This window comes from Crotalus tigris, unplaced genomic scaffold (assembly GCF_016545835.1).
Source record: "Crotalus tigris isolate CLP2741 ecotype Arizona unplaced genomic scaffold, ASM1654583v1 scf7180000017741.1442986301:2390832, whole genome shotgun sequence".
Lineage (NCBI taxonomy): Eukaryota > Metazoa > Chordata > Lepidosauria > Squamata > Viperidae > Crotalus > Crotalus tigris.
Window position 1 is genome coordinate 451,263 of NW_024096608.1, and position 256,238 is coordinate 707,500.

The 256,238-nt window shown below is 48.9% G+C and overlaps 11 protein-coding genes across 45 annotated transcripts in view; 7 read left to right on the plus strand and 4 right to left on the minus strand.

Moving 5' to 3' along the window:
* TCF12 (transcription factor 12) overlaps positions 1-15,355 on the plus strand; it is a 111,142-nt gene extending 95,787 nt beyond the window's left edge. The window contains exons 13-21 of one of the 5 annotated variants that reach the window (XM_039339969.1): positions 1,984-2,113; positions 2,503-2,576; positions 3,569-3,640; positions 4,203-4,409; positions 6,010-6,109; positions 9,821-9,992; positions 11,101-11,333; positions 13,094-13,238; positions 13,623-15,355. In XM_039339969.1, coding sequence (XP_039195903.1) covers positions 1,984-2,113; positions 2,503-2,576; positions 3,569-3,640; positions 4,203-4,409; positions 6,010-6,109; positions 9,821-9,992; positions 11,101-11,333; positions 13,094-13,206 — 1,101 coding nt within the window. In that variant the 3' untranslated portion in view covers positions 13,207-13,238; positions 13,623-15,355. Of the gene's footprint in view, positions 1-1,983; positions 2,114-2,502; positions 2,577-3,568; positions 3,641-4,202; positions 4,410-6,009; positions 6,110-9,820; positions 9,993-11,100; positions 11,334-13,093 lie in introns of all 5 variants that reach the window. The other 4 variants (XM_039339970.1, XM_039339968.1, XM_039339971.1 and 1 more) reach the window with 4 other exon arrangements.
* A 3,041-nt stretch (positions 15,356-18,396) lies between these two features.
* Positions 18,397-45,910, plus strand: CGNL1 (cingulin like 1). Of its 10 annotated transcripts, none has more exons than XM_039339980.1 (20): positions 19,379-19,628; positions 20,253-20,486; positions 28,938-30,500; positions 31,023-31,153; positions 31,354-31,447; positions 31,813-31,914; positions 32,294-32,442; positions 33,229-33,364; positions 33,501-33,713; positions 36,799-37,005; positions 37,628-37,720; positions 38,723-38,875; positions 39,351-39,521; positions 40,676-40,837; positions 41,561-41,650; positions 42,384-42,467; positions 43,025-43,149; positions 43,737-43,845; positions 43,946-44,109; positions 44,569-45,910. In XM_039339980.1, the coding sequence occupies exons 2-20, from the start codon at positions 20,460-20,462 to the stop codon at positions 44,720-44,722; spliced, it is 3,927 nt and encodes a 1,308-aa protein (XP_039195914.1). In that variant the 5' UTR covers positions 19,379-19,628; positions 20,253-20,459; the 3' UTR covers positions 44,723-45,910. The 10 variants fall into 10 exon arrangements, with proteins under 10 accessions (XP_039195923.1, XP_039195921.1, XP_039195914.1 ...); XM_039339983.1 differs by having other exon boundaries at positions 20,257-20,486; XM_039339981.1 differs by lacking the exon at positions 19,379-19,628 and adding an exon at positions 19,638-20,169.
* Positions 45,911-50,968: 5,058 nt separating this feature from the next.
* Positions 50,969-70,375, plus strand: LOC120306551 (myocardial zonula adherens protein). Of its 3 annotated transcripts, XM_039339990.1 has the most exons (13): positions 50,972-51,143; positions 52,299-52,388; positions 55,668-55,826; positions 56,787-56,879; positions 57,830-57,943; positions 58,726-58,878; positions 60,885-61,010; positions 61,764-61,892; positions 63,072-63,157; positions 63,622-63,727; positions 67,850-67,933; positions 68,586-68,686; positions 69,160-70,375. In XM_039339990.1, exons 1-13 carry the CDS (start codon positions 51,075-51,077, stop codon positions 69,284-69,286), a joined length of 1,437 nt encoding a protein of 478 aa, XP_039195924.1. In that variant the 5' UTR covers positions 50,972-51,074; the 3' UTR covers positions 69,287-70,375. The 3 variants fall into 3 exon arrangements, with proteins under 3 accessions (XP_039195925.1, XP_039195927.1, XP_039195924.1); XM_039339991.1 differs by lacking the exon at positions 68,586-68,686 and having other exon boundaries at positions 50,969-51,143; positions 69,160-69,272; XM_039339993.1 differs by lacking the exons at positions 67,850-67,933; positions 68,586-68,686; positions 69,160-70,375 and adding an exon at positions 64,316-65,148 and having other exon boundaries at positions 50,969-51,143.
* A 28,281-nt stretch (positions 70,376-98,656) lies between these two features.
* On the minus strand, positions 98,657-126,618 carry ALDH1A2 (aldehyde dehydrogenase 1 family member A2). Of its 2 annotated transcripts, none has more exons than XM_039339994.1 (13): positions 126,067-126,618; positions 112,254-112,358; positions 111,833-111,973; positions 110,246-110,375; positions 107,137-107,198; positions 106,011-106,139; positions 105,801-105,914; positions 101,222-101,324; positions 100,404-100,588; positions 100,073-100,237; positions 99,357-99,514; positions 99,202-99,276; positions 98,657-98,826 (listed from the first exon to the last, which is right to left on the minus strand). In XM_039339994.1, exons 1-13 carry the CDS (start codon positions 126,181-126,183, stop codon positions 98,754-98,756), a joined length of 1,557 nt encoding a protein of 518 aa, XP_039195928.1. In that variant the 5' UTR covers positions 126,184-126,618; the 3' UTR covers positions 98,657-98,753. The 2 variants fall into 2 exon arrangements, with proteins under 2 accessions (XP_039195928.1, XP_039195929.1); XM_039339995.1 differs by lacking the exon at positions 126,067-126,618 and adding an exon at positions 113,104-113,180.
* Positions 126,619-131,435: 4,817 nt separating this feature from the next.
* AQP9 (aquaporin 9) lies at positions 131,436-145,816 on the plus strand. Of its 2 annotated transcripts, XM_039339997.1 has the most exons (7): positions 131,436-131,671; positions 131,778-131,902; positions 136,864-136,990; positions 138,449-138,586; positions 143,377-143,495; positions 143,763-143,980; positions 144,781-145,816. In XM_039339997.1, the coding sequence occupies exons 2-7, from the start codon at positions 131,804-131,806 to the stop codon at positions 144,956-144,958; spliced, it is 879 nt and encodes a 292-aa protein (XP_039195931.1). In that variant the 5' UTR covers positions 131,436-131,671; positions 131,778-131,803; the 3' UTR covers positions 144,959-145,816. The 2 variants fall into 2 exon arrangements, with proteins under 2 accessions (XP_039195931.1, XP_039195930.1); XM_039339996.1 differs by having other exon boundaries at positions 131,436-131,902.
* Positions 145,817-150,134: 4,318 nt separating this feature from the next.
* LIPC (lipase C, hepatic type) lies at positions 150,135-160,377 on the plus strand. The gene is made up of 9 exons (XM_039339998.1): positions 150,135-150,435; positions 155,251-155,426; positions 155,938-156,117; positions 156,378-156,495; positions 156,915-157,148; positions 157,775-158,017; positions 159,218-159,338; positions 159,605-159,823; positions 160,058-160,377. The coding sequence occupies exons 1-9, from the start codon at positions 150,348-150,350 to the stop codon at positions 160,155-160,157; spliced, it is 1,479 nt and encodes a 492-aa protein (XP_039195932.1). The 5' UTR covers positions 150,135-150,347; the 3' UTR covers positions 160,158-160,377.
* A 1,243-nt stretch (positions 160,378-161,620) lies between these two features.
* ADAM10 (ADAM metallopeptidase domain 10) lies at positions 161,621-192,114 on the minus strand. Of its 2 annotated transcripts, none has more exons than XM_039340015.1 (16): positions 191,693-192,114; positions 186,826-186,976; positions 185,606-185,724; positions 184,322-184,480; positions 178,955-179,064; positions 177,390-177,536; positions 176,344-176,436; positions 175,685-175,868; positions 170,422-170,585; positions 169,463-169,646; positions 168,783-168,933; positions 167,968-168,151; positions 167,338-167,446; positions 166,022-166,242; positions 164,557-164,683; positions 161,621-163,839 (listed from the first exon to the last, which is right to left on the minus strand). In XM_039340015.1, exons 1-16 carry the CDS (start codon positions 191,745-191,747, stop codon positions 163,745-163,747), a joined length of 2,253 nt encoding a protein of 750 aa, XP_039195949.1. In that variant the 5' UTR covers positions 191,748-192,114; the 3' UTR covers positions 161,621-163,744. The 2 variants fall into 2 exon arrangements, with proteins under 2 accessions (XP_039195949.1, XP_039195948.1); XM_039340014.1 differs by having other exon boundaries at positions 177,390-177,539; positions 191,693-192,113.
* Positions 192,115-193,846: 1,732 nt separating this feature from the next.
* On the plus strand, positions 193,847-203,252 carry MINDY2 (MINDY lysine 48 deubiquitinase 2). The gene is made up of 8 exons (XM_039340016.1): positions 193,847-194,142; positions 194,851-194,915; positions 195,401-195,559; positions 196,292-196,394; positions 197,117-197,259; positions 197,863-198,036; positions 198,432-198,611; positions 199,249-203,252. The coding sequence occupies exons 1-8, from the start codon at positions 193,893-193,895 to the stop codon at positions 199,366-199,368; spliced, it is 1,194 nt and encodes a 397-aa protein (XP_039195950.1). The 5' UTR covers positions 193,847-193,892; the 3' UTR covers positions 199,369-203,252.
* Positions 202,844-222,103, minus strand: SLTM (SAFB like transcription modulator). 2 transcript variants are annotated; one of them, XM_039340011.1, is made up of 21 exons: positions 221,859-222,103; positions 221,064-221,151; positions 220,582-220,646; positions 220,088-220,255; positions 218,322-218,369; positions 217,399-217,420; positions 215,659-216,127; positions 215,019-215,068; positions 213,285-213,391; positions 211,770-211,919; positions 211,096-211,205; positions 210,645-210,802; positions 209,699-209,790; positions 208,963-209,126; positions 206,754-206,934; positions 206,120-206,244; positions 205,766-205,936; positions 205,045-205,356; positions 204,655-204,793; positions 203,899-204,059; positions 202,844-203,461 (listed from the first exon to the last, which is right to left on the minus strand). In XM_039340011.1, the coding sequence occupies exons 1-21, from the start codon at positions 222,015-222,017 to the stop codon at positions 203,353-203,355; spliced, it is 3,048 nt and encodes a 1,015-aa protein (XP_039195945.1). In that variant the 5' UTR covers positions 222,018-222,103; the 3' UTR covers positions 202,844-203,352. The 2 variants fall into 2 exon arrangements, with proteins under 2 accessions (XP_039195945.1, XP_039195947.1); XM_039340013.1 differs by lacking the exon at positions 220,088-220,255.
* Positions 222,104-222,209: 106 nt separating this feature from the next.
* Positions 222,210-242,156, plus strand: RNF111 (ring finger protein 111). 11 transcript variants are annotated; one of them, XM_039340009.1, is made up of 15 exons: positions 222,624-222,891; positions 226,160-226,294; positions 226,440-227,345; positions 228,185-228,311; positions 229,396-229,559; positions 229,760-229,960; positions 230,793-231,109; positions 231,515-231,764; positions 231,862-232,204; positions 235,335-235,460; positions 235,838-235,964; positions 237,876-237,968; positions 238,835-238,930; positions 240,108-240,235; positions 240,875-242,156. In XM_039340009.1, exons 3-15 carry the CDS (start codon positions 226,463-226,465, stop codon positions 240,990-240,992), a joined length of 2,973 nt encoding a protein of 990 aa, XP_039195943.1. In that variant the 5' UTR covers positions 222,624-222,891; positions 226,160-226,294; positions 226,440-226,462; the 3' UTR covers positions 240,993-242,156. The 11 variants fall into 11 exon arrangements, with proteins under 11 accessions (XP_039195934.1, XP_039195937.1, XP_039195938.1 ...); XM_039340007.1 differs by lacking the exon at positions 222,624-222,891 and adding an exon at positions 222,900-223,070 and having other exon boundaries at positions 226,128-226,294; XM_039340008.1 differs by lacking the exon at positions 222,624-222,891 and adding an exon at positions 222,900-223,070.
* Positions 242,157-245,620: 3,464 nt separating this feature from the next.
* The window catches only part of MYO1E (myosin IE), a 36,379-nt gene continuing 25,761 nt past the window's right edge, over positions 245,621-256,238 (minus strand). For 4 of the 6 annotated variants that reach the window (XM_039340017.1, XM_039340022.1, XM_039340020.1 and 1 more), the window contains 10 exons: positions 255,473-255,617; positions 253,502-253,616; positions 252,585-252,754; positions 251,825-251,970; positions 251,085-251,231; positions 249,873-250,030; positions 249,675-249,782; positions 248,841-249,042; positions 247,357-247,526; positions 245,621-246,624 (listed from right to left, as the gene is read on the minus strand). In XM_039340017.1, coding sequence (XP_039195951.1) covers positions 246,548-246,624; positions 247,357-247,526; positions 248,841-249,042; positions 249,675-249,782; positions 249,873-250,030; positions 251,085-251,231; positions 251,825-251,970; positions 252,585-252,754; positions 253,502-253,616; positions 255,473-255,617 — 1,438 coding nt within the window. In that variant the 3' untranslated portion in view covers positions 245,621-246,547. The remainder of the gene's footprint in view (positions 246,625-247,356; positions 247,527-248,840; positions 249,043-249,674; positions 249,783-249,872; positions 250,031-251,084; positions 251,232-251,824; positions 251,971-252,584; positions 252,755-253,501; positions 253,617-255,472; positions 255,618-256,238) is intronic. The other 2 variants (XM_039340019.1, XM_039340018.1) reach the window with 2 other exon arrangements.

A 256,238-nucleotide genomic window follows, 5' to 3' on the forward strand; every position in this document is an offset into this window, starting at 1 on the left:
CCTATTCAGGGTTGTTTCTTTAATGCCATTTATATTTTAAGCCATGACCCTTGAAATATTCCACTTTAGATCTACAACTGGGGGCAGCTAATAAAATGTAGTAGTGTAGCACCCAGGAAATCTGTTTATTGTCCAGAGGTTAAGAAATAAATTCATCTTGAGAAATAAATTCTGTAATTAACTGCATGGCAAAGACGAGTGATGCATTACCTTGCCTGAAACAGCTTTGCCCTAAAGTTTCCTCACCAGAGCTTCCTCCTGGGGTGGGCTTCCTCCACAAAGGAGGAGTTGGTTTCATTAGAAGGTCTGTATGACAAAGAAATGGGAGGGAGATTGGTAACTTTGGATGCAGCCACAGTTTGCTAAGAGTCTAGTACAAATGTGTACAGTTGGGGGCTGAAGAGAGGAGTTTAGTGTGTGCTGGAAACCAAGCAGTTTGCATAACCAGAAGATAAGGAAGCCCTTCACCTTTTTGGTGCTGCTTGACATGAGTCAGCAAATCAGTTCACAAATATTCCATCGTGGCTGATTGCCAGCCTCTCAGCCCTTGCTACAGCCCAGCAATCCTGGGCTTTCCCTCACCTGGAGATGTGTATTCATTGCCCTCTGCTCCTCTTGAGGAAGGAAGCATGCGAATGAAGGAATCCCCATACTTAGTTCTTTAGCCTTTAACCTGTCTGATGAAGCAATAAAACCATCCTGAAATTGCAAAGTTGCTGCCTTTCTTTCCCTTTTAAATGTTGTCATTAATAGCAGAAACAAGATTGTGTCTGATGTAGTGCTTTTAAAAAAAATAACAGGATGCAACATTTGTTTCTGAATCTAAATATCAAATTCCTTACAAAATACTGCATGGTTAAAAAAGAAAGGTCAGATAATACGTTTGCAAAGATCCTTTTGTTTTAGATTTAAGCCTGGATAATTGCAATCTTAATCTTAGAGCTGGAAAGAAAGAATTGTACATGAAAATATTTACCCAAAGCTCTCAAAGCCCAATGGATTATACATGGGCTTGAATAATGAACTAGTGTAGATAGATAGCAAAGAAAATCTGGGCATATCTACCATATCTAATGTGCCTCTCTGAACATTTGCCAAACAATAACCCCTAAGATGGTGCCCATAGGGGGTTACGTGGTTACATCTGGTTTATGTCAGTGTTTAATGCCAAATGAAAACATTTGGTTTTTAATTTTAAAAAAATCAAATCAGAAGGTTTTCTTTAATGTTGTTGATTATATCAAATCTCTTTGTCCAGACCTACATTCCTATTTCCAGTTCAGAGAAAGCAGCTTGTACAGTTTGAATAGCTCAGGGCTCATAGTCTCTAAACAGAAGAGAGGGAAACATTGGAGAAGTTGACTTTTCCAAGTGATCCTTGAATGGCTTTGTTGCTTGAGGCTGGGGATCCCAACAGGATGACATGGGCATTTTCAGTCCCTACGTTAACAGCTCAGAGCCTGCAGCTGCAGTCTTGGTAACTTTCCCTTTGTTAGGTGATTGGATGCACAGACGTATCCTGGTGGTGTTCAAAATTCTCATATTTTGTTCCTAGTCAGGTGTGCATTTAAGGTAAACAGTAGCATTGAGAACGATTATATAAGAACAATAGGAACTGTATTGGGGAAAGAATCACAGAGAATTACAGTTATTGATAGAATGGAATATTTGTCCCTCAGGGTTGAACTATGGAGTCCTTGGTGCTCTCTGAGCTTGGTTGTTTTCTTGCAGGAGTTTCATTATCTAACTAGGTAACATCAGTCTCAGAAGGAAGTGGGGTCTACTCTCATTTTATATTCTACTGGCAGGTCAATTACAGATACATTAATAAAATTTTCAGAGTTACCAAGCTGAATATTTCTAAGCATTTCCTTTTCTTCAATTGTTGTTCAGCTGATTTTTTTTTTAACGTGTAGATGTCAGCATATCAAATGGTTCAAATGGCTACATTTATATTGTGACATTTCTTTTTTTTTTTTTCAGATTTATTCTCCTGACCACAGTAGCAGTAGCTTTCCTTCAAATCCTTCAACACCTGTTGGATCACCATCATCTCTCACAAGTACTATCCATCTCCTCTTCCCCCTACCTCCACTTCCTTTTTCAAAATCTTGTAAGAACTGGTTTTCTAGCATAGAGATATGCTCTGGCATTTGTGCTGTTTTGTTGGATCTCTGTTCTCTAGTATACCTCAAAGAGCTGCTGAGGATGTGCAGAAAACCTATGAATGCCCCTTTGTCCAAAATTTGTTATGTAATGTAAGATGCTCCCATTCAGCATATTGGGAACCAGTCATTACTTTTCTGGGATGGTTATCTCTACCCCCCACTTCCAGTTGTCAGTCAGTATTCTGTGCTTGGTCCTTAGTGGGTTCCACAAAGAAACACAATCCAAACTGCATATAAAAATAATAGAAAGCTCTTTATAAATCAGAAGATGTTGGCAGCAGTAAGATGTGTTTATCCTGCATGTGCCATGCTTCAGCAATGTTGATTTTGACAGATGCTGATCAGTGGTCAAGAACTGGAGGACAAGCCCCTTCATCTCCAAGCTATGAAAATTCTTTACATTCATTGGTAAGAATTGCTGAGCAACTCTGGCCAAGAAATGGCTTGCTGGCTTTATTGAAACAAATCTTTAATTTAAACATTCATTTCCTCTAACAGAACCAAGATACTTGTTTTTGTGTAGGTTGCCTTTCAAAACCATTTTCTCAGGAAAACTTGCAGTTCATTAAAGTCATTAATTTAGCAATAATAAAAACTGCAACATCAAAATGAGTTTTATCTTTGGGAGCTTCCTGCATTGAGTTGAAAATAGTATAATTCTGCTTGCCATTTACATTACTACATCAGCATCTCTTTTGTTCAAGGACCGTCGGCCTCAAAGGATATTGCAGGATTTAAAAATATGCCAAAAGGCAATTGGTGTAACTCAAGAAAGGAGGCACCATGTGGGGCTCTTCAGCACAGAAAAATTAAGGATAAAGAGAACCCACTGTGTGTATAGAGTGAAGGGGATGCATGGTATCCAGTCATGTGACCATCAGCATGAAAGGAGTTTAGGGGGATGAATCTGAACCCGTTGCTCCCGATTGCTGCCTCGGGGTTCTTTGGACTTAGCTGTGGAAGGGGCATGGGGGGGGGAGGAAAGAGTGGTCTGCTTCCCGGATTCCCACTAAATATTTGGTGTGCATCTGTGGAGGAGAGATGATGATAGGAATTACTGTAGAAAGCTGTCAATCCCGTCTAGAAGCAGAAGAGAAAAATAATGTGTACATATTGATGAAGCATTTTGCATCTTTAAGATCTCCCAAGGTAACATTTTTCTCATGCAGCTAACAAATACAGTAATTTGCCTATTGCCTTCCATCACGAATGTACAAAAGCAATCTATAGAGATTGCTTTAGTGCACAGTATTTTATCCCCTTATTTTTGAGTTTAATTAAACCTTTGTGAAATTAACTTAACTAACAACTGAGGCCGACCTGCATACCAGCTATTTACCTCACCTCTTTATCGTTACTTAACTTGTGCTTTGCTTCTTGTTCTGTCTTGACTTTGCCAGAAAAATCGAGTTGAGCAACAACTTCATGAGCATTTGCAAGATGCTATGTCCTTCTTAAAGGATGTCTGTGAGGTACTATTTCTGTTTAGAGGGTGCCTTTTGGAGGGTTTTGGGGTTTTTTTTGTTAACTCTACTTAACAGATTTTTACAAGTAACAGCCCACCCCATTTACTATGGCACAGCTGATGCATCTCTTCCTTCCATCAGTTTGTCTTTTCAACTTGTAGAAAGGCTATAAATGTGAATGCTCTTTTGCATACTTTATTTGAACAATCAATAAATATATACCAAGATAAATGCTGGCATGAAATCAGGAAAATGTGATTCAAGAGCTCAAACCTGAAAGCAAACTGCTCTATCTCAACCCCCCCTCCCCTCACTTCTTTCTTTTAAGTTTATTCCAGAATACCAAACAAGATTAGTTTTGTAGTTCAACTCTCTTTTGTTTTGAAGCCAGAAGTGTTACCCTCTCACATAGTTGCTGGTTCACTTCTGGCTGTTTTCAAAGTCCTTTTGATACCACCAGATTTCCCTGGCTGCCTTTCCCACTTCCCATTGTAGAATGCTTGAAAATAGAATGGAATAAACCGCTCTGTGACATAAATGACCTTCCTGCACCCCTCAATCCCAACAGCAGTCCCGGATGGAAGATCGCCTGGACAGACTCGATGACGCCATCCACGTGCTGAGAAACCATGCCGTGGGGCCTTCGATGAGCCTGACAGGGGCCCACGGAGAGATGGAGGGCTTATTGCGGCTATCCCACAATGGGCCCATTAGCACTTTGAGTGCCACTTACGGCACATCCAGCCTCGTCATAGCCAGTAGACAAGCCTCGATGGTGAGCTTCTGATCTTTCCTTATTAGGCAGACCCACTCTTTTCCAAATTGGTGCATGGATGTCTGAGGCCGATCAGTTACAGTTATTATTCAGGTGCCAAATTGATCAAGACATGGAGGGGGGGGGGAGTTGACAAGAATAAGTGTAGAGAAGGGCAGATCTGAAATGGTTGGCCGAGTGAACAGACCACAGACCAGGGGTATCCTTATTTATTTATTTATTTATTTATTTATTTATAGCTCACCTTTCCAAGCACGCAAGCCAAGGGATCTCTGGGCACCGGTACCCCCTATGGGAAACTGCATGCCTGCAACCCCATAGCAGCTGGGCATTTTATAATGAAGGCAGGATTCCAACTCCTCAATCCATTAGCAGCTGTTTGATTACTGAAGGGGATAGAATACAGCAGTCATTTTGTACAACAAAATTCCATTCATATTAATTGTGTTAAGCAATGGTTTATTCATTTATTTTACTATAGAAAAAAACTGTGATGAAGCAGACAACTTAATGCATCACATGCACAGATGTTGAAAGCTTTCCTTGAGGGGAAGGGCAGAATTCACAGATCAGATTCGCATACAGAACAAGGTCTATTCTAATCAGCTGGATGATTTTTGGTATATTTTCTTTCTGAAGTCCATTTCCCTGCAGATATTCTGAGTCTTTGTGCTCAACCCTGAATACATTTTCTTTCTTTTGAAGGAATCTTGGGGCATGCTGAAACTAGCTGGTTGCAGATTTGTATAGGTGAAACTGCCTAGTCATCAAGTTAAGGATGGGGGCAGGGGTCAGCAGAGGGCATAAGCTGCAAGCCTAATACTGTTTCAGACATGTAGTTTATTGCTCTTTAAAACTATTTAAAGCATAATGTATCTTTAGCCTGGTCTCTATGGTCTAATGCCAGTGTTAAATTATGCTTCATTTTAGCTTTTATCTAAGTTTGGAAAGTGTGACTTTATAAAATAAATACTCATCTGGGGAGGTAGTGCTTATATAAAAACTACTGGTAAAACCTGATATCTTGATCATCAGAGGAGCCAGTGAAAAAGAGCCACTAGAATGGCAACACCACCACCCCCATCCCTCCTCTCAGCGTTTTCATCCTGGCAAGCAGGCGGCCTGCTAGGCCTCAGACCTAAGCAAGCCAGGCGGGGGATTGGCAAGTACCAGCCAAAGCCAAAGAAGCACCCTTCCTTCCCTGGTTTTGGTCCAGTCGACAACTCTGGGCCCTGTGAGACGCCTGGAAGAGGGCAGGTCCCTCTGCTTGGTTCTTACACACTCTCATGCCCTGTTCCAGTCTTCATACTGTGCTTTGCACAATCCCAGTTTTCTCTTCCTTCCCAAATATCAGCAACAAGAGTGCCCATCTTGCTTCTGCTGGGAGGCCAGCTCCTGCAGAAAGTGTGGGTGGTGACTCCCGCGGAGTAGAGTCCCTCAGCAAGCCCCTCCACTTGCTCACTGAGTTCCAACATGGCATATGTGATTTCTGCTGTAGGATTGCAAACAGCACAATGGCAAAAATTTCCCAGGTTAATTGGAGTTTGCTGACCTCATTCCAGGCTGAAGGGTAATCTGTGTCTGTGCTTTCTTTGTCTAGGAAGATGGTGTCAGCCTCAGTAACAACCATTCAGGGTTGTGCAACACGGTTCCTGCCCAGAGTACAGAACTACACTATAAAACCCAAGAAAGCTATAGAGGTGAGTCACATTTCAATTTCTTCACTCAGGAAATTTAGTGGGAAATGAGTAATGACCGTAAGCCCTTTTTACAGATCTGCAGGGTTCCTCTCCTCTGTCTGTCTGTCTGTCTGTCTCTCTCTCTCTCTCTCTCTCTCTCTCTCTGCCTCTACCTCTGCCTCTCTCTTGGCACTGAGTGTGCATAGAGCCTTCCCTTCAGATATAGAACTCTCTGGGGTTCTATATCCAGAAGTTTCTCATCAAACCATACTCATCTGGACATTCTATAGAAAGCTTGTACCCACTTCTGCAACAAGTTTCAAATTGTAACTCTTCAAATATGCCCTTGAACTATTTCATAGGAACTGCCACTTTCTCTTTGCTCTTGATTTTGCCTGCCATCCATTAAGAGGACAGTCACAGCTTCTCTCTTCTAAAGGGGTGGGTGAGGGTTATGGTTTTTTATCCTTTTATTTTGTTTTTTTTATTGTTTGTAAAACACGGCCGACAGAAGGGAGACTTCAGAGAGGAGTACATGAAAGGTGATGGGCCCTATTGTTATGGTTAATCCTTTTGGTGATATCCACATTCAGTCCCTTTGAAGTTGTAAGGAAGGAAGTGAGAGCCATAAAACCCCTTTGCTCATCTCCCTTCCCCTTCATAGTATGACAGAATCCAGAGAGGGCAGAAATGGGGTTTTCCATAGTCGATAAGTAGAGATGAAATATAATTGGATTCTGACATCCTGCCCCCTTAAAAATAAGATAGATCCACCTGAAAACAAAACAGGTATAAAAGTTGGTCTGGCTTATTAGGATACTCTGTGTGAAACTTCTTTAATAGCTTCGGGCTCTGACATGACATTTATGGACCCACTCATTTTGTGAGGCAGGGAGGTGTTTCCATGCTACTAGATACTGAGTTGCTCCATGATATCTCCTAGAATCTAGGATTTCCTTTATCTCAAAGTGTTATTCGCCCTCCACCATGATTGGAGGTGGGGGGGGGGATTTTTGGCCATAACGATGACTGATGCTCTCTTTTCAGCAAGCTGCAATGAAAAATTGGGGGTATTTGCCTGAGATTTTTGAGTAATTCTAATTCTACTGTTACTGGGTTTATGATTCTTTTAATTGGAAAAGGCCCTATATATTTTGGTCCAAGTTTTTTACAGGGTTGTAGGGACTTTAGGTATTTTGTAGATAAGTACACCATTTCTCCTATAATGAATAGTGTAGGCTCCACCCTTTTTTTATCGATATGCCTGCCTAGCTTCATCTAGTGCTTTTCTAACTATTGGCCAGGTGTTTTATAATTGTTCCATCCATTCTTTCAGTGATAGGATCGCCGGTTCGTTTGGGGTTAATTCTGGCATGGGGTTGAAACTTTGACCGGTGGCTATTTGAAAAGGAGTGTAACCTGTGCTGGAGTGGACTGCATTATTGTAAGCCACTTCTGCAAAAGGGAGTAGGTCCGTCCAATTGGACTGTTGGAAATCAATAAAGCATCTTAAATATTGCTCAAGTACTGAGTGAACCCATTCTGTTTGTCCATCTCCTTGTGGATGATGGCTAGATGTCAGTCCCTGAATGATCCCTAAGAGGGATAAAAATTCCTTCCAAAATGCAGACGTAAATTGCACTCCCCTATCAGAGATGATGCGTTGGGGTGCCCCATGCAATCTGTAAATATCCTGGACGAAAAGTTTTGCTAAGGCTTTTGCAGTGAGAATCTTTTGGCAAGGGATAAAGTGTGCCTGTTTGAAAAACAAGTCTGTGACCGTACAGACCACAGTATTCCCATTGCTTTCTGGTAATTCCACTATAAAATCCATGGCTATTTCCCTCTAGGGGGCTGAGGGATTTGCCACTGTTTGTAACAGTCCGGGCGATTTCCCTTGCAAGCTCTTTGCAGTTGCACACTTTGGGCAGCTGGCCACGTAACTTTCTATGTCCTTTTTTATGGATGGCCACCAAAATTGCCGTTTAATTTAGTGTAATGTTTTTACAAATCCAAAATGCCCTGCTGATTTTGTGTTGTGGCAAAGCTGCATGAATGGGTTGTTGGTATATATAACTTTTCCCCTACCCAAGGTAGCCTGTCTATCATGGTGCACACGTGTTTATTTTTCTGGAACCATCTGTTTTCAAACTTTTCTGGAATTCAATTCCGGTTTGGCTGCCCAGCTATGGTTTTAATTTAGCTTGGGCTCTGGTGGTTACTGGCGCTGCCAGTTGTGATTCTACCATCATCGGTTTAGAGTCGCTGGCTCGCGTGCTGTTATATTGGGGCATGCGAGACAGTGCATCTGCCAGGAAGTTCTTTTCCCCCGGCAAATGCTTGAGCGTAAATTGGAACTGGTGAAAATGCTGGGACCAGCAGGCTTGCTTGGGTTTGAGCTTCCTGGGTGTTTTCAGGGCTTCCAAATTTTTGTGGTCTGTCCACACCTAGAAAGGGATTTTGTTGCCTTCAAGGAACTGGCGCCATGTGAGTAATGACCAACGTATCCCGTATGCCTCTTTCTCCCACACGGGCCAACGCTGTTCTGTTTCTGTGAGTTTCTTGGATGTATACGCACAGGGTTGCAATATCCCTTCATTGTTTTCTTGTAATAGTACAGCCCCCACTGCCACATCACTTGCATCCACCTGTATTACGAAGGGCTTATCCATGTCTAGATGCCTCAGTACTGGTTTGACAGAAAAAAGTCTCTTTAATCTCTCAAATGTTGCGTGGCACTCCATTGTCCATGTTAGTGGCTGGCTAGGTTTTACTGAGGATGCTCCCTTCGTTTTTAGTAAGTTTGTGAGGGGCAGGGCTATCTGGGCAAATGAGGGGATGAATTGGCGGTAAAAGTTTGCGAAGCCCAGGAAACTTTGCAGTTGCTTTCTTGTGCGGGGTGGTGCCCATTCTAATACTGCTCTGACCTTCTCTGGGTCCATTTCAATGCCCTGTGGGGATATGCGATAACCCAGGTAGTCTATTCTTTTCTGGTGGAATTTGCATTTCGGTAATTTGTTATACAGGTGGGCAGCTCACAGTTTCTTTAAAACCGCTCTGACTAGGTTGACATGTTTCTCTTTGGACAATAATAATAATAATAAAGTTGGAAGGGACCTTGGAGGTCATCGAGTCCAACCCCCTGCTCAGACAGGAAACTCTACATCATTTTGGACAGATGGCTGTCCAGTCTCTTCTTAAAAACTTCCAGTGTTGGAGCATTGGTTAATTGTTCTAACTGTCAGGAAGTTTCTCCTTATTTCTAGGTTGCTTCTCTCCTTGATTAGTTTCCATCCATTGCTTCTTGTCCTGCCCTCAGGCGCTTTGGAGAATAGCTTGACTCCGTCTTCTTTGTGGCAGCCCCTGAGATATTGGAACACTGCTATCATGTCCCCCCGTCCTTCTCTTCGTTAAACTAGACATACCCAATTCCAGCAACAGTTCCTCATATGTTTTAGCCTCCAGTCCCCTAATTATCTTTGTTGCTCTTCTCTGTACTCTTTCTAGAGACTCAGCATCTTTTTTACATCGTGGTGACCAAAACTGGATGCAGTATTCCAAGTGTGGCCTTACCAAGGCACTGTAAAGTGGTATTAATACTTCACGTGATCTCACGTGATGAAATATAATTGGATTCTGACACCCAGAGTCACTGAGAGTGACTGGGCACCCATATAAATCTTACCAATAAATAAAATAGGCTATGTTGCTCTTTATTGGGTTTCCTTGCAGGGCTGCCTGCTGGGTTGCCAACCCCATCGGTAGCCCTAGGTCCGCTGCAGATCAAGTTAGAGCACAAGGAGAAGGAGGACAATGCACAGGAACCCGCGTCCTCCGATGACATGAAATCTGATGACGAGTCCTCCCAGAAGGATATCAAAACCTCCTCCAGAGGCAGGATGAGGTATGTTGGCTTCTTTCCTCCTATCCCAGAAATCAAGGGGTCTGTCTGAATCAGAATGAGCAGAAGAGGTAGAGGGGGTTACCCTTGGGGTTGAGGTTTGGGCATCAGGCTGGAAAGTGGCCATTTTCTGGATCTAGGCAGATTGTCGGGATGGAATGATGGTCAGGTTTCCTTCTTAAGTTTAGTGGAAGTAGTCCTTGGATTACAATGACATTAGGGACTGGAATTGCTGTTGTTAAATTATGAGGTGGTCATAAAAGATGACATCACGTGACCGCATCACTTAGTGACAGCAATCCCGGTGGCTATTGTAACCCCAAGACATGCAAGTTGTTAAATGGGTAGAGGCAGGAGTCTCAAGTAACGAGCAATGGGGGTGGAGGGGATGCTGGTAGGGAGAGGTCAGGGGAGAGCTGGTATGCATGCAGTGGGTTGCTACGGTGGGAGAAAAAACAGAAGAGACTAGAGCTATTTGCGATCTTACCTGCTTTGCTTGAGAGAAGCGATCTTATGACCGCAGCTCCCTTCAGGGCCCAGATCACAATCATGGGACGTCTGTATTGGCCAGACCTACGCTGGTTGTACATCCATCTTTTTAATGCCACCATAACTTTGAACAATTGCTGATTGAATGGATGTAAGATGAGGATTGCCCAGTCTACTGTCACTTCTGAAAGCTCCTGGACCATCTGATCCAGATCAGAAGGGCTTGTGTGTGATTACCTGGCTGTACTTGCTGTCCAAACAAAGCAGCACATTGCTAAATCTTAAAAAGTTTGGCTTACACGGTTGACTACTAGTAAAGGGCAAGAGTTTATCATATTATCAGTGAACGATAGTGGCCAGATATCTCCCCCGTATAACCAGGCAGGCTGTGAATTTGTGCCCATTCTTGTGAGAAGCAGAGCAGGCACAGCAACCCCTTGGAGACTAAAAGCATAGTGTTTGTTGCAGAAAATGCACCCCCAGTGGCTTTTCTGCAGATCTAAGCATGAAATTGTTTACTGCTTCAAAAAAAATCCAGCCGGTCATAGGCAAGGCGATAATCTGTGCGAATGTGGAAGAACAAAATTTTCTCTCAATGCCTTTCCTGTCTTTGTTTCAAAAGCAGCATGAACGAAGATGAAGAACTAAACCCAGAGCAGAAGCTGGAGCGGGAGCGGGAGCGGCGGATGGCCAACAATGCCCGGGAGCGCTTGCGTGTCCGGGACATCAACGAAGCTTTCAAGGAGCTGGGCCGGATGTGCCAGCTGCACCTAAAGAGTGAAAAGCCCCAGACCAAACTGCTGATCCTTCACCAGGCCGTGGCTGTCATCCTCAGCCTGGAGCAGCAGGTCCGAGGTGAGCTGGGGCTGGAGGTTTCTATTGCCCCTGAAGGCAAGTACTGTCTGCGCTCCATCGCAGGCTAAAAGCTGGGGGGGGGGGGCAGGCTGGGAGTTATTTCTGTGGAAAAGAGGAAAAGAGAACTTTGCCCAACCAGAGCCGTCTCGCCTTCCTCTCATTCTCTTTTCCTCTATTAACTTGTTTTCTTCACATCATAATTTGCCATCTTTTAGGGCTAGTTTACTTCAGGGTTGTCAGTGCATAGATCTTTGCCTACCTTTAGCATCTGGATGTGCGAAGCCCAGCCCTCCTGCACACAACAATTAGGGTTGTCTTCAGACTGGCCAAGCCTGACCTCCATGGGCCTGCATGGTTCCATCATGGAATTGTGTGATGGTCCTCCTGATGGTGGAAAACAGCACTAGGATTTTCTGGAATTTAAGCAAGTTGCTTCCTTTCTACAGCCTTGAGTTTGGCAGCCTCAGATTCAGCAATTATGCTTTCATAGATTTTTTCTCCAAGATTTTTAACACTACAACTGTTTTTCCAAATGTTCCATCACACTGTCCAATATTGCCTATATTTGAAAATAGAAACATAAAGGGGAGAAGGGATGAAGTTGAACATTCATTTATTTTTGGGGTTATTTTATAGTCACAGGAAAAAACAATCTAGAATTTAGCTTTGCATTTACTGTCTTTTGGGATGCCATGCCAGCCTTTGTCAGGCATCTTCACACGTCTCTGCGTTACCTCCAGAGCCTTGTGTTGTAAACAGGCACTTTTTTAAAAATCATATTTTGTCTAGTCCATTATTTTGATTCTTACATGATTTTCCTGATTTCAATAGCTTCAACTGAAAATAAAGTTAATCTGTAGTAACAAATCCATATTTTGTCCATTTCAGATTTGAACAATCCTTTCTAGAGGTCAAGTTATAAAATTATTTATACTCTCCTCCTTTGGTGGAACTGAAATGACAGTTGACTTCCAATAGGCAAGCTTTTTTATTCCAGAAATGACACAGCTGACATCAAAATCACCTACTTCCTACTCAAAGGGGTGTTTCTTCTTTCTTCCGGGGAACCAGCTGGATCAGCTGTGGTGCTTTCTCAGCTGAGCATTTCCAGGATGTATATATAAATGAGATGCTGATGGTATCAGCAGTAGTATCCACTCAGGGATCTGAAGCACTGGCATCTCACTCATTTCATCACTTCTGCTAACAGTAGGGACCTAATTTTATTCTGTTTCCCTGCCTCAGGGATCTTGTAAAGACATAAGAATTGTGAACTGTCTATGGAAAAAGACGGCCAGTTTTTCAGAGCCTTTCTCTTGGAGGATTGGGTGTGACAGCTTGTATCCCGAACCCTCAAATCCTTGCTTAATCTGAGACTGTCTGGGTTTGCATCAGTCACCTTCCCTTGCTTGACTTCCTCGTGGGACGGTTGAGAAGCATTTAAACAAGCCTTGAGCTCTTTGAAGGAAGAGTGGGCTATAAACTCGTCCCATTGAAAATGCACTTTTAAATAGAAAGGCTCCTTGTTTACTACAAGAATGGGTCATACCCCACTAGAGATTCCAAAGAGCAGAAGCCAGGAGTTCCCACAGACAACTGCATGTGGGGAGGGGGCAGTTTGGAAGAGTGTAGCTGAAGAGGCATAACATGTAAGAGGTTTTCTGCACATCCTGCCCCCAGCCATAGGCTTGACTTCAATGTTGCTCCAGTGCTAGCATCTTAAAGAGGTATTTCCTGTTTCTTTCTGTCATTACTTCTAGAGAGGAACCTGAACCCCAAAGCAGCTTGCCTTAAGCGAAGGGAAGAGGAAAAGAGGTCTGTTGTATCAGCAGAACCCCCACCCCCCCCATCCAGGAAGCCATCCAGCGCTTAGTGAAACTGCCAATCCAATGGGACGTATGTGAGGTGACGTTTTTATGTCTGCGGGGGCTGACATGGATGTTGATGGGCACACAGGGTATACCAAAACCCTGTCAGTTACACTTTGTGTTAAGTTGAATTACAGCATCACAAAACCTAGACTGTGTGTTGGAATCCTTTACTACTTTAGTCCAAGATTACCAGCACAATTTATTAAAACCAACAGTCACACTCGGCAAAGTGTATGGCTTTTGTTGGGGGTCGGTGAGGCAGCGCAGCTCTGGCACCTCAGATTATGGTGCTCAGAATAAGAACCGGCTCCACCGGAAGCAGATCCTCCGGTCCAGAAGCCAGAGTCCAGGCCACTTGGCTCTTTCCCACTGTGCCCTGTACCTGTCAGTGCTTCAACATTGCCCTTTTAATGTCCAGATCAGAATCCAGAACCCTGTGGAAGAGACCAAGAAGAGGGGATCTTTTGTTCACAAGGACACTCAACACAGCATTAAACAGGACCATCTTGCCGGAGAAACAACCTGTCCAGAAGTGGCCCTTTGAGAAAAATGGCCGGTTGCCCCAGAAGAGAGAGCGAGAGCACCAGGCTTTTCTTCCAGCAGGATTTCCGCCCCACAGACAGCAGCACCTCTCCTCCTCTTCCTTGTAGTTCTCCTGTCGCTCCAGCACAATCAGAGACTCTGATCTCCTCTCCACTTGGTGGGGAAACTGCCTTGTGCCTAAACCGAATTGACAAATGAATTGTAACTATAAAACATTATTTGTAATGGAACTATAAAGATCCACCGTATGAAGGGAAACATTGATCTGTTTAAAGCTTGGTTGAGATACTGATATTGAGAAGTGCATTTTGAGAATGAAGCCACCATGCCACTGACCCTTCACATTCCACCATACCTACAAGTGTCTTGAAGAAGGGACAAGGGCATGCACCAGCTCCCCTCCCTCTGGACATGTATTTCCCAGGTAGGTATCTTGATCTTGAGGAGCACAGGCCAGCAGGCAGCCTTCTTCTTGATGCACAGCCCCTGGCCTTTTGCATTCTCAAATGGCTCCCTCCTAAGGCTTCCAATGGGACTGTTGTTGGGTGAAGAAGAATCCCATCTAGAATTGTCTTGGAGCTGTAAGGACAAGCCCAGCAGACCTAAGCACAACCTGGGTTGAAGTCTTGGCCTGGGATGAGAGAAGTGCAGTCCAGGGTGCCCTGATTCTAGCTTCCCTGTGGAGAAGGGGGCTGCCTCCTTCCTGGTCAGTTGCCTTTGCCGAGTGCATAGCAGGGAGGCCCTCTCTCTGGGCAATTCCTCCTTCTTTGAACTTCCGTGAACACTGTCTTCCATTGTAGCAGCCCAGAGAGAGACCCGCCGCCGTGGCACTGCCCCGATATCCTAAGCAAGCTTCTCTCACAAGACTTGAATTGCTTTGAGGGTGTTGTGGCTCTAACTGGCTCCCTTCTACAAAGAGGGCATGTCTTTCAGATGCTTCCTACATATGCTGGTTTGTTAAGCAGCTGTCCTAAAGTGATCCTGGGCAAGTGTCTGTGGCCCTTTTCTGCCACCTCCTCAGTGTTCCCCAGCCAGTGGACTTTGCCTCCTGGCTGGTGAATTCCTGGCTCTGTTCGGCTGTGCAGGATGTGTGCAGTGCACCCTAAAGCTTCCCTTGTAAAACCAAGAGAGCATTTGGCTTATTTTTCACTGTAGCTAGTGTTTTATACAATAATCTTGTAAGAAGTTTCTTGAATTCTAAATATTACTCTTTCTAGATTTTTGAAATAAAAAAAATGTTTTCAGTAAAAAATTTCTTACTTTATTTTACTATATTAGGTAGTAAGAAATGTAAGGTTGTTTAACCATAACCTATTCATTAATGTCAGAAATTTACAATAGCATTGTAAGAGCATAGTAGAGTTCTAGCATCCTGTGTAGTACCTTATGGAGTATTGTAAGAGCTATTTATCCAAGATGAATTGCTTCTCATCTTGTTATTCAATTTCCATATGTTGGTTTATTGCAAATTTGTACCCTGTGTCAAATTTTAAGATATTACAGATAAACCTTTTTGACAGCAACAGGTTCAACATTTTTTTTATCAATGTAACAGAAAACACTATGTATATAACATTTATGTAGCAATAAATGTCCCATCCTTTTGTATTTATTGTTTTCAGACAATCTTTAACAATTTTTATGCCGTTGTCTATTTGGGGCAAATCCTTATCTGCCCATGAATAGAAAGAATGAAGTTTAAATGGACATGCCAAGTGATTTAAAGCCATATTAATTTTAGTGTTTAAAAAGTGACATGAAGCCATTCCCCATTTAAATTACAATTAACAAGGATGCTGAATTTTTTTCTCTAGATTTACACTGCTTCTCTGTTTGCTGCTTTAAACGATCTGGAACATGCCCAGCGCACAGGCCTAGTTCAGACAAATCCACACGCGGAGGAAAAGCTCACGGAGGGACGTAGCTTTCCAGGCAAAGGCAAGGCAAGAGGAGGGCCAGGAATGGGAGAGAGCAGGGAGCAGAGCAGGAGGGCCAGGGGAGGTTGGCCACAAGTACTTTACACCCAATTCAAGTGAAGCGCAAGGGCAGGGTAGAGGAGAAGAAACTATGGACCTCAAGACAAAATGGCCCAAGATTCTTCCAGAGATTGCGTTTGGGACCAGGTAGAGAACAAAATGTGGAGGTTGCCTCCCCTTTGGTTTCATTTGCATGCAAATTGCTATTCCCACTCCATTGCCACATTTATTTATTCTTTCAATTTATATGGTCACTTATATCAATCAGGTGTTCCTAGGCGCAAACAATTATAAAACCAATTTAAAAATAATACCAAAAAAATGTATACAGAAGCCAAAAAAATTATAATCCATAGATTATATTTGATATCTGTATAAGATGCAAATTTTTCAAAAATAACTGAACTATATTTTTCAAAGATCCTGGAACACAGGGGAACTACCAGAGGACTGGAAAAGAGCTGATGTAGTTCCCATCCTCAAAAAAGGAAAAAAAAAATGGATCCAGGAAATTACAGACCTATCAGCCTGACCTCAATACCTGGGAAGATCCTGGAAAAGATAATCAAACAACGAATCAACGAGCACCTAGAGGCAAACAAAGTCATTACTAAAAGCCAACATGGGTTTGTCAAAAATAGATCATGCCAGACAAACCTTATTGCATTCTTTGACCAAGTGACAAAATTAGTGGATCAGAGGAATGCTGTGGACGTATTTTACTTGGACTTCAGTAAGGCATTTGATAAAGTAGATCACAACCTACTACTTGATAAGATAGAAAAATGTGGGGTAGACAGAATCACCACCAGATGGATCCGTAGCTGGCTGACTGGCCGTACTCAGCGAGTAGTCCTCAATGGAACTGCATCTATATGGAGGGAAGTGTGTAGTGGGGTGCCCCAGGGCTCTGTTCTGGGCCCAGTACTCTTCAACATCTTCATCAACGATTTGGATGAAGGGATAGATGGGGAACTCATCAAATTTGCAGATGACACCAAGCTGGCAGGAATAGCCACACTCCAGAAGACAGGCTTAAGATACAGAAAGATCTGGACAGACTTGAATACTGGGCACTAACTAAAAAAATGAAATTCAATGGTGAAAAAAGCAAGGTTCTACATTTAGGCAAGAAAAACTAAATGCACAAGTACAGCATAGGTGGCACCATGCTCAATAGTAGTAACTATGAGAGGGACCTCGGAGTCCTAGTAGACAATCACCTAAATATGAGCCAGCAGTGTGCTGCAGCTGCCAAAAAGGTCAACACAGTGCTAGGCTGCATTAACAGAGGGATAGAATCAAGATCACGTGAAGTATTAATACCACTCTACAATGCCTTGGTAAGGCCACACTTGGAATACTGCATCCAGTTTTGGTCACCACGATGTAAAAAAGATGTTGAGACTCTAGAAAGAGTACAGAGAAGAGCAAAAAAGATGATTAGGGGACTGGAGGCTAAAACATATAAGGAACGGTTGCGAGAATTGGGTATGTCTAGTTTAACGAAGAGAAGGACAAGGGGGGACATGATAGCAGTATTCCAATATCTCGGGCTGCCATAAAGAAGAGGGAATCAAGCTATTTTCCAAAGCACCTGAAGACAGGACAAGAAGCAACGGGTGGAAACTAATCAAGGAGAGAAGCAACCTAGAACTAAGGAGAAACTTCCTGACAGTGAGAACAATTAATCAGTGGAACAACCTTCCTCCAGAAGCAGTAAATGCTCCGACACTGGAAGTTTTTAAGAAGAGACTGGACAGCCATTTGTCCGAAATGGTGTAGGGTTTCCTGACTGAGCAGGGGGTTGGACTAGATGACCTCCAAGGTCCCTTCCAACTTTACTATTATTAATAATAATAATAATTATTATTAATGGAATAAACCTTGTAAGAGCAGGCAGAGGACATTTGCAAATGAGGTGATCCACAATGGCTGTGGGATCCAGTCTGCCTCAGGAAATAGTACTTGCCCTCAAGTGCTGCTTAGGGGCTCCATTCACTAATTATTACTATATTTATATATCACCAATTCCATACAGGTTGCTTGTAGTATGAAACATAAAGCTCAAAAGGCCCCAAATCCATAAGAAATGGCCACCAGTCAAACTTCCCTGCCTCAGTAGTATTTATAAATCCAAGGCTCTGGAAGCAACTAATGAACACCATCACAGATCCATTCCCTGATTCCTTGCTGGCTTGGAAGAGATGAAGACAGAAAGTGTCTGGACCAGCCTTCAACCTCCCAACTCTGCGCGTTACAGATGTTGGGGGTGTTACCAGCTGCCTAAGGATGCTTGAGATTTGCAGTAAGCAGACTCCCTGGGGTCCTTTGGATGCTTCGTCTTTCAGGGCTGCTGTGGAATCTCCCTGGAGCATCCAGAGTTGCACCCTGACAGGCAAGATTGGCTGTCAGTTGGGGTTGTTGATCATATAAACAAGCTGTCCTGAGAATCCCAATCGAGTACAACTGAAAGGGTTTTCTAGAGAAAAGATCTGATTCAGAGCTAGCTTGAAATAGAATTCTAGGGTTCTCATCCTAGCAACACCAGAATCCAAACGATAGCTTAGAATACAAGGGAGCTAAGTTGCCATGATGTCTGTCTTTACTGTCAATCAGTGAGCAATGACACAAGGAGGTTGTCCCTGAGCCAAGTTGTGTGAAGGCTGTCAATCGGTGAAACCAAGCATCCTTCTCTGTCTTACTGCGGTGCCTTCATTGTGCTGCCCAACCCTTCAACACCATGGGGGCCATGCAGCTAAAACTGCCTTCTTTACTTTCCCCCCTCAGCGATCTTTATGCTCTAGCGAGGTAAGTTTTAAAAAGACAAAACTAGTTTTGCAAAGTGAGATAATCCAGAACCTTGCTTGGCAAGGTTCTGCCTCCTCCTTCTGCTCCTCCCCCAAGAGCCCCAACTAAATTAGGCTGGGAAGGGCTGATTTGAAGGCTGGGAAGGGGCAAACGGGTCTGCTTCATTATTTGCCAGATCTTCAGAATCTGCCATTCTGGTTGTGGCAGTGAGTGGGTCTGAGCTGATCAAATAAATAAAGCCTCGCCTAGGGTGATATAGGCACCCAAGGTCACCCTGAAAGTCACAGCCAGGTTTCCTGTCATCCCAGGAGCAGGCTCAGAGTAGGGCCTCCTAGGAAGGAGGGCAACGGGGTCCCGAAAGCAGTCCCAGGTATGTCAGGTGCCTCCGGTGTGCTTCTCAGCTTGCTTGAGCAGGCAGATTCCAGAGTCCCTCTCGAAACACCTGTCCTATTTCAAGAGACACCCAGGTATTCCTCCAGCAGGTGGCGCCCTTGCCTAAGCTCCAGAGCCCCGAGGCGCCCACGGTAGGCCGAGCGGGAGGAGCCCCTCGATTGGGGCTGGGGGGAGGAGGCTTCCCGGTTTTCCTTTCCGGGAATACAAATGAACGGGAAGAATCTTTCAGGAACAACGGGCTGCAATCCGGCGTTGGACAATAGAAGGCTCCAGTTAGCGGGGGGGGGGGGCGGCAAACCTATTGAGATGACCCCTCCGCCCAGAATCGCTGCCCCCACAAGACGCTTTCCCGCGCCGCGGAGCCCGCCGGGCCCTCTTTCTCCCCCCCCCCTTGCCGGCAGCAGATCCGGGGTCTGCCTCCGTCCCCCCCCCCTGTTTGGCAGAGGCGCTGGGGCCGCGGTGGAGCGGCTCCGCCCGGAGTGTCCCGATTCCCGGCTGTGCGGGGTCCGACGCCCCCTCTCCGTCGGGTAGAAGCAGGCGGCTCCGCAGCGGTTCGGAGGGCGGGCGGCCGTCCTCGTCCCGCCCCGCCCGGCGGGCTGCCCGTCTCAGCTCCCTCCCTCGGCGGCCTGGAAGAGGTGGGCGGTCCGGGCGGCGGGCAGAGGCGCTCGCTCGACGGAGGACGCGGCGCGGGCCGGACGGAGGTGCGCAGGGCCGGGGCGCGAAGGTCGGGCGGCCGTCAGGCGGGCGCGGGGCCGAGAGGACGGACCGCCGCGGGCAATCTCCGCTGCTGCGTTCCGCCGGGCCGAGGCCGGTTCGCTCGGACGGCACCGGATCCGCCGGGCGGGGAAGCGGCGCTGCCGGCGCGTCGCCTCTCTCTCTCCGCGGACGGCCGGGCGCTGTCGCTGCCTCGGCCGGCCTCTCCCGGTGGTCCCGTTGGGGTCGGCCTGGAGGGACTAGGGAAGCCAAGCTGGGCAGGCGGACGGCAGATGCCCCGGAGCTCCCCCGCGCACCTGCCCCGGCTCTGCCCCGACGCCCAGCCCGCCCGGCTGCCCTGGTCAGGGGAGGCCCCGCTGCCTTGCGGAGAGCTCCGCCGAAGGGCCCGGTTGTCAGCCCCGAGGGGCGTCTCGGGCGGGGCTTTTCGCGCTCTGCTCTCGCCATCCGACTTTTCCCGGGCTGCGCGTTGGGCGATCCTGCCGGGCGGCGCTTCGCTGCAGCTCCGGGAGATTCGTCTCCCCACGTCGGGTTGGTGTTGCTCCCTCCAGGGGTGGGAGGGGGCTTCGTGATACGGCCTTGGTTTTAAAAGAATTGCTTTTGCTTTTATCCAGCCAGGAGGCGATAGGAGCGCTTGACGCCAAGTGCCTCCGGTGGGACCGCCCCGTGGCAAGGAGGCTGGCTCCCCCCGCGGCCGCTGCTTTGTCAGCCGGCCGGAGCCCTGGTCGGCTGGCCGTGGCTGCCCAGACAGAAGCAGAAGCAATTGTGGGTGTCGCCTTTCCTCCGCCTTCCTTTTAAAACCGCCTTGTTCATTCAGAGGAATGACTTCTAGGGTGTTAACGAGCATGGTAAGCGTTACGCTTATTTTAGTGCATGGCACCTACCGTAGTAGGAGGTTGGACGCAGCGCTGGCTTGTCTGACCCTTTTGCTCTCTGCCTTGGCCTCCCCCCGCCCCCCCCCCGCCAAAGAGGGTGGGGTCTCCTGTGCCTAATGGCGCCACAGAAAAGCCAGGAAAGGGAGGTTGGGGCCAGGCAGCTTCGCCTTCAGCAGGGAGGGCAAACGGTGTTTGCTGCTGCACTGCCCGGTTGGGTATGGGAAGCCCCCTCCCTTTCTGATCTGATCCAGCTTCTCCCTTTCTCTCACCACGCCTGCAAGGGGGGGGGCGCCTGCCCACTCGGCTGTGATTCATGGGTTTTGGAGTACAGAGTTCGCTGTGCCCTGGACTTGCACCTTGGTGTGCCACCCATTTCTCTCCTTTGCGACCCAGCTCCTCCTCCTCTGGTGGTGGGGAAGGAGACTCTGGGGCTGGGGGCTGGACACCAGGTGGCTCAGCAGCACCTGGCTGTGGATGTAGTACATCGGCCCACGGGGAGGTAGGTTGTGAGGGGACTACTGCACTAGAGGCCCAAAATCTTGTGTGGCAAAAATATGAGGGAGGCCGAAGCTGGCTCAGTTCACATGTTGCAGGAAATTTCTAAAAAAAAAAAAAAGCTTGTTCAGGTTGTTTGTTGTGCCGTGCTAGGAAGGGAGAATCAACTGGTTTAAATTTGGTTCTACGTCATCATTATAGACCCCAGAACTTCTCCGCCTTCGGTGCCAACCCAGTGCAGGTTTTGGCACATCTTCAGCCCCCCCACCCCACCCCAGAGTTTCTGGAAGAGGCTGAGCTGCTGCCGGGGGAGGCAGGCCATGGGGTTCCCTCGCTCTCACCTTTCCCTCACAGAACTTCCTTCTCACAACGTTTGTGAAAATGACTAAACGTAATTCAAGAAAATGCTGGGACGCCATGAAAGTGGAGACTTGACCCCCTCCTCCGACTGCCAGATGACCCGTGTGTAGTGAATGTGCAGAGAAGAGTTTGAGGAGGGACCTCAGGTCCAAAGGACCCAGCATGTCAAGAGTGTGTATGGGGCCACACCTGGATCCCTAGAAGCAAGGAATGTGCAAACTGGCCAGAAAGCAGAAGCAGCTGGTAAGGCCTGGCAGTCAGAAAAGGAGGCTCATGTGGCAAGGAGAGAACCTGCAGCTGCTGGCAGAAAGGTTGAAAAGAAGAGATTTTAAAGGAGGAGATGTTTGAATGAAAGGAAAAGGAATACACAACAGAATCATTTGCTTGCGACAAGCGAGGAGAATTGCAAAGAAAGCGCTGAACTTCCGAAGTCCTTCAGGCACTCCTGTTCATATAAATCCGGCATGCCCCTCACATTCCCACCAGGTGGACAGAGGGAAATGGGCAGGGTCCTCCTTTTAAAATGCTCGCAAAGGGACGCCTGCAAAATGGCACTGAGAGATGAGAATCAGTGTCGGTCGAGGAAACCAGTGGAGTCGTCACCAGGTCTGAAAAGACAATTAGATATTTTGACCCTGATAAAGCCTCTGTTGGAGAAAAGTATTTGCTCAGTCTCAGAAAATGAGGTTAGATTCCAAAAAGGTAATCATTTATGGAACAGCCACAGTGGACTTTGTGAAGTGAGGGCTGCAGCCAGTGTCCACCACTCATTTCCTAGCAGGCTAATCTCTGTTTACAGGCAAAATCTGTTTAGCCTGAAAATCCTGCTGCTGGATCCACCAGCTGTAGCTGGACTAACCAGAAGCCAAGGTTACAGTGGATATACACTTGTATGAATAAAATTCAGAAAGGACAACAAGTAGAGATCTCTGAAAGTACAAAACAGGATGAGAGCAAAAACTGGAATAAATGTGGGGAAACAGATACTTTCTAAGAGTCTATACCCCTTGACAAGCAGAATGACTGACCTCTAAAAAGCCATAAAACAACTCATGTGGCTGGTTCTTTGTAGATTTGAAACCTGGGTCTTTGACTAAGCGAAAGGAAGGAAACGGGAGGGCATTTGGATGTGGCCTAGAGCAATGGAAGGATATGACTGAATAGGAGACGGAATCCAAGAGGAATTGGGGAAAGTGTAGAAAGAGAAGGAAAAGAAGAGGACGTGTTGTGGGTCAACTTCATTTGAAGACTGGCAGGAAAAGTGACTGGATTGTGATTGCATAAAATGGGGAAACTGGGCGGGCTAGCTGGGCACTGCCAGAGCAAGGGACAGAGGAGAGAACAAGGCTCTGCCTCATTCTCCCAAAAGAATGGAAAGATAATTGAGAAAGGAGGAAAGGAAGGCATTGTGTAATGCCAAGAGCTGGGCAAAGGCAGCCAGAGGAGAGGCGAGAAAGAATGGTAGAGGAAAGAGTAACAATTGGGGATAGACTAGAGGTGTGTGCAGGAGTGCTGCAAGGGAGAAGGGTAGTCGAAGTCCCACGAAGGCCAAGTTGCATTTCCCCTGTCAGAGGAGAGCTGCTCTGCATGGGAGCCATTTCAGGCCCTGCAAAATGGTGTCTGTGCTGAAGGGAACCCCCTGTGGAGAAAGGCTTGGCTTGGCTCCAATCGCAGGCTGGGACACAAACCAGCGATTGTCTTTCAAAACTGAAGCTGCCTGTCGAGATTTCTGTGCGGCTCCCAGTTGTAGCTCAGCCTGAGCCTGGTCATGGCTTCTCGCAAAGATTGCTGGCTTGCTTTCCTTGGTTTGGGGGGGGGGGGGAGTTCGACTTGGATTGTGAACTGTTTTGTTTTGGAGGTTCTTCAGCAAAACTGCAGCAGACCTAAAGGGGAAACGAAGAGACAATGCAGCTGTTAGACGTGAATGAAGCTTGTTGGTCCTTGAGAACGAAACGGAGCTTCCATTCTGGGCCCAAAGCCCAGGAAGCTCTGCAAACCGATGGTATTTTGTGGGCTCCTGCCGCTCCACAAATGAGTCCAGGTCCCCCTTCGTGGTGAATTTCAGGGACCCTCTCTGCCACTCTAGATGAGGATTGGTTTGTGTAGGACATCTTGAGAGGATTGCAGGAGAACAGAATGCACCTCCGGCTTCTCTGCCTTATCTGGTTTGGACTCCTTTAAGGATGGGCTGGAACAGTCTGCTCCAGAAGGAGTTGGGAGGAGACCAGTCCTGCCTGGGCAGCCTCCTCCTGGCCTGCTGCTTTTGCATGAGGAGCACAAGATCAGCCTGTGTCCAACCCTTCTTTGGGAGAGGATGGAGCCAGTTCCTGGAGGGGGTTTGTGAGGGCCACACCAGACCATGCAGGTTTGTGCCCAGCAGGCCTTGGCTCTGGCTACCGAGTGTCTGGTCCCAGAAACAGACACACACACACCTGCCAACACCATGGCTGTGATAGAAAAGCTCCCCTGAGATCCAGCCTGGGAGACTCACCAGCCATTCAGCCCAGCCTTGGCACCCGCTAGCAGCTCCTCCCCCTCCCTTCCACAAGGCGCCCCTTTGCCCCTGGCATTGGGGGCTCCATTTCAGGCAAGGAAGGGGCCCCTTTCACAAAACCCACCCTCCCTTTACCATCTGAAGGGTGTCATCTGCCCTCTCAGCTTTATCTCTGCTGATGGGAGGGGGGCTGTTTCTAGAGGGCGGGAATGAGGAAGAATGCCCTGGTTTGACTTCCCTTCCAATCTGCTCCCCTCCCTGGGCGGTTGGACCTGGAGAACCCCCCTCTCCTGTCCCGTCCTGTGGGTGGGCGCCTGCCAAGGCCCACCTGTCCGGAGTGCCCCTTCCCACAAGGGAGGATAAAGAGGATGATTGCCCGAGCTTGGAGACAATCGGAGTGGGCAGTCGGGCCGCTGGCTGCACGCAGAGGGAGGCTGTTCAGCCGGGCAGGCGGCCATTGGGCGGCTATGTGGGAGAGCGAGCGAGGCAGCCCGATGACAGCGCCGAGGGCGACCGAGGATTTACTGCCCCGAGCGAGGTTACCTCTGGCCTCGGATTGGCGTGCCCGGCACAAAGGCTCCAGCTCAGAAGGCTGCCCCATGTGGCGGGCGGGGGCTCCGGAGCTCAGGTGCCCTTTTCTTTGCTCCTGGGTGCCAAAAGGTCCGGGAGTGACTCCTTAGCCGAGAGGGCCGAACTAGCTGCTGCTCCTGGGAAGGCCGTCCGAGGGAGGCAGCAGCTGGACACCGCCTCTGCGGGCCTGGCTCTGTTTCCCCAGGCAGCCGCTCTCGGGCAGGCGAAGCAGCTCCATGGAGAGAGCAGTGGAACCGACCAGAGCGGCCAGGGAAGGAGTCTGCTCTTAATTTTGGCTCCAAACAGGCATCTGAAGCAGCCTTGAGCCTGTAGAGGAAAAGGTTAAAAGCAACATGCTTGGATCAAGTATCACTGAGCTTGGAAACGCTTCAGAATTGGAGTCCCAGCTTTCTTTAGGAGGGCAGGAGCTGTGCCGGGAGAAAAGGGGTGTGTGTGTGTCTGGAATCTGCATCTTTCCTCTTTTTAGGGATGCCACAAAGTGGCCTGGCTGGGGGTACCTAATTGGGGGAGCTTCAGGTCAGTAAAAATGTGATCATAAGTAACTTCCAGCTGGCCACTGAACTCAGTGAAACTGGCCTATGAGATTCATAACCCATCCCGGACAAGCTTCCCACCGGTGGAAGCAAGATGGGCATCCATATTACTAATGTGCAGGAAGGAAGAGAAAACTGGGCTTGTGCAAAGAGCTTAAGGGGTGGTGTGGAACCACAGGCTGCACCTGGAATGAGCCAGGTGCCCTAGCATGGGCATGAGGTTAAGGATTTGGGTTTATATGCTGATAGAACTGTTATCTTTTAAGGGCATGTCTCTGCACCAATTACAGCATAGAATCAAAACACCGTTAAGCCTCCAAAATCAATGAAAAATGATAACATGTTAAGAGGTGGCAAATCATCTGATATCAGTAGAATCTTTTCAAATAGCATTTAGCTGGTTATTCCAAAATTATAGGCCAGACATGTCAAACACAAGGCCCGCGCACCAGAAACAGCCCGCAAAGTGGTTTCATGTAGCCTGCAAAGCCATCCTGGAAACAGTGAGGGAACAGTCCCCACTGCCTTGGCCCTGGCCAGCCAGGAGCCAATGTACAATTTTGTGGTGGCCATCTATGCTGAAACGCATTCAGTCTTAGCTCACAAGGCCATCTGGAAACACCGAGGAACCAGCCCGTCGTGTCGGCCCTGCCTCCTGGGTGCATGCTGGGGAGGTGTCATCCTTTGTGAGGAATGAAGAAATGCACCATCGCCTACTTCACATATCTGGCTTGATGGGCTCCAGGGGAGGGGTTTTGGCAGGCAGCGGGGCACTGTCCTCACAGCGCCGAGAGGCTGAGCTGGGCGGTGCGAATCTAAAAAAGAAGTGCGATGCCACCCAGCCCCCAGCCTGCCCGGTTTCGGCAGGCAGCGGGGCGCTCTCCTCACAGCGTTGAGAGGTGAGCCGGGTAGCGCGAATCCAAAAAGAAGCAAGAGGCCGCCCAGCCCCCAGCCTGCCCGGTTTTGGCAGGCAGCAGGGCGCTCTCCTCACAGCGTTGAGAGGTGAGCCGGGTAGCGCGAATCCAAAAAGAAGCAAGAGGCCGCCCAGCCCCCAGCCTGCCCGGTTTTGGCAGGCAGCAGGGCGCTCTCCTCACAGCGCCAAGAGCTGAGCCCGGTGGCGCAAAACTGATGAGAAGTGCAATGCTGCCTAGCCCCCAGCCTGCCCAGTTTCAGCAGGCAGCAAGGTGCAAAGCTGGCGAGCTTCACACCGCCCGGCTCAACCTCTTGGCTCTGTGAGGAGAGTGCCCCGCTGCCTGCTGAAACGGCAGGCTGGGGGCTGAGCAGCATCATGCTTTTTGGATTTGCGCCACTTGGTTCAGCCTCTTGGTGCTGTGAAGAAAGCGCCCAGCTGTCTGCCAAAACCGAGTAGGCTGGAGGCTGGGCAGCGTCGCACTTCTTTTTGGATTCACGCTGCCTGCCTCAGCCTCTTGGTGCTGTGAGGAGAGCGCCTCGCTGCCTGCTGAGACCGGGCAGGTTGGGGGCTGGGCAGGTTGGGCAGGTAATGTTGACTCTCACACTGCTCATGGCATCCCCTCCTTCAAAGCCCACCGAGCCAGATATGTGAAATAGGTGAGAGCCATGTGCTGGCCACTTCCAGGTGATGGTGCATTTCTTCCTTCCTCACGAAGGGTGACACCTCCCCAGCCTGTTTTTCTCCCTCCCTCATCTCAAATATTTTCCCACCACTCTGTCCTTAGGAAGGAAGGAAAAAAGGAGAGGGAGGGTCTGAGGGAAATCCTGCCTTAGTCCTGCCCTGCTGCCCTTTCACCATCCCCTTGCCCCCTCCTCCTGGCCGATCCTGGGAGTCTCCCATCCTATTGCTAAGGAAGCTTTGGATACAAAGCTGAGTCTCCTCCCATGGAGAGGGAATGGGCCTCCCTCTGACTTTGCCCTCCTACCCATTATGAGCAACCTGACTAAGGAGACCAAGCATAGCAGCAGCAGCCTTGAAGAGGTAAGTGTAGCTGGGTGCCCCCTTTGGGAAGTGGGGCTGAGCATGGTGCCGCGGATGCTCGAGGGCCAGGCTGGGTTTTTAACCTCTGCTGCTCAGGGCTCTGGGCAGCCCAAACCACCATCCAGTCCCTCCCCCGCATGGTCTGAGAAGAACAGTGAGGCTCCTCCAGTGGACCATGCCTTGGCACTTGCCCTGGTCCTACCCCCTTCTGCCAGAGACCCTCAGATCTGTCCCACTCCTGCCCAGGCCCTCACAGGCACCCTTGAAGCTAATGATGTAGAGCTGGCCACGTCCATCCAGTAGGCCACACCCACTCCATCCACGCCCACCCAGCAGGCTGCACCCACCCTGGCCACACCCCCCCCCCGAGGGAAACCACAATGCTGATGTGGCCCTCAATGAAATTGAGTTTGACACCTCTGTTATAGGGCCACGTTGTGTGGTGAGTCCACCAGTCTCTTTGCTAGACTCAGCTACATACCGTTTCTTATAACCCAGCTCCAAAATCTGTTCTAATAATCTGTGGATTCCATGGATTCCAGAGGATATGGGATCTGTCCAGGTGTGATTAGATGTAGGCCTTGTTTCCTGGCTGTCTTTTCTGATAATTCCTAGAAGCTGGACTGCTGAAGTGAGTTGTGAATATGTGGAATAAACAAATGGGATTCATCTGAAAGTGGCTTGAAGGTCCATGAGGAAGCGCAGAGCTGAGAAAAGCTAGTGGACATCATTTCCTGCCAATGGCCCACCTGGGTCTCCATCCCCCTTATCAAGCTGAAGCTCGGGGTCCAAGGTGGTCTAGAGCCCAGCCTCCGTACAAGCAGGAGAAGATTCCCAGTGGCAAGCCCTGATATGGGGAGTGGGGCTGAGCTGTGCCCCAAACTGAGCAGGGTCAAAGGGGCAGCCTTGTCCATTGCTAGCCTTGGAAGCACCTAGTCAAGGGTCTGTGGGGCTTGCTAGCTTGGAATCCAGGACGTGGACCAGCTTTTGGGGCTGGGAAACTGGTGGGGGAACTGCTCATTGGGAATTGAAGTGTGGCAAGCCTGGCAGAAAAGCAGAATTCCTAACCTGAGTCTAGGAAGGAGGCAGCAGCTGGTGAAGGAGCAGGGCTTGGGCAGAGAGCAGGTGGTCTAGCTCTTTGGGCTGGTTAAGTCATACGGGGGAATGGAGCCTGGATTTATTGTCCATTTTCTGCAAGGCCGGGAGGCCTGTGCACAATTAGTAAACTCTCCCCCAAGCCCAGCCTGGCACTACTAATAAGTTCTCCAGAAAAGGCATGTTTAGGGATGTAAAATTTCAGCATTAGGACATCAGCTGCATTTGGGAAATCAAGCATCAGGTGCCAAAGGGAAGTTTCCTGGCTCTGAGCCGGAAGCTGAGGTAGCAGCAAGAAGGGAGGGTCAGATTAACACTGGTCTGCACTTAGGAACCAACAATATACATCAAAATGGGGGCTTTCAGAGTGTTGCAAGGATGGGATGGTAGTCTCTTCAGACAGGAGTCAATCAAAAGCAAAGTATTTGTTGCCAACAGATGAACTGAAATATTAATGAAAGGCAGTGGAGCAACTGATGCAAAACACCATGAAAAACAGGCCCGGAGTTGAAGAGATAGGAAGCGCAGCACCTCCTGGGCTTTGCCTGGCACCCGGCTGACACAAACAGCACTTAGGCGGCGGCTGCCCTACCAGCCAGGCAGCCTGTAGGAGAGCATTCCAGAGTGGGGCGGCTGCTTGCCTCTCCTCCCGCTGCTGCTTCCTGTAGCTGGAGGATCAAAGCGGGAGTTGGGAAGCAGGGAGCCCCCCCCCCCGCTATGCTGAAGGCAGGAGGAAGGGAGGGCACTGCTGCCAGGGCCCATAGAAAGAGGGGGCTGTCCTTGAGCTCCACCTGTATCGCCCAGCCACTTGTCTGGACACCTTCGGACAGCTAGGAAGTTCAGAAAGGCTTTTCCCTGGGCAAGGTCATCGCCTCACTTCTTCCTCTCTGCTTTTTTCACAGCTGTGGTCTGTGGGAATTATGAAGTCCTCTCCCAATGGTTTCTGGCAGCGGCAGCAGGACCGGGTGACCCCCCCCAAGCTGGCAACACAGGAGAGCCCAAAGAACCTTCCGAATGCCAAGGCCGGGTCTTATGGAGTCACCATCCGGGTCCAAGGGATCGATGGCCATCCCTACCTCGTGCTCAACAACACTGAGGGATGTTTGTCAGCAAATCTCTTGGGGTCTGAAAATGGCCAGCAGGTTGCAGCTGATCAGCCAGCACCAGATTCTACTTTTCCTGCCATTGGACGAGTCAAGAACAGCCAGGAAGGAAGGCCCATCGGCGGGCTTTGGGATAATGCACCACCCTGCTGGATTAAAAGCCTGAAGCAGGCCAGCAGGGAGGAGGGGAAGAAAACAGCCTCACCTTTAAAAGGTGAGATTTCCCAGGCCTCCAATTTGCTGAACTTCCAGAAATATCCAGAGCTGCTTCAACCCTATAATCCTGCAAACAGCATCTTGAATCCGAAGGACCTTCAGCCTCGCCTGCTTGGCAAATCCCAGTCTCTTGAGGATGAAGGGAAATTGGGTTCCAGGCCGTGGAACTCATCTTTGAAGGTAGCACTGGATGACTCAGCCCCCCAGTTTGCAGAACTGGCTAAATCAAAAGTGAAAGTAGACTTGGCCAAGCCCAACCAGAACCAGCAGCAGCTGGAAAGCCCCCAGGTTGCCGACCGTCCTGGTGGAAGGCAGGAACCACTCTCTCCTGGGGCTGGATCTTCACCTACTGCGAGTTCCTCTGCCTGCTCAGGTCCTAGGAGGTGCAGACCAGACCTCCTGCCTTTCCGCCAGCCGGACTCAGCAGGAGCAGCCCTGAATGGCTCCCAGAAATCTACATCTTCATCCACTACTCCAACTTCTGCTGTCTCCACAACCAGATTTTTTCTAGATGACCAAGAATACGCCATCTATGCCGACCATGTAAACCGGCATGAAAACCGGCGTTATATCCCATTTTTGCCTGGAACTGGCCGTGATATTGATACTGGCTCCATTCCTACAGTTGAAGAGCTGATTGAAAAGTTTGACAGGAAAGTTTGTCCCCAAAGAAGGGGAAGATTAGGGTTCAGGACTCGAACTCTTCCAGAGAATCATAGGCGATCCAAGAGTGTAGACAGCGCCCTGTTTCATGCACCGCATTCTGATTGCATCGGTGACTTCACCAATACCTTGGGAAGGTCGTCCGAGCATTTGGTCCAATCCTCCCAAGTTTGTTTGCAGAAGCCGCTGTCTCCAGAGAAGAAGGCAGCCTCTCTTGGGGATCAGATGGCCCCTTGGGCGGCAGGCAAGCTCCAAACAACCCCAGGAATGAGAGATTCTCCCAGCAGCCACTTTAGTTCCTTGCAGCATCTTAGACGTGATCAAATGGACCCAGAGAGTTTGCCTTCTAAGTCTTCCACTCTTCCAAGGCAGTGTAAAAAAAGAGACCATAAAACTCCGGCCTCCACTCTCTTGTTACCAAACAGCACTGTGAGTCAGAATCAGTCGATGGAAACTTTTGCTTCTGGTTCGAAAAATGCTCAGGTAACTTGGGGTGATGGATGGCTGCTTCAGTGTGTTCAGAGGCCATTCAGCTCCCATGGTGCAGTGTTGACCAGAGGGACAGAAGGGGCAGCGATCCCTGGGGAAGGGGGGCTGCTGGGTGGACAAATGGGCAGAGTTGAGTGGAATGACTTCTGGTTTCAAGGCAGAGGGATTGGCAGCTAGCGGGTATTGGAATGAACAGCTCTGGGTAGTTTGCATCACAAAGCCACTTTGCAATTAAAAAAAATAGATCGTTTTTATTCCCTGTCTTCACACACAGCATTCTCTCCACCGCCTGGCCTGTTTTCTCAGAAATAACTAGAAATGGGAGGTGGTCTCATTCGGGCTTTTGCCTCAAAGGGTGCCACGTTGCCTCCCACATCCAAGGGTTGGTATCCAGGCCTCTCTGCAACTCTTCAGAGCTGCTCGCAGCTGAAGGGTAGCACAACCTGTGTCAGCCCAATTGGAAACGAGAATCTTTCCTGCTAAGGCATCCGTTTCATCCTGAGTTTTGTGTTTCAGGTGACACCTGACCTGCTCAAGGGCCAGCAGGAACTCGCACAGCAAAGCAATGAAGAGACAGCCAAGCAGATTCTCTACCACTATCTCCAGGAAGGGTCAGTGGGCTTGCATGAGGCCCTGCTTATGGCATGGTATTTAGCACTTAGTCTTGCTTGGGCCCTGCATCACTTGGTTTCCCCAAGGTGAAGGTCCACGCTGATTAATTCGTACAAGGACTCCCTGCAGCCAATGCCTTTCTGCAAGCAGGTAGACCCTGCAGGCAGCTGGAGGATCCAGGGTTTTTGGCTTTCTGACCATTTGAGCAAACTTTGGGTCTCTTTTCACGTTTTAGTACCAGCGAAAACGAGGATGCAACCAAGAGGAAAGTCAACTTGGTATTTGAGAAAATCCAGACCCTGAAGTCCAGAGCAGCTGGGAGTCCCCAGGTGACTGACCCCAAGGAAAGAGCCTCCTGTCTCCCAGGACTGCCTGTTCTGGGAGGGGAAGGGGCAGGAGGGCAGCCCTTTCCCAGAGCTCAGTAGAGAGGCTGCTGGTGAAGCGTCTTTGTCATCATGTGGACAGGATCGGTTTTTTTGCAAGCAGTGCTGCCAGTTGGCTCTTCCCCCTCCCCTCAAGCAACAAATGTGTCTTGTGGCTTCTCACACACAACTCACTTTTGCTGCTCTTCTGCCTTTTGCTGCTTTCTTTTGAAAAGTCCCCCAAGGTCCCTCCCGAAGGCCTTATGAGGCAGCTTTCATTGCCTCGTGGGGAGTTGAGATGTTTAGAACAAATGAATCTTGTTTAACTGCAGACATCTGATGCTTCAGTGGAAGTCAACGTGTTAGTGGGAGAGAAAAAGCGGTTGATAAAGGAGGTTTCTGAGCTACAGAGGAAGCTGGACTTGGAATTCAAGGTAGCCCCCCCCACTTCCTGTCGGTCACTAATCCTGCACACAAGAACAGAGAATGTGGGTTTTTAAGAATGGCTCAGCCACACAGGTATTGGAGAACAGTTCGGCTTCCAGCCTTAGGAGACCTGCTGGCTGTTAGAGCAGGCTGAGTTGGGGCAGTCATTGGATCCAGGTCCATTCCATGCTGAAGATAGGCTGTGGTCCTTGCCCCAAACACCCCCTAGTCTTTGCTTCCCCCTGGAGCCTTCAGAAGGAACAAAGGGAGATGCCTTGCACCAGATACATGGCCCATTTGCCATTTCCCAGAAATACTGGAGTCTTTAGAAAGGTGCAAGGAGACTTAATAGATTCTTTTTATTTTTCCCAAAATTTGCTGTTTTAGAATCAGCAGAACTTCAAAGCTGAAAGGCAGACAATGGAAGCAGAGCTTCAGAAGCTTCGGCAACAGCTTAAAGAAAATATGGAGGAGAAAGACACTTTCAGGAGGCAGCTGAAGGAAAGTGAGAAAGACCTTAGAGAAAACCTGGAGGAGTGAGTTTTGCTATGAGTGTTGATTATAATAGTAAAGTCTAATACAAACTAAATAGAAAGAAAAAAGAATATTGTTCTTTCTACAACAATATTTGAATGAGCTAAAGCAGCGGCCCTCAACCTTTTGGGCACCAGGGACCAGTTTTGTGGAGAGAGGTTTTTCCATGACCTGGAAGGAGACGTGGCTTCATGGGCTGATTGCATCCCACGGAGGGGGCTTCATTTGTTTGTGCGGACCGGTTTCTGGCATGTCGCAGACGGGGGGTGGAGACCCCTGAATTAAAGATTATACAAGTAAAAGGAAGGAATATAAAGTTGGTTTATTTGATCAAGGTTAACATAAGATATGTTGCTATTTCTGGCAGCCCTTTATGAGACTTCTGCTGACACCAGAAGTGAAAAGATAATGATTTATGGATTTGTCCCTGGAGACAGGACCAGATATGGGATGAAGAGATAAATGTTTGTAATCTTAGAGGGTCTGAGAGTCACTAAATTTGTTTCTACTTATGATGAAAGTTATTTATTTATATATATTTTTCTTTATTTATTATATTTGAATTTTTTCTTTCTTCTCTCTTGTCTTTTATCCTGTACTATTTATTCTTTCTTTCTACCCATTTGCTTCATTTGTAAATTTCCTTTTGCCCCTTTGGCTGCTGCAAACTCTTTCCACCAAAGTGTGCCTTCCTGAAGCTTTTGAGGGCTTGTTATGACTGACATGGATTCCAGCTGGCAGACCAAAGAAGGCATATCAAAAATGCTTCTTTTCTTCCTCCCTTTGAGGCTTTTCCAAGTGAAAATGGAACGGGAGCAGCATCAGAGAGAGATCCGAGACTTGCAGGATCAGCTTTCCGAGATGCATGATGAACTGGACACTGCGAAGCGCATGGAGGACAGCGCAAAGGATTTACTCGTAGAGGTGAGATCCTTTTCCTGCCTGAAAGGACCCTGTGCTGGAGCAGAAAAACATGGCAGGCAGAAGGGCAGGAATTTGGAGCCTGGCCACAACCTTCTGAACAGGGGCCCCCTTTCTCCTCCTCCATTGCCGTGTTCAGGAATTGATGCAAGTGAAGCAGGAGCTGCAGGAGCTGCAGGAGCTCAGAGACCAGCAAGAAGAGGCCCTGAAGAGACGCGAGCGGGAGCTGATGGCCTTGAAGAGTGTCTTGAAGGTAGAGATGGCTAACCAAGATCGAGAGATGGGCCACCTCAAGGAGCAGCACATCCGGGAGCTCCAGAGCTTGGGAGACAGTCTGGCCAAAGCTACAGAGGTCAGTGAGGTGCCCAGCAGAGCCCACGGCTTCCCCAGTTCAGTCCTACTGCCCCCCCAGCCCTCCCCCCAGGCCACGTCCTCTGCCTGAACCTTCTCCCTCGCCCGGCAGGAGAAATGCCAGGGACAGCCCAAGATGGCGGCTTTCCTTCTCCTGCACGAACCAACTGTTTTGTGCTCAAGTTATTATTGCCACAATTTCAGAAGGCTCCGCGGGAGGGTTGGGCACTGGAAATAAAAGCAGGGATTTTAATCACTCACTTTTTTACTCTCCTATCCATTTTTTGCTTGTTTGGAAGACAGATTTTTCCCCATTTTCTAAACAGTCCTTGAGACAATCTGTTAATTGTCTTTAATTGGGTAAGTTATGCTTTTAAATCCTCACTCTGAACGGTCTAAGCTGCTCTTTTGGATTCACTCTGTTGTATGTATGCCGCACTTTATTTCAGCCAGCCAAAAATGTAGTGGTGGTCCTGCCACTGTCTGGGTTCACACTGTCCAGCAGGTTTGGTCAGCAGGATGCCCATTTGGGAATCCTTCTTAGGATGCCCTTCTTCCTTTCTCCTTGTTCTGCCCCCACAGTAAAAGCAAAAACAGTGACCTCTGCAGTCTTGGGGACCAGGCAGGGAAGGGAGTCAGGCCCTGATGGACTTGACCTGTACCCCCCCCCAAGGTCTGTTGCATTTTGCTCTGGTTCTGGGCTGCCCAGGATGGCTTTCCTGTGTTGCCGGAGGCTGGGCATGAGAGGCCTCTCCGGGTCAAGGTCAGATGCCGGGAGACTATGGGTCAGAGAATTTGCCTGGCCCTTATTGGGAATGGCAACTAATGTGTGTCCGATTGGCTACGTTGATTGTGCAAAGTTGGTTTGCCCTCCTCCTTTTTGCAACTCTGTTTTGGGGTGCTGTTGTTTTCCAGGGCCACCAGTCACTTGGTTGGGTGTCAGAGGCTTGGACAACTCGGCTCTTCTGGCCAGCGCTCAAAGTTCAATTACCTTCTCCTAGCACTAGGTCTCTTTGTGGTTCTCCCTTGAGTAGGAAGAGGGGACAGAAATTGAACTCTCTTAAAGAATTTCATTAGGAGGGAGCAGCTGGGCATGCCTGAATGGTACTTTTCAGGGAGAAAATTAAAAGATGGCTTAAAGGTGATGGCGGCTGCAAGTGATGATTAGCTGTAACTCATTAACCATGTGGGGCCGGAGGTGGGTTTGCCTTGTGAGGAAGAAGGGGCTGAAGCAGCTCAGCTCTGCTCCTGGCCAATCTGGCCACCTGACAGCCAGGACAAGAGGAGGAGGTCTTTCCCTGGGGGATTGACCACTAGCCTTGCCTGGTCTCCTAGGTGCCTCTTTTCCACCTGGACACTGAAGGAGAGCAGGAACAGCCTGACTTCTGAGCAGGGCCCCAATGCAGCTGCCCTCTGTCTCTCCTGTGTGGTGCTCTTTCTTCCATTCTTTATTTAAATGTTCACAACTAGTTTTTCCAGTGAAAAGCACAGGAGCCATGCCCTAATCTAGAATGCCAAAGAAAATAACAATTCAAAAACAGGCATCAAAGTATAAACATAGAAGCAGGTTAAAAAACATCAGGATTAAGCAATGCAGGAGATACCTCTAAGACAGCAAAATGCTTGGAAATTTTTTCTCTAGATTTTTCCAACTCCAGAGCAGCAGAAGCAGTGGCCGACGTCATGAAGGAGCACAAGGTGCCACCCCCTCCCCCCAAAATGAGCCCAGTCTAAGGCTGAGGGGGCCATTCCTCCTCATTACACAACCTTGCACGGAATTATTCTGAGGCACAACTGACATTCAAGGCCAGTCGGACTGGCTCTTGAAGCACCTTGTTTGCATTTTCTGGGTTCTTGATATTCTCTGAGCATATCTGGCTCTGTGAACAGGTGATTCTGGCCTTGGTTTCTAGGAATCTCGCCCAGCCAGTTCGGTGGCTCTGATGCAGGCTGTGTGTTGACAAGACTAATCACAGTTTAACCCTTGGAATAGTCACTGTGAATTGCATTGCCGTGAGCGAGATGAATGCAAATAAACACAGAAATCATCTGGGTTCTGCTCTGCCTTTTAATGTGCTCAGAACATCCTGGACCAGGCGCTTTGGTGCCCTTGGCTAATCTGGCCAGTGCTGCTTCCTGGGGTTTGGGAAACCGTGTCCTGCTCTACTGTAGCATTGAGAGCTGCAGTCCTTAATAACACGTGAAAAGTGCCGTATCACTTGTTAATGAAAACTAGGTCTACATTCTCTCATTTTCAGTGAGCACTTTATGGCTAGCCAGAAAAAGGGTTGCTCCTGTTTAGCTTTATTGCACTGTTCCTGTGCCTGCAGACCAGATTTAAATCTTCAACCTCAGCTCACTTCCCACACAAGATGCCCATTGCATTTATCCTCTGGTCCATTTTGGCTATAAGGCTTAGCAACCTAGAAAGCTGGACAATATCTTGACCTGCAACCCCATGTCTGCACCTCCTCCGGGAGAAGCATCCTTGCTATTTATTCTAACTACCTGTTAGTGAATGCCCCACCTGGCTGATTTCTTCCTCTTTGCTGAAGATGGCTCAAGGAAGTCATTCCAGAGGTAACAAGAACAGTGGAAGCGCTGCTTCTAATTTTGCCTGACTTAAGCCACTGTCCAGTGGCTCTTGCTGTGGCTGGTCAAGAAGACCAGCCATCTAGCGGCTAAAGACCCTTCCCAAACCTTATGGCAAGACCTTCTCCTAAAGCTGGTGGACAATTGGAAGCAGGCAGCTGAGAGAGGAGGCAGTTCCTCTGGTCTTACAGTCACTGGCCTCCTCTCTGACTCTCCTCCTTCTATTCCAGACCTTAAACGAGCATTTAAGTAGCCATCCTCTTCAAGAGGCCTCTTTCTTTGCAGTCTGAGACAGTCATAGGCTGCCTGCCACATGAGGCCCTAAGAACCAGCCAGTCTCCTTTGACTGCTCCCTCCCCAACCCTGCTGGCATTTCAGGGCAAGGAGGAAGTCAAATGGAGACACCCCCCCCCCAACCACCCTACATCTCAGGTGAGGGTCAGCCGGTTTCAGCACTGCATCTTTCTGATTCGAGTAACGGGTTGTCTTCCTAGAAAATTGGCACCCTGTCCGGTGCAAAGGCTGAAGCTGAGAAGGAGCAAAGGAGCCAAGAAGACCGCGTGGCTGGGATAGCTGAGCAAAACAGGCAGCTGAGGAAAACCCTGGGGCAGCTGGAGAAGAAGCAGCAAGGGCTGGAGCTGGAGCTGGAGGATTTGAGTGGAAGCAAGGAGGAAGCCGAGGAAAGGCTGAGGAGATGCATGGTGAGTCTCAGGGTGTGAAGCAAGCAGAGGAGAAGGAGGGCAAACTCCTTGGCTTGGGTGTCATTTTCTTTATTGCATCACTAGTAGCCCAACTACTATTGAGGTTCACTCGAAAACCGTAGGAGCAGGGAAGAAGATGAAGCTGCTATCTCCTCCCAAACTTCTAGCTGTCCGAGAGACCTCAGATAGCTGCCCAGTGTCCCAATTCCACCAGTGTCCATTCCTGAAAGGGACCGTCCAGGGCACCCTTGGGTGTCTTCTGGCATTCTCTGTGGGCCTTGGAGGAGGGCCTGGAGAGGGGCTCATCTGGGTGGCTTCAGCCTGACAGGTCTTAACCTTCTGTCCACTTGGTTGTAAATCCTGGCCTGTGACTGGGGCTCAAAGGGCCAGAGAATTTGAAGCCTTCAAATCCAGGTTCCTGAGGTGGCGTGGGGTGGGCTGTAGGCAGCAGCTGCTCTGGTTTATTCAAGCAGAGCCGAGTTTTTGTTTTATTGTGACACTGTTTTTATTGTTTTGTTATTGTTTAATATATTGGTTTTATTGTTACTGTGAACTGTCTAGATTTGCTTAATATCTGCAGACAAATGAATCTTTTGATTCAGTCAATCTTTCACTCTGGCAGAGAGAGATGCAGTCTTTGGTCCACGCCAAGGAGGAAGCCCACCAGCTGGCCTCAGCCAAGGTGTCTTTGGAAGCCCAGCTGGAGGATGCCCAGGTGAGAAGGAGGGTTTAAAGGGGAGGTGAAAAATGGCCTCCCAGAAAGGCTTCGGTAGTGCTGTACGGAGCAGCTGTGTGCAATACCATCTCGGTAGCTTTTAATGCCTGGCAGTTTTCTAAATTGTTGTTGTTGCTGGGTCTGTATGCTAATGTTCTCTCAAAGGGGCCTGTTCCTGAGTCTGTTTGTCTTGAGGACTAATCAAGAGCATTAGCCTCTTTCTCTTAATTGCTGTCAAATTGTAGGGTGCAGCAGAGGCCAAGAGGCTTGCCTGTGCTTTCCCCACTTCCTTGTGCCTCTGCCACCTGCTTCTTGTGTGGTTGGAGCCACAGTAGGCAACATAAGTGTATTCCACTTTCTGGCCACCCTTCCTGGTGCCTTTGCCTTCCTCCTGCTAGCAAATTTTAGGTGGCTGCTGCAGAATTTGGATCTCATTTTTCATTTTAAAGATTATTGATTTTTTTTAACTCTTCTGCATTGAGGCAATTCAGTTAATGATACATGTGGAACATCTGCACAAAGGGCCCCGTTTACTCATGTATTTATTTCCCACCTCTATTATTTCTACAAATAACTTGAGGCAGAGAACATATCCAACACAACTTCCTCCTCCTATTTTCCCCACAACAGCAACCCTGTGGGGTGGGTTGGCCTGAGGGGGAGGGACTGGCTCATAATCACCCAGTCGGATTTCGTACCTAAGGTGGGACTTGAATTCACGGTCTCTAGCCTGATGCCTTAACCACTAGGCTGCCCTGCCTCTGCAGTAGCCTGTCCTGGGGGTGAGCTGAAGGCACCGGTGGGAACAGAGCAGAAAAGAGGCAGCCAGGACAGAGTTGTGCCCTGGTTATGTGGGGGAAGCCTGAGGACCCAGCCTTGAACCTGCCGTTGCAGCGAGCCAGTGATGGTGCTCTGCCCCTGGCCCCTCAATTTCTCTGGGGCCTCAGCCTACACAGCCACATCTCCCTCCCTCCCTCCCTCCCTCCCTCCCTCCCTCCGCAGAAGCATCTCAGTCGGCTGAGCCAGGAGCAGCAGCAGCTAATGGGTTGTCTGGAAGATGAAGCTTCCCAAAAAGATCAGCTACAGAAGACAAAACGTGAACTGGAGAATGAGCGGCAGCAGCTGGATAGAACGGTGGAAACGCTGCAGAAGGAGGTAAGCTGCCCATCTTTCCAGAGACTTTGGGCCTTCTGGGTGACATTAAAATCTCTACATTTCAACTGTCAGCCACCAAAGTTTCAGAGGAGGCTTACTCAGCACACAAACACACTTTGCAAACAGCTCTCAAGGAGGGCAGCATCTTCTGATATTCAAATAATGGTCAGCCAGAGTCACTGCAGAAATGCCTGGAAATCCCTTACAGATATTTACAGAAAACAAATGGCGACATGCTCTTCAGGTTACGGCATTTTAACAGTAAAAAAGCTTCCCATTGGATTCACATCCTTCCCCATCGAGGTCTGTAGAGGGGAAAGAGCACAACCACGATCCAAATACTGTTGTTATTTCTAATTAAGACATCAGCAAGTCTTGCTTGCCAGTTTAGCCTAACCTAGGAGAAAGAGTGTCTTCCAGTAGGGTTTGGGGCACCTGCCTTTGCCCCTCCTTGGAAATCTTTTCTCTTGAATAGATGGTGGAAATCATTAAAGTGTCCCAGGAATCAACCCAGCAGCTCCAGAAGCAGCTTGATGAGTACAAGGAGAAGAACCAGCAGCAGCTGGTAGATTCACAGCAGCAGCTGAAGGACAAAACCCTGGAGCTAGAAAAGGCCTACCAGGCAATCCTCAAAATGCAAGAGCAGGTACTGACCACTGACCTCCTCTTATTTGTAAACCTTCCTGCCTGCCTGCAATCAAACATCAATTGTATCATGTAACCAAAAGCATCAATTAAACTCCACCTAAAGTAGAAATAACTGAAACAAAACAGCCCAGCAGAAACTAGTTGTAGATAAAATAGATGGGTTCTCTTGATAAATAGCTAACGATACCCAAAGTGAGGCTGAATCCCAGTTGTGTTGTTAACATCAGCAAGCATTCCTCACTCCACTTGTCCTGCTTTAGGGGACACCCTTGGCCTTTACAAGACTCAGGATACCAGCAAAAACCATGCCAGGACCTGTTAGCCTAGGGTCCAGCTGTCCTTGCTGAAGGTCAGCCCAGCTGGTGCTTGTGAATAGTCCAGAGTCAGGCCAAGAGGAGGCCTTTGTGTCTGCCTGAGTTGTAACACTCCCAGTACTGGGGACAAGCAAAGCAAGCTGGAAAAAGCCTGGAACAAGCAAGTAGGAGTTATAGGCTGGCTGTTAAAATAAACAGAAGGGGCTCTTAAGAAATGTCAGTTGAAGATGGAAACATCAGGAAGCAGATTATACAAAGCAAATAAAGTTGCCATTTCTTCCGAAGCTTTGTCTTCCCTTGAGCCATCAGCTGGGTGAGGGGCCAAGGAAGCTCGGGGTCCTTTGTCCTGACTCTGGCATCCCTTCTGGTGGCCTTGTGTTGCACTGCTGTCCCCTTGTGGCTGGAAAAAGACTGCACATGCTCTCTGAAAGTTCAGTGCTCACAAATGAACTTGCACTCTGGAATGGGCCGACCAGCTGGATGAGACCCCTGGGCCACATGGCCCAGTGGTCTGTCCTCAGGATGGCCACCAACTGCCTACGGAAGACCCCCAGTCTCCCAGCTGTTGCCTTGTGGAGGCAGCCATGTTGCCATTCCGGCTAAGAGCCCTTGATCCCCAGGACTGCTCTGGATCGGTCCAACTCATTTTTTAAACCAGCCAAGCTGGGAATCAGCACCACATCTCATGGACCTTCACAGACTTGAGTCTAGCTGAGATGGAAGAAATCTCTAGGATTTGGGTTTGCAAAATGCAGAATTATTTCCTTTGCCTCTAGATCTATCTATCTACAGAACATATGGGTGAGAGGTTTATGGGAGACATTTCTTTGACTTTTAGGTACGTTTTATGGAAGATGAATTACAACGTCACAAAAAAGCCCAAAAAGAAGCCCTCACAAAGACTCAACTTCTGGAAGACACTGTGAAGAACTTGGAATATGAACTGGAAACTAAAAGCCACTTGAAAGAAGACCGGGCAAGACAGGCCAAGATACTGCAGGTAGAAATGAACCGTATTTGAGGAGGCAGACTGAGATGGAGAAACATGATTGTTTTGCTGTGCAAAGATGAGTGTCCACTCAGTGTCCCACCTGCAAAATCCTGAAGGGCATCTGAGACAGCCTCCTCCCTGTCTCATGCAGCATCCCTTCATCTGTGAGCCCCCCCCCCCCCGTTTGTTCTGGGCTGCCCCTGGATCCAGCTTCAGAGGGGGCAGGACTGAATAGGACACCCAGCTGGTGTGGCTGGTGGTTGCAAGGCAGACAGGTCCTTGGCAGGTCCTTCTCTTGCCAGGTCTTTCAATGGAAACATACTAAACTGTCCCCAGTGTGCTTATGGATGAAGCTTGTGGGGCTCTGAGCCAAGCAAGCCTGCCCCTCTCCATTTGCTGCTGGTGTAAAAAGGAGCTCAAGTGTTCACAATGTGCTCACCTGTGGAAGGTGTGGTTTCCCACGGCCCTTTAGGTCAGGGGCCTCTAGAGAAGCCCTCCAGAGGAGAGTGCTTGGGCTCACAGCCCTTCAGATGGGCAGGGCATCTTCCCAGGTGCTTGGAGCTGCTTTCAGGTGTGCCAGACTGGAAGGGCTCCCTGGAAAGCCCAGGGTGGGGGTGGGCTGAGCAGCTGCTCCTCTTCTCCCCCTTCTTCCGTTTGGCCAGGTCACGTTTCAAGGCCTTCTTGTGTTGTGGGTGCCGCAGGTGTTGAGTGGGCCAATGTTTTTCCCCTCAGGACAAAATATCCCAGCTGGAGTTGGAGCTCGAAGAAGAACGAAGCAATTCCGGCATCCTGTCTGGGAGGATTAGCAGGGACCGAGAGCAGGTAGGCCTTTGCCCAGCTCAGGTGGCAGCTGCCAGCTCTGGGAAGCAGGCTGGCCCTCCCCATAATGGGGCTTTGCCAGCCCCCCTCCCCAGCAGCCAGCCCAGCTGGGTTCCTGGAGATAGTCCGGCCCCTGCAGTGACCTTTGTCACTTAAGGTGACCTCTTTCCACTGCAGCCTGTCTGAGACCAGCAGGGGGCGTCTCCTCCTGGCAAGCTCTGGCAAGAGGCTTCCTTTGGAAACACCATAAACCTCAGCTGACTAACCAGCTTAAATTGCTTAAATTAGGCAAAATACAGTTCCTCTTCAAGGAACTCCCCGTTTCCTGCACACAGGACAAAGCCTGCCTTGTCCTCGGTCCGGGCTTGGATGCAGGGATTCCTGAAGACTATTTCAGGTCTACTAAACATTCATATCAGCGGAATAGCAGCTCTGTTATTGGCCTTTATCCCTGCTGATTAAGCTGCCAGCTGGCCAGGAACAAGGCCCAGCTTTTCTCAGCGGCCTGGATGGGCTGCTGAAGGGAACAGAGCACATATGTCACATAACTGCAGGTGTTGCCACTGTTGCAGCCTAATTTAGATTGCCTCTCTTGCCTTTCCAAGTGCATTTTTACTGCCTGGGCTCTTAGCCTGGACTACTGGCAGGTATGATTCTTCCCTGCTCTGACTGACTTGTTCACTTACTGTGTTTGTTTTTCTCTCTTCTCTTTTTCTTTCTCTTTGTTTGACTGAAGATTGAGCAAATGAGGAGTGATCTCCTTCAGGAAAGGACAGCCAAGCAAGAGCTGGAGGGCAACAAGACCACCTTGGAAAGGCAGGTCAGGCATCAACATGATCTTTGCTCTGCTCTGGGACTGCAGCTCTCCCCCAGCCTCGCCCAGCACCCTCCGCGTCCACTGCCAGCTTTCTCCTGAGAGGCCAAAGGGGCCACCTCTTGCCATGCACCCCAGCCCCTCTGGCTACCCAGCGTCCAGCACATTTCCCCTGCCTGCACCTAAGTGCCCGCAGACTCCCCTTCCGCTTTCAAGCCTTCAGAGCCCCGTTGGCTTTCCAGAGGACAAATCTCTTGGCGCACCAGCCGGCCATGGAGGCATCACTTAGCGATCCCTGCGAAGTCCAGAGGCTGCTTGGGCATCTGCTGCCCAGTGGAGTCAGCCGGGGTGCTGCCTCTCCTCCCTTCTGGAGTAGCAGCTTCTGCTCTGTGCTGGACTGGAAAGGCAACTCTTCTGCCCTCCGTCCATGTCCCATGCGCTAGTTATAACTTGGGGCAGGGGGCAGGGGTCCTCCTTGAATCTCCTGTTTGGGGATGGCCAGTTTTCTGGCTCCTCGGCTGCCAGATGCCTCTGCTGATGGATTGGGGTGATTCCTCCTCCAGAACAAAGAGCTGAGAGGCCGGATCCTCCATCTGGAAGGTTCTCGCAAGCCCAACAAGGAAGGCCTCCTGGCCCAGATGGAAACCCGCCTCCTGGAGCTGGAGGAGCAGCTGGAGAGTGAGGAAAGGTACGAGGAGGCCCCTCCCAAAGTCCCCCCCCCGGGGCTCTTCTCCAGCCCCATTGCTTTGTTCCGTGGGTCATAAGTTGCCTGTGGGTCCACTTGACTCTGGGGGGCTTCTGGGATTTTTGGTGTTGCTGACCACAGACAGAAGACTGATCCTGGAGTTTCCTTGTGGCCTCCCATCCAGGAAATAGCTTAGTTAGCCACACAGAGTTCTTGGAATGGGCCAAATAAAATTGTTAAATTGAAAAAATAATCAGCAGTGCTCTCCAGTGAGGCAGATCTGAAGGGGAAAGGGCCATTTGGAGTGCCTTGATCTGCCCCTCCTTCTATCACAATATCTTTCCCCGAAGCCCAGAGGAGGAGACTGCTGTGCCAAGACAGTACCGGCAATATGTTCCCCTCCCTCCACAGCACCCCCCCTTCCAATCTGGCCCAACCCACTTGGCTGCAATCAGTCTAGCAGGCAGAAGAGAGCGGGTGACAGTTGGGGGGAGGATGAGAGCAGGGAAGCATCTGGAGAGCTGGGGGGGGGGTGTCTTCATCTGGTGCATGGCTTCTTGTCCCCCTCCCCTTCTCCCTGGCCTTCCTAGGGACCGAGGTCACCTCCAGTTGACCAATCGCCGACTGGAGAGGACAGTGAAGGAGCTCCTGATGCAAGTGGATGACGAGCACCTCTCCCTGACAGACCAGAAGGACCAGGTAAGCAGGGAAGCACCCCAGGGGCTGCCCCCACATCGCCCCTTGGAGGCCACCGAGGAGCCTCCATCCGATTCCAGGAGGTCCTCTCCTCGCTTTACAGCTCAGCTTGCGCTTGAAGGCCATGAAGCGGCAGGTGGAGGAAGCCGAGGAAGAAATAGACAGGCTGGAGAACAGCAAGAAGAAGCTTCAGAGGGATCTGGAAGACCAAGTGGACCTTAACAACCAGCTGCAAGGACAGCTGGCCACCATCCGGCAGGACCTCAGGTGGGGAAGGGGGCCCAGCCGGCCTTGGGCAGCCTCGAGAGCTGCCAGTTTCCCTTGGGCCCCACCTCCCTCCTTTGCTGTCTTCATCTAAACAGACCCATGTTGCATTGACAGCCAGCCTCTCCCCCCCCCCGAGCCCGTCAGCCACCCTTCCTGCTGCTCAGCCTGGATTCTCCCCAGACATGGATCGGTTTGCTCTTCCCAAAGGGTTTCCGGGTTGCTCTTAAATATCCAGAAATGGGGGCTGTGTTGCCAGATTCATCTTGTTTCATAGGAGAAAATACACCTGCCCCAAACCTGGTGTACTCTGCAGGTCCTTGAAAGACTCGGCATATTTTGGCTGCATCCACCATGGCTGTTTTATCGGCTTTGCCAATTAGATCAAAATCTACATGTGGCACAGCAGCAGCCCAGGAGGTTGCAGGCTGTTTCTCAGTGGGTAAACGTTTCCTTCCACAGACGCCAGAAGACTTCCAGTAAGCTGCTGAGTGACTTTGACTGTGAGGACGATGGCTTCAGCACCGATGTGGAGAGCCTTTTTGATGCCCCCCTGGGGTTGACGTCTTTCAAGCACAGCAACAGCAAAGCCAAGAGGGACGCCAGCCAGCCTTAATGGCCGAGAGTCAAGGCTGTACGGAATCAAGACACCGCCGGCTGCAGGAATCATAGCATCAGGTGACCTTGACTCCTTTTTCTGAGACAGGCCATGTTCAGATTTATTTCAGAAATAAACATTTGTGAACAAAAAGGAGCTGGCCTTTCAGTTCACAGATTCAGGACTTCAGGACTTCCAGCTCTGAGCACCTCACTGACACCAGACTGCTCCTAAGCCAAGGTCTTCTTTTGGAAGCTGTTTCTAACGAGGGGAGGGAGGAAGGGTGTCACCTTGTTACTAGAGCAGAGGAAGGAATATACAAAGCAGGAGATAAGGATGTACATATTTTTTAATCAAGAGTTTTTGGAACTCTTGCAACATTTTTGTATAATTTCATGTTTCCATCAATAGCGCAGAAATCTATATTAAGTGTCATATCATCCATTAGCTTTAAAACCCTATTGCAGTAAATGTCATTTGTTCAGCAAACATGTTTATGGGCTGGCTGAAGGAGAGCAGCATGACCTTCGGAAGTTGAAAAAAGCAGGACATTCTACAACACCCAGAGCTGTTTCTGCTCAGGAAACCTGTTCCCTGTTCCCTGTCTCTGCTCCCTCACTCCGACTTCCAGGGATTGGATCCATCGGGAGACAGTTGACATATCCTGATCTTGCACACTTTAGAAAAAAGACCTTTACTCTGATGTGAATTCCCTCGGCCTTGGCAGGACGTGCAACAATCACTCTGTTGGGTTTCTCTTCTCTTGCTCAAGAGCAGCTCCCTTGTCCCGAGGCCCAGCACCCCAAGGACCCTGAGCCTTGGCGGCAAGGAGCAGCCTCAGGTGCAGAGAAGCAGGGCTGAACTTGCCTGCTAGAGCCAAGGCTGCCGTTTGGGTTCAGAGCTGAAACAGCTGCTTTGCTATTCAAGGATGGCGAGACCTGCTCCTCTGGTAGGTTATAAAGGACTCTCTGAGAAGCATATCGGAAAAGGCACTTCTGTTTTCTTGTCTTCTAGTTTTAATTGTATTACCTGTAAACGGCATTTGGAAGAACGTACCAGTATTTCCAAAAGTTTCTACTGCAATCGCATTTTTATCCTTTCACCAAATCTTTGCTCTGTTGGGACAATCTTTAATGAAGAAATAATAGTATCAGTAGCTCTGAAATTGTTCTCTTCTATAACTTCATTAAAGTGTTCAATTCAAAACTGGTTAGCATCAAATATTTTTTTCAGAGACAGCACTGAGAATATTAAATTCCAGCATAAAAGTAAATCCTGGAAGCTGAATAACCCACAATGAGCCTCGCAACGGGAGAATGCAGTCACGTGAAAAAAATAACACTCCTGAAAAGCTTTGACATCTGGACCTTGTGGGTTCGTGAGTGGAACCTTACGGAAGACCTGGTTTGCTCCAGAAGGTTCTTTGGGCTTTAGATCCGATTAACTCCATTGGAAACACCAAGAATTACCTTCACCTCCACCCACAAATTCCAAGTGCCACATAGTGGGAGCAGAAACCATAGATGAAGGAAATGGGAGGAAAGAAACCCAGGATTTTGATTTGGGCTTTGGGAGCCCCTCTGCACGGATGTCTCAGATGCAATTTTCACGGGAGGGCAGCAGTGTTGGGACCAGCTGGTCTTGGTGGCAGTTGGCTGCTCTGGTAACTATGATTTCTTGGTCAGGTGCATCAAGAGTCTTTGTATTGCCATGAGAGTTGAAAAAGGAAAGTCCTGCTAGCTGGCTGAGGTCAGCCTGGGCCAAGAGGAGGAGGCTTTTTGCTTGGCAGTGGTGGAACCCCTGGTCCGCATGCTGGCAGTCCATGGCTCAGCCCTGCTATCTCAGAGGGGGCAGGAGAGCCCTGGTTTGAGATGAGGCGGCAGGTGGAGCCATCAAGCGGCTTCTGTTCCTACAGGGAAGGGGGGCCGTTTCGGTTTTATAGAATCCTGTTAATGATCGCCCCAAAAGAACAGAGAAGGTAACCTAAAAGACCAGGAGTTCTGGACAGACCGTTTTTGAGAGTTTGGACAGATCTTGAAACCAGATAGTGCTATTTTTTTGTTCCAACAGTTCTTCATGAATGAGATCATGAAGTAATTTGTCCCAATTTTTTGGATAACTTTAGAGCTTGCCTCCCGTCTGGAGAGATAAGGAGTTAATTAACTCCTTGATGTCATAATTTGAAAATATCTGTCAATATATATTGCAAAGCATTCGGTATCCACTGGTAGCTAATAGGAATATATTTGCTCTGATTTGTTCTTGATTTTCAGCAGATTTTTTCTTTTTTTTTATTGAAAATGTTTAAAATTTTACAAAAAAGTTCCCTTCCCCAACCTCCCAACCCACCCCAATCCTCCCCCAGCCTTCCCAGAGCTGAATACAGGCTTAATTAAAATTTAAAAGAAAAAATTTTAAACACAAATAAACCATATACAAATTTGATTACAATAATTAAACAAATTATAAAATACTTTAACACCAATATTTAAAAAGCAGAAAGAGAAAAAGAAAAGAAACAAGAAAAAGAAGGGGAAAAAAAGAAAAAAAAATAAGAAAAATGATTTTCAGCAGATTTTCAACAGATGTATTCTCAGGAGGACTGTAGCTCATCTGAATGAGAAGCGTTTTTCTCTTTCAATAGCTTTTAAAAACAAGGAAGGAAAGACTGGAAATGTGCTGTGTTGACAATCAGTGCAAACTCTTGTATTTTTCTTCTGATACTAAGATGCCAACTTTATTTTAATACTGTTCTTTATAACTCTCTTCTTGGATCATGCCTGAGCAAGCTGAAGACAAAAATCCATTGGGAAACAAATTCACTTTTAATTTTAAGGGCTTTTACTGTAAAAAATGTCCAGTATAAACTGCGATTGTAAGTAATTTGGAGAAGAACCGAGGAATTTTTGCAGCTACCTCCAGACATGCTAAACCCTAAAACTCTAGTTATTTTGAAATAAATAGTAAATATTTCTACCTTGGTGTCTTAGTGTGGAATTCTGTGTGTGCAACATTAACGCACTAGGTTCCAAAAGTGCTCTGTTATTCCCACCAGCCAGCTTGAGGAGTTGGAGAAAAAGCAAATAATCCTCTGAGGTCTCCATTTGTTAATAAGTTTCCCATCAGGTTACGGCTTGTGTAGATGTCCCAAAAATGTTGCTGTTGATCTCACGGAGGGGGGGGAGCAGAGGGGGGAATCGGGGCCACTTGCTCCATGAATCCCTTGGTAAACCCCTCCCTCTAGAGGAGGAGGAGGAGAGAAAAACTGCTTGTGCTCAGCTCAGTATCCTGTTTTCTCTGCCAAACAGCTTCCTGTCTACATCCCCCACCACACGCACACTGTTTTTCAAATTGTGGGCTCCAGCACAGAGGCAAATGAAAGCCCCTTCAGTAACTTTGCCCCCCCCCCCAAAGCCTCCCTGTCAACTCGGCAGATCTTAATTGGAGGCTTCTCTACATGTTTCCAGCTTCTCAGACACTTCTATGAGATGGGCGGATGATAAAACTAAAACCTATTAGGAACAGTGGCTCAGATCAACATTCTGCACATTTCCAAAGCATTGATGTGTATTTCCATGTATGGGTCTCATTAAAAGATGGGCTATGCATCATGCTACAGAACTTAATTACAAAATTATTCCTCCTACTAAAATAATTTGATTCCTGTTAGTGAGTTACTGAGTCACAGAACCTCAGTCTAAACATATTCTCCATGCTGGCCTACTTCCATACTTTTGAAGTACATCATTCACAAAGTTCTAATCTAAAGCGATGGTATCAATCTCGGATGCAGATGCACAAGGCTAAAGTTTGGTGCCAGTTAATCAGCTTTCACTGTGTTCCAAGCAAAGATGAACAGGACATCAGCCCTGACAGCAGAGACCTTCATGCCTACCAGCAGAGGGTCTTTAAAGGTAATGGGCTAGTGGGAAACCCTCTAGCAGGAGTAGAAGAATAGGACAGTAATCCAAATAGTGGCTCTTGAACAGAAATCTCAGCCATATGATTAAGGAACATCTATTTGTTTTCTCATGTACTTCAATATTTAATTCCATCTGTGGAGTCCTTGGAGGTCTCTGAGCTTGGTGCTTTGCTTGCAAATATTTCGTTACTCAACTAGGTAACTTCATCAGTGCAAGGGAAGGTGTGATTTGTTCCCAAGAGGTTTCCTAGTTGGATAACAAAAGGTCTGCAAGCAAACCATCACTCCAGCAGAGCACCAAGGGCACCACAGTTCAATCTGGCACAATGGAGATTCTCTTCTATTAACTCCTTTATTTACACAACCTCCGTTATCTCTATGGATGAAGCCAAGAATTAAAAGGTTAGTCTCTAACCAGGACCAGGATATGAGTCTACAAACAAAACAAATACTTGCAGTATCAGATTCATGAGGAGGCTGTTATGCAGCCCTAATTAGGGTCAGGGCTACATATATGATTGAAGGCAGAGCCTCAATTAAAGTGAGATTGGCTAAATTATGGGCTTTGACAGAGCCTAAGTACTTATTAAGTAGGTTAAATATTGTAAGTGGGAGTACACAAAGAGAACACAAAATGGCTGCCAAATCTCCTAACTTACCCCAAGTCTAATGGCCAATTGGATGATCCAATGTGAAGAATTGACCGTTCCCAAGAGAGGACCCTCAGGCTCCAGGTCCACACTGTCCCTTTGGGGCGAGAAGGGAGCTTCTTTTCTGCTACCCACAACCCAAAGCAAAGGCTGCTTTTGGGCTGCTCCCCTTCTTGACCAAGTGGCCAAAGCAGTTCCAAGATAGCCCAGTCCCATGTAGGTACCCTGGTCTGTATGTGAAGAGAAGACGCTGCCTGCTGTGCAAAGGATGCAATTTACAATTATGTTAATTTTTATAGACCTTTTTTGTTTGCCAAAGCCGCTTGCGTTTGACTCTTGGGATTGTCTGCACATTCCTGAGGGCTCAAGAGTACCCTTGTGGGATGTGCAGAGGAAGCCACATGAGACCATCAAGGTCCCAATCGAAGATACGAAAACAAACAAAAACAAGAGATTGAGGAGCTGATTCCAACTTCTGAAGCTTTGATTTTGGAGATGCGCTGATTCAGCAGCCGATGCATCTTGCAAGACCTTGCTGCTGGTGATGACTCCAAGGGCCTGAATGCAGGGCCCACCTGGCAAGCTCTGCTTGTCAGATTTTGCCATGTCTTCTTGTTCCTCAACAGGAAAGTCACTGGCTGGATAGGCATAAGAGAATAAAGTCATTCAATAGCTGGAGCCTGTGACCGGCAGCCACTTAAGGTTGCTGTACACTAGTAACTGTGCCACATTTGTGCCATTCTGGCTTAATTGCTCAACTGACATCTTGAGGGCGAATTCTAACCCTGATGCAGCAACTCTGTTATTCCTGTGTTGCCTTTTGCTAAAGGACACCGGTAGGTTTTTTTCCCCCTCAGCCACCCTTTGTTTGAGGAAATGCTGACTTTGACTCAGAAAATGGTACAGAAACCTGTTGTAATTTATCTGATCCTGGGAGAATAAAATCTATATTTAGACTGAAGGTCTCTGAGCTTGTTTCCTTGCAGACCTTCAATTACTCAATCTGGGGAACACCATCGCTGCTAATCAGGGGTGCAGTTTGCTCTCAGTTTAGATTCTAGCGAGGGCATTTTGGAAACAGAAACTCAGTATCTCCCTTTATATTATGGTAAAACTTTTCCCTCGGAGCAAAAATTTGGCTTTGGAGCCGCCCGACGGCCAGTCCAGAGTGCCCCGGGTCCCCCTCCTCTCCTCAGCCCATGGAGCTTTCCCCTCCCGGGCTCTTCCTCCGCGGGCGGGGCCGGGCTGGGGCAAAACGGCCAGCAGGCTTTCCCACCCGACCCCCGACGGCGAACAGGCGAGGCTGGGCCGGCCTGCGTGGCCAAGATGGGGCTCAGCCTGGGGCCGCCCTCGCCAGCTCTCGGTGGAGGGCGGCCTCGCCGGCGGCGTCTCTGCGGGGCCGGAGAAGCGGCGGAGGCTGCCCTGAGTCGGGCCCGGACGGTTTGCTGGCTGAGGGGAGGCGCCCTCCAAAGCCTCCCGGGGCGAGGCTGGGGCGGCCCGGGGCCCGCGCAGAGGTCTGGGGCCGCCTTCCCAGAGCCGTCCGCGAGCGACCGTACGCTCCGCCGCCGCCGCCGCCGCCTTACCCGGGGCCGAGAAGACAGCGAGTCCGTCCGGCGCCCACAGCGCAAAGGGCCAAATAGGGCGCGGCGGCCCCGGCCAGCCTGGGCGGGGCGAGGCGGGGCGGGGCGAGGGCCCTTCCTCTGGCGCGCGGGGCGGCGGAGCGGCTCACTTGGCCCGGGGAGGCGCCGCGCCCAGCGGTGGCGGAGGCTGCGGGCAAGCAGAGGCGGCGGCGGGCGAGATGCTGCGCTACAGCTCGGGGCTGACGGTGACCCGCACTACGCCAAGGCAGCCGCAGAGCAGTCGGAAGGTGAGTCGCCGCCGGCGGGGAGGCCTCCTTGTACGGAGAAGCGGCCGGGGCCCCTCGCGGAGGAGGGAGGGGAGGCTCTTCCAGACCGGCCGCCCCAGCCAGGCTTTGCGGCTCTCTCCGCTGCGCCTCCGGCCGGCCCGCCCGTTGCCTGCCTTTCCCCGAGTGGCCCTGGAAGCCAGGAGCCCCCGGACCGCTTGCCCGCCCGCCGCCTGCCTTCGCCCGCAGGGCTTGCAAACGCGTTGGCGTTTTCCCGGCCAGGAGGCCCCGGGCGGGCAGAAAAGCCCCGCTGCTCTGGAGGCAGACCTGGAGGGCCCGTCGCCCAAGGACGAGCGCCTGGGCGCCGAAAGAGGTGGCGGCTTTGGGAGGGTCTGCAATTCCGGTCTCGGCGGCGGGCTTGCTGCCCTTGCCCGAGTCCGTGCCCGGCTGTGTGAAGCTCGTCTTCCTGACACGAGAAGAGGGCTGCGTGGGGCTAGGATGCGCACTCTTTGCACGCTCCGGGGGAGCCTTGTCTCCTCCTTTGGAAGGCTGCGATGCGATGGTGACGCTTATTATCGCCTTTCCCCTAACGCAGGGGTAGGCAGCCTTGGCTCTTTTATTGCTCGTGGACTTCAACTCCCAGAATTCCTGCGCCAGTTGAAGTCCACGAGTCATAAAAGAGCCAAGGTTGCCTACCCCTGCCCTAACCTAACTGAACTCAGACGTTCAGTTTTAGTAGAACTGAAGGCAGAACGTTGATGGAGGTTTCGTGCACCAAAACCAGCACATCAAGTAAAAAAATATTAGGTTCTTTTGTGCATTACTTATGTCATCAGTAAATATTGTAACCTTGACTGGTGCCCCAAATGTATGTTTATTTTCCCTTGGAAGACACTGTATAACGGCTGCAGAAGTGGTGAGCTTCTGCCATCAGCTTCATTCTCTTTTTATTTGTAAAACTTCCCATGTTACTTATTCCATAAGACCATTTCATAATAAGTTCAAGCTGAATGAGGTGAGTTCTGGAAAGTCCCCTGCCCTTCGACAGCATGTAGTCATTTCTGAGTTGAGCTGCCCTTCACCTTGGCTGCTTACCTGCCTCAAATTAAAGGGAGCAAGTTTTCTTCCTCTTTGGAAAGAGAGAGGAGGGTTGTGAGTGGTATCTTTGCTGTCCTCCAGGCAAACATCTGTCGGCTGCGCTTAACTCTGCCCCGGGAAGAAAGCTGGCCTCCTTGGGAAGGAACAGATACTGCTGAAAAGACCCCAAAGGTGAGCTGGTGAGATGCAGCTGCCTGTCGCCCCTTTGCAGTAACTCACAGGACACCCTCTGGTTTGCAGCCCCCGGGTAGCCTGGGCAACAGATGAGCCATTTGAAAACAAGCGGAGACCCGCATTTTGCCAAGAGGGCAGATCGTGCCACAGAAACACTCTTGGTTTCTTTGGGTAGTGTACTTCATGGAAATTTCCTTCATCCTTTGGGGAAAAATGCAGCCAAAGCTGTTCATTACCTTAATTTTGTTTTAAAAAGGGGGGGGGGGAAGCGAGATGGTTTGGTTTTGAAGGAAAAGCTGTTGCTGGATTTTAATTTTGAAAATGTTCATAATCAAGATTATAACCTGATTAGGAGATGATTTCAGGGGCAAATATCCCCTTCCCAACTTGAGGGACCCTTTGGGGTTATCACCATAGGGAGATGGGCTGGTTGAGATGGGGCGGGGATGTTTGGGCCTTGTACGGAATCATACTTTTGACTGGACATTATCTTCCCCTTGCGTGGTTTTCCTGACTTAATTGATGTTTGTACTGTGGGGAGAAAATGCCCATAATAATATCTGAAACTTAAATTGGGGAAAGACCGTGAGGGAAAGGGTTTGTAGACTCCTGCAGAAGCCCGGGGGGGGGGCATAGGTGCCTCATTAGTGCAAAGAAGAGCTTTCAGTGCACACATCGCATGCGCCAGGCCAAAATGACAGAGTTCCCTTCTTCCCCACCTGGAACATCCAGCGGAGTCATGTGAATTTTCTAACAGCTTTATTATCACCACACCCTTGGCTTTGTGAGGTCACATGAACATCCCTGCGCTCAGTTGGTGCCAGCCTTTTGCAACACAGCTGTAATCTGCCCTCTGAGTGACAATGCCTGCTGGCCGGGATGGTGCTCCAGTGAGAACACTAAATTGCCCAGCAAAGAGCTTCTCTACTTCCTGGGTCCTGAGCAGACTTTACTGATCTCTTGTTGCCTTGGTCAGAGGCGGGATGCCAGAGAGATGGGGGTGGAAGGGCTGCTCTGTAGATCCACCTGGAGGAGCCACCTCGGCCATAAATGTCAGAGCTTGCTGGGCCAACAAAGAACCCCCATCCCCCTTTTTTTGCTTGAAATGACTGAGGCATTGCACAACCAAAGGGGCCAAAGGTTACTGAAAATCTGGTTAGATCACCCTGGAGGCTGATCCTGATGTGCTAATCTGCCTTCACGCAGGAAAAACGGGAGTGGCTGCACTGTAGTGGGAAGGGAAAGCCGGGTGGGAGGCTTGGAGCAAGGGTGGGGCAAGGGTGGCGAGGCCCCTGCTGGGCTCCATCTCCGAGGCCTTCAGCTGCTCGCCTGGCAGGGAGTTTGAGTCCACCAGTGGCTGCAGAAAAGTTTTGCTTCTTCCTGTTGACCTGAAGAGCAACTCTCCCCTGTTGTACTGCAGCAAACAGGATGATCCTGCCTGGGAACGCTGTTTATTTTTAATATGACTGGAAATAATAAGCATATTACTCTTAAGATGTAGCATTTGGGGGGAGGGAGTCAGGCTTAACTGAAGTAGCGACTTAGATTTTATTAAAAAACCTGTAGCACAGTTTATACTATTAACCTGACATTTTACAGCATTGCAGTGAGAGGGATTCAGAGATGGATGGCTGTATTAACTCAAATCCTACATCAAAAGAGTGTACCAGATTTGTTGTATTGTTTTATTCATCCAGGCCCAGGTTATGTAACTTCACAAATATACTGATTTGCCTCCAGAGGCAGCCACAGAGCACCCCCAAACCCCCATCACCTTACCAGCCTCAATACCTTTTAAAAAGCAGGAAGTCCAGAGTATTAATATATCACTGATGACCCAGATGATGTTCCCCACGGGATCCCTGGGAAAGCAGTTTAAATGGCTTTTGCGCTGTTTGGTTTGAGGAATCTGTTACACAACCCAACCTCCTTGCATGGAGAAGGAAGATTAGAGAGGAATCCTATGAATACTGCTCAGAAATACACACCGTCATGTTCAAGAGGGGCTCCTCCCAGGTAATTGTGTGTTGGATTGCAGATAATTAGAGTCTCTGGATTTAATTAAATTTGTTTCCAGATAAAGTAAAGTTTTGTGTAAGGATAGCTCATTGCTGAACTATGACAGGCTATCTTGAGGGGAAGAATGTGATACTTTGAGCAGTGCCAGAACTTCCCATTCTGTACATATTTTTCAGAAGAGCACATACTTCTGAACTGGCTATGCCCAGTTCCAGTCACTTCACTCCTTAGTGCTGGAGAGGAGCTGTTAGCTATGAACAATCTTATAGTCAAGTGTTGGATATGAAAACAAACAAAACTATTTTATCCAGGAAATGAAAACTAGTTTTGCATCTGGCACTCCACCCAGTTCATGTGGAAACGCCTTCCTCCCCATCCCTTGTCTAAACAAAAAGTATTTTGCATGATAAGTCTGAATGCCATTAGGCAACCAGGTGACTATGCCTACGTATTGCAACAGAGCAGCTTATGTTAAGTTGATGTTTTAGACAGTGAATTAAAATTGGATGTCAAATGCTCTCTAGGCATTAAAGGCAACTCCTGCAAGAGCTTCTGGAAGGGCAGAGGAGCAGAACCGGCCTTGGCTTCTGTCAGCATTTTAAATTGCATGGCACTTCCTCCCTTCTCTGTATGAATGCTTGCAATAATATTTTAATAAAGTAGGTATAGATTTTTCCCTTCTTAAGGAAGACAAATTAGTTTTAAAAGGTAGCAGTTGAATTAGTAGTCTAGAACTGTTTTTGGTTTTTTTCTGCCTTATCAGTGTGTTCATAGCTTGGTTCAACTAGTTTTTACTGATGATGCAGTTCCCTCTGTGGAAGCACAGAAGGTGCTGAGAGAGGAACATAGGAAGAAGACTGGGCTGAAGGCCCATCTAGGCCAGCCACTCTCTTTTCCCCAGAGGGTCACCAGTTGCTGCCCAGGGAGGCAGCCAGGGAGTAGCCCTTCCTCCTGCTGCCCTCCAGCAACGCCTGGGAGACCTTCTGCCCTGCTCTGAAGACAGGGCCAGGGTGGCCCAGGATCTGTCCAGTCTCAGGGAGAAACCTGCGCAGGGTGATGAACTGAGGTCAGTGCTGCGCCACCCATTGACCTTCGGAGCAGTTTTAAGAAAAAGCACATTTTGGTAATATTACTTGATGTTTAAAAGATTTTGTCTTGAGGATTCTTATGAAATTGAAGGAAGGTTAGAAAATTCATACAATAATGTGTTACTTTCCCTTTTCTTTACATTTATAACTTTTGAATATACTCGTACAGCAACTCTACCAAACACCTGGCGGATTGTCTGCCGGGGACTTAAAGCACGGTGTTGTGTATGGTGTAGTGCACCGGTCTGATGACAACCATAACAAAGAAATGGTGGTTTATGGATGGTCAGCTCACCAACTGAAGGAAGAAATGAGATACATACGAGATGTGAGTCACATTTTTATATATTGTTCTTCAGGAAGGAAAGGACTTTGATCGGTGGCTGCTCCCTTCCCCATCCTTTCCTTCTGTCCCCAAAGCAAACGTTTCTCTCCTTCTCGGTCCAGCACTCTGGCGGCTTTGCTTCCAGTTGCAGGATGGGGACAATTCACTTCCATTTACTCTCTGCATTCAGTTCTGGTTTCTGTCTGAACAAAATTGTTAAATGAAGTCAGCTTGTTGTCTGGAATATAATTTGCATATCTTTACATTTTGCAAAGTATCCCATGCATTTGGATGCCTGGTGCATGTATCACTGACCAGATGCCCCCGTAGACATGGCTACCTCACTCATGAATCTGCAGGGTGTTGGTCATTAAGTAGAGAGGAATGCAGGAAGGGGCCTTATCTCACGTTAGGTTTTGCCTGGGTCTGTCTATGCCAACTGCAGGCAGGTCTTGAAGGGCAGCAGGGCTACCTTGTGCCCCACCTACCCCCGAAGCTCTTCAGGGGCTGGATGCAGAGCAGGCCCCTCCCTAAGCAAACATCCTCCGTCAACAAGTGGAGGGGCCCTAGGCATCCTTCCTGTCTCCCCCCTCAGACTCGGGAGCAGAACGGAGGCCAAAAGCCCCACGTGGGACAAGGCAGGTGGGGAGCATCCCTTACTCAGCCATAGGCTGCCCTCCTCTCTGAGGCAGCGGGATGTGAGTGGAGATGTCATCTGGCTCTGCAAATGGGGAGGGGGAGCCCTGGGATGGGGCTCCTGGGCTTAGCTGCGGAACCGCATTTTGAGCTGTGAGAGACATTATATCTGCCCCAGATCCTGGATATGAGAAAGGAACAGGCAGGATTTTCTTAAATCGCTTGGTTTCCTGTTACTTTTATAAACATTTGATTATTTAGACTCTGAAAATTACCATTTACCCAGCATGGAGAACAATTTTATGTATTGTAACCTTTCTGTTCCAGGTGAGATTAACATTAGAAAGAGTAAGAAACAGAATGTATGGCGAATACGATGAAATGAAACGCAAAATCCAGCAGCTCTCAAGTGAGCTGGCGGTGAGTGCTGCTGGGCCTGAACTTCTTCCTTTCCCCTTTTGGAGCTGCCTTTAGGCCTCCGGCCCGTCCATGTTGGGGTCTGATGCTCAGGCTCCAGCTTCATTGCCTACCAAACTGGGGCTTTCTGAGCATGGTTGGGAGTCCTCCCGCCCCCAGCTGCAACCTCCTCCTCCCAGCGGAGGTGGCCTTTCTCACATCCCTTTCACAAGAGACTCCTCCAGTGCTAGGATCTAGATCCACATCTTCTTGGGTGATCAAGCGTTTTACAGAGCAATTTAGTAATACATGTTTATGAAAAACATGGATTGCCTTTGCTGCAGCATCCTTTACACTCCAATGGCTTTTGCATTGGCAGGCTATCATGGCATGTGCGGCTCAATGTGCTGATACCCTGGTTGGCAGCCTGGTGTTGCCTGGTCTGGCTTGCAGATTTCTGCTTCTCTTACCTCCGAGCCACGTTTCTTTTCTTTGTAACACCAAGGAGCCACCTGTTTCAGATCTCCGTATTGGAGTGCAGGAACTGGTGTAATCTTTTTCATAAATCTTTCCCTGAAGTCCACCTGGGTAGGATTTATACTTGAATCTTTTCTTCAATGTCTCTTTAAAGGGAATATTTTGTTTGGCTTTATGGAGTTGCTGCTCATCCCTGCCAGATGTTGGTGGACTGCCATGGAAGGTCAGCAGCAGAAAGGTCCTTGGGAGTTAGTGAGCACATGTGGATTCAGCAGCTTGCCAGGGGGAAGGTGGCACATTTTTTTTGCCAAGACAGCTTCCAGCCTTACTTCCCTGCCAGCAGTTTGTGCTCTGGCAAATGTACCAAGCTTACCTTTTCTTTTATGGGCTTCACAATAAAAGTCATTGGATAAGGGTGTTAATTCCAAAGCAGGCCCAACTGTTGCCTCTGTGCAATTCCTGCTCCCTCAGACTCAGACCTGGCATTACTTCTGCAGGTATCACATGCTGAGCAGGCATCCCTGGAAAACCACATCCAGGTCCATGCAGCAGCCCTGGAGAGTTTCCGCGAAATGAGCAGTTCGCTGACCTCAGCCTCCATTGAACTGCAGGTAAGTTGCTGATAAAGCCCACCCCTCCAGAGCTCCTCCACCACCCTGTTGGGTCAGCCTTTGGAGTGGAGGGGCTTTTCTGCAACTCTGGTGGGAGAGGGAAGGGTTTGAATCTGAAATTCAGCATGCTATAAGTTGGCTTCCTTGCTCTATATAAATGGCTTTGCTTATCAAAGAATTTTGTGCTGAAAATTCCTAGGCTTTATTTGCAGTACTAATCCAAAGACATGGTGTTGATTTATTAATTTAATTAACTCATAGATTTTATTTTCTAACACTTGGAAATTTGCAAGGTCAGTGTGCTGTATTTAAACATGTGACAGAATTGATCATAACTCTGAGAGTATATTTTTTTAGTATGGTAATATACAAACATAATAAACAAAAAATAGGCAAGGTGGATGTTTATTCGGTTTGCATACCACCCAGCTTCCAACAAATTTTGATATACTCTGTTACTCTACTTCCCTCCAGTCACACAGTCACTTTTCAAATCTTAACGATGTTTCTTGGGTCATTCACCACCCAGAGTACCCTGGAGCTAGATAGTCAATAATAGACTTAAATAAATCAATAAATCCTGGATGAATTTAAGCCAGAAGATTAATTGTTACGCTCTTCTAATATAACATGTATTTTGCAAATTTTCCTTCTTAAGAAACCTAGAAGAGTTAGTTCTTTGCAGTTCTTGCTGAAAAAAGTACATTTAAAAAAAGGGATTCATCCTAATTTTCCTCAAGCAGTTGTGAATTAATTTTGTATTTTATTGCACACTTTTCCAGAAAACCTTAGTTGATGTTACTTTGGAGAATACCGTTATACGTGACCAGATACAGAACCTGAAACAAACTCACGAACAGTCCATGGAAACACTGAAGGAAAAGCAGAAGCAACTGGAAACGGCTAAGGTGCAAAATGAATTGCTCCGCCTCAAGGTGAGCAGCGGGAATGCCTGCCACGGATTACAGCTCCCAGAATAGCCATCCAAAACCATCGACTGGCTGGAAACTTTTGCCTCGGAAGCAAAGGGGGATGATCAGGCAAGACTTAATCTCCAAACTTGCCCACATTCCTGCTTTCAGTGCCACTTAGGTGATTTGGGATTACAGGCATCTGCATTCAGCTTGCCCCAGTTGTCCTAGTGAACTGTTTTCCTATAGGACAGTGGTTCTCAACCTTCCTAATGCCGCGACCCTTTAATACAGTTCCTCATGTTGTGGTGATCCCCAACCCCCCATCCAGCTGGCCAGGGAGGGGGGGCAGGAAGGCCGCTCCGCCCAGCCTGGTTGGAGAAGCGCCATTTCTCTCTCTCTTTCCTCTCTCTCTTCTCTCTCTTTCCTCTCTCTCTCTCTTTCTCTCTCTCTCTTTCCTCTTTTCCTGTTTCTCTTTCCTCTCTTTCTCTTTCCTGTTTCTCTCTTTCCTCTCCCTTTCTCTTTCCTCTTTCTCTTTCTCTTTCCACTCTCTTCTTTCTCTCTCTATCCCTCTTTCCTCTCCCCGTTTCTCTTTTCTCTCTCTTTCTGTTTCCTCCCTTTCTCTTTCTCTCTTTTCTCTCTCTTTTCCTCTGTTTCTCTCTCTTCCCTCTCTCTCTTATGGCAGCATCGTCGGGGGTCCCCACTACCCCTGGCCTGGCCTCCGCTGCATCCTCAGCTGAACGGGTGGGGAGGGGGAGGATGGGAGGCAATGGCTCCGGCGCCGGCGGCCACTGTTGCATCGTTGGGGGTCCCCGCCGCCCCCGGCCCGGCCGCTGCCCCCGCCAGCCCCTCTGCCAGCCCGGCTGCTCCTCCCCCCAGGCACCCCTCTTGCCCCGGCACCCGCCCGAGCCGCCTTGGGGGCAGCAGGAGGAAGGAGAGGAGAAGGGCGAGAAAACCGCTGCCGCTGCCCCAACTGGGACTCCGCGCTGTCTGGCCTCGCCCTCCGCCCATCCAATGGAGCTGCGGTGGGGGCTGCCCACCCGAGCCACCTTAGGGGCAGTAGGAGGAAGAAGGGGAGGAGGAAGAGGGTGTCAAGGAAGCCGCCGCCAGCGCTAGGCCCCAGGAGGCGGCTCTCCTCTCCTACCTTTGCTGAATCTCCTTCTTCCTTCCCGGCAGCCTGGACTCCGGCGTGTCTTCCTGGCCAGCGGGTCCAATGGTTGGGCTAGCTGGGGATCGCAGGGGCTGATCGCAGGGGCTGGTCTTCCTTGGGCTGCGGCTTGCGGGAGGGCTGGCCCGCTCAGCGGAGCCTCCAGCGGGCCACTCCCAGCAGGGATCCCAGGGCTTCCCCGGGCGGCTCCAAGGCCACGAGGCCCTGGCCGTGCTTCTCCCAGGGGGTGGGGCACTCGGGCCAATCAGGAGCCCTGCAGGAGGTAAGTCCGCCTGAGAGAGAGAGAGAGAGAGAAGGGAAGCGAAAGTGCCTCTCTCTCTCTCTGTGTGCAAATGGTGGAGGAGGCCGTGCGGAGACGGATGCGGAGCAGTGTCTCGGTTCCTAAGACCATCGGAAATATGTGTTTTCCCGATGGTCTTAGGCGACCCCTGTGAAAGGGTCGTTCGACCCCCAAAAGGGTCGCGACCCACAGGTTGAGAACCGCTGCTATAGGAGGTGCTGAGCTGCCCTGTTTTCAATTGGCAACTAGCAGATTTTGCTTGAAGGCGTCTGCCAATTTCCTTCTCGCCCTGCGCCTCCCTCCTGCTCTCCAGGCAGGCAAGAGGAGCAGAAGCCACATAACAAACAAAAGATCACGTGCTAGTGTTATTACTTGAAGTTCACCCAGCGTGTAAGCGAGGGGCAGAAGTCTTGCAGAGATCACCTGGATGTCTTGCACTTCTTATTAGCCCTCTTTTTTACTCAGATCCATTTGGCTGCCATAAAGAAAGTTGATTTTCCACAGGCAGCATCTATTTCTCTCTTGCATTTGTTTCATTGAATAGAGTCCCCCACCACCTTTTTTTCTATTTTTTTAAAATAGGTAGAAAGCTCACAAGAAGCAAATGCAGAAGTCATGAGAGAGATGACCAGGAAACTATACAGTCAGTATGAAGAAAAGCTTCAAGAAGAAGAACAGAAACATAAACTCGAGAAAGAAACCCTCCTTGTACGTGGGATGCCCTGACATTCCCTTTGGAAGGGCTGCTGCTGTTAGTGCAGATCAGGGTTGAAGAGTCAGTTTCTGGGGTGGCTTTTGCAGTCTGTGGACAGGAGTTTTCAAAAATTAACAGTAGAAATTCGGTTTGCTAAATTACCAAGTTGAATGGGTCTCTTCTGGTGTAGCTTGTTGGAGTGAGTAAAGGACATCTGTGCTTTTATCCAATTTTCAGTTGTACAGAAGAGTGATATACATATAGAAAACATTTTACTTAGTTCAGAATTTCCTGTCTTAAAATATGACGGTGAGGAATAGGGATCCCTAAGCAAACTGAGGAATATGCTGATGCGGTAGCTTTGTGCATATTATCTGGAAGTCAGTCTCATTAAACTCAGCTACAAGTTAAGCTGACTTTAGCCAAGAAGGAAGCTCAGGTTTCCCAGCAATGAGAAAACTAATAGTTTCCAAATAAGCATTTGGGCAACTGGGCGGTAAGATATGGTGTCTTTTCTATAATTCTGTATGAATTCACTTCTTTTCCCTGGGAATTTTAACAGATGTAAAATCATTGGGAATAAATTATGGTTTTGCCAGGAGGGACGTGGGAACTTGTTTGTGGAAGACCAGGAATGGGTGGCTTCTTATTGCTGTAAGCCATTCTTAGGATTTGGGGAAAGGGGAGAGCAACCCCTTGTTAGAAGCCAGGTGGCTCTTGGACTCGCCAGCCAAGGGAATGTGATTCCTGTGTTTCTCTCTTGGAAGCTGGAAACGAATCGTTTACTTACGGCCATTGAGGATGCCAATAAGGAGATGAGAGTTACAGAGACAAGTTTGCAGGAAAAAGACCAGCGAATTGGAGAGCTGGACCGACTCATCCAGCGCATGGAAGATGTAAGAGCATCACTCAAGGCTCTTTCTCAATATAGCGGGATGGGTGTCTGTATTTATTCCACGCTCATCGCACTTTGCAAAATAAAATTAAAATCCCCCAAATTTTTGCAGTCCACAATATTTCACCTACATAGCATGATGGCCAGGGTCTGCCCTTTTTATCATTTTCCTGCAGTCCATATATTCAAATATTTGTTCTAGAGAGGTTATTGTGTCTGCTCCTTGATCAAATGGCTGGTGGTGGCCTGCAGAGAAAAGATCCCTTTTGCAGCTGGAAGGCAGAGAGACCAGGCTGGTCTTCCTTCCTTTCTGTGGGCTACTGCAGGAGGGGAAGGGGTTCAGCCTCCAAGTATCTGCCAAGTCCACCAACCGTGGCAGGAATGGACAATGTAGGTTTGCAAAAGATTGCGATGCCAAAGAGCATGATGAGTTTTCAGAAACCAGAATGATGTGTCAGCAGACTGGTTTCTCTTAGGAACTCACAATTTGCCTAGGAAAACAAGTCCTGCTGCCCATATAATCCAGGCCACCGGAAAGACAGGGCTGCTGAACTGGTTATAGTAGATTCTCTTTCTCTCTCTTCAGAATGTAAAAGTGCACTTTTTCCCAGGCATCTTCCTCTTTCCTGGCATGGAGGCCTTCGGACCCTTTTCAGTGCTGCTCCTTTCACTTACTTGATAGGTTGAGTCCATAGAGAGAGGTTGGCTGGAGCAGGATAGTCCTGTTGAGATTGGGTTCCAAAGGATTAATTTCTTTACTTGAGGACCAGTATACAGCTCCAGAGAGCTGGAGATGGGGAGTTCATCAAGCCTTGGTTGGAATGACTTGTAGAGGGTGGCGCTCAACGATTTCCCTGGGCAGATTCTTGCACTAGAAGATTCACAGGCGATTTTAAGGCTACGGGGGAAGTTCCCTCTTTTGTTTGGAATCTATAAATTAACAGCAGGTTTATTAAAGTCACCACCTTCACAGGCTGCAATAAAATCACTGACAGAGAGAAGTGAAATGCGAGACATGTTTCGGGAGAGGTATCCCGGCACTGTCCTTAGTCCCAGCAGTGAGTGTTGCTTTGGAAAGTCAATGCCCTCACTTACCTGACTGGCATGGTGGCTACTGAGGGACACCCAGTCATTGATTAAAGCAAAGTGTACTCATTTCTCTCTGTATTTATCTCCTCAGGAACGCCATCAGTTGCAAGAGCAATTAATAGAGTATGAAATGCAACTACAAGGAGCAGGTGTTTATGACCAGTCCAGCCAACCAAGGTAAGATCACCTGTTGGGAACTTGGTCTTCAGGTTCTCTTGGGGAGGCTGCTCAGTTGGAACAGGGATATGTCTAGATGTCCTGCTCCCATCCTGGAAGGTCTGTTCGAGCAGGCCTGGGGAGGTGATAGTGACCATGGCAAGCTGGACTCTGTTCTGGAAAACAGGAAGCAGAAAGCGCAGGATCATGGAGAAACTTTAGCAGAGAAAAAAAAAAATCTCAGACCAGAATTCTTGAAACCCCTTAAAGAACCAGCTGGGACCCGTTTTTACTTAAAGGGGGACAAGAAGGGCTGAAGCTCTTTGGCTTCAGCCCCCTTTCAGCCTTCCCCACCTGTCTGATCCACTTCTCAACACAGCTAAGGAAACTTTCTCCTGTGAGGCAAAAATACATCGAGCTTGTGGGGAAGCAATGTACCAAAGAGTATAATTGGGGTTTTTTTAATGGGTTATTTCCTTGATCAGGTCTCTCAAGTTGGAGGAAATAACTGACAGTCTCCGAGAACGAATCCGGCACCTGGACGACATGGTTCTGTGTCAGCAAAAGAAAGTCAAGCACATGGTTGAGGAGGTGAGTTGTGCACCATGCGGAAAATCTGTAATGCACCTATACAAAGAGTCAAATGATCTGGCTGATGATTAGAGCTCCTAAGGAAAAATCCCAAGAGCAGAGTAACATCCAAGGAAAACAGGTTCTCCCGCTTTGTGGTGAAGTTCTTACACTTCATGTAAGTTTCCAGAAGAAATTTTAGAAGAGCTGTCTTGAATGTGCACATCCAGATCAGGGTTTAGTACCGTGGTGGCGAATCTATGGCACACATGCCACAGGTAGAACGCAGAGCCCTCTCTGTGGGCGTGTGCGCTGTCGCCCCAGTCCTAGGCCTTCAGCTGGGTTTTATAAAACCTTTTTGCTTTTGGCCTCCGCTGCCATGTGCAAAAAAAATAAAAGGTTCAAGTTGGTGTTGACTAATTATAGGGACTAACATTCAGCTCCTTGTTCAGGTAGTGGACTTTTCCCCCTCAGGCTGATTAAGAGCTGGGAGGACAGGATGAGCCTGGAAGGAAGGTGTGAAAAGAAGTTCCTTATTTGACAAAACTGTTTGCAGAGTCCACTTTTAGAGCGACCTTCCCCTAACCAACTGCATCACACTGTCTCTAGGTTATGGCCCATGAGCTCTTCTCCACATTTAGTCTCAGATTCATTGGACGATGATAGATGGGAGTCACCCAGGACAAAAAGAGGCAGGATCCTTTACATACCATGGAGAAAAATGACTCTGGTGCCAAAAAATATTCTCCAAACTGGATTGTGATATTGTAGCTCACCTGGAAAAGTCCAATGTGGTATGATGGCAGTCCTGATGGACAATCCAGCTAGAACCTGTCCAAAAGAAGAAACCCTGAAATCTCTTGGCCATAAACATTGTGAGCCCAGCATGAGGGCTTGCCTTTACAATGAACGCTGAATGGAAAGAAGGCAACCCAGGAGAATCCTGTCTCGGCATTCCCCTTTTGGATGGAGCTGAAAGGGGGGTCTCTTCATCTGCTTATTATGGATGCCAAAAGGTAAAGCATGACTGGGAATGAACACACACACACCAGAGGTGCAATCACCAGACTTCAAGAACTTGTGATATTTTCATGTCATTCCCATTGCGAAACCTGAGCCAAGACTTAAGTCGAGACTGAGCACAGAAGGAAAAGCGGTAAAGAGGGCTTGAAGTATTTCATCACCTAAAGGCATCTTTTGCAATGACAGTCATAAACATTGTCAAAAAATGTGAGAGAGAGTCAAGCTGTGTCCCGCCCACCCCCCAGTGGCAGCACTGAGAGTCTCCTGAGATTCTCGGGTGGAATTCCACTCGGCTTGGATTAGGCAGAGATTCTGCGCAGACCGAAATGCAGTTGGCTCCAGAAGTAAAACGATTCCTTTTGTGCTGGTGACATTTGTATTAATAGGTGACTTGTGTTAATAAACATGTAGAGGTCCAAGCTGTTCCTGGTTCTCCTTATCAGATAAGTCCTTCTCCAGTCCACATTCCTCTTACATAGCATTCTGCTTTTGTTGTCCTCTGGATGGATGAACCTGGAGGACACCCTCAGTAAACTTTAAACTGGAAGTAATGAAAGCTGAAAGGGCGTTTCTTGGCCTGCGATTCTGGAGAATTGCTAGTAATAGTGTAGCCATATCGAGTCAGAAGGCCCAGCAGTCTTGACAGGACAATGACATCCTTTGCAATGAAAGCCAAAATGGCTTCTTCTGACTCCTGCTTGGCCTCTACAGTTGGTGGGGAGTCCAGGTGGAGGGGCAAAGTCCAGGGAGAACAGGACTTTCTGGCTACTGTGAAAGAGAAGGATATCCAAGGAAAACGTTTTGAGTCGATGGAATGAATCCCAAGGAAGTGAAAACTGCCATGAAAACAGATGGGAGAAGCAGATATCACCATAAGTGTCCACCAAGACAGAGAAAATTGCTGGTTGTGCTTCCATGGCAGATGTGGAGGAAGCAACTGTCAATTTGTCCTATCTCTTTCCCCACTTCCCCACTCCCCCCCCCCACTCCCTTGTTGCATTAGTGGTGGAAGATTCCCAGGGAGCAAAACTGGGACACAGAACAATCACTTGAAGGTCAGATACTCGGTCAGTTTACTTTTTATCTTATGCTACCTTGTGCAATATTATTACGTAGTACAATTTTGTTTATAAGAAAGTGTGCTTTAATAAATACTTTGTAATTATTTTTAAAGAAAAGCCTATTGATTCTGGACTTTGCTGTTTCACTCTAAATTGGTGGTGGTTGGGCGCTGAAGCCTCCCCCACCTAAAAGGCTGATGCCTTTTTCTCTGGAATAGCATCTTACAGACATCAAACTGGAAGGGCCAGAGGAGAAGACCCTCCAAGTGGGGTCTTTCAGCCTGGCTTCCGGAGATTTAGTCTGCAAAGAAGAGGTTTGGGGCCAGGCCCAGCTTCCACACTTCTCTTCTGCTGCTCTTTTGGCAACTCTGTATTTCAATGAACTCCTTTTTTTTTTACAAAAGTGTCCTGTTGCTTAAAACGTGTTATTGAAGTTTTAATAAATTGTTTCCACTTGCAATTGTTGTTTTGAAAACATTTTTTGCCGCAGGAGTATGTGTGTGTGTGTAATACGTTTATTAAAAACAACAAAGAGTGACTTTGCTGACTAAAGAACAAACAAGGAAAGAGTAGTTATTATTCCATGCTGCTATTACTCTAATTGAGATAAAATAATTGCCAGCTGATCATTATTTTTAAGGGGTTGGTGTATTTGCTGTCTTGTTGGGTGTCTGCACAAGCATTTCCTTTCAGGCTGATGGAGCCAGAATTGCTACCCCTCTCTCTTGCTCACTCATGCATACGCCCAGCTCTTCCTTTCTTTTCCACCAGAACACTCTGCTCTCAGCTCCCCGCTGGTCTGGCTCCTGTCCCCTGCTTCCCAGTGCCGATAGTGGGGAATATGTGTCATTTATGGCTGGGGAGGCCTCTGCCAAGGTGTTCTGTGGCAACAGTTCCATTGAAATGCAGGAAACAGAGCAGTTGAAGAGGAGAAGATCCTGCTCCGTGTGGCTCATTTAGTCTGCATTTCCTCAGAAGGCCAGTGTGTCAGCTCAATTACTCGTAAGGACAGTTTGAATTCCCAGCTTTTCAGTGATGGCACATTTGTCTGTATGCCCAATAAATCTGTGCTCTTGTGCATTGGTTATGAGATACAAGCCACAACGTATTGTCACTGACATTTGCACTTTCTTCTAAAGAACTTGGGAGCGCAGAGGATGGGCAGCAATTTCGTTTGCAAAAGCGAGGAGTGAAAGCTGAAACGTGTCCAAAACTCCAGGCAAACTCTATTCAGGGCAAGGAGACATATCTCCCCAGCCTTGCTGGTGGAGTTTGACAATGGGGGAGTCCTTATTTTTCAAATGGATTTCCTGTCTTTTTTCTCCATGAAAGTCAAGATGTATGTGGGGGGGGGGCGTTGGTGACCTTCTCCACAGGTCCCCTTAGTTTAGCAGGGCGGGGGGGGGGGACATGAACACTGAACTCCTGCGCTGTGGAGATCAAATCCTCCACTTTTGAAACCTGCCAGATTGCCAAGATGGGCTCAAGGGAAACACCCTCCAACAGATCAAGGCAGGGGGCAAGAGTCTGCTTCACCCCCTCCCCAGGAAGGAGGGGCTCTTGAGCATCAGCAGCCCCTCCCACCCTTTCCCTCTTTTGGGGTCCGAGGGAGACTCCTTCGCCTGACCTCCAGCAGGCGAAGGAGTCATGATGAGTGGGTCATGACGAGTCGGTCTTCTGAAATAATCAAAACTATTTCTGGCTGTAGGATTTATCCCATGATTTTAATTTAATGTTTTGATCCTATTGGCCACTTTTGTTGGAAAGATGGGAGGAAACCCCTTCTAAATTAAAAAAAGGAAATATTTGGATTCATTCTTGGAATCCTAAAGCAAATTCTGTTTCCTGGTGCTAAATACTTACTTGTGCCTCAATTGCAATTCGAACATTACCCAACTGTATTCTGCAAAAAATGTTTTTTAAGACCTGTCATGTCACCTTCTAATGATAACAGAATGAATGGTGGAGAAGCTTCGATTGCAAGGTCTCCACAGTGTGTCAACTGAATGATGCTGTGACATTTTCTGGAGTTACTGTTTTTTTTGTTCTTTTTCCATAGATAGCGCTACAAAAGAGAAAGCTGAAAGAAAAGGAAATCTTTATATTACAACTTTTAGAGAAAATCTCTTTTCTAGAGGGAGAGGTAAGGTTTTGATTAACTGTCAGAACATTATCCTTACTGGTTACAATTGATCCTCAGCTTTTCCTGCGTAAAATCTCTCGGGCTGTGTCCGTTTCAGCTGCTTTCAACTCTTTCAGTCATGGTTTTCATTCTGGTGACTTGCTTTGATTTTCCTGGGTCATATTAGATTGCTAGCCTCCTTGGACAGGGCCCACCTTCCTTCGTGCCTGTAAAATTCTGAAGGTTTTGAAGGTCCTCAGCAGATATCTGCATTCATCCATAACTCTGACCATCCTTAGATCACAATTAAAAACCACCCATTCAAAGCCTCTTTAAGACTGGCCAGGAGACGGTGTAGAGTCCTCGAGTGCCAGGCTGAGTTCAAGTTCTTGTTCATCATGAAACTCCCTTGGGTCCCTCACTGCCCCCCCCTTCCAATCTAGCTTAACTCACAGGGTTGTTGTGAGGATGAAATGGGGGAGCACTTTCATGGCATATCCTCCCTGCACCTTGGAAGAACATCTGGGAAATGACGCTTTAGAAAAATGAAAAATGTGAAGTTCTGTGTTGCCCCTTCAGCAAGACCACATTTTTCTCCTTTGGGGCGTGGAAGACTTGGCTGTCAGAGCAGGGAAGGTGGAAAGACCAGTGGGCTGCATTGTGTGTCTTTCAGAACAAGGAACTGCAGGACCGTTTGGATTACCTGAAGGAGACCCAATCCAGGCCTATGGTGGACACCAGAGACATTGGGGTTGGATGTGACCTCCCTGCCAGGTAGCAGCTTTGAGCCGTACAGGGGCTCCTTTGCCTTCTGGAGGGAGCTGGGGAGCATCCCACAGGGGACACATCGGTTGCTGGAGGGGCTTCCCCTGTGCCTTCGTGGGTGAGGCTGGGGTCCCTGGCAAGCATTTTGTCACGAGGCCTCCTACCAGCAGTGGGCCAAAGCCCTGGCCACAGGCTCAGCCCTGCCTTTCCAGCCTGCCAATTGTGCCAACTGGCGGCTTCCACCCAGAGGAGACTGCAGGTGAGGCATTTCTGCGCACAAGAAGGCTGGTTTCATGGGCTGTTTCCAGGCTGTCCTGTCTTTAATTTTCCTAGTGAGCCAAAGTTAATTTACAAAGGCTTTAAGCCTCGTGACCCTGCCTCCTTGTGAGTTCAAGGGTCCGCAACCTAATATTTGTGCAGTAAATTGTGTGGTTGAAATCTAAAAGTCTCACCTCACAGTGGGGTTGCTTCTGTCCCAACAGCCCTGAAAACAGAAACCGACTGCCTCCTGAGGAGCTGAAGCCAGCCAGAACCTACCGCCCATTCTTGCGGGTCCTGGAATATTCTTCCAAACACCGTGTTTTGGGCCCAGCAGCTCCCTGCGAGTGAGGCCGTACCCAGCCAGCGAGCTCGATGGGCGGAGGGGAGCAAGCAGTGCAGGCCACCACTGAGGCCATCCTGGGGACTGGGAGGCCAGCAGAGCTGCTACTTCGGGGGAAGGCGGCAGCTCTGCGCTTCAGACAGCTGCACAAGAGGCTTCCATCCGGGAATTCTGGGAAATGGATCCATGGTCCAAACTTCATCCAAGATGGCAGATCTTCATGCTTCTCTTGGAATAATATTCATTAAGGTGACTTTGCTTCTGGCGGCAGCTACAGCTCAAGAGAGATTGCCACGTACTGTGGATGTGCACCTGTGGCTCTGCCATGCTGACGATGCTTCTCAACCCTATGCAGGAAGAGGGCACAATGGTCCAGCAAGAGCACCATGCCTTCCTCTGGGTGTGGGTGCATAAAGGTTTGGCCTCTCCAGCTTTCTGAGTTAAGGGCACATTCATCATCAAGTTTATTTCCAGGTGAGAAATCTCTGCTCCTGAGCCGCTTTGCTCAGGGGATCCTTCCACACCTGCCTTTCAGGATCCAGGAAACTGCCCAGGTCTTACGTGCCAGTATATGCCAGTTCTTACATTTCTACTTGTAAAGTTCCAATTCAGATGTTTAAATGGCTGCATTGTTTTATAAACCCAAGTTTTCTAAGCATTTCTCCCTTAAGGTCTTTTAAAAGAATGTCCTGTGTATAGACACCTGAATAAAGTTGTCATTCTTTGTGGAACTTACTGACTCCAAAGATAATCACTCCCAGGCAAGAGGCAAATGGTACCACCTGCCTGACTCCTGGACTGAGTACAAGCAGTCCCTGGATTAAGAGCATTCAATTTACAGTTTGGACTTATGAACAGACTGTCACTAAAAATGGTGAATAGCATTCTTCCTTGAGCCAATGAACCCCTGAAGCTGTGCAGTGTTTCCTAAGGGTCACAGAGTGGTGTGTGCGTTTTTAATACACTGTTTTCATGGCTAATGAAAAGATTGTATGGCTTTACAGTTTGTCGGCTCCAGGAAGAATCTACTAGTTTTAATCAGATAACATTATTTCGTTTCATATGCATACAAAGGTGAAATAAATACTATATACTAACAGTTGTCTAACTGCCAATGATCTGTTCCGAGTTGCATACAAATCTTGAGTTGCCAGGCACCCCAAAACAAGAAAAACGAGGAATTACTTCTGAACGGTCCCCTTCACTGTTCCCCTCTGGCCGGGAATCCGTCCGAGCTGAAGCGGCTCCCTGAGGGGCGCCCGGGCGGGAGCTGACTCCACCGCGGGCAGGGCTCCTCTCCCGCCGGGCGCCGCTTCCTCCTCTTGGGCATGGCCTCCAGGTCGGCTCCCGGGGCGCCCACGGCCTCGCTCCAGTTTCTGCAGGCTGCCGATCCGCATTCGGCCGGCCCCGGACGTCGGCTGCCGCTCAGGGACGCGCGTGGGGAGCTCAACCCGCGGAGCGCGGCCGTCGCCCGAGCTGGTGCTGCCGGCGGGGACCAGGGGGCGGCGCTGGGCGCAGGGTAGAGCCGCTTCTACGGTGCCCGCCGCGGCCGCCTGGGACCCCCGAGAGGCTCCCCCATCTGAGGGGGCCACAGCGCGTCCTGCCCGGGAGAGCCCACAACGGGCCCCTGCAGAGGCGGTTCTGCCGGCCACCTGGTCCGCGAAACGCGCCGCCACTCCCGGTTCTTTTGGCCCGCCTGGCCGACGTTATCAGCTTCCGGAAAGATGGCGGTGCCCAGCCGGCGGCGGAAGAGCGTTGCCCCGCCGTGGACGGTCCTTTGTTGCCCGGATAGGGAAGCCGAGCCGAACCCGCTGAGCGGGTGGAGCCTGCCGGAGCTGCGGGAGATGCTTCTGCGGCAGGAAAGGCTTCTGGGCGACCGGTGAGGGCTGGGGGGGGGGGCCGGCCTGCTGCGCGCGGACTCAGCCTCTCCCTCGTGCCTTGCAGGGCGGGGGTCTCCTGGTTGCCCGACGGCGGCAAGCGCGTGCGCAAATGCGCGGCCAGGTTGCGGGCGGCGGTGGCGGAGCGCGAGCGGCGGCGGCTGAGTAGCGGCGGCGCCCGGGGGCGCCGGCCGGCCTCTCCTTGGCGGCAGAGCAGGGCTGGCGCGGGGCCGGCGCGTGAGTATGGCGGGGCCGGCGCAAGTCCTGCGGGGTCCTTCTCGGCCCCCCGCTAAGCAGCTCTCTCCCGCAGGCAGCCCGGCGGAGCCCCCCAGAATGAGAAGCGGCGCCCAGAGGACACGTCGGCCGCCCGGCTGCCCCCTTGCGCCACGCGCCTGTTCAGCTGCTGCCCCTGGCCGAGTCGGTGGTCCTCCAGGCCCGGCAGGAGGAGGCCCGGCAGGTGCGGACGGGGAGCGCAGCCCGGCCAGGGACGGAGGGCCTGCCGACCGCGGCTGGGAAATGAGACTCCGTCCGCCCCACCCCAGCCCTCCGCCGCCACTGCTCCTCTCCCTTGGGCGCTCTCGAGTGACCAGGGAAGCTGGGGAAAGGCGGGGGGAGGGGGAGGTATTTTTGACCAGAAGGTGGAAAATAATTGCACCATTTGGTTGGTTAAATATTGTAGAGACAAGTGATGCTCCAAGCATCACTGTCTCTTTTCCCCCAGAAATGCTTCAGAATATAATTCTTTCTCTGAACACCTTCCATTTCAAACATGACTCTATAAAGCCTTTGATGAAACATCTGGCTTTATTTACTCTGTAATGTATCTGTCCTTCTAGCTGTCTCTCTTTCTGATGTTCCTTTGATATCCAGATGCTATCTGGCAAAATTCTCATCTCTATTGTGAATCCTCCTTTCTTTTTCCTCCCTTTGCATTTTGCAATGTTTTCTTGAAAGGAGTCTAGTGACCTGCATACCTTAAGTGTACTTGCTTTGCAATAACCTAATTTAGCTTTTTGCCTGGCACTTATTCAAATGTCTGAAGCCAGGTTTTCTTGTTGTAGGAGATGCAAGCTAAGGTTGCTGCCCAAAAGCTTGCTGAAAAGCTTGGAATTAAGATGGTTCACTGTGAGCCAGAAGGGCAGATGATGATCGGCTACAGAGAAGTCAGGGATGAAGAGAGAGACAGCTCAGCTGAGGACTGATTCCATAGAGCTGGCAGATGAGAGACAGGCCTCACTGAAGAAGTTCCCAATGCTCAGAGCTGTCTGGAGTGTGCTTTGCCTGGGGGCAGCATCAGTGTTGCCTAAAGCTGCATAATATTGAGGAACCTGGCTGTGGTTTGTGCTCAGCACAGCTCTGGAGCCTGATGGTCGCTCATCACAAGCATTAGGAAAGGAGAGCAATGCCTGGCCACACAGGTTCCCAGGCACTGGGATCAAAGAGCAGCAGTGCAGGTGCAGCAGAAATCTGGCTGCCTTGAAATCTTCTCTGGTGAGGGTTGCTCCAAAGCAAACACAGTTCAAGGCTGCAATATATTTTTTTTATTAGTGTTGTTTTCTACATTCTTTCTAATTTACATTAAAATTTGGGACCTTTGTGCACTATATGGATCTTCTTGTTATCTCCTGGAGGAAGAAAAAAGATCATCCTGCATTAGGGTGGTTGCCTCTACTGCTGGGTGTGTCCCCCCCCCTCCCCAAATGGCCCTGGAGGAACAGCTGGAACCTTGAAGCACTAAGGCTGATGGGAAGGCTGGTTTGCAAGATCCTGTGGGAGAGCTTGGCCTGAAAAGGCCGCAGCTGTCTAGGCGTTCATTCCAGAGGGTTTTCTGTTGCTTTCATACTCTGCTTTCCCAAAGGAGGAGCTGAGTTTCAGATCCAACTTTTGCCCTAGTAGCATTTCAGTGAGTGACTGAGGCACTTAAAGAGGTCTTGTTTGATCACGAGGGGAGCTCTGGTGACCCTAATAAAATCTTAAGTGCAACATAGTTCAAGCCCACATGAATGTCTTCCAGACAAGAGTGCAGCCTCAATGGAGGATTCAAATGGGCTCCTCTGTCCCCTCCCTTTATTTGCTTAAACTGGGAGCTGCAGGGCCACTGGTTGGCATTTAAAATAACTGGTTTTTTATCAACCTGAAGGGTAGAAGAGTTGCAGTCCTTTTCTAGAGTTTTGCTTAACAATTCTGCCTCTCTAATTTACGCCCCTTTTCCAGTTTCTTTTTCTTCCTTCCCACTGACTGGCTTGATTGTACTGGTGATCCAGATAGGGCAGGGGACTGGGGCTTTTCCACTCAGTCTTCTTGAGTGTTTTCCAAACACATCCACTCTTCTCTTTGCAAGTGAACAGGTACAACTTACGACAACAATGGCTGTTCTCTCTTACACACATATAAACATAACACAAATATGTACTTTGTTCTACTTGTGCTGTTCCCTGTTGCTCCTGTACAATGTTTTTCAAACTTGACTTTAAGATGTGTGGACTTCAACTCTTAGAATTCCCCAGTCCACACATTTTAACAGGTTTACAAAACACTGGTCCAGAGGCCTTCCTGAGCTCTAATCAGTTTCTCGGGGGAAATTGGTCTATCCATCTCTAACAGTCCTGAGCTACCACCTATCTTTGTTTTATAGCAGATTGTTGATAAACATATCTTTAGATTATTTTGTTTTGCTTTTTTTATATAAAGGAAAATGCTAGAGTTTAAAATAAACTCAATGCTGGAGTTTATTAATTCCTCATTAAATTGTGAAAAAACTTTTTGAGCCCTTATTGGTCTTTTTTTTCCCCTATTCTAATTCCTCCGGTTTGTCACCACACCAATTTTTGCAAGGGTCAATGACGGGATGAAAAATCTTGGCTTTCTTCAGATTGAAGGCCTGATGATGTGTCACGTCTTCAGTCATTCTTTTGCAGACCTAGCAGATTTTTTTTCCCCTTCTGGCAAAGGGCTAAGAATTTTAATGAAAGAAAACATCGAAGTTACAAAAGAAATGAGAATATTAGTCAAAGAAGATTTGCAGAGCTGTTCTCTGATAACCTTCTGCTAACAGGCTTTAGAGCTATGTGGGAGCAACTTAAATAAACATCTGGATACCAAGTTTAGTCATCCCTAGTGACAAAACCCAGACAGATTTTCTGGACTTGCAATAATAAATATCTCAGGAAAGCCTCCATGAATCAACTTTAAATCCCTGTTTTCAATTATTCTCATTTTAGAAAGATATCACAGTTAATTATCCATGGATAAAATGGATCAGGACACCTCCCCTGAAGTTTATTGAATTTGGCTTTTTTCACAATGCCCAATTCCCATTTTTCATTCAGATCATATTTAATTTTGTTTGCTTCCAAAATGTTAAACTGCTTCCCTGTGAAGTGCTCAAATTTTTACCAGGAATTTGGTGACGCCATGCTCTGTCCCATTCTGTCCCCCAACACACACACACACACACTGTTTACTGGGATGAGGGAGGAGCAGCTCTGCAACTCTTAAGGACATCATACAACTCAAAAGTGGGAAAAGCCATATCTAGTCAAGCCTCCAGGTTCCCAAGATTCTCAGTGAGAGATGTGATGGCCAGGGAATTCTGGGAGTTGCCCACAAAACCAGAAAGTTGCCCCAAAAAAGCAGGCTTTCCAAGGTGGTGTGCAGGGACACAACTTTGAAGGAAAGAGACCCAAGGATGTAAGAGGAAGGTGTGGCTGCTGCAAAGCTCTTCCCTACAAAGTGGGTAACTTGGCAGTGCTGAGTGGAAGGAGTGTGAATTTGTCAAGGATGGGATTTGGGGGTGGGGGTGTCCTGCAGGGCAGCTGGCTCCTTTCCCAAGAAGGGAGCTTCTGCTCTTCAAGGCCATAGGAGGGGAAGAGCTGTGAGCCACTTTCTCAGCCTGGCCCCCTGCCGCATTACCAACATTAAAGGGCTCTCAAAAAGAGAATTGGTTGGACTTACTAAACACTGGGCATTTCCAGAGCAGCAGCTGCCATCACTCGTGATAGCAGGAAGGAAGAGCCTGAGATTAACTAGGTTAAAGAGGCCAGTTTCAACAATTGGTTAAGTAACGCAATTCCTAGGGAAGCACATGTATCTGCTTTTGTCATATTGGCTGGGAGTGAAGCTTTGCAGAACTGAGGAGGCTCCATTGGGGCCAGGGGCCCCTAGGAACCTCCAGGTGGCAGAGCAAGAACGCTGGGAGAAGAGAGGGAGGTCTACTCCCCTCCCGTCTCCTTACAGTGCCAGAAGCCAGTCTGGTGGCTGCTCTCAGGCTGGCCTGCTCACTGATGGCATAACCAGCTACTCACAATGCTTGCTAGATGAGCAGCAATCCGGCAAGCCAGCTGTTTAGAAGCAGAGGCTGATCCAGGTGTTGGACCAGTTCTTTCCCTGCCTGACCAGCAGATGGCAGCAAAGCTGCAGGTGTCCCCTCTGCAGCTGTCTGGAGGCCAGGGGAAGTCTGCCGAAGTTGGGCTGGGGAAGGCTCCCTCAAATCTCTGGTGCTGATCTTACAGTCCTTTAAGTAGGATGGTTTTTTTTGGGGGGGGGGGAGAGCAACAGCTTCCCATCAGCTCCTGTCTGATGTTTTCCCATAAATTTTCCTCCATTCAGACTTTCAGACATGTATGAAGTCATACAAATAAGAAGGCAAACTTTCTGCTTGTTGGATTTAATCTTGGTCTATTATTATCCTCCACTCACTTGAGAAGGCCCTTGAGGGCTTGCCCTCTCTTTGCAGGGTAGTCCAACCCTTCTCCAGCCCTCCTGGCTGGCTCTTCTGGAGCTGCAGCTCCCACTGATCCCAGGGACCTGGTTAAGGCATCCTGAGCTTGGCCTGCCTGGAGGCAGGGACCGGAGAAGCCCTCGGGCTCTTCGTCTTGGCCTGTGGAATGTGCCTAACAGCCATGGATTGCCAACATGGCTAAGCACTCCCTGATAAGTCCAGGTGGAAGGAAGGCCCAGGAGTGGCAGCTAAAGGGAGAGCCGTGGGCAGCAGCAGCCAGCCACGGACGCCCATTTCCTCCCAACTGAAGCCCAGAGGCTGGGCACCGGAATAGCCCTGGACATGCTGTGCCCATGGAGGGACCTCTGCCTTTGGCTGTCCCTCAGGAGCCAAGGGCGGGTGGGAGACCTGGGGAGGAGTTTGAGATCCTTTGTGCTCTGCAGTCCCTCCCCCCAGTTCCCTGGCCCCTAAAATCAGTAGGAAGCGCATGAAAATATCCGTAGCCTGATGTCCCAGGCTCTCTTGGCCTGGATCAGGTTCTCTGCAGCTGCGGTCCAGTCCAGTTTTTCCATCACCAGGCGGCACTTTGGCCGGCTTCCTCTTCTTCCATCCCTCGTTTTGGGTGGTTTCAAAGCAGAAAATAGTTCTTGCCTGTCGAAGTTCATAAGCCAGCATCTGAAGAAGCTCTTTGAGGAAAAGGAAGGCAAATAAAAGAACAAGAAGTGATGGCCTTTTGATTTAGGCATGCAGGTGGGGATGGGGGAGCTACTCCAAAGGTACCCGGGATACAGGAGGGGTGCCAAAAAGGTGACAGCCCAGAAGGATGGCAGCATATAAGAGTTTGGAAGCAAGTTCCAGGCAGAAAGCATTAAATTCTAAAATTTGCATGGAGGACATCTTCTTTGACAAGCAATCAATTTATAATTAATTCAGTTGGCAGTAAAGATTATTGTAGAAAAATGAAAAAAGCGGGGAAGATGTGGGCCTGTCGTCTATTTGACAATAATGGAGTTGGACAGTTTGTAAAATCCTATATACTGTTTGGAAGTATTTGTGTATCCATCAACAATTCTTCCTCCTGGATGCAGATTAGCAGCAGAGCAGATATTGGCTGCCAGAGGTGGGGGTGGGGGTAGGGATGGGGGGCTTTATTTAAATAAAGGACAGCTTTATTTCTTTCGATGTCCCTGGATGCAAGCTGTGCAATGCCAGAGACACTTAAACCTGCATGGCTGTTTCACCTTTTGAGTGTCAGTAAATATATGTGGCCCGTGTTAAGGTGGAGAAAAGCAAATGATTCTGAAGGGGAAAAACTGACCAAATAGCCAGAGATGTTTCCCCCATCTCTGAAACAAATTAACAGGAATTCCAGGGAGATCTCAGCCCAGGAGGGAAGCATGTGAACTGCTCAAAATCTGCTGCTCTTTATTGTTTAAAACAGTGGTTCTCAACCTTTTTAATGCCACGACCCCCAAGCGGTCGTAAGTCGAGGACTACTCAACCAGTCATAAGTCGAGGACTACTCAACTGGTGCAGCACCGTTTACAGAATGGGCGGGCTCAGCAGGGCAGAGAAGCCTGGACAATTCCTATTGGCTTTTGAAAGCCAATAGAATAAAAGGGAGTAGCACAGCTAAGGAAAAGGGGGAAAAATGGCAGACTGCGTTGTTTGGCGACCCCCGTGAAATGGTCGTTCGACCCCAAATGGGGTCCCGACCCACAGGTTGAGAACCACTGGTTTAAAAGAAAAGGGGTCTTTCAGTTTCCAGGACCACCAGTCCTTGGAAAGGAGCTAACATCCAGCCATCAATGTGCAAAAGCAAGAGAGATGCCCTTGTGTGCCAGGCCAGGGTGCCTTCCTTTCAGCCACAGAAAAGGCCAATGAAGAAGGGAACCTGCCTCCGATCCCAGAGGAGAGGGCAGAAGTGCCACAGCATTGCCAGCTGGCTGACCCACAGAACCCATTGGCCAAGACCTTCCCTGCCCCTTCCCCACATGGCAACGGAGCAACTGGCTGCCCAATCCTCCATAAGGTGGGGCTTAATCTCTCAACACCTTGAGGGTGATGGCCAAAGCCCTTCTCCTCTTGTCTGCTTTGATGGATGGGGTGTCCCAGAGGTGGGGGCCACCCATCACGGGACCTTGTGGGATTGCAAAGGGACCCAGCTCTCCTCTTGGGTGTGCGTGGAGGTTCACACCTCCGGTTTCCCCCATCCCTCTCTTGCCTTTCAGCTGGCTGATGGCAAAGAAAGAGCAACAGTGCTCCAAGTGTTTTCTGTCTAAATCAAAGCAGAGGCTGGGGCTGCCTGCCCCCCCTCCGTGGTGGTTACAGATGTGTTATTTCAGCAGATGCAAATTTTTTTAGGAGCTCCCAAGCAAGGACTAGGAGGAAGCCGAAAGGGAAACAGGAGAGAAGGAGAGCGATGGCAGCAGGAGGGCCGGGGGGGGGGGGACTTCTCAAGCCTTCTGCCCCAGGACAGGAACCCAGCAGCAGTGACCAGCAGGGAAAATGGCCACGATAGCCCTTCAGACATGTCAGGCACTTGGAAGAGGCCTGTCTGGAAGGGAGCACTGCCTGCTCTTGCTTCTGCCCAAAGAAAAGAGCCACAAACCCATGAAAAACAGCCAGGGGAGACGGGCTTCGTGAGGACATCTGGGCTTGGCAATAGGCATCTGCTGCTTCCACCGATTCACCCTGCAGCCTACCTGGGGGGACGCTGCCTTTCCTTTGGGAGTCAGCATGCCGCTTTGGGTCAGCCTTCCCTAATGTGGTTTGAGGCTCTACGGACCTGCTTCCCTCCTGCTCGGTGGGCCACCTGCTGGGGTTCAACTGGCGTTGGCTTGAATGTGTTGGGCCAGACAATGGCCCTCCCAGCATGCACCTAGGTTTGAAGAGCGGGAAGCAGCCGAGCCCAGGGCTTTGCAGGCCCCAGCCCTGCATTCTCTGTGCTGCTTCCAAGTCTCATGCATGCCTCTAATGTGATCAGCGCTCTCCTCCAGGCGTGTTCCCGCATCACTATGTTTTGGCACCAAGTGCTGTTTTCAAACACGCTGCAAAGCCAATTCAGGCTGCCCGTTGTCTCCACCAGTACAATAGTTGTGTGTGCATTTTGCAGGCAGATGGAGTGGCATGAAAGTGCTGGAAAGATTATTATTTATGTCAAAATAAAAATGATCTCACTTGTAGGTAAGCAGAAAAAAGCACCACAAGCAGGACAAAGAGATAGAATGGTTTGAAGATTAAAAATGTATGCTTTGCTAAGAAAATCAAGTGGCAGAACAGCAAAGATAGATATTTTCTTCTTTAATATTGCCTATCTTGCATCTCTTCCTTTGTTTAGAACTATGCCAACCCTGCAGCACTTCCCAATCCACTGAGTAGCAGCTAAGTTGGGGTCCTTCCCAGGGAAAGAGCAACAGCAAAGAAATGATGGTCAAACACATTGGTGGGGGGAGAATGGGGAGCCCCAAGCCAGACAGCTCAGAAGGGTTGAGTCCATCAGCTTGTGCAGGGTCTGTCACCCAGACTCAGAAAGAAAAGCTTAAAGGCTTTCAGGCACAATTCTGAGAAAGAGAACACGCCAACTCGCCTCTAACGTCCTCAGCCGTGAATGCAAACACTGTGGTCAACCAAGAAGACGGAGGAGTAAAGGCTGTTGGGTTTAATTTGCCATTGAGAAAAAGGAAGGCCTCTGGGCAGAGACAGCCAGAGTTGTAGGCAGCTCCTCCTGGCACTGACCTCTAAGTCAGGTTCTCCTCCCTTCCTCAGTCCCCCTTCCGGAGCTAGCTGCTCTCGGGTATCTATGCCCAAGCAGGCAAAAGAGGTCCACTCTTGCCCCTGAGTGCCTGCAGTGGATGAAGGGGGGCACGAAAACAGGGCAAAAGTGGATCAATTCCGCCATGCTCAAAAAACACAGATCTGCCTGAGGATCCAGCCAGGGGCCAACAAGGGTCCTAGGGAGCCCTTTTTTTGGATCCCCTGGTAAAAGTCTTGTCCCTGCAGACCCTCTTGGCAAAAGGAAACAGGCTGCTTGGCAGTTGCTGTCAGGGCAGGTCTGTTAAAGAAGAAAATGGGCAGGACAACTCCCGCTGCCCAGCTCTGCTCATCTCTGAGGTTGCTTAACTCTGTTTCCATCCAAAAAGTATTTGCCCTTCCATCATCCACGATCTCTAAACAAAGCCTGCAAATGGGGAGTCCAACTGCCCCTGCTTTGCTTCTCTAATCCATGAATATTTTTTAATCCTGACCCCTGCAAACCATTTCACCAGGTTTTACAATTGAGCAAGAGGGGTGAGAGGGCCAGAGGGCTCTGTTCCTGGTACTTGGATTGTAAATGATGAAAAAAAAACTGTTATCAGATGTTGTAGTTATTTGAAGTTTGTTGCCCTTTAACATCATTTACCAATGGTGGTGGATGCAGGATGCTCTCAGGGCAGGAGAGAGGCTGCTGTGGGCCCAGACCCAGAGATGCCTAGCCCTCCTCTGTGAACACCTGCTGGTAAAATAAAGCTCAGGTGGGGGAGCCAGAGGAACCCCCATGCCCAGAAAGCCTTTTCTTCCTGGCCAGCTTTGCATCGGGCCTGATGAGGGCCAGAAGGGAGGCCAAGACTCTATAAGATGGGGCTTTGCTTCAACTGCAGGGTTGGCAACACCACCTCGACTTCTCTCCCTCCCTCCCCCCCCCCAGGTGCTGCCACCCCTGCAGGACTGTGGAATCTCAGCAGAAGAAGAAGTGGCTAGGAGACTTGTGGCCAAGCCCGCAGGTCTTTCCTTGATGTGCGGAGAAACCCTCAGCTTCCTGATGACAAAAAGGAGCGAGTGGCAGAGCTGCTGCCTCTTGGGAATCGCTGCCCATCTTATCGAAAAATGAAGAGAAGTTTCTGTTTATCTACAGACTCATCCTGGCTTGATCAACTTCTATCAACTGAATAATTAATGGGTAAAATAATTTAGTATTCTTTCCTCAAGTGGCTGACTTGCTTTAAAGTCAAGAGGAGAAACAGAGGAGCTTGTTGGTTTTTCTTATCAAGAATTTCACAAAGGGACTTGAAGTGTTTAACTTTGGTTCCACTGTTAGCAGCTGAGACCTTCAGCTTTTCTCCTGCTTTCTGTCCTCACAAAAGGAGATTGTTCACAGTCACCTCCCCCCCCCCCGCCGCCATTCCCCCTCTGATTTGGGGAGGGTGCTGCTTGGAAGTCTTTGGAGGTGAATTTCTTTGCTCCCCATGAGCTCATCTTCCTAGCAAGCAGCCAAGGGTCAGAGATGGGGAGAAGGGCCAGAGTAAAATGGACCCTCCGAATGGACCATCACTGCTATCCACCTAGCAGCTCCTGCTGAGCCTCTTTGGACAGGAACAAGCTACCGGCAGGGAGAAGGCTTCTTCTGGAGGCTCCCTCCCTCCCTGGGGCTGGATTTGCCCTTCTGGCCTTGGTGCCTGGTCAAGGCAACAAATGGTGTTGATGGACAGGGCTGAGAGGCATGTGAAATGAGGAGCATGCAAAGAGACACTCCTTTTGACACTGGGCCATGGAGGGCTGCCAAGGAGGTGCCAAATTGGTGGGGCTCACAGGATGGATGCCCTGCCAAATTGGGAACTGCCAACTGCTACTGGCTGGCATTGAGGCCAGGGGGCAGGGAGGGTGACTGGAGGAGAACCTGGCCCAGCCTGCCTCTCACCCTTGACTGCCCCCCCAGTTAGCGCCTATCCCCTGGGCTTGGGGCACTTCCCTACTCTCTGTTTGAAGAGATCCCTCTGGCCTGTAGCCCAGGGGCACAGAGGCAGCCACTCTGCAGTCTGGCATCTTCCCTTGAGAGCAATGGCACAGCCCAGGCACTAAGCTGCCCATCCCCAAATCAGCAGCTCCTGATTTTTTCTGCAAAGGCCCGCTCTCTTTGGCCCTCTTGAGGCTCCCATACAGACTGTGAGCTGAGGATGGAAACCTCTTGAGTGTAACGAGGGGAACTGAGGAAGGGTGTTGGGGCAATAGTTGCCTTTCCAAGTAGAGTGAATGGCCCCAAATTGGCAGCTATCCACTGGCTTTGCAGGGGGCTGCTCCCTCCAGACTTTTTGCCCTCTGAGCTTGCGGACAACTCTTGTCTTCTTCCTGCTTGCCTAAAACTGCTGCAGGGCCAGACGACTAATTCTTTGTAGTGCCCAGCAGAACTTAAAGGGAGCCTGTGTCCCCCCTTACTGCAGCCCTCAGAGACCTTCTGAAAGCTGCCTGAGTGAGCCTGGGGGTGAACTGAAAGAGCTTCCCAAGCAGGAGAAAGCCATCGCTCTCATCCCCCCCATGTTTGGCAATGGCAACCATATGGGGAGCACCCCAGCAAATGAGCCGCCCATCCCTCCAGGTCTGTTCATGGCAGAAATGGCAGGTCAGCAAGAAGTCCCCTGAGCCACACGCCCCAAAGACTTTGGAAACACTCCTCCCGTCTCCAGGCTGTGATTCCCAGATTCCAGGGCATTGGCTTCATTTTCCACCAGGGAGCTGATGGGCAGGTAATGGCTGGCTGTCCTCCCCTTGCATCCTGGAATTGGACAGCCCACAGGAGAGGAGAGGCTATCCCTCCATCCGTCCTGGGGCCCTGTGGTTCTCCTGATCCTGTGGACATCCTTGTCTTCCCATCTCCCCAAGGCCTCCTTCACCCCCAAGAAGGTGCTCCCGTAAGCGTGAATGGTCTCCACTTTGAAGCAATTGGAAGCCAGCGGTGGCTGCCTTGCTGGGTGTCCACGGCAAGATTCCCGCCTCCTCCCTCCCTTGACCCACGGCCTTCCATTCCCTTCCTCTTGGCCAGGCCTGGTGAAGTGTCATGGATGTGTTCCTTTTGGGGCATTCCTCTGAATGGGGCTTGGGAGTGAGTTGGGGATTCCAGGCTGGCTTGTTGCCCATTGCCATGTGGGAGCTTCAGCGCTTCTGAAGGGATGGGGTCCGGAGGGCCGTGGGAGCCCAGAGTTTAAAGAAAGGAGAGTTGGAGAATGCCGGCTCTGTTTGTGTTGCAAAGGCAGCAGGGACAGAATTATGAACAGTTAACCATCTTTCTCCTGATTTCAGCATTGCTTGATCCAGGGACAAGAGGAGTGAAAAGCACAACACCACAGACCACACCCTCCATTGAAGAAGCCCAGTGGCTGGAGGAGAGAGCCCAACCCTACCCTGAGCTCTTAAAATGAGCTCACTGGTCCCCAGGTTGGGGGGACGTTTTCCTGCACAGGTTGACTTCAACAGGTTTGCCAGAGGAACTTTCTTAGCCTACATGGTCCTTTCCAGCCTCTCGGAGCCTGACGCCCTCTCAGGCATCAAGTGACTGGGGCCAAGCTGACCTTCGAAGGCTGCCTTATTTAGCCATGGCGTTCCCAAGACCTCAGTTCAGCGGACTTGATCCTGGCAGCCTGTGATTGTTGTTCCTGCCGGACTCCCCGCCATCTGCTTTGAACTTCTTGCTCTCCCATGCCAAGCCAGTCAAGAAGATTTATGGTGCTGTCTTCCAAGGGGCCATATTTTATGCTTAAAAAAGACATTCACTTGCAAGGAGCATGTTCATCTTCTTGTTATCATTACTGAATCCTGAAGGGAGTTATTGGAAAAAATGTGGACTTTCTGAGTTGAATACTTGGAAATCCAGCAAGCCTACAATCTCGCTGTCCTCAGGCTTAGGAATCTAAGGATCCAGCAGGAGACTTGAAGGCAGCCGAAAGCCTGCAATCCTTCCAGTCACCCAAGGTTGGGCAGATGCCTCATGCAGGGGTCAATCCCTAGAGCCCTTGAGGCCCTCTCTTTCTCTGACTGAGAACTCCCGTGAGATGGGCAGCCAACTAAGGAAGGGGATCCTGCCTCTGCCTGGCCATTCTGCTTCCTGATGGTCCACAGTCAGTGGAAGACACTGACGCCTCAGCCATATGAAGATCCCATTCTGGGCAGAGGAGGCTGCTACTTAATATGAGAGTTAATGGACTGTTTAATTGGGTGGGATCTGAATTGCTTGGTCTGGAATAGCAGGATTGGCCCCTCTCTGCTGCCTTCCTGTCCCTTCTTCTGAGCCCCCCCCCCATCTCTTCCCTTGTGAGCTCTCTGGCCTTTGGTCCAGAGGACAGAGGAGAGGCTGGATTGGGCCCTTCCGGTTTTAAAACCATTTTTGTTCCAATGAGTTGCTGTGAAAGGAAAAGACAATGCTTGCTTGATAGGTTCCTGCCTGCTCTGATTTTCCTTCAAGGCAGATCCTGAAGGAGACCTTGATCCACGGATATCCTCCAGAGGCTCTTTTAACATGTGACTAAGCAGAGGCTTCAAATTAGGGGCAAGTGGGGGAACAGAAGCCCCACTGCAGCTGCTGCTGGATTTGAAGTCAATTGCAGCAGTAGCTTCCTTCAGCCTGCTGGTCAGCAGCAAGGAATCCAGAGTCCTTCAAGCAACTGGACCACTTGGGGTCATCTTAGGTCATCAGGTAAGCCATCTTCCTACATCTCAGAAAGGGACCTACATTTGAATGTCTTCCAGGTGCAAAAATCATCAAAAAACAATGAAAGCGTCTTAGCGTGTGTGAACCCTGGACTGAAAGACTGCGCAGAAGGCAAGCCAAGCCAAGCCAAGCCAAGAAAGTTTGCAGGCCAGGCATCTCCGGACTGGAGCTTTGCACACGTTCCACCCCATTCCACCTTTAAAGATCCTCCACTGCTTTTCAGGTCAGGCACACTGTTGTATATTTCGTTCGCGTGCGAATGATGAAGACACATGGCGATGCTGAACAAACACTGTATTCTCCTTCTACAACAACCAAGCGAAAGCAAAAGGCACGCAGGCCTTTTTATATGGCCAGAAGCCTGGACAGTGACAACCAATAGGAACAGAGCGTTTTCGCACCTTGCGCATGCTCACAAGGCCGGCACCACTTTGTCTGGTCCCGGGCAGCTTTTGGAATGCCCAGGACCAATGCAACGTCCCGAGCCTGCTTTTGCAGGCTCAGTATACAACATCCCTCCCCCCTAGATGAAACATACTTCGCGTACACACATGTACGTCATGCATTGGGAAGAGTGGCATACAATTGCATTATTCAAATGCAAAGAGTGTGGAATACTTGAGTCTGCCCTCAGGCAAACCCCCTTCAATATTTATTAATACAAATAAATGCATCCAAAATCAAAAATAATACAAAATAATCTACCCACGAGTTATTTAGGGGCCTCATGAACAGGTCCCTCATGATTTGACAGCAACCTCACAAAGTCTCTCAGATGTTTGGGTGGGCACTTGGCCCGCTGCAACCTTCTAAGGCCCGGAGAGATTGCCTGGCCCACCTGCTCGCCTACCAGGCTAGGCAGGCCAAGACGTTGCTGCCCTAAATCCCCAGGTGACCCTGGTGAGGGTGCCTTGCCTACCTGCTCACCTACCAGGCTAGGCAGGCCAGGACTTTGCTGCCCTGAATACCCAGTTGACCCGCCTCGCTGCTGGCTGGCTGGACCCTCTCTAAGTCCAAGCCAGCATACCTTGGAGGGGTAGAAGTCCACGAGTCCACAATGGACCCCTCTTGGGAACACTGTCCCTCGAGCCCAAGGCCAGCAGATGGAGAGGGCTGGGTAGCAAAAGTGCCCCAGTACTCTGTGGCCCCCAAGTACGTGCCCGAGGTGCCAGAGTCAGGAGTCGCCTCCATGGCAACCCCCTTTGTTGATGACTTCCTTTTGGGAGCAATTGCGGAATTAGGCAAGCGCCCTTGATGGAATTCTTTTTCTCTTACTGCTAGTGATTTGTGTGGATACCCCCGGTCAGTCTCCCTGTCTGGAGCACTGTCTGACATATGTGAATACTGTGGATACCCCCGGTGTGACTCCCTGTCTGGAGTAATTATGGATGTGTGGGATGACCCCCTATCCAGTGATTTCCTGTTTGGAGCACTTGCGGAACCTTGGGATGAATCCCAAACAGCCTCAGTAGCAGCTAGTGAGGGCCTGTTAGGCCTGGGAAACTGTGACCCAGAATGCATATTATGGTCCTCCTCCTCCCCCCCCAGAGCAGAGCCAGGAGCGGAAGGGTGAGAGTCCAGTCTCCAACGCAGTTGGTCTATGTGTCTGCCAAGAACGTGGCCGTCCCCCAAGGCAACTTTGTATGACGATGGCCCAGAGACCTTGCAGACCACAGCTGTGACCCAGAGATGTCCAGGCCCATAGTTTCTTGCCCAAACCGGATCGCCCACCTGGAGTCTCCTAGGTGCCCGCGGTTGTGACACCTGTGAAGCCACCCGGTCAGGGTGCAGCCTGTCCAGTTTAGTGATGAGGCGGCGACCCCAGCGGAGTTCAGCAGGGCTCTTCCCTGTGGCTGTGCATGGTGTGGTGCGGTGTGCAAGAAGGAAATCAGCTAACCTGTGATGCCAGTTACCGTAAGTCAGTTTCTTGAGGGCATCTTTGGTGGTGCGCACCATTCTCTCTGCCAGTCCGTTGGAGGATGGATAGAAGGGTTGCATACCAGATCAGGTTAGCCTGAAGGAAAGCCTGGAACTCAAAAGATGTAAATTGAGGGCCATTATCAGAAACCAGGACATCTGGAAGACCGTGCGATGCAAAAATTCCTCTCAACACCTGGATGGTCCTGGCAGTAGTAGTGAAGGAAACAGGAACAACCTCTAGCCACTTGGAATGGCTATCAACAACAACCAGGAAGAATTGTCCCTGAAAGGGCCCAGCATAATCTATATGCACCCTAGACCATGGGTGTTGAGTCCTCAGCTTAATGGCGAATAAGCACAGAACATCTCGTAGTGTCAAGAAGCCTTTATTGTAGTCTCTTCTGCTCCGTTACAGCTCTGAGGCTCGCAGGCCTCTCTGCTTCTCTTAAGAATGCTTCCCCGGGCCGAATGGCAACAATTGGTGCACGAAGCCGGCATCAGCCAGTCTGGTCCCGGGCAGCTTGCAAGTGCCCGGGATCATTGCAACGTCCCGGGCCTGCCTTTGCAGACTCAGGACACAACACTCCTTCCCCCCCGGCTAAGACTAATAAACTATATGAATAGTTACACGCGACCTCAACACGAGCGTGGTGTGCCAACCCATGCTCCAAATGGTACCAGGCTATTGTTCTGGGGATTAATACCCAGTGCCCGTATTTCCATTTTTCCCAACAACAGACACCCTCCCACTGTTTCTGCTTTGCCAGCAGAGTTACAAAGTCTTCAAGGTACTTAGGAGATCTCTTGACTCTCTGTGATCTTCTTAGACCCTGAGAATCTCCAATTTCATTTTGCCCAGAGGATGACATGAAGTTGCCCCCTCTTTCAGACCCTGGTGGTCCCCATGGACCGTGCCCCATTGCCTGGTCTGCTTGCTTGCCCACCGGGCTCGTCAGACCAGGACTTTGTTCTCCCAATAACCTGGTTGACCTGCCTAGCTGCAGGCTCTCTGGCCCCTCTATAAAACTGCCACTGTTAGGCAACTCTGTAGAGCCTCCCAGGCCCACACTGGACCTATCAAGGGGCTGCATTCCTTCGCTTCCCAGTCCCGTAACGGGACTGTCTGGGGTTTCAGTATTTCCCCAAAACTCAGTTGCCCCCCCATCTGTGCCAGAGGTGTCAGAATTGGGATTTGCCTCTCCGATCACCTCCCTGTGTGAATGCCTCCTTTTGGAAACAGCAGCAGTACTGGGCCAACTAGACTGTTTATGTGCCAGCTCTCTTGCAATGTTTGAGTTATTAGGATGCTCCCGGTTATTCTCCCTGACTGGAGTACTAAATGGTATTGGTGAATTATGAGTATGCCCCCTGGGTGACTCCCTGGCTGGAGTAGGCACTGGTGCCTGTGTGCTTCCTAGTTCCCATGGATTCCTGTTTGGAACACTTGCGGAACCTTGGAATAGGCCGTCTGTGGCCTTTCTGTTTGGGCCTGGCTGCTGCCAACACCCATCCCTTTGCCCATAGTGGTCCCCCCCCCCCGGAAAAGGCCCAGGAGTTTCTGAGGTTCAGTCTTCTACGCAGCTGGTCGATATGCCGCCGCAGGACACGACTGTCATCCAACGAGACCTTGTATGACAAAGGACCAGTAACCTTGCATACTACAGCAGGAACCCACAAGTGACCTGGCCCATAATTACGGGTCCATACCGGGGCACCCACTTGCAGATACCTCGATGCCCTGGGTTGTGTAGCTTTAGGGGGCAGTCTGTCCGGGTGCAACCGGTCAAGTTTAGTAATCAGTTTGCACCCCCAGCGAAGTTCAGCTGGGCTTTTCCCAGTAGAAGTTGAAGGTATGGTGCGGTATGCAAGAAGAAAATCTGCCAACCTGTGGTGCCAGTCCCCATAGGTCAGTTTCTTTAAAGCATCCTTGGTGATGCGGACCATCCATTCAGCCATACCGTTGGTGGAAGGGTGGAATGGTGCAGAGGTGGCATGACGAATCATGTTGGCCTGTAAGAAAGCTTGGAATTCGGAAGAGGTGAATTGAGGGCCATTGTCAGACACCAAAACATCTGGCAGCCCATGTACAGCAAAAATCCCCCTCAGTACTTGAATGGTCTTGGCAGCGGTGGTTGAAGAGACAGGCACAACCTCAAGCCACTTTGAATAGCTATCAACAAGGACCAAGAAGAATTGACCCTGAAGGGGCCCAGTGTAATCAATGTGCACCCTGGACCAAGGTGACTGTGTTTCCTCCCATCTATGTACAGGAGCCTGGGGCATTTCTGGGCGTGAGCGCTGACAAAGGTGGCATGCATGCACCTTAGCCTCAATTTCCTTGTCTAACCCAGGCCACCACAAATGGCTGCGCGCAAGCACCTTCATTCTTACAATGCCAGGATGGCCCTCATGAAGGGAACCTAAGACCCTAGATCTCATTGAGGTAGGAATAACAACTCTGCTGCCCCACAGCAGACAACCCTGAAAAGTGGATAACTCATGTTTCTTAAGCCAGTAGCTCTGAAACTCAGTACCTGGACAACTCTCTGGCCATCCAGACAAGACCCAGGATAAGACACGAGAGAGTGTGAGATCTATGGCTGACTCAGCAGCCACATCCCTGGCATTTAAAGGTGACTCAGACAGTGCCTGAATGGAAAGGATGTTGATGGCAGGGGCAGGATCAGCCTCCACTACTTGTAAGGGTAATCTACTGAGGCCATCAGCATGGCCCACTTCTTTGCCAGGTTTGTGAACTAAAGAAAAATCATAGGCTGACAGAAAGATGGACCATCTCAGCATCCTGGGGGAGATGATATGGTGGGTTTGTTTGTTTGTAGTAAACAACCACAACAAAGGCTTATGGTCAGTGTAGACCGTGAAATGTCTGCCATATAAAAAATCAGGGAATTTTTTAATTCCAGCAAAAACAGCTAAGGCCTCCCTGTCTATCTGGGCGTAGTTTCGCTCAGCAGAAGACAAGGTTCTGGAGTAATAAGCAACAGGAACCTGAGTTCCATCAGGTCTTAGATGGCTAAGTACTGCTCCCACCCCATAAGGGGAGGCATCACAAGCGATGCACACAGGAAGAGTTTCATTAAAATGTGCAAGCACATTATTGGATATAAGTAAGGCCTTAACCTCATTGAAGCTTGCTTCATGTGCTTGTGACCACTGCCACACTGCCTGTTTGTCCAGAAGCCTATGAAGTGGTTCAGCTACATTAGCTTTGTTAGGAATGAAAGCATTATAGAAATTCAAGAGGCCCAGAAAAGCTTGTAGTTCAGCCTTGAACTTAGGCCTAGGAACTTGTATAATAGCCTCTAATTTAGACTCAGCAGGATGAATGCCAGTGGCATCAATTTTGAATCCCAGAAAATTTGTAGAAGGCACCCCAATTTTACATTTGTCTTTTTTAAGCTTGAGCCTGTTTTCCGGAACCGCAGCAAGACAGCCCTCAATCTCTCAGCTAAATTTTGAGTGGAATCTCCAGCAATTAAGACATCATCAAAATAGGGGCAAACCCCTGGTATACCCCTCAAGGTATTTTCCATTACGCTTTCAAAAATTCCAGGAGCCACATTTACTCCAAATTGTAGTCTTTTGACTTTGAATGCCCCCCTGTGTGTTACAATGGTTTGTGCTACAGCAGCAGCTTCATCAACAGGTAACTGTTGATAAGCCTGTGCTAAATCTAGCTTTGCAAAAACACGCCCCCCCCCCTTGAGGGAGGCCAGAATATGGCTGACTACAGGTACAGGATATGCATGTTGTTGCAATGCCTTGTTTAGAGTGCATTTGTAATCTGCACAGATGTGAATGTCCCCATTAGCCTTAAGAGGCGTGACTATGGGAGTTTCCCACGGACTGGAGTCAACAGGTTCTAAGACTCCTTGCTGAATCAATTTGTCCAATTCAGCATCAATTTTTCCTTTTAAAGCAAAAGGTACTCTCCTTGCTTTTACTCTGATAGGAGTGACAGTGGGGTCCAACTTTAAGGAAACTGGGGGCCCTTTGTATGTACCCAGCTGCGGGCTGAAGACATCTGCAAATTCTTTGCAGACTTCTTGTAGACCTACTGTTTGCAAACTGTTAAGCCCTGTAACTTGTATTCCCAAGGCCTCAAACCAATCGAGTCCTATGAGACTTGTGCGCTCACCCCCAACTACCAATACATCTAATGGATCTTCAAAATCCTTATATTGTACATTAAGGGTGGCCTCCCCCTTAACACACACTTTGGAGTTTTGAAAGTCTGTTAGAACTATATTGGATGGCCTAAGCTTGGTCTGGAACCCACTGCTAGAGCAAATCTTTCTGAATGTGTGAATGGAAATAATTGAAAGTGCAGACCCAGTATCTAGTTCCATAACCAATGGAACTCCTTGCAACTTCACTTTAAGTGACAGTTTCTTTTTGAGTGGCTTGTGTGTGCCTGTCCTATAAATGCTTCTTCGTGAAGCACAGAAACCCATCGTGAAGCACAGAAACCCACCCTGTTTTGGCTGGGGACCCTGGTACCTTTCAGGTGCAATTCTTCTCAGGGTTGTACCTTCTGACGGCAGAGACACACAGCTGCTATGTGGCCTTGCTTTCCACATGCTCTACAGATTGCAGAACGGAACCTGCAGTCGGTCCTCTTGTGGCGACCTCCACACCCGAAGCACTTGGGTAGAGCTGAAGACTTTTCTTTGCCTTCCTTCTGCTTCCTTTCTTTGGCTGGGAAGAGATGATCCACCTCGTCTTCAGGATCCTCTTCCGAGCTCTCCTGGACTCCCTCATGGTGCACGGAAACAGCTTCTGGAGTGCTCCTGATAGGCCTCATATTCTTGATTGCCCCACCTGCTGCCTCTTCTGCAGTAACCTCTCAAGGCATCTTGGAACGATATGTCTTCCTTTGCAAAAAGTCTCTGCTGCAAGTCTCTGTTTCTAAGCCCACATACAAATCTGTCTCTCAGCCTTTCTTCTAAGTCTTTAAACTCACAAGGCTTAGCTGCTCTTCTCAAACTGCAATGTATTCTTTAGCTGATTCACCAGCCCGTTGATCCCTCTGTTCAAAAGTATGTCTCCATGCAATAACAGACAACTTGGGCTGAAAGTGTTCTTTTAGTAATTTTTTTAAATCTGTGTAGGTGACAGATTCAAGAGGCACAGGGGCTGCTAAGTTTTCAGCAATTTCAAATGCATCTTGACCACAAACACGCAGCAAGGTAGCGGCCTTTAAGTCATCTTCTCTTACTTGGTTTACTCTAAAATAATTTTCTACTCTGGCCACATAAGACTCCCATCTTTCTGGATGCGTGACATCAAATTCAGAGAGTCTCCCTATCTTTGCCATTTTCTCCTTTGTAAGGAAGGGGTCTATCAGCCAGCTTACCTCCAGCGATGCTGTACTGGCAGGCAGGTGCTGAATTTAACGCCGTCTTCCTAGCTGCTCTCAAGACTCCTGGGTAAGCTTACAATTCTTCTTAATTAATTGTAAGGCATCCCACCTTCGTCGCCAGTGTTAAGTCCTCAGCTTAATGGCGCATAAGCACAGAACATCTCGTAGTGTTAAGAAGCCTTTATTGTAGTCTCTTCTGCTCCGTTACAGCTCTGAGGCTCGCAGGCCTCTCTGCTTCTCTTAAGAATGCTTCCCCGGGCCAAATGGCAACAATTGGCGCGCTCCGCACCTCGCGCATGCACACGAAGCCGGCGCCAGCCAGTCTGGTACTGGGCAGCTTGCAACTGCCCGGGACCATTGCAACGTCCCGAGCTTGCCTTTGCAGGCTCAGGACACAACAATGGAGTTTGAGTTTCCTCCCACCTATGTATTGGGGCCTGAGGCATTTCAGGCTGAGACTGTTGGCACAGCTGGCACCCATGCACCTGAGCCTTGATAGCCTTATCGAGCCCAGGCCACCAAAGATGGCTGTGCGCAAGCGCTTTCATCCTGACTATACCAGGATGTCCCTAATGCACAGAGATCAAGATTCTAGACCTCAATGAGGCTGGGATCACTACCTGCTACCCCATAACAGGCAACCCTTGAAAGTGGAAAACTCATCCTTCTTGTGCCAGAAGCTTTGGAACTCAGTATCTGGGCACTTGTCAGGCCATCCTGACAACATCCATGTCAGCACACGTGTAAGCGTGTGATCAGTGGCGGTTTCTGCAGCCACGTCCCTAGCATTGAGGGGAGATTCAGGCAACTCCTGAATAGAGAGAGTATTGATGGCAGGAGCAGGGTCTGCTTCAACCTGTGTTAGAGGTAATCTGCTTAGGCCATCTGCATGGCCCATTTCTTTTCCAGGTTTGTGAACTAAAGTGTAGTCATATGCTGACAGGAAGATGGACCATCTCAGCATACGAGGAGAAATGATATGTGGGGTCTGTTTGTTAGTGGTAAACAAACCCAGCAGAGGTTTATGGTCAGTATAGACCATGAAATGGTGGCCATATAGGAAATCATGAAATTTCTTTATGCCAGCCACTATGGCCAAGGCTTCTCTGTCAATTTGAGTGTAATTTCGCTCTGCAGAAGACAGAGTCCTTGAGTAATAGGCCACAGGGACTTGTGTCCCATAAGCCTTCAGATGGCTAAGTACAGCTCCCACTCCATAAGGAGATGCATCACATGTGATGCAAACAGGCAGTTGCTCATTGATATGCGCTAAAACAGCATTAGAAGTGAGCAAGGCCGTAACCTCATTGAAACACTTGTCATGGACTTTAGTCCACTGCCAAGGAGCCTGCTTGTCTAAGAGCCTGTGTAACAGCTCTGCCACTGCAGCTTTATGTGGGAGAAATGTATGGTAAAAATTTAATAGCCCCAAGAAGGCTTGCAGCTCACTCTTGGACTTCGGGCTTGGGGCCTGCTGGATAGCTTGCAATTTAGTTTTAGCAGGGTATCAATCCTGAATCCTAAGAAGTCAGTAGAAGTGACTCCTATTTTGCATTTATCTTTCTTTAGTTTAAGGCCTGCTTTTCGAAAACAAACCAAGACAGCGCTTAATCTTTCTGCTAAATTTTGAGATGATTCCCCAGCAATGAGGACATCATTGAAGTAGGGACAGACCCCAGGAATACCTCGAAATGTGCTCTCCATGACATTTTGGAATATGCCAGGGGCTACATTTACCCCAAATTGTAGTCTCTTGACCTTGAAGGCCCCCTGTGAGTTACAATAGTCTGGGCCTCTGCAGCTGCCTCATCAACAGGTAGCTGTTGATAGGCCTGTGCCAGGTCAAGCTTCGCAAAAATGCACCCCCCCCCCTTGAGGGAGGCCAGAATGTGACTTACCACAGGCATTGGATAAGTGTGCTGTTGCAGCGCCTTATTCAGTGTGCACTTATAGTCTGCACATATACGTATTTCCCCATTAGCCTTTAGAGGCGTTACTATGGGGGTTTCCCATGGACTAGAATCCACAGGTTCCAAAATGCCCTGCTGGAGCAATTTGTCCAGCTCAGCATCAATCTTTCCTTTGAGGGCAAAAGGTACCCTCCTAGGCTTAACCCTGATGGGCGTGATGGTTGGGTCTAACCATAGCGAAATTGGAGGCCCCTTGTAGGATCCTAGTTCTGAACTAAACACATCTGCAAACTCCTTGCAGACTTCTGCAAGGCTCAACATTTGCAAATGGTGCAGCCCAGTTACCTGGATTCCCAGAGCCTCAAACCAATCAAGTCCAATAAGACTCGTACGTTCACCCCCAACAACCACCACATCTAGGGGACCTTCAAAATCCTTATGCTGTACTCTAAGGGTGGCCTCTCCCTTAACACACACCATAGAATTCTGAAAATCAGTAAGTATTAGATTCGATGGCCTGAGTTTAACTCGAAGGCCACTGCTGCTGCATATCCTTTTGAATGTGTTAATTGAAATAATTGAGAGAGCGGACCCAGTGTCCAACTCCATTGATAGGGGAACCCCTTGCAACCTTATGTTAATGGAAAGTTTCTTCTTAAGGGGCTTGTGTGTCCCTGTCCTCAGAATACTCCTGCACGATTCACAGAAACCCACCCTATGTTGGCTGGGAAACCCTGGTACCTTTCAGACGCAATTCTTCATGAGGTGGGACCTTCTGGCGACCCAAACAGATGGATGCGATGTGGCCTTGCCTGCCACACGCTCTGCAAATGGCGGAGTGGAACCTGCAGTCAGCTCGCTTGTGGTATCCTCCACACCCAAAGCATTGAAAAGATGCTGGGGCTTTGTGCAGACGTTCCTTCTGCCTCCTTTCAGCTGGCTGGTGAAGTCTGTCCACCTCCTCTTCAGGATCCGCTTCCGATCCTTCTCGAGCGTCCTCTTGATGGACGGTAGCTGTGTCTGGAGGGTTCCTGGTGAGCCGTAAGGCCTTCACAGCCCCGCCTGCTGCTTCCTCAGCTGCCACCTCTCGTAGCGCATCTTGGAAAGAGACATCTTCTTTTGCAAAAATCTTCTGTTGTAAGTCTCTGCTCCTCAAACCGCATATGAAGTAATCTCGCAGCCTCTCTTCCAGATCCTTGAACTCACAAGGTCTGGCTGCTTGCCTTAAGGCCGCAATAAAGTCCGCAGCAGATTCACCTGGCCTCTGGTCTCTTTGCTCGAACGCGTGCCTCCAAGCAATGACAGGTAACTTTGGCTGGAAGTGTTCCTTCAACATTTTCTTCAAGTCAGCATATGTTACTGACTCCAGAGGTGCAGGGCCACCAGATTCTCTGTGATGTCAAAAGCTTCCTTTCCACAGGCACACAAAAGAGTTGCAGCCTTCAGGCCATCTTCCCTAATCTGATTTACTCTGAAGTAGTTCTCCACCCGTGCTACAAAGGAATTCCATCACTCTGGGTGGGAGACATCAAAATCAGACAAGCGGCCAGTCTTCGACATCATACAGTTTATGACCTTCACCACTTGCTTCCTCTGCAAACTGCTGTTTGGGGAAAGGGTCCTTTAGCCGAGCTCACCCTCCAGCGACGCTATACTGGCAGGCTGGGATGCTGATTCAGACACCGTCTTCCCCTCTTCAGGACTTCCTGGGTAAGTCCTTAAATATTTTGTTTCAGCTTGCAAAGGATCCCATCCTCGTCACCAGTGTTGTATACTTCATTTGCGTGTGAATGATGAAAACACATGGCGATGCTGAACAAACACTTTATTCTACAACAACCAAGCGAAAGCAAAAGGCACGCAGGCCTTTTTATATGGCCAGAAGCCCGGACAGTGACAACCAATAGGAACAGAGTGTTTTTGTGCCTTGCGCATGCGCACAAGGCCGGCGCCGCTCTGTCTGGTCCCGGGCAGCTTTCGGAATGCCTGGGACCAATGCAACATCCCGAGCCTGCTTTTGCAGGCTCAGGACACAACACACACCTTTCTGTGGAGAGGAGCCATGGCTTCCCCAAGGAAAACCGGAAGGTCCCTGTGACAACAACTTTTCTGGAGGAGGCCAGCTTGCTGGGAGGTGAACATCCCAGGAGGGCGGGGAGGGGCAGCAGGGTGCTGTTGCACAATGTTTGAGGTGCTGGAAGGCATACAAGCCATTAACACATCAAATGCAGCAGGACTGGTAGGAGAGCCTGGGAGCAAGCCACCTGGGTCAGATTGTGAGTCTTTTTACAGTTTTTGTTTGGCAAATGGACAGATTGCAATGGTGCCTTTGAAGTGGATGATGTTTGGATAGTGTTTCCTTTCCCCACTTATCTACATTGAGGAACAGATTCAAGGGACAGTGTTCTCAAAAGGCACCAGGTGTCTATCCGAGTCCAGGCCCAGATAGATCCAGCCAGGCAGGCAAAGGAAGGTCCCGAAAGCTCCACTGCAGGGCTTTTAGCCCTGTCCCAGGCCTTGGCTGGGCTCTCTGGCTGCTGCTTGACCACTGGCAGCCCTCCTTCCCCAGGGCTCCGGAGGCAAGGCCGGGATGGGGCCTTGAAAGGGAGGTGCAGGGTGCCCCAAAGGTGCCCGCACCCTTCACGAGCCCAGCTGCTGGCTCTGGGCTCCTCAGCCTCGCCTGCCTTGCTAAGCTGACCCAGCCTGAGACTTTTCTCTCCCTGGTCTTTATGGGCCCTCTGACACGGGGCCGGGGGGGGGGTGCTCACAACGTTCATACGTGTGACTCATCCACAGAGGAAATAAAATCATCCCTTCTTAAAACTTTATCCAAGAGTCCTGCAGAGAAGCCAGAGTTTACTGCAGAGGTCGGTGATTCACTTTCGCTGATAGCTTCACTTTGTGGCCACAGGGGGTGAGAAAGAGTCTCCTCTGACCTGGATCGGTGATCTAGAGCTTTTTTTTTCTTTAAAAAAAAGAAAGTGATGCAGCTGCAATAATATTCCCTCTAAAATCTGTTCTCCCCCCAGTTCAATTTTGAAGGAAATACTGCTACTGAGAAGCAGGCCTCGTCTGGCTCAGACAGGCCCTCTGGGGGTCCCACCAAGAAGAAAAAAGGGGCAACCCCTTTAGTGGGATGCTTTAAGGGAAATGAGGTTTTTCTTCTTGGGGTCATTGCTTACTCCTAAAACTGTATGCCAGATTCTAAGTGATCTCAAGAGACTTCCAAGACTTATGCAACCTTTGAAACTGAATCCAGCCATTTGTTAGTGTTTCAGGGAAAATGACAAGTTTGTTACCTAACAATAATTGTTTATTTGGAATTACACACACTGACACCACACATATATTGTAGAGTATATAGTATAAATGCTTATTGCTAGCAGAGGTCTTTCTGAAGGTACACAAGACAAAAAGAAAAAATCCTTTCACCATGAATACTGGATATAACAAGAAAACTAATTTCTTAGAGCATTTTAAAAAAAAAAACCACAATCTTCTGCTGTAACACTACAGGACATGAATTCATGTTGCACAGCTCAGGAACATTTGTATCTTGCTTGCTTCACCACTGGCAGAGAAGAGCTGCGATGATGCCCAGAAAATGCTAGGGGGTGAGGGAGTGTCCGGAGGGAGTGCTGCCCCCCCACAAGGACTGAGGCAGTCCCCCGTGTCTGGCAGGTGGGAATGGAAGGCACCTGCATGCACGCCCATTGTGTGCAATGAGGCTTGCGTAGAAAACACCTGCTACTCTGGGCCACATGGTGTGGGGGGGAGCCATCTGTTTTATGCCACGGAGACCCCTGTGCTGCCTGAAGCCAGTCTTGGGTGCTGCCTGACACAGAAGAAAAGCGGAGTGTTTCTGACACACAATCATTTTGGAGATCCATTCACCGAACGCAGCTGAGTCCACACAGCTGTCCTCCCAACAGGTCAAATGCAGCCCAAGAGCCACAGCTCAGCACAGCCACTTCAGCCTTTGGGCCCCTGATGCCCTGGGAGGCACCCTGGGCTTTGGCTCAGCTCCTGGAGAAGCCTAGCCAGATCTGGCGGAGCGTGGTGCTGCGGCCATGCTGTTTTCAGGGGCTCCCAGCTCCTCAGCCAGAACTGGGGAGACGGTGTTCCAGGGAGCCACTGAGTGAGTTGAGGGCTCCCTCTTCGGAACAAAAGTTGCTGCCTGAAACCATTTCAAGCAGAAAGCAGCCGAGGAGGATGGTTCCTGCTGATGGCAGGAATGGGACCCATTGACGGGGGGGGGGTTAACTCGACTCCATCTGCCAACCTACGGCTTTCAGTCTTAAATCCAGCCTCCTGAGGCTGAAGGTCAGCAGAGTTTTTTGGGGGGGAAGGTTCTCCTCAAAACCTTTGCCAGTGGTGGGAGGGACATCTGTTTGGTCACCACTTCAAAGCCAAAGAGGGCCAGGTTGGCAAGGAGAGGCAAAATCATCAGAGGAGCTGGAGTCTGATGCCTGGCCGAGGGAAGAACCACCTGGATGATGGGGACTTTGGGAATTCTGAGGCCCCTGCATAGGGAAGGAAAGCATCTCCCCACCCCACCCCCAAAGGGCCTTCTGCAATCAGATAAGGGGAATAAATGGAGGCGCCAGGAAGCCCATTTCCTGAAGCAGCAGTGAGGGCTGCTGAGGAGGGCTGCCTCTTAGTGACCCCCGGGGGGGGGGGGAAGGAGAGAGAGCAGGAGGAGCCAAGGCCCTCCAGGAGCCCCACCTGGCCAAACTGCCTGTTCCTTCCCCCTGAGGAGAGCTAGGAGAACCTCCCAAGGCAATGGCACAGGCAGCGGGACGGGCGCCCACAAAATGCTCCAGGCCTGCCTGGCTGGGTTGCCCAGAGAGCAGAGGGGCTGTGCCAGCCAGGGGCTGCCTCCTGCCTGCTCCTCCCCTGGAAAAGTCCTCTCAGCGCAGCCCTTCTTGTCCAGCCAAGAAGACAGTGTGCCTGTGTCTCTCAGCATGGGAATCGGCCATCCAGCTCAAACATGCTTCAAAAGATTTCTCTTTTGAGAGAAATCTTGCGCAAGATCAAAAGAGCGCGGTGTCAGCAGTGGAGAAGAATTCCTCAAGTTGAATAATGAACCTGGTTGTGATGTTACTTTTTAAAAAAAAACAAATAGTGTCACTTTTTAAAAATTCCTGAGTGCTCAGTCCCTCTAGAGAAAGATAGAGGCGCGTCTGGTGCTGTGGAGCCCCCTCCTCTTAGGAGTTCTTCTGAGGAATCTTTATGGTCACCGTCTTTATTTCGGAGTATTCTCGCAAGCCGCATTCTCCCCTGGCCACAAAAGGAAGACAAGGAGTCAAGGCCGGGCCCAGGTGCCCCCAACCAGCACTCAGCCTGGGCCACCGACGGGGCCAGTCCCCATGTGGGCAGGAGGAGGACCGGCTCAAGAAGGCACGTGTGGGACGTGGACAGTTCAGACTGAAGGGCCGACTGCAGCCTCACTCCCCAAAAGAAGGCGAGAGAAGGCAGGCCACTCTTGTCCAGCTGTGTGGTTCCAGGACAAAAGGAAATCCTGGTGGGTTCACCCCAAAGAGGGACCTGTTCTCCTACCCCCAAAATTCCTCTGAATTGGGAGCCTCTGGGACCCTCCAGACCTTCCCCCCAGAACCTGCAAGGCAAGTCCCCATCCAGAACAACCTTGCTTACATTTCTCTTCCGTTGCCGGACATCTTGAAACCTCCGAAAGGACTCTGGGCATTTAAGGCATTATAGCAGTTGACCCTGGACAAAAGAGGGAGCATGGCATGAGGACAGCGCCCACTTCACCCGGAACCATTGCCCAGCTGTGCTATGAACCTCACCAGACGGTTCCTGCCTGCATGGCAGAGGAGACAGTCAGCGCCTTGTTGATGTCGCTGGTGAAGACAGCGGCCACCAGCCCGAAGTCGGAATTGTTGGCTCTCTCGATCACTTCCTCCATGGTTTTGAACCGCAGGATTTCTTGCACAGGCCCAAATATCTTTGGGGGGGGGTAGAAGGAGGACAAAGTCATTGATGGGAACAAGTCCACAAGGATTTGTATGCTGCCCCCGGATGAGGATCCAGCAGGACAGGGAAACGGATGGCTTTGTAGACACACAATTAATTGCACAAAAGAAGTTCACCAAGCTTTAGGCCTGGGCCAATGGAAAACAAACAAACAATGGGAATGGCAGAAAAGGGTGTGCCCCAGAAACTTTTCCCCATGGGGAGCACCAAGATCTCAGGGCAGACATGCAACCCCCCCAGGAGACCCCAGCTGCACGGCTGAGAAGCCCCTGGTGAAAACTTCTCAGACCAGACCAGAGAAAGGCCTCTGGCCAATTGAAGAGGGACTCAGGTATCCCTGAGGATGGACTTATTGGTGGCTCTTCCAGAAAACTGTGGAGATGTTGGATCGAGCTCAACATCCAAGTAGAGCCGTAGAGCCCATCAGCTCAGCTGGACTTTGGGGTCTGGCTGAGCCCGACCGAAGGGACTGAAATCATAGCAGAGGAGGGGGAGAGTGGAGCCTGTTTTGGGGGGATTAGCTGGGTACCTCTTCCCTGGCGATACGCATATCATCAGTCACGTTGGAGAAAACGGTGGGTTCGATGAAGAAGCCCTTGCGCCCAAATCCTTTGCCCCCACACTCCAGCCTGGCCCCTTCAGCCACACCACTCTGGATCAGCTCCAGGACCTTGTTGTACTGCTTCTTGTCGATCTCAAGAGAATTGGGGGGGGAGGCTCCTTGGCACCGCTGGTCCTGGACCCAGCGATGCTTTCCCTTCTGCTCCACAGCCACATCCACCCTGCCACGGTGAGTCTGTCCCTGCCCTTTGCTCAGGCTTAGGCTCCAGACACAAGTGGCCCACCCTCCATCCACCAACCTGTGGTCCTTGCTCGGTGGTGGGGTCAAGGGGGCTGCCCACAACTCTCCTCTTGGCCCGTTCCACGCTCCTCCGGACAAACTCCTCGTAGATGGTCTCCTCCACATAGATGCGGGAGCCAGCCGTGCAGCACTGGCCTTGGTTGAAAAAGACCCCCTGGTGGGCCTGCTCCACCGCATGCTCCACTGCAAGAGCAGAGCGGTTCCATCAGCCAGCACAGCCGGCCTGGCCCTCCGAGGGGGCTGCTGGGATGGGGGGGGTAAAAGACCAGGGCATCCCAAGGCACCCATCCCGTGGCTGGAGGGGGGGGGTTCCCTTTAAATAGGGCAGAGTTCAAGATGATTTCCAGAATCTGAGCAGAGCTAGGAGACACCAGCTCTGCCCACAATGGACTAATTCATGGTTTTGCTTGCACAATCCGGGCTGGATAAAATCTGAAACAAGGCAGAATGGGTCCTGGGTTCAAATGCAAACACAGTAGCTGCAGCCTTTTGCCTCTTTTGTCTGTTGGGGTCCAACTTGGACCCCTGAATGAACCCCTCCTTTCTTTTGAGGGAGGATTTTGATGATTAGAAAAAATAGATTATAAAAAATGTAAGCCGTGCTGTGGTCGTAGAGTAATAGGCTAATTTACACTTACAAGTGCTATAAAAGAAAATCAAAAATCATATTTTATTTCTCTTTTTTATGCACTTTGGCCTTTGTCTTATCTCTTTTCTCTTTATTCAAAATATTACTTCTCCTTAGTCTTCTCTCTTCTAGAAAGAGGGGGAGAGTTGTTCAGAGAAGAGTGGTGACCTGCTAAGGGGCCAACTTACAATCTGCGTCCGCAAAGATAATGTTGGGGCTCTTCCCCCCGAGTTCCAGCGTCACCCGCTTCAAGTTGCTCCTGCCGGCTGCTTCTTGAACTAGCTTTCCAACCTGAATGGAAAAAGAAGGGGGAGCCTAGCAAAGTTCAGCCCCTCCACTAAGCCTGCTTTGGGTGGGCCAGAAGCCGCGGCCGAGCGGACCTGCTTCCCTTCAGAAGTGCTTGGGAGGCAGACCAGTCTGGGGAAGACGAGCCGGTTCTTCTCAGGTAAAGCTGAGCTTTTACTCAGAGAGCGGCCACAGCACTCGGCTCTCTTAACCCCCTTCGACTTGTTTTAGAGGAGGTTTTGCATTTGTTTGATTCACGCATAACGAGGTTTCTCTGACTTCAGAATTACCAAATAACAGCCCAATAAATTTATGCAATTTCAGTGGGAGGGAAAGGGTGTCAAAATCCTATTTGTTCTCTACCCTCATTCATTCATGTTGTTCTTTGATCCAGTTTGTTTTGAATTGCTTTCTTTGTGATTTGTTAAAAACTCTGTTTTAAATTTGCGGTAAGCTGCTTTGGAGATGTGGTTTATGGCTGAATGGAAAATACTTATATTAAAAGGGAGGAATGTAACCCAGGCAAAGGAGCCCCTTGCAGGTACTGGAGACCTCCCTGGAGCCTTGCGGAACACGCCATGGTTATGCAAGCCTCTAGGAGGGGGCCATTTGCTGTGCAAACACCCCCCCCTCGGGCCAACATAGAAATCTGCTCCCTGAACCGGTCAGCTGTTGGTGCACAGCTCTGGGCCCAGCCAAGCTCACCCTGCCAGACCGGCTACCACAAAGCCCAGGAAGAGGTCTCTGCCCACCATACACACAGAATTGGGCTGTAGCCAAGGAGGGCAGAAGGCTTGACCAAGACATTTCAGTGCCAAGGTGAAAAAGTCAAATGAGCTGCTCCCCAGGGGAGGTTCTGTACTTATCTGGTGAAACTTGAGAAGGAGACCCTCTGGGCAAAATGGCTTCCTTTGGCTCCAACAAACCTGCTTCCCTGACATCATCCACCAACTAGCTTTTGGGTGCCCGTGGCTGGGGACAACTGCCTAGCCTCTCAAGGAGGCCCCATTCAGGGTTGCCACTGAGATGGAGATCACTGCCACATTTGGGTAGAAGGTCTGAAAAGAAGTCCAGAAGCCCTGCAGAAAGATTTCCCCCTGGCTCTGGGTATCTCAGTCCCGAGGATAAGACGCCCTGGGAAAGGTGCAGGCCCAGGCCTGCTGCTCCTCTCGGAGGTGGCCGGCTGGCCAGGCTCTGGCAAAGGGACAGGAGACGCCGGCTGAGAAGGGCAGCGATTATCAGCGTTAAGGCAGCTGTTCGCTCCAAACATTTGCTTGGCGTGAACCAATATTGGCCTCTCCCGTAGTTTGCTTTGATGGTCCTGCCCCGTATCTTGTTGACTAATGACGAACTCAAGCTTTGTTCAGCTCTTCACTGCATAAAGAAAACACCCGCATAAGGCAGGCAGGCACACTCTTTCCCAGGCCTTTGATTGAAGTTGTCGAGGGACCTGGCTAAATATCTTGGACTTTGCACCAAAACCATTAAAAAGAAACACAAGTTTGCAAAATAGAATGAGTCCAGCTCACTGGGGTGTGTCCCTGCTGCACCACCCAAACCCCACCATTCATTTCTGCACACAAGCTGCATCTGATTGCGGAGGGAAAGTAAACTTGGATCAAACTTCAATTGTTCTGAGATGATTCTAGAGTTTCTGTCCACAGGAGACAGAATGGGGGTGAGGAAACATAAATCCTCCTTTGAGAGGGAAACAACAATGCAATGGCTTTGGGACAGAAACTCCAGCTAAGCATTGGAGATTTACAAAGCTGTGCGAAGAGAAGCCAACAGAATGTGGCAATCTATGATGAATTATTGCTTTCCAGCTCCCAACAGTGACACCCAAACCTGCCTTCCTGAGTAAATCTCAGTATGTTGCTGGCCTTCCCCCCCCCCCCCCAAGACTTGCCGAAGGGATCAGTTCAGGTCAGGCTAATCGAGTAATCCAGCCTTCAGTTTCCACGAGCTGCTATGTGAGGGGCCCCGGGAAATTCCCAGGCAAAGAATTTTAAAAAGGCCCAACTGGGAATATGGCTACCAAATGTCAGGCATAAGAGATACTCTGCAAGTCCTCCTAATTTTGGAGAGTTAATTGCATTTCAGTTTGTAACTTGGTTTAGGAAGTGCGGAGTAGAAGCATTTCTCCCCAATCTCTGCTCATCCATGTCTTCTTTCTGTTGTTCCACAGATTTAATGGAAGGTCTTCACTCCTGACGCTTCACCTCTTTGTTCAGCAACCCCGCATTTTCCCAACTTAATACAAAAGGGTGCCTCCTCGGCAGTGAACACCCCCACACACACACACTTTTTGGTTCAGCAGTGGAAAGGAAGCAGAAGGCACTCCAGTCCGGGGGGGCGCATGGAAATGACCCACAGGTGCAACATCACCTGCTTGCCTCCCCAGCCAATATAGGGCATGCAGAGCAAGGCTGACTTGGGACAGACCTGCTTGGTCCACAGCCCCAGCCTGGCCCCCAATCTTTCAGCCTGAAGGGTTCCTCTCTGGCACCACAATGGCCCGTGTGGTAACCCCCAAATGGTCAGCCAGATTCCATTGATGGCCCGGGGAAAGGAAGGCGCAACTCTGAAATGGCAACGGTGCCAAGCAACTGAACGACAAAGAGCCGCCCTCAGAGGGGCTGGCAGGGGGGCCTGCACTGGTGGAAAGGGAAGAGAGAAGCAGGACCTTCCTGACTCCCCCATGCCCAGCTTCTCCAAGTGCTGCTTTGCAGAAGAAGCCAGGCACAGAAGGTAAAGGGGAAGCTGGCAGTAACCATCCCTCTGGGGAAAGGATGGGCCTCAAGGGAGGACTGTTTTGCTCATTTCCCCACTTCTGCTGCCCGAGGGTCAAGCACAACTTTGGGAAAAACAAGGGCAGCGCTGGGCTTCCTTTGCAGCACCATCTCTAATGAGCCATAGATGAAAAGCCTGCCATGGGGACTGCATGGGGAAGTGACCCATGACCAGAGAGTTTGGGGAAGACGATCCCTGGTGGTGAGAGGCTCCTGGGCTGCCAGCCCTCCACCTGCAGGAGGTGAGCCCTGCACAGGGGTGGGGGCTCCAAGGAGGCACATCAAAGGGTCCCAGGGAGAGCATCCATTCCAGTGCCCAGGCAGGAGGAAGAGAAATAGTGCCTGGGAACCAGAAAATGCCAAAAAGGCCGAGTCAAACCTATGTCCGTCCCTGGCTGAGCATTTGCTCAGTATTACACTCAGTGGTACCTTAACTGCTGAATGCCTCTGAGTTACCAGCTTTGGCAGAGATCCTATTTTTTCCACCAGAAACCCTCATGAATTTGGTGGCATTTTTTTCTGAACAGCATTCAGAGGTCCAGAGCACAACTAAGAGTTGAAGAATAAATGCAGCCGCCATTTCCAGAAGCTGTGCTGACTGTGTAGCTATTAATATGCAGTCAAAGAATTCTGGGGAAAGAGCTTTGGTGGCAAAGGGGTTCACGGTTAAGCACTGCATTAAGAACTTCTTTTGCTATGGATGAGTTAAAGAAAGAGGGGAAGGGGCTGCAGAGGGGTGGAAAACTTGCTTCAGAACACTTCCTCTTCCCCACCAGCCTTCTCCAGGATGGATCCAAGCCCCACCGCAGGACTGTAAACCTTGCCTCTTTTGAGACATTGGCTGGCCTGAGCCAAAAGCTCTCAGTCTGCTGGCTGATCAGCTGCTGCTCTGGCCGAAACTGGCAGCTGCTGGGCACCCAGGAGCAGACCAAGAGCAAGGGGGCTTCTCGGGCCCAGCAGGCCAAAGAACCTATCTCAAGACATCTCTTGCTGCTCCAAGAATTCCACGGGACAGGAAATCAAAACCAACATGAAGCAGTTTACACTCAAGTTAGATTAAAATATTCCAGCTGCTCCTGCTTTAGATTTTTTTTCATCCTGCAATGCTTTTCACTTCCTGTTACCAGCTTTTCAAGGCAAATACCGAATTAGGGCAAAAGCCCAGGCATTTTAATTTTAAACACCTATTAAAAATGAAAGCCCTCTGAAATGACAGGGAACATTTATTTTGGCTGCAATCGGCAGTTCTGAAACCGAAGCCTTCTGTGTTTCCTTCCCATAGTAAGTCAGCAGCAGCCAGTGCGAGAGTCTCCTTAACCAAACACAGGCCAAAGCCATTCAACAAATCCACCAGGACACCTGACTTGGGCATAGTCGGCTCCCCCAAACTCAAGAGAGCCCGAAGGGAAGGGGGAAGTCCCTCCCTCACAGCCTGGGAGGTGCCCTGAGGGTGGGCTGAGGTGGGACACATAGCCCTGGAGCAGGGGGGAAGGGATTACACACGAGGTTTGAGAAACGATGGGAAGAGGAGTTGCCATTACTGGAAAGGCGGCAGAGTACTGGCCCCGACCTCATCCGGCATCCAGTTTCTTCTTGGTATAGGGGATTCCTAAATGCTTCGGTTTCTGAATGCCAATGTAAAGGATGGGGTGATGCTCTCTTCTCCCCCCCCCCCAGCACCCAATCTTACCTCTGTGGAACCTGTGAAGGCGATTTTATCAATCCCTGTGTGCGAAGCAATTGCTGCCCCCACAGTGGGTCCAAATCCAGGCAAAATGTTGACCACACCTGGAGGAAACCCCGCCTGTCAAGGGAAGGGGAGGGGAGAGAGAGAGCATGGCTGAGGAAAAGCTGGCGGCAGCAGGGGCTCATGGCCACACGTGTGTCAGGGGCTCCTTACCTCCTTGATGAGGGCGCCCAGGTGGAGGGCGGTGAGCGGGGTTTGCTCGGCCGGCTTGAGGACCACGGTGTTGCCACAGCAAAGGGCCGGTGCAATCTTCCATGCAAACATCAGGAGGGGAAAGTTCCACTGTGCAAGCAAAATGCTTTTATTGTGAGTTAGTCAGCACATCATTTTAGCCCGGAAAAAAAAGGTGTCTGAATTGGTTGACTGGACGGATTAGCTCCATCCTTATTCTTGCAGCAAAATTCTCTCTCCTTTTATATGGTCCCGGTTGACAGGGAGCATACAAATCAAGTCTGTGATCCTGCCCCACTGATTGCCCCATAGCCCTCAACTGACTCTGCGCTGTGGCTCAGCCTGAGCATGACATGAGCAGAGTGATGTGGACACATGGAATGCCTTTTCCCAGAAGAAGCCCTTTGTTGCCAGCTCCTGCATAAAATGGGGAGGGGGACAGCAGATGCCACACAAGTGAGGGAGACTGGCACAGAGGGCCCCTTAATGCCCCTTTGGAGCCCCTGCTCCTTTGTCGGACTTTTTGACACTCTTCCTGCCAAAAACACAAAGCTGTGGTGCTGTGCTTCTGCTTGGTCCCCAAAGGGGAGGAAGAGGCCGGCTGTCCTCTGCTGGCCCAGGGAAAGGGAGGCCCTTCAGCTGCACTGCTCAACAGATCCTCCTGGCCCCCTGGGAAGACTGGCCTAGTTGCCTTGGGGTGTCTCAGGAAAGAAGGCATAAGGCCTCCCTGCTGGGTGCCCCAATATTTTGGAGCTATTGAAGACAAAAGGTAAAATGCTTCCATAAGGCATCCTATTTCCTTCCTTCCTTCCTTCCACCTCCCTGCCTTTCTTGGCCAACAGCCACCAAAGGCTGCTGGATTGTTTGGCTCTGGTCCTGGGAATTCTGAGGCTGGAGGCTCCCCTAATAATGCTGCTCTAAAACTCTATTAAGATGTGCAAATAAGCAATGGAAGGGCGACTGATGGCTACAGATCCTCCCGCAGTGTGTTTTCCCTGCCTCTCCCCTGGCCTGGTCACCCCTAATGAGAAACACACCCGGGCTGAAGCTCCCTTCAAGGGAGCCGATTCCAATGAAAATAAATACAAGATGTATTGGAGAGACTCACCGGGATGATCTGTCCACACACGCCGATGGGCTCATGCCTCGTAAAGGTGAAATAATCTCCGTCTGGAAGAGAGGGACCTGTTTAGTCTCACGAGCACCCTGAGAGGAGCAGCCAGAGGGAGAAGAGCAGCACACTCTGTGTGTGTGTGTGCACGCGTGTGCACGCCTGCGCACTTGTGCGTGCAAGTGTGCGACAAAAAAGAAAGATGGTGCCAGGTTCTCTGGGGAGCATCACATGGCCAGCCACAAAGCCCATCCTCTGGCCCAAACAAGGCCTCCCCTGCTCCCCTGACCATTTCTGCCTTTCAGGGGCTCCCTCTGCTCCTGTGCCCAGAGTCCACCACCTGGTCAGGGGCCCGTCCGCCAGGGACTCTCTGCCTTCAGGAGGGGCCAGCCAAAGCCCCCAACCTGCTGCCTCATCCTGTGGACTTCCTGGCTATTCTGTTTGGAATGGGCCCAATCCTATCCCTGTCTGGGAAGGCTGTTTGGAAGGGTTGATTCGACCAAGCGCCACCAGGCCTGTCTTTGCTCAAAGGCCGGCCAAGCAGGACCTGGTCAGAGAGGCCTGGTGGTGCTGGACATTGTTTGTCTCGCAGAAGGCTGCCGTCAATCCGGGGGATTCAGGGTACACTGGGGGCCACCCCTGTTCAAAAGGTGCCCTGGAAATGAACCCCCCTTGTCTTGTTTCACTGAATGCCATCAATCAATACTGCTTTGCGGAATAGAGCTGATGGTGCCTGTTCAGCCCTGCATCTTCTCCCCCCACCCCATCACTGATCTTGAGCTGTGGGGTTTTGAGAGGAGAACGCTATTGTTTCTGTTAGCCTCCCCATAATTTAATTCCCACTTTCTAAACAGAGATGTGAATGATTTAGCCCACTGCTCCTGGCTGGGGGTCCTAGCCCACAACTACAACTGGAGGGCAGTGCATTATGGGGCTGCTCTCCTGCTCTATGGAGGGGCAGCTTTTCTGCTTCTTAATTCCTTCCAAAGGAAGAACTGGGGTCCCTCCTTGCATGAAGTAGAAAGGGGGAGCAAGGGAGGCCACATGGCTCACCCCAGAGAATGGAAGGGGAGAGAAAGGTGAGGCCAGGACAGGAACTCGTGAATGGCCGGCCTGCCAGGATTTCAGGCAAGATGGGAGGGCTTCTATGGGATGTGGGACATTTCTCCAGAGAGGAGCTGAGAAGGACCCTGCCAGCCTTTGATCATGGAAAACCTGGGACTTCCAACGGCATCTGAGGTCCAGCCTTGTTTCCAGCCTGACTCAGATCAGCCACAGGCTCTTTTTTGCCTTGCTGTACTTCCCCACTTCTTTGCGCTGAACAATTTGGGGATGGAGATGGAGGGAAGAGGGTCTGCCCAGCCAGCTGGGATCCACTTTGGTGAGCAGTGATGTTTTCAAGGCATTCCAAGGAGCCACATAAAGACCGGCCAGTTATCAGCAAAAAGGGAGTGGAGAAAGGAAGCCAGCCAGAGCAGATAAGGGAAGCTTCCACCCCATGGAGTGAGGGGGGAGGACTGGGGAGGCTAATTAGGAAAAGACCCAGAGGAGATAAAAGGAGATGGAACCCCCCCCCTTCCCGTCCTCCTGTTGGGTAGGCCAGTCAGCAGCCAGAACCATCTGGAGGGCGTCAGCTCTGGGTAGATCATACCAGGCAGCACAGCTGCAGCCAGCTGTTTCTTAGAGAGGAGCTGCCTCATCCTCAAGGGATGTTTGGAAGTTGATCATTTTCAGACCAACCCCATTTGGGAAGCCAAAGACCCTTTCTGGACCCCGAGCCAAAGACACAGCTCCGGAGGAACCATTTCCCCCTCTGTGCCATGGCTAGCCGGGTGACTCTGAAGCGATTCAGAGACATGGAGCAATTGGGCTTGGACTGAGGCAAGAGGCAGATGGCAAATTTCAGTCTCAGATTTCCAGAGACATTAAAATGTAATCCCAAGAGAGTGAATATTCCTCATGCCCTGAATGGACCGAAGCCTCTTGCGGTGCTCCTTCCAGCAAGAAACACCCCACGGAAGCTGCTAGGAATGGAGAGCCGGTTCCCTGCCAAGCTAAAGATGGAGAAGCCCCATGACCCCACCTAGAAATCTGCCATGGGAGTGGGCATTCGGGCACTCAGGCCTTCCCTTAAGGGCCCCCGGACTTTGGGGCTTGATCAGTCAGTTTGCTGCCCAATTTCACCAGGCTGGACCCCACTTTACGGCTGTTCCTGATCTGAGATGAGGGTGCAGATGATGAACTAAATTGCGGCTTGGGACCAGGCAAGGCTGGATCCTCTGACCTGGCTCAACCTGCCAGGACTTCCAAAGCTCGAGGTGGTCTTTGGAAGCACCTTTTTCTCACCCTCAGGATCTGCAGTTTGATGGACCACTTTATTAGACTTCCCTTGTGCAGAAAGGTTTATGGGGAGGAGGGAGATTAAAGTCGGCTGTCTTCTCCGTACCTTGCCTGCCCACCTGATGTGCACTATAAAATGGGTGTCAATGAGGCCGAGTAACAATGCTTGACAAAAACAGACCACTTTGCCCAAACGTTGATCTTTCTGCAGCTGGGAATTGCCCTTATGGGCGGAAACTGAGCAGGCAATGCTGAAAGTTTTACTGTTTCCATAAAACCACTGAAACTACCTGGCAATTAAAAGAATCCTGCTTTAAACTGGGGCAGGAAAGCATCAGGCCGTTTGTGGTTCTCATCTGGCTGTATATCCAGCATCTTTCTCGGCTCAGGGGAAGGTGGTCATGGCTGGGGGGGGGGGAATCAGCCAGGGTGCTAAACTGAGTCTGACAAGCACACTCTGCCCCAGAGAATGATGGGTCTGCGGGAAGACTAGGGGCATGGAAGGCCAAGCTTGGCCCCTTTCGCGGAGGACTGCCCTGCGCCCCCTCACAGGTGACCGGTCTCCAGCTGGAGATGGTGCTGGATCTTGAGATGGCAAAGGTGCTAATGACCCAGGCCTGAGTTTAAGGGAAAATGGACCTCCGGGTACAGTGGAGGAAAAGAATTGGGGGTGGGGCTCAGAACACAGCAACTCCATGCAAGTGCCCCAGCCTGGCGCTGGAGATACATATGCCACAGAACGAATGCAGGGCAGATTCTAACGTACCCACTGGGATGGTCAACCCATGAATCTTGTCTGCCCAACCGGCGAAATACCGCAAGGTCTTGATCACGCCGTGAAGGTCAACGTAGAAGGCCTGGAGGAATGGCTTCCCACTGTTCAGCGACTCCATGGTCTGGGAGACAAAGAGGAGCAAGAATCAAGGCTTAGTTTTCGACTTGGTAATAGAACTAGCTGTAAGGAATGTCCAATGGGGAGGGCTGCAACAGAGTGGTTCTGGACACATTGAGCTGCCAATGCTGTGGCCAAGCCAGTATGCACTCATGTGTCTAGTCCACATTTAGAGAGGTGGCACAGAGCAGACTGCTGAGCCACCTAAGAGCAGAAAGCCGACCGAGGGCTAAAAAGGCGCAATTCAGGTCAAGGCCAGCTGAGCTTTGGTGGGATCCCAGTGTGATTCATCTGGAGTGCCTCCCTTGCAAGGTCAAAATCCTGAGACATTGCTAAGGGGGCTGCTCAGGACACCTCCACTGTGCCTTGCACTCCACCTAGTTCTGTGCTGGAGGAGAGCACTGTCCTTTTTCACAGGATACATCAAAGCAATTCTGGCAGCAGTTTTCTGTCACGTCCCTCTGAAAGGCAGGGTGGGGGCCCACAAAAGCACCCTGGCCCAAGTCCCCCAAGGTCAGGAGATGCCATCTGGCCCTCCTCGGGGGCTGCCCTGTCCAGGTCATTCAGATCAACCTTTTGGCCCCAGCACAAGGCAAAATGTCCTCCAGCTCTCTCAATGCTGGGACCAAACAGCTGCCTAAAGAAGAGCTGGACGGTCCTCCAGGGAGAGCTGAGCGGATGCTCAAGAATGCCTGTCTTAGCTGCTGCCTGAGGCTCCTCTGGCAGTCAAGATAGCTCCCATGCCCTTCCCCACAGAGGCTCCAAACCAATTAAAAGAAGCCGCAGGCTCTTGTTGAGGGGATATTTCCATATTCCTCTTAAGGAGCCCCATAAAATGTTTGCTGCAATGGCTTAAATCACTTTTAAGAGGCCCCAAATGCATCCGTGGAAGCCGCTGGGTGAGAGCCATAAATCCAGTTGAAGCACAGGAGGGCTGCTGCACCTTCATTTCTTCTGCCAGTGGGGCTGGCAGCCATGTCTATGGTGGACAAATTCAACAAAGGTTTGGCTCAGGAACCACAAATCCAGCCACTGGCAGACGGCCAGCTGATTTGCTGAGCCCCTCCCTTCTCCCTGTGGTGATTTTACAGCGTATGCCGGTGGTAAGATGATTTAAGTGTTGACAAAGCTGGAATTAAGATGTTTGCCGGCTTAGTTCAAAGCGCCTGACATGTGGAAAATAACATTAGCCATGCCACCGTGTCGGGGCTCACCACGTGCTCCACCACAGTGGGCCTGCAGCTCAGTGCCTCTTGGGCACCCTGGGTGGGGGAAGCCCAGATCTGCCCAGGGTTGACCAGGATAGCTTTTGCACCATTATTGGTCGAATTTGCCCTGGAACTCAAAGGCTACTCTCAGCGCTCTCCCAAGAACTTACAATGGCTCAAGTAGACGTTAGAAAGGCAGTTAACCTGGGCAGTGCTTGGCCTCCTCCCGCAGCGTCCCACCCGCTTGACTTACGGCGAGGAGGGCCCGGTCTCTCTCCACCAGATCGGCCAGCTTTTCCAAGAGGTGTCCTCGCTCAGAGGCATCCATCCTCCGCCATACTGAGCCCAAGGAAAAGGCCAGCCGAGCAGCCTGCACCGCTTTGTCTGTATCAACCTGCGAAATGGGAGAAGCATGAGGGCCAGCGGCGCTCAGGGTACCCCAAGAGCCACCCCCTCGCTTGGCAACTGGAACCTCCCCCTCCATCCCAGAAAGCAGCACCCTGCAGTTCCTGCAACCTCATTGGGGGGCTGGGGGGACCTGGATGCCAGACCTTCCCTGACCATGGAGCCGGCCGGGCCATTTGCATCAGGCCTTTTTTCTCTCAAGCTGACTTTCCTTACAGGACCATTGCAGGGAGATGCAAGGGCAGGCTAGAAATGCCACTTATCTTTACCTTGTCAGCTTCTTGCACATCACAGATCTGTTCTCCTGTTGCAGGATTAAATACAGGGAATATTTTCCCACTCTCAGAGTTTTGCCACTCGTTATTGATAAAGATCTGAAATGACAAGAAAAAAATGAGCCTTTTTGGTTTTGGCTAAAATGCAGAGGTTCCCCTTCATCTTCCCTCTTCTGGCACTTTTGGGGTGTTAGAAAGCCTCCTCCTTTCCCTCCTAGAGAGGCCTTCTTCCTGCACCTGAGTCCTTTCAGGACTACCATTCCCAGCATTCCTCCAGGGGTCATGGGAACCATAGTTCCACTAGCACAGTGGTTCTCAACTTTTCTAATGCCACGACCCCATAATATAGTTCCCCATGTTGTGGTGACCCCCAACCACTTATACATCACCGGGTGCCAGGGGCGTGGCTAAAGAAAAGGGGAAAAAATGGCGGACAGCCTTGTTTGGTGACCCCCGTGAAATGGTCGTTCGACCCCAAATGGAGTCCCGACCCACAGTTGAGAACCACTGCACTAGCACGAGGGTCACCAGGTTGGGAAATTCTCCCTAGGCTGCTTTCCCTGGTTTCAGGGTTCCCTTCTGGGAGCCTGGACAGAGACTGCCTGAAGGACGCTTCCTGCCCGCCTTGTTGTTGGTTGTGTGCAACTGACAAAGACACCCCTGGCCATGTCCTGCCTTAGAGGAGGGGGAATTCCTCTGGTTTTGGCAAAATCAGGGCCCTTCCTTCAATCCCCTCCCCATCCGCTCTCCGAACCCCCCAAATGGATTCCCTTTTTCTTGGGGTGATGCCCTCAAAAGCAACTGGCAACAAGCAGGCTGAAAGCCCCCCAGGAACCTTCCCCACCCGAGGCGGCTGAACATTGCAGGGGTGCCCTCTCGGGCGTCACATGGAAACGGCTCGGTCAGGGCCTTGAGTCTCCCAATGCAGGAAGAGGCAGTGGAGGAGTTGCTACTGTTAATGGTTAACATTCACTTCTTCCTGTCCCACGTTGTTCTATAAACAAAACTCAGGCTTTGCCAGATCATTTCTGTAAACGGACTGCCTTCAATTTGGCTGTAAAGGAGGAATATTTACTCTCTCCTCCATATAAAGTACCTCCACCAACTTCCTGGAAAGGTTTCAAGTCCTGAAATTCAGCAGCTGGCGGCTTTACAAGCCTGATCTCATGCTGAAATAACTCACTTTTGGGGAGTTTAGGCATTTGGTGTCAGGTAGTGCCATGCCACAAGCCCTTTCCCGCCCAGAGGCAGAGTCTTCAACGATAAATGAGGCTTTGCCAGGACTTTTAAGAACTTCCAGTGGACGTTGATTAAATGCTGAGAGCTGCACATTTGATCTGACTTTCATTAGGGCCAGTTCGTAAAAATGCCACCGGCTCGGACAAGAATGACACATTGTGCGAACAGGGATCCCTGCGAAGCCTCAAATGGGGTTTTCATCCCACTCGCTTGTTTTGTTCTTATTTATTGCGACCATTGTAGTGGGCAACGTTAAATCAAGGCGGCTATTTGACAGCAAATGTTGCTATCAGTGAATTATATACAGCCCTTCCCCAAGCCCAGAGGGAGAAAGGGATAGCCCCAGGGAGAAAGGGCCCCTTTGTAAATCATGCCCAGATTGGCACCGCCCAGAGGGGGCATTGTTCCTTCTCAAGTGGGAAAGCTCTCCAGCCGGCACAATTGCCCTGGAATCAGGGTTAATTAAGGCTAGCTGCAGCCATAAATCAGCTGGGGGATTTTTACAGCTTAATTCAGCCTTAAGCCACAGTGCGTGTGGGTGAATATATGGATGGTAACTGATTAACCAGGTTTCCCAAGAGTTGCTAAGACGTGTTTTGATTTGAGCCCAGAGTTATTGCTCTTGGGGTGAGAAATCAGGGGGAAGGGGAGTAGTTAGCCATCGATGTGGTCATCCAATGTGGTCGGAGTTCTGACTGTGGGGGCAGGCTGGCTCAGTCAGGCGGGGGGGGGGTTCATCCTAGAAAGTGTGGGTGCAAAGAGCTCTTGGTACCCCAAGTCTGTCCCCCCTGCCCCTCTCTTAGCTGCAGATCAATGGAATTGTGGCTAGTTTTAAGGGTAGAGAAATTTTCAAGAAGCAAGTGGAATAATTTCAAATGCAAAAACATCTTCCAGACAGGGTATCTTTTTTCACAGCTGCCTTTTGACAAACCAGTAAAGAGCATCACCTTGTAATGGCTTCTCTTTGTGGCCAGAGAGACCATCTGATTCTTCTGGCGCTCACCTGACAGACCAGCCTTTTCTCTCAAAGGGAGAACTTTGCAAAGGGAGACAGAGATTGCCCCCCATTTGGCTCCCCGAATTCACACTCGCTGTCCAGCCTGGCAAACTGGAGGCTCTCATTTCCTTTGCTGGGAGATTCTCCTGTGCTGCTGCGTGTGATACGCAATCCTCTCCGTACCGCTGGGATAGGTGTTACCAGCCGCCCGTGTCCAGCCAGAGCCTGAATGTGCTTCCTCAGGCCTTGCTTTTCCCCAGTTTTAGTGAGCCACGTTCTTGTGCTTTTTGACATTCCAGGAGGATTTCCCCCCTTCTGTACAGGAAAGGGATTTCAGTATCCATTTAAAAATAGGCTTCCCCATAGGGGAGAAGCAGATTTGTGGATGAATCGGAAGGTCCTACTTGCACTGATTTAGTAGCTGGTTACAGTTTCAGTTCCATCAAAGTGATTGTTTTTCATATGATGATTGATCCTCTGAGAGGTTTTGAGGCCAAACCTGTAAAACTGGAGCAAGGGGGGGGGGTGTCAAATGCCAGAGACGTTTCTGGAGGAGTCACAGCTGTTTGGCCCCAAGCGACCATCCTGTGGCTGAAGAGCTGAGTACATAACGGTACTTTTTTTGGACAATTTTGAAAACACGCAAAAAATGTGGCAGCTTGCATTTCCCTTGGTAGGTATTTCATAATCCCGCTGATGCTGGGCCAGCACCTGTGTTTCTGGATGTGCTCAACCCTTCCTCTTCTTATTCTGGACAAATGTTTCCCTAACCCTGGTGCTGTTCCAAAGGTTGAGCCTCGATGCATCTGAATTTCTGAGAATTCATTTGTTTTTGGCCTGGTGGCTGCCCTGATCCACACGGGACCACATCCATGCAGAGGAGACTTGAAGATCCTGGGCTCAGCTAAACATGGGGAGATGTGACACCCCCCCTCCAAGTACTCCTCCACCTTCTCCTGTGAAGGTCAGTCCTTTCCTGGTTTTTGCCCTTCTATAGGTGGTGGGGTCCAGGGACCCTTGTCTGAAATTGCTTAACCCTTTAAGAGAGTGGCCTGCCTAGATAAGTCCTCTTCCATAGGAAGAGCATCATGGAGACAAGACACAAAAAAGATGCCATGTGGGTCTCTCTGTCTCTCTAGGCCCCAGACGGGGCAACCGGCCTCCACTGTTCTCTGCCAAGAGGGCCCTGAGAGCCAGAGAGGCTGAACCTAACAGTTTTGCTCTGTTTGCATGTTCCTCCCTCACCAGTGGCTGATTTCAGGTATCCAATTGGGGGGGAGGCTCACAGGAGACACTGAATAGCAAATCACATAAGCTAGTGGGGTGCCAGGCAGTCTGTGGCAGCCGGGTCTGTGGTCCTTTCTGCTGCAAGATGGCAAACACAGATGCCCCAGGAGAGGAGCCACCACTGCAAAGACGTAACTCCGGCCTGAAAACTGGGGACCACTTTGAGCAGAGCCTCAGGACTGAAGGGGAGGCAGAGAGGCTGGCTGGCGGGCAGAGGAGGGATTGGGGGAGCAGCGGCGTGAGCAGGAGAACTAGATGGAGCGCTGAGAGGAGGAGGGAACCTCCCCTTTGGGATGAGGTCCACATCACTCCCAATTCATGAACCCCACTTTAGGGAGGCAGAGAAAGAATCCGTCCTCAAAAAAGTAGGGAGAACAGGGCCTGATCCACCGGCCATTGCCGACCAAACGGATCTCAGTTCAACTCCTAGGACTCAATGGCTGCTTGCAGGGAGCAGCTTGACACCAACCAGGTCCTGCTGGGAGTGTTTCCTGGTGGATTGGGCCCCTTTTCAGTAATACAGAGTTGAATTATGCCTCTCTGTGTTGTTTTAGGTGAAGAGAGTAATTCTAGCCTTCCTGTTAATAATCAGCTTCTGAAAATGCTGTTCTTTACTACAGAACACCTCATCCTTTTAGGACGGACAAGATCTCTCTCAATATTTATCTCTTAAAAAGCAAAACAAAGAAAGGCCATGGGAAAAAGAGGGGGGGGAAAAGCCCCCAATTCCGCTCGGCTTGGGAGCTGCCTTCTCTACGCAGATGAGAAACGGCTGGAATGCCGCTGGCTTTGTCCTTCCCAGCCCCTTTGCATGATAAATCATCGGCTGAGCATCCACCTTGGCCTGTTTGATCTCAGCTCAGCAAGGTTCAGTTTTGAAGTGAAGAACTCCAGGTCTGATAGGTCAGAGATGAAGCACAGAGCCCCGTGACCACAGAATGGCCAGGCTGGCCAGGCGGCTTTTGAGGGCCCAATGCAGCCCCTCCCCTGCCAGCCCACCTCTCTCACGCTTTTCCAAGCTGAGCCTATCTGGGGGGCTTAAGGAAGAATTCACTGGCCCAAGTGACCTTCCCAGCCAAGCGCTCCCCCTCTGCAGTGCACTGACCAAGGGATTGCACAAGTGAAGCTTGCACCCATGGCGTCAGTTAGCCCCCACCCCAAGAGTTTGTCTTATAGGCAAAAGCATCTTCCGGGCATTTGCTAATTAATGGGCAGTTCCTGCAGAGAGCTTGGCCCGGCTGACAGCGTGCTAGACATGTTCAAAGGGCTCCCTCCATTGCAGTTGCAGGGAGCTCAGAGGGCGGGCAGCTTTGGATCAGCCCAGGTGGGACTTCCTAGGCTTGCGCTACCTTGAGGCCTCAGCTCTGGTCCCCTGCAATCCCTTTAGACTGAGCAATTCTGGGGGCCGTGTGAAGGGAGGGTCTCTTTCCCCTCCCCCTCCCAGCATATCCCCAAATCCCTCCTTGCCTGCTGCAATGTCTCTGGGATCATCTCGTGCCTGGATTTAGGCCATTCTGAGCCTGCAGAGGAGCCAGTTTCCCAGGGTGACTCTTTAGCAATGTGCCAAAGCCCTGAAAAGCAGGTCCTCCCCTCTTATCCTTGGGGTATCCATCCACCCTGGCTGGCATTAGGAGTCCCAAGGATGCCCAAGTCCACAAGAGCGGGCAGAGGTCCAGTGTGCTGGCTTTATCCATGGACCTCAGTGGCTGGAACCAGACATTCTGTCCCCTTGAGGAAGGTGGGGTGAGCCAGGCAGGCCTTTGGCCCATTCCGCAGCTTCTGGCCCTCCCCTTTGCAGCTGCTGCCCTACTTTCCTCGTGAACAGCACCTGGTGCTGGTGCAGAACCTCCCGGCCGCTCACTCAGCCCAGCACTGTGCAGGCAGCCTCCACCAAGTGAGGGGGGAGGAGGGGAGAAGGAGGGAGGCCTGCAGCTGCACAGCAGGAGCAAGGCAAAGGGATAGCCTTTTGGTTTCCCTCTCGGCGGGCCGCTGCTGCGGCTCTGTCCTGATGTGGAGGCTCAGCCAAGGGTGGCAGTTCAAAGAAGGGGTTGCAGGGGAGACTCCCGGATCCAGCCAAGTGCCTGGTTCCAAAAGGTGATCCACCCCCTGCTGCAGAAACCAAAGGGTCATCCCCTCCTCCAGATTTTGTCCCCCCCCCAGGCTTCCAGGAAGTCACAAGCACTCCGCACAAGTGCCCCCAGCCTCTCATGATCCTGGCCAGCAGTGTCCGGGGGCATTTGGTGTTGGACTCAGAGCACCTCCCCCAAGTCATCACTTGGTCTGTTTGACTTTGGCTTAATGCAACATGGGAACCTGGCTGTTGTGTATTTCCTAGGGCAATTCTGGCTTATTCCACAAATCATCATTACATGAGGCTGGCTGTGATTAATACTGGTGGTGGCCCTTTCTTCCATGTGGGTATTGAATGGGCATCTAACCTCCTTTTTCCCAAATGTCAGAGTCGGGGCAGCCTAAGAAACATGAATTGCCAGCAGGGTGTCCCGTGTGGCTCTTTCAGCCATGAACCTGGGGCCAGTGGTGCCCTCCGCTCTCTTCTGCCCACCACAGGCATTTTCTTGATTCTGGCAGGGACCCAGGGAGCTAGCAATGCTTCACAGACAGAGACAGACCATAACAAGCTAACATTAATCCAACATTCATCTAGTGGTTCAAAGCCTTTTCTGCTTTCCTGCAGCTGGAAAAGTTCCCCAGGCTGGTGCCATCAGAGACGTCAGATTGGGTGATGGAGGGAAGTGCACTGGGTGCTGTGCTAACCCAAGTCGGGCTCTTTTCTTGCAGGGAGAACCAGGATGTGTGTCTTAGGCATATTGGGGCGATAAATCCCACCATGTTATCCAACCATTCGCGCAGCGTCCCTTAATGGGGTCTGTTTCATTTTGACACTTTCTTCCAACTTTGCTGCTTAGTTATTTATTAAATGTACATCTTGTCACAATTTCATGGCTCTCAGCAGTGTGCAAGGAATATAAAAGAAAAATGAAAACTTACCTCATAAGATTGAATGATAAGAAAATAAAAACTAAACTACAAAAATGAATTTAACAACCATTCTCAGCAGAACACTAAAAATAAAGATGACAGGGAAGCTGCCTGGAAAATAGTTCCTTTTTAAGAACCTCCAGAAGGCCTTCGAGGGCGGAGGGGCTCGATCTCTGGGGGAGCCAATTCCATCAAAAAACCCCTGGCCTTGCAGGCTACACCCCCTTCACCCCCCGAAAGGGTGAGAGGTCTGCGTTTCTGGGCTCCCTCAAAACCCAGCAGATTTTGTGCAAAGGACCTCCAGAGGGGTCCTCAATGTAACAATCCAGCAGAAACTTGATATTAGAAATAATATGGAAAGAATTCAACAAATTGGCAACATCCATGGAAGCCCCCAAGGCTGACTGTAAAAATGGCCGTCAAAGAGTGTGCAAGATGGAAGATGGGCGGGAGGGAGATCTCTGAGGCCAACCAAGAGGTAGCCTAGGCCAAGGGCACTTGCGATGTCCATTTTCAAAATCTGCCTCCCCTCCACCCCAAATTTAGCTTCCAGCTGCAGGCAATGTTTCTGTTTCCAAGCCTTGTCCTACCTTTGCCATTCTGCAAAGATATTAAGGATCCCTTATTGTAGCCTCGTCCCTGCTCAGACCCTTTTCACGGAGATTGTCTCACCCTTTGCTTCAGGGGAACAAAAAAGAAGAGCAAAGACCTATTAAACCAACAAGAGATGCTTGAACAGTCAATTGGAGAGATCTGGATTATTTCAGACCAGGAAAAAAGGGGGAGGCGTCTCCCCCATCCCAGCGGTTGGATAGAGAAGATGTGTCCCGCTACTCCCGGCTATAAACTATGGGGGGGGGGATAGAATTCCACTCCTTCTGTCAGCACAACTGTCTAAGCGCGTAGGAGTCTCGGGAGCAGAAGAGGGGCCCTCTTGGCAGCCGGGCCAGCCAGGAGGGGGCCTCTGCTGCAAAGGGTCTGCCTCTTCCAGACATCGGCTTGTCTCTCGATGTGCCCAGGCCAGAGCAGGCTGACCCGGCCTGCTTGTCTTTGGCTTCTGCCCCTTCCCCCTCAGCTCCCACCTGCGCAATTACTGCTGGGTTATTTACTACAATTTCCACCTGGCTGCCTCCTCCCTTTCTTTGCCTGCTGAAGGGGGCTACCGGGCAGAAGGGGCCAGCCCCACTTGGAGGCTCCTAAGGAAATTGGAAAGGGAGGACCAAGAGCAAAATCTGCTTTTTAATTATCGCTGTCTTTTATTCTTTGTAGAATAAACAGACCTCCTGGACCAGGAAAGATATTGGTCAAAGACAGACAATTCCAGCAATTACAGTTTTTGCTTCACAGAATGGCAATGTGTTAAAATTTTGGCTTTCTTCTTGCAGGCTGCGGGGGAGGGGGGACAGCCGGCCTGACTTACTGCTTCTGGAGTGCCACGCCGCAATGCAGGAGCGTGGATTTAATTTAAAAAGGAAGCAAAATTTGAAACTCCCTGCATGAAGTTTGGAAATTGGAGTCCATAGAGCCAGCATGAAAGCAGAAGTCTCCCTGAGCCTCCCCCAAGAAGCCTCTCCACCTCCGAACATAAGGAACAAGCTGGAGGCGGTGGGGGGAGCGAGGTCCCCAGGATGCCCCCAGCCATCCTTAGAACAAAGGCAAAACCACGGACTGGCTTTGGTGCTCAGCCAGCACAAACAGAGCCTGACGTGGCTGTCCCACTCATGGGCCTCCCTGGCCGATGTGGCTGGGGAGCATGGGGAGGAGGGTCCAGCCAGGGCTAGAGATGTCGTCCTTTCTTGCAGGGGAAGAGAAAATGGCTGTTGAATCAGATGGGGACAGATCTCCCTTCCTGACCTCTGCTGGGCAGGGAGCCCAGCTGGGGTGAAGTCCAGCTGGTCCTGCTCTCGGCCTGCACAACGTGGACTCGCTTGTCAGGGGGGTTGTGGTTGCAACGAGTGGGGCTGGTCTGGATGCCCTCCCAGAGCCCTGTCAATTCTAGCAGCCTGCCGTGCCAGGTGGCCATTAGGGGAAAAGTCATGGATTGGAATTAATCGTCTGGGTGAGTTGCTCAGAGAAAGAAGAGCAAGGAAGCCATTGTGCCTTTTAATAATGGAGTTGGAATGATACAGCTTAGGTCCAAGGACTATTAATCACATCATTTAATTAATTAATTAATTTCATTTATTATAGCTGCCCAACCCAGCTTCAATAGACTCTGGATGTTTTACAAAACCAAAGAAATCCATAGAAAAAGATAAAACCACAAACTAAAATCATTGAAAAATGACATTAATTCAACAAACCAAAACCAATAAGAGATGGACTCCTAGCCTGGGACTAAGGATGATGAGCCTGTCATTGCAGCCCTTCATGGCATGCCAGCAAGCAGGAGACTACAATAAACCATCATCCTCAGCCCATGCAGGCCAGGTAGCATCATCAGGACAGTCTGAAGGGTAAAACAAGTCGAAATAGTTGCTGCAGCAGCACAACTGAAGCAAAGCAGTTGGGTTTTCAGTCCTACGGTGTGGCTGTCATGTTGACTTTTTTTGACATGTGTACCATCCTGACTTTGCCACTCTGCCTCTTCTGAAGTGTGAGAGCAAACAGGTCAAACGCCCCCCCCCCACTTCTGCCTGCTGCAAACCACCCACTCTGACCACCAGCTTGTGCTTACTCTTCCCAGCAGATCTCCAGAAAGTGATTAACTGGGTTTATATAGCTGAGTTGGGGGGACTGGCTGTGCTGCAGCCCCTGGTCCACTTGTCTTGGCACTTCTTCATCCTGAGCACAGAGCCAGGCGAAGATCAACAGGGCTGTCTCACCGTTCATAACACACTTTGTCTTCCATTGCGGGGCTGTTTATCCAAGCCTGTCCCAGCAGCTACACTGGGGGTGGGAGGAATAGGAGGGCTGGGTGGCTCCCCAGATTCAACATGGGAAAGGGGTGCAACCATGTGTCCTGCCTTCACATCAAAGCTGGACAAAATGGTTATATTTTTAGGCTAACTGCCCCCACCATTTCAATTTGGAGCTAAGGGAGCAGGATTTTCTCTTTTTTAGCACTTCCTGCCTGTGCTCATCCCTCTGGCCTTTCTCCCCACCCCCAAAGTCCACAAGAGGCAGCCTCTTGCCACAGCCATCCCGTGTCTGGGACCCCCGAGGGAGGCTCATCTTTGGAGCAGCATTGATGTGAAAAATGCCCTCGGGCTGGGAAATGGGAGCAGCCCAGCTGGCAATCCAGGTGAGATTCAAAGGAAGCCAAAATACCTTTTAGAGGGACAGCCCAGTACACCCCCTCCCCTCCTGAGGACCACTTGGATCAAGGGCTAGTTGGGCCCTCATGCCTGTGAGGACCCCACCCCAAGGGAGCCGCTGGCAGAGCCCGGAAGCTAGAGCTCCAGGGCAGAAAAGAGCAGCATCTCAGCCAAACTGGCTGGGGCTGCAGGCATAGCCTCCCCCACCCCGAGAAAGAGCCACGGCTCGGGTAGGAATGGCTTTTGATGCCACGGAGAGGCCTTGGCGCCACCCTCAAGGCTCACTTGCAATCTGCTGGGTGGCTCCAGGACTCCTGCCTGCCACTCCAGGAGTCCTGGGCTGTGAAGAGGGGCTTTGCTCCGAATAGTTTATGCCTCCCCACTTCCTGCAAAGAAGAGCACGCATATCCTGAAACATACTTCCCGGGAAGCATTGCCAAGCAAAATCCTTGGAATTCATTTGCAAATAGTCCAGATGCAGCCTTCTCCCCTGAGCAATACCCAAGAGCACCGAAGGAAACAGGGTCCAGGGCCACAAAGTGCATCTGAAAAGGGAGGCATGCAATCCATGCCCCTCTCCCCCATCCTGAGCCACCCCAGCCTCAAATGGCTGCCTTTCTCCATCTGACGGATTGACCCCTAATTAATCTGCCTGCCCCAGGTTTGGGCTGGCAAGAGCCCAGAAGGAGCCACAGAGCTGCAACCAAGAAGTGGCCGCATCTTTGGGCAGCCTCTCCCGGCTAAGCGGCTGCCCCACGGCTGATGTGCTGAGACTGGTGGGCCACTTTCCTTTAATGTGCATTTTGGCAGGCTGGATTTATTTCACACAGACTTCTAGGCGATGTAAATCATTTCTAGAGGTAGCAAAATATTTCCTGAATCTTCTCCCCACCTCCCGCCCCATAGATGAGCGTGTGGTGAACAAATGGAGAAACAAATGCTGCTGCCCCAAAGGGCGGGAGGGGAGCATCCGAGGGGGGGTGCCCCTGGACAAAAGATTCAGGTGCCCTGGAAGCTCCAAATGAGACCCTCGTTTTCCCTAGTAGGTGTCCTGCACAAGGTGGGAGTCCCTCTGAAGGTCTCCCGACTGATGTGCAAACTCCGGGGCTAGGAGAGTGCAGAGCCTCACGCTGATTCCCTACCTTCTTCTACAGTGGTAAATAAGCAGCAGGAGAAACAACACACACACACACACACACACACACACACACACACACACACACACACACACACAAAAGGAACATTTTTGAGATACCCAGGATAGAAGCAGCTCTTCCCAACTCTGCTTCTGAACAGGATTGTTTAGAAAAGTTGTCCTTTCAGACTGACAAGTGAGCCCACTGCATGAAGGAAGCCAGTCGGCTCTTTTCTGCCTCACTGTTTTTCTTTCCAAAAAGTGAGAAAGGTGATCTGTGCCTGGATGAAAGTCTGGCCAGAGAGCCAGGACACCCGATTAGAGGCTCTAATTAGCTATAAATCACTTGTCAGGCCAGCCCAGGGAGGCGAAGCCAAGAGAAGGTCGATGTGGGGGAGAGAAGCGGGGACCCCAAGAAAAACACCCAGGGAGGGGGAGGGGAATCAAGGAGTAAATCACTTTTTTCATCCTTTCCCACTTTTGTTTTGTAAATGCCTTCCCAGATTCTCCCTGGGATGTTTGGAAGAGGACTGTTCCGCTTATCATCACCAAAAATGGAGCTCTGCAAAGCAAAATCTGAGAATCTGTGAGAGTGAAGCCTCTGCAGCACCCAGGAAGAAAAGAGTTTGATTCCCACCTGACCATCCTCTGCCCCTTGCTTGATCTTCCTCCTGGGCCACCTTCCTCCTCTGGAGGCTCAGCACCAACTCAACCCCCATTTTTAAGTCTCCAGAATCAAGGTCCCCTTAAAACAGACCTGGGTGGCAATTTTGCCTCTTCCGGTTCTACCACGCAGGAGGCTTGCCCATCTGGCTTCACATAGCCTCACTGGCAGGAGCTCCCGGCCCCTCCAAATGTGCTAAGTTATAATGCCAGGCACCCCATCTGTCACAACCAACAACCCACGGAGGAGGACGCCCCGGCCCAGAAGAGGAATTAGCAGAAAACCTTTTCTTCCTCCTACATAAAACAAGCAGCTGGAAACCTCAGTTCTCAAGTGGAGGACCAAGGCCAGAGCTCTCCCCCCAGAAAGACTGCCTGGCACTCTGCAAGGCTGGACCAGCAGCCCTACCTCCCTTTTGCTGTCCGGATGCCAGGGCAACCACCTTGCCCCTCTGTAGACATCTATAGGAGGAAAGATACCAGAAGAAGGTGGGACCTCAAGAGATGCTTCAAGACACATGGAGAGATTCTGAGCTGCAGCTGAGGAGTCAGTGATGAAAAAAGAAGGGGAGCACTAATGTTGGTCCCCCCAGTTAAAATGAACAGTTAAATAGAAAGAATAACAAAGTAGGAAGGGACCTTGGAGGTCTTCTAGCAGGGGGTTGCCCCTGCTCAAGCAGGAAACCTATACCATTTCAGACAAAAGAATTAAGCAAACGTGGTAGACATCCAGAGGAAAGTGTATCCACAGCCCCACACCACAGTGATGTCCAGAGGACTTACAAGCTGCTTTGGCAAAGTTCACTGCGGCCACAATCTACCTAAAACACACCTCTCACTGAGGTCAATGCATCCCTTCTCTGGAATCTGGTCGGTGATTTACAACGGGTGTTAAAAAAATTACTGCAAACTAACTGAAGGATCTATTTTTAACATGAATGTGGATAATTGATCAAAACGATCTGCAGGGCTACAAAAAGACTTTTAAATCTGCTTAGCCTAGCTATTCCTTAATTTTGAAAAGAAGTGGGAAATGAATAAATAAATGTAGAAATTCAATTTGAAAGTAAAATGATATTTTCAGCAAATAGGAATAAAAACACCCCATATATAACCATCTTATTTTTAACTCTTTTAACTTCAACTGTGATTATTTTTTCCAAGTCTGAAGCATTGAATTGCCTTTTAAAGCATTTCAGGATTAGAGAACAAGGAAACTTTGATCTTAGGCTATGATCTAGTGCAGTGGTTCTCAACCTTTCTAATGCCGCAACCCCATAATACAGTTCCCCGTGTTGTGGTGACCCCCAACCACTTATACATCACCGGGTGCCAGGGGCGTGGCCAAAGAAAAGGGGGAAAAAATGGCAGACAGCCTTGTTTGGCGACCCCCATGAAATGGTCATTGGGGTCCCGACCCACAGGTTGAGAACCACTGATCTAGTGGGATCATCTCTTGCAAAATTTCACCCAATTGAAATCAGCTTGAAATCCGTGCCAGGAGTCTTTCCAGAAGATCATGCCCAACATCATCAAGTAATATAAACAGGAATTCACAGCCAGAAAATTGCAAACTTCAACCCGCCAATCGAACTTCAATTCGGGGTAAATTATCTGAACCTTTGAAAAATTCCAAGTCTGCCTCATGTATACATAAATACATAAAACAAAGACTTTGGACCTCAGGATGAACCTTGAAAGTGATGAAAAGCAAAAAAAAAAAAAAAAAAAAAGAGCATTTCCCTGATCAGTCTCTGCATTATATTTTCTTAAGAAGGAGCTCAGCGAAGGAGGACTTCTTCCAAATTTGCCAGACTTGACTGGATTGCATCTCCTACAGGAATGCTAAAGGAAAAGCCCAAGGGGTCCAATGACCGGTTTAAACAGAAAACAAGAGAAAACATTTGCAGCTTTATTTGGAAAGAACTGGGTTTGGACAAAGGAACTAGTAAGTTCCTCTAAGACTCATCTGGAACAACTGACATTTAGAAAGAAAGAAAGAAAATCTTGGAAACAGAAAAATCTGATGCAGTAAGTTAAAAGGAAGGCTGGGTGACTTCAAATTATGGTGTGGGTCTCCCTCTCTGATTCAGCATCGCATCAACTACTCGCGCACGGACTCCAAAGAAGCTCTGGTGGGAACTGCAGCGGAGAAGATCCCTCTGAAGGCTGCTCCGATTTGCCAGCAGCCAAAAGGTTTCCCGGAAAGAAGTAAAAAAGGCCACTTACTTTGGTGTACTTAATTTCCAGGTTGAGGGTGGGCGAGGGCAGCAAGTGCAGAGAAGCCATCAGAGCCGCCGGATCCGCCTTCATTCCAGCAGGCATCTCAATTTTGCTTGAAGTCATCGCGTCTCCCACCTCTGTCTCTTCCAGCTCTTTCCAGTTCTGTCCCCGTTATCTGGCTGAAGATGATGATGACGGGGGGGGGGGAGGAGAGAGAGACAGAGAGACAGCGAGAGAGCGAGGCAGAGAGACAGAGAGAGTTGATCTACGTTATTCCCCGTCCCCCAAGACGAGTGCTGAAGATGTGGCCGCTCTCCTCTAGGCAGGTGTTAAGGCAGCCGCTTCTTATATAGGCCCCGAGGGCAGGGCCAAAGAGGCCGGACCGTCCTACCTAGAACGGAGGCTCTCCGTTTACACGAGTCCCTCTGCTCCCCACCCACCCCGGCCTTGGAGGGCGCTCAAAAGGCAACAGGTCTTCCTCCCGGCTGGCAGTCGTCCAGGCAGCGTCCCTCTCTTCTCCAGGGCTTCCTCGGATGCCCGTATGGGAGGAAGGGGAGAGCGAGGAAGGTGCAACGGGGGCTCCTGATGGGCAGGGAGGAGAGCAGAGAAAAGAGAACGCTTTCTCGGGATAATGAAAGGAGAATTAGCACCCGGGTCTTCCACGCAGCGCAGCCGAAAGCCAGCCGGAGACGGGCAGAGGCTGCAGAAGGGGAAGGGGCTTCCTACAAGCCGTCTAATTAAGCACCCGTTGCGGGTGGGGGAGGAAAGTCATCAAGATGTCAGACCCAGAAAATCTATCCGAGGGTGCAACTGCGCTCTCAATGCAGCTGGTGGCTGTGCAAAATTCTGGTGCGGCTCTTGTATGGATCTCCCATGGCCGTCTCCACCAAGCGAGTGCTGGAATTCAGCCTCAGTTTCCTCTCTGAAAATGGGAAGATCCCATGGGAACAAATGTGGAGTTGAGAATAAACGAAGGGACAAAGAGAGGAAATCAGGTTTTCTTCCCCTTTGCACCCCAGAAAGGGGAAAAGACACCCTTGCCCGAGCTTGCAGGAACGACCCCTAGCTCTGGGCCTGCAGAGCAAATGGGTCTGCTTGAAGGTGCCTCGGGCAGCGGGGGCAACGGAGAAGAGCAGAAATGGCCGACACCCAGAGGAGGGGCGGCCTCTTGGCAGTGGGGGCAAAGGCCCAGGCAGCGCCAGGATCGGGGCGAAGGAGCCCTGCTGTTTGCACCCCATTCTGCAGGGAGCAAACTTGTCCCCTCAGGCTCAGGAGGGGGGCAGTTGCAGGGAAGCCCCTTGGCCTTCTGCCCCAACCGGGGGGGGGGCTTCTGAATCTCGCTGGCCTCTGCTCCTGGCTTCCCTACGAGGGCCGTTTTATCTTGAGAATCGCCAAGCGGCCTCCAGCGTTCGACGTCTCCCTGCATGAAAAGACAGAGAAACTCTCCTCCATGGTCCCCACCCTGTAGAAGGCTCTTGCCCGCCGTGGGTGCCCGCTTGCCAGCGAGCCAAAGGTCTTGGGGGCCACCGGCTCGGGCCCCTGGAAGATTTGCCTGGCCCAGGTGGACGAGGCCGCCCGGCCCGGCCCGGCCCGGCCCAGCCTAGCCTTCCCGAACCTGGACGCAGCGCCACCCGCGGCATCTCCTGCGCGTTTGCTGCCCTCTGCTGGACATGGATGGAAGTGGCCTTTCTCTCGCGTTGGTCGGCGACCTGGTCTCAGCGGGGTGCCTTCCTCTGCGAGGCTCTCCAGCTTTTCCGCCGTCTGGGGTGGGGGGCTGAGGAACAAGACAACAAGATTTGCAGAGGGGATGAAGATCATTTCATTAACTTGGAAGAGAAGTGATGAACACCGCGAAGGAAGGAAAGAAGGAAGAAACTCATTCAGGGGACATTTGAGGGAGGATCTGACAAATAGTAAAATGAAGCCCCCCCCGCTTCAAAGGCAGTCTAACTTTGAATGGCAGATGGAACGTCCATCTCCATCTTAGATCGGGCAAAATAGTTCCTACATCCCGGTGCTTCTTATATTCTCTTATGCTTCGGTATTTCAGCTTTGGGTATTATCCCTCATTAATTGCTTTCCAAGGTGACTTGTGATTTAATTGTAGGGCCAAGAAAGGACCCCTCTGGCCTCCCTTCCGCGCGTTAATTGAATCAATTCTTTAAGTGCCTCTGAACCCGGGGAGATTTCGGAGCAAGCAATTTCTGGCTGCAAATGACAGCTGCGTGGGAGAGCCAGAGGCGCGGCCGATCGGGGCTTTCCCCGGCCCAAATGTCGCTCCTCCGGAACTTTCTTGAAGGAGAAGCAGCATCTCCGGGGGAGTCTGCCCCTGCTTGAGCAAGTTGACCCTGCCCTGCCAGCCTGGGCGCGCGCCCCCCTTCCAGGCTCCGGGCCTACTCGGGCAGCAGCAGCTCCCGGGTTCCGCAGCTCCCGTTCTCCCGGCGCTTGTCGGAGCGCAAGGCTGCCGACAACACTAGACAGAGGCCAGGCAGGCGCAAGCCGGCCGACAGAAGCCACGCGCGTCGGGGGGACTTCTTAGGACGCGGTTTCAGGCTGGGGGGGGGGACGAGGCGGGGCGAGGCTGGGAGTTCTGCCTGCGGAGAGGCCCGGGACCTCTTTCCCCGCCGTCGAGAGTCTGGACGACGGGGGAGGATTTCCCCAAAGTGCCCCCACTCCGCCACCAGCCGAGGCTGCTCGGGGCGGACCCCTGATCGGTCAGGCCCAGCAAAGCTCTTCCGAGGGGGGCTATTGGCGCGTCGGCGCAGAGCCCCCTTGAGCGAAGGGCTCCGCGGCCAGCACCATGGAGAGCTCCACCGGTCTGGCCGCCCAGGCTCCCTCGGGGGATGAGGGAGGCAAAGGGAGGCGGCCCCGGGCACAGGCGGCTCCTCCGGTCCCCCCCACCCCGCCTTCAGATGGCCTGGCGAGCAGAGGACGCCCATGGGCACACCAGGGAGGAGGAGGAGGAGGAGATGACACCTGGGGATTCCTGCCTCTGCCAGAGAGAGGGGGCCAGGGGTTCCCCCATTGCCCTCCTTTGGGGAGCAGCCCCAGCAACCCACAAGCCCTCTCGGGGGGGGGGCGCTGAAAGGTCAGCACAGGCCATTTTAGCTCTCTCCCTCTCCTCCCCCAGCATCTCCAGCGCCCTCTGGAAATCATGTCCCCACATCTGATGGGAGCTTCCCCTCCATCTGCACGTCAGGATCTCAAGGAGAGTTGAGAAGGCCAAGCTGGCTTTGCAACTCCTGCTTCTTGGTTTCTTCTCCCCTCACCCCCCCCAAAGGACGTGTTACAAGTACATCTGACAAAGAACGTAGGGAGATACCTGTTTATGGAGTCCAGGATGGTCACTTGAGGTAAGCTTTGCTTTTTCTTTGCCCTTCAAACATGAAAGATTGATAGTGCTAAGAACTTCTCATGAGGCAGGGAGTTCCAGAGGCCAGAGTCTGAGCAGAAAAAGCACTGGTCCTTTTGCCCTCAGGATGGACTGGGGCCTGAAGAGCACCTTCCCAGCCCCAGAGGGAGCCCTCGCATGCCATGGCCACTACAGCCAGGGCCACACTGCTGCTTGGCAATGCCTTGCTGCTTCTTCCATTTTCAGCTCTACTTTACTTCCTCCTCATTCGTCCCCCCCAAATTTACTCTCAGAGAAATGCATCAAACCTGGAAATGGGGTGACCTTTTGGCTAATGGACACTGTCTAATTGAGCAGATGCCATTAACCATTGTACTCCCTGAAAATCCCATTCTCCCCCCCCCCATTCATCATTGCTAATGCTCCCTTTTCTTCTCCCACTTACATTTTTCATTTTTACCCTTTCAACCAAAGGAATAAGTCTTCCATCTAATTAGGCAAAGATACATATTCAATTAATACAGTCATTATGCCTTAATGAATACTGGTGAAGGCAGCCAAGGCTTCTGCTGGCAAGGCCCCATTTCTTTGCCCTGATTCCCTCTTCCAGCAATAGGGAGGAGGCAGGGCATGGACGACCCCCCATTGTGCCACTGAGGGCCAGGCACTGGCCATGCCTGACCTCCCCCACAAGGCCGGTTGGGGCAAAAGAGGCACCTCTCTGGCCAGGCCAGTGGAAGGGGCTGAGCCACCCAAGGCCAGGGGCAGGAAAGAAGACTCAGTTTCCTCTCTGGCAGCAGCAGCAGTGCCTGGCATGTAGGCCCAAGGGCGATGGGGGGGGGGAATAGCTCTTTGGCTCTTTTCCCCTGCAGTTGTTGTTCCAGGAAATGCGGCAGGGTCACAAAGGCAGGACGTTTCCTTTTGTTTCGTTTATCCCTCACGGCCGGCTTCCTTTGACACCAGCCCAGCAACCGGGGGCAAACTGCAAACTGGAGCAAACAGAACAAGCCCAGCAGTATCTGCACTTCCATCATGAAAAACATGAAAATTAAACTTTTGCACATGCCCTGCACTCCCACCCCGTGCACAAAAGGAAAGTGAAGCTCCCCAAAAGGGAATAAAATTGCTCCCCTTTCTGGCATGTTGTGTGGGGAAATTCCCACAGCAACACGGTGGGAGTGCAGGAAGGCAGGAGCGCATCTGGAGGTGCTTGGGACTTGCAGAGCCGTCGATCACTGAGGATTCAAATACAGCTGCTGCAGCCTTCGGACCCCGCGGCCCCCAGCTGCCAAAGTTTCCTTGGGTCTGCTTGGAATTACCCCTCTCCCAGCCAGATGCAGGGACCCTTGGTCTTTAGCCAACTGGACCACCGCAGCCTCCATGCTGGAGCTGGACCACTCTGTGCCTCTGGCGAACTGTGAGGAAAGGCTGAGTGAAACCTCACATAAATGGACAGCAGACTCACCACTGAACTTTATTTTTGGAGGCCTGCAGTGAGTCACGAGAAGCTGCTTTGCTTGCCTTCCAAGTGGGAAAAAGTCCCATTTCTGGAGCTGTTTATTTAGCCAAGAAAAATCAATGTTGATCAAAGAAGTTACGAAACCATCCTTGTCACAAGGACATAGAAAACATGGCTTCTCCCCTTCTCCGCATCTAGAATAAAGGGTTCATTGATGAAACCGTTGAGAGAAGTTTCAGGAACAAAAGGAGATGAGGCAGTGCAGAATTCACCTATAGAACTCCCTGCCACAAGATGTGGCAATGGCTAAGGGAAGCGTGCAGATTGCTGGCAGAGAATCAGCCTCTTGTGGCTTCCTGCTGGGAGGTTCATGCTTTGGGGCCAGAGAAATGGGTCTAAATGTTCTCACCAGGGCAAGGAGACAGCCTGTGCCCCAAGCCAGGAGTGGAACCTGCGGCTTAAGTGTGCCTGAACACATCTCTTGGCAGCCTCGAAGGGCTCTGTGGCACCAGCCAATCACCAGCCGGCCTGTGGCAGCTATATAAAGACAGGCTTCCTTTCTCCACTCTCCTTTTTCTCCTGCACCTTCACAGGGTTTAGCCACCACAATCGTGTGTGTGTGTGTGTGTGTGTGTGTGTGTGTGTGTTATTTGTGCAATTGTGCTGCAAGTGAGGGGCTGCCCTGCCTTATCTCTGGCCTGATATAAATAGCCTGGCGCATGCCGGGAAGGCAGCACTGGATGGGGTCTCTTGAAGAGTGATCCGGGAAGGCAAAGGGAGGCCCAGACACCCCCAGGCTGGTGAGAACCGCAGTTGTGGGGCTCTCTGCCTTCCTTGGATGAGGAGTGGGCTGAAGCTCAAGAGAGCAAGAGGGACACACATTTGACCGCACATTTTCCAAGTCAGAACAAACAAGAAGAGGAGACGCCAGGATGACAAAGAAAGCAGGAAAGAGCCTGAAAGAAAAAGTGGCCCTGAAGAACCACCTGCTGAAGGAAGCGCTGGCCGAACTGGGGACCTTCGTCTTGGTTGTAAGTAGGGCCCCTTCCCTCCCTCCCATGTGCGAGGTTGGGTGCTGGAAATGTTGCTCAGAAATTAATGTACACAGAAATTGCTGTTGCAGCTTGTTGGGTGGGCACTAGTTTGGCCAGCCTTGTGAAGAAGACCTGAGCCTGTTTCTATCCCAGGCCTCCGACTGTCTTGGGGCACTTCTGCTACTCAGAGTGCATTCTCTCTGCATCAGGGCTGATCCCCGGGGTGAGACGTGATCCAGCTTACAAATCAGAAAGAGAGGGAGGGAAATACGAACAAGGGGATGATGTGCCCAGGCCAGTTCCAGCTCTGGTGTAAAATTCGGTCCCTGCCCTATTGAGAGGAGCCATCCCATCAGGAACCACGACGGACCATTTACAGCCCCGGGTGCCAATGCAGCACCCCTTTTTTCTCACGTCCATCAGCAACGGATGTTAGACATTCTTGCAAACCAGGAAAGATAAACCACAACATCCCTGGGGTGTCTGAGGGGTTGGTTGAACTGCTCATTAATCAACTATCAGACAGCAGAAAGCTAGACTGGCATAGACTTGGCTGTTACCATGACCCACCTCTCCTGTCTCTGTTCTCAGCTGCTGCCAGGCCTGGCCTCTCATTCAAGGTGACAAAAGCAGCTGGGCTCTGTGCTTGAGTTGCCCTTGGCAAGGTCAGCCCAAGAGGCAGACACGGGACTTGCTCAGGGATGCAGTTACCATCCAGACTGTGCCATGGCTCCATGAAGACAGGGTCCCTTCTGGAGACCTTGCTCAAGACAGGATCCTGCTTGGCTCCTTGGGAGGACCGGAGTTGCAATGCAAGCTCCTTGGAATAAAGAGTGCCTCCTATTCTAAGCTAATCCAGACTTTTCTGAGAGGCAGAGTTTGTAGCTCTGCATATTTCTACATTTCACTTAACTACTCATAAAATGAAGCAGCCAAAGTGCCAGGGAGCAGTCCACCCTTTGAGATTTCTGTTTACATTAGGATCTCATCCCAGCAACGGACAAGGCCACAGCCAGGAAAGGGTGAAGCTGCAGGCTTGATTCTGACCTTTGTTTAAAGGCATTTATTTGCTTTACTAATGTGTGAGAGGTTTTCCCTTTCAACCTTGCAGTTGGGGGTAGAGCAAGATGGGTGGGCTCAGAGCTGCACCCATGACAGGATCAAGGAGGAGACCCATCTGGACGAGTCTCAAAATCCAGGCTGTGGAAGCCCCCTTTGGCCTGTGGCAGAGGCTGGCTTCCCCTTGGAGTAAGCCTCTGTCTTCAGAGACCACAACCTGAGAGTCAGGGAGAATCCGGTGGTTTTAACAGGACAACTGATTTGCAGCTAAGCCGGTGGCTGAAGACGCATCTCTTGGTGGGACTTGTCTTTCCAAGCAGCCATCCTCCTCTCCCCCAGCCAGCCCCCCCACCCCCACCCTATGCCACCTGAAACAAATGCAGACCATGCTTGTGCAAAGCACTTCACAAGCTTCTTTGCCCCCTTGAAGAATCCATGTTCAATTCCACAATCAGCTCCGAGCAAGAACTGCCTAGGTCAAAAGATGATTTCACGCTGGAAAATATGGATGGGGGGGAGTTCCTGCCCCTTGCAGACCTTGCTCTGCCCAACTGGTACCCGAGTTCTTGTCTTGGGTTCTCAAAGGGCCAGAACTTGATTCTGTAGCCTGGTCTCTTCGGTCTTCAGAGCTGCCTCTTTGGGGAGCCTCTTTCCAGGCCAATCCTTTCCCAGACATCTACTTAGCTCTTTCCAGCACAGGTGACCCCCAACAACCCCTACCCCAAACAGGCAGCAGGAGACACAGGGGCTGTGTAGTCAGAGTCAAAGGTTAGCCAAGCAGAGGCAAGTTTGTTTTCCTTTACCGGCTGCCCCATGTCCAGGAAGAGAAAAGGGGGAGGGGTTGGGTGACTTTCTGAGGAGGAGCCCAGGAAGATGGACCCCAGAAGGGACTGATGTCAGCAGAAGGCCTCCGGACCCACACCAGCTACGGCGCTGGGTCTTTCCATTGGGATGGCACCTGGCTGGCAGACGCTTCCCCTACACGCTGGGCTGGAGGCTTAATACTTGCTCTATCCGATGCCTCTTTGATGGCAGCTTGGTGCCGTTGTTTGCTCCTCATTTTTGGTGATTTCACCCTTGCAGGTTCTGTATTAACTTGTTGCCCAACGCAACATTCTCCTCTGCTCAGTTCCTCCTGCAGGTGGGCTTGTTGTGAGAGCAATGACAGATCATGTGTGGGTGGTGGGCGGACGCAAAGCGGATTTAATGCCTGTTTGATTTGATGCCTCTTTGCTAACAGCTTGGGGCCCTCAGGTGTTTTCTACTCGTGGAAAGCCTGAGTTTTGGTGATTCCACCATTTGGAGAGTTCTGTTTTAACTTGTTTCTCAAGACAAATCGAGGCAGGAGAAAGAGAGGGAACACACCACTGCCATGCCCGAAAGGAACCTGCTGATGCTCGGATGGTGCACCTGCCCAAGAATACGTCGCTTGCCCAATGTCCAGCTTTCTTTTCCCCTCTCTTGGTTTCTTCTCAGTCCAGAGAGAAATCCGTCCCTCCCAGCAGCTTCTTCTGTCGCGGCTCCTTTTTGCTTGGCGCCCCAGTCTCTGCTCTCTGGCCCATTCCATGGCTGGCTCCAGGTTCAATTAAAGGGAGGGATGGGATGGCCCAGGGAGTGCTGCAAGAAATCTCTTCTTGGCATCAGAAGCCTTGAGACACAACCCCAAGGCTGGCTTGGCACCAGCTTTTATACAATCAGGGTGGAATGCAGATGTACAACTTTCCTTTGGAATCCCAGAAGACACAGGAATATCTGCCTAGAAAAGATGGCTCAGGCCACTGAAAGGCATTATAGCCATCAGCAGCACCATCACCTCCCTTTTAGTGCCCCCTCCCCACCTGACCACTTGATACTTGCTCAGAAAGTCCTGAAGATCCAATGGCCACAGTGGTGGCCATGGGCTTGGAGGGGGGGGCACGTGTCCTTGGGTAGTTCCTGTCGCTTATCTCCCTCAAGGTCACCTTCCTTACTCTCTGCAACTCCAGACAGCCACATTTTCGACTAGATGAGTTGTGGCCATCAGAGGCCATCACCTCACTTGCAGGCAAACTTTTTTTTGCATCCTGGGAAGTTCCAAATTTCATGAAGGGCTGAGATAGTGTTCTGCTCTCTCACACACAAACCCTTTCCTTCGTCTGAGATCCTGCTCCCCAACACTGGCTTGAAGGGCAGTGGCACCTTCCTTTCCCGCAATGCCCCCAAGGCCTCTTGGTCTGCAGGGACCCGGTGGGGCAGGAGCTGAGGCAGTTTGGGAGGGGGCAGCCAGCCCAGCTGCCTGGCAACTGATGCTGGGTGATCCTGGGTGAGGAAAGGGAAAATGCTTGTAGGGGAAGCTCTCCCTTTCCTACCCAAGGAGCCCACTACCAATCAGGCTGCTGTTTTTATACAGTGGAGCAGGGGAAAGAAAAGTAAAAGAATTGCTGATTGGTTACAAGGTTACAAAGTTACATGACAGTCACACACCTACATAAGGCAAAGCCATCCCATAATACATACTAGTTACTCCTACCTCATTACCATACATTGGCAAGTCAGCTATCCTGGGTGTGTTGTTTATTGTGCTAACGATAAACTCTGTTCCCCCCAGGACCCTTGTCCGGGTGCCAGTCACCTTCCTTGCTCGCCAGGAGGGGCTCCCTTGCCAGGACAGAGTCAGAGGCGCCTCCGGACAGTCTGTCTTATGCAGCAGCCCTTTGCCTCCTGCAGGGTTGTGCGGGAGCCCTCTGGCTCTCACTGGCTGCGGTTAAAAGAAATGTTACTTTTTGCAGAAAAGATTGTCTGGGCAGCAAGTAAATCAGATAAATAAATTGATAAAGTCGATCTATAGCTTACAAAAGCCTCTAGTTACTTATTTATAATTAACTTGTCTAGCAGAGCCTGTTCAAAATGCCCCAGAAGTTCCTCCCCTCCCTTCTTCTTGGGGCGCCTTGAGGGGCAGGGGGGAAATGCTCTGGAGAAAGCACAGAGGCCTCCATTTCCTTCTAAATCATTTTTTTCCTTCCAGAGGTCCTGACTGAAAAGGTTCTGAGTAGCCCCCCTCTTCTCAAAAGAGCTTTCAGGCTGACAAAATAGGCATGTTTAAACTGTAGGCTCCACACCCCATTTTGCCTAATGGCTCCCAAATGATTTAATCATTGTGACTGATTAAAAGAGAAAGAATTTAACCACAATATGGATAAAAGGTCTAAATATAAGTCCATTCCATAAAACCCCAAATCTTTTCTGCAAGCAACCACTGCAGTGCCGGAGAATCTGGCCCTTTTGTTCACAGAACCATTAATCTTGAGCCTTCCTGTTAAACAAAAGGGGGTTTTCATCCAACAAATATTTGTCTGACACAAACTATGCACAAAAATTATGGCACATCAGAGCCATAAGCAAAGATATGCAAAAGGCCCTATGTAGTCTTAAAAGAATGACAAATTGCCTCTCTCTCTCTCTCTCTCTCTCTCTCTCTCTCTCTCTCTCTCTCACACACACACACACACACACACACACACACACAGAGAGAGAGAGAGAGAGAGAGAGAGAGAGAGAGAGAGAGAGAGAGAGAGAGAAATACACTTTAGTCCAGGGCAAGATGTTCAGATGATGCCACCTGGAAAGAATCCGCTTCTAGGGATCCGGGGCCTGTTTCCCACAGAAACAAGCAGGGGGGACCTCTGGTGGGTGGGAGATACAAGCTGTCTCTGGCTGACGATAATTTGGTTTTGAGTGGTGTAAAAATGCATCTCAGCCACAAAGAACTCTGCACAGTCTTTGCAACAAACAACAAACAGCTCCAGGAGGGTCTTTGTACCACCTGGGCGAAAAGGTGAAGGGCCCCCAGAAATGGGAAGGCCTAACTGCTCAGCTGGTGGGAAGCAGTTTTTCTCACCCTTTTCTTTCTGAAACCACAGGCCCTGGGCTGTGGCTGCGTGGCACAAACGGTCCTGAGCAGAGGGGTCCTGGGAGGAGCCCTGATGATCTCTGTTGGCTTCGCCATGGCCGTCACCGTTGCCATCTACGTGGCCGGGGGCATCTCTGGTAAGCCGGCATTTGCCACCCATCGGTTTGGGAAAAGGAGGGGTGGGCGGCTGCCTCATTCTTGCAGCTGGAGCTTCAGCCCCTTGCTCAGAAGGTCAGCCCTTCCTTCCTCTGAGAGTCCCGAGGGCAGCAAAGGGTGGGGAGCCTCCTCCAGCCCGCACACAGATGATCAGCCTTCAGATGTGCTAGTCTCAGGTTGGGGAAAGCAAGTCTGGCACACCAAGGACAAAGCGGCTTCAGAGGGCATCTCATAAAGGCTGCAAGTGGGCCTCGGGAAAGTCTCTGGTGCAAAGAGCGGTTGTGTCTGTGAGCTAAGAGGTGTATTGTGGCACAACGGAAGCAGATGAGGAGAGATTTCAAGCTGGGATCTTTCAAAATGTCTGCCCTCTGTTTTCTCGCCTTTTGCAAAGAGATGCGGAGACATGAGCATGCCAGACCAAACTGGGGGGGGGGAAGTTCCATTAGCACATGGTTTTCTTATCAGAGAGAAAGGAATATGGCCCTGCAAAGGAACCCTGGGAAAACAGCCCCCCCCCAGCACAAGACCTAGTTATGCCTGCAAGCCAAGAAACTTTTGGGGTCAGAGCCTCTTTCGGAGGGGGAGAAGGGGCCTCCAGGGCTCAGCTGGAGGAGCCCCTGCTTGGGTCTGCCTTCTTCGGAGCTCCAGAACTTGTGGGAAATGACATTGGATACCCACATTCGGGGGGGGGGTGTTGCCAAAACTCCCGTCCCATGATTGGAAGCCTGAGGCAGTGATCTTGAACCCGATTCCAAAAGCCCTGTTTTGTTCCTCGGCCGTGACCCCCGTCTGCCCAAACTGAGTCTCTGGTGATCCGCAGCAAGTACTGCTTCTCTCTTATTCATCCATGGATGGTCTTCTGAAATAAACCATTAACCTTCACCCAGGACTTAAAGGATATAAATAATTGGATCCCATAATCAGGCCTTAAAAGAGACAATGAAAATGTCACCTCTTGAGGGCTTCATATCTCAAGTGACAGATACATATTCCGGTCAAACAGTCATCCCCAGTGCTCCCCCAAGGCAACCTTCATCGGAGCATGTCAGAAGTGCAGTGATTTATCTGCTATTGCTTGCCAAGTGCCATTCCAAAGGGTATTGAGGAAATTGGGTGATGGGATGCTCTCCACCTCAGACCTCCCCCCTGGAAACCAGGCTGTCAGGAGAAGTCCTAGAGAGCCCCCCGGCAAGCGCCCGCCCGCCCACCCACCCATGGCCCAGGCAACTGCTGGGGGATGGTCCAGCCTGGGTTCTACGACGAGACCTCCAGGATTGCCCTGCCTGTCCTGGGATGGGGGCTCGGCGGAGCCCACATTCCCAGGAGACCCAACCCAAGGATCATCTCCGTGGCAGCTCATGCTGAGCAGCCTGGAGAAGTGATCCCAGGGACCAAGAGGGGGGCATCCACCAGCCTCTTTCTCTCTTCCTCGTCTCCAGGGGGTCACATCAATCCAGCTGTCTCCTTCGCCATGTGCCTGACTGGGAAGATGAAATGGGTCAAATTCCCCGTTTACGTCCTAGCACAATATCTGGGTGCCTTTCTTGGAGCCGCTGCAGTCTTTGGCATCAACTACGGTGAGCGGAAGAGGGCTGCCTTCTTTACCCTGGCTGGGATTTATATTGAAAATTTTTATTTTTTTTTTCCATTTAAACATTATAAAAATACAATACAATTTTAATTTTAAATAAGATAAATTCATAACCATTGGTGCAACCCGCCCACTCCCCCCAGGCTGCCGTCCACCCTTTCTTAAAACATTCCCTACTTCCCTCCTCTTTCTCTCCTCCCCTCCTACTCTTTTCCCTTCCCCCTCTCCTCTCAATATCCTACTTCCTCTCTATACCTTCTCTCCTCCCATCCCTATCAAACCCATGAACGCAGCATAAGGGGAGTGCCCGGTGCACTCCTATAAACAACCATTATCTATACTACACTTACCCCCCCCTTACCCTCCCTCCCGCCCCCAACCCCCCTCCCTCACTTCCCAGAGCAGAATACAGGGTTAATAATAACAAAATTTATAATAATAAAAAGAAAAAAGAAAAGAAAAAAGAAAATATCATAATTAACCTTTAACTCCATAACCTATAAAACAATTCTCTATAATATTTATTATAATATTCATTCATAAAATAAGTGAAACTTTTTAATTCCATACTTTTTCTGAATATAATCTATCCATCTTCTCCACACAGTGATATATCTTTCTTATGTATGATCCTTTAAATAAGCAGAAATTTTTGCCATTTCTGCAAAACTAGATACTTTAAATGTCCATTCTTCTAAAGTAGGCAAAGAATCTTTCTTCCAATATGAACCTACTGATAACCTTGCTGCAGTTACTAAATTCAACATCAAGATAGTTTCTTTTTCATTTAAATCAACAAAAATACCCAATAAAAATAGTTGAGGAGTAAACTTTATCTTCCTTCTAAAAATCTTTTGAATGTTCCACCAAATCATAATCCAAAAAGCCTTTACTTTTTTACAATTCCACCAAATATGAAAATATGTTGCATCATTATTACCACATCTCCAACATTTGGGCTGTATATTAGAATACATACAAGATAATTTTTTAGGATCTAAATGCCATCTATAAAACATTTTATAAAAATTTTCTCTCAAATTTTGAGCTTGTGTAAATTTAACATTTCTAGTCCAAATTATCTCCCATAAGTCCAATGAAATCGGTTCCTGTATATTCTGAGCCCATTTAATCATACAATCTTTAACCAATTCTGTTTCCGAGTCTAACTCTAATAATACATTGTAAATTCTTTTTATATGAGCCGGGCTCTGATTTTTAATCTGAATAACCAATTGTTTATCTTCTAATGTTATTCCCTCTTTCTTATCTACAGTCCATCTATCCGCTATTTGTAAGTATTGAAACCATGACTGTAGAATATTTTCCTGCCTTAATACATTTAGGGATTTCAAATGCCAATTCAAACCAGACCAGATTAACAATTCTTTATACGAAATTTTATCACAATTTATCCCCTTAGAATAGTGGTTCTCAACCTTTCTCATGTTGCGACCCCATAATACAGTTCCCCATGTTGTGGTGACCCCCAACCACTTATACATCACCGGGTGCCAGGGGCATGGCCAAAGAAAAGGGGGAAAAAATGGCGGACAGCCTTGTTTGGCGACCCTCGTGAAATGGTCGTTCGACCCCAAATGGGGTCCCAACCCACAGGTTGAGAACCACTGCCTGTCTGGGAATCCCCCAAATAGGTATTTTATAATTTAATCTATAATAATACTTTTTCCAGACACGAAGTAGGGCATTCCTCAAAATATGTGATCTAAAAGTCCGATCGACTTTCTTGTTAAAAATTAAGTATGCATGCCAACCATATATTAAATCCCAACCTTCCAAAAAAAGAATATCCATATTTGTTAAATTAAGCCAATCACTTAACCAAGTTAAGGCGGCTGCATCATAATATAATTTCAAATTTGGTGCCTTAAGTCCCCCTCTTTCTCGAGCATCCTGTAATATCTTAAACTTAACCCTTGGTTTCTTCCTGGCCCATATAAAATTGTTGATACCCTTTTGCCATTCATCCAGATTTGCCTTTTTTTAAAAAAATAGGTATCATCTGAAACAAAAAAAGAAACTTTGGTAGAACATTCATTTTTACAGCTGAAATTCTCCCCAACAATGACAATTGCAATTTTTTCCAGTCTTTTAAATCCTTTTGTACTTTTACCCATAATGGTTCAAAATTATTCTTATACAATTTTCCATTTGAAGCAGTTAAGTATATTCCCATATACTTAACCTTTTTTACCATCTGAAAACCTGTGGCTTTAATCCAACTTTCCCTATCCTTAACTGACATATTCTTAGATAATATCTTGGTCTTATAATTGTTAACTTTAAAACCAGAAACATTCCCATACTGTGTTATAAGTTCTAATAAACAGTCAATCGCTTGATTCGGTTGTTCCAAAAATAAAACCAAATCATCCGCGAAAGCCCCCAATTTATACTCATTCTTCCTTATCTTTACACCCTTGATTAACTTTGATTCTCAAATCTGAATCAATAAGATTTCCAGCGTTAAAACAAATAACAATGGGGATAATGGACATCCTTGTCTTGTTCCTTTTTGAATATTAAAATTCTCAGTCAATCCCCCATTTACGACAATTTGTGCAGATTGTTGCTGGTATATAGCTTTAAGTGCATATAAAAAATTATCCCCAAAGTTCATTTTCTCCACCAATAAGAATAGAAATTGCCAGTCTAATTGATCAAAAGCTTTTTCAGCATCCAAAAAGATAAAAGCCACAGGAATCTGGTTGTTCTTATCCAAGTACTCAATTAAGTTAATAATTTGTCTAACATTATGTTTCATGTATCTCCCTGTTATAAATCCTGCTTGATCACTATGAATCAAATCTTTCATAACCTGCATTAATCTATTTGCTAAAATTTTTACAAAACTCTTATAATCAACATTTAATAATGAAATTGGCCTATAATTCTTAGGCTCTGTAAGATCCTGATCCTCCTTCGGAATCAATGATATAAAAGCTCTTTTCCAAGAAGGAGGAACTTGCATACCCAACAAAATACTGTTAAAGAGTTCCTTTAATGGCCCTATCATTTCTTCAGATAAAATCTTATAATACCTCGAGGTCAGTCCATCTGTTCCAGGAGACTTTCCAACCTTTAACTGCTTGATAGCTAAACCAATTTCCTCCACAGTAATTAAACTATTCATCCCATTTTGTTGTTCCTCTGAGAGTTTAGGAAAATGTACTGATTGTAAATATTTATCTATGTCAAAACCCTTTATATTATCACTTGAATATAATTTTGTATAGAAGTCTAAAAAACTCTTTTTAATCAGATCTTGCTGAAAAACCTCAGTACCTTTATATTTTACTTTCTCTATAATTCTAGCTTTCTGTTTCTTTCGTAACTGATAAGCCAACCACCTCCCAGGCTTATTCGCATTACAAAAAGTATTATGTCTCATATACGACAGATTGGTAGCCACCTGATCTGCCATCAACATATGAAATTGTTCCTTAAGCATCTTTATGGATATCTTTAAATTATTATCAGTTGGGTTAAGAACCAATTCTTGTTCTTTTAATTTAATCTCTTCTTCTATTTCTCTACGTCTTCGTAACCCTTTTTCCCTAAAAACTTTATTCAATTGAATCAAAATTCCCCTCATATATGCCTTACTGGCATCCCAAACCATAGACATTGATGTACCCTTATTCATATTTATAGCAAAAAAATCCTTTAAATACTCTTTACGCTTTTGTACGAACTCTTCCCGATTAAACAAATTCTCATTCAGTCTCCAAGATCTTCTATTCCCATCTTCCAGATATAGTTCCATCCACACCGGACTGTGATCTGACAATGTTCTGGGAAAAATTTTCACCTTCCTCACTCTAGAGAGGAAGTCATTAGTGATCAAAAAAAAGTCAATCCTTGAAAATGACTGATGTCTATCCGAATAGAAAGTAAAGTCTCTGTCACTTATATTCCTTTCTCGCCAAATATCAGTAAGCTCCAATTCTTCTTTCAAATAAAAAAAAGTCGTAGGTAATTTGGTTTGGGTAAAAGTTTTAGAAGAGCTCCTCTTGTCCATAGTTGAATCTAAAACCCCATTCCAGTCACCCATCAAAATTACCGATTTGTAATCCAACTGAGATATCTTCCCATGCAGCAACTTATAACCCTGGCTGGGATTTCATATAGGAACCCAAAAACGTTCTTGCAAAATTAGGTGATTCTTTTTCCCCAGACGAGCCAGACTTTGTGACCATTTTTGTGCACCGTTTGTCCATTGTGGAAACCCCCAGGAGGTGCTTTGGAGCAGAGATTTTCCTTCCCCCCCCCCCCCCGAAGGCAGCTGCAGCCCAAGAAGCCAGTTTCACTTTCAAAGGTGCTTTTCCAAGGGGCAACTGAACTTCCTTTTTTTCTTTGTTTTGTTTCTCGTCCAAGAAATTTCTTTAGCTCAGAGCTTCTTCAACTTCTTGGATGAGAAGCGAAACATCTTCAAAGAAAAACAATAAAGTCCAGTTGCCCCTTGAAAAAGCACCTTTGGGACAACCAGGACGTGGACGACGGAGAATCCTCATAGACAGGTTCGCTGGCTTCAGTGCTCTGGAAGGAAACAAGAAGCATTTTGTTTGAGAACTGGAAAAGGGGTTCTTCACATCTAAGCAAGGCGTCCTTTCCTGTTTCTTGCAAAGCCCGATCCGACCGTCCCTCTCTCAGGACTTGGCTCTTCTGGGGCAAGGAGGGCTGTGAGGGCGTCCCTTCCCTCTCCCAGGCTGCCTTCTAAGGGCCCAGCATTGCTTCCTGTCGCTTCTTCCACAGACGCACTCATGTTCTACACCAATGGCATCTTCGCTGTCAAAGGACCGAATGCCACAGCGCACATTTTTGCAACATACCCTCAGGAATATTTGTCCCTGACCAATGGCTTTGCAGACCAGGTAAGGAGTGGGTGGGCTACTTGGGTGGGTGACCTGCTTTGCTTCTTTTGGGAGGGATTGTGACTTTCCCTGGCCCCAGGAAGGAGCAGGACAGAAGCCGGGGTCTTCTTAAGGCTAATAAAAGGCACCTCCATGGAAAAGGTGGGATCAGTTCCCATCATCACCTGAGGGGCCCCGCTTGCCCTGCCAGCTGCTTTCAAGGTCCGAGGGCTGGGGCCAACCTGGGGCCATCACGGGAGGGGTGAACTCCTTGCCTTTCTCTGCCAGATGATGTCCACGGCCTTTCTTATTCTGGGGGTCTTTGCCATCATCGATACGGACAACTTGGGGGTCCCGAAGGGGATGGAGCCCATCGCCATCGGCCTCCTCATCATACTGCTGACCTCTTCCATGGCCCTGAACAGCGGCTGCGCCATGAATCCTGCCCGAGATCTGGGGCCCCGCCTCTTCACCTACCTGGCGGGGTGGGGGGACGAAGTCTTCACGTGAGTCCTTGGCTTCGGGCAGAGGGGCACCTTTGACCATCAGACATTTCCATCCACATGTTCGTAGCCCCCCCCCGAAGAATCTCCACGGGGGGAGGGCGGTTCAGTTGGCCGCGCGTTTCCTCTGCCCTGAGGGGGCTGGGAGGCTGAGCAGGAGCCTCTTGCCCGAGGCCACCCCACGTCCATCCCTGGAGGATCCAGCCGGGCTGGCTGGCCGGGCTCCCCCACCTCCGTAGCTGGAACAGAGTCCAGGAGCAGCAGGACAGGCGGAGAGCCGATAGGTAGCTCTGCCCTCCCGGTGCCTGGTAGGGCCAGTCCGGCCCGGCCTCGCCTCCTCGGCTGAGCCGGCGCATCGCAGGGCTGCCATCTGGTGGCAAATCACGGCAGTTGTTTTTCACCAGAGCGAGCAACCCAGCGCCCACGCGCCTGCCTTCGCAGGCCCTTTTGTTTAGCATCGGCGACCTTTTAGCTCTGCGTGGAAATTCATTTCCAAATTAAGGGGACTTTGCAGATTGAACAGGCTTAATTCTTCTCGGAAGCAATGCAGTTGCCTCAGGAAGAGGAAGCAGAGCGGCTGTCTGCTGCCCCTTGTTTCTTTAAACAATTGCATGTAATTGGCACCTTGTTCCCTGTGGACCCTCAAAATACATACACAGCAACTCAGCAATGTCACTGTGTGGGTTTTAGGCAAGAAATACAGGCTCCAAGGGAGCTGGTGACTAGTGAGATTAAGTACCCCTAGAGCAACTTTTTAAATCCACAGTAATGAAACTGGCCTATTTTTTTTTTCTCCCACACAGAGCCGGCCATAACTGGTGGTGGGTCCCCATTGCCGGCCCCATGGTTGGGGCAGCCCTGGGAGCTGCAACCTACATGCTGTTCATCGAGGTCCACCACTTCCCCCTCTCCCCCTGCCAGAAGATGGACAGGGGCGCCCTCCATGAACATGAACTGACCCACCTGGAGGAGGGGAAGTAGGGCCCAATGAAGCCCCCTGCCCCACCCCCTTGAGAGGACCACGACCCACAGAAAATAGGTGGCAGGAGTCAGAATCAACAGCCTCTCACCCCTTGCCCTCAAGACAGTTAGGTTTAAATCTGAAAATGATTCATGACATTCCGCCTGCCTCTGCTCCATCCCATCCCCCACCCCGTTCATCAATCTCTATCCCCTCCAAACAACAAAAAGTGCCTGGCACCACCAACCCCCTGCAGTGCTGGGTCAGCTGAGCCGTTTCCACACCTGAGTTGGAAAACCATCCTTGGCTTCAATCTGGGCAGCAGGAGGAGAGCAGCATCCAGAACCAGCTCAGCCCTCCTGGGCACAGAGGTTTCCCACAAAGGAGCTGCCCAGAGAATGGCGCTTCCTGAACTGTTGCAACACCTTTGGCCTTTCTGTATGGGGGAGGGGCTCGTGGAAGAACAGGCTGCCTGGCAAAGTGACCGGCCTCTCTGTTGCTTTCTCCCCCCCCCCACGCAAGCCTTCTCCCCAGCTGCAGCACAGCTGAGTTGCCCACAAAGCTACAACCTTGACCCAGGTGTGTTGTGGAGCTGCAGCTGAACCAAAGGAGGGAGAAGGAGGCCCAGCCAGAGGCACCCAAGGCAGAGGAAAGGGCAGCTCCCCGTGTGGGCCCTGAGCAGCAGCACAAACCCCTCCCCCCAGGCGGTGCAGACAGGGCCGGCTTCAGAAAGAAGCCCTGAGGTGGAGAGCATAGTTTAGAGCAGTGGTTCTCAACCTTCCTAATGCCGCGAGCCCTTAATACAGTTCCTCCTGTTGTGGTGACCCCCAACCATAAAATTATTTTCGTTGCTACTTCATAACTGTAATTTTGCTACTGTTATGAATCGTAATGTAAATATCTGATATGCAGGGTGTATTTTCATTGTTATGAATTGAACATAATTAAAGCATAGTGATTAATCACAAAAACAATATAGCAATGCTCACTGGAGAAGCTTACTCTTCCTTGCTCAAAAATGTTGGGAGGGAGGGAAGGGGAAGGAAGGAAGGAAGATTGAAGGGGAAAGGAAGGAGATGGAGAAGGAAGGAGATTGAAGGAGAGGAAGGAAGGAAGATTGAAGGGGAAAGGAAGGAGATGGAGAAGGAAGGAGATTGAAGGGGGAAGGAAGGAAGGAAGGAGAGAGATTGAAGGGGAAGGGATGGAGATGGAAGGAAGGAAGGAAGATTGAAGGGGAAAGGAAGGAGATGGAGATGGAAGGAGGTTGAAGGGGAAAGGAAGGAAGGAGAGATTGAAGGGGAAGGGAAGGAGATGGATGGATGGATGGATGGAAGGAAGGAAGGAAGGAAGGAAGGAAGGAAGGAAGGAAGGAAGGAAGGAAGGAAGGAAGAATGGATCTTTGGAGAGTCATGTTTTCCCAGATGGTGATGAAATGCAACACCCAGCATTCCCCACTCTTCCACAGTGCTTTTTAGGGCTGCTGGGGATGGTAGTCCAGTAAGGTCTGGAGACACACACAGATGTCCTAGCATGGAAAATTGGCCGGGTAATTGCTGCGACTTTACTTGGAGGCATTCTGCAGCTCCTGAAAATCACTTTAACAAATTTTCCCTGGTTCGTCAAAGGCAACAAGTAATAAAACAAGCAACAGGTACCGGTAATAAAATAGCCCAAATTGTCCTTTCCAGCGCAGATGAAAAGAACCAGGGAAAGGGAAGTCGCGTCTGCCTCTTTGACCAATGGGAGGAGAAGCGGTAGGAAAAGCGCGGCGTTTCGGCCTGGGCACACAGCCTTGCCCGCAGGCGCTGCCAAGGACGCACAAGCAGCTCCGCACAATTATCCATGGAGTGGGGGAGGCTCTGGCGGAGAGCCTGGCGGAGAGCCAAGTGGTGGAACCTCCGGGGCCTTGGAAGCTGCGCGGAGGATCCATGCGCCTCGGAGCCACCGGCTGCCCTCTCGCGCCCGCCAACCTGGAGCCCCCCATCCTCATCCCGGCACCTCTTGCCCTCTCCCAGCCGCCCCCCCGGGACCTGCCCGCCCCTCTAGCCTCCTGTGCGCCGTCACAGTGGCGGGGTTGTGGGAGCCCCTTTCCACGCCGTGCAACCCTTCATCACCATGACCCTTCCCCGACTCGTTGCACGCGAAAGGCCAGAGCACCAGCTCCCGCTTCTCCCCTCCCGGCCCGACCAGCTGGCCTCCAACGCACATGCAGGCATCGCCGCCGTGCCCTCTTCCCCACCACCTGGTTGCTTCCGAGGCCCAGAGCCCGGAAGGAGCCGCTCCTGCTTGCCTGCCGCGCTGGGCGCTGGAGGGCCGAGGCGGCTTCCGATGGCGAGGGAGGCAGGCCAGGTGGCTCAGGGGAGGCTCCGGCGTGGCGCGGAGGGTGGCCAGGGCAGGGTGCAGCCGGGCAACCAGGAGGCGTGGGGACCGGCTTCGTGCCGCAGCTCAGTTCAGCCAGCAGTGGCGGCAGCAGTGGACCAGTCCAGCGGCAGCACCAGCAGCGGCCCAGACTTGGCTCGGCTCGTCCCGGCCGCCCACACAGCTGAGCCGGCCCTGAACGGCGTCGGGGGCGCATGCGATGGTGCGGCGGCAGCAGGAGCAGGCGCTGTCAGAGGAGAAGGGTGCCCTGGAGGCGGAGGAGCCAGCGAAGGAGGGCGGCGGCGACGGCCGGATAAAGGAGCAGTGTCTCGGTTCCTAAGAGCATCGGAAATACGTGTTTTCTGATGGTCTTAGGCGACCCCTGTGAAAGCGTCGTTCGACCCCCAAAAGGTGAGAACCGCTGGTTTAGAGGAAATAGTAGTAGAATAATAGGGAGTAGCAATAGTAGCAATTGAATAGTAATAAGTATAAGCATTGTCAGGGTATATTGCAACAGTGATTATCATAGAAACAATATAGAGAAAGCAACACAATGGAATATAGGAAGTCCTCACATATCACTTTTATACATTTGTTTTTACAAAATAAACCCCGTTCCCAACTGTTACAGACCAGAGACATAAAGAAGCCCCACTCCAGGATACAGGACGTTAGTGTCTCTTGTGGGTCAATTAACTGGGCATAATTTAAAAAAGAACCCAACAGGCCTTTCTCTGGCTCTCACCCACCCACGCACACACATAGACAACCCAGCATTTGACAGGACTCCCAAAGGAAACCACCACCCCCACCCCCAGCTCAGCAGCCTCTTTCTGGTCAAGCCAACGGAGCAGCTCAGACTTCAGCAAAGGTGCTGGACTCTGAATTCGAACTGGCTTCTTTGGCTGTCTCCAGCCCCCGTGTTGAACCGGCTGGTTCCACACATCCGGAGGGACATCCAGAGGGACGGGGAACGAAGAGCCTTTTCTCCCAATCACGAGGCCAGTGTCTATCTGGGAAGAAGTGATCCCCCCGAGATGCGCGGTGCTGGTGCTGGGCCTCCGGGAGGGCATCCAAGGGCCCCTCTCGACAAAGAACCCCAGGAGTTCCAGGAGGCAAACCCAGCCCCTCCCAGCATCTCAAGGGGGCCGCCCTCACCCAATCTTCTCTGGCACGCAAGCGATGCCCTGGGGCAACTGGGGGCCGTGGTCAAGGACCTCCGTTGTCCGAGCTCCGCGGGACTTCTGCCGGGGGGGGCGGGGGTGCAAAGTACTGCTGCCCGGCACAGAATCGTCCGAAGCCAGTCCCGAAGCCGGCCCCGCCCTCTCGGAGCCCCTCCCCGGAGGGAGATCCCCCCCGCCCGCTCCAAGATTGGCAGAAAGAGCCGAGGGGTGGGGGGGGGGCCGCCAGCTCCTCGGCGTCCCCTGCCAGAAGTGGGCGGCCCGGGGGTGCTTCGGGCAGGGCCAGGCCAGTGCGGGGGGCGCCGCTCTCTCACTCCGGCCGATCCTAGCCCATCCCTCGCTCCGCCCACTAAAGCGCCTCTCCCTAGCCTAGCGGAAGGGCTCGGTGGCCCTGCCGAGATAAGAGCCTGCTGTTCAGTCTAGCTCAGAATGGGGGGGGGGGGCGGACTGCCGTGGCCAGCGCGCCTTCCTGTGAGCCCTCCTGTCGGCAACACGCAGCCCGAGGAAGAAGCAAGAGGCGTTTTCAAGCAGAGAGAAATGCCCCCGTCCAGAAGCAAAAGGGACCCCTCTCTTCCGGTGGTCCCGGCCCCTCTCTTGAGGTCCAGAGAGCCAGGCTGGCCAGCGAAGAGGGGGGACGGTCCACGAACTCCGCTGACTTGCCTCCAAGCCACAGGGAGCCGGGCTCTCTGCCCTCCTGCCCGCGGGTGGCGTGGACGGCGTGGACTGCCCCGTTCAACCCAGGAGAGTCCCTTGGATCGGGCGGCCCGATATCAGAAGCCCGGCCTGGTTCTATTTGGGAAGTCTGGTTTGTCTCCCTTGTTTGCTTCGCCTCGCACGCGGCAGCACCCGGAGCGATTGGCCTCATTCTCTCCCCCCCCCATCAAACCGCCCTTCACTCCTGGGGGCTTCTTCATCTCCCCAGCCAGTCAAGGAAGCCGGTGCCGGCTCAGTAGCTGTCCGAATGCGCCCCCCATTTCAGTTTTAGAGCAAGCAGCATTGCCCCCCCCCCCGGAGATCAGCAATGTGGGCGCAAGAACAGGTGAAGATGGAAGGCATCCTTAAGGGGGGGGTAAGAGTCCGGGGGGGGGGTTGGACTTCTATAGTTCCAATTGCTGAAATCAAGAAATAATGCTGAAAGGAGGGGCAGAGCTGTGGTAACCCTGGCAGATTTGGGGGAGATTTCAAGGGGGTGGCAACTGCAGATACAGAAAGGGATGAGAAACAGGCGGGGGAGGGGGAGCCAGACAAGGGCAGACAGGACAGTGCCAAAGGCCATGTTGACCAACTGGCCAGGGGAGGATCCCAGAGGAGCCAGACGGGGCTGTTGGCCATGCTCCCCATGTGCCCCATGAGCTCCGAGCTGCCTCTGGAGAGCAGCTCTTCTTCAGCGCCAGGCGGGGGGGGGGGGGAGGGAGTCTTCTTTGGAAGCCAGTCTCACTCCTGCTCGGGTGGGAGAAGAGGGGGGCCACCTCAATAAGCCAAAGGCCTTGAGGCTGCCCTCCCACTGGCCCTTTCGCAATGTGTCATGAGAAAAGTCAGCAGAAGCAAAGTGGGCTTCCTCTGGCCCCACTGCTTCCAGCGTTGCTTTCTCCCTGTCATCAGGAAAGAATGCAAAACCCATCCAGGGAACCCCCAGTGCCGGGAGGGGGAGGGGAGGGGGAGGCCCCCCAGAGACAAAAACAGCTTCTGATCAGGCCAGACAGTCGATTTGTCTACGGAGCACAGAGAGAAACAGACAATTCCGTGCAAAAGGTTAATCATTAATGAGCTGCTAGTCCTCACTGCCTACCCAGGACAAGAGGACCGGCTCTGTCCTTCCATCCCTTCACCGGGAATCAGTGTGGCCCGGCGGGTGTCAGGCAAAGGGGCCATGAGAAGCCATATGGCTGTTCCGCTGCTGCTCTTCCTTCTCTGCGCACTTCTTGCCGAAGGGAACCCCAATGGCGGAAGGAAGAAAGGTAAGCCCGCAGCCCCTGAGCAGGGACAGTGGTTTTGGAAGAAGGTCCGGCCCAAACAGCCCCCCCTCGGCTTCCAAGGGACAAGGCCGTTTGCTGGAATCGGTGCTTCCTGTCCAGATGAGAGGAGAGGAGGCCTTGGGTAGGCTGACTTAGCCCCTGAGTGGGGTCGGGAGCAGCAAATGCATTTCCTTATGTAAAGGGAGTGTAGTGTGGTCAAGGAGAGCCGTCATATTCATTCATAAGGAAAGAGAGGGGGGGGGAAGGAAGGAAGGAAGGAAGGAAGGAAGGAAGGAAGGAAGGAAGGAAGGAAGGAAGGAAGGAAGGAAGACCAGAGAAGTTTCCCTCCACTTAGTTGGAGGGACCCTTTTCTCCAGCTCTTGATCGCAGCGGGGGGGGGGGAGAGATCTGCCGCATTGTCCCTGTGGGTGTCCTGGAGTTTGCTGACTTTCCCCTGTCTTGTGCCTGCAGTATTCCCAAAGCAATATTCGCCTGCTGGATTAGCAGCAGCCCAGCCCCTCCTTCCCCAGAGGCCAGACCCTCCCCTGGCCTGAGCCTGTCCTTCAGAGTCTCTTGTTTCCCCACCTCACCAAAGAGGCTTCCTGCCATCAGCTGCATCCTCCCTGCATTTATTCAGTTACAAAAAGGCCCCGCTAGACTCTTATTTCGTTCTTCTCCTTGGGGGGGAGGGGGGAATATGTTGCTCCCCTTCCAGATGCTGGAGGAGGGGAAAACTGTGCTCCAGGTATCTCCCAAAGGGGAGCAGAGACTCTGAGCCTCTTTGCTTAGTTCAGATTGCCCCACACTCTTAGGAGTCCTCCCAGGCTGGTTTGGGACAGCCGGGCACAAGATTCCCTCCTTCCTCAGAGCTAACTCTGGGCTAGGGAAGCTCCTTTGCCAGTAGCCACTGAAAGCCAGCAGGACTCCCAAGCAGGGAATGAAGGGGTCCTCACCCTTTCAGGAGAACTTTGGACACCAGCCAGAGATAATCTCTGGAGGCCAGTGAGCAGTGTTTGCTTAGCAGCCACACCGAGGATGTTGATTTGGGGCTCCCTTTCAGCCAGGGATTTGGAGGGCGGCAGCTTTGCTTGGTGCAAGAAAGATCAAGAAGCAAACTTTTTTTGGGGGGGGGGGAATGCAAAACAAAAGATTTTAATACTGCAGGAGTAGTTGGAGATTTAAATTGAGGCTGCAGGAAAATAACGTTTGCTTGGGGGGGCTGAAGGAAAATTAATTTTTCCCCTTCATCATTTCTGCAAACTAGGATATTTTAAATAAAAAAACTGGCCCCTCTTTGTCAGAACTTAGAAAACAGACATGCCAGGACCAATTGATTAAAAAAAAAACCTCCATTTCTCCATTTTGCTGGTGCCCAAATTCCTTCTTGGCTTTTACAGCTGAAAAGAAGACTGGCTCTAGGGGAGATTTGGTGATGCGGTTCCAAAGGCGCTGGCTGATATTGGGGTTGTCGCAAAGATGTGGGAAACCCTGGCAGATTTTTTTTTGAGGATCTCACTGCTTCCTCAGCTGCCTGGTTTAAGAGAAGCTGCCGCCAGGCTCATTTCTGAGCAGCTGAATTCTGCCAGCCTCACCTGCTCCCTCAAGCAGGGCATCGTCCTTCTTCAGCTCCTGCAGGGCAGAAGGACTAGGCTGCCTGCTTGCCTCAAGAGCACCCCACGTTTCCTGTATTAACTGAAGGGCACCTAGGCCTATTTTTAAGATCAGCTGCAAGTCCTGGGAGGAAGAAGTCCTGGGTTGCAAAGGCTTGACAATTCATATAATATAAGCCTCTTTGTGCACCGCAGACTAATCTGATTAAAGAAAAGATTTTTGATATGATTTTTTCACGCCACCACTTTGAGGTTCTAAGTGACATCCAGGTAGCAAACGACCTCCCTTGATACCATGTTGGTAGCAGATGCTTGCCATGAGCTTTGAAGGATGATTGGCTGCGCTGACAGAGATGGCTTCTGCTAAACCTGCCATTTCCCCCTTTCCTTTCAGTCTCCATTTATTGCAAATTCCTCAGATAAGAAATACAGGCTAGAGATGTGTGAAATATTTGCCTTGGTTAGTTATGAATGGGAGAATTTAATTTCTTCCTGAATCTTCAGACTTTGCATTCAATTATTCTGGACCTGCAAATAAGAAATGTGTGGGAAGAATTCACCCTAGTTAATTATGAATAAAGGGATTTTAAATACAGTGCAGAAGCCACATAAATTTGATGAATATACAGCCTGTGCTCTTCCTGAATTAACACATGGCAGAGAGCAGAAGATGCTCTCCCCGCATTCATCTCTGCTTCTGGCTGTAATGATCCTTTATGGCCGGGGTGGAGCAGGAGGCTCAGAATTAGAGACAGAACCCAGATTCCTCCCCTCCCTGGGTTCTGCTGGCCTGATCCCAGGGGAAGGGTTGGGGAGAAACTGGGCTTGAGTAGCACAGCAATGCCATTCTGCAGTGCCCATCGTTTTCTCTTCTCCTGGATTACCTTTACACCCAGTGGCAGATGACTGGCAGATGAAGCAGGACTCATTGGGGGACAGAGGGCTCCTCCACTCGTGAAATTGGCCAAGATTTTTTTTCCCCAGGGCCTTCCTTCCGAAAAGAGGCAGGAATGTTACTCTTTGTTTGGTCTCTTTGGTGGAAGATGACAGTGGCTCCAATGGCGCCAACAGTTCTGGACCAGCTGGGTCTGCCTGCAATGAAGCCACCACCGCAGTCAGCTCAGGGGAGACATTGCTGCTACATGAGCAGCACTGGTGTGGGTGGCATCGCTTCTGCTACTGAAACATCACCTGCTGTGGAGCTGCTTCTCAGCTTCACCACCTGGGGAGGAAAGGAAAAACACCCAAGAGCAAACTGGTGTTTTGGGAAATGGAGACAGCGGGGCTGGCACTCCCTGGATTGGGGAGTCTTTCTGATCCCTCGTGGCTTTGCCCAGAGTCCTGGGCATCCTGTGTCTTTTCCCCCAGCTGCATTTGACACGGCTCAAGCAAAGCGGACTCGACAATCGAAAGTCCTCCTTTTGCACAGGAAGAGCAAACAGAGGAAGTGGACGGCCAGATTAGGAGATCAGAGCAATCTTCTGGGCAGGTCTCTGACTCATTCAGCGGCACAGAAAGAACCGGGTGACCTCTGGCACAATCTTCCCCCCTGCAAAGGAAAGGAAGGTGGGACCCCAGGGAACTCAGGGGCCACAGAGGTCAGCAAGAAGGGGTTTCTGAGGCCCATGGGGCACCAAGAAAAGCCATTAGCGATCCTCACCCAGCTCTGTTGCTCAGCAAGCAGATCTGCAGCTCTAATACTTGCTGGGTAGCCTGGCACTGGGTGCTTCCTGGGGCCCAAGAACACCGGCTCTCCTTTGCATTTCTGCAAGCTCAGATTTCTGCTGCAGGAAGGGGGTCTCTGGTGCCTTTTTGCCGCAACAGACGGGAGGCTGTGCTTCAATATTACGCCTGCGCTTCTTGCAACGGCCTAATGAAAATCCTTCTGTTTTATCAAGTCAGGCTCTCATGCAATTCACTGAAGAGAGAAGAAATGAAGGGAAGAGGAGGTGGGGCTGTGAGGGGATTCCCCAGCAGGATATGAGAGACACTGGTGGTTTTAGGTGCCTGACAGCTGAGAATGGAGGCTAAAAATAGGGACCCAGCAGCCCCTCCAGACTGCAGAGCCTGCCTTGCTTTGATGTGAGTGGAGCTTGGGGGTTGGTTTCCAAATGTTTCATTACCCTCCCTATCACAAGCCTCTCACTGATGACTCACACCTGGTCCACCACAAAACCCTCACTTGACACTCCCACACCTGAAGCCCTTAAGTAGAACACTGACACAGACATCAACTAAACACTGTTGAAGAGGTCGCCTAGCCTGGTAACGAAATGTTTGGAAACCAATCCTCAAGCTCGGAAAAAGAACCCCCACCCTCATCCTACACCCGAGCTACAGATATTCGCCACTATTGCTTGGGGGGGGGGGCGCTGCTCAGATGCACCCTTCAACAGCAACTTGTAGTTTTGGGATATATTGGAAGGGCAAGACGGGGGCAAGCGCTCTAATGAGCCCCACACATAAAAGCAGGAACTCAAAAGACGTGATAAACTGTGTGGCTGAAACTCTTCCAGGGCCTGCATATGGGAGGAGAGGGGCACCCCAGACCTCTGGGAGGCTCACTTAACGTGGAGGTTGCGGTGGAGCCACTTGCTTCTCCGAGGCTGCCAGACGTTGAGCAGTAACACTGTGCTTTCTCTGTTGCCTGGCAAAGACACAAAACTCACAGGTTGCTATAAAAGTGCCCTAGGTGGCCTTCTGGGGACAATGGTGCAAACTCAGGGCCCCCAATCTCTTCAGGGCTGGAATGTCTCAGCATCCCTGATGCTCTCTGTGGAACCCCAGACAGCTTTTTCAGCGTGATGTTTTCAGAGTGTGTCTGATCCACCAAATCTGTGCAGATGATTCCCCCAAAGAGTCCCTTTGCAGATTTGTGAGTTGTGATGTGTATTGGCCTTAACTGCAGGGAGACTCATCATGAAAACAGGCTGGGTTGAGCTGTGGGGGACCTGGGAGGTTGACTTCCTTGACTCTGACTTAGCCTACTGGAGCAAGCCAATTGGGCTTCTTCAGAGACACGGCAGGGTTGAGTAGCTTCTGATTTAGAATCAAGCCAGTGGGTGAGACGGGAATGGCTGCCCAAATTCAGCAGGCAGCCAATGGAGGGTTGATGGGCATCCTCGGCACCCAGAAGCCAAGGGTCCCACATCCCGCCTCCTGCAGAGCCAGAGCTGGGCAAAACCCCTTTGCTGATGATCTCTTCCAGGCTCTCGTCGGCTGCCTCCCAAGAGGAGAGGCCCTCCCCACTTCCAGGCCAAGTTCCTGCTGTATTCCAACAGGGTGGAGCAAGGCTGCCTGATGGAGCCCGGCCAGGAGGAAGCTCTCCAGCAGTGTCCCTTCAACGCCTCCGTCCCACTGGTGATGATCATCCATGGGTGGTCGGTAAGGGGGTCTTGCCTCTTGGGAAGGGAGAGGGCTCTTCTTGCTGCCACCTCTGTCTGTTCCTTGCACGCAGCTGGGGAGGCGACACCTGAGCTGGGAGTGCAGAGCTTCCTTGGGGGAGGCAGCCCTCTATCCCCCCCCCCAGGGCTGGAGGGGCCGTGCATTCATATCAGCCACGCGTGGTCCTGAGACTCAACTCCATTCCCCTCGAGGGGCTCACAAAAAGGAACGTGCCTGCTGCTCCAGAAATAATTCCTCTAAAAGGAACACCCCCCTCCTGCACACCATACATTGACACACATGGAATTGCGGCACACAATGTTTCATCCCTTTCAAGTCAGCTCCTGCAAGCAGATGGGCGAATGGGATGTTTGGAGGGCCAAGGCTGCCTTTGGCTGTGGGGTGGCGCCCACGGCTGTCAGGAAATGGGAGATGTCCTGGCGTGCTGGCGCACTCTGGGCAATCTCCAAGGGGGCTGTTGACCCCCTCCCTTCTCCTCCTGTGGCTGCAGGTGGACAGGCGACTCGAAGGATGGATTTGGAAACTGTCCGAAGAGCTCAAAACCCAACTGCCTTACATCAATGTCATCATCGCCGATTGGCTCTCTCTTGCACACGCACATTACCCCATTGCAGTCCAGAACACACGCGACATCGGCCAAGAGATCGCTCGCTTCCTGGAATGGCTGGAGGTGAGCAGGGAGAGGAGGAGCTCTCAGGCAGGTTGCTCCAGAGAACCTCCCTCCGGGGGAGGACACCCCTAAAGGGGAGCATATTGCAGTGCCTTCTCAGCCGAGCCCCCGTTGGCCTTGAGGGACCGTGCAGTCACAATTAGAGTAGCTCAGATGGACCAGCTCGGGCCTCCCAGGTTCCTCCCAGGTGGTCTGGACTCATGTGGCTGCGGAGCTGCTCACTGCTTTGCCTTGGTCTTCCATTCCCGGCTCTTTTCCAGGAATCCATGCAGTTTCACCGGAGCAATGCTCACCTGGTGGGGTACAGCCTGGGGGCCCACGTAGCCGGTTTTGCCGGCAGCTCTATGAGAGGCAACGGGAAGATTGGCAGGATCACTGGTGAGTCCATCATCCTGGTTGGACTTCAGGATGAACCCGGCCATTTGGCAGCTTCATCTGGGTGGGCAGGACCAGGCAATTGCTGTTGGACCCTGGGAAAGAAAGGCAGCTGAGGGAAAGGCTGACCCCTTGGCTTCTGAGTACAGCCACATCTGGAGGAAGTTCGTGAAGCTGGATGGGAAGGAAAGTTTCTCCACTAAGGATCTACTGACCAGTTCACTGGTCAGCTGACTCAGCAATGATTCAGTATCTTCCCACAGTTAATGGGAATAATTCTCTTTAGTTTGCTCATCCCCTCCTTTACAGCTGTTGGCTCTGGCTGCCCTCCTTTTCCAAAACTGAAATGAGGTTTTCAGCCAAAAGCTGAGGCTCATTCCTGGGCCACATTTCTCACAAGCCTCGCTGTGTCTGTCTTGCAGGCCTGGACCCTGCTGGCCCCCTCTTTGAAGGCATGTCCCCCACGGACCGTCTATCGCCAGACGATGCCAACTTTGTGGATGCCATCCACACCTTTACCCGGCAACACATGGGCCTCAGCGTGGGCATCAAGCAGCCTGTGGCACACTTTGACTTCTACCCCAACGGGGGAACTTTTCAGCCTGGCTGCCACATCATGCATGTTTATAACCACATTGTGCAGTACGGAATCACAGGTATAAGAAGCCACAAAAGGAGGCACCCGGGATGGGGAGCCTTCTGGCCGAGTCCCTCAGAAGCCCCAAGGCAGACCTCACAGCTGAAAGCAGGCTACTGACTGGGTCAGAGCAAGGCAAGCCGGAGGCTTTCCCACTTCTCTCTCCCACTGACCTGGCCTTTCTCCTGTTCTGCCTTGCCAGGAGTTCTGGAAGGAAGCACCATGGGTGGAGCCTACAAGAGTGGAACGAGGGGGCTGCTGTGGGCTGGGTTCTAACCTTCCCATGTGGTGACAGCCTTTAGGTCAGAAGGAGAGATCATCTCCAGCACCAAGATGGCCAAACCGGGGTCTCCAAGCAGAGCCTTGAACGAGGCCCTTGGTTCACAGGCAGGGTATTGCCTGGCATGCCAAAGGACCCGGTTCCTGGGGCTCTGGCAATGTTGAGTTTGCCGTTTGCCCAGGATGCCGGTCCAGGCTTGGCAAAACCCGACATCCCCTGCAAGGTCTGATGGAACGATTCCAGAGGAGACCGGAGACGGTGGAGGGACTCTGGTAGCACCCTCTGGAGAGGAGTGGGCGATTCCACAGTTGGCAAGATGGAGAAGCCCCTGACTTGCTCAATTCCACCCTTCTGCTTCCCTGCAGGGCTGACCCAGACGGTGAAATGTGCCCACGAGAGGTCGGTTCATCTCTTTATTGACTCCCTGCGGTACAGCCAGAAGCAGATCACCGGCTATTGGTGCAAAAACATGCAGATGTTTGACAAGGGACGCTGCCTTGACTGCCGGGCCAACCGGTGCAACACCCTGGGCTATCACATTCGGAAGGCCAGGGTCCTGAGCAGCCAGAGGCTCTTCCTGAAGACCCAACCTCAGATGCCATTCAAAGGTTGGTGGGGGAGCGGGCAACAGGGGATCAGCTCCCCAAAGGGGTCTTGTGGATGGGGCAGACTCTGTGCGGGACGTCCTCAGACTGCAGCGGCTGCAGAGATTCCAAATGGCACCAGTTCAGAGAGGAAAACAGGCTGACCCCCAGGGTGGTCTTATCCCAAATGATATGGCCAGCCCTCTGGGTGAGATCCTGCCCTTGGGGCCAGACGGCCTCTTTTATGAAAGCAGGGGATGCCAGAAGCACCCATCTGCAGCTCTTAAAAACCCCAAGAAAGATAGGGAAAGCGTTGGCCCGATGTGCGCACCCCTTCCTAAGCAGATGTGCATACCTGGCTATTCAAATGCATTGGGAAGATTACCTGGAACAAATGACCACGAACTACCGAGAGGGATGCCCAGATTGCCAGCGGGGCAGCGGCCAGTTGCCACACAAGGGTGGCAACTTGGACAGGCCCAGAGCTCAGGCTCTGATTTGAGGAGCGCTTTACTCTCCTGAGGCTCAGCCTGCCCCACGTGCCTCCCTTGCTAGGCCTGACCGTGCTGCGGACAGAAGAAAAGATGTCTTAAGCTGTCCAGAACAAGAGTTGCCTTTCACAAAAACTAATAAGACAGGACAAGCGGCTATTGTTTTAGGCTTCATCAAGTGTCCTGTAATTCTTTTCTCAAAACATTTCAAAAACCATGTGAGGAGCTGAAGCAAGAATTTAAAAACACCATCACGATGTCCCTTCCCCGTTCCCAGGGCATACTTCTGCCCAGGTTGTGGGCCTTCAGGTCAGTCTTCGCATAAGAGTTTCTCTTATGTCCGAGAGTTTTGCCCAGCAGTTGGCAGTGAGCATACACACCTGGGCAGCCCTTAGAATCACCCACCCTCAGAACAGGGCAACGGAAGGAAAGTCAGCAGGAAGCCAGCTGGGATGAAATGTCTCCCGAGGAGCATGGAATTGTCTTCCCTTGGTGCTGATCAACCAGTCACGCCGGGGCTGGCCCAGAACAAGGCTCCATCCAACAGAGTTGGGGGGGGGGGGGCTCAGCTGAAAGTGCCCTGCCTGCAGAAAGGCTCAGGGTGTAGATATTGATCAGAAAGTCTGAACTTTCTTTAGTGCAGAGTTTAGGACAGAGGTAAATAAAGGGTGAACTGCTACATAATGTCTCTATGGAAGTGAAAACTCAGCTTGCTCTCTTCTCCTCTCCACAGTTTATCACTATCAGTTTAAAATCCATTTCATCCACGAATTCCAAGAACCACGAATTGATCCAACATTCACCATCTCGCTGACGGGCAACAAAGACGACGTGGAAAATCTCTCCATCACTTTGTGAGTTCCAAACATTGCCCAGCATGGCTGATGTCATAGGCCTTGGCACAAAAGCTGTTTCTCACCAAGGCGGATTTCCTCGAGGTGCCCCTTTCATGAGACAAAAACATACTGTTGTGTTTTCGATTGGGAAATCTGTCACTGCTGCTGCTGAAGTGGCACCTGGCAAAGACAACTTGGTGGAAGAGCAGAACACAAACAAAAGGATCCCTCTGTGCCGGGAAGCCCCGGGCAATATGTCTTACAGTGTTTCTTCTCTCCATTAGAATTGAAGGCATCACTCAGAATAAAACCTACACTTTTCTTGTTCCTCTGGATATTGATATTGGAGAGCTGATGATGATCAAACTGAAATGGGAAGGAACGGCCATCTGGGAAAACATTTGGGACACTGTCCAAACCATCATCCCTTGGAGAAAGGGGGACCGTCGGCCAGGACTCATCGTGACGTCCATTCGGGTTAAGGCAGGAGAAACTCAGCAGAAGTAAGTATGTCCAGACCGGCCAGGAGGTGGAGGAAGACAAGGGGTCCAGAAGTGACCGGTGTGCAACAGGGGCTTGCTTTCCGCAGCCGGCTCCAGCGGATGTTGCAGTGTAGAAAAGATTGCTCAAAATCATCATTATCTTTTCATTTCACAGTTCTCATACTGCACCTGGCCTTGCACAAAAGAAATTCACACTTGGTTTATTAATTATTTTTCTATTTTCCTTCTTTTCAGAATGACATTCTGTTCTCAGCGTGTGGATAATTTGCACCTCTATCCAGGTCACGAGAAAATGTTTGTGAGATGCGAAGTCAGTTCCCAAAGACTGAAATGAGAGTCTGGATGATAAGCAAATGTTTGAGAAAGCTGGTCCAGAAGGGAGGCGACTCAGCTTTATCTTTTCCTTAGAAAAAGAAAAGAAAAAAGGAACATTTTTTTTGTACAAACACACCAATGTGAAACTTAAAAAATGTGATGGATCAGGATGTACTGTAAATTGTTACGCTCGACTAGCTTGAGTAAACAAATAAAGTGAATTATAAAGTGAAACTAAATCTAAGAGAGTGACCCTTCCCAAGAATGTCATTGCGTCACACCAGGGAGAAAATCAGCTTCATTTTGAAGAGCATTCAGTGGACGGTCCATTGTCCATTTGAGCTGAAACCTGATTAAAGTTCTGAAGACTATAATCTCAGGTCAAATACCTCAAAGGATAGGAAATGAAGAAAAGGGAAGTGTGTTGTGCAGGCCTGCTGCACAAAAACCTTTTCAAAAACAGGCTTTAGAAGAGGTTGAGCTGAATGCTAGCAAGGATTCAGATAGTTTAGGCTGACCTGGCTGATAAGGATTATACCACAAGCTTGTGGGAAGGCGGCGTAGCTGCATTCCATATCTACATATACCACTTCTCTGTCATATGGCACAAAGATATTTAATTTTAAATATTTTGCAATTTGCATCTCTTCTGACTGCTGTCTAGAATCCCAGGATAATAATAGCAATCTAGTTGCTAGAGTGCAAAGAACAAGTAGTCATGCAAATTGGTATTTTCAGAAAGATGAAGCAAAAGCTCTAACTGGGTTTTTTTTAAAAACATCTTAATTTCAATAGAATCCAGCAATAGGACCTGCCCTGCCAAGCCCTGGATCGTCAACAGCTCTCTTCCACCTAACTCTGCACTGAGGTCCAGAAGAATGCCAGAGGGGGGAGGGAAGCCCATAAAAGCCCCCTCAAATGCTGATGTGATTCTGTGGAGTGTGGCAATGCTTGCAAAAAATGGCTGGGGCCTCATTTGCGTGGTTGTAGCTGCCCTTTTGCCTTCTTTGGCACACTCCAGTGACACCCGTAGCCAAATGGCACCATCAGAGCGAACACAGAACTGACTCTCCCCTTCCTTCAGTTCTAAAGGGAGAACATTCATTGAGTCACAAGGATCCCTCGCAGGGAGCAGGAAACACAGTGGGGAGGGGCTCCATCAGCACTCCTGAGCTGTGGCTGATGGGCCAGGGAAGCCACCTTCCTTCCCTTCCCAAGGCCTCCCAGAATCCAGAGTGCCACTTTTCCCTGACCTCCTCTCCAGAGTCTCGGGGTGGAAGGGAAATGCCCTTTCTGGAAAATGCCCTTTCCAAGCTGGGCATAAGCTGGACAACTGGCCGTCCTGGGTCCTCCCTGGAGAGGCGGCAGCTACCAGCCCACCATCCTGAGGCGATGGCAGCACAAGGCGGACTCTTGCCACAGCCTGTAGAGCGTCTCGCTCTGCTCACCTTCGGACTCAGAGAAAGCAGGCAACTTCTGAAGTGATTTCATCAGATCTGTTTATTAATGCATTTCAAGTTTCAAAAACCCTTACATCTGTTTGCACAATACTTTATATTTTTTTGCAACTTTTTAGTAAAAATTTCCAAAGTGAACAAAAAAGATACTGTATAAAACACAGTGGACATTAAACTGACAGTAGTATTAGATCGCAATTTGCCTTGATAGCTTTATTTTACCACATCTTGACTTGCAGTGGAGAGTTCAGTGCATTTTTTCTTTGCAGAAAACATTAAACTTCGGCGCCCAGTAAAAACAGGGCAGCCGCTCTCTGCCGTGCTCTCTTGCCACAGGATAACATCACAAGCAAAGAAGTTACATGGTCCAAGATCTATCATATTCAAGAAGTTACTAAGAACTCTTGTAGAATAAAACCCACCATTTCAGAAATGCAAACCTAAGCTTCCAGTCTTTGCAGTCTGAAGAAAAAACAATCCCAAAATGTAGTTTAAAATGATTTAAAAGCAACTATAGAGACTTCTAGCTAGTTAAGATCCTTCAGAATTATTTATAATCTATTAATCTGGGGGATTCATGTACAAAATTTGTCTCTAAACCATGTACAAAAAACCTGTATTCTGAAAAAAGCCACCACATACTGTACAAGTTTTACAAGGAAGAGATCCCATTATATTATTTTAAAGTTTTCTGCCTTGCTGGCTTGTGAGTCACAAAATGAGACTGAAATGTCTAAATCTCATACTCTTGAAAAAACAAAACAAAATCCACAGCTTGGCTAGCACCCCCCACCCCAAAACACAACTGGGTTTCTAAGCACAGCCAGAAATATTTTGCAGCCATTTGGTTCCCAATCAGCTTGGTGCTTTTGGAAAAACAGAAGCAGTGAATTCAAGCCTGAATAATGCCCTCTTCCATTTCCTGCATAGCAGTTGAGCATATTGGGACATTGCTTTTTCTTTCTTTAAAAAAATGCCAATTATATACACTTGCAGTAAAAACTTTGGGCCATTGTGCTGTTTGAGATCCTCATTAATGCCTTTCACATTCCTCAGCCTACAATAATTACACAACCACAGCAACCTCCCGCAGTAGTGGCTTCTGTTTTAGTGGTTATCTTTTTAAACAGTTTCATGCTGAAAGATTATTCAAATACTTGTTAAAATAAAAAACAAAACAAAACACAGCTTTACTTTCTCCCAAATTTTCAGAATTGGGATCCTTATTATCACTTATCAAGGTGATCGGATTACCAAATCATGGGGGGGGAGTCAACCCTCCTTTAATGTCAACTCCACATTTAACAGAATATGCAAAGGTTTCTTTTTTCTTTTTGAATACTTCTGTGGCCCTCTCCAGAAGTCAGGCATTTGACCTAACCATTCAGGGCCCCCCTGTGCGATCCAGGGCAGGCGAGCCAAACCCTGGACAAGCTCTTCCCACAGCAGCCTCCCTGGAGCAGCCTGGAATCCTCCCAGCGGAGCCGGGCAGGAAAAGGACCTGAACACAGCACCTGGACCGTGCCTCAGCAGTAATTCTGACCAAAATAGAGATGCATAAAAATTGCACGGACTTGACGTGATTCACAATTCCTGTGTAAAGCATTACAGAATCCTGGACCTTTATACACCATCAACCTTCTGTTATCCTGAGTATGTCAATTAAACAGTAATTTCTTCATTAAGAGCATAAAAGGTTTATAATATAAAGGAACATCCATATTGCAATTATATTGTTTTACAATTGCACACAGAAGTACAGGTGTACATTAGAAATACAGTGTCTGCATATAACCACTTATGTACATTGGCAAAGTAACGTCTCCCCCATTGAGGCAGTCTCGCTTCCTAGCCCGGCAGCTGAAAGAGATGCTTTAATTCCTGTGAAGAGGTTCCATCAGAGCTACCTTTACCTGCAAGTGAAGGAAAGGTGACCGTGAAGAGCTAGCTGAGGAGGAGAGGAACGCTTTGCTTAAGACTGCTAAAGATCTGCTTCACGGCCGGCCCCTTCGCTTTGGGGCAGGGAAAGGGGATCTCAGGGTCTGAGAGCCTCCTCCATTGACCAGGGACAATGACTTAATACAGGTTTTCTTTGGAGTGAAATTTTCCCACTGTAGGCACTAGGAAGAACCAAGGCAAAAAGCAGCCCTTAGCGTCTCATGTGGCCCATCTGGTAGCTCTCTCGGGGCCTCTGGCGTGGAGGGGCCTGAGTCGTCGGGGGGGGTCTCCTTCGCTTCAAAGTGCCTGCAGGGGAAGAAAAAAGGAGAGAGATGTTCAGAGCTGCTTTGCCAGCCAGCCGCCCCCTGCACTCCTGCTGACTGCAGCTCAGCAGCCCTAAGCCAAAGCTCTGGCAAGACCATTTTCTGGAAAACAGCCACAGAAACAGAAGCGATTCTCAATGCTCTAAATTCTTTCATAGGCACACATTTCCAGCCCTGGGGAAAGAGCCCCCTGTCACTTCTATTTGGTGTCGCCCTTCCAAACCCCTGCTTGCCTGGTGGCTCGCTACTCCCCACGTTGGTTCCACCCTCACAGGCAGGACAGAGCTGAGCCCTCTTACAGCAGTGGTTCTCAACCTTTCTAATGCCGCGACCCCATAACACAATTCCCCATGTTGTGGTGACCCCCAACCACTTATACATCACCGGGTGCCAGGGGCGTGGCCAAAGAAAAGGGGGAAAAAATGGCGGACAGCCTTGTTTGGTCGTTCGACCCCAAATGGGGTCCCGACCCACAGGCTGAGAACCACTGTCTTACAGGGTTATGGCAATCAGGCCTGTTCCTCCTCCAGCCCTGGAATGAACCACCACGTTCCTGATGCAATTCAAATCGGAGCCTCTCTGGCTCCTCCCGTGGGCTTTTCCTCTCTCTGCCGATGCACCTTACGGCCCAAGTTGCGCAGGGTGCACTTTCACCCCATGCCCACAGCAGACGTCCTTGCAGAGCTAGCAAAAGTCTTACCTGGAAGGGGTTTGGGTGGCGGCAGCTTCGGATTGCTGCTTGGGGTGTGAACGCTGCAGATCTTAATGAACCCTGCCATCAACATGATGAGCGCAATGCCCATGAGCAGGACGGCCCACCAGTGCGCCTGGAGTTGTGAGACAGAACAAAGAGGTCTTTTTTCCCATCTGACCGAGCTCTATGAAGGCTCCAGGCACAAAGAAAAAATGCCACCCTTCAGGGCCGGAAAGCCAGGCCACCCTTCGCCTCAGGCTCCTTTAACAGCTTCTGCAGGCTTTGCCTTGGGGCAGCCTCTCCACGCCCAGCCCCTGCAGACGGGACATTTATTGATTTATTTTTATAAAATTTATTGGCTGCCCATCTTATCATGTGGTAACTCTGGGTGGCTTATACAGTTAAAACATAACTAATTAAAATCTTGCAACTTAGCCTCTTGCTTAGATAGTGACCTCGCATAGGCACACTGTGGTTGCAATGCTAGACTTACTGGCCAGCTGTGCCTAAATTGCCCAACCTTACCTTCATCATGAGCAGGAATGCTGCACTTGGCATGACTCTTATCGAGAAAAGGGTAGTCGCAACCATAGGGGGAGTTAAATGCAGAGCGATTTTGATGAAAACAAAATATTGCTCCGGAAGCAAATGAAGAGGTGACCTCCAGAAGAATGAATGGAATCGAAAACACAAGTGATGAAATGATTTGGGATAAACTGAAGAACTGCTGAGAAGTGTATTTTAGAGACTCAATGGGAGTCAGCGACATTTGAAGAGAGAGATTGAAGCAGCTGCTGTAAAGGGACTCTTCACAAAAAATGTAGTGAAGAGAAAGTGACAAATGCGGAGAACGTTGAAAGTGCTAAGGCGCAGATGTTGATGATGTAACTGGAGAAATATTAACCCAGGGAATGCTTATGGAGGGCCTGTGTGATTTGCTTAATGTATGTAAAAATTCCGTCTGTGCCCTGACAACTGGAGGAATGCTATTGTTGTTTCCTATGCAAAAGAAAAAGTAGCAAGGGAATGCAAAACAGGAGTTATTTAATGAATGTCAAAAAGGAAAAATGGCAACCTGTCAGAGACACAGCATGGTGCTGGTGTAAACTAATTTTTACTAGGTTTCCTTGTCTGAGATTTTAGTTTCTGTGACTTACTTGCTCTGCTGAACTTTCCTTACCCTGAGAGGGAAAATTGTGCTTGGTGTGCACGTCTGTGTGCATCCAACAGTGTTCAGAGGGGACCCTTCTCTGAATTCTTAAAGCAGAATTGGGGCTCTGAGCATTTTCATTTTTCACTCCTTGCAGTGCACCCATTCTTGCCAGTTTTCTACAAATACCTTTTGAACACTGAATATAGATTTTAAATTTTGTTATCTCACCTTCAGAATATAAAAATTTTGAATGTTTTCACTTTCTTGTTTTTGCAAAGGAACTGCCAAAATTTGTTCAGAGAGTTCCTTTCAACTCACCACAATCCACTCGGCAATGTTTTCATAGAGTTCTGGGTTGAAAATGGCCTTCTTCAGCCTGGCCAGGGGGCCATCTGCATCCACCAAACGACAGCGCATGAATACATCACAGTAGCCTTTGAAATCATTGCAGGGGGACCCAGGCTGGAGGGTAATGGTTTTATAACTGAAGTGAGCCTTCCATGCTTCAGATCCTGTACTGGCACAGCTTTCCGGATGCACTGGATAAAACAGAAACAATTTACATCTCAACACTATAGTTTTCAGAAGAGGAATATCAGGCTTTTGCTGTTCAAAGCAGAAAAATGACTGGCATGGAACAAACAAGCCAAGACATTGCCATGGGCAACTCTCCAGAAAGAAATTAAAACTATGCAGACAGATGGTAGTATTTATCCATAATTCCCAGCAGACATAAGATGCTCCCAAACCTTATTATGCTGTGGAGGAATTTGCATGTGCAGCAAACTGCCATGCATTGCCCCTCACAAACCTCATAACCTTTTGATACCCTTTGTCCCAAGGAAGCAGCCAAAAGATCACCCCCTTTTGACTTAATATCTTACCCACCTAAATAAATAATATGCTTTAAGTTCCCCCTTATCTCTTCTTGTCTTTATCAGTTCTTTCTCCTTTTCTAATTTATCTGTATTTGTTTTTACCTGCTCTCAACAGGTAATGTGTTACTAGAAAATAATTGCTTATATGAAGGAATTTTTCAATTACTTTATGTCAACAGCTAAAGATTAAACTTCTAAATGTAAAATGTCAGCAGTTAATGGTAAAGCCTATGTATGTAAAAAGTATATAAGAAACAATAAACTCAGAGTTTGTCAAGCTGTGTGAAGATGTGTCATGCAGCTTCAAACTTCTGCTCAAGACATGCCTGAGTCTTTTTCTTAGCATCGTTACATTATGCCTCATGTGCCAAGTCTCTCCTCTCCCCAGCCATGCTGGGGCACCACTCTTCTGAGGCAGACATCTCTTTAAAGCTGAGCAAAAAATGATCTTTTGGGAAATTAAAAAAAAGGATGGAACTGGAATTAAATCAAATGATGAAATGGTTATCTGAAATGCTAATAATGCCTCTATACTTTCCAGGTTTGAGACTGCAACTGAAAACTATTTCAACTCCAGGAGCAGCTGCTCAGCTCCAGCTAGACATGAAAAGAAAGGGCAGGACTTTTACAAAGGAGAAGCGTCCCCCATTTACCAATGAGGGTAATGAAATACTTGCTCTACCACATCCCTGCATACATTAAAATAGACAGAATGCTATAATCCAAATTTAAGTTGCTTAGCGTAACAAAACTTACTTTTCTTCATGCAACAGACGTGGCATAGTTCTCTGTCATCCTTTGCATCAGAGCTGGCACAGGTACATTCTTCTAAGTCGAATTTCTCACAGATAGAGCCAGCACATTGCTGGGGAGGAAACATATTAGAGCTATTTCATCTTATCAAGCTCAGAATTAAACCAAACAAAATAGTAAAATGAATGCGGTGGCCAATTTTGAACTTCACCATGTTTGCCCTTTTCTTTCCTATAAATAAGAACTATGTCTGGCTACATAAAGCAGAGCCAGGAAAAGGGGAAGAGGTTGCTTCCCCAGTTTGGCTCCCCAGAACACGATTCCAACCCAGCACCACGGACGTTAGCACAAAGTTGGAGATGATTGGAGGTTTCCTTCTTCTCCAAAGAATGTTTGCGGCAAGGACCCCTTGGCCTGAGCACAGACAAATAGGGGATCTGTTTTAAAAACAGTCAGTACAAACATTTTGGTTATCAAACTCCAAAAGAAAAGAAAATGGCTGCTTTTACTGGCTGGCCCAAGAAAGACAGCTGCAACAGGTCAACAGAAAGAGGCACCCTCCGCCTGGGCCGGGAATACAAACGCTGGAGTCAAACTGTCTGGCTCTATAAAAACACTTCTAGGACGACTTACACCACTGATGCAAACTTGAGTGTTTCTGTTGCACTCGGTCAGGTTTTTCTTTGGTGTAGATGTGGGGCAGAAAGAAGAGTTACCATCACACCTCCCTTCTTCTGCACACTCAGAATCATTCCGGCACTTTTCCCGCTCTTTCTTGAATTCACAATTCTGTGTACAACAAGGGCCTTCACTGGGGCTAAAAAGGGAGAAAAATTTATTGCCATTCCAGCAGGCCTCGTCATTTCAAAGGAGATCTGCATTTATTCTTCGTGATAGACTCAATCCTATCTGCTCACTGTCATCCAGTAGGTCACTGCCTGATTTTCCCCTAAAAAGCCTCAGGAGAATCTGTGCGCAGCTTACTTTGCCCACAATGCAACAGTGCTTTGGGCGGGACTTAAAAAGAGGAGTCTGCTTGGATAGGGGAGTGCTTCTTCCTCCAAATCAGTTTAAGCCTTTGGTATTATGTCTAGCACAGTCATTATTTAAATAAGGCAAATTTCCAATTCTGAAGACGGCAATCAATAAAATAATTTCAATCAACCAGCAACAAAAGGTAATGAAGGTGGCATGTAATTAAGCCAGATTTGCTAATAGAAGGGAAATGTATTTCACAGCCCTGGAGCCGAGCGTGAGAGGCTGGGTCTCTTCTTCTTACTCTGCCTGCCAGTAAACTTTGACTCAGGGTTTGGGACGCAGGGTTGCCAATCCTGATGGGGAAATAAAATCTGCTCTTGTAAACCAAGGCTGCTCTCGCTCCTTCTCGGCCAAAGACAAGCCCAGACCAAGGGAGGGAGCGGCTCTCCAGATCAGAAAAGCGTCTGAACCTGCAACTCTTGCCGGGTCTCAGCTTGCACTTCTTGTCCTCTGGCTGGTTGGCATCGTAGCAGCACTCATCTTTGCACTGGTCACTGTAGCCACAATCACACTGCTCGCCTTGCTCTACCAGCCCGTTTCCACAGATGGGTTGGCCGGATTCTGAAAAACAAGACGTTCTTCTGAAGGCTAACTGGGGTCATGAGAAACGGGGAGAGAGGACTGAATCAGGACACAGGACCATCCCTCCTTTTCAGGACCTGCATCCCCTTCTATAAAGCAGCCGCCATGCAAGGAGGAATCGGCTCTTCCTCAGCCTGGCAAGAGATGGTTCTTGCCGGCCTTTGGCACATTCCTTTCTGCAAGATTCTTCACACGAGAGGAGGAAACGGTGGGCTCAGCCTTGGCTGCAGTTCAAGAGCTACAGCCACGTTTCATCCTGTGTGCAACGTTAAAACTCTGAGCTTGCCTAAGCGCTGATTAACAAGCTCGGCTGTCCTTTCCAAGGTTCGAGAGAGGACTGAGCGGCCTACATCTGCATCTCAGGGAAGACCAGATGCAAAACACACTTTTAGAAAATGAAAAGCTACAGAATTTCAAGCTGCTCCCAGTGATGTTCCCTGTATTTTCTCTTCTCGTTGCCATCTCATGAAAAATAAAGACAACCAAATTGTGTAGAAGAAATACATACCAACAAAACAATTATTCCTCTTTTTTTCAAGCACTTGGCTGATATTCCGAATACTACAGATAGAGAATTTATTGTTGTTCAGTTTGTCACCAGAGGTTGCCCGTGCATACATTATGTAATTGCCATTTTCTTTTTGCCCCAGGTTTTTGGACTCTCCTGGAGTGCACTCTGTTCCAGAATCATGCTGCAAGAGACAAAAATTGTCAGTGTTCTTCACCAGAAGTTCTGTGATTTTCTGCTCCTCTAAGAAGCTACCATGTCAGGGGAGGAGCCAGTTAAAGCCTCCCAGGAAGAAGGTAGAATGATAAGAAGGTGAGGTGGGCGAGAAAGAAGCCAGCACCCCCATGATTCACTCTAAACATCTTCACAATACTTGACCCAAACAGCCACTGATAAAGAACTCTGGGTTTTTTCTTTAATTCAGTGCACCAAAATTACTCCTTTTGTTGTCCTGTTTATCCATTAACAACCATGTAACAGTCTGGCTTCATTTACATGAAGAGATTGTATAATCACTGAAGTCAGACTTGTACTGAACTGCAGCAAATCACTTCAGAAAGAGAGAGAAACTCTTTTCTAAGGTCCTATCCGATGAGAAGTTCACAACTAAGATAGAGGGACCGGCTTTGCTGAATCCAGTGGAGGTGGACAATACTCAGGCAAGCAAGTGCAGGGACTGTTTTGCTGACACCCTGGCACATGTTTTTATTATTATATTTTGAGAGATTGGCAGGCTGCAAGCCACACATTTCTTTCTTTAGATCAGCTGAGATGCATTTTGCTGTAAAAGGAGACAGGAGACTCTTTAGGCAGGTTACTTGGCCCAATTCATCAAATTGTTTCATCTTGCAATAAGCAGGACCAATTAATTTTGTGGGCAGAGGGGATGGTTTAAGAGTTCCTGGATCTGCCGTAAAAGCTGGACCAGCCAGGGAGACCTAGAACTTACATATACTTACAGGAGAACCAAAGTTATGTCCCACTTCGTGCGCAAAGGTGATATGGGAGACCTTAGGAGGGACATGGGAACCATAGTTTTGCACAGTGATTATGCCAGTATTTAGGGACTTCTTTTTCCCATCAGAATAAAGCTTGCTTTTTTCACAGATTCCACCAGAGCTCCCTGTAATTAAAATCAAACAGTAATCTTTAACAAAACTAATTAGAAAATGATTATTAAGCAGCAGTTAAAGCAGCACTTTTAAATTAAAGAAATCATTTTTATCATTAAAATACTTTCCAAATGTGTCAGTTTATTCTGATTTTTGATTCTGTGAGCTAGTCAGAAATCATGAGAGCTCTTTGAACTGTTCTGGTACTGTAAAGGCAAAATCATTGGCTCTCACTCCAGACAAAACAGTTCTCAAAAGCTGATATTCTTAAAGGTTTATCTCTGTTGATGGCCGATTTGTCTGAAGGCTAGGCTTCCAGGAATTACCTCGTGTTTGTGATTTAGCTTGCTCTAGGATTCTCACAGCTCCAATGTCTTTTGAGATGAAGGAATTTTCATCCTCTCTTCTGGCTGCTAGTTGATGTTCAGGATGCATCTGCTAATCTTCTGCCAATCTATTCTTTGTAGCTGCTGTTGCAGCCTTTACCTTGTATATATTTATATACATACATACGTATGTACGTACGTACATATATTTTTCTATATAAGAAATAACTACATCTCTATACAAATAGAGCACAACAATGATGAAAACTGTCTTCAATGCATTTGGGTCAATATAAAAGGGAGAAAAAATGACATTGCCATAGGTGTATACTAGAGGCCACCCAACCAAACAGAGGAAATAGATGAACTTTTTGCTAGTCAGCTAACTAAGGTATGTAGGAAGCAAATCACAATAGTAATGGGGGACTTTAACTACCCTGACATCAATTGGGAGACAAACTCTGCACCAAGTGGAAGATCAAACAGATTCCTGACAAACCTAGCAGACAACTTTGTCTCCCAAAAAGTAGAGAAGGGAACTAGGGGATTAGCCATTTTGGATCTAAGTCTCATTAACAGAGATGAAATGATAGAAGGTGTTGAAGCCACAGGAACCTTGGGAGGTAGTGATCATGCAATATTGGAATTCAACATTATGGAAGCACAAGCAATAGAACATAGTCAAACTAGAGTCTTGGACTTCAAGAGAGCGAATTTCAATAAACTTAGAGACAGCTTGGGAAGGATTCCATGGATGAGAATCCTCCAGGGGAAAACAACTCAAGAAGCTTGGGAAATCCTGAAAAGCGAGATAATAGAAGCCTAGTCTAGCACAATACCAACAAAGAGGAAAAATAACAGCTCTCAAAAGAAACCAGCATGGCTGCATAAAGAACTCTCTGATAAATTGAAAGATAAAAAGGACAAGTATAGAAAATGGAAAGAGGGGCACATAACTAAATCAGAATATCAACAAATAGCCAGAGCCTGCAAAGATGAAGTAAGGAAAGCTAAGGCTCATAATGAACTAAGGTTTGTGACCAAAGTCAAAAATAACAAAAAAAGCTTCTTTCAACATGTAAAAAACGAGAAAAAAGTGAAGGAAATGATTGGTCCATTAGTGGGCAAAAGTGGCAAGAAGGTGACAAGCAATAGGGAGAAAGCAGAACTATTTAACTCGTTTTTTGCATCTGTCTTTACACAAAGGGAAAAAACAGACCAACCTATCAAAAATAGTGCCATAAAAAACAGTGTAGAAACACAAGTTAAGATAGGCAAGAAAATGATAAGTGAGCACCTGTCCAGCCTAGATGAGTTCAAATCACCAGGACCAGATGGATTACACCCCAAGGTTCTCAAGGAACTGCAGATGTGATCTTTTCAAAGATCTTGGAGCACTGGGGAACTACCAGAGGACTGGAAAAGAGCTGATGTAGTTCCCATCTTCAAAAAAAGGAAAAAAAATGGATCCAGGAAATTACAGACCTATCAGCTTGACCTCAATACCTGGGAAGATTCTGGAAAAGATAATCAAACAACGAATCAGCGAACACCTAGAGGCAAACAAAATCACTACTAAAAGCCAACATGGGTTTGTCAAAAACAGATCATGCCAGACAAACCTTATTGCATTCTTTGACCAAGTGACAAAATTAGTGGATCAGAGGAATGCTGTGGATATAATTTACTTGGACTTCAGTAAGGCATTTGATAAAGTAGATCACAACCTACTACTTGATAAGATAGAAAAAAGTGGGTTAGACAGCATCACCACCAGATGGATTCGTAGTTGGCTGACCGGCCCTACCCAGTGTGTGGTCCTCAATGGAACTGCACCTACATGGAGGGAAGCGTGTCGTAGGGTGCCTCAGGGCTCTGTTCTAGGCCCAGTGCTCTTCAACATCTTCATCAACGATTTGGATGAGGGGATAGATGGTGAACTCATTAAATTTGCGGATGACACCAAGCTGGCAGGAATAGCCAACACTCCAGAAGAAAGGCTTAAGATACAGGAGGACCTGGACAGACTTGAACATTGGGCACTATCTAACAAAATGAAATTCAATGGTGAAAAAAGTAAGGTTCTACATTTGGGCAAGAAAAACCAAATGTATAGGTATAGTATAGGTGGTACCTTGCTCAATAGTAGTAACTGTGAGATGGATCTTGGAGTCTTAGTAGACAATCACCTAAATATGAGCCAGCAGTGTGCTGCAGCTGCCAAAAAAGCCAACTCAGTGCTGGGCTGCATTAACAGAGGGATAGAATCAAGATCATGTGAAGTATTAATACCACTTTACAATGCCTTGGTAAGGCCACACTTGGAATACTGCATCCAGTTTTGATCGCCACAATGTAAAAAAGATGTTGAGACTCTGGAAAGAGTGCAGAGAAGATGATTAAGGGGCTGGAGGCTAAAGCATATAAAGAACGGTTGCTGGAATTGGGTATCTCTAGTTTAACAAAGAGAAGGACGAGGGGGGACATGATAGCAGTGTTCCAATATCTCAGGGGCTGCCCCAAAGAAGAGGGAGTCAAGCTATTCTCCAAAGCGCCTGAGGGCAGGACAAGAAGCAACGGATGGAAACTGATCAAGGAGAGAAGCAACCTAGAACAGGGGTGTCAAATTGCTGGCCCGCGGGCCGGTTTTATCATACTGGAGCCGCACCCACCCCATTGCCAGCAATGGCGAAAAAGCTCCGAGATGTCGCGAGTTTGACATGCCTGACCTAGAACTAAGGAGAAACTTTCTGACAGTGAGAACAATTAACCCGTGGAACAACCTGCCTCCAGAAGTGGTGAATGCTCCAACACTGGAAGTTTTTAAGAAGAGACTGGACAGCCATCTGTCCAAAATGGTGTAGGGTTTCCTGCCTGAGCAGGGGGTTGGACTCGATGATCTCCAAAGTCCCTTCCAACATTATTATTATTATTATTATTATTATTATTATTATTATTATTATTATTATTATTATTATTATCGATCATCGCACAGTCAGCCAGATGTTCAGATTGGATTTGGCATTTTGTCTACCTATCGAGTCCTTACCCAGGACCTGGGATAGGCAGATGTGGATGTTTGATGGTATTACAGATATCGTCGCAGGATGGAAGCAGTTCCTAATAAGGCCGCCTTTTGCAATTGACTAACAGCGAATTTGTCAATGCCAATGGTGTTCAAGTGGTGCTCCAGTTGTTTTGGGATTGCACCCAAGGAGCCTATTACTATTGGTACTACCCTTGCTTGCTTTTGCCACAGTCTTTCTATTTCTATTTGTAGGTCTTTGTATTTTGTTATCTTCTCCAGTTCTTTCTCGTCTATTCTGCTGTCTCCAGGCACTGCCACGTCCACTATCCAGACTTTTTTGTCTTTCTTATCGACAATTGTTAAGTCTGGGGTGTTATGTTGCAGGTGCTTGTCTGTTTGAATTCTGAAGTCCCAGAGCAGTTTAATTTTATCATTTTCTATGACTTTCTCTATTTTATGATCCCACCAGTTTTTGCTTACAGGCAAATGATATTTTTTGCAGATATTATTATTATTATTATTATTATTATTATTATTGACTGTAGATGACTCCTTTTTTTCTCCTTGAGCTGCTGGAGGTCTTTTGCTTTATTTGCAATGTTCTGGAGGACTTTAGTTGGTTTGTATGCTTCAGTGATGCCATGTAAACATCTGTTGGTTGTTTCTGAGATATTTCTGATGTATGGCAATGTTATTCTTTTCATAGGTTGTGTTGGTTGTGCTGCGTTGTGCTGGAGAGTCAGTCACTTTTTGATAAAGTTGCATGGGTATCCATTTTCTTGGAAAATGTTGTATAGGGAAGTCTGTTTTCTTTTTCTGGTGTTCATCGGTTACTACAGTGTGTTTGTGCTTATTTGAGAGCACTTAGTGCGGATTGTTTTTCAGCACACTTGCATGTCTAATTTGCCATTGTTTCCTCTGATGGTGAGGATATCCAGGAAGATAATGGGTGAGTGTTTTCTTCTTCTCTAGTGATTTTTATTTTTGTGTGAATGATTTCACATGTCTGCTCCTTGTTCATTTTATTATGAGGAAGGGTCGTATACACATTGGAGCCATACATTTACTGGTATCTGTGGAAGTGTAATACTTTCTAGAAGCTGCATTGGTCCCTGCTACGAATTCTGAGACCGGTGATCCACAAGGGGATTTGTTGCTATATTTCTCCATCAAACTGAAAGCAGATAGTGAGGCAGAGGATGATGAGATCCATAATTCTGGGTATTCTGATCTTAAGTGTATTTAGCCAGGTTGGATGTGTTGTGTAGTACTGCAGCCATGAATTCTTTATTTTTAATCTCTGTGGCTAGATATTTTAGTCTCTGTGGTTTCAACTGAAACTTCTCAAATACAGTTTGTCTGTAATTATGCCCCTAAGAATGAGTCACTCTGTCTGCTGAGATAAGCAGATATTCTTGGGCTAAATATTTTGCAACAACAAAGTGCGCTCAGAAGTTTGTAAACTGAACAACTCACAATGTTATAGCTGTAAATAATGCATCTGATGCTGAAAGAATTGAAGCAGTCTTAAAATATATTTTTCAACTTTCTGGAAGTAAAATGATTATGCAGCCAGAGATTATGGTTAGTACCAGGACATTCAAACTCCTTCAAGAAAATTTATCCAAGATGGATGTAAACTTCAAAACAGAGAATACTCACCTGCAGCAGCCCTCCAGATACCCAATAAAATGTTTTTTTCAGCTCATTAAATTTAATCTCTAATAATGCTTTATACTATTTAATAATTATTTACCTGAAGGTGCTCCAACCCAGGCCAAGCCAAGGACACCATCATCAAAATCACGATCAGTAAACACGTAGGCCAAACAATAATCATCATGATTCTGCTCAGAATTAAGTTCTAGAAATTTCTCCACACCAATGTTTGGAAATCTGAAGGGATTAGAAGGATCTTTTTCATCTTGGGTAGTGTTGATCTGTAAGAAAAATATATTGTATACTGTTAGACATCACTTTTGGATAAAGTAAAAAAAAATCCACACCTACTTGTTTTCACAAATAATTACTCAGAGAAGAACAGTGTGAACGTTACCCACCCCGAAGCACAGAGATGAGGTAAGGATTCTGCAGATGTACAGTTTATTATGCACAAGTGATGGCCTGAAGAAGCTATTGTCATGAAAGAGTGAAAGACGAGCACCTGAGCTGATCCACTCTCTAGAAATCAGGACATGGAACTAACTGAACAGCAAACTGTCAAGTCAAGAAGCTACAAATGTCTTCCCAACATTTGCAAGTAAAAGATGGCAACATAAAAGCAAATCAATCATTTAAATAAAGTTACTAGCTATTAAGGCTTGTCAGTGGAAGAAGAAACCCAATAAAAAGAGGAAAATACAACTAAATCAGCAAGTGCATAAGATTTACATTGTTACATTTCTGTATACTTACTCTAATTCGTTTTACCATAAAACTGATATTTCTGATTCCTGAGAAATCTGTAGATTGGTAAATTGTGTCAATTGCTTTGACATGGCTGGAAATCTAAAAGAAAGAGGAAGTTAAAGACATTGGCGGTAGATCCACTTCCCTCTGCAACCTGCAAGATCCGTTTTTCTAACTCTGGGTGCCCAAGGGCAAGCGCTGATCTGTGTCTCTAAGTCAAGCTCCAGCTTGCCCTCCAGCAGAGAGAAACCTGCGCACAGCCTTTGGCTCAGGCTGCCTCTATATACACTGACTTCAGGTTCACCTTAGTGACCTCCTGACTTCTTTCCGTATCAGGATTTAAAAGGAATCACAGTTAGGTGTCAAAACAAAGCAAACAGACTTGGGGTTGATTTTCCAACCAAAAGTGGTTTTTATTTTATTTTATTACTTATAAACTCAAGGAAGCTAACGTACATAATATTTCTTCCTCCTATTTTCTCCACAACAACCATCGGTTGAGGTGAGTTGGTCTGAAAGAGAGGGACTTTATTAATGATTCTTGGTTGGCCTGGAAAAAAACGAGTGAAACTGAACTCTCCCTTATTTCTCCTCCTAGGCTCTAGGCAGAAGGAGGCACCCCCCCTCCCCCCTCCCCAAGTTCTTCTAGGCCCATATACAGCTACCTACGAGATACAAATTCCGAAAGTGGCTGGCAGAAACTCTTCAGAGATTCAGACAAGAATCTTTCTCAATCCTCTTGCCAGAGCCACAGACATAACCCAGAGCTGTTCAAGGCAAAGCATGTCCTCTACAACTGAGCGACAATAATATGATCAATCTCATAAATTTCACTGGATATTCAAATTTTTTAGTCATTTTTCTTCAAAAGAGGCCGCAGTAAACATCCATGATAATTCTGCAATTATCACACTTGTGCACATAATTTGCGGAAAATAAATGCCTGTACTAGTACACTCAAAGTTGCATCGTGGCCTATAAAAGCTCTTCCGCTTTCTGCCCTTTGTTTTGACAAGGAAATCAAGCTTCTGCAGGAACCACCAGGAGCTTACCTGTGCAATCACAGCTTCTCGGGTTCCGTAATACCTGAAGAAAAGATGATCGGTTTGAATATAGAGTTGACATGTGTTCTTTTCAGCTTGCGCGGCTCGTTTTCTCCTCAAGAGCTCAGGGTCATCTCTGATCTGTTCCTCAGATGGCTGCTAAAACATAAGGAGTCAGTTACATTTAGGTACAAGGTATTTATATAGCCTTCCATTTCAAACGATTCAACTTGTGTGTGAGAATAAGAGGATTAAAGCAAAGTTATGGACCTTGTCATTTCTGGAGTGATGTGACAGAAGGTGCCAATTTCAGATCAGCTCTTCTCCATCCCATCGTACCGCCCCGTTCATCTTTCACCCGTACAATCTCAGCTGCTTGCAGCCAGCCACATTTCTCTAAGTATATGTGCCGGTAGAGCAGTGGTTCTCAACCTTTTTAATGCCGCGACCCCCAACCGGTCGTAAGTCGAGGACCACCCAACCGGTCATAAGTTGAGGACTACCCAACCGGTTGTAAGTCGAGGACTTTCCCTGCCCAGGAGCACCGCGCATGTATGGTGCCGCCCCCTGCGCTGGCCAAGGCGTAGCTGGCAAGCGGCAGAGACAGCGCAGGCCGACCACTGGCTGGGCCACCAGCTGGCCCAGCCCAAGGGAGGTAAGGCACCCACCGGGCCCCACGCGCGCCAGCAACCCTCCCTGCGCCCGCTGGTCTCCCACCTCCCACCTCTGGCCCTCTTTTACTTAAATTTTTAGTAGTTGCTCAGCAGGGAGGGGTGGAAACTTCCAGACAGCCTGGACAATTCCTATTGGCTTTTGAAAGCCAATAGAATTAGACTCTATTCAAGAGAGTCTATTCTATTGGCTTTCAAAAGCCAATAGAATAAAAGGGAGTAGCACAGCTAAGGAAAAGGGGGAAAAAATGGCGGACTGCGTTGTTTGGCGACCCCCGTGAAATGGTCGTTCGACCTCAAATGGGGTCCCGACCCTCAGGTTGAGAACCACTGCGGTAGAGTAACTTGGAGTTGAAGATCTTAATTAATTTGCCTTATACAAAATTTAGCCAAGGACTGAAAAGAAACAAAATACCTCAGGAGCCACTTGGATGGACAAATCATGGAAAGCCACATTTCTGCAGCCCGAGGAAATTCAACTTTTTGGGCCTGCTGCTATCAGGTACTTAAAATATTCTTAAACCTGTCATTAATTTTAGTAGAAATTTAAAAATCTAATAAATCAACTCAGTCTACGGATTGTAGCTATAGATAATTTAAAGACTGTTGGGGGGCCAGAAATGTAAAATTCTCTACATTATTACATGCAAAGTTCAGCCAGTTCTGCATACTAGATATTTGCAAAAAGCCCAAAACCTTCTGGTAACATCTGGCAAATTCAAACTGAAAAAACTGCAAGGAACACATAGTGATGACATGTCAATTCAAAATTAGATAAACCAGGAGCTTGTTTTGTGTCACATCGTGTCAATAGCAGAATACAATTTCCCTGGTCAGATCAACAGTAGATACACAGAAAAGATAACAGGCATTTTATCCAATCATTTATTCCATGCTTGATACCTGGTGCCTTGGCTCTTCTTCTGCCCCCCTGGCCATTTGGTATTTTCTCATCCTTTCAAAGACAGCATGATCTGCACAACCGCCCTGTGGTCCATACTTATGGGGATATTCTGAAACGAAAGATTTGCTGGTACATATTTTCCTCTAGAAATGGTTTTAAAATTAAGACACTCAGTTACTAATTTTAAAATGTATTCAAATCAGTAGGAACAAAATAATGGAAAGAGACAAGGAAGAAATATCCAATATCAATAACTATTTTAATGAGGCTTAGTTCAATCTGTTACATAATCCTCTCTCTTTTTGCAGAGTGGGGCATTAAACAGTATTACGCAGCTAATACGAGGTGTCCCATATGCTTTGTTTTTCTATTAAAGATAAACTTGGCACAAAATCCTAGCAGCTGCGGGTCCCCTTAACTGCCACATCCCATGTTTGGCTCAATTGTACATGTGGGTTGCATATTATGGAACAATCTTCCGCTGGGAACAAAGCAATCCCCCCACTGTTTACCTTTTAGAAGAGTTTAGAACATATTAACTAAGATTTTCTGATGCTATTGCTTTATCTGCTGTTTATATTGGTCACACTTTTTAATGTTGTTTTTATGGATATCTATACAGAAGTATTATTGTCAGTCACCCAAAGCCAGTGGAAGTGAGCAGCATAAAAACCTTCTAAAAAAGAAGTCAGGATCCAAGCAATCTTCAAGCAAGGGATCAGATTTGCCCTGGCAATGATTAATTGTTGTCTCCTTGCTGGCTAAAAACAGTTTCCAGACAAGAACAAAGCAATTCTAATCTGCATAGTTTAATAAAGCAGCAATCAAATGAAACTTCCCTTTTAAACCAATGCATCATAAGAATCAACCTGGGTACAATCTTGAATCACAATACTCAACAACCCCATAAATAACTATACTGGGCTCCCGCCTCACTACAGCTCAGTGCTTGTGAGAAAAGGTCTTCAAGGCTCTCCAGAAGGCGAGGAGGGCAGGAGTCTCCTGGATTTCAGGGGAGGGCAGGGGCTGCTACTGAGAAGGCCTGCTGCCTAAATCCCACTAGATAAGGGAAGGCACTGGGAGCGTGGCCCCTCTGGCCTGGGGGAAGTGGGTGGATACCCTCCGGGAGAGGTGGCCCCACAGATAACCTGGCCCTGTGCCACTTAGAATGATAAGCAGAGTAACATGAGCAGATTCTTTGCATTTGTTATTTTATATGATTGTGCTCCCCCCCCCTTCAACCTGTGGATCTTTATCTGCTGATCTGGATCAGCTTCTACATTATACTCCTTCCCCTATTGTCTTTAGGTTTATTGCAACTTCATCATTTTTATCCAAGCAAATACAATCAAAGAGACAGGTTACCTTGAGAATAACAAAACGGCCAGTAAGCATTACTCTTTTCTATCACAATTCAACAGTAGTAGCAAGAATATGCCGGGTGCCATATCCAGAAATGCTTCTAGAGCTTTTATATGGCTTCTGCTCTCAATTTCCAACTTTTTCTGCAATGATTGATACTCTTCTGGCAGGGCCCAAGTAATGCCCAAACAAGACTGTTTCAGTCACAGTAGAAAGAACTCCCTCCTGGCAAAACCATTTTTTTCAATAAATAATATCCCATGAACGTATAAAAACTAATTCAAATAATTGCCCTATCCCTTAAATCAGAATAAAAGGTTTGCCTTTTATTTGGTCATTAAGAGAGAGCAACGTGAACAAAGGTCTTTGTAGGAAACAGTACAATATAATCCTCATTTTTAGAACTGCCTTTTGTTTCAGCTCTGAATAAGACTTCCTTGTCATGCTGAACATATGCCGCATTGTTGTATCCCAAAAGCTCTAACAGAATATTCTTGCAAAAATTAAAATATGGAAGGGCTCACTCATTAACAATATAAATTTCTTTTTTTTAAACAAGTTTTATTGGTTTTTTAAATTTTTACATCAAAGTGCTTAAGAAATGACGTGGTGGTGGGGAAATCAATCATCCAAAAACAAAATCATACATATATATCTCAGGTTAATTCATTAAAAGTTCCCTCTCGATTTCCCTCATGTAATATAACATATTCAAATTAATACATTTCTAAATAGAATTCAATCAATCAAAACAGTCATCAATAACATTTCATCTATAAAAATCCAAATCCTGTTTTTGAGCTTTACTAATTTACTGTTACCATATTCCAATTTAGCGTTGAATAAACATATTATTTAAACTTCGGGTATCCCTCATTTCCCTTTTTTCCTAACATAATAATTATATCTAAAATACATATATTATTCCAACAGTAGCATTCTTATAATTTCCATATATATTCTATTTCTTAATCTAATAAATCATTTATTAATACCATTTCTTCTCTTGTCACAATTCCCTCTTATTCTTCTTCCATTACGAAATAGTTATCCTACCTAAAATAAAAATATTAATCCCAAAAATACATTTCTACTCTATTTTAGATATATATTCTATCAATCAATCTATGTCTATAAAAAATCTTTTTAACCCATTCGGTAAAATTTAAATCGCCTCCAATAATTATCATATCTAAAACAAGCATATTATTACAAAAGATATCTTCTTATTGAATTCACATACTCCGTTAATTATTAAATCAGTCAAGATCTCTAAAGCCATTTTAACCCGTTAAGTGAAATTTTAAGTCACATTTTTAAATCTAATTCTGGCTTTTTTTCTGTGCCAAACCGGTTTCCATAGTAAGGCTTCTGAACCATTGAATCTCAATATTTGAATGGGGGTATTTATTGACACTTCAGTCTGGTCAAAGTTCTCTTCCCCTTCTTCCAGTATCATCTGAATGGTGTAATCAATTTTATTCCATGTTGTAGTTACTAGTTGATTATCCACGTTATCACAGATTTCAGTAATTTGTGTCTGTCAATTCCTGTTGTTTTTAACACTGCAGATGTCTCGAGGTTCTCCATAAATTGTGTATGGGGTTGTACAATATCCTCTTCTATATTAATTGATTCCTTTTCTGTTGTTTCTTGACTTATGGTGTAATCAATTGGAGTCTAAAAGTTTGAGATTTTGGGACAAGAGTTTTTCTAGAATTGATTTGCTCAGTAGGTTCCACAGTTTTTCCCAGTACAAGTTTATAGTTGAGTTGTGGGTATGGCTCCTCCATCTCTTTAAGTTGTGTATATTGTTGCGTACAGGTCTCTTTGGAGCTAATCTGTTCCTCCTCTATTGTTCCTTGGCCTATTGATTGAGATTCAATTTGTGGTTCTGAAATATCATCTTTAATTTTTCTCCAAGATTTCATATACTCCGTAACTTCCAAAATATTTTCCAATATAAGCTCATAATTAAGCTGTGGGTAAAATTCCTCCATTTCAGTGGTGAAATAGCCTTTTAATCTTTTAGTGGAGGCTCTATTTACTAAAAGTCAACAAATATCCACCTCCACTATTTAGTAAACAAACTCACCACCCAGCTGTTTCTTTTCCCTTTTATTATCATTTGAAGGCCAAATCCATCTTCAAACACCGAGGGAATACAGTTGCAATAACAATTTTCGCCACAAGATGTCCTCAGTAGACTGTAAGATCTTTTTTTCCAAGTTAATAAAAAATTTTCTCATTAGGAAATTAGAGGGAAAAAAAGCAGATATCTCCAGTATAATAAGTAAAATAATAATGATGCTATGATAGGAATTTTTTCAGGACCTCTAGGTATCCCAAAAATTAAATAGTCAATAAAAGTTAGTTATTTTATATTCTTTTGTTTCCAGAGCTCTTTTTCCCAAGTAAACAGACGGCGCTTTCTTAAAGCAGGGAAGTAGTTCAGAAGCTTTTTACAGGAAAGTAGTTAAGACAAAGAGAGGGAAGGAAAGGTCTCACCCAGATCCTCCACAGTAGTTCTTTACGCTTACATGTTCTTCTGACTTTTAGCTGGTACAGCTAAGTGATCGGCCATTTTACTGGCCAATTTTTCTCTGTTGGCCCTAAGGAGCTGGCTCAGACCGCGGAAGGAGCTGCCGCCCTTCCGCAGTCTAACAAGGGGCCTCCTCAATGGTAGTCGCCCCTCCAGGGCGACTTTTCGACCCTATTGAGGGTCTACCGGTGGAAGGAAACTGGCCGGCAAAGAGAGAAGTCTCTTCGCATGACCACCTGTGCTGCGATCCGGAACCAGAAGTCCAATAATATACATTTCTTGATCTGAGGCATTTGCCTGAACTGATTGTAACCTTGTACGCTTTATGTACAATCTCTTTAACTATGTCTTATTCTGTGAGCAGAAACATTACAAAATGTTTGGAATTGTAAACTACATATCGAATTAAAGGCATGGGGGTCTTTTTGTGAAAAACTAGCAAGACTCTTGATGCATTTGTTAAAGATCTATCCAGTGTTTTCCAACTTGAATATCCTGAACGACTAGCATTAAGTTGCTTAAATCCCCTAAATTGTGCTGGCTTTTTGCTCTTTTTCTTTCAAAACAATAATAAAATAACATAATGTCTACCATATTCCACAGCCTATGCTTTCTAATGAAAGTTCTATTAGCTCAATACTTTGCTTGGCTCATGCATCTTTTCATTTTCAAATCTGGTGAGACATTCTTGTTTCTGTAACAGAAACAAAAACAATCAATTTATCTGAGGGAATCAGGAAATGTAACTGGTAAAATCTGTAGACTGAATACTAATCTGAAGAAGTACTATCAAAAGTAAAATGCAGTGATCCCAGTGGTAACAGACAGAAGATGGAGTCATATTAGAAAGCAGAAGACCAAACCTTCTTTACACAAAGTGATGTGCAGATCACGATTTTCTACAATATAGTCTTGGTATTACAAGTTTCCTTGAAAATAATTAACTTAAATAGACAGCTGACAACATGATGCTTTTGTTCTCTATATTCCAGTATGCCTCCAAATGAAAAAAAAGGATAAAATGGTCCTTTTTAAAAATAGAGAGAGATAAGGAAATAACAAATCCAATAGCTTGATTTAACTGCATGTAATACCACTAACAATTACAATTGAAGGGTGATATTTAATAGGATATCAAAAGCTTTGTGCATTTAGGAGCTTGTTGCTTATATTAGCTGAGTACTTCAGGGGACACTTTAAACAATAGGAAATGAAGCTCAGGAACTTGTGTGAACACTTGAAAAAAAATTCTTCCCTAGAGATGGTCCTATGAGGATTATAACATTTTCTAAGCAACGTGACTCACCCTGCTCAGGATAGGTGTCCCTCTACAGCAGTGGAAGAGTGATGCTCAGTGAGCCTTATTTTGTTTTAAGTTTTAGTGTCCTGGAAACCTCACTCACTCATAGCTTTTGTACACCTCTTCTAAATAGCATATTTTCAACATAGAATAAAAACTTACTGATATCATCTTCATGATACATGACAGAATGAAAAGGTAGGGCTTTGTCCTTAACATATCTTTCTGCTGGCTCAATATAAAAAGTTCCAGTGTGAGTCTTAACGAATCCCTCAAATCTTCCATCAACAACAGATCCATGGCTAAAGCTTCCCTGTTCACCTGTTTAAAAAAGGATGTAGGCTTTAGAATACTTATTTATCAGCATCAATTCCCAGCAAGAATAGGCAAGTTCCCGAGTCTGAATTATGTCTTCTCAGCAACTGATCAAGAAACTAATGCAACATTCATGAACATACCTGTATCAAGTTCTAGTCAGCACCGGTATCCATAAATATCTCACATTTGGTTCTGCTAGTTCTTTGGGACTGGAATTTCAGTTGTTAAGCAAGTCATCACATGACTGGACCTGATTTCGTGACCATTTTTACAGTAGCCATTAAACAAATTGTTGCTGTCCTTAGGCAAATCACAGGGTTACATGAACCCTGCTTCCCCAACTGTCTTTGCTGCTGGAGGCAGGCTGGGAAGATTGCAAATCATGATCAGCTGACTGCAAATGCTGCAAGCCCTATAAAGGTGAGCCGGCTGCCAAGCACTCAAGCCGTGATCATGGAACTGTATTATGCTGTATTTCAGTCTAGATAGACCCTATTATCTTACTTTCCACATCTTTAAATATTAGTTTACTCAGTTTACTTCCCATGTAAATTATTTCCCTTGCAAAAGTTACAAGCAACATTTTTGTTTTAATTTTTACCAAGTATGTTAAAAAATGTAATTCAAATGTAGCTTTCCTTCAAACCGGACACTGTGAGAACGAATAGTTCAGTACCATATTCCAAAATACTGTGGAGCACAGGTATTCTGAGGCCGCAGAATGTACCCCAAGCCAGAATCTATTATGGGAAAGAACACCCTGTACTAGTATGCCACATTTTCACATGAACTGTAATGCAAAGCTTTTTGTGTGAAACTGAACAGTCCAAGGAATGCAGCATCTCATAAATGTAGGATCTTTTCATTTATTGTGCTGTTACATGGAAAAGACTCAAATCAAACTTTTTTCTTCAGAAAAATAACAGAATTATGATAAAATGAAGGGGGAAAAGGAATGTGAAATGTAAATGTACTTTCTGGCAACTTTTTAAAGACAAAAATGAACTTTCTAAAATTGTTTCAATTTTACACAAATATGGCCTATTGCTCTACATTGCATAAATGCATAAATGACTAAACAAGGAGCTATTGCTAGTTCAAAACAGAAACCACAGTTCCTGCACTTACCATAAATGTGCCCAGTGTAAATATGGGAGGTATCATAATCAAATACTTTATCTGACATCTCTAGCTTAAAGTCATCACTAAAGAGAGACATCTCTCTCTTCAGTCTCAGATTAAAATGTCTGCAAAGGGAAGAAAGACAATTACATTTACAAAAACACCTCTTACCACGAGCTGATATATAAAAATGAATGTCCTCAACTTTGTTAAGTATCTTCCTTTTTTGTATTTAGCATTTTTAGTTGATATGCATTTATATTTAAGCATAGTAAAAGAGCTATGCTTTTACCCCACACCTTCATTTCCTTAATATTTGTAGGGGATCAACATAACCTGAAGCCCCATGCAAACTCTCACACCATAATTACAACCAAGGAGATTAAATTACCTTAAGTATAATCATATTTCAACTATTTACAGGAAAACATATGCTATCTGAACATGGAGGCTAGTTTTTATAAATTAGAAATACTATCATTTTATACTATATCCTAGTTCAATCCCAGCTAGAAACATTGCAAGACATAAAATGCTACAGAAAAATTATGGATTCAAGTAAGACAACAGTAATAATGATGCTAGTTCATCTGGCACTTGCAGAGAGGTTGCCACAAACTGCTTTGCACAGATAACATTAAGCAAGCCAGCTGGCCGCCACTATGTGCACCAAATTTATACACCTCTGCTTATACTTATTTTGATGTACATTTTAAAAATAGATTGCTCTTAATTTTGCAGAATTTATAAATATTTGACATAAGCTCTTATATAGGTTCAGTAAGGAGAAAGGGGAAGCCTAGCAGATTTACTACATATATTTGCCCTTGGCTTCCTTAAGCAGATATAAAAACTCAAGAACATATCATATTTGAATACAGTGCAGCCATTTTTAAAGTCTGGAAAACCTCAGAGATGGGAAAAATGTATTTTCTTTTCTCTAAAACTATGCCAATACATAATTCTTTCATATCTATACCTTGAATACTGACAGAGCACCCCAACATAGATTTACATGTGCAGAGGCTGGAATATTCAACAACTCTCCAATTCCACATATATTACCAAATACTTACCTTGGAGCTAACAAAAACATTAAGATTGGACTTCAGTAGAAAAAACATCTAACTTTACATGTTGATAGAATGTGGATATTGTGATTACTGTTCAATTATATTCAACTGCAGTCAATGGTTATGGGGGAAATTAACTGACATGATATTTACCTTCCATGAGCATGAAAATCTAAGCGCAAAAATTGGTCTTCATGGGATACTGCTCTTTTGGCACGCTGGTGTTTTTGGTGTAATGAATCCACATCATATGACAGTCCTTCATAATGTCTTATATATTTATTTAGAGGGTTTCCATACTGACCTGCAAACAAAGGAGTGGATGGATATATTAATCACAAGCATAGTCTACAGTACATTCAAATTTTTGCTAACAAAAAAGAATGATTCATTAATAGAAAAAGCGATTATATTATTTGAAAAGGATAAAAGCTTTTCATAATATGAGTGATGTCAGAACAAGGAAATAGAGCTAATACAATTAAAGCTGTAGCAGAAAGAAGAAACACGAGAGTATGCAGAAAACAGAAATTATGAAATGAGTGGACATGAAATTTAAAAGCATATTCAAATTACCCTGCATATGTTCCATTCTAAAGTTTCTCTTCAAGTACAACTAACAAAGGTTTTCCAAACACAAGTGCAACCAACTGTCCACCTGAAGCCAAGTTTTCTTGTCCCCAAATTGAAGGATGTGTTTTTTTTCTGTCCAAAAGTACAAATGTACTGACAGGGAGTTTGTAAACAACTATCATTAGCTTCTTCTTTACACAAATGACAGTTGCACGCAACACTGCCAGGCTTTTAGTAAAACTCCTTTTTCCAACAGAGAAAGAAAGAATAATTTTGTATCTCCAGACTGACAAAGCTGCCAGACTGTTCCCCATTTCTTTGGTTAAACAAGCAATTTGTAGAATGCAAATACATTAATCTAGTAAGCAAAAAAGGCATAAAACTTACATAGAACTTACATAGAAAAAATACTAAGTTTATAGAAAGCTATTTTAGAGCAATTGGATGATAATTTAATTATCTGATATGAAAACAGCTATCATTTGCAGAACTGTGTTTCATCCATTTTTAGTTAATTATTCAATCAGCCACAACAGCAGCAAGATGCAATGACTGTAGTGCATTAGGTTGATTTACTAGAATTCAGTATCACTGCTTTGCTTTCTTTCAGGGAGGCAGAAATTCCAAAAACATCTGTGCTTCTTTGGTCGCTGGAAACAATAATTGGTGTACTTGCTTTCATTTCCTGTTCTCCACACACGATTTATAGAAACATACTGTACTTGGCAAATCTCAGTATTATGACAAAACTTACTTTGGGAATTTATTTAAGTGAAAAACAAAATCCCCAACTTACCAAATATGGCAATATTTTTCTTTTTTTCCAAGGGTACTTTTGTAATTACAAAGCGAATGCAGGATTTATTTAAGATATCAGTTTGATATCAGTTGAAAATGCAGTTATCAAATCTGCCAGGATGCATGCAGTATATTAGTCAACCAGCACTGAATCTATGATTCAGATGAAAGAGGTTTTTTGGTTTTTTTTACCAGCAATACCTATGCTTGCCTCTTTGGTCTAGTGGTGGAAAAATAATTTTTACTTGTTTGTATAAAGTCTACACTTATTCTGTGCACGGGCTGGTTCCAAGGTTTCCCATCCCTTGTTGCAGAGTAACTACAAACTGGAGACTTTCATCATGTCAAAAGAAACATTAGATTGTAAACACTTAGGAAATTGTTAACAGAAAATATATTATTCTGACACTTGTATTTATTTTTCAGTCTAAATATTCAACAAAGTTTTTTCAACTACTTCTTTATTAGCCTCAACTATTATAGACAGTGTTTTTGGCCAAGAATAGGAAACAGTGACTTAACAAAGATGATTAAAATGAGTGGAATCTGACTTATTACAAAGCTCTTAAGATCAGCCTTCAGGTTCTGACTTTCCAAAGGACAGGCTGATATGTTTAGGATTCCACAGTGTGTCTGACATCAAAGTCATGATTCAATACACTCTGACAATCTTTCCCGCATTTTGGGTTAGAGAGTAATATTTTGTTAATTAATATCTCAAATGTAATTTCATACAATTGTAAAATGGGTTCCTAAAGGAAAGTGTAGTTAATTCTAACAGCAATAGAGGTAACAAAACAATATAAATGCCACTGCTTAGTTATAGCCAGGGCTTTTTTTCTCATAGAATGCCCAGAACGGAGTTCCGGCACCTTTTTTGGAAACTTCATCTAGTAAGATTAAAAAAAAAGAATCCTACAGTGTGAGAAATTTCAAAGGGCTGAAAATGGAGCTTTCCACCTCAGCTAACCAACAGCAAAAGTGAAGGAAATCCAAGACTGCCACGCCATTACTGCTGTGGTTAAGGCTAAGAAGATACTTCTCTCATGTGCAGTTAATTCTTGGAAATGCCTATTGTTGAAAGAATATGCAAGCTCTTGAAAAGTATAATTATTTCACTGATTTCTTGGTTAAAAACTGACCAAATACTTCCAAGAATTATCTTTAAAACCTGCTGACTTTCTAGTCGCAAAGCATTACACTCTTTGTGAAGAATTAACAATATTTTAGGAATGAACACATTCCAACACAATCAACACACAGATCGTGTTTTCAAAGATTATCTGAAATGAATTCTAACAAGCTTCATGGCAGAAGGAATATGTTTACCAGGAAATGTCCTAGTCTACCATTCTTATCTACCCCACCAGGCCTTTAATTAACACTTTATTTCCGTCTACAGCAATTGGCAGTTTAGATATAATATGGTACAGAATAATGTTTACTTCAAAAGTGAAAACAAAAGCCTTTGCTATTTCTTGCACAAAAGGAAAGTGGGGGGGGGGGAGAAATACCAAAGATGCCTTCAGGTTACTTGAACTAAGTTTCTCATCATACTTAGCATAAAAAGATATCTAAACAATCATAAGTCTTCCAACTTACTCAACTGTTCCTTAGTAAACTCAAAAATAAGAAAAAATTCTATTTATAGAAATGCATAGAATTTGTCTTTTTTCCTAAGCTCTGATTCAGCTCTAATTGGTTGATTAGCTGTTTTTAAATACTACATGAATCCAGCATTTTATCCAATTTAGAAGCTTATTGAAGACTGATGCCAAAATTCATAATTGCAATCATGGATTTTCTCTTTTAGAAACAGTGGATTTTATTGCCAAAGATGAAAGTGACTCTGATATTAACTTTATCAACAACCTTAACAAAACTGGTCAGATATTTTGAATAATAATTGGCCCTTCTGGATATGTGCTGAGATATGGAACATTTATTTTCAAAGAACGAAAGACTGCAAATTCTCAAACAATTACAAGTTTTACAAGGGACAGAATAATGTTTTCAGAATAATATTACCAATCATATACAATGAAGGAAGGTGAACAAACTGAATTAAAATCCAGACAAGACAGAGGTACTGGCCTAGGATTAAGTGTAATGTTTTCTGATGTGCACTGATATAGATATATTATGATTCAGAATTTAAGACAACTGTCCAGAGGAAACTCCCCAGCCCATCCCTGATCTAGGTCTTCCATGTAGTGCTGAAAATTATATACAGTATGTCAACCTCTTTGGTTTCAGAGATAGTTGGGTCTTGGTAAAGTTTATCCACAAAGTGTCCTCTCACTAACAGCCCTGTAAGAAGTTTCTTCTCTGCTTCACTCCCAAACTGGAACATTCACTCTTCCCACTCTTTCATGAAGATCATCAGGTCACATTTTTAGTTTAGTATTTTAAAAGATTTAGTTTGATATTATTGATATTTTCCATTTGGAAATATACTACATCAACTAATTCATTAATATAGCATTTTGTATTTAATAGTATTTAGTAATTAGCACAATTTGGTGACAGAAATGTAAATATAAGCAGTTAAATATAATATTAGCACTGCTAGGCTTCATCTCAATGAAATGTTCAAGACCTTATGATACATTTTATGCAAGGTAATTCAGAGCAACCCATACATATATATTTTCTTTGTCTATTTTAGTCCTATAGCTCTAAATTGGCCTACAAAGCGCTTAAGTATCAGAGACCTTTCTATGATTTCGTTTTTGCTATCACACTAGGCAGGACACCCATTTTCTGTTCCTAAAGTTTCCTTGCCACAGTTACATTTCCGTTCTTGGATGGTGGGGCAGACAGGCGGGAGATGGTTGCAATTGCCTCTCTTCACCTTGCTACCCCTTGGGGGTCTTCAGAAAAGCATTTGGCAAGTATGTCCTGATCAAACACCTTCTTACTTACGGCTGAATTAATCAACTACTATATGAACTTTTAACGCAGCAACTTTTCCAATGGCAGAGGGTGCCCAATCCCACTTTAACCAGTTAGGTAAGGAAGCCTCTTGGGCGCCACCCAGAAGCTACGGACTCCCCCCCCCCTTTTTGCTTTTTGGCACGCGCCAAACCTCGCCCTCCCCACTTCCTGGTAGTATCGGTCACTCCCGGCTGGCCCTATGTCATCGCCGGCGAGCCGGCACGACCAAGGCCGCCCCTCTCGCCCTTCCACGAACCCTTGGCAGGAAAACCCTGGAGGGGCTGCGCCCCCCCCCGCAAGGCAGCCCGGGCCAGGGATGCGATGGTCCAGCGGGCAAGCGGGGGGCCCGGCCCACCTTCCCGGAGGACCCCCCCCAACCACACCCGGCCCCGGGGAACCCTGGCCGCCCAACTACCGGGGCCCCAGAGGCGGCTCCGGGCCCCGAAGCAGCCGCCCTGCTCCAAGAAGCGCCGACTGGGCGAAGTCCATCTAAGTCAAGACCGGCTTCGAGGCGGCGCACGACGGCCCAGCCAGGAACCCGCCCGCTCTGGCGCTGCCCGAGGCCGGAAAAACTTTCCAGGCCCAGCCGCCACGGCGGCGGCGAGTTGGGGCGGTCGAGGGGAGGTTCCGCGGCCGCGCAGGCCGGCGCTCATCACGGCCTGTCCGGCCGGCCGGCCTGGAGGCGCGGGGAGGAGGCCGCGGACGGGCTTACCTCCGGCTCCGGCCGCCCAGGAGCAGAGCAGGACGAGGACCCTCAGCAGCACCATCTTCGCCCGGCCCTGCCAGGCCCCGCCGCCAGCCACAGCCAGGTGGCCGCCTCTCGCCGCCGCCGCCTACCCACGAAGCATCCGCCCGGCCGGGGAAGGAAGGGCGGGGGGGACCGCACGGCGCCACTTCCTCTTCCTCTTCCTCTCGCCAGCGCCGCCCGCCTGCGGCCTCGCTCCGGTTCCCACCAAAAGTACCTCAGAACAAGCTCCCTCCCTTAGGCGGACGGGCGCGCGCGCGCGCGCCTCACACGCCGGTCGCCCACTGGGCCGGCCAGTCAGGGCTCGCCGCGCGCGACCCCGCGGCCAGCATCTGCCCTCCCTCCTCCGGCACGCGCCCGCCGACCAGCGCGGCGCAGCCAGTCACAGGCGGCCTCCGAGAAAGGGAAGTAGGCGCGGCTTCGCCAGATCCCGCCCACCCCCGGGAGAATTGCCTGGCCCCGCCTCTTGTCTTTCAGAAGACGCGCTTTTTCTTTCACGCGCCCTCTCCGTCGTCATCTGATCGGAGGGAAGGGAAGGACGCGCCGGGGTGCTGCGCCACCCACCTCCGCCACAGTTTCCGTGGGCGGGAGCGGCGGGGCTGGCCTTAAAGGGCAAGGCGGTGGCGTTCTGTGGGCGGCTGGGCGGGGTTCACGGGACCCAGTTCGGCTCTTCGCCACGTTTGGAGTTTTCCCCCAGTCAGATTCCCCTTTCAGTGCAAGGTGCGCAAGAGATTTTCCACCCGAGTCCATAGGTCCTGGGCTGCTGGGCGGGCTGCATGAAAATCAGTGCCAAAAAGAGGGGAATTTTTGCAGTGCACTCGACTCCCCGAGACCCCAAGCGGGAACGAGTCGGCTCCCCCGTCTGCTTTCAAGGAGCCACTCTGGTCCTATTCGCGCAGGATCACCTTCCGGTGGCTGCCAATTCCGTACGGTATTGGCCGTTTCCAACGCCCGAGCCTGGGGCTTCCGTGCTCGGTTGCTCGCCCAAGGGGGAACTTCGCGGGCCGAGTTTGATGCGGCCTCGGGGCTCTTCTTGCACTCGTCGCTCCGCAGCGCTTTGCTGAGTGGCCGGTTCTGTGTTGGAGAAAACCTCCAGGCTCCTTTCGAAACCCTCAGAATGAACCGCCTCTGATGTTTACTGCCGGATTTGCGTTGGTGAGGCTGCTTCGTCTTTTGCACTTCTAAGAGTTGAGAAGGTGGGAAAAACGCCCCGGGACCGTCTCCCGTCTTGCTGACCTCCAGGAAGAGGGTGGAAGGGACGACTCCGGATTCGCCTTGGGCTGCACCCCGAGAGCCCCGCCGAAGGCAGTTAAGCCTCCACCGAGGCCGATTTGGTCTGCGGGTTAGGGCACCAAGCTAGAAACCGGGAGATGGCGAGTCCCAGTCCCACCCTGGGCTTAAAAACCCGTCTGGGTGACTCTGGCCAGTCCTCCTCTCTCAGCCCAGCCCCCCTCAGAGGGCTCTTGCTGTGGGAAAAGAGGAGGAAGGAGGACGTTCATTGCCTTGAGTTATTTATAAAAATAATAAAGCGGAATAAAAAACTCGAAAAGATGTCTGAAGGGAGCCCATCCCAGCCATTACAAGCGCCCTTGAGAATGCGGGGCTTCCCTGGGAAGGGAGGTGGCCTACGCAGCCATGCCGGGTCCGCCGACGTGAGAGCCCTGCAATAACCGCGGCTGCTGAGGAGCTCCGGAGGGTCAGGCTCTGGCTGCCCACCGTCCGGGTCCTCGCGCCCCCCGAGTGACGCATCAGACTGTCGGGTCTCCGCCACCCTCCCCAGTCCGCTCCCCACCGCACAAGCGGGACCTTTCAGACCAGAGCCCGTTTCCGAGTTGCAGAGTTCCGGGACAGCGCGAAGCCCGAAATCCGGAGCAAACCCCGGCTAGCTCACGCGGGCGGGGAGGCAAGAGGATGCCTTCGGGTGGCTCATGGCCTTTCCTTGTGCCGGCCGGGGTTCACGGGTTGGTTTATCACTGCGATCAATTGGGTGCATAATAAAGTAGCGGAGGGCGGGCAGCCGGGGAAGAGCCGCCAACCCGGCTGGGAAGGGAGCGGCGCCCGCACGTGCACCTCCGGCTCGATTGCGCCTGCGCGCCACGCCCAGCCGTCGGCCCCCGGGGCGGAGCCTCCGCCTGCCTTGCCCAGTCCCGGCGGCGGCGGCGGCGGCATGGAGGCCCCGCCCGAGCGGGAGCAGCGCCCGTCGCCCCCCGCGCCGGCCCGGGAGCGCGCCCCGCCGCAGGCCGCCTACCACCTGAAGTGGTTGAGGTGGCGGGAGGCGAGCGCGCCGGTGGTCACGCAGAACGAGAACGGGCCCTGCCCGCTGCTGGCCGTCATGAACGCGCTGCTGCTGGCCTGGAAGGTGAAGCTGCCGCCCATGCTGGAGATCGTCACCGCCGAGCAGCTGATGGAGTACCTGGGTGGGTGCGGGCGAGGGCGCGGCGGGGAGTCCGCTCCGGGCCCGGCTCCAGCCTCGCCGCCCTGGCCGGGGGGCGTCGACGGCAGTGAGCGCCCGGTCGAAGCCCCTCGGTGGCGGCGGGGAAATCGGCCGCCCCGCGAAGGCGATGCCGAACTCCCGGCATCCGCCGGCACTCCGAGCTGAAGCCGGCGGCGGGGGCTGCGTTTCTTCTGGCTCCCCCCCCCGAGTCCCTGGGCGGGGCCCCCCTCCGCCTCCCCCTCCCGAGCGCAGAGACCTTTTCTGGGTTTTACAAATTAACCTTTGGGGGCTGAGAAAGAGGCGCGAGGCAGCCGCCGAAACCTCCCCGCCTCTTCCCCCCCCCGGGATGCCCCACCGGAGCCCCTCGGCGTGGGGGGGGGCAGCTGCTGCGCCCCCTCCACCCCCCCTCCGGTTCTGCCTCCCGCCGAAAACCTGGCTCTCGCGGGCCCGTCCCGGCTACGGGACCGGCTGACCTTTCCCAACCTGCCGAAGGAAGCCGCTTCTTTGTGTTGGCGAGCAACAGTTGCCTAATTTGGAGCCCTGGCTCAGGATTTTCTAGCTCTGAAAACCCGAAGGGTTGCGGCATCGGCAGGATCCCTCTGCTAATTGGAGGACAATCTGTAGCAAGATGGGATCTGTTTGGATTGTAGAATTAATGGTTTTCAAATGAGAACTTTTGGTTTTCTTGCAGGAGACTATATCCTTGATTCAAAACCAAAAGAAATCTCTGAAATTCAGCGTTTAAACTATGAACAGGTAAAAAGCTTAACTTGAAGTGGCATTTCCTAAAAGTGAATTCTGATGCTTTGATTTTTCCGTTGGTATAAAATGTCCAGTAAAATTCCAAGTAGCGGAAGCTTTCTCCTGTGCCTAAAATATGCAGGAACGTAGAGTCAGGCTTTTGTATACTTATCATATTCTGAAGGGAAAGATGGTTTTTGTGAAGTAGTCTCTGTTTCAGTGCATTCACCCTGTTTCACAATAGGACAGTTAGATTGGGACTGCAAAAATGTGCATGATTAATAGATGGCAGCAAAGAGATTCAGAAAATTCTTTGGTGCCAACTTCTGATCATCTAGAATTTTGCGGTGCAAATCAAAGAGTATCTCTTTAACACGAAAGCAGTTGTAATGTGAGGCAGCCCAGAGATTGCGTAGAACAGGGCAGACAAACCATGTGGTCTCTTTAAGCACTGAACTGACTTCAGCTTTTTCATTAATTTTTTGTATTGTTCTTAACAGAATGTCAGTGATGCAATGGCAATCCTGCACAAGCTTCAGACTGGTCTTGATGTGAATGTGAAGTTCACTGGGGTTCGAGTATTTGAATACACGCCTGAATGCATAGTGTTCGATCTTCTTGATATTCCATTATATCACGGGTGGTTAGTAGATCCTCAGGTAAGCAAGAGGCTGTTTATGTGATTAGTATTATGGCCGGAAAGTGCTATTTTAATGTTTAATACCAAAACCACCAACAAGAAGAGGCATTTCAATTTAGCAAAGCTTTTAAAAGCAATTAAAACATCTGAGCTGTTAAAGCCCTAAAAATCACGTGGAACAAGCTTTGCTAAAGGCCCAAGAAATAGCAAGAAAAGATTCCCTGGTGTTTGACTCCTGAGGCCTGGAGGAACATGGCCGTTGGGGTGTTTTTCCAAAATGGAGTTGTAGGAAGCCCTCAGTGAGCAGCCACTGCAGGAAAGACATTCCATGGTGCTCTCAACCGTCCCATCCCTGGGATCGCAGAGTGGTGGATGATGGGAGAAGAGCTCAGCTATAGGCAGCTCCCTGCGCTCATGGGCTACTGCAGGCTTACAAGCGGCTTCCAGCCTTCTTGATGCTGGCTATTGCTTCATCACCCAGAGGGCTTGAAAACCCCTCGAGTGACAGGCGGGGCTGGCAGGCACTTCAGACATGACTTGGGGCACCAAAATATGGATCTCAACGTTGTAGCCAAAATCTCACAAGATTCATCTGAGAGAAGAAGCCGCACTGTTGAGTGATGGGGGTCCACTGGAATACTTGTTTTGTCCTTTGCCCTCCCACCCGACCGCAGATGGGAGCCCCACGTACCGTACCTTTTTACTGGTGTCTGTTGGGTTTAGCACATTGTGCCCTTTTCTTTTGCTGCAGGTTGGAGACGTTGTGAAAGCAGTTGGTAACTGTAGCTACAACCAGTTGGTGGAAAAAATAATCTGCTGTAAGCAGTCGGTCAACAGCGAGCTGAGGGAGGAAGGTGGGTGCTCTTGAGTGTGTGAAAGCCTGTGGTTCAGAGCAAATGTTCCTGTGATCTAGCATAATTGTTGGCCACCCACCGTGGCTCAGCCAGGCAGGAAGGCCAGAAAAAGCTCAGAGTTCTGGGCTGATTTTTTTCCCAGAGCCTCTGCTTCCTTTGAAGAATTCTCATTAGCTGCTGCTGCTGCTGCTGCGACTTAGAAAAGGGGAGGATGTTTCCCTTACTGGAGATGGAACGGCGTTCTGGCTGGAACAGGTTCTCCCATGCTCTTTTAGAAGAAAGAAGGGTTCTCCTAAGAGAACACATCTCTCTCCACAAAGCCAGGCAGGAAGGCCTTTTCCTAGGGTTGATCTGGGTTTTCTCAAGTAAAGCTTGACCGATAGACTTTCTGATTCCTGAGTTTGATTTTGGGGTGTCCATCAGTTTTTCACGGAAGGGGGTGCTACCCTTTGGTCAACCTGCGTGTGTTGATGAGTTTAGTGTTGGTTCTCCACTTGTCTTACTGCTGTGTGCTTTTTCTCTTCGGTTTCTGCTCATTGTGTTTTCCCTACTACCCTACTCCAGCTCTCATTTTGCCCTAGTCTTCAGGCTTACTTTGGATCAAATTTGGAGCAGAGCAAAGTGACTGGCTGGTCTAGGAGGTTGAACTGGAAACAGCTCCTTGGGGTGGGGATCTTGGGGCAAGCCCATGTGCATTCAAATGCAGTGGTGTCTCTTTGCAGGCTCCATAGCAGAGCAGTTCCTCAGTAGCACAGCCACTCAGTTAACTTACCATGGCTTGTGTGAGTTGACATCCACCGTTCAAGAAGGAGAGCTGTGTGTGTTCTTCAGAAACAACCACTTCAGCACCATGACCAAACACAAGGTAGCTGGCCACAAATGGCATGGCTGTTTTCGTCTGGGACTCTGACTGACCTTCTGCACCTGAGTTGCTGCTCACGCTTCTGCCTCACCAGCAAGTAGCCCTCTATTGCTTCTGATCTGCAGGCCGGCTGTATCTGCCTGGCATGGCAGCCTAAGGGGCCACTGAGGCAGAGGTGCAAAAAGCCCAGCCTCTGAATGCAGGGGATGGGGGGGGGTTTGCATGCCCCATCCTCCCTATACCCCTCTCCAGGCTTCCTTTGCTCTTTGCTTTTGCTTTTCTCTCTCTCTGCTTTGTTTTTCCAGTTGCACTCTCTCCCTCCCCCCTCCTCCTCCTCCCCCCCTCTTGTCCCCATTTCCACAAGCTTGCTGCCTGCAGAATGGCCAAAAGCCGCAGTAAACGTGTTGAGGAGCATCTCCCAAGACCAGTCTCTTCTCTGAGATGTTTCCTACGTGTTCTTTCTGAGTGTGCTCACTGAGCCACTGTGCCTAGGAAGCAGGAAGGAAGCAGAATTTCATTCCTCTAGAGAATGCAGGCCAGCGTTGCTTATCTCAGTGCAAACAGTGACTGTTCTCAGTTAACAGGGAAATTTTCCCTTTCATTCAGGGCCAGCTTTACCTTCTGGTGACCGACCAAGGTTTCCTCACCGAAGATAAAGTGGTGTGGGAAAGTCTGCATAATGTGGATGGGGATGGGAACTTCTGTGATTCTGAATTCCACCTGCGGCCTCCATCTGATCCGGAAACTCTGTACCACGGGCAACAGGATCAGATTGACCAGGTAGCCGTGGGAAGCTTCTTCATTCTTTTGACTTTTTTATTCTTCAGGGGCCATTTTCTCTCTCTTCCCACCCACTTCGTTGGCCATCTTATCCCACTTGGACCACCTGAGTTCCTTCTGGTGTGTCCCCCTGAAAGGAGCCCCTTCCCCTTGCAGGAAACCTCTCGCGGAGGCCTCCTGTCCCTGGAGTGGTGGGACAGGGCGAAAGCTGCTAGGATTCCTCCTCTCCCATCCGGCATTTGGGGCCTGTACCCGGGGCCAAGCCTCGTGGTGCTCACTGCTGAGTTGTGCTTCAGTTTGAATGGAAGGCGCCTGCCAGGATGGGGGAGGGCGCGCTCTGTTTGGGTCGGGCCAAACTAACCAGCACGTTCACTGCTGGCGGCTTTGCGCCTTAGGACTACTGGATGGCCTTATCTCTGCAAGAAGAGCAACGAAGCCAAGACCTCAGTTGGGAGCAGCTCCCGGAGGACGTCGGTGACCTCCAGCTGGCCAGGAAGCTTCAGGAGGAAGAAGATCGACGGGCCTCACAGTACTGCCAGGAGCAAGACCCAGCTGCCACCACCGCTGAAGGCCAGGTAAAAGTCTACTGGCAGCTGTAGTTCCAGGGGCTGTTGGAGAATGGCCATGGCTCAGAGGCCACTGTCCATGCGGAAAATGGCAGGTTTGGTTCCTGGCACCTCTCCCAGTGGCTCTGGGCACTCAAGGGCAGAAAAGGGTGCCTGGGATTCCCTGGGATGCTCACTGGGAGCCGCTTGAGGAAGTCCTTGGTGCTCCTGCCAGCAGAAGTCTGAGAAAGAGGGTCAAGCTGGGTTTCTGCATGGTCTTCGGATTCATTTTCTGTCCTGGTTTTGGCATGTTCTGACACCACATTGGTAATCGTGTTCCTCATGGGAAAATGCGTTTTCCTTCATGATAGTTTTTGAGAAATCATGAGAGAAAGTGTAATTTTCCACTCTCAAATGTCTATGCTAAAGATGCCTCCTGTCCCCAAGCTGCCTGGGGCCTAAGTTGCACCATCTGTAGGATTTGGCACATTTGCAGGCTTCGCTGCCCCTCCAGCCCCCAGACGCCAGTTATTAGCAGGTCCAGCATAAGGCAACGTTGCCCTTGGTGGCCCTTGGTCTGCATCTTGGGATCTTTAGCTTTATGGAAACGCTCAGCTAAGGGTGCAAGCAAGCAGCCTTTTTCTCTTTGTATTTCCCTCTTGAACAGCAAGCACAGGACGCCACCCCTCCCTCAGTGGGAAGGCAGCCCGGGGCCAGTGAGCTGAAGAGGAAAGAACCGCGGGAGAAGGAAAGGGAACGGGAGAAGAGCAGCTGTGCTATTTTATAGCGGAAGGGCACCTTGAGAGCCCAACGCATCTGCCTGAAACACCAGGGATCCTGTGAGTGGGCGCCCACCCACCTTCTGTGCCTGTGAAGCCCACAACTGAGGGCCTCCTCAAGATCCCTGCCAGTGCAGCCTTGCTGAGGGATCTGGACAGGGAGTGGCATGCTGTGGGATGGAGCATGGTGGGAAGGTGGGGAGCGTGCCCCTGTGGTGGCGAAGCAGCAGCTCACCATCTGCCTCTGGGGCACCTCTGGATCATCACGGGAAGAGGCGATGTGCACTGCAGACAAAGCTCTGGCACGGGGTGTCCCTGGACTGGTGGGCTGAGCCTCTCAGCAATGTTCAGCTGAGCTTCCTTGACTGACCTGGCCAAGAATCAGGCTTCAGAACGCCTTGAAGCAAGAGAAGGCGAGATCCCCTGCAGACGAGGCTCGCCAGTCTGATCTCTCCAGTTTTTAATCAACTCTCTATAGGGAGGGGGAGGAGAATGGAAGAAGCGGATGCTTAAATTTGCTTGAGACTGGCATTGAGTGTGAGCAACGTGAACCTGTGGCCGGTCATCTGCCACATCACGTGAACTTTGGGTCCGTTGTTTGGATTGGGTGAAATAGATCGTTTCAGGTCACAGATCCTAACAAATGAATCCTCTGGACACCAGTGGCCCTTTTTTGTTCCTTAAGATGTGGTTGTTCTCTCTTTGGAGAAAACATGTCTCTGCGCAGTTACCGCTGGGAGTGGGGATGGAATCCAGTTTCGTAAGACCTAATATAAATCCACAGGTTACGTGTCACAGGAGAGAGAGCCTCCCAGCTGGAATTACCTGTTGACTTTTGCAAGGAAGGAAGGGTAGCAACCTTCATCTTCTCAATAACTTTATAGCACTTTGCAAATGCTTTAGACAATTTTTGCTGCACTTCTAAAGACTGGATTTAAGGACAGACTTAGCTGTCGATATGCAGATTTCAGTCCCAAGTCAACATTCATGCAGAATGTGGTAATCTAACTACAGGGAAGGAGATGATTGAAAGGTCATTGAAGACCTGTAGCTTAATATTTTTTCCTGAAATGAACAGTCTTTTGGATGGAGTCTAGACTCGCAGGGCAGTGACCTGTCTCTAACTCTTGCCGTATAGCTCTTAAGCAATACGGACAGAGGACAAAGAACGGGGAAAAGAATAAATATTTAATTTTAGCAACATTATTTCCACAAATGAGGTTTGGGGTTTGCATTTGCTGTGTATGCATTTTTAAATATGAAATGCCCTGGCCAGTTGCTGACATGTGTAATGGTTTTACGCAAAACTGAATATACCTTGTATCATGTTGGAGTGATACGCAAGTGTGTCTCTTACACATTTCCAATCTTATTTGAGATGTGTGCATTACCCTATCTGTTTTGGGTGCCACCCTGTTCCAATAGCTTTGAGAGCCTGAAGTTAGGCTGAAGTTTATCCTAAAAAGGAATCAGCCTTACAGTTTACATGAAGTGTACATTTCTTGTTTTGTTTCTTGCGTGCTGTGTTTGACGGTTATGACATACAGAAATCTCGCAAACACAGGACCAATTGGCAGCTTGCTTCAGTCACCTGCCAGAAGTGATGTCCTGAGGGAGCCAAACAATTCCTCACATGCCTGTGCCAAGGGAAATGATCTTGCCAAAATTGTGCCAGGGGTCGTTGTCTTCCTCAGGGGCTGGTCGTTGGCATGTTGGGGAAGCATTGCGTCTGGTGAATGGCTCTTGAGTAGAGAAGGGTGCAGGGAAAGGGCATCTTTCCTGCCAAGCAGCAGTTTAGTTCAATTCCGTGTCTTGTCAGCGCAGCCGTCCTTGTGGTGGCTTGGCAGCCTCTGTTGGGACGTGGTAGCTGGGCCGGTGCTGGTGGCAGCAGGGGGCCTTCATTCTCAAAGGATGTTGCCCTCTGCCCCCCCCCGCCCACTTGTTGAGTGGCTTCTGCAGCTGGAGGGCAGTCCCTGAGGCCTTACTAGCGGACTTCCCATTGGCTACCTCTCCCCAAAGTTACTGTCAAGCCTTTTTATCTCTGCAGAAACTTTGTTGTTTCGCTTTGCTTTGCCTCCACGTGATGCTGCCCTGCCTGCCTTATGACGCCTAGGTTTTTAGCTGAGCCCAGCACTCCTGCCACTGAGGGGAACCAGATGCACCAGGGGCGATCCGGGAGGGAAACCAGACGAGGGGCTGTGCTGGGGGAAGGCATGCAGAGCCAAGTTCATCAGCACAACCCTTGAACACTGCCAAATACTTTTATAATTTTGTAAGATACTGCTGAAAAACACCAGATCATGGCAATTGTGATAGGAGCTTCCTTGCGTAATTAGAATGACTTGCTGGTTTGGCTCTTTCCCACAGCAGTCATTTTGCCTCCATTCTACAATCCTGAAGAGCACAAGCCCCATGGGAGGCCCGGGCTAATGGAGAGGAAGGAGAAGGGAGGAAGTGGCCATTTGGTCAACTCGGTTGGGGAGCTGCTCCCTTCCATTGCCCACTGCAGAGCCTTCGTCTGGCTTGGTGGTGGCAGCCGCAGCCTTCTGCCCCTGCCACGGTTAGATGTGATACATTCAAGCTTCAGGCAGTGTTTCCTTCAGTCCTCCATATTTACGGACTATTAGTCACCAGCTTCCTTTTAGCAAATCAGACACTTTGCATGAATTTACACTGTGATCAGCGAATAGCTGTTTTCTGATGAATACTGTCAATAGTCTTCGATGTCTTGAGCCGATACCTGTCGCTAGTCTCATTGTCTAATTTTTATATATAATTTTTAACAGAGTTAAGTGACTTTCTCATGTAATAAAAATTTAGTCAGGTTCTAGCATTTATGTCATATTTGAGCAGAGAAACCAAAGCTAATCTGCCTAGTCTTGTGGTGGGCCGGGCATCCCGTTAAAGGCGATTGCTTTGGCCGACCCTCCCTCCAGATTGAGGCTGACTGGCCCCTAAATGAACCAGACCACCTTCATCCTAGTTTCCAACAAGTCAGGCCATCTCCAGGCAAGTGTGCCAAAGAAAGAACAATGCAACCCAAGCAATTTTTGTTTAGCTCCAGGGGGTTCAGGAGGCGCTTAATGCTAGAAACTCACTTTTCTGCACAGGAGTGCTAAAGATTGCCCCCTCCGGTCACTAAGAAAAGCAGTTCACTGCCATACTTGGGCAAGAAATAGGTGAACCGAACTGGCCGAGTGGAACCAGACGGGAAAGGAAGAATATCAATGGTGAACTTTCCTACCCCACAGCAATTAATATGCAGCAAATCTCTGGGAGTAAATAGGCAATCACGCTTTGTGGGGCAACGGTACTGGTTTTGAAAGTGTGCTTTTATACCTTTAGCTACATTATTTTCCAGAAAGTATTAAATTTTTGAAGCATAGTTAAACCAATACAGGGAAACAACGCTAACCATATTTTACTCAAGTGTGTGAAGATGAGAGAACAGGACTGAACACATTAATCTATCCAGGCAGGTACTATACAGATTATGAAGTTTATTTGGAAAGGAGATACATTGGTTTGGGTCCACTCAGTGTAACAAGTTCTGCAAAAATAGTTACATAATACCCAGAAATTAAAACCACCATCCTTATTTTCTACACACCGAAAAGCAGGGGGGTTGATGTACAGCTTTAGGTTCCCATATATTTTGTGCTAAGTACCTGATTTTCAAGACTGACGTTCACAGAGCTAATGCCGGTAAATTAAAACTACCTGGCGAGAACATGTTCTCTGTACAGTCTGCATGTATTTGCTTCCCATTAATTTGGGAGCTCCTAGAGTTAGACGGAACAGCACTCTTCAAAAGAATCATGAACTACCCCAAACCCAACAGCCTAACTTATTTAAAATGCCTCCAAGTGAGGAAAAAGTAGCCATGTTAAAACAAAAAATTAAAAAGACAAGTTTTCTTATCCAAAGCTTTCTGTTCACAAGAGATTTTCAATAAGTTATCTTGAGACCAAGGAACGAGCAGGTGCAAGGACTCAAAATCTCCGTGGAGGTCCACTCTTAAATTGCTTAAATCCAGAACCACTTCCCCTCTGCAGGGAACTGCCAGCAATTTGGACGACTCTGTTAATGGGTGAAGAATTGCTGGAATAAATTTTAAAGAGAAACAGCTATGAGTTTTTGAAGAATGGAAAACTTTGCTTTTCTGAGAGTGAAGAAGGTGGTCTAACAGCTGGGTTATGCTGCCTTTTCAAAGGCTGCCAGCAGGGATGCCAAAAAGGGGGAGTGACAAGAGGCTGCCCCCCCCCATTGGGAGGAACGGCAGAAAAGAAAGTGTGCTCGACAGTGCCTAGGCTTCAGGCAAGGGAAGGCCTCTCCACTGGGAGGTCGGGGGGGGGGGGCGGGGGGGGGCAAGGATCCCGTAATGGGTTACTCATGCCATAGGAGAAGCCTTCCAAGGGCTGAGACTGCCGGCTTCCTCTGGCTTAATCCATTCAGTGTCATTTAGATTTAGTCACTGTGGACCACCAGCCCAGGGCCAAATGCTACAAGATTTCAAGTGCAGTTGGGGGGGAGGGTACCTGGAGTGAGAAGGCATCATGCCACCTCCAGCTCGGCTGTCTCCCATCCTCCTTGTGTCATGGTGATAACTGCTGCCCTGCGAATTGGGGCCATGCCACTCTTTCCTTGGCCCAGCATCACGGCTGTGCCGCTCAACCACATGGCGGTCTTCATTATAATGCTGGGAAGGAAAAGAAAGGAAAGGAAGGTTAATCTAAGACCATAACAACTTCATGCCTTTTCCAGCAGGGGGACAAGTTCTAATCCATCAAAAAGCATGGAAGGGAGTTGGTCCAGGGAGAACAGAAATGGTTCTATTGCACAATGGTCAACTGAGGCATACTGGTGACAATCCAAGAAAAAATCCTGCGGCCATTTGCTCCTGCCGCCCTCAGCATCCCCACTTGAGATCTGAAGCCCCAGTGTGTGTGTGTGTGTGTGTGTGTGTAAAAAGGGCTGGTTTATGAGTGCAAAATGGAGGTGCTCAGTTGGACCTTCCCTGCTAGAGACATGGGAGAAACGAATATGCTTCTGCTGACACTCAGATTGGCTTCAGGAAATAGTTACCCAAGTGCAATTCTTGGGAAGTGTTAACTGTATGGAGGAGTTTACACCATTTCCTACAGTTGCAGCTATCACTCGGAGGGCTAGAAAGCCCGTCTAAATCTAGGGAAGGGCTTCCAGATCCCCGCTGAAGCGGCCTCCGTGAAAAAGGAGTACAGCCGAGGCCCTGCTTGCTGCCAGCCCATTCCAAGGCCCGGCCGGTGAGGGCTCACCTGTCCACCACTGCCCCGCTCCATCATGGCCCGCTCCGTCTCTCGGCCTCCATAACCGGACGTGCCGCTGCGGCTGCCTGCGGGGGCCCCTCTCACTGCATGCCCAGAGACCTCTCGGCCGGATCTTTCCGTCCTTTCTCTGGGGAAACAAGAAGAGTCAACCCGGTGCTCTGAGCTGCCTTCACGAGGGCTGAACCACTCCTTGCTCCATGGAGGCCCTTGGCCGCAAGATGTGGGATGTGGCTGGGCCTGAATATCCCCACCAAAGTCCTCCTCAACCCAGCGCTTGCTCCTGCTTCAGAGTCGCATGTAGCCTTTGCAATGGGAGTGACCTCTTCCAGGATCCCCAACTTTTGAGGAGGGCAGAGGCTCCTGCCGGCCATCTCTCACCTGGCATCCCGCTTGTTGGGGTTCATGCCTCCTTCGCCCTTCCAAGAGCTTTGCCGGGAGGAGTTGGGCCCTGGTTCCCGTGGGTGCCGGCTGTGAGGGATTTCGGGCCTCTCCTGAACTATCACCGTCCTCCTTTCGTCATGGTCTCCTCTCACTTCTCTTCTCTCACCATCTCGGAGTTCACTGCGAGGCTGGGGGGGTTCGTTTCTTCTTGAATTAAAGTTTTTGGGGTATCTCTCAAATCCTGGGTCCTCCCTTCTTCCCGTTGGACGAGTCTTTTTGCCATCACTTTGATTGACAAATCGTTCGCGCCTGATCAGAAAAGCAAAATGCATTTTCAGATTAAAGAGTCCTCCTCAGTTCAACATCCGGTATGAAACATACGTGTTTGCCCGCCTAGAACTCAACCTTGCGTAGCAGCACCAGAAAGGGGGAGTCTTGCAGTCAGGCACAGGGATGCCAACTTTAATTAAAATTATAATTAAAGACATTCTTATTTAAAGAATCTCAAAGTGATATATAATCTGGTGGCAAGAAAGATGTTCACCAAGCCTTTGCCATAATAATTCTAGCTATTCTTAAGAAGTTTGTTCTCTAGTTATCTGGGTTTTAATATCCTATTTTTCTGAAGTTCCTTCGCCCGTGCAGCTACAAAGTTCTCTGCCCTCTTCTGCTAATGGCCATTTTGCTTCCGAACCCCCAGAGCTTTCTTTGCACCCACCTGTCAAAAGACGAGGGCTGCACTCCTGAGCCCTCGGGATATCGCCCCCGATCCCGGTGATCAAAGTCAGTAAACCGGTTCTGCTGCCGGCTGTATTCAGACCCGTGGCTGAAGCGGGCATCGGTGTCCAAAGTCATCTTCTTGCTCTCATTCCAGTAGGACTCGTCTCTTCTAAAAGGTAAGAAATATCTCAGCTCTTGGCCAGAGCCCATTCAAACCCAAACAGCTACCCAAACACGCGGGGCTTGAAAAGTCACATGAATGACACCCCGACACACCTGGGACACCCCGAACAGCCTGCTGGTGCCGGCGTAGTCCAGACTTGCTCAGAAAGGCAGGCACCCACCCACTCACCTGTGATCCACATCATGAGGCCGCTTCAGGGCGTTTCTTTTTTCTTGCTCGTAGCGAAGCTGCTGCTGCTGACGGCGCAGTTCTTCTCTCTCGCGAGCAATCCGTTCGGCCTCCTTACGGCGCTCCTAACCAGAAGAGAAACCCTTGTTGAAAAGGAGCCCTGGCTCTGCACAAAGGCCTCAGAGCTCTGCAGCTTCCCAAGTGACACGGTCCGTGCTGAATTTGGGCGTGGGAGAGATGCCTCAGATAGTGCCTGGTAATGCCAACACTTTATCCAACATATGGCAGTCAGACTAGCATTGCTATCACTGGAGATATTAAAAACACAAAAGAAGTCCTTCGCAGCAGCCATACTAAGGCGGGTAATACTATTGCTGGGGGTTGATCTGCACCAAGAGCAAAAGGTTAATTAGTTGACACCTGGACATGTGGCTCCACATTTTTTCTTCAAAAGCTTTGTTTTGTTCCAAACAGGATTGGCACACTTCCAATAAAATTGGAGCGACAGAACAGCCATTTTGTCTTGCCATTCAAACACTCTGCAGGCAATTTTGAGTTTGAATTGTTGCATGCACCCCTCTGCAATGAGAGGAGCCCCCAGAGAAGCAAAACGGATGGGGAGCCCCAAGCACACCTGCTCGATCCGAATGCGTTCCCGTTCCAGGCGCTCCCGCTCCATCCTCTCCCGTTCCAACTTCTGCCGTTCGATTTCCAGCCGCTCCCGTTCTCTCTGCAGCCGCTCCCGCTCTTCACGCTCCCGCAGCAGTCGGATCCGCTCGCGCTCCCGCCTCTCTCGTTCCGCCATTTCCCTTCGCCTGCAAAAGGAGGTGTCACAGAGAGGGGGTTGTCCCAGATTAACACGGGACACAGAACGGCAGGAGGAAGCAGAAGCTTCAGTTCCCAACTCCTCTCCTGGGTACTCACAAGGCAGCTCCCAAATATTTAAAAGCACAAGAGAAACAATCTCAACAACAAAGAAATCCTTGTACGGGAAAGAGGAGGACTCAAGGTGCCTAATCTAAAATTGTATTATGATGCGGCGGCTTTAACATTGATTAGTGATTGGCTCAACTTAACAAACAAAAATATTCTTTCTCTTGAAGGATGGGATTTATTATATGGATGGCACGCATATCTAATTTATAATAAAAAAGTAGATCAGGCTTTTAAATCTCACATTTTAAGAAATGCTTTATTACATGTCTGGAAGAAGTATTATTATAGGTTAAATTATAAAATTCCAATTTGGGGGATTCCCAGACACGTGATAGAGGGGGTAACTAGAAGAGTGAATTTGGATAGGATTTCTTATAGGGAATTACTTGATTTGGTAGGGAAGGATTGGCAATTAAAATCTTTAGCTGAGTTGAAGCAAGAAAATATTGTATACTCTTGGTTTCAATATAATCGTTAGTTAGGTGGAGTTTAGATCAAAAGGTTGGCATTACTTTAGAGGATGCGAATTTGATAAAACAGATTAAAGATCAAACTCTAGCTCATATAAAGAGAATTTATAATGTCTTAATAGAATTGGATTCTGAAATGGAATTAGTTAAAGATTGTATGGTAAAATGGGCACAAAATATTCAAGAGCCGATTCTATTGGATACATGGGAGGCAATTTGGGTTAGAAACGTAAAATTTACTCAAGCTCAAAATTTGAGAGAAAATTTTTATAAAATGTTTTATAGGTGGCATTTGGATCCCCAAAAGTTGTCTTGTATGTATCCTAACTTGCAGCCCAAATGTTGGAGATGTGGTAGTTTGGAAGCAACTTATTTTCATATTTGGTGGACTTGTAGAAATGTAAAAGCTTTTTGGATTAAAATTTGGTGGATTATCCAGAATATTTTTAAAAGAAAGATAAAGTTTACTCCTCAATTATTTTTGTTGGGTATTATTATAGATTTTGATGTTAAAGAAACTAATTTGATGTTGAATTTAATAACAGCAGCAAGGCTGTTGGTAGGGCAATATTGGAAGAAGGATTGTTTGCCTACTATAGAAGACTGGATGCTTAAAGTGTCAAATTTAGCAGAAATGGCTAAGATTTCTGCTTATTTGAAGGATTATTCACAAGAAAGATACATTTTGGTTTGGAGAAGATGGATAGATTATATTCAGAATAAATATGGGACTAAAAAGTTCCATTTATTTTATGAATAAATTATTGAATATTATTGCTATTATTAATAGTTCAGTGTAGTGGAATCTTTATTATATTGTATTGTTTATAAATTGGGATTTTAATTTGATTATATGATAAAGTTCATTTGTAAATTGTTTATCCTGTGTTAAAAGAGAGTTAAAGTGCATTATATTTATTTATCTACATAGTTGGTTAATGTTAGTTAGATTATGATTATTATATTTGTTACCCTGTATTCAGCTCTGGGAAATGGGGGAGGGGGGTGGGTTTGGGGTATATTTTGTAATTTTTGTAAAACTTTTCAATAAAAAAAAACAATAAAGAAATCCTGATGAATTAGTTACATGTGCCCGTAACATATTTTATAAAGCTGACAGGTGGAAAATTCTATAGGATGTCTTTAGAACCCCTCCCCATCCCACCTTCTTGCTTCTGACCCACCCCAGCTGTGGACGGCCTAGAATCCCCTTCTAAGCCCCGAGATAGGTTTGCCTCCTGCGTATCAGGTCCCTACAACTCCCTCAGACGTCCCAGATGAGGCTGCACCTGAAAGGAAAAGGAGGTTGCCAGTCCTTCCCCGGGGCTGGGATGGTTTGGAATCAAGCTATTTTTCTGGCTTCCAGAAAAATGTAAACCAAGGTAGCTGTTCAAATGTCCTTGTGGAGCTTCAGGAGGAGCCACTTCAGAAGCCTACCTTCTGAGCTCCACAGCACGCCGTATTCGTTCCAATCGTGCGATGTGTTCCCTCATGCGTTGCTCCTTCATTTTCTCAAAAGGCAAAATGTCCTTTCTGCCCCGGTAGTCTCTGAACTTCATTTTATCGTGAAGAAAACGCTCTTTGTTCCTTAACATAGGTGGCTGGAGACAAATTGTATAAATGCAGATTTAGCAACAGTTGTTCAAATCCTTACTATGGACTAATGTATTAGAAATTGAAATCGACTTTTCAAGACTCAAATGCCTCAGAGTTAAGATGTGGAAAATGTTTCACTTTGAATATCCTAACAGCAAAGCTTGATGTTGGGCGAAGCTGTTGTTTCGAATGCAAATTCCTTCAAACACCCTCAATAGGATGCCTTCTGAGGTCATGGCACTCAGTTGAGGGCTTGGAACAATTCTAAACCATGCTAAAAAGAGCCAGATAGTTGAAAAGAGAACATTTCTCTCACACAGTCTAATTTCAAAAAAGAAAACTAGATGGCCACTAAGAACATTTTATGAGAAGAAATGTTCTGGGTTACTGCATCAACTTTGGCCCGTTGTGTCCAACTGCTGGAGAAGTACGTGGTGAGCCTGCCCCCCCCCCAGGTGGATGGAAAGATCTTCGACCATATCTGCCTTCCAGCCCTTCAAACTAGCCTCAGAACTCTGGTTTTAGATTTACTTGCAATTCTTGCTACTTCCACCTACAGGCTTTGCATTTTACGTACCTTCTCAAACCTTCCTCTTCTTATAGTCCTCGGGTGAACCTGATCTCCTTTGGTTTGGTCTAAAATGACCATATGACTTGGACTTTTTACACCTTTAGAAAAAAAAGAGACATGTATAAGAAGGAAAAAAAACAACCAGATGGATTTGCTATCTTGCCCCTAGGAAAACAATTAACAACTGGATCTTTTAAAAATCAGAATTAAAAAAGAGGCAGTGCCTTATTAACATTGCTAAATAAATCTGATTAAAAATGTTAATATTTCACTGAAATGAATCAGACACAGCTTAAGGCCTCAAGAGAGCTTTTCCTCTTGATGCCTTCCCGACATGCTGAGTGCCTTCTCTTTGGAGGCAGGAACCACAGCAACGGACCTTTTAACCAAACAGAAAGAAGAGGCCAGACCCATATACCTGGAGCAATTTAACCAAGAATGGTCAATCTGAGTAAGACTTGGTGTCAGACTGGCCACAACCTAAACCTCTAAATAGAAACGATCCTTCGCTCCATTTGTTGAGAAAGGTATAGTTTTATTAGAGGTCAAGTGTATTGCAGTATTGCATAGCCAAAATTTAGAACTGTGTGCCCAAATCTGTAAGTTCTACTCCCCCCCAACTGTTGCTCACTGGCCACCCCTCTGTAACCAATCAAGTCCATGCAAAATGTTTTCATAATGGTCAGTCCAAGTGCAGCTTGGGATGTGGCCCCCTCCTTCTTCCAGCTGGGTGACCTGTGGGCTTGAGGAGGTGCAGTCTCTACTTTCGATTCCCCAACCATCCCCCTCCTCATTCCCCTCCCCACAGTTCATGGCAGACTGTCACCCTGTAACAGCGAAACCCAGCAAGCATAAGGTGACAGCTGACATTGAGCCGATGACCATTGCCTGCTGCCTCCTGACCCCCTAGGGTCCCTGGACGTACTGCTGCCTCCTGACCCCCTGGACGTACTCAGCCGCTTCCTGTCTTCAGGTGCCTTGGCAGGCTCTTGACTGGGGCAGCCGGACCCATTATCGCTCTTCTCATCCTTCCCATCGGACTTCCTCATATCCTTGCTCTCTTTCTTCTCAGATTTATCAGCTTTCTTATCCTCCTTTTTGGAGGGAGTTCTGTTAAAAATAGGAGTAAGAACCATAAACGGTGATGAACTCGCTTCCAGAAAAATGCACATTTTATCTGAAGGGAGGCGATTCAGTTAGATGTGACTAAGCTATATATTCTCCTTAAGGCAGGTTTCTGAAGCCGCACAGCCAAAGGTGATATATGTGTGGGTGGGTGGGTGGTATTTGTGTTCTGCAGAGCTTCCAAACCTTTTATCTGCCCAGCAAGGTCAGAATTGCAACTAGCTCTTTGCAAACAGTCTAGACAGGCAACTAAATTTGGGGATGTGCAGAACTCTTACTTGCTGGTTTTGTCACTCGATGTAGTCTTCTTTTCTCCAGGGTTCCTGCCAGAGCCAGATTTCTCATCACTTTCTTTCTTCGGTTCTTTTTTGGAAGGATCACCTTTAACCTGAAGATATTATGTACGTGCATTATGTGTACACACACACACACACACTTGCATACATCCACAATTATGAATAAAAGGGATCATCAACTCTTAAACCCCAGTCCCAAAGAATCCTCCTGCACTGAACTCGAACGCTCCATCCTGACTGGGGCTGTCCTCTCTCCTGTCAGAGAACGGTGGGAAGGAGCCCCCCCCCCAATTGGGCTCCAATGGGGGTCCTGAAACACTCCCGGGGGTCCGTCCTCCACAACAGAACTTCTCCACTGCAACTTTTTTCATAGGATTCTGAACTGCTAATGGCCTGCCTGGCCCAATTCTCAAAACTGACCCATCTCCTGGCTTCTTTTCAAACCAGGTCAATGACAGGAACTTTTTCTCAAATCTGCAGGACCAGGACAAGCAAACCAGGCTTCCTGCACGAGGACTGGCTAGGTGGGCCAAAGGTTTCTTGAGTGAAACATGCACAGGCTACTGTTAAAATCAAAGAGGTGGCGCTATCTTCTCTCCCCTCCCTTGTCCTCCTCCCTGCTCTAGAGACTGCTGGTCGTAGGTCATTCCACCTACTTTCTCAACGGAAATCTGCTGCCCGTGGAGCTCTGTGCGGTGAAGGTGGGCAATGCACCTGGCCACTTCTGTGCTCGAGGACATGGTCACAATGCCGTAGCACTTTGCCCCAGGGCTTCGGGCACTGGTGACCACCTTTGCAGCAAGGACCTACAAAAGTCAAGAAGAACCATGAGTGGCATTTTGACATTATGTTGCTACTCTGGGTCCTGCGACTCAACCCGTCGTCATTTGGTCCTACTTGGGAGCTCTACCGCCACCTATATCTTCTCTGTCCACCTTTCCTGCCCCCCTTTGTAGGAATTTTACCCACGTGAAAAGAGTTAAGGGCAGGACAGAATTTTGATTTCACCAAAAGGGACTCTCTTCCCCAGGAATTCACTGCAAGCAGCCTGCTTGTTTAGCTGGGCCAAAAAAGCTAGATGAGGGCCACTATTTCAGCCTCTTGGCTACTCAATGAAGCACTCTGGTTTACTCAAGAGCCACAGTATTATTACCTGGGTGCATGTGTGCAAACCTCCACTCCTCTTATATTTAATGCTATAGTTCTTCTAGCACATGGCTCCGACTTAAGCACACAAGAGAGACAGATCAAAGCCCCAGGAAATATGCTTTTCTCTTTTTTTAGCTGCCCATTTTACAATATGAATTATGTGCTTCATCCTCACCTGCCTCTTACACGTCAAGATAATTAAAATATAACATATTTTAAAGTCCTGTTGCTACTTTCTTAAGTATTGACCGCCCCTGCTTCTTTAACCAAGAAAACTTGACAGCCCATAGAAAGGAAGGGCAACAGCATGAATACTCCCCTCCCCCCAAGAGCTATGAGTCCAAAGGATGTAGGAAATGACCATCCAAACCCCTCCTTGGTCAAAAAGTCAATCCCATTCATTGTCTCACATCTTTTACACCAGTGGTTCTCAACCTGTGGGTCGGGACCCCATTTGGGGTCGAACGACCATTTCACGGGGGTTGCCAAACAACGCAGTCCGCCATTTTTTTCCCCTTTTCCTTAGCTGTGCTACTCCCTTTTATTCTATTGGCTTTTGAAAGCCAATAGAATAGACTCTCTTGAAAAGAGTCTAATTCTATTGGCTTTCAAAAGCCAATAGGAATTGTCCAGGCTGTCTCTGCCCTGCTGAGCCCGCCAAAAGTCCCATTCTGCAAACGGTGTTGCACCAGTTGAGTAGTCCTCGACTTACGACCAGTTGAGTAGTCCTCAACTTACGACCGATTGGGGGTCGCGGCATTAAAAAGGTTGAGAACCACTGTTTTACACTGTTCATTCATCTGGGAAAATACAAAATAAGCACCTATTCTCACAATTGCACAAGTGTTAGGTTGGACCCTGCTGATCAGACTAGTTATAGAATTCTGTGAATATACTACAGTGCACTGTATGTTGTTAATATAGGTTAGCAAAATATTTTCATTTTATTTACACAGCCCTCTGGCGCAACCCTGGATTGTAACCTCAAAGTCATTAATTGCCCCTCTTGAGCCAAGCCATACCTTTCCATACTTGCCAAAGAGGTTTTTCAGATCAGCAGCTTTAGTGTTGGAGGACAATCCACTAACCCACAAGTTCTTAGTGGAGCTGCTCCCGCTGCTGGCACTTCCTACAGTGAAATTCAGCAGAAAAATGTTTCAAGGTCAATTGGCACAAATATCATCGTGTAGTAAAGGCAAAAACTGTTTCTTCTGATAAGAAGCAACGCGTAAAGAGAACAAGGGATGAAATCTGTACGTTTCCTGATACTTCCAACCTATAGCAGATGTATCAAACTACACCAATCTGCGTAAGGCTTTTTTTTTTTTTTTTAAAGAAAAGCACTGGGAACACTCCCTTGCCATCTTTGCACAATTCAGCTGCAAGCATGGTAGAGAGCTGCTGTCAGACCAGGGCACTGAGAAACAACAGAGGGCAAATTCTCTAGCCTGCCACTATGTGGCCTTTTGGGTCTCTGGCAACTCTATTTTGTAGCTTTGTGAAGCCAGTGATAGTGAAGCCCTCTAAAACTGCAAAAGAAATTCCCTGTAACAGGGGCCCCCAATCCCTGGGTGCAAAGGTGCATTTGCGCAAGCAGCAGGCACGCACACGCAAAGCCCTCCCCTCTCCCCCCCTGCCAGTCCACAGAGCTGGAAAGGGTGGGGACCACTGCCCTAGAATGTGACATGACTGTTTCTTGACAGCTGCAGTTTCTCCTTTCCCCTACCACACTGCTTGAAGAATTGTCTACTTCCCGCTTTTTTAAACAATCCAGGTATATCGTTATATTTTCAAAGTAATTGTAGTTATGAATTAAATGACCTCAGTCTTGCAGGACATATACCAAACCAGTTAAATGTTCATATAAACCAGGGTGTCAAACTGTCAGCCCATAGGCTGGTTGCATCATACAGAGGCCATGCCCACCCCAGCTCCAGCACTGCAAAAAGTTGTGATACGTCGCAACACGTCACGTGATGTGGCGAGTTTGACACCCGTGATATAAGCAATTTACTTAAAATTGGAAAAGAATTCACATTTAAAATTGTTTTTTTAGGAACTTTTTATAATCAAAGCATTTTCATGTCACAACAAAGAACATTTTTTCATTCTGTTTAAGAAACATTTCTATACCAAACTTCTTTTTGAAATCGATTAATATTAATCATTAATATTATCGTAGCTGCTTACATTCCGCAAATTCCTCTTACTGTGGAAATGCAAGATAGCAAAAATGCACTACATGCTGCACTTTTTTTAACTGCATCATCAAGCAGAAAATTCATCATGTTCAGCAGGAAACTCCTGGTCACCAATGCATTAGAGAAAGCAATTTCAATACTAGGAAGGAAACTCCTGCAAGTTTGGAATCAGTTTCCTAGCAAGGTGGCTTTCTCTTAGCATCACCAAACAGAAAGCATGGCCAAACCCCCAGAGGGAAGCCAGTCGTCCCCCAATTCTCCATTCCTTCTTTCTTTTCCAAGGTTCTTTGAAAATGCAGAGATCAAGTTACATTCTCTACTCCAACAGTAAGGGACCACACCCAAACCAAATCTCCCAACCTCCTGTTCAAAAGAGTTTTCCAAACAGGCAACGAGAAACATAAGCCAAACCTTTGGACAGAAAGGACGCAGCTCAAAGAGCATCTGCCCCACTTGCCTCCTGATGCAAGGAGACCTATCAGCAATTTCTGCGGGTCTCCCTGCTCCTCCCCCAAGTTAGAAGCACCTGCTTCCTCTGCAGTCACAGCGCATTACCTTTGTCATCTTTGGAGTTGCTCTTGCTTTCTTTAGACTCCTTGGCCAAGCTAGGAGGAGGAACAAATCAGAGACTGAACAAGCAGAACTTGCTTGTTGAGAATCTTACACTATTAACCAAACCATTTTTTAAAAAAGGGGGGGGGGAGAGAATGAGATGTGTGAGTAAAAGCAGGGATGCATTGTAATTGGAGGAAAAGTGATCTCCCCACATCATGGCTTCTTGCATTGATTCTCCCCAAGATGCCTGAAGATCTAGATTTTCTGACAATTTTATTCAGTGGATATATGGTAATCTTCTCCACATTTCAGGATTGGGACTTGGCTTCATTTTGGTGTTTCTCAGAACTGAGAGTTGTTCATTATCATCACAAGGGTACTTAAAACTTGACTATTTGAAAAAACAAAAATAAAATGCTGTCAATTCGTCAATGCAACCAGCAGGACAATGCATATACGAAGATCCTGATTTTTTTTTTTAAAAAAAAAAAAACAACACAGGTAACTTACGGCCATCAAAATATTTTACAGGCAGGAGCATAAGATACTAATTATAAGTTTCTCGCTGCTACCACCTTAATGCAGAGTGATCTTATTGAATGCTGGCAGTACCTTAAAGAACTGACATAGAAAGACAAACCTCATTGCTTGACCAGAGGCCCCAGTAGACGAGGGACCTTTCTTCAAAGTATCCTTGTCTTTGTCTCCAGATTCTGCTTTCTTCGAGCTTTCTCGGGCTTCCTTCTTGATAGGGTCCCCCATCGCGCAGTCTTCCTTCTTACCATCTTTATGGTTCTTGGTCATCTCATAGTCTTTGCCTTCTTTCTCCAAACTCGGTGCAATGGCATCTTGCTCATCTTTTGACTTGCTTGCTTCTGAATCTGAAATTTTCAGATTTTTACCTGTTTCTAGAAGGTCATCCCCATCAAAATCCAGAGTGATGGCATCTTCAGCCTGGATTGTAACCGATATGTTATCATCATCAGCTTCTTTCACAGACACGTTAGCTTCCATCTCTTCATGAGCCGAGTGATCAGCCTCAGCTAGGCTCTCTTCTGAACGAAGAGGTTTAGATACTTCTTGTGTACCATCACCAGAACCTGCTTTATCTAAGAGGATTTAACAGGAATAAATATGGCAAAACAAGAAGTTTATAAACATTTTCATATGCATAAGCTAGAAGAGAGGACCTAGAAAATACAAAGCCAGTTATTAGAACTGATGGAAGGTTAGGGAAAGAACATAAGGGGCATTAACATATAAACCCAGGATCATTCATTCTTCATGGTAAACAAATTTTCTAGACAAAGACACCAACCCTGAACAGGGTTCAGACAATGATTCCATCCAGGAGATACCTGTTCTTCAGTACACGTATCTGGCTTCCATTGTGGGCATTGTGTGCAAATCTGCTCCTCTTCATGGCTTAAGGAGGCAGCAAGAACTGAAATCAAGGTTGCTGCACTTCTAGGGACAAAGGGCTTCGTCTTCCCATCCGCTTCTGATGGTCCAAAGTTCAATAGCCCAACACTTCACAGTTCTGCAACTGTCATCCTCTCTGTGTTACTTCTTGTTGCCAACTGCATTGTCATTTAAAAGACTGGCTGCATGTCTTCATGTACACAAAGTTCACCTTGGATTGGCAGTCTTCATCCAAATTCCAACTGGTCAACGTTCTCAATCCTGTTGCTAGTGTCTTGCTTTCAAGAGGCTTCAATTGTGGGAATCCTTAAAAACGTCAAGTCTTAGCTTGCACACGAAGGGTCCATTTAATAATGGCATTTTTTCATTGAAGTCACAATGATTCCATGTCCTTTAGACTACAACATGCAAGATCCTTAAGCGAGCTCATGAGAGCAGTTTCTTCACAGGAGTCTTGAGAGTTTCATCCAGTTTGGATTTTAGGAGTATCATTCAGGAGATGACTCTTTCTCATTTATTCCAAAATCTCTTGTGTGGCTTTAAAAAATGGTGTGACAATTGCCAGAGCATAAAGGAGGGTATGGTCCACAGTCTGAAGGGCTTCCCAATTCCATTCTGCATTAATTTTCGTTGGGCAGCTATTGGTTACTGCAGTGCAAGGTACAGCGTAGACATCAAGACTTACCATATCCACAAGGCTTACATCAAGAGTTTAGCATCTTTTGTCCAGTTAAGACCTATGAGGGGCCGTATGTACGTATCCAATGAAGTAAGTGAAGTTGGAGGAATAAAGCCAATCGAGCAGAGGTTCAGCCACTGTCCTTGGCAATGGCTCTTACTATGGAGATGGTTTTTAAAGCGCAAACCAAGGCACTTGTTATTTCCAAAGGGTGGGGTAGGGTGGGAGCAACCTGAAGTATATTACTACATTTAAAACTCTATTGAAATTCAAACATACCTCTCTCATTCTCTTCTCCATCCTGCCAATTAAAGAAAAAACAAATAAACTTTCTGAAATGATATTTAGGTTACTAAGAAAATAAACTGCCATTTTATTTAAAGGAACAAAGATGTGCTATTGGAACACCATGGAGTGCTCAATTATGGTTTTCTTCTGCTTATATTAACAGAAATTTATATTCAGTTGAATTTTTCTTATTCTCCAATCACAGATGCAATTAGTCCATTGTTGCTACTATCTAGAAAGGGAGATTCAAACCATATTGCATGATGCAGCTGGGAGAGGCACTGCCACTATTCTGTGGCCAATTTTTCAACAAATCTATAAATTCTCAGAGAAAAATCAGATAGCTTATCTTTGCTCAGTTCAGCATTTGAGCAATCTGAGATTTCTTTGTGAATACTGAGGCTTGAGGTACTGAAAATCAGCAAACATTCTTTTTCCTCCGATTAAATCATTTCAGTTTTGTTCACTCCCCGCTCACTTCAAGAGAATGCGAGCGATATTTGTTGGATGATCACAAAAGTTGGAATCACACCCTTATTTATCAGAAGCACTCCAGATCAAGTAGGGGGAAGAGGGAGAGGGCCCACAATAAAGGCAGGGATACCTAGAAATGAAGCCAACAAGAAATGAATATTTTAAAAACACCAGGTTTTGTGTCATTCTACATCAGAAATGGAGGCTTGTCCTACAAGTCACTACACACACACACACATACACACACAGAGCTAAGCACAGTGACTTCACCATTCGTAAGAAGCACCAGATATCCTGACGTAAGTCAGAGGTATAAAAATCTTTTAGGATATTGCAACAAAATCTCAGACTTCAAACAAGCCAATATTATTCTACAGTAGATAAAATGCAGCTATCTCCAGTTTCTCAATAAATCCTTAAAAAGCTATTTAGGAACTTACATGAGTAAGACCAAAGTTGTCATCTTCCAGTTCTTGAATATCGATGCACTAAAATGAAGAAACCAAAGCAGACTAAATAAGCTAGCTTACTATAAATATGTAAACATTGATATATTAATACTAAACTTGCATTTTGACAACAGATTCTAAACAGCTTCTACACTAAGTCACCAGGAAGGCATCAAGCAAGATCTGGTAATCTGACAAACTCTTCTTAGGGTTTCCTCTGAAGTAGCAGCCCTGCTTAGCAAGCAATGAGCATGAAAGATGCTCCAGCATCTCTAGTTTCATTTACTGCATATTGCCACCTTAGGCTTCTTCCAGACACTTTTACGGCACTTTAGAAAACTGAGCTCGTTCAAAGCACATTGAAGTCAATAAACAGGACAGCTTAGTTAATAGATCAATGTCTCCTCATAAACTAAGCTATAGCTAATAATGTACAACAACAAAAATACCCTAAACAAGGAACTTCCTTTAACCACAACACAATACTGAACAGAATGAGACAGTTGTGCTTCTTTTCCTCACCTTCACCCAAATTGTTGGGATGAAGAGCTAACCTGCACACAACTTTTTAGGCAAAATACACTTATGTAGTCATTCAAAAAGATAGTAACATTTGACATGGAAATTCATAAACTATGGTTGGAGCAAAGCATTTCTACCAAAGCACAAGGAACGCTGAGCCAGGATGAAGTACACCAAGATCTACCACTAGCTCTGCAGAGGACAAAAAGACTCCCAGCCATCATTTGTTCAGGAAGAAAAAATATCATTTCTTCTTCAGCTGGGATTCCTAACAGGGTATTTCTTTGTTTTTTTTTCCTTAATGAAATGCATATTTGGAAATGGAGTATGTGTGTGATGGGGGTGGTATGATGGCTCAACGGTTAAGATGCTGGGCTTGTTGACTGGAAAGCTGGCAGCCCAAATTTGAGACATGAGCACCACACAACAGGGTAAGGTTGCCTCAGCTACTGCCAATCTAGCAGTTCAAAAGCATGCAAATGCGAGTAGATAAATAGGCACCACTTCGGTGGAAAAGTAACAGTGCTCCATGATGCCATACTGGCCATATGACTGCGGAAATGACTTCAGACAGCGCTGGCTGAACAGCCTTGAAACGGAGATGAGTGCCACGCCCTAGAGTCAGCAGCTACTAGCGGAGTAAACAGGGACTCCTTTACCCTTATATGTGTGATAAAAGAATGCGGAATATCAATTATTAAACCTCATAAATCCAAGAAATATCTATTTATCTTGTCTTTGCTGATGCACAGAAAATAAAATTTGTATTTAAAGGCTGCCCCCCAGATTACAATTTATGGCTTTTATTTGATAAGCAAGAAAGCCAAACCTGGGCCTTGCATCCTGCAAACAGTAGCCAAAGGCAAACTGACATCTAATGCTTCACACATTAATGCCAAATCACCAGTCAGTCACCTCTATTCAAAGGACAGCAGGTGCCAAAATAATCAGCCTTGTAAAAGAACCTCTGGAGTCTTGTGACTTGGATCCCAGGTGACAATGCTAAATCAGGCCTGCCACCTTTCTGAAGCAGACCACAGTGGGAAGGGTACTCAGCTAAGACTCCTAATGCATCAGCAAGGGAAGGGAGCCAGAGAAAAGACCAATAACATTGCAGCAGGAAGAAACAATAGTGACTTGGTGGCCTTTCTTACTAGTTAAGAGAATGTAACAACTGTCATCCTCTGTTATCTGGAAATTGGGAGAATATCTCTTTAAGGGATTTTGTAGGGTACCTGGTTTTCCAACTCTTTCTCTATCTGCTTTAAATTAGATTTCTTCTTATCGGCACGAGGCAGCATAGCAGAATTCAAGAATTCTTCATTTTCAGCAGATTCGTCAGAGTCTTTCAATTCATCATTTCCATCGTGATCACTTGCATCGTAAGTTTCCATTTCACACTCCTTTCAATATGAATATTTGACACAGCAGAGGGAAATGGCCAATTTAGTGAGATTTCTCTAGCAAATTAGGAAGCTGTTTATGCTTCCTGAACTGAGCTTTCATAATACCCTGTTGTCACTGCCGTTTAGGTTCACAGTCTAGTTATAGTTTGCTAGAGCAAGAATAGTAGTTTAGAAGCTCATAAATATTTATTTAAAAATCAAACAAAACTCTGCAATTATCAAGTGTGCAGAGGAAACCCATGAATGTGCATCAAAAGCTCTAATGATCTTTTCACTAGGAAGAATGCTTAGAATCATGTCTCCAGCTTTGTTTCTTATATTACCTTAACCAAGGAGTCATCTTCCATTGAAGCATCACCACTTAGTTCATCAATTTCCTGCTTTTTACCTAGAAGCCAGGACATACTAATGAAAATCTTTTATTATGAAATACTGGTAAATACTTAAACAACCCTATCTTTATTAATCTTCTGGAGAGCGTTAAAAACATGAACCTTCAATCAATCCTGAAAGTGCCATAGAGATTCTGCAAGAGGATGTATGCAGCTCAAGGACTCAGACAGTTGGGAGCAATATGCTGACATTGCAAACCACTCAGAGAGGGCTGTAAAGCCCTATGGAGAGGTATATAAGTCTAAGCACAGTTGCTATTGCTAAATGGTGGTCTTTTTCCCAAACAAAGCCAACAAAGTTAGTTAGTATTTTAGTGCTCAAGAAGGTAATTTTGCTCATTTTAAAATATTTTTCTGTAAGCAAACAGACCATCTGATCATCATTAAGAAAATACTTTTACTTCAGTTATAACCTTTTCCTTTGGCTGGCTTCTTATTCAGGGCATCTGTTGAAACAGCTATTTCAATATTGTCAGGGTCTCCTCCTTCCTCTTCAATAGCCTAATAGAAAAATAATAATAATAATAATAATAATAATAATAATACTAGTAGTAGTAGTTTTATACTTGAATTTTACCCTTGTATTCATTATTCCTTAGATTTGGAACATACTGCATGAAATTCAAGTTAAATGCGTTTTGGAGGAAGCATTTGATGGAAGATTCCAAAACCAGAAGACCCACCGCAAGGGAAGGAAGAGGCTGGGGATTCAGAGGGCAGCGGGCGTTTCTCTTTGGGAACGGCGCTCCATTTCTGCGACCGGCTGTCTCCCTGCGGCGCTGCCTGCGCAAGGTTTCCCAGGCCAGAGCCATTTTTCGGCAAGAGGGGGGGGTGCGGGCCCGCGTCCCTCCGAGGGCTCTGGCTGCTTTCCCGACCGCCTCCGCTCCCGGGAACGCCGCCTCCGCCGGGGCGCTCCCGGGCCGTGCCACAGCTGGGCTGCAGCCGGTCTTGAAGGGGGCGAGGGAGGGACGCCCCTCCGCTCTCCTTGCAGGCCGACGCCGCCCCCGGGGGGGTCCCTGCTCCCCGTTGGCTCCGCGCGGTCCTCGGAGGCAGCACTGGGCGGGCCGGGCGCTTCTCCCTCCGGCTTCCAAGGCCGCCCCGGCGCCCCTTTCCGGCCCCCGGCCACCCGCCCGGGAGAGCGCCGCTACTCGGGCCCCCCGCCTGTCCGGGCCCGCCACTCCCCGGCCGCGGCCGTCCCCAGGGCGCACCTGCTTGAGACGGGCGATGAGGACTGTCTTCACGCCGGTGGCGTCCAGGCTGCGGCGCTTCAGCTCCGACTTGAGGTCGATGACGCGCAGCTCCGCGATCCGCTTGCCCTCCGCCGGGGGCGGCCCGGGGGCGGCGGCTCCAGACGGCGCGGCAGCCATTTCGCGGCGCTTCGGCGGCGGCCACAATACGGCACCCCTCCCCCACCCGCGGCCTCGTTCGGCGCTCGCGTCGCCAAAGGACCCGGATGCCGCCGGGCGCGCCTGCGCAGAGCGGCCGCCGTCGCGGCTCGGGCCGCTGCCCCCGCCCCCCGCCTCTCCCGGCCGCTGATTGGGCGGCTCGGCGCCGGGCGGGCGCTTGAAGTCGGCGGGGGCGGCGGGGCTCCGGCTCCCAATGGCCAGGCCGAGCCGGGCCGGCGCGTCGGGCAGATGCCAACGGCAGCTCAGCGCGGCTGGGAGGCGCGGCGCGGCTCTGCGCCACGGGACGGGCGATGCTCCCACCCGCGGCTCGGCGCGACCGGGAGACCCGCGGACCCCCCTTCCCTTCCCTCTGAGCTTTTCCCGGCGCCCTGGAGCAGGAGCGCCCCGGCCTGTCCGCAGCGCCCTTCATTGCAATGCGCGCACAACAACCCGGAAAGGTGGGCCATTGTTCCCCTCAGGCGGCGCTGGTGGCCGCACTCTCCCCCGACCGCGAGGGGGCGCTCCTTGCGGGCCTAGACGGGCCCTTTCCGTCGCTGGTAACGGGGTCGAGACTGCCGCCCAGAGCGTTTCCCCCACACTTCGGGCTCCCCCACGCGTGCGGGGCGGCGGCGCTTCCTTGCTGCGCTGCGGCGTCCCCCGGCGGAAGCGGCTGCCGACGGCGGCCGGGGCAGCGCGCCCCCCCGAGGGAGCGATGTGCGGGAGGCGTCCGGGCGGCCCCCTCCGAGGCAGCTAGGGCCGCGGCGTCCACGGGGATCCGGAAGCGGGCGCGCGCGGGAGCCGCGGCCTCTTGGGGGCGCCGGGCGGCCTGCCGTAAAACGTCGCGGGTGTCGCGCTGGTGCGTCCGCGGAGAGGGAGGGGAGGACGGGAGAGGCGGGCGAGGCGGCGGCGGGGCCAGAGAAGAGCGGGGACGGCGGCCTCGCATCGCGGAGACAGGAAGGCGGTAGCGCGGCGGACGAAGGATCCGGCGCCTGCTGGGCCCGGCTAGGCCGCCGCCCCCCGCCTCGGCCCCCTCAGGTAGACTCGGGCGGGGGCCGCCGGGCTTTCGCAGGCCGCGAACCAGGGGGCCCTTGGTGAGCCGTCCGCGGGCCGGACTACAACGCCCATCGTCCGGGGCGGGCGCTGCGAGGCCCCTGCCCCTTCGAGGTGCGCGGCCGGAGTCCCGCGCCAGGGCAGTCGAATGGGCCGGTCTGCGCGGCGGGCCCCCGGGCCGGCCGAGGGTCGCTCCCCGGAGAGAAAAGGGTCCCGCCACCCGCGTCCCCTGCCCGGCGGAGGCCGTGGCACTCGGCCGCCTGGCGAGGCTTCTCCGCCTCCAGCCGCAGGGAAGGCCGGGCGGGGCGGGGGCCGCGGAGGGGCCCGCTTGGTGGGGCGCAGATCACTTCCTCGCGGGGTCCCCGGATTGGGAGTCTCGGCCCTTCTCCTTCCCAGAAAGGCTGCCCTTCCTCCTCCTCCTCGGGGTCCTCCTGCAGCTAGTGCCCCCCCCTCCTGGCAGCAAAGGGGCAGTTCGCTCTCTGCATTTCAAATAAGGGGGGTGTCTGAGATGGGGTTCCCTCCCCCCCCCGCTTTCAGCCAGGACGAAAACCGTGAATGCTTCTCCGGTCCGTCTCTTCCTTGTTGGTTTTTGTCACTTCCACCCCCTCTTTCAAGCCCCCCCCCCGCAACCCTTGCCACAAGGGCTTCCTCCCCCCTGAGAGGCCTGTTTCCAAAGAGGCTGCTGGACCTGCTGCCTCCACCCGCCCCGTCCAAGATCCCTGGGAGGGGTGCAGCCCACCCGGCCTCCTTTGCAAGACTGAGTGCTCCAGGAGGGCTGCATCGGTCCAGCACTGCTTCGCCCCTCTTCCCTAATTAGAGGGCTCTGAATTATTCTCTTTCCCTAGTCGATCCCCAATGGCTTTAAGATGTGACTGGGTGCCATGTTCTGGAGTCCCTGTAAGACCCCAGGGTGGGCATCAGGATCAGGGAGATTAAGAAGTCATCAATATGTATGCCAGTTGGTGCCAGTTCACATTATTTTAATATGACCCACTCAATCTCTAGGTCAGAAAAATTGTAATGGAGGCACCAAAGGGGAAATTTCAGCTGAGATAATACGAGGATATCGGAAACATGTTATAAGTTCCATTTTTATGGCCATAGTTGTTCCAGGTTCTTTATCCATTAATGAGTAATCCAGTAATAGCCCTGATGTTGGGTTTTGTGTAGAACAATGGCAGTTGGCAATAATGTACTGTTTACATAGGGACAAAAAAAAAGATTACAGTTGGGAAACATTTATTTTATTTATTAAATTTTTATGCTACCAATCTCCCCGGCAAGGTGACTCTGGGTGGCTATAAGCTATAAAAAAAAAAGCACAGACCTTTTTAAGATCAGTTTCTAACATTTATTTCTCCTATTGTTAACACTTAAATCTCTAGATCATATGAAAACATTCACATAACAGAAAATGATGGAAAAAGCTGGAAACCTTCATAAGGAAAGACTTGTATAAATAGTGGGCTGGTGGCTGTTAATGGGCAATATTCAAGGTTTTCCCCAGCTGAATTACAGTTTTAGGAAAGGTTCTTGTCCCCTCTGCCCCAGAAGGATCACCTGAGTCCAATCCAGTCAGGAGCAGGTATCATAACTGTATGATCTCTAGCAAAATAACTAGATCTGCCATCACACATCACTCGGTGCAAGGCCAAGCCTGGCAGGAGCAAAATCCATACTTGGCACAGGATTGGGGGGATAGCCAGAATGGTTGGGTAGAAAAGTTGATTTGCTTGTCCCAAATAGTGGATGGACCTGGGCCTGTGGCATCAGTGGCTCTTTGTTGTGACACATGAGGAGGAAGCAGCTCACCGAACATTGTTCAGATACAATGGAGATTGGAACCATCCTGGGCACCCCAGTTTCCCTGATGTAAAATCCAAGTACTTTTTCTAATGAATGCAACCCATTTGAATGGCTGGGATGCCTAGAGAAGTAATGGGGGGGGGATGGGTGTCACTTGGAGCATTTTGTTAAAGTTTGTAAAACTCTGGTAGATGCCTTTGGGAGGAATGGATGCATTTGCCAGAAAGATTGGAATGCCTTGGGTGTGACTCTGCTCTCAACTAGTAAAAAGTCTCTGTTGGATTCTGGGTGAGAATGCTTTAAGTTCATCTAACACAATCCTATCAGGTGTAAAATAAATAACGACTCTGAAATGTAATTGCTTATTAAGTTAGATCTACTGGTTGACTTTTTACCACAGCCATTCTGGATGGATGCTGTAGCCTAGGGTGAACCTAATAGCCAACCTTTTCATTGCTGGTCTTGCCAAAACGTGGAGAAGCAATAAAACTATTAATTAGGAAAATGTCAGGGGGGGAGAGTTCCAGCCAATTCTCACCTGGGTGTGGGATTTGGAAAGCAAGTGTCCAAGGCATTCCCTCCTGCCACCTGCAGGGTCCCCTGTGTGCAGAGGCCTGCCCAGGCCTACCTAAGTTTCACCTACTGAATTTTCTCTTTTCATTGTGGGTAAATATCAATTTTTCATGGATTCACAATTTAACAAAAGACAAACTGGACTACTCAGTTCATGCCCACAAGCCTTTGTGCAGCTGGTTTGGCTTAGTGTTTTGTATGAACAAAACCATAGTAGTTTGGAATCTATAGTTTGCAACTGAGGGTGTTACGCTAATTCATGATGGTTTGTTTAGTGATAGCCGTTCCAGTCCTTGACACATTGTGAATGTGAGAGGGAGGGAGAGACTGGAAGGAAAGTACATCAATCCTTTGTATCTGTTGCCTTTAATAAAACAAGTTCCAGTTCCCCAATACATTTCTGCAGTTTGATTATATCAATTTTCCCTCTGTGATTTTATTTTCTGGCATCAACCATGTTTGAGAGGCAATCTTGTTTTTCCCAGTATTATTAGGAATTATTTATAAATTTTACAGTTAATTTAGTTTATTCAAGTTACAGTTACTGATAAAATAATTAGAATTGTACAAAAACCTAAACTACCCTCAGTAAAATCAACAGCATTTTAGCACAGCGAAATTTGCAGAAATATCGTTAGTATTTATTGCTTCCTCCAACTGTAGGAAAGCTAAGATTCCTGGCGGTTCCTTTATAGATGAAAAGCTGCTTCTGGTCCCCCACCTTGCAATCTTACTTCACTTCGCTTGAGGGCCTGTGGAGAGGGAAGGGGCTGCTCTGTGGGAAGCAGAGAAGGCTGCAGAGCGAAGGGTTTCTGGCTGCTCGGGGACAGGTAGAAGTCCTCCTAGCTAATGTTTGTCAATCTTGGCCGGTTGGGGAATTCTGGGAGTTGAAGTGGGCACATTGGGAAGGGATCCTCTCCTTAGCAGTCCTGGGAGGCTGAGAGTAACTCGGCTCTTGTGTTTGTCTCCATCCAGGCCCCCTGCGCGGCGGCGTTCCCATGTCTCAATGGCCCCCCTCCCGATGTCATAGCGTCTATACATTAGAAGCGGATATGAAGAGTGATGTTTCTTCTGGCGCACCAAAGAGCCAGGGAAACCTGAAGGGGATCCTCTTGAACCCTCCACCCTCCGAAGCGGCCAAAAACTTCCCCGGAGAAGAAGTTGAGATGATTGCCAGCAAAGTGGGGGACGAATTCTCCCACCTCTGTGGGGACACCCAGAAGCAGAAGGACCTGAACGGAAGTCGTCCCGCGCAAGAAGCCATTGTTGTGAGTAAGAAACGCAAGAGCCAGCAGGCTGGCCCTTCCTATGCTCCGAACTGTGGGGGCAAAGAGACACACCCCATTTTAGAGACTAGGCGGCACCTTGAAACACAAAGCGAGGACGACTCTTCTTTTAGCGACTGTGCCTCTTCGCCTTCATCCAGCTTGCATTTTGGAGACTCGGACACAGAAACTTCAGACGAGGAGAAGGAGGCGGCTCCCACGCGGCAGGCTCGGGCTGTCTTCAATGCCTCCAGTAGAATCCACAGTTCTCGGCCACAAAAGTGGCCCCGGACAGAGGCAGACTCCGTCTCAGGGATCTTACTGAAAAGGCCCTGTTTCCACAACAGTAATTCTCGGAGAAGACTTCCCTATAGGAAGCGGTTTGTGAAAACTAGCTCTGCGCAACGAACACAGAACCAAAAAGAGCGGATTTTAATGCAGCGGAAAAAAAGGGAAGTCTTAGCTCGGCAGAAGTATGCTTTACTGCCCAGCTCCAGCAGCACCACTGAGAACGACCTCAGCAGCGCCTCCTCGTCCAGGTCCTCCACCGAAGGAGAGGAGGAGCTCTTTGTGTCAGCTGGGGAGAACCACCAAACCAGCACTGCGGTTCCCTCAGGTAAAGATGCCGCTCCAAGTCTGCCTGGTCGGACTTTGCCGAACCGTTTGCCCCTCTCCCTTGTCAGCGCCTGCACCTGGGAAGGGAAAACTCGCCAAGAGGGCTTGGGTTCAGATCACTATTTCCCAACCTTGGCAACCTCCGGAGGCATGGGCCCATGCTTGCTGGGGAATTCTAGGAGCTGACGTCCACATGCTGTTGCCAAGATGGAGAGACACTGTTTTGGGTGGTCCTTGCTGGTTCCCTGATATCTCTGAGCCCTTGGAGAACAAGTGCTTGTCAGCGGAGTTCTGCAAAGCCGGGGGAGCCAAGGACAGACGTTCTTTCTCCCCCTTTCCTGGGTGGGGGGGGGGGAAACAGGATTCATGACAGTAAGGGGGAGAAGGTCACATGCCGGGATTCCTGGCTCTCCCAGCTGTTACTTTGTCCGGTTCCCCAAAGCAGCTCCCTATTGTGACACGGGGTCTCATGATGCTACCCCTGCTAAACTTGGGCAGACGTGGGACTGTTAGTGCTGGGGCAGGAGAGTGTCTTAGCAGTTCTTTGGATACTACAGCAGGAAGGTGTAACTCCAGTTGCGTACAATTACTTGAATTCATAGGGTCCAAGCAGGGCTTCTAATGGGCTCTCTTGCCCTGACAGTTCATTTCCTGTCTGATTGTGAGCTGGAACGGTCCTGGACACCCCCGAAAATATTCGGAGGAAGAGAGTGATGGCCAGAACCAGAGGTTGCATTGCTGCTTTTATCCGCCTATTCTGCATCCCTTGCCAGCCTGGCAGATCACTCCTAATAGAATTTGTTTTAGATTTCCCCTTTTTCCTTCACTGCTCTGTTTCAGGGAGCCTTGATGAAGATGTTGTGGTGATCGAAGCGTCTTCAACTCCCCAAGTAACTGCCAATGAAGAAATCAATGTTACCTCAACAGACAGCGAAGTAGAGATTGTCACGGTGGGAGAGAGCTACCGGTAAGAGGCCCACTTGGTTCTTGAGGCAGCTGCGGGATTGCCTGACCACTGGAATTTGTGATCCTTTCCTCAGTGAAGAAGGGAAGATCTTGTTGAGAGACCGAGAGGGAGATCCCTCAAGGAAACTTGTTTGACCCTCCTTCTGACAATTGGAATATCTGCCTTAATCGAGAGCAGGGGTGTCAAAGTCGCAACGTGATGTGATGTATCACAACTTTTTCCCATTGCTGACAATGGGGTGGGCGCAGTTTCGGCATGATGCATCCGGCAGTTTGACACGCCTGCTCTAGAGACCATGCTAGGGACGTTGTTGTCCTTAGCTTACAATCATTCATTTAATGACCGTTCAAAATTATAATGGTACTGAAAAAAGTGACTCACAATCACTTTTCATGCTTACATCTGTTGTAGCATCCTCATGGTCACATGATCAAAATTCATCCATTTATGACGGGTACAGTGAGCCGGGTCATGTGATCCCCTAATAACCATGTCATAAGATAGAGCAAAGTATGCCTACCAACTGTCTTGCTAAGCCATGGAAATTTTTGTTATTGTAAGTCGAGGCTACCTGTAGTTACTGCCCCTTGCCACTCTCCTTCGTCCTTTCCATCTGCTGGTCACTAGGAAGCAGCCCCTGCTGGAATAAAAGGGGGGGGGGCCTTTCTGCAACAGTTGCCGGTTTTGATTTTTGAGTCGGAGAAAGCTCTCGTTTCAAATGGGGGTGATTTTCGTAGAAGAATCCCGCTGGAAAGGTCATTCGCAGAAATTGGAGTGCTGATGGTGGAATTCCTTTCTTTTCCACCCATGGATATTGGCAGTTGAACCAGTCATTTTGCCAGGGGGCCAGCGCTTACGTGGCAGAGACCCTGGTCACCTGCCCTGGTTTCAGCCTGCCAGCCCTGCTTTTGGAGGCTACAAACCGAGGCTTCCTTTTTGGTTCTGACACTCCCTGTCTAGCAAGGCGTTCTCTGGATCACTGCATCAGTGGAGTGAGGCGTGTTATTCACTCAGGCTGGGGAAGAGAGAGGAGAACTGCAGACTTTTAAAGTGCCTGTGCTCCCTTTTTCTTGCTCATTATCAGATCTCGATCCTCGCTTGGGCACTCTAGAGCCCACTGGGGCCACAGCTCGGGTTCCCATGCTGCACGGTCAGCAGAACAACGAAACCGCAGCCGAGTCTCCACGGTCATCCAGCCCTTGAGACAGAATGCAGCGGAAGTCGTGGACCTCACGGTGGACGAAGACGGTAGGTGGCCAAGATGCTGAGCCTCAGATCCTCCACCCCTCCTTTGCAGTCCAAAAGCTTTTCCAGTGTCACTTGGTGGAAGTACTTGAATTGCGACCACTACAAAGGGCTGTCCGCTCCCTTCGGAGCATCTGGTACTCGTGCCAAGAAATGCATTCTGAGCTGCCAGTGCAAACCACCATGTCTGTCCTTCGTTGTAGACCCAGCAGTGGTGCCAACCACCTCCTCCAGAGTGAATGTTCAGGCTGCCAGTGCTGCTTCTGAGAGCGCCCCCCCCATCCCCTCCTCAGAGCAGGTCCCCGGAGGAGCCTCGGGCATCTCCAGCAGCCAGCCCTCCTCGCAACCGGAGCTCTCGGCTCTCCTGTCCAACAGCAGCAGCGCGGCTGGTATCTCCACAGGAGGTAGGAAGCGGAGGTCTCTCTTCCCGCAGGAGGCCGATGGTCCAGAGCAGGGGTAGGCAACCTTGGCTGTTTTATGACTCGTGGACCTCAACTCCCAGAATTCCTGAGCCGGCATGGCTCAGCTTGGAAACCTCTCCCTTTCCCCTCAGCATGGCTGGCTCAGGAATTCTGGGAGTTGAAGTCCACGAGTCATAAAAGAGCCAAGGTTGCCTACCCCTGGCCCAGAGGGTCCCATCCGCTCTTTGAAGTTATGATCCTGTCACAGCTGGAGGGATGTTTGCGTTGTAGTTTAACACTTGGAGGATGTCAGTGGGATTTGTGTGTGTCTGTGCGCTGATCCCAGCCATGAGCTTCTTTCTGCTCGCGTGGAGGGGAGACTCTGAGTGACAAGTGCAGGCTGGGTTTGGTTTCTGCCAGGCAAGGAGGAGGCCTGGTTGCTGAGTGAGGCCACTGATGGACAAAGAGCTGGGCTTTGCACGTCCCATGTATTGGGACTGAAAGGGATCGAGGCATTCTCTGCACTTACTGAAGAAACAAGCATGGCCCTGTAGGTGCCACGGTGGGGGGGGGGAGAAACCCTGGCTCAGGGATGAAGGGTAGAGGGCACGTGAGGATCGTGCTCCAAGGTCGGAGAATGCCGAGCCTTGTAGGGGAAGCTGAATGCTGGGCAAGACAATCGGGCCGCCCCAGGCACGGGGGCCCTGGGCTGTCCTCATTGGCCCGCCTTCAGTCTGCTTGTTGCACAGCTTGCCATGTTTCCCCATGGGCTCTCGGCACCCTCCCCTTCAGATCGCTTCAGCTCAGGCCCGTGTGCTTTCCTTCCCCATGGCAGATGGCACAAGAGGAAACACCTCCAATCACGCTCTGGAACCAGGCCCCCCGGCCATGCCCAGGCTGCCCTCCTGCTGCCCCCAGCATTCTCCCTGCAGCGTCTCCTCGCAGAACCAGCACGTCCTGGGCCCGCCTCCCGCCAGCTGTTTTCAGCAGCACAGCCACCACTTCCAGCACCACCACCATCACCACAGCCCCCACGCTGGCGTTCCCCTTTCGCCCCCCTTCAGCGACTCCAGCTGTCCCGTCGACAGGCCTCCCCCTGTTCCGGCCCCCGGGGGGCCCAGCAGCAGCGCTGGCACCGCCTTCCATGACCAGGCAAGTTGGGAGGGCGGCCCCCTGGCCAGGAGTCTGTCTGGCCGTTTCTTTCCGGTTGTTCAGGGCAGCCCCTGGCAAGCATCTTCCAGGCTGGCATTCGATGCAGCCCTCCCTGAAGAGAGGTAAGGAACCCTGACTGGCTTCCAGGGATGCTGCCATCCATCTGGGTGCCCTGGGGCAGAACCACTCACCGGCCCATTCCTTGGATTTCTCTTTCAGAGCGGCTGGAAGGGGCCTGTTTGCTGAATTGGGCTTCAGAGGGAGGGAGGAGGACTTTGCTGTTGCATTAATGGCAGGAAAGCCCGATCAGAGCGCAACGTGATGCGGTCTGACCTCCCTTCGTGCTAGCTGGGTGTGTGTTAACCCCGCCCCCTGCTTTCCCTTCTGGCCATTCTCTCTGTGCAGCAGGCCCTGCCGGTGGATCTGAGCAGCAGCGGCATCAGGAATCCCGGGGGCAGCTCCTTCCATGGCGCTTCAGCCTTCGACCCCTGCTGCCCGGGCTCCTCCTCCCGGGTCTCCCTGTATGGGCACCAGGCGGGGGCCGCTGCCAGTCAGCCCATCAGCATGGATGGCTACAGCCCAAGCATGGTCCCCCAGCCGCCGCCCCCCACCCAGACTGCTCTGTCCTCCTGCCGCCATTACCTGCACTCGCCTTGTAAGTGGGGATCTTGAAAGGGTGGGGAGGGCACTCTGGTGTGGTTTTGGCTCCCCCCCAAGAAATAATAGGGCCACTCTTCTCCCTCTGCTTTCAGATGCCTCCTTGACGCGGCCCCTCCACCCTCAGGCTGCAGCCTGCCCCCATTCCCATGGCAATCCCCCTCCCTCGGCACCCCCTCAGGTCCCCCCTCAGGTGGACTACGTCATCCCTCACCCCGTCCATCCCTTCCACCCCTCCATCTCCTCCCACACCTCTTCCCACCCGGTCCCGCCCCAGCCCTCCCCTCACCCGCTGGCCAATGCAGCGGCCCCCATTCCTCAGCCCCTCCCCAGCGCCCATCCCCTCCCTGCGGCCATCCCCTCGGCCCAGCGGCTGCACCCTCACGAGGTGATCCAGCGGATGGAAGTCCAGAGGAGGCGCCTGATGCAGCATCCAACGTAAGTCAGCCAGATGGTAGAAGGTCTCCCCCCTCCTCGCTTCACCCTCTCTTCATCCCTTTCAGCAGGAAAGGTGTTGGGTTGGCAAAGCCCAGCTTGACCATTTATGTACTTAGTATATTTAGAGGCCACCCGACTTCAGAGTGACTCTGGGTGGTCGACACTTAAAATTGTTCACACATACACACACACACACACACACACGCCATTGCAGTAAGTGGAGGCCCCTGCCTTTATCTTACCCGCTGATGCTTCCTTCCTTTCCTCCTGGAGCCTAAAGCTGAGGTCTGTGCTCTTTGTCTGCCCACAAGCAGCACCCCTGGGGGAATATAAGGAGCTGAGTGTGAGGCTGCTGCCCAGAGACACTGCTAACCCCTCCGGCCTCTCTGGAGCTGCAGAAGGAAAGGCGTGGGAGGCGTAGCAGAAGGCAGTCGCTCTGTAGTGCTAGGGGAGGCTGAAGACGGTCTGAGCATCCTCCTTCAGTTAAGGGCTGCAGAACTTGAGAAAACCACTGCCAGCTGCAGATGACCGACGATGGCAGCAGTCTCACTCTGCATAAGAAGCCTTCCGTCCAGTTTCTGGATTTGGGCAAGAGAGGAGGTCCAGATAGAAACTTAATCCTCTTTTGAATACTGAGGTGGCCCAATTGGCCTTAGAACAGGGCTTTTCAACCGGTGGTATGCGTACCACTGGTGGTACACAACCATCTGGCTGGTGGTACGCGGCATCGCCTCCCTCCCCCCTGCCTTCCTCCCCCCCCACTGCGCTCCTTATCAGCTCACTTGTTTGTGGAAAATATGCTTCTTGGCGGCAGCCTCCACAAACTACCGAATGTGCCCTGCAGGGGGCGCGTGAAGAGCGCAGGTGCAGAGCAAGGCCCCGCCCTCCCCAGGGACTCATTGTGCAGCAACCGGATTGACTTCTTCTCGTGACACAGGTCAGCGAAGGGGAGGCCACCGCAGCGCCGAACTCCTGCGCCTGTCAGCTGGCCACTCCCCAAACTTGCGCTTGTCAGTTGGGAGGTCTGGCGACAGCCGCCAATCTCTTTTGCCACCCCACATGTTATCCTCGACCCTCCCCCTGCCCATGTCGAGCCCGCAGGGGCTTGACAGGGAGAGAGGAAGGGAAGGAGGAAGGGACTCCTCCTCCTCTCCTAAGGTTCAAAGCGTGATCAGCTTCCCAAGGGCGCCACAATCCTCACAAAAGTGGGGGGAGAAGCAAAGGGGGCGAGAGAGCTCGAAGGAGCACCTGTCAGCATCAGAGACGAGAAACTCCCCCACAAACCCAGGGGAAGGGGTGGAGAAAAGGAGCCCCCTTTGGGAGGAAACCGCCACCTTCTTCTCCTCGGCTATGCGCTCTCCTGTTCCTCGGCAGCCGGGCTGCCAAGCCTCTGCTGGCTGGAACTCCGCGTTTGTTTTGTTTTTTATTTCTCCCCTTCACGTGTTTCTGCCGTACCTCCTCGGCATTCCCAGGAACGGAGTGGGCGGAAGAAAGCTTGGCTAGGCTAGGCAAAGAAAAGACACGGAGCCGCGAGCTCAGATCGCAGGCAGGCCAGGGAAGGGGGTGAAGAAGAGGAGGGGAATTGGGAAAGGAAATGCCAAGCTTGTCCTCGCCTCTCCCAAGGACCTCCTGCGCCACCTCACAGAAACCTCACCTGGTTTCAGATCTACGCCGCAAAAGTTTTTCTTGCGCAGAGGAGAGAGGAAAAACAATTGCGGAACACTCGGGAATCCCTTGCAAGGCACCATGTACCTTGGTGCTTATTTCCTAACGCCTCCCCCCCCCCTCCGTGTTTTCTGCTCCACCCCAAATTCGCCTCCCTTCCACTCTCCTTACTCTATGGTCTTAATACAGCCCTAAGTCTGTTTTGTTTTCTACACCCCCTAAAATTCTTCATTCAGAAGAATGAAGGGGCACAAATCGGCGTGTGCTCAGAAACGCCAATTCTGCGCCCCTGCACTCTCGCTCGCGCAAGCAAGCGAGCTGGCCAACAGCCCAGGATCTGGGCTGATCCATGCTTCTGCAGAGCAGCCCAGAAGCGCAGATCAGCTGTAACTGCTCTCCTGGGCTCCTGCCCAGCAAACTTGCTTGAGCTTTGCTGGAAAACATGCCACTTGCTAATTTAGCAGAAGCGCGAATCAGCTGTAGCCCGGCGCTGATCCTGGCGTTTCTGCTAACTTAGCAAGCGGCATGTTTTCTGGTGAAGCGTGAGCAAGTGAGCTGGGCGGAGCTCTCCTCTGCCTGTGCTCAGGCAGGTTTGGCATGTCGCCATGGCCACCGGCAGCACAGCCACCAGCCACACTGGAAGCCTGTCCCTCTCCCCTTGTCCCCTTGGGAAGGAGGAAGAGACTAAGAGGGAGGTGAAGGAAAGAAGGAAGGAAGGGACAATGGGAGAGAAGGGAGGGAAGGCAGGCACCCACCCCAGTCCCATCCCAGAGACCCACGGATTCCCCCCTCCCAGGCACCCTGCAACCTGAGTGATCAGCTGGCCACACCCCCGGCCATTGATCACATGACCCTGGGACACTGTGAACGTCATAAGTATGAATCAGTTGCCAAGCATCTGAATGTAAATCACATGACCCTGGGGGTGCTGCAACAATCATAAGTGAAAAATTATCATAATTCGCTTTTTTCAGTGCTGTTGTAACTTCAAACAGTCACTAAGCGAATTGTTGTAAGTCGAGGACTACCTGTACTTTCTCTTTTTTTTTTTTTTTTTTTGGTCAAGTTTTTGATACCTTGCTGGGCAGGTGGTGGTACTCGGATATGGCCTTATCTGAAAAGTGGTACAATGGGTGAAAAGGTTGAAAAGCCCTGCCTTAGAACATCAATCATTTTAGAAATGCGCAAACTCTGTAGACAAATGGAAGCTGCATTTCCATCACACGCAGACACAAGCTACCTTTTTTTCTTGACTACTCAGAATCTTGTCTGCTAGCTGGATTCTGGCCAGCCAGGACTGCCTTTTTGGTCTTTGCTAATCAAGGCTGGTTGAGGCACAGAGCTGGTTTGGGAGGGGCAGCCCATGTGTGAAGGCAGCACTGCAGTGACCGTGCAGGGAGGATCTCGCCTGCTCAGACTCTGGGACCTGGGCAGATAGAGCTGTCAGTTTTTTCTTCCCCTCCAGGCGAGCACACGAGCGGCCACCCCCACATCCTCACCGGATGCATCCCAACTATGGCCACGGCCACCACATTCATGTGCCACAGACCATGTCTTCGCACCCTCGACAAGCACCGGAGAGGTCGGCTTGGTTAGTACAGGCGGACCCAAGCATCCTTTTCCCTGTGATGCCTGAATGTGCACGCCCCATCCTAGTGGGAGAGACCCTGCCCTGGTTGGGGCAGTTCAACCCAGGGGGTGTTGGAATAACTTCTTATTGCTGAAGCTGATTTTAGACCGGAGTCACCCATGTGACACCCACCCCATTCCGGAGGGAGGTGATGGGAAAGCTGGCAGCCAAGGGCAGTCAGAATGAATTAGAGGCAGCCTGGGATTTTTCAGGTCCAAAACAGGCATCATGAAAACAGGCAAAATCCATGGACAGATGCCCAAATCCTATGCAAGGGTTTCCTTGGTGAACAAGTGAAAAATGCCCTGGCTTCATATGGACTTTCTGTTTGGGTGCAGGGAACTGGGCATTGAAGCAGGTGTGACCGCAGCCACCTACCCGCCGGGCCCGATGCACCCACATTTGGCCCACTACCACACCCCCCCTCGGCTTCACCACCTGCAGATTGGTGCTCTTCCCTTAATGGTAAGTGAGACGGTTACAAGCGGCTCTGGAGGTCGGTCATCCCATGCCAGGTTCATGGGGGAGTCTGGGCAGGCTACCTTTAGTGACAAGCCCTCCTTGCCCCCCCCCCCCCAAGGAGACCAGACCTGCCTTAAAATCAGTGTTGATAGGAAAGTGTCCTTACAGGATAAAAAAAGAGGGATGCTCTGACTCCAGTTGGCAGGGGAACTGAAGCCCACCGGTTTTGTCTCAAATTGAGAAAATAATTAAATTCTCCAGTAGTCCATTGACCCTCTGCATCTGATTTATGCTCTTAATTCAGTCATCAGTTTTGATGGCTGGATTAGAAAACACCCTGATTAGTGTGAGAAAGTCAGGAGTTACTAATTTGAGCTACCTAGGCAGCCATATTTGGGGTTGATAGATGTGTTTTTGGTGGTGTGCCTTTCCCAAGTCAAGGGTTGTAGCTGTCTTCATGGAGAAGGCAACGCTTGAATGGGAAATTGACAGCTGGACTGGGGCTTTCTTTAACAGAATTGGAGTCAAACTGAGGTTTTGCAGCAGCTTGCTTTCCTGTTGATTTGGGGATGAGAGAAAAAAGGGACTTTTCCCTTCTGTGTTGTGCAGGAGAGGAGGAGAATCCCGAACAAACTTCTCTTCAGCCACAGCTCAAACCAAGAAAAATGTTGGGCACTTTCTTCCTCACGGACAATATCTGAGACAATTGGGAGCTGCTTTGGGCTGAGTGGGATCATAAGGGACGTTTGGTACTTAGCAGCTTGGAGCATCGCTGGAGCACTTCTGACCTATGGCATTGAATTGACTGAAATTGCTCCTGGGGAGAGGACGAGACGGGGCTGGGTGGGAATTGACTACAATAAAGCGGCTGCAGCCTCTCTTTGGACTCAGCCGGTGGTTGAGCCCAAAAAATGGCTGATTGGGGGAGCTGGGGAGCCAATGGCTTTTTGGACACTCTGTGACCTCTGGAGGGACATGTAAAAGTTGAGGGGGAATGTGAGGAAGCCTGTAGAGACATAGCCAGGGAAGAAAAAATCCTGGTCATAGCTGGATAAAAGCTCTTTGTCATGTTGTTGCTTTGCTAGCAGGCAAAGGCAAACCCATTACCCCAAGGCAGCTTAATCCCACATTAAAACTGTTCAAGATGGCAATGGCCTCTAGCAGCCAGTTGAATGATTCGTTGAAGGTGGGAGACGCTCTGTGCTCTGTTGCGTTGTGGATAGGATCTTCCAGATGTGGATGTTGGGGCTGGGCTTTGCTTGGAGGGGGCCACTTTCACTCAAAAGTTCGGTTGCTTCTGATCTCACTTGAGCTCTGGAGGGTTTGACTTTCTGAAGATGATGCTGGTCACTTTGCAATATCTTTGATTTGTTATGGGAGGTGCCTGCTGCATTCTGGCTTGTTTTATGGAAGGAGGAGTAGTTTTATCTGGGTCCATATTCAGGGAGACTTGATTCTATTTGTAGGACAGGACATTTCTGGGGTGGTACTTCAGGCCTTGTTCCATTATTGGGAAAGTTCTTGGATGTTGAAGACCACCATACATTTAGCCTTGCAGGTAGCTCTGTCTGTTTGTCTGAATTATGGTCTTCTGAAAAGTAAGAGGCTGGCTGACAGAGGAGAGGGTTCATGGGGGTGGAACTAGGCCCAGAGCACCGGTCGGCACTTCCAGGATAGTTGCACAAGCAAAGTCATGCTTGAGGGAGATCTTGTTGAACTAAGCCCAGCCTGAGCGGGATGATCTCTCCCTCCCTGAAGATTCTGCTTCTGGTTGGGCGCCATGAGTCAAGCAGCTTAGAGAGAAAAGGAAGGGATGCCATCAGCCAGACCGAATTCCTTCCCTTTGCAACGGGAACAGTAAATACTTGAAGCTGCTCTGCAATTAGATTTAACTCCCTTCTGCTATTTAAATAGGTTCCTGACATGGCGGGCTACCCTCACATCCGTTACATTTCATCGGGATTGGATGGAACTTCATTCAGAGGCCCTTTCAGGGGCAATTTTGAGGTTTGTAATAGAATCACCCTCAGCTTTGTGGCAGAACTTCTGTTTCAGGGAATAAGTGGGGAGGGGCCATGTGGTTTTGGTTTTTTGCAAGGTCCTCCGGTCTTCGTTGTGGTTTGGGGACAGGTAGGCACTCCAGCTTGAAAGGGCTTTTTTTCTGCAGCAGTGGCCACCCTTCACCACAAGGAGCACCTGGCTGGGAATGTTAAGTTGGCTCAGGGAAGGGGAGAGTTGGTGCTAAACGGTCAGTTCCTCCTCCTTGGGCCTGCGTGTCAGTCGGTTATGTGGCAGAGAGGAACTGCAGTATCAGATGCAGAGAGTTAATGAATTCCCCGGCCTAGTTTATGACACAGGGAGGGCCTTCCGATGAACCGGTTCAGGCAAATGCCACCGTCCTTTCCCACGGAGGGTGGGATCGTGAAATGCAGCCCTTTCCCCACAGTCTCCACTAAGCGGTCTTAAGCAGCCCTGGAATGAACCATCCCACCCACAAGAAGGGAGTCTCACTCGCTGAAATGACTGATCTCCCGCAGCTTTATGGAGGCTGCCTGCAGTCCTTGGTGTTCGGAATCTTAGATCTCCAGGCCCTCCGTTGAGCTGTGCTCCGTTGCCCCACTTCATTCATCTTTAGGACATGGGAAGAGGGAAGCCGAGGACAGGTAGAGTAGAATAACAAGAGTTGGAGATCTAGTCCTGCTCAGGCAGGAAACCCGATATCATTTCAGGAGGTGGGGCCAGGACAAATTCTCCCAGTAGAGCCACTGAATAGTAAAAGCTGCTCAGTATGACTTTTCAAATAAGTTGCATGTTAATTAAATTGGGGAGAGAGCACCAAGATGTCAACAACTTTTGTTCCACTCTGATTCCAGGAATTAATCCATCTGGAAGAACGTTTAGGAAATGTGAATCGCGGAGCTTCCCAAGGAACCATTGAAAGATGCACTTATCCCCACAAATATAAAAAGGTGAGAAGATCTCAGAGGCGTTTGAAGAACTTCCCCATTGATCGTCCCAAAGCTCCTCTCTTTTCCTGTAAAGCCCAAAAAAAGGAGACGCTTCATAGATTCCCGTGTCTCAGAATCTCGCAAGTTGCTGCTTTTCTAGAAGGAGACAGATAATCTCAAATGGTTTCTAGATTCCAAGTGTGGAATCTGGCTGCAGAACCTGTTTTTCCACCAGGAGGGCCAAGCCGGGCGCTGCTTTGTGCCTGCTTTTGTTCATCTAGGAACCAACCCAGGCCAACCAAATTGGCCTCTTATTCAAATTGTTGATAATTGAATGAGAAGGGACTCTGCCCGCTCTTCTTTGCCCACCTTGCAGCATTGAGCCTCTGGTTTATTTCTGGTGCTTCTCTTAAGTTTCCTGCGTGTAAATGGGAGATTCCAGCGGCTCCTTTCTTGATGGGTTTGGGGCACGGGTTGTGCTGGGAATGTGGTATCTAACAACTTCCATTGAATGAGCAATGAACGTCTGTTACTTGGGAAACAGTAAAAAAGCATGTCACACTTCACAAATAATAGCCTTATAAATAGGAGGCCTGCTCCTGAAATCAAAGAGGACACTAAAGGCTCTGATCATGGAGCTTGGAAAACTAAGTTGGGAGTAATGGCTCAGTTGTCAGCATTTCTAGCACCAGGTTGTGTTACAAAGAAACAAAACCAGAGATTGATTGAGACAGCTTATGTGTGAGTGAGGGCCTGAACTTTTAAAAATCAGCTCTTTGATGTCACTGTGAGAACATAACGCAGCTTCATGACCCATCTGCATGAGGCCATTCTTCTCCCCAAATGTGCCTTGGACATTTTATAGTTGCAGAGACAAATCAGCTTAACTATTAAATACTACAAAAAAGATCATATTCAGAAATTAAAATTAAAAAAGAATTTGGATCAACCCTCTCCTTCTTCCCCAAAAGGATTCAATTTAAAACAAATACCTGGATTGTCAAAAAATTTATTGGATGCTGAAATAATTGTATCAGAATTTGGGAATTCAGAAATAGTTGGATAAATGTATTGTCCAACTTTAATTGTATATTGTTTAAAGCACATGTATGGGTTGGGGGTGCATAGTGGGTTGATGATAATTGTGTGTAAAACAGACTTCATTCAGTTTGCCAATAATGTCATCTCTGCTAATAAGGTAACAACTGATTGGTTCTCACAGAGGAAACTACACTGCAAACATGATGGGGAAGAAGGAACTGAGGAAGACACCGAGGAAAAGTGTACCATATGTTTATCTATATTAGAGGAAGGGGAAGATGTCAGGTAAACTGAATAGGACCACTGTTGGAAATACTGAACTAATGTTGTGGGTCAGGATTCATTTTTGTAAAAGTATACTGCAGAAGGTTGGAAATTTAGAGAAGTGCAGGCTCCAGCCAGCTGTGACCAGTTTGTCTCAAATACCAGAGTGGGTGGTTCTCAAAAAATTCCCCTGGGCAAAGAGGAGAAACAGTCCATTCTTTTTGAGGCTGCAACTCCAGGACCAGTTTAAAGTACCTTGTTTTGCAGGTACTGGAGGTACTGGAAGTAAAAGCTGAGGGAGCACTGGCTTAGTTGTTTGCTGCTACAAACTAATGCAAGAAATTTATTTTTAATTTATTTTGCCTCTTTGCGGTCTATATCCTAACATAATAGCCAACGCTTCCCAGCTGGAACTAATCTCTGGCCCTGGGTGCATTTTCACTTTGCAGTTTAACTCTTGTTCTGAAAAAGAAATTATCTCCCAGAACTTGCCCCGTGTAGTCCTTTTGCCAAATTTACCCATCTGTGTTACAACAGCTATACTTCTGGAGAAAATGCTCTATCAAGAGAGACAGCTTTCCTAATCTGTTAGAGAAAAACAAAAACTTGATGCATTGGACAGCATGTGCACTTCTAATCCTTTTCTTCCTTTGTTTTTAGACGCCTTCCGTGTATGCATCTCTTCCATCAAGTGTGTGTCGACCAGTGGTTAATTACAAACAAGAAGTGCCCCATTTGCAGAGTGGACATTGAAGCTCAGCTGCCCAGCGAAAGTTGACAGGCTTTGGCCTCCAACCTCTTGCTTTCCTCCTTCACACCCATATCCTTCTGGGTACTGCAGTCAACCAAAGATGGCATGACTTAGCTGTGCAGTTGTGGGAAGCATTTGAACCTGCTAGAGTGCCGTTTGTCTGCTCTGTGGTATACCTAATGCTAATCCTACAGTTAGTGTATTTATAAAGCTTATTTTTGGTTTGTTTGTTTCGCCCTTTCAGATTCCTAACTGGTTTTCCCTGTCCTTTTGCATGGATCGCTCCCGATATTGCATTTCTTTGCACATATTATGGGCTTAGTGACCCCCCAAACTTGCAGGCAAGATTATCTGCTTTAGAAAGTAGAACTGTGTGGTCCTCCCTCCCTTTTTATTTGTACCAAAAGTCAACTTTCCAGAGTATGATTTCACTCATTACTAACCTCAGAGTCCTTAATTTAATCAAGTTTCTTAGTTTTAAATGTATAAAGATCAAAGGATATTTTTTTTAAGACATTCCTTAATTAGGAAAAAAAGCTGCTGTATACTTGTGTGGGAGAGAGGCATGAGGGCCTTGTCCTGGGCGAGCTTTGTTAAAAAGAGCATGGCTGGGGCTGCCTGCCCCACTATCTGCACCATCAGTCTAACCTGGAAGCCTTGCCTTACATCCTGTAATGTCAGACTAATTGGAACGTCCTTTTGGATCACATTTTTATGTTCTTAAACCTTCAGCACAATGCAGATATCTTTGAATGTCAATATTAAAAACATTTAGACTGCTGTCTGATTGTATGTACCATTTTCTTATGTCTAGCCATTCAAATCACTAACATAAAGTTTACTGCTGTGAACAGCTCTACTGAACACTAAATACTGGATTTTAATTACCGGTAGCTGCACTGTAGATAGATGCAGGCTGAAAAAAACAAGTACTAGGAGAAGGAGGAGAAGAGCAGGGTTGTTATCTGTCTGTTGTTTCTCATTCCCCAGTCCTGTGTTCATCTGCTGATCTACACAGACTGGTTTTGTAAAAAAGGAAAAACTCAGCTACGGGATGAAACCAGTACTTAAAATAGCATTTCTTAAGGCAAATATCCATGAATTCATAGATTTTATGAAGATCCCTACTCTCGAGGGGATTGGGTGGTGTTTTTTTTTTAGTTTTACAATTAATAAAGTTAGCTGAACCCATCTGCCTTTTGTGTTCTTTCTCAAGATTGATTATCGTATTACATAGGATATTCTGCTATTAGCGCCTATGGGGGGGGGGTCTTTGGGTGAAGCACATTCAGGGACTTTTCCTGAATCCGGAGGCTCCCTTGACCGGGGCCTCCCGCTCCTGCTCAAGGAAAAGACTACAGCTCCCAGAGGCTCTTGTGCGAGGACTGCAGTCTGGTGACGCGGGACGAAAAAAAGCGACAGCCAATCGGGCGCGTCTCCTCCACGCGGAGTACCAGTGGGGGCTTCCATTTGAGACCGAGGAGGCGGACGTGCGCGGCGGCGGCAGCACATGGCGAGTGAGCGCAGCTGGGCGTGGCTTCCGAGTGTGGGAACTGCGCGTGGCTTCCGTTACTCGCCCTCTCCGGCTGAGCACCTGAGGGGCGCCTGTTCGGGAAGCCCATCTGGAACAGGCTCACGGGCGGCTTTCTAGCGCTCGCCCGGTTCGTGCGGCGCAAGAAGGCGGACGGGCTCCGTGCCTTCTGGGGAGGCAGCTCTAGAGACTGCGGGGGTCTCGGGCGCGCTCAGAGCCTCCCTCCCTTGGAAGTGGGGGCGATCAGGAGGCGCTTCCCGTTGAGCTCCCAGGGCGCCTTTACCGCGGCTGCCTGCTTTTGCTTCCCCTCCTTTTGTAGACCCCCCCGTCCTCTGACGAAAAGGCGCCCTGTTCTATCTGTGGGGGGGGGGGCAGCCGTGCCAGCCTGGCCCCGGTTCTCCCCTCGCTCCCTCCTGGCCCCCGGCCTGCCTTTGGGCCTCCGCGGGCGCGTCCAGGCCGAGCCTCCTCCGAGGGGCCGCACTCCGCACTGGGGTGCTGACGCCGCCGGCCGGGCGATCCGCAGCCGTGCGACGCCTACGCCGAGGAGAGCTCTGGTTCCCCACGGCTCCAGCCGGGGCCTCTCGGGGATGGGAGTGTTAAAGGCCGCCCTCCACTGGTTTCACCGTCAGTTGTGTGCTTTTCATCAAAGCTTTGTAGGAATGTATCTCGGGCATCTTCTCTGAGGTGGCTGTGCTGGACAGGCCTGAGGGGAGGGAGATTTCCTGACTGCTGAACAGTGGAAAGCTCATTGTTCTAAGAACCATAAACAATGAGAACCAGTTTCTTTGCTAGCAGGAGGCTGAAGTCGGGCCTAAGTGCCACCTCCCGTAAGGAACTCCAGTTGGTTGGTGTGACTGCAATGGTTCTGGCTGCAAAATATGAAGAGATCTATGCACCAAGTAGTTTGGGTTTTGTTTACATAACCGATAGAGCATACAAGTCCACTCAGATTCAGAAAATGGAGCGGAATATCCTGAAAGAGCTGAATTTTGTGCTGGGCCTACCACTCTACTTCCTGAGGAGAGCAGCTAAAGTTTCAGAAGTAGGTCTTTCCCCGGCTCTTTGGACATCTGGCTGAATTGGGTGCAGGATCAGATAAGGGCAGTGAGTGCCCAGAAGGTTGTTCTTACAGTCCAACAAAATTAATATTGGGGGAGGGAATAGTGCACAAATACCAAGTCTTAGAGAGTCAAACAGTTTCCTGAGCAGATTTCGCTTTTAAGCAAGGCAGCTTTGTATCTGCTTTAGTTGAGGTTTCCAAATGGCTGAGGAGGAAGGCTTAGCAGAGTGAGGCTCCAAGGGGTGACACAATGGGGGCAAGAATGGAGAGTGTTCTGAATCTGATTAGAGGGCCCCTTCAAGGCAGAAGTAGTAAGTACTTGAGAGACACTAAGTCATGGGGCGCGCTTCCCCAGAGAAAAGCACTCAAAGCCCACTCCGAGCCTGAAGACAGATGGTTGCCTTTGGTCCTTCATTTCCAGCCTTCTGCAGAATACCTGCTAGCAAGATAGTTGATGGAATTAACTCTTGTGGACTATGAGATGGTGCATTACAATCTTTCGGAGAGCATTCTGTCTCAAAGAAGGTAGTCACGCAGGGCCAATGGGTGAGTCTCAGCTGTAGGCAGGGCCTGAGGAAGCTTTGCACGCCCTTCCCCAAGGCTTCAGAGTTCTCGTGTCTGCGTCTTCCTCTCACTCCATGTAGTGGGGATCCAGAGCTCCACATATCTAACTCTAAGAGCAAATCCAGGAACAGGATCGCCCTGCACAGTTAACAGGGCAGGATTTGCCTTGATCCTGTTTGTCTGAGACTCAGGCTATTGAGGACGTGGGTTCTGCTTAATGACTGTTAACCAGGATTCCCAGTAGTTGAGTGTGGGGAGGAGTCAGTTCCCCAAGCCACCATCTCTGGGCATGTTTTAGCTCGGTTAGGCTGTTGGATGGCAGACTGGACAAAAGCTTGCTAAGAAAAAGTTATAGAAGAAATCGGCAAGGCCCCTATCTATTTTGTTATCCAGCCTCTGGAGACAAGACCTTCTCTTGCCTTGTGTGGCTGGCCCTGCTTCAGCCTTGCCTGGCCCTGGAGCTTCACACAAAGTTGGGGCTGTGCCTGCCTTGAGCCATAAAAGGTGCTCCATGATACTGTTACAAGTCTACTATCCTCAGAAGTGTCCAGTCAACCTGCCCCAGAGTGGCCCCATCCAAGTCAGCTGCACTGCCCCAAAGGCATCCCCATTGCTGACCCTTTTCAAGCCCTCACATGCACCCCTCCCCCAAGCAGAGGGGGTTTAGCCTGCACAGGATTGTCACACCAGCTTCCTCTCGCAGAACCTCCAGCTGTTTTTATACTGGATACACGGAGGAGAGGCTCTCCCTGATTATACGGCACCTGGCCAAAAATGCGGTGTGTCTTAATAGGAATCTAACAAAACAAATTGTAAGTATCCTTTCATCCTCCAGTCTCTGAGCTGTATCCCTTATTGTATAGTGTGTGGCCTTGCTAGCTAAGTAGACAAGCAACCTGAAATGTAGATGTCTTCCTCCAAGACAAGTGAATTACATTGCCTTGCTAAGATAGTGTTGGATTGATCTCTGAGGCCCAGCCCTTGACCCTCAACCCCATCAGGCAGTCAAGGAGAAATACTCCAGCATGCACCATTAAAAGACTTAACGTGTTGGCTAAATGAATCCCAGCAACTGTTGTGAGTGCCAGCCAGAGTCCACCATCACCATCTCGCATCACACGGGAGGTGGGCACAAGACCTGTGCATATAGGCCAGGATGTCATGTATTTATACTTTTAATAAAGACATTGCAGAAAATGCTCTTTGAAAGCTCATGGAGTTGCCAATATTTTTACTCTGCCTTGAAAAATAGCAAGAGGGACTTCCTAATAGAGTGGTTTTAAAGCTGAAGGCCTGTGTGGCATGGAAAACCACAACTGCTTCACAAAAAGTGTGTGAGGTAGCTCATCTCTTTCAATATCTGTCCCGAGTTGTAAGAGAATCTTTCTTGAACCAATAGGACTGGCCAGTCTCTTAGGTTCTGGAGCCACAAAGCTGCCTTGAACCCCTGTCCCAAAAGGGCAGGGAGCGCACTTCTCACAGAGCCCCGCACCACAGGAATTGTAGTCTCTGTTTTTATTGATGGAGGAGAGCAATTTAACCCACATGCAGAGGGCCCACGGCAGCACAGACCAGCTTTGGAAACTTCGTAATGCTGACAATTGTGCCACGTTCCTATGATGAAGTACCTGGGCCCCAAATGATATTCCAAGCCACTTACTTATTGTGCACATTAGTACGGTTTTGCCCTTGGCTTGTTTCTTTACATGTGCGCCAGATGAAAGCAGTGACAAGAGTTTACAGCTTCCTTGGAGGAAAAAGGAGAGGGGGGTAATGCATAGATACAATAATAAACAATAATAATAAAAGTCAGTGTGGGCCAGCCACATTGACTGACCAGATGAACTATTTGCAGCATAGAATACTGTTTTCCTTCGGTTCTGGTGCCTTTCTGGAGTCACAAGCATAGCTAGACAAGACAGTAGGAGAGAGTGTAGATGCACACAGACAGACGTGTCCACTTAGGAAAGGAAGAGGCGGCGCAAGGTTCCCCAGAGAACTAGCAGCAGAATCTCCTTCCCCTGGGAAGCTGCCCACTGTGGAGAGGTGCATAGAATGTCATTGCTTCGTTAGATAATCTGGAAGAAAAAGCAGAGCAACTAAAGGCACTTGAAAAATGAAACAAAATTCTTCGAAATCCGTCAGAGCACTTGATGGTTTCCAGAACTGTTTTTTTTTTAAATAATGGAATGTAATTTCAACACATTCCTCTTTGCAAGAAAAAGAGTTAAATAAAATAAATAAATCCTTGGCTTTGTGGGCTTTGGCTTCTCATAAAACAGACTTATCCTCTTTTTAACCTCACGGAGGAACTGAAGCTGATATTGTAGACTTTGCCTAGACCGGCAGCTTTCCACATCACTCAGAGGGTCAGAAAGCGTCTCCTCTGGCATCTTGGAACTGATCAAGGGTTTCTTAGGGTCAGAGTTACACCTTGGTCACGTAATTATTCGGAAAAAGTCCTTGCTTGCCTCTTAATCGGCCTGTCCACCAGCCAGAGGGATCTGGAAAAAAGGACAGTTAGTTAGAAGAAGCTTTGCCTGACCCTAACCCCACCCCCAACTCCCAGCCGCTTGTTCTGGTATTTCAGACCTAAGAAAATGGGTTGCAGTGGGACACAAGTAAGGGACATTTGCAAAGCTACAGCACCCAGTCATTTTTTCTTTGTCTATTTTTAAGATGAGAAAAAAAGCCATTTTTGGAAATACCCAAATGGAGGAGAGTAGTAAGCTAATCCAACATTAGGCCATGGAGTAAAAGGGATGACTAACTGGGCACAAGCAGAACGGAGATTTAAGAGCCCTGCCCGGTGTCAAAGGGAGCAAACGGCCCCCTTTGCCTTGAGCGGGCAATGCCTCCCTGAGGTACCCCAGGGCGGAGGCAAAAGGTGCACCGTCTCTCCAAGAGCCAACTGCTCGTTTATGCATATTCTGGATGGGGCAGAGATGGACAAAGGAGGGGATGCATTTCCTGTGTCTCAGACAATGCAGAACAAAACACACTTGATCATTCTCTGAATATTCAGCAGTCTGAGTATATGAAAAAGATCCTGGGCGAGTTTATAGTATGACGAGAATTCCCATCAAGCGTCTGCTGCGCTGCCCTGGAATGTTGGCCAACTTGGAGGGCAGCAGGCAGCTCTAAAGGGCAAGAGGGCCACCTGTGCCCACCTCACTGCAGCTCCTTGACTACCCCCTTGTGTGGTGGCCCCCCTGCAGCATAAGGAGCAGCCTTACCTTCTCGGATGAGGTCAATGACGTCGTTGGCATTGAAGCTGAGCTCGTCAGTGTCTTGGGCATCGTAGGCGTACAGTGCCCTGCACTGGGGTACCTGAGGCTTGGGCTGGGGCTGGGGCTTGGGTCTGCCCCCTGCAGGTGTGGGGCGGCTTGTCATCAGCCTACAAGCACTGTAGGGTTACAGAGAAAGGCCGTCAGGTTGTGGGACCAGGCCGAGTTGTCTGTTCCCACCCCCAGCAGGCAGTCTCACATAGGTGCCTGCACAGAAGAATTTAAACCTGAATTTTACATTTACTAGGGACAACCATGTGTGGTCATCTCTGCAGAGCATCCTTAGAATGCTTCTTATCTTGCAGAACACCAGAGATCCCAAGAGGAGAGGCACCACTGGAGAATCAGGGCTTCCACAGTCCAGATAGCTCTCATGCAAGCCTCTGCTTACCCATAAAATGACTGGCCTATCTTATAGGGAAGACTAGAGGATGCCTAAGGCGAGTTTACAAAAGCCAAGAGCTTTAAATGGAAAGTTGCTGTTGTAATTGGAGAAGAGGCCTCACCTGGCTCACCTTTCTTTTTTTATCAAAAAATGCAAATAAAAGCATACGAGAGTTTCTGATGTAGTTCTAAGCCTTGGACTACAATGCCTATCAGCTTTGGTCACCGTTGCCTATACTCAGAATGAGGGTAGGAGATACTGAATGTTTCCAGAAGAAAGATGGACTTCCAGAAGAAGATGAACATACTGGACAGGGATCCATTCCGTGACAACATGCACTGTGCCAACTAGACTGGAGGCAAGCGTGGAGGGAGAGCACAGCTCAGCCACAAGAGGCCATCCGGCGAAGCAGGGGTGATCTCTCCAGAAGGGGTCTTTTGGTATGGGCATTTAGGGATGCGTGTGTGTGATGGGAACAGGGCGCACACTGCTGTGATGAGGGAGCTTCAGCACATGTGTGGCTTTTCATAACAACCTCTTCTGATCTTTAAACAATCATGCACAACAGGCTTCTCTGATATAAAAGAGCCTTGAAATTGAAAGGCTCCCAGCATCCATTTTGGGCGGGTCTATTCTACTGGTCAAAGGATCCAGGCATAGCAATGTTCCTTCGTTCATTGATAGGTTTGGGACACCCTGCAAAGGCACCTGGGCTACAGAATGCAAAGATACAGCCAAGGGCTGTGTTTCCTGGGGTAGGAGGGAAGGGCAGCCTCAGCTCAATGGCAAAGCAATGAGATGGCTTCCCCGGGCTCCGGGGGGCTGTTAAAGGTGCCTGGTATGCTCCCTTTCTGGACCAGGACCAGCTGAACAATCCTGCCAGTGGGAGGGAGGCAAAGCAGCAGCCCCCCCCCCGGCCTTCCCCTGGACTCCAGAGGAGAGATGGAAGATGCAGCAACCCTCCAGCCCAGACATTTGTCTCTTCACACAAACAAGTAACCGTTTCATACAGAGGAACGTGACCAAGCCAACATGGCACAAGGCTTACCCAGCGGCCCCTTGCTCAGGCACTTTGAGAAAATCCAGGCTGCTGGGCTGTTGGGATACCCTTCCTGGTCCCCCCGAGACCCGTGGCAGTGGTGGGCATGCCACGGAGGTGTGCAGGCTCTTCTGAGTGGCCTGTTGGCCTGCTGCTGGGCCCAAAGGATGCAGGGGGTGTTGCTGGAGCTTGATCACCCCATTTTGTACACCTGAAAGGATTTCAAGATGAAAATGTTGAGGCCCTATGGCCCCTCATGGAACGGCTTCCCTGGGATTTCTTCCCAGATGTGGGGTTCAACTGCCAGGCTTTGGAGCAGAAGGGGGGCCCCCACTTTCACAGATTGGCTTTTTGCCACTAGGCAACAGGTGCCGCTGGGACTCCCAGCCACTTGCATTTAGTATGCAGTTGCCCCCAAACTTGAAGTCTCCCTGTCGTCACTGTGTCTGGAAGTCTCCTCCAGAAGTCTCCTCCTCCTCCAGGATGACACGTGGCATGAATCCAAATTGCTTCATTTGGCTTGTGCTTTACTTATTGCACAAATCCAGCCACCGTGGCTGATACAACAGATCCAGGTTAAAAACCAAACATGGCTCAGTGCCATCATTTAGAATCCATTGCCGATTTTGACTGATGACTCGGACAGGGCGAGCCACTTTCAAGTCTCCTGTCTACCACAGAGATCTGCTTTGTGGCAACAGAATGGGGGAGATCTTCTCATCATCAATTTCAGCTGCCCTGTGCAGAAGGGATTTTAAGTGCTCTTCCCAGGATAGTGATTAGGGACGGGAGAGAGAACAGCCTGTGGGGACCAAGGATTGGGAGCAGGTTCCCGAAACATACCTTCTGAGAGCTTACCGGGGGGCGGAGGAGCAGTCCTCATCGGATAGTTCTGGCCAGGCGTTTTGTTGGGAAGTCCTCTGGGCTGGGTCACGCCTCTTTTGGTGGGCCCTGCAACGCACCCCAGAATTCAACCCAGCAGTACCATCTGCACCTGCCACCAGCCCCCCCCCCTCATCACTTCTGGGTGTTTGTACTTACGGGCGTTCCTTGGGAGTCCAGGCCCGATGTTGACCTGCAGCACTTTGTTGCTTGGCCGGAGAATGGCCACATCTCCCTGACCTTGGCTGAACTGCACTTGGCGAGAGCCCCCAGCCTTCCACGGCCCCCAGGTCTCTTTTTTCAGTTTCACCTCAAGTCTGGCAGAGAAAGGCAGAAGAGTAGGTGACACACCGAAGCGGGGAGGAGCAAGAGTCTTCCCCCTGGATGTGTCTGCTTGGGGCAGGATCCTTAAGGGCACCGCTGGGATTCCTGAGGCTCTCCATCTCTGCGGGATATTTATTTATTTATTTGTGAGACTTATATACCGCTTTAAGTGCAAGCACTCTCTAAGCGGTGTACACCAGTAAGCAATGTATATATATATTTACATTGCCCCCAACAATCTGGGTCCTCATTTTACCTACCCCGGAAGGATGGAAGGCTGAGTCAACCTTGAGCCGGTGAGATTTGAACCGCTGACCTGCTGAACACAGTCAGCTAAAGTGGCCTGCAGTACTGCACTCTAACTGCTGCGCCACCTCGGCTCATATGTCTATGTAGTTATCTTACTAATAATGTGAAAATGAATTGCAATTGCTTTCTTTCTGTCTGGATGTAGGTCTTTATATATTAGGAAGATTTCTGAAACTTGGTCAGATTCTGGAATAGATTCTGGAAAATATTGCTGAAAATGAATTTTTCACATGAAATTTATTGCTTGATAAATCATATTCTATTGTCTCTCTTGTTTGAGAGAAAGTTAGTTGTTTCTACAAAATATTTAGTCATTATTATAGTCTTTCATATTGATACACCAACTGCAGTATTTTCATATCTTAAATATCATATCCAAAATGTAATTATTCCCATTATCTTCCCTACATCTTGGAAGATGAAATGGCACTAAGAAGATGCGCAGACAGGGGCAGACACAGAGGAGGAAGCTCAGCAAGTAGCACATCTGTCTCTGCCCACAGGACGTGGGCTGTTGACAGAGCAAGTGTGATGGATGAATTTGCTATCTCAAGCAAAGCTAAAAATAGCGTCTCTCTCTCTCTCTCTCTTTGTATCTGAACATCCCAGGCAAGGGATTTCAGCAAAATGTGTCCTCTCCCCGCCATTCCAATGCAAAGGAGGAGTGAGGGGGGGGGACTCCCAGGGCGCAGCTGACAGCCTCGCCTTCAGGGGGCGCCTCGTGCAGGGGCTACTCACGTGTTGCTGAACTTCAGGGGGAGCTGTCTCTGTGTTTTCTCCTCGTAGCGCTTTGACAAGAGGCTCAAAAACTCGGTCTTGAAGACAGACTCCAGGAGGCTGTCATACTCGTGCTCGTGTAAGACAAACAGGTCGTCCTGCAGGGTGCTGGGAAAGGCAGTTCAGGGCACCTGAAAGTCAGAGCTTGTCTCCCCAGGGAGGAGAATTCTACGCAAATGTCTGGCTTTACAGTAGTCTGTAAGTTACTTTAGTGTTACAAATCTTTAGGGTTACAAAAAGCATCTTTAAAATAGCATTAGGGCCAGGTAGTCTGAGTATTTCAGTAACAAAACACAAGAACTCCATTTTAACTAGTTTTGCAACATTTTTTCAAAAAATAGTCAGATTACTGGGATGCCTTTAAATAAGCTGATAGTAATGGTAACTTTTGTCAGAATATCAGGAGCTATAATTAATCATTTTAGTTCATTAAATCAAAATCCACGATTAAGTAGACTTTACCCAATTTCTGATTAGTATAGTGTCCTAAGTATATGCATCCCATAGTCACCCTTTGCAAGGGACGTAAATGGCTCGCCAAGCCCTGCCCCTCTGGATCCCTCCGGGTCCCTCCAGCCAGCTCCTTCCTTCCTTCCTTCCTTCCTCCCTTCCTCCCTCCCTCCCTCCCTCCCTCCCTTCCTTCCTTCCTTCCTTCCTTCCTTCCTTCCTTCCTCCCTGACAACCAAGGCAGCAGCCCTGACCTGAGTGACACCGAGAGGATCCGTTCCACTTCGATCCGTCGCTTGAGAAGCTCCTTCACCAGGCCTTTCTCTGGTCCCTGCTTCACCTTCTGACGCCCAATCAGATACACACATTTCGGAGAGAGGATGAGGTCTCGCTTGATGCCCTGAAAGGAGGAGGCATCCGTGACTGCGGCTTTGCCCACTTCACCATCCTGAGGCGTCACGTAGAGAAACGCCAAGATCTCTGGGAATGGGGTCCTATGACTGGGGGACGTTGCCCACACCGGACCTGAGGGCCCTCCATTGTTCTTCCTCGCTCCTGGACAGGATTACCAGTCACAGCACTACAATCCACATCCTGGCTTGTGATAACCATTTTACTAAGTCCATAAATTGGCCCATTCGCATACGGCCTTTGGCCAGACACAATGTCGTTATGGATAGGCATGTCTTAGAGCAGGCATGTCAAATTTGCGACGTCATGTGACATCACAAAATGTATCAGGCCGGTTTTGCCATTGCCAGCAATGGGGTGGGTGCGGCTTCCATGTGATGCATCCGGCCTGCGGACCGGCAGTTTGACACCCCTGTCTTAGAGGGAACGGGTCTGGTGCAGGACAGAAACTTGCACAGACAACAGCTTCCCATCCTAAAGCATAGCTCCTGGATCTCGGGGCTCCGGAACGAACAGTTGACTTGTCTAACTGGGTCACCTGGCCTTCAAGAAAAGCCTAACCTAAGTGCGAACAAAGGCAAGCAAGCCAGCTCACTTATCTACCTTGAACCGCCTGTCGTATTTGGTGACAGTGTCAGCAAAATCAATCTTTTCATGCTTGCCCACGAATTGGCGAAGCTCCGGATAGTTGTCCATGCCAATGTAGTCACCCACAAAGTTCCTGTTGATGCTATTCCGCCTTCTCTCCTTCTTGTTCAGCAGCAGGTCAGAAGCTTTGCAAGGGGAAGAACAATGTTACTTAGTGATCCCAGCGAGAAAAAGGGAATTCTACCAGTTTCAACCTCAGAAACTGACAATTAGTTGTCAGGGCTGAACTTTGAAGAGCTGGGCCTCCATTCAGCCATTGCATGTGAGATCTGGACTTTGTCAGACCAAGTTGGAAAAACCTGGCTGTGGTCCCTTCTCAAGTCTACTTCCTAGCTTTCCCAGAGAATATTTGTTTCCTTTATGGCTTCTGCTTTTCTGTTTCCAGCTCTTTTATATTTAGATCAAGTAGCCTCTGATAACAGAATTGGGGTAGAGCTTCACCCTGTACTTAAATAGCTACTTCAGGCCTTTGAGGATCAACTGCTTGATTGATTGCATTTCTATGGCCACCCAACTCAAACAAAGTGACTCTGGGCAGCATACAAAGTGTCAACAAGAAATATGACCCCCAAAGGAAAGCAGCAAGGTGCATTGAAAGCCAACTGAAAGGTAAAATAGCAGTCAGGCTCAAATAGGCTGCAGCTCAAACAGGTTGGGGGTCGCTCATCTGGAACCACAGTCCTGCAGAGAAAGCCAGCCATGGCTGCCTTCCTAAAGACCTGCTGGGTCGGGGCCAGAGAGGAGCTAAAGAGTATGGTGAAGACAGCTGGGTGGCTGAGAGAGAGAGGGACAGGCAGTGTGCACAGCCGTTCTCTCACTTCTTGAAGAAGATCCTCATTCGTCTTATTATGTACAAAAACAATCACAAATACCTTCTTCTCTCATTTGTACGTATTTCTTCCTTGCGATGTGTTTCCTCCAGGCCTTCTGGATGGACCGTGCGTAGCCATCATATTTTCGCTCCCTCATTTCCTCCAGCAGAAATAACTGCAAGAGAAAGAGAAGCCTTTTTGCTGGTCCAGCACTTCCATCCTGAGGCTTCCTGGGTGCTGCCCTCGCTCAGCCGAGAAACAGGAGGCGGCAAAATCCCAAAGAAGGACACTCAGTGACAGGACCACAGGCTGCATTTGATGCAGCTTGTCCAAAATTCATGGCGCAATCACTTTCCAGAGAAGAGGCAAGGATGCGGGCAGAGCAGGGATCTCTTGTAGGAGATCTTGGTACCATTCAGAAAGGCAGATAGGCTTAATCCCCAGATCCTCCCTTCAGCAAAGCCACCTGGACGCTTTCTGGAGATCTGCATCTTGAGTGGTGAAGAAGAGCCTTCGGAAATCTCCTGCTCGAAGGCATCTCAAGAAAGTTATACGGGAGCTTTTTTTGTTCTGTTTGGTTTCAAAAGTAACTTTTGGAGAACAGACTGAGGTCATTCTGCCAAATTTAGAAAATACAGAGCAATTCAGGAAGTCCTTAGATAAACCGAGATTTATCTACTTTAAGGAAAAGCATATTCGTACTTAGTAGATAAGAGGAAGCTGTTTGGGGAGATGGACAGCCATTGCTTTCTAAGCCAAGTCGGAGGTGCGCTGCCTCCAGCCAGCCACGAGGCCGCATCCGTTTTGCATGGACGCTGCTGAAGTTCTGGTGCTAACACTGAGGGGGGCCCACTCGGGATGCTTCCTAGGATGAGCTGGCAAGTCCTGCAAGGGCAAGCTAGTGAACCGTAGAGACAGTCTTTGAACAGATTTATCAGACTTGGGCCTCTCTGGCTTTTATTCAAGCTTCCATTCAGAACCGCCAAAGGAGCAACAGCCTCCCTACTGGAATCAGAGCACTTTTTGCACAAAAGCTGTCCCGGGTTGTGTGTTGGGGTCCTGGGAGAAAGCCTCACCCGTCCATCTTACACTGCAGTTGTGCCTTAATTGACACACTGTCATCTTTCCCAGCTGACTAAGTCATGGAAATTGTGGCCTGGCACATTTGGATGTGCCCTGCGGAGGATGGCCATCTAGGAGTTTTAAATGGCCCGTCACATGGAAATGACGAGCCATGTTTCCCCGGGCTGTGGTCAGCTTTCTTCTTTCTAAACAGTCGCTGCCTCTTCCTCTTCCAGGATTTCCCGTTTGGTGGCTGGCAGAACATCCTGCTGCCCCAGCAAGGTGGTTTACATGCTTCACTCCCAGCAGTTGCACTAATTGCCCATCCAAACAGAGCTATCCCTCTGCCGTGAATAAGGTTCACCTCAGACACACTTCCAGTGTCCAGTGGCAGGGAGACCAAAAGAACATTTGGGACTTTTTAATGAATAGAAATGCTTGATTTCCATTGCTGTTCCTTCTCAAATCAGATCCTCCCAGTCCACTCCATGGAAGAGAGACACAGTGGATTCATGCAACATTCCAAGCCCAAAACATCAAAGCTCTTCATGGCTTGTTGTGTTATGTGAACAAGGCCAGTAACTGTACAATCTTTGCGGTCTCATCATCAACTTTCTACGGGAAATTGGGAATTGTCTCCTCTTGGGCACATGTGCCAGAAGCTGACTCCCAAGTCAAATGTTTTGGCCCTGGGGAATCCTGTTCCCATCATGCACATCGGGGAAGCAAGGGGAAAAAAAGGGGAGTTGGGTATTGTAAGGCAAGGCCAGTGGGACCTGGCGCAGAGTGCTCTGTGCATATCTGTACTACAGCTCATCATCAAATGGTATCACGGCGGCACGCGGCAGAGGGATCTCAGAGCCGGATTACGTTTCCTGGGGGCGGGGGAGGAGGACGGGGTTACCGGATGTCTCCGGAAGGCTAAAATGGAAGCGGGTCAGAGAGAGGCAGCTTCAACCTGGTACTCACAGACTCTGGTGCTTTGATGAAGATCTTTGTTCTGCCAAGCTGGTATTGGTCAGGATCCATGTTGACAGACTGGAGCAGGTACAGAACTCCCTGCCTCTCCTCCCCCTTCCAGGAAGGCCAGGTCTCAGGGGTCAGGATGGCATACCTTCAGGGAGAGACACGGCACGCTTAGTCGGTGGCAGCCCCTGGGGGGGGGAGACCCTGTGAATGGCTCCCAGGCTTATTTCCTGAGAAGGGGGACCTGCCCTTTTCACCAGAATGTCTGATGTGGGCAGAGCTGTGTATGGGAGGATGGACCAACGGTTTGAATCCATTTGTCTTGCAGTTTCTCCAAAGTTCTACTTTTAGGAGGCAACAGGGACCTTCTGGATCCTCTGGACCGCAGTTCCCACAGATCTTTGCCATCCACCACGTTGGCCAGGGTTATCCAGACAGACCAGAATATCTGTCAGGCTGTCTCTTCCTAATCTTCATTAAAGCAATAAGGTGCTTAAACTTTTTGAATTATGCAGTTATGACAGTCATAACTGCTTAGTTCAAAAAGTCACGTGGACTAGCCAGAGAGGAGAAAGTGACTCACAGGCTCCGGGGACAGAATCGCCTCGCCTGCTCTCTGCCCAAGTTGGCCATCCAGGGCTAGGCGGGGGGGGGGGTGTGACTCCTATCAAAACGAGGCTGACCAGTGGGGAAGCCCTTTGAGCCAAGCACTGTCCTGGTCATGGACTCCTGTCTGGCCTACCTGTCACTTCCTTCCCCTTCCCCCCCC

Coding starts and splice junctions, on each gene's coding strand:
- RNF111 (XM_039339999.1), top strand. CDS start 222,250: ATGGCCAGGCCGAGCCGGGCCGGCGCGTCGGGCAGATGCCAACGGCAG. Junction 235,461..235,837: donor GCACCGGAGAGGTCGGCTTG/GTTAGTACAGGC, acceptor GTTTGGGTGCAG/GGAACTGGGCATTGAAGCAG. Junction 238,931..240,107: donor ATCCCCACAAATATAAAAAG/GTGAGAAGATCT, acceptor TCTGCTAATAAG/GTAACAACTGATTGGTTCTC.
- LOC120306551 (XM_039339990.1), top strand. CDS start 51,075: ATGCTGCGCTACAGCTCGGGGCTGACGGTGACCCGCACTACGCCAAGG. Junction 51,144..52,298: donor AGCCGCAGAGCAGTCGGAAG/GTGAGTCGCCGC, acceptor GCTGTCCTCCAG/GCAAACATCTGTCGGCTGCG. Junction 61,011..61,763: donor TCGAGAAAGAAACCCTCCTT/GTACGTGGGATG, acceptor CTCTCTTGGAAG/CTGGAAACGAATCGTTTACT.
- AQP9 (XM_039339996.1), top strand. CDS start 131,804: ATGACAAAGAAAGCAGGAAAGAGCCTGAAAGAAAAAGTGGCCCTGAAG. Junction 131,903..136,863: donor TGGGGACCTTCGTCTTGGTT/GTAAGTAGGGCC, acceptor CTGAAACCACAG/GCCCTGGGCTGTGGCTGCGT. Junction 143,496..143,762: donor CCAATGGCTTTGCAGACCAG/GTAAGGAGTGGG, acceptor TTTCTCTGCCAG/ATGATGTCCACGGCCTTTCT.
- ALDH1A2 (XM_039339994.1), bottom strand. CDS start 126,183: ATGACTTCAAGCAAAATTGAGATGCCTGCTGGAATGAAGGCGGATCCG. Junction 110,376..111,832: donor GAGACCGGGCCCTCCTCGCC/GTAAGTCAAGCG, acceptor TTTGTCTCCCAG/ACCATGGAGTCGCTGAACAG. Junction 100,238..100,403: donor CCACCGAGCAAGGACCACAG/GTTGGTGGATGG, acceptor AATTCTCTTGAG/ATCGACAAGAAGCAGTACAA.
- MINDY2 (XM_039340016.1), top strand. CDS start 193,893: ATGGAGGCCCCGCCCGAGCGGGAGCAGCGCCCGTCGCCCCCCGCGCCG. Junction 194,916..195,400: donor AGCGTTTAAACTATGAACAG/GTAAAAAGCTTA, acceptor TGTTCTTAACAG/AATGTCAGTGATGCAATGGC. Junction 198,037..198,431: donor AACAGGATCAGATTGACCAG/GTAGCCGTGGGA, acceptor TTTGCGCCTTAG/GACTACTGGATGGCCTTATC.
- ADAM10 (XM_039340014.1), bottom strand. CDS start 191,747: ATGGTGCTGCTGAGGGTCCTCGTCCTGCTCTGCTCCTGGGCGGCCGGA. Junction 184,481..185,605: donor TTACACTGGGCACATTTATG/GTAAGTGCAGGA, acceptor TTTTTTAAACAG/GTGAACAGGGAAGCTTTAGC. Junction 177,540..178,954: donor AAGAAGAGCCAAGGCACCAG/GTATCAAGCATG, acceptor CTTATGTTTTAG/CAGCCATCTGAGGAACAGAT.
- CGNL1 (XM_039339979.1), top strand. CDS start 26,890: ATGAGCAACCTGACTAAGGAGACCAAGCATAGCAGCAGCAGCCTTGAA. Junction 31,448..31,812: donor GAGCAGCTGGGAGTCCCCAG/GTGACTGACCCC, acceptor GTTTAACTGCAG/ACATCTGATGCTTCAGTGGA. Junction 32,443..33,228: donor CTTAGAGAAAACCTGGAGGA/GTGAGTTTTGCT, acceptor CCTCCCTTTGAG/GCTTTTCCAAGTGAAAATGG.
- LIPC (XM_039339998.1), top strand. CDS start 150,348: ATGAGAAGCCATATGGCTGTTCCGCTGCTGCTCTTCCTTCTCTGCGCA. Junction 158,018..159,217: donor ACCTCAGATGCCATTCAAAG/GTTGGTGGGGGA, acceptor TCCTCTCCACAG/TTTATCACTATCAGTTTAAA. Junction 159,339..159,604: donor GAAAATCTCTCCATCACTTT/GTGAGTTCCAAA, acceptor TCTCTCCATTAG/AATTGAAGGCATCACTCAGA.
- SLTM (XM_039340011.1), bottom strand. CDS start 222,017: ATGGCTGCCGCGCCGTCTGGAGCCGCCGCCCCCGGGCCGCCCCCGGCG. Junction 220,256..220,581: donor AAGATGACTCCTTGGTTAAG/GTAATATAAGAA, acceptor TCATATTGAAAG/GAGTGTGAAATGGAAACTTA. Junction 206,245..206,753: donor AACGCATTCGGATCGAGCAG/GTGTGCTTGGGG, acceptor TCTTCTGGTTAG/GAGCGCCGTAAGGAGGCCGA.